The 232,253-nt window shown below is 41.4% G+C and overlaps 1 protein-coding gene across 6 annotated transcripts; it reads left to right on the top strand.

The window, feature by feature from the left end:
* The first annotated feature begins 824 nt into the window (after nt 1–824).
* On the top strand, nt 825–216,797 carry TMEM178A (transmembrane protein 178A). 6 transcript variants are annotated; one of them, XM_072140753.1, is made up of 5 exons: nt 825–1,026; nt 2,149–2,284; nt 210,580–210,693; nt 213,174–213,311; nt 215,067–216,797. In XM_072140753.1, exons 2-5 carry the CDS (start codon nt 2,176–2,178, stop codon nt 215,306–215,308), a joined length of 603 nt encoding a protein of 200 aa, XP_071996854.1. In that variant the 5' UTR covers nt 825–1,026; nt 2,149–2,175; the 3' UTR covers nt 215,309–216,797. The 6 variants fall into 6 exon arrangements, with proteins under 6 accessions (XP_071996854.1, XP_071996857.1, XP_071996856.1 ...); XM_072140756.1 differs by lacking the exons at nt 825–1,026; nt 2,149–2,284 and adding an exon at nt 154,929–155,319; XM_072140755.1 differs by lacking the exons at nt 825–1,026; nt 2,149–2,284 and adding an exon at nt 154,929–155,323.
* Nucleotides 216,798–232,253: the final 15,456 nt, after the last annotated feature.

Raw genomic sequence — 232,253 nt, 5'->3', positions numbered from 1 at the left:
AGTGCCGGCAAAAGCCCCTGACTACTGGTTCCTGCGTCACTCTGGCTTTTCCTTCCTGCACCAGCCAGAAGTTTTGTGGCTTTCTGCAGACCACTTGTTATCACTTATCCAGGGAACCGGTTTCCCACGTGCCGTTTTTGTCACGTTTTTAAACTCATCCAAAATGCAGGGTTTGGCCAAAACGCATATGCGTTTGTAATGAAACACATGCAACACCCCTGCCAATGCATAGGCAAGGTGGTAGTTGTGAATATTGCCCTCTCCATGTCAGGGAGCGTTCACACGTTGCGTTTTGGTCGCGTTTTCATTGCGTTTGAAACGCATATACAACAGCTGATGAGAGGTGATTTGCCTAATTACATTACTGTTTACGTTTGTAAATGCAATGTTAAACGCATATGTTAACAAAACGCATGCATTAACATCGCGTTTACGATGCGTTTTGTAAACGAAAATGTTAACAGCTATGTAATTAGACAAATCACCCCTCCTCAACTGTTGTATATGCGTTTCAAACGCAATGAAAACGCAGGTCAAAACGCAATGTGTGAACGCGCCCTCAGGATCTATCTGGTGAGCCTGTGCAACTCATCCAGAATCTAATTCTAGTAGAACTTAGTGATTACGTAGCCAGTGCCTGGTAAGGCAAGAGTTAACACTGTGAGATGTTACTGTCCAGCTTGGAGGAGTCCTACCACCTGACCAGGAGAGTATATAAACCCTTGGTGGGTGAGAGCACATGGTCTTGGAATCCAGTCAGTAGATAGAGAAGCAGGTCCAATGTGCAGCTTTCTCTCTCCAGACCCACTAATAGGAAGAAAAGGTTCCTCAGGCTGCTGCCTAATACCTGAGGTTCTGGAGATTTAAACCCCAGAGCAGAGTTCCCCATCTGGACTCGGCTGCATCTGTACCAGCCCAGCCTGAACCTACTACCAGGCTGAGAGTAACCTTCCTGCAGACCAGCTCACCAGCTTGCTGAAATCTGCTGTTATAGTTTGGCTGTTGCCTGCTGGTCAATAAAGAACTGTAAGTTGATTTGCATAACGTTGCCTCTGTCTTATCCTTGGATCTTATCCTTGGATCCACCACGGGCTTCCCCATCCATCATCCAGGGATTCATCCTACAGACACCTCAGGGGTTGGCCCAGGGGGAAACCCTTGCATCAGCCTCTCCCTCCATATTTCTTGCACACACCAGCTGCTGGAGACCTGCAAGGCAGTAGGACAGCCCTCCGGTCCCTATACCAAGCACCGTGACCACAGCGTGCCCAAGGCGGCACTACCCAGCCACTCTGGCATTCTGGGCTCTGTCTGCCTCCAGGTCCCCCAAGAAAAGGCTAAGCCCCAGTGGGGGATGTTGCACCTTCTTCTTTATGTCTTCAGAGGCTGTTACACTGCCGTCTCCCTCTGTGGGAGATTGCAAATGGCAGAAGAAGGGAGGAAAAGCTGAAGGAGCATCGTGACATTGCTCTGCCACAGTGTAACAGTCTGTAAAGACCAAGTACAGTGGTGGTCAGGTAAACCTCCCCCTTAGCACCTCTGGCTCATTAGCATAATTTTGATAGTCGATTTTAGTAAAAAGGAGGCCATGGATAACAAATAATTAGATTACCACAGTCAGTCTTGGATCTATAAGTAAATGTTCCTGGTTAATCATTCTTGATTTTGATGGTAGATTCCTTTAAAGGAAACCTGCCACTTCGGATAGGTCTTCTAAGCAGCTCAGGGTGAGCTGGTGCCGGTGCTTATCTTCGTTATTTTTTTTTTTTTACGAAGATGAGCGCCGGCACCAGCTCACCCTGAGTAGTGGTCACTTGCTAAAGGGGGATTTGGGACAATAAACTACTGGTCCATAAGAACCTGTGTGTGGTTTAGTGTCCAAATCTCCCTGACAATTCCTCTTTAAATGCTCATTGTACAGTATAATTGGAGTGGACTATTCAAAGTATAGGTGATAATTGTGTGTTCTCTGGCACTTTACTGCTAGTATGCCCATGATTTCTAGCTAGAAGTGAGGTGACCATCCATGTGCCCCGTGGCAGTGTGTTTGTGTATAATAATTCCTATGAATGGAGAATGCTGTTTGGCATTCAATAGACATGCAAGTCTTATCCCAAAAAATTGTTATCGTTTTTTTTTTTTTGTCAGCAAGAAGAAATCCAAACACAGACTCGCATGAAAGTCCACATGTGTGAACAACAGAAAGATCCAAGTTCTTATTCCTATGAAGATGTAGAATTCATAACATCCAACGCATGCAAGAAACACCTGATATGTTGCACAGGTAAAAAATATTTGACGATGCATAGGAAATAGTTAAAGTCAGATATAATACATGAAAAATGGTCTATGAAATCACTTTTCATGTCCTGATGTATTTGATTTTCCTCTTAAAAAGTGATATATTATAATCAATATCACTAGTGCATTTTTATGTAATGTTGATAATACAAATTTTTTTGGATACGGTACATCGTGGATGACTTGATAGTATACTTTGATTAGATGTTTATTCACATTACTAATCCTTTACTAAATCTGTTATAAAAAAATATAACCACCGTAATAAACATCAGTTAACTGACCCAAACGTTTAGTACCCAAGCAATGCGTTGCTACAAAGTTCTGTCATTGCAATGACTAGTGTGAAGGTACTAATACAATATTGAAGCATTTTGGACAGTTTTTTTTCTACTTTTTAATGTCAGAGACTGGTACACATCTGCTGAAGGTTGTTTAGGCCAAAGCAGTCAATACCGGTTATTAGTGCCATAGCACGTACTATATCTGTCAAATTGTTTTGTTAATAAATTAGTTCAAAGTCAATTTTGATATATCACATTACAGAACAAGTGTTATCCACAGCAAATATGAACAGATGGCTGGTTCAAAGAGAACATATGTTCTAGGAATAAAGAACCAGAAAAGGTTACCGTTTACAATTGCATTCACTGTGGTTGGCATTGGATTAGTGCAAATAACCTGATGCAGCATGCCATAGATGAGAAGAATTGTTGGTACATTGTGGTAAATAATTTTCCAACAAACAATTGGTGTGTTGGCAAATGGCCAGCATGGTGACTGAATGGTTAGCACTACAGCCTTGCAATACTGGAGTCCTGGGTTCAAGTCCCACCAAGGTCAACATCTGCAAAGAGTTTGTATATTCTCTTTGGGTGGGCTTCCTCCAGGTCCTCCGGTTTCTTACCACACTCCAAAACATACTAGTAGGTTAGATTGTGAGCTTCATGGGGACAGAGACTGATTTGGCAAGCTTTGTGTAGTGTTATGTCATCTTTGTGCACTATATAAAAAGAATTATTATTGTAAATTATGTCAATGTCCAATACAAAATTTAATCACCTTACCGGCTCCATTTTGTCTTTACTGAGATTCCATTGTTTGTGGCTGTGGTTTCTTGAGTTATCTATTTATTGAGATGCTTAGAACATATAACTCTGCCCTTTACCTTGCTAAACAGATCTATTTTACCAATCCAATATCCTTGCTCTCTATCAATCCAAAAGGCTCTTCGATACTCTTCACTCCTTATTAACTAAGGTCCAGCAATGTGTCATCTCCAGAACCTTGAAACTCTTGGTCTATTCACGATTGACCCGCTATCTCTCAGCTAACTCCTTCCTCAATCCCCTACAATGTGGTTTTCGTACTATGCATTCTACCGAAACTGCATCTCCAATTATCTTCTCACTGCTAAATCCAAAGGTGACTATTCTCTCCTCATCCTCATTGACAATATGGAGCGAAGTTTGCTGCTCCTGGAGCACACACTTTCTGGGGAAGATGGGTGTGGGGAGGGAAGTATGGAGGTGCAGAGGGAGGGGGCAGCTAGTTGGGTAACATGTAGAAGGCGGGGTAGAGGGAAGAGTTGTAGGCAGTCTAGTCCTGATCCGGTATACCCCAAGTTTGCCAGGCTGGCGGATGAGGGGGATATCCGTTCTGGGGTAGCAATGCTGCAGCAAGACATGGCCTCTAGCAACCAGAGGACTGTCTGCTCCAGTAAGAAGGGTAATGAGAGCTCAGGCAAGGTCAGACAGGCGCTGGTAGTGGGAGATTCGATTATTAGGGGAACAGACAGGGAAATCTGTCACAAAGACTGTGTATACTGAACAGTGTGTTGTTTGCCGGGTGCTCGGGTTCGGCATGTTGCAGATTGGGTTGACAGATTTACTGGGAGGGGCTGGTGAGGAACCAGCGGTCATGGTCCACATTGGCACTAATGACAAAGTAAGAGGTAGGTGGAAGGGATTTCAGGGATTTAGGCCATAAGCTCAGGGCAAGGACCTCAAAGGTAGTTTTCTCTGAAATACTACCTGTACCACGTTCCACACCAGAAAGACATTGGGAGATCAGGGAGGTAAATAAGTGGCTCAAAAGTTGGTGTAGGAAGGAGGGCTTTGGGTTCATGGAGAACTGGGCTGACTTTTCTGTCGGCTACAGGCTCTACAGTAGGGATGGGCTGCACCTCAATGGGGATGGTGGAGGAGTGTTTAAACTAGAGACCTGGGGGGAGGGCAACTACACTTGTGCAGGGCAGATAGAGAGCTGGGAAGAGTCATAGTCCATGGGGGAGGAAGGGGGCCTGGAATGAGATTGGGGAATAAGGACAAAAGGGATAGGAAAAACCATATAAAGTGCATGTACACAAATGCCAGAAGCCTCACAAACAAAATGGAGGAACTGGAACTCTTGATGTTGGAGCAGAAATATGATATAGTGGGTATCAGTGAGACCTGGCTGGACAGTAGCTATGACTGGGCTGTTATTATAGATGGTTATAGTCTTTTTAGAAAGGATCATATAAATAAAAAAGGGGGAGGGGTTTGTTTATATGGGAATTCTTGCCTCAAGCCACTACTGCGAGATGACATCGGTGACGCAAATGCAAATGTGGAGTCCCTATGGGTGGAGATAAGGGGAGAGAAAAAGAATAATAAAATATTGCTAGGGGTTTGTTATAAGTCTCCAAATATAATGGAGGCAGCAGAGGAAATGCTGATAAGTGAAATGGATGCGGCTTCAAAGCATAGTGAAGTACTTATCATGGGGGACTTCAATTACCCAGATACTGACTTGGGGGCAGAAACCTGCAGGTCCTTCAAAGGTAGTAGGTTGTCAACAACAAAACACAATTACCTGTCGCAACTAGTCCTGGAGCCAACAAGAGGGGGGGCACTGCTGGACCTTATCCTTACCAACAGACCTGATAGAGTATCAAAGCTACAGGTTGGGGGGAACCTGGGTAATAGTGATCATAATATCATTGATTTTGTATTACGCTTTACTAAGAGCATTAGGGAAGGGGCAACAAACACTCTAAACTTCAGGAGGGCAAATAAGCAACTAAGGGAAGACCTTAAAGGAATAGACTGGGACAATGTTATCAAAGACAAAAGCCCCCCCCCCCAAAAAAAAAAAAATAGGGACTTTTTCTCATATATTCTAAAAAAGTCCTGTGAGAAACACTTACCTTATGGGAAAAAGCATAAGAGGAACAAGAAAAAAACTAACTAGTCTTGTAAGGAAAGCAATAAGCGAGAAAGATAAGGCATTTTAGGTGCTAAAACGTGAAGGTAGCGATGAGGCATTACAGGATTATAAAGAGAAAATAAAAGGTTGGTAAATAAAATGAGAATGCTGGGGAAATCTGTGTATTTGGGTAAGTAATTGGCTTAATGATAGAAAACAGAGTCGTCATTAATGGCACATTCTCAGATTAGGTTGACGTTACCAGTGGAGTGCCACAGGGGCAGTATTGGGGCCACTTCTTTTTAATATTTTTATTAATGACCTTGTAGTGGGTTTACACAGTCAAGTTTCAATATTTGCAGATGTTACTAAGCTGTGTAAAGTAATAAATACTGAGGCCGATAGATTAGCATTACAGAGGAATTTGTGGAAGCCCACTCCTGTCCGGCCACGCCTCCCCCCTTCACGCCCCACTGGCGTGAAGGTGGCGTATTGGGGAGAATAATCGCAAAAGCAAGCAATAAGCTAACATTTGCGATTATTTCAGGGCCTCTGCGCCACTGGCGGTGCGCAGAGGTCCTGATAAATATCCCCCCTTGACTTTATGGAGCACAGCTATGTATTAACAGAAAAAGTGACTGCTATGCTGCAGAATATTTTCTAAAACTTTTTTCCATGCTGGGAGTAGTGGCCCTAGACAAAACCTTTCATACCATTATCCTTTAATAACTGAGGGGCTGTGTCCAAATATCAATATATGACTAAAGTGACTGGTGTCACTATTCTAGAGTGTAATGCTTTATTGGAACTCTGTAGAGGGTAGGTATTGGTTTTCCTCTATGATTTTGTGCGGTGCTTTGGATATCCTTCATATCTCCCCATATACTGTATACCTTGAATATCTCTCTGTATTGCAATTTGCCACTGATTTTGATTCACCAACACTGGGTATCCAAAGTATTCAAAGCATTTAAATGTTCCGCTCTTTGTTTCATTGCAGGCAATTGGTAAAATCAAAAAAGTTCTTTTTTTGCTCATTAATATACACTCTGCACCCCATCTTGACAGAAAAAAACTGTAATGGAGATATGTTTGCTAATTTATTAAAAAAGAAAAACTGAAATATCACATGGTCATAAGAATTCAAACACTCTGCTCAGTGTTTAGCAGAGGCTCCTTTTGAGCTAGTACAGCCATTCTTGGGAATAATCCAACAAATTTTTCACTGCTGGATTTGGGGATCCTGTGCGAGGTTGGATGGTGAACATTGGTAGATGCCATTTTCAAATCTCTTCACAGATGATCAGTTAGGTCAGGGCTCTAAGAATGGTCACAGAGTTGTTCTGAAGCCTCTGCTTTGTTATTTTAGCTTTGTGCATAGGGTCATTGTCTTGTTGGAAGTTGAACCTTTGGCCCAGTCTAAGGTCTAGAGCCCTCTGGAAGAGGTTTTCATCCAGGATATCTCTGTACTTGCCCGCATTAGTCTTTCATTCAATTTCAACCAGTTGTCCTGTCCCTGCAGCTGAAAAACACCCCCATAACATGATGCTGCCGCCACCATGTTTCAGAGTGTGGAGAGTGTGCAATCATGCACAAAAATTAGAACTTTTTGGATCTTACCAATTGACTGCAATGAAGAGTGTTTCATTGCAGAGTGAAAAATGTAAAGGGTCTGAATACTTTCCGTACTCACTGTATATTGCAGTACATACTCGAAGTGTGATGAAATGGCTATGAATTTATAGTATAGTGTTATGACTTTTCTGGTATTAAGGGTTGCTTGGCAACTGAATCATGAATGCACTTCACAATTTTTTTTCTTAATATCGTGTTTAAGAAAGTAATTAGTGATTTGTAATTTCTATGTTTCCAGTCTGAGTGCTTTTTCTGTAGCCCATATTTTTGTGTTTTGAAATGTTATTCCTCAACACTTCCACATTACTTTAATATCATTTACATTTGACTGATGCTAATCAAGCAGATGTAAAAGCCATAAAATAAACAATAAGGCTATCTGCACATGGAGCAAAATAGCAGCAGAATTCACTCAGCGCTTTTATGCAGCGATTTTACTGTGGTAGGATAGTGGAGATCCATAAAACACAGTTATGACTAGGACATGCTCTACTTTTTAAAGCGTTGCATTTAGTGCAGCCGTGTGCCGACCATTCAAAAAAAAAGGACAGCAAATGGACGTTTTTTACTATCATGTGCATCTAGCTTATTACTACTTATGTTTATTTAGGATGCACTCTGGTGGTACAGTAAATACTTTTCTAAACTCTTTTTCTCAAGCATTTTCATATGAATGTTTTATTGGTAAAAAGCACCAGCCCCTAGTGTGGGACTGAAGAAATAACTTGAACGTAGAAACTCCAAGTATGAGAAACCCCAGAAGCTCAGTGCTACCAGTGGTAACCTTTGAGCCACTATGAAGTCCAACCAGGGTTGGCAACAGCACTGGGCATACCTGGGCATGTGCCGGGGCCCAGAGCTGCTGGGGGGTGGGCACTTAAGGCTGTATCTAGTGCATTCATAGGAGGTGAGGGGGGCTTTATATAAAATAACAATGAGGGGGCTATTGGTAAGATAAACTTAAACTAAGGAATATTTTAGAGAACAGGAAACTGTTTTAGTTTCTGAATTTGTAATGCTGTCACGTGAGTTCACTGCAAAGGGGCCCAGTGAGGCTCTGTCCCCCAGGGGCCTACTGAAACCTGGAGCCTGCCCTGAGTTAATGTGAAAACTTTGATGTGCATTGGTGTTAAGATGTAGAGTATACCTGTAGGTCAGTGATGGTGAACCTTTTAGAGACTGATACCCAAACTACAACCAAACCAAAATGCAAAGTGACAACATGTTTTGTCAAGGCTTTTAATTATATCGGTGTACTGAGGACACCAATACAATTATAAGAAAGAGGAGAAATTCTGATTTTCATTGTAGCTTCCTTCCAGGGTCCCCTGAACAGGAAGAACTGTGGAGCCCAGAACAGGAGCTCCAATAATAATGCAGCCTTGTCTGCACCTCCTAGCTCCTCCTGTTGTCCCAGGCAGAAAGGATGTTTAGCTTTAAAGGAAACCTACCACCACAAATCTACCTATAAAGGTAGATTGGGTGGTAGGTGGATCAATGGGACGTGAGGATAGCCCTTTTAAGGGCTAATCCTCACGTCCCCACACTTTTTTGATAACTTTTATTCCACATATATTCAAATTTTCTTATGCGGCTACTGGGGCGTGGAGTAGCCGCATCTGAGGTTACACGAGGCGGCTACTCCACGCCCCGGTAGCCACTTCACCCCTCCTACTCACCCATCTTCGGCGAGCAGCTGACGGCAGACGGCAGGATCGCCGGACGAGGGCGCGCAGCTACACGGAGCTGCGCGCTGAAGATGGGTGAGTAGGAGGGGTAAAGTGGCTACCGGGGCGTGGAGTAGCCGCCTCGTGTAACCTCAGATGCGGCTACTCCACGCCACCGGTAGCCGCATAAGAAAATTTGAATATATGTGGAATAAAAGTTACCAAAAAAGTGTGGGGACGTGAGGATTAGCCCTTAAAAGGGCTATCCTCATGTCCCATTGATCCACCTACCACCCAATCTACCTTTATAGGTAGATTTGTGGTGGTAGGTGCCCTTTAAAGTAGCCCTGATCACAGCACATCCTGCATGGCCAAGGATGGCAGGAGGAGGTTTTGAGTCCTGTATGGAAACTCTGTGCTGGGGTGATGGCTCGGGTGGCCACAGAGAGTGCTCCCATGCCATAGGTTCACCACCACTGCTGTAGGTGTTTGTTTTGACTGTTTTCTGCCCTTTGCAAATATATATGTGTATATTTTTGTGGACTTTTCACATGACATGAAGAAGGCACCAGGATAAAGCTGAATTTTTTGTTAGATAATCATATTTTTATTCCATTATAAAGTACTAGCTGTTTGTGGAATGACCCTGTAAGGGAATGCATTGATTACATTATTAATTTACAATAAAATTAGCTTAGTCTTAAGTTTAATTCACATAATATATACAGCTCCCAAAGTACAATTCTGTTTCCTATACCATACATCCTCAAGCACCTTCCTCCTTGTTAATGATTCATTCATAACACAATGTTCTGTCCCTTCAGATCACAGTTTACCATTCTTCCCCCTCTCTGATTCACAGTTTCCTCTTCATGTTTCCCTGCTGCCTGCTCTGTAGTATTCATTCAGTATTAATTCTATGACCACTAATTCCAAACTATGTATATTAAAAACACTAAATGATTATTTGAGAAAATAAAACACACTCAGTAATGTCATGTTGGATAACTACTCTGACCATTATCTAACTAAAGTGGTTGTCCCATCATACCTATTAATCACTTACATTTAGAATAGTTAAAGGAAACTTACCATGAGGAATCTTCCATCACATCTACTTCTGATAGTAGATTCCTCATGATAAGTTTCCTTTGACTATATGGTGGGGCAACCCCTTTAATTAGATAGTGGTCAGAGGAGAGGAGGAGGCAAGAGGACAGAATGAGGATAGAGGACATGGGGGCTGGAGGATAGGAGGAGCCTAGGGGACAGGAGGAGGAGGCTAGAGGACTGGAGTATGCTAGAGGAGGCTGGGGGACAGGAGGATGCTGTAGCAGACTTTGGGAAAGGAGGTAGATGCTGGGGGACAGGAGGAGAATGCTGGAAGACAGGAGGATGGAGAAGGAGGCTGGGGGCAGGAGGAGGAGGCTGGAGGACAGGAGGAGGATAGATGGCAGGGGGCTGAAGGACAGGAGGAGAATGCTGGAGGAGGCTGGGGGACAGGAGGAGGTGGCCGGGGAACAGGAGGCTACAGGAGGAGGCTGGAGGAAAAGGGGGCTACAGGAGGAGGCTGGAGGAAAAGGGGGCTACAGGAGGAGGCTGGAGGAAAAGGGGGCTACAGGAGGAGGCTGGAGGAAAAGGGGGCTACAGAAGGAGGCTGGAGGAAAAGGGGGCTACAGAAGGAGGCTGGAGGAAAAGGGGGCTACAGGAGGAGGCTGGAGGAAAAGGGGGCTACAGGAGGAGGCTGGAGGAAAAGGGGGCTACAGGAGGAGGCTGGAGGAAAAGGGGGCTACAGGAGGAGGCTGGAGGAAAAGGGGGCTACAGGAGGAGGCTGGAGGAAAAGGGGGCTACAGGAGGAGGCTGGAGGAAAAGGGGGCTACAGGAGGAGGCTGGAGGAAAAGGGGGCTACAGGAGGAGGCTGGAGGAAAAGGGGGCTACAGGAGGAGGCTGGAGGAAAAGGGGGCTACAGGAGGAGGCTGGAGGAAAAGGGGGCTACAGGAGGAGGCTGGAGGAAAAGGGGGCTACAGGAGGAGGCTGGAGGAAAAGGGGGCTACAGGAGGAGGCTGGAGGAAAAGGGGGCTACAGGAGGAGGCTGGAGGACAGTAAGCCATAGGAGGAAGATGGAGGACAGGAGGCCACAGAATGAGGAGGATAGAGAACTAGGACCACACCATGCAAGGAGGGGTAGGGGTAGGAGTACAGATAATATTCTTTGTAAGTTTGGGGAAATAAATAAAAGTGGAAAACCAAATGTAAAGGAAGTATACTATTAAAGAACGGTGTAACCATACCTGTGTAGTAAGTAGCAGCAGGATCCAGGTTTGCAGCTCTTGCATGATCTTTGAGCCTGAAGAGCTTTCTGCTCTTAACAATGGACTGTTCCACAGCCCCTCACCTTTTCTTTGAGTGACTGCTGTAAGTATACGACCAAAATCCTGATACAGCTCCTACTCATAGCAGAGGGTCTGAGGAGCTGCACAGTGCAGAGAGCAATAAGCTCTTCAGGTTGACAAACCCACCCAGAGCCCTAGCAAGAGCAGCAGAGCTGGATTATAACTTTTCACAGTCCGTTCTCTACTTACAACATACACAAACATGTGGATGCCCACATCTCCAGAGTCACTACCTAACATTGTCTGTAGCGTTGTATAGTCAAAACTTCTGTAAGGTTCCCTTTAAAGGGAGTCTATAGGATGAGAACTGTCATTACTGATCAACATCAGTCAAATTTCCAGATACTGTGACATTAATAAATAATTATGCAACAACAAGATATGCTTTTAGAAAAGATGCTAGGATTTCTAGAGGGAGCCTTGGCCTAGATATCCTCCATCGTCTGGTAGTTGACTCCTGTTTGAAACCTGCTGTACATTAAATGACATTACTACAGAAGACCTTCTTGGTGATAAATGGTCTCCTTTCTGGTCAATCAGCACTGAATTGCAAGCTCTTTGTATTTCTTGCTAAGACAGACACATCTGTGGAATCACTGTTAGCAATTTCAATGCTACCCACCTTAATGATTCCATCCATATGTTATTCAAGTTAAGTTGGTCCTCATTTACATATCCCTAACAGGTATGTGCAATAATGTTTGTGCTCTTATTATTTAGTCATCATGTGTACTGTCTGTGTGTACCACAGCCAGCCCATGGATAATAGACCTATACTTCATTTACATGATTTTTGTTAATGGCTACTGTGGAAAAGCTGCACTTCAATATATATTTTTACAGAATCTAATATGTTAAGTTAGACCTAGAAATCTGGGGGCACATTTACTTACCCGTCTGGGGTAGTTCCCCGAAAGTGCATTGTCTGAACGGAATGCACTCTGCCACAATTCACTAAGATTGTTCACCCAATATTGTGCATGTGTCGCTTCCCTGTTCAGGTCCGTCAGAGTTCACCACCTTCTTCCCGGTGTATGTAGGTGCTTGATCTTGCAACACAGTTGGAAAGTTAAATCCCGCGCTCCCTCTGATTCAGTCAGATAGTCCGCTGGCCTGCCCCATGATTTCTGTTGCATGAAAGCCAGCGCAGCTGCACCACAATCCGATCGCGTGCGACACTATCCCCTGTTGAATACTTGTCACATATTTGCAAACCCCGAAAATGACCGAAAATCTGACGAAAGTGCCATCCGTGACCCATAGTAAATAAGCCCCCTGGTCTCCAACAGCCTCTTAGTCCATATTTTCTCTGCAGAAATATGGATTTATCAGTTTATTGTGCATGCAACAACTTTTATTTTTCATATGGCCATGTGAATACACATTCGGGTATATCTTCTAAAACATGGTCTAGAAATGCTTAAAGGGATTCTGTCATCTACTTTAACCCCAGTAAACTAGCAACACGCTCCACTATAATATGGTATATTCTTTCCAGAAATGCCTCTGGCTATGTCAATGAGAATGTGCTCGCCCAGCCATACTCTAAGCATGCAGAATGACACCTTAATGAGACCCCCCCTTTGTACTGAACTTGCCAGCCAAGTCCTAGCGAAACAGTGTTAGGCACTCTATCCTCACAGATCACTCAGAGAAAGACACAGTGGCGCATGGGACTGGTGTGGCAACTAGGAATAGTAGTCGGTACTACTGCCACTGCACCAGCCATGCCAGCAAAAAGGCTAACACTACTACCACTGTACCATCTAAGCCAGCAGTTAGGCAGGTTAACATTACTGTCAAGGTGCCAGCTAGGCCAGCAGCTAGGCTACCACCACAGCCACTGTACCAGCTAAGCCAGCAGCTAGGCAGGCTAACATCACTGGCATTGTGCCAACTACGCCAGCAGCTTGACTAACAGCACTCCCATGAAGGCATGCTGTGATTTCATGTGATCAGATACATACATGGTGATGTATGAGAATAAAGTTAAAGAATAAAGATAAAGAATAAAGTATGAGAATAAAGTAAAGTTGATTTATGGGGATGTAAGGGAAACTATTTTTAGCTAAAAGAAGGTTATCAGTTACTTAATATGGCTCTAATTTAACCTGTCACAAGCTATATTTGTGAAAATGTGGTGACAGGTTCCCTTTAAGGCAGGAGTTTCAAACTAAATTTAACTGGGGGCCACTGGAGGTAGAGTTTGGGTGAGGCTGATCCGCATCAGGTTTTTCACAAAAAAAAGCTCTTACAAAAACATTCTAATGTTATCAAATGTCTTTGTTTTTTCATCTTATTTTGTGTTAAAAAATAAATTAACAAATTCATAAGAAAAAAAAAAATCCATCAGTAATAAATAAATAAAATTAAAATAATAATACATCAGATATAGAAGACTGAAGGCACCACATATAGTTGCTGACTAGAGAAATGTAATTATTATCATTCAGATTCAAATGTCTGTATTAAAAGGTCTTTATCATTTAACTTTTTGTACATAAATGGAACATTGAACATAAACCGTTTTGAACATGGCTACTTCTGCCTACTTTTGTCTTATGGGAGGAAGCAGTTGAAACCCTCAATAGGGCTTGAAGATGTTCATCAGTAAGCCTGGACCTGTACTTGGACTTATTGAAGATCAAAGTAGAGAAGAGCTTTTTGCACATGTATGTGCTCCCAAAAATACACCTGGTTTGCTTGAACATTCGGGAAAGCTCAGGGAAGCTGGGGGCAATTCTCTCCAAAATTGCCTGAGCTTGTCTGGTTTTCCACTCACCTTCCTGAACTTGGCTCAGAGTTCAGAGTTGCACTGCAGGTCAATGAGCTCCATTTGAAACACAGGAGGGGAATCTTGCACATCAAAGCAGAAAGGGTCCACAAAAATTTGAAATGTGGCTCTGTGTGTCTTGCAGTCTGCAAAATCCTCACGTAGCTTCAAAATGACATTCACATACTCCTCACCACTGAAAGGTGTACTTGCATTCTGGGAAACGGCTAAGGTCTGTCTGAGAAAGCTGGGCTTTCCATAAGTTTTGTAGAGAATGCTCTAATGTTGTCATAGGCAGGGCCGGTTTTAGACAAATTTAATAGGAGATAGATAGATGACGGGGAGATTGGTAGGAGATTGATGGGCAGAACGGTGGCTCAGTGGTTAGCACTACAGCTTTGCAGTGCTGTAAATCTGGGTTCAGGTCAACATCTGCAAAGAGTTTGTATGTTCTCTCCGTGTTTGTGTGGGTTTCCTCTGGTTTCCACCAACACTCCAAAATATACTGGTAGGTTGATTAGATTGGGGACAGGAACTAATCTGGCAAGGTGTGTGTAGTGCTGCGTAATTTTTGTGTGCTATATAAATAAAGTAATTATTAATTATTATTATTATAGAAGATAAATATGAAAGATGATGATGATGACTTCTAGATGCAGAACTATAGAAATATGGGCAAAACTAAAAGTGGGGCCCCAAAATAAAACTATTTTATGACCAGTCACAGTCAGTAAGAGGCTGCCTTTAGTATGGTAAAACAGTCTGTAATATGGGAGATTTTAATAGGAGATAGATGATGGGGAGAGATCGATAAATAGGGTTGATAATAGGATTGATAATAGGTCTCTCGACCCAAGGATGCCAGAGCCTCGGGGATTGGGCAACTATGATTTCCTTATAATAAAAAAAAAAACAAAAATGTAGTTTCCTTTGGGCTGAGATGGACCATAACTTTATAACTGTCCCTAATCAACGAATTGGTTTAAGAGTTTTTATGACTTAGTCTCCTGTTTAAAAATTGGAGCGAAAATCAGCTCCAGTCTTTGGAGACGATGCGGCTTGGGAAATGCTTTGAAGCTCGGCACCCTGCTGAGCCAGGTAACACTCTGCTAGCTCCATTAGGCAGATTAAGCTGAGGCTGGGGGGGGGGAAAGGGGGCATTAAATAGTGTAAGGCCTCCCCCAGGCCCTATTTATCACAAGGGATAAGGGTTAAAAACATGAACATTAGTTGATGTTATTCCTTATCAAAATGTAGTAATGTATAAAGTCAATGCAGCCCATTTACTTACCCATTCGCATTGCGATCCCCGATCCAGGCTCTCCGACGATGATGCACTGTGCCACGATCCAGGTAGATCCTGCGCCCGATATCCTGTATGTGTCGCTTCCCCGCTCAGGTCCGCTGCAGTTCACCTTCTTCCAGGTGCATGTAAGTGCTTGGCATGCAACACAAATTTAAATGTTAAATCCTGCGCTTAGTCGGAATCTGTCGGATCATCCGATGGCCCCCGATTTGTGTTGTGTGAATGCCGGTGTGATTGCGAAACAATCTGACGGCGAGCAACACAATCCCCGGCGCGATCCCCGAAAAGTTGGGAAACCCGCTGAAAATGTGCCAATATTTACATTATCTGTGAGGTGCAGCCCCTCCTGTGTGCAGGATCGTCCAAATTCTCCCTGTATCCTGATGGCTAAGAATCTGGAGGGGGTGTACATTTTGGAGGGCTGTATCTGTGGCTCTGTGATACATAGAATCTCACTTCTTTTTTCCAAGAAAAGAGGAGAGTCTCCTCTTTTATATGAATCTAAATTTGTGTTTCTATGTGTCGGGAAAACTGAGATATTGGGGCTTATTTACTCGGGTCCGCTGCCGCACTTTCGGCAGATTTTTCTGTAATTTTCGGGGATTACATGGCTGTGACAGGTATTTAGCAGGGGATTGTGTCGCATGCGATCGGATTGTGGCACAGCTGCGCCAGCTTTCATGCTACAGAAATGGGGGGGGGGATGCCGTCGGACGATCCAACTGATTCGGACTGAGCGCAGGATTTAGTATTCAAATGCACTTACATGCACCATGGATGAAGAAGGTGAACTCTGGCAGACCTGAGCGGGGAAGCGACACAGTGCATTATCATCGGACAATGCACTTTCGGGGAACTCCAGCGGCCAGGTAAGTAAATGTCCCTATATTAACTGTTAAAGTACAGTCGTGAGTACAAAAAATCGCACCTGAAATGATCACTTTAAACTTGAACATCTCTGGTTCCCTGACACTTGGAAACACAATTTTGGATTCATTTGAAAGAAGAGATTCTCCTCTTTCAGGGGGCTCTGTGCAAATTCCCACTTTGCCAACTCATAACGCCGGCCCTGGTCATAGGCAGCACTGACAAGTTGCCCCTGGCCTTGTAACTTCTTGTACGGTACATTAAGCTCATGTGTGATATCAACAAGAAAAGTTTTAAGTCCATGAGCCATTTTAGATAACAGGTACAGCAAACCCATCTTTCTCCATGAAGGCTTTCACATCCGTTCTCAACTCAAATCTCTATCTCTTCAATATGTTTCCCCTGCTGAGCCAACTTACCTTGGTAAAGTATAGCAGATCTCCAAATTCTGACTCCATTTCCTCTAAAACCTGAGCTTTAAGCCCCTGGATCTGATTTGGTTGATGCATTTCACAACAAAAGATATCACATTGTCAGACTTCAGCTATTTGCTACAAAGGGCCTCCTGATGGATAATGCAGTGCAAAGTAATGGCCTCCTCCGCACCTTCCTCTTCCAGTTTTTTTTTTAACAAGTGTCACTAGTCCATTTTCCCGTCCTATCATTAATGGCGCGCCATCAGTTGTTATACCAACAAATCTCCTCCAAGGCAAACCGGCATTCTCAATGGCAACACACAGCGGGGGTCTTGCCATGCATTGCAATCACTGTGAGCAACTACTCTATTACTTCAAAATGGTCATCAACACCACGAACACAGATTGTGAGCTGGCCAGTGTCGGTGATGTCTGTGGTCTTATCAAAAGCGACGCTGAGTATACACTGAAACATTTTAGTTTCTCACACAGTAGATCATAAATGTCACTTGACAGGTCAGAAATGGACTCTGCTACGGTGTTGGCAGAAAGGTTGATGTTGCTAAACTCGCCTTTCTTTTCCAGACAGACAATACTTATAGCCTGTAATATGCACTTTTTTACAAATTCGCCTTCTTTCAACCGCTTTCCTGCGTTAGCAATCATCTCCCTAACCACTAGTTTTGACTGCTGCATCATTCTCTTTGGTCGCTTTATTAAAGAAATCTTGTTGCCCCAGTAGATATGTTTTAAGATTAGCGACCCGGTTTGCTCTTTCATCTCCCTGGTATTCTGCATACTACTCAGGATGTCTAGTTGTATAATAACGTTTCAAGTTGTGTTCTTTATGCGCTGAAACTTTCTCTGTGCAAATAAGACATTTCGGGATGCCCCTGTGCTCAACAAAGAAATATTGCACTTCCCACTTTTCCTGAAATTGTCTGTGCTCCTCAGCAGCCTTTCTCTTCACTGTAGGCTTTGAAAAAGACATATATAACCTATAAATCACAAACCCTATATATAGTATATACTCAAAAATTCTTACAAACCACAGGTATATCAAAATATCAATATAATTTAAGTTTCCCAGTCCTTTTGCCCTTTTTCAAGACTGCATGCAACGGAGGCTGCAGGTGTGCGCATGCACCGGAAGTGACGTGGTCCTCTCATCTCAACACAGCGTCCTGAAGAGGTACGCTGGTCGAGTGTAATGGAGCGAATTTGTGTTTGCATGCCCCTGATAGGACACTCTGCCCCCAGGTAGGTAACAACAATGTAATTGCCACCTGGATTGGGTACTATATAGGAGTCCAACACACACTAGTCTGACACCCCTTGACGAACCTGGGTTCCAAACATGCATTGGGGTGCTGGACAGTGTGACTGCATTCCTGTGGTTGGTGTAAACTCTCTCTTGTTTGGGACATGGCTTGTAGATACAAATGACACTTTTTGCAGATACCAGTTGATGTTGGGTTTATCATATATATGATGTGTGATGATAACGCTTTCTGAGTATTATAAACATGTGCAATATTGATAGTGTCTGCAGTTGCACTTTATTGGTATAGCTTTGTTGCACTTTATTGGTATATACTTTATAGGTATCTGAGATCCCACTGGACCCCCTGGACACTGCAAGTATATCACACACTCTCTAAGCCACCTCCACATGCCTGGCTATTACGCCTTACCCCTCTGCCCCTAACAGGGACAAAGGCGTTTTTTGGATGAACCCAGTGATCCCCTGATGATCCCCATAGGGCGAAACAAGCCTTGTCAGGATTTGGGGTACTTTACCCCATTCAGGACATCGAAGTCAGAATATTTCTAGTTGCCCATGGCAACCAATCACAGCTCAGCTTTTATTTTACCAGTGCTCATGAATATTTTAAAGGGGAGCAGTGATTGGTTGTCATGGGCAACTAGAAATATTCTGACTTTCAGACAGCTTGATAAATCTGCCCCATTATGTAAAATTGCAATGAATTATCACTGATTCTTAATATAGCTAAAAAATGTATACTGAACTATCATGTTTACAATAACTGCTTTTCTATGTCATGGTGGTACCATTGGTCCTCCTGAGGGTTTGACCACGCATTCATTTTTCAGATGCAGTTTTCGATGCCCAAACCTGGAATGGAGTAAAAATAGTAGTAGGATTAGCAGCACCTTTCAATTATTTGTCTCAACCCATTATCATCCACATTTGCTTTTGGCTTCAAAAGCTACATCTGAAAAACTGAACTTCTGGACGCACCCTCAGGCTCCAGGACTGGCTGGTATGACACATTTGTATAACAGCAGTGAAATGTCTGGCCTGTGTGCCATATTACAAAAGGTCTTATAAATGAGAACAGCGATAGGGGCCACCTGGGAAGCTATTGGGGGGGGGGGGGGTTATTTATGGATTAAAAGAAAAAAATCAATACTGTTTTCACAAGAATCTAATATATTCTACAAGTACTTCCCCGTACAGTTGCACAGGAGTTTACAGAATGTCAGAACTATAGGAGGAGGTTTGAAAAAAGCAATTCACATTCACCATTAAAACTTATCCTGTGCTTATTCTAAGAGTACTGTTTATGGGAATCATAGAAGTGTCGTCAGTACCCTCCACAATATGCACATATAATAATATAAAATCATATATAAAAATAATCCATAAAAGTCTGTTTTCTTGCCAAAAACAGAAAGACAGATGAAGGAGACTAGAGTTGGCACCCTTGTTAACCAGAGAAGGTAACACAGCCACAGGCACTGACCATCTGATTAACAACCACCAGCTCTTATGGCAAATTGTTCATTGAACAAAAGAAAAAAGATAAGGACTCCTTTGATCAATCTTTACTCACAGAAAACAAAGAAGGGCTTTCAATGGTATTAAAGGCGAACGTTTACCTTCAAAAGCTATCAGTAGCTTCCAACAGTTCCATATACATAAATGTTCAGCTGGGCCATTAATGTATGTTTTTTCAGTGTAGAGAGGGAATAAGGCAAAATGAGACACCTCTCCCTTGAAAAGAGATTGCTTACTGATTATTTTTTCCCTTGATATTTTCCCCGGATATTTACTTACTTAAATGGTTCGTCCAGAATTACTTTTTTTTTATATGTCTGTGGACAGACTTCAGTGGGTTGTCCATTCACCCTTTAATTAGGCTGCTTTCACTGATGATCCTCTATTATCCCTCTCTCACCCTAGAGATACCCTAGTCAAAGTCTTGGATCTTCTTCAGCAATATGGATCCCTGTCAAGCTTCAATATAAATATAGACAATCATAAGCTCTCATGCCTTAGGGTCCCTAAGTTCCCACTAGGAGAACAAACATACCCATTAGGAGAGCCAAGATCCACATTAAGTACCTGAGAGTACATATCCGAAAGTCATTTTCTGAACTTTACAAACACAATGTTAACCTTCATACCTCAATACTATGAAACCAACAATCAGAAACCCTACACTAATGGAGTATACCTCATCAAAACGGTTCTTTTCCCAAAACTATTGTACCTCCTACAATTCCTTCCTATTTAACTAAGACCACAATAACTGATAAATGCACATTATAGGTTGTCAATAAATGGAAAAAACTAGACTTTCCCTACATATTTTGTCCCAATCCAAAATCTAATGGGGGCTACAATGTAAATACCCAACTAAGAGTGGTGGGTGTAGTGATCCACGACTGCTCAGATTTAACAAATGTGCACATTGACTGTCAATTTGCTGGTACATTCTCCCTTACTATCTCCAGACACCACAGAAGATCTCCCTGTATTCCTCATTACACATAACCAACACTCAGCAAAATCTATCCTTTCCACAATCTCAGCCGCTCCAGTGTGTACAAATTACAAACACTCAGTGTTCCCTTGTGGATGTCATCTTATATGTACTTTTATATGCCTAACCTATCCTCACACTTGTGCCCCATATTTGGCCAACATGATCCAGACCTGTATCAATGTCTTCAGGAATGCCCTAAGGTCAACACTTTTGACCCAAGAATTTTGTTGTATCACATCTAGACCCGGAATTTCAGCCATGGATATCCAATCACGATTCCACTAAAGCACTAATTTTGCAAAAGTTAATGTTCATCGTCAGAATGGAATGGATAGAAGCAGCTCCACAAAAAACAAAACAAAAGGTACATGTGTTTTTCACACTGTGTAAACCCTTTTAACAAGAATTAAGACCAAATTACAAAAATGCATCCAATATGGTATTTTGCCAATGGCAACTGGATCAATGGGTCTTGTCTCATTTGTCAGTGTTTCTACTGTGAACTAGATGGTGGACCCTATGCCTTCTGTGGCCATGCTTGCTTCTAGCTCCTACTCCCCCTCTCCACTTTTGTTAAAGGTACTTTGTCACAAGATTTTAAACCATTAAACTACTAGCAGGTAGGGTATGAAATATCCTTTCAGGAATTCCCTCTTATGTGAAATCTCACCTACAAAAAAAAACTGTCCTCCAAAGTTATGTGAAAATGAGCAGAGAAGAGTCATATTTTGTTAAAGCACATCTACCACCAGGATCAAGGATCTTCTTAAAAGAAGAGCAGATCCTGTCAGAGGGGGCAAACACCAGTATGTCAGTGTGCTTGGTTTACAATCCTTCATCCTGGTGGTAGATGTCTTTTAAGTTTATGCTGGATCCACCAAGCACCGCTGAGTGTCTTTTGTAGAGTATCCCCGTTTCAACTTCCTCTTCTGGTTGCTCAGGTAGACTGGCAGTCTTCTCCTCCAAGCTATGTTCCCTAACTGCAAGACGCTAAGGTTTGGGATTGTTCTCCTTATATACTTTCTAAAGTTTACATTTTAGCACAAAAACAATGATAACACATTTACAAAAGAAAGTATGGGTCCTGCACCACATTAGATAACTCCACTGGTTAGACACAAAATCAAGTACATGATATAAGCAGAAAAAGATGTGCAACATCCCCCACCAGGGCCTAGCCCTTTCTTGGGGCCTGGAGGCAGCCGGGGCCCAGAATACCGGAGTGGCTGGCAGTTGCGGCCTGGGCACACTAGTGTCACGGTGCTTGGTATGGGGACCGGAGGGCTGTCCTACAGCCTGGCAGGTCTCCAGTATGTGGTGTATGCAAGAAAGGCTAGAGGGAGAGGCTGATGTACTGGTTCTCCCTGGGGCAGCCCTTAGAGTCTGTAGTATGTGTCCCTGGTAGATTGATGGGGCGCCCTTGATGGTGATACAGCTGTAGCAGGTACCAGACGGAGGCAACGTTGTGCTTAAAATAACTTTCAGTTCTTTATTCGAACCAACAGCAACAACGAACCAAACGATTCCGTACAGATGGCGGATACTGGGAGTGATCTTGGAGAGTGAACCTCAGGAGTTTGGTCACCATCCTGGATGCAGGGACAGGCTGGGATGTAGCTGTGTCCAATGCTGGATGCTGCAGCTTTTGTTCTGTGTGAGCTCACCAGAGGTGTGAGGCACTCGCTGTCTATAATTACTCAGTGTAGTTGATATGGTGAGGCCTGTGGCAAGAGCTTGTGCTCTGAGAGGATGCTCCACTGTAAGGAGCTGGGCCTAAATAGAGCTAACTCCTTCCCTGACTAAGGGAGAAATATATATTACATGTCCTACATTTTCTTTGCTTAGTCACTATGTGGCTATGAGCCACGGCCCATTTCATACTAGTCGAAAATGTGACTAAAAGTCTCTAGAATCTTTAATAAATGTGGCGAAAGACATTTCAGGGCAGACTTCCTATTTTTGTTGTTGGATGGGTGCTAACGGTTTAACAAATCCTTTAATCTCAATCGCCAATGCCCAAGCGAAAAAACAGGTCTAGTGTCTACAGTCTAATGCTGGAACTGACTGTAGAGTTCAATGGATGCAAATCGTCCATGACTTTTAAAACAATTATCCCCTTTATCTCCCACCTTAAAGATTTTATTGTTCCACACAGTTTACTCCAAAAAAAGATTATGGGAAAATAATCCTTGGGGTCCACAAAGGAACCATTCTGTTCTGTATGAATTACACTGTACATTTCAGGGAAGAAATAGTGGTCTTCACAGTGTTGAGCGGGGTCTCTCATCAAACTTAGATATCCTCATTGGCTGAACCATCGAGACAGATGAGATACAATGAGCTTTGGATCCACTGGGTTCCCTTGTGACGTCACAGAGCTACAGAGTATCAGAGGGGTCCAACAAGGTTCTGAAGACTTGCTTAGCTAGAAGTGTTTGTGGGAAACTTAAACCCTCCGACTGTATCTACTATATTAGTGCATGTATATTTCAGGACTGACAGACTATATTTATATAAGTGTGGGAGAAGCAGGACTCTCAAGCTTTATCGTTATACACGTATAGCTATCCGGATTCAAAGGCTTTTTCTATAAGTGTGTGAGAAGCAGGACTCTCAAAGTTTATTCTTATATGTGTGAAGGTATAGGGACTTACAGGCTTTTTTGCCTCAGCAATGTCCCACACAGGATTTTTTTAATATGAAAAAAATATTAACAGTTTTCTGACAGCCGCCCCCTCTACTGACCGCCCTAAGCATTGCACCCTCAGTGCCTATTGGAAAATATGGCCTTGCTCACAGGCTTTGTCCACACATTTATTGGTACGTACAATCACTACGCGTGTGGGATGGAGATGTTAAAGAGAACTTTTATTCTTACTGCACAGAGGAATAGAATTTGTAGATCTGTTTTTGCATAGTCTATTATGCTTTTTATCTGTATGTAAGGGATTTATTTATTACAAATATGTGATTGTGTAGTGTGTTGCATGTTTTATTTGTATGTGTATATAATATTTTTGTATGTGTGTTTTAATGGTTTTATACATCTGAGCACTGTGTGACACTTGCATTTCCTTTTGGGGACAATAAATGTAATTATTATTAGCATTATTATAATACGTGTGTAGTTATCGAGGCTCACAGGCTTTGTCTATAAGTGTGTGAGAAGCAGGACTTACAGGCTTTATTGTTATTTGTGTATAGTAATCAGGACTCTTTTTTTTTTTTTTTTTTTTTTTTTTTTGTATGTGAGAAGAAGAACTCACAGGCCTTATCGTTATACATGTGTGGGTACTGGGACTCCCAGGCTTCATTTATGAGAATGTGGGAAGCAGAACTCACAGGGTTTATCATTATATGCGTGTAGATACAAGACTTACAGCCTCACCACACCATGGCCGAGTGCCATAGACATCTAGGAGGACCATGATCCTGCCGCAAATCGTGCAGCCAGAACACAGTACCCTTTACGTTCATGTGCATAAGTCCTAAGGGGGGGGGGGGGATGCTAAATGGGTACCCTGTCTGGGCTACATTCTGCGGGGGCCTCCACTAGATTTGGTGCACAGGAGCCACCACCAACCTGAATCCGCCCCTGCTTGGCATCATTTTCAATTGGCAGTTTGAAGGGACAATGGCAGTGATGGCTAACCTATGGCACTGGTGCCAGAGGTGGCACTCAGAGCCCTTTCTGTGGGCACTCAGGCCATCACCAGAGAGGACTCCAGGTATCTTCCTGCAGTCCCAGACAGCCCAGGACTTGCTGTGCACAGAGCTATTTTAAAGTGACAGCTCTACCTGGAACTATTTTTTGCTTTATTGGTGTCCTCAGGGTGCCGGTATCAATGAAAACTGTGACAGAGAAGGGAGTATAAATCACAAATTAAATTTCTGTGTTGGCACTTTGCGATAAATAAGCGGGTCTTTGTTGTAGTTTGGGCACTCTGCCTCTAAAAGGTTTGCCATCACTGGACTATGGTGTTTGGGAAACTGCAGTATACCCTTCATTGTGTATGTTGATCTATTCCTTTCTCTTTTCACCAGGGGGAGAATCCTTTCAAGTACCTTATATACTCGAGTATAAGCCTTGTTTTTCAGCACAAAAAAATGCGCTGAAAACCCACACTCTGCTTATACTTGAGTAAAAAAATATAGGTTCTACCTGTTTTTTGTGGTAAAATTAGGGGCCTCGGCTTATATTTGGGTCTGCTTATATTCGAGTATATACGGTACTCATATTAAATGAACTTGAAACAAGTAGAAAAGCAATGTCACAGTAGTCTGTTTACTCACTGTTCTCTCTGCCTTATTTATGTAACCACCCTACAGAATTTATAGGCTTCATTCTCACAAATATTGATTTACTCCATAAAGATGGTGCCCTTCATTGTGTACAGGTTACAAATGTGCTTTATTAATTTACAACACCTTACTGGTAGAATAGACGCAGTGAACTCAGTCTTTAATATGAAAATTCTAAAATCAATTCTAAAATCATCAAAATAATTAATTTTTACAGATTTAATTTATTGAAAAATGTTTCTACATTTTTCAATATTAGAATGGAAATAAAATATTGAGCTCAATGTCCACAGCTGACACTTCACATGCATCACTAGGACACTGTGAATTATGGTTCTCATGCCTTGTAGAACATTCTTGTATAGTGCTGCCAACACAGAAATAGAGCTTGAAACTCCTCTTCACAGCAAACAATGAGCTAAAAGACTAGTCCGTGACAGTAACAAAGGCTTCCAAACGCCTCTTTATGTGGTTACATCAGCTCTGAAATCAATCCTTGTCAGAGCAAGTCCACAGTGTATGAAGCTACCAGGCTTAGATTGCTCAGCTGCAGAGAGACCATAGTAATGTCATGAAGAACTGAGAACTGCATGTGACAGCACACATTGACACCAACCTGTGCCAAACACTTTTATATTGCACCTTTCAAAATGCTTCCTTCATCAGTAATGCTAGCTATACCACAGGGGACAAATATGTGCTCATGATATATGGACATGACAGATCCTGGGACATGCTACAGGGAGCGCAATCTGTGTGGATTGCTACAGATGCCTACATAAAATATTATCTAAGTAAGTTTCTCAACACCTATTGAGGACTTTTCAGTGACATTACAAGTAAAAAGTACAGAAGTGTTTAAATCTTGTATCCTACCGTATGACAGCGTGGGAGGAGGAACTGGGGGAGAAATTCTCTAAGGAATCATGGGAGAAATCCTTTGTCTTGACCCATTGTCAATATCTGGTAAAATTCAGGAAACCAATGTCAGACTTCTGGGGTAGTGAACCCCCTGGACCACCCCGGACGATGACATCAGCCGACACCTGGGACCAGAATCTAGGTAGCGCCCAGTTTTCACCAGAGCCTGCCGCAAAGCGGGTTGGACTTGCTGAGGTGTGGTGCCACCAGGTCGTTCCAAAGACGCGATTTGTTTGTGGTGGCCGCCAAGGTCGAGATACAGAATCAGCAGGCAATCTCGTGGTCGGGGACAGGCAATAGGTCAATACAGAGGGTTCAGGGTCAGGGCTGGCAGCTGAGGAGCAGAATCGAGAACAGGTCCGGGGTCACAATGAGAGGTCAATTCACAGAAACAAGTCACAAGTAACAGCTTTCTCTTAGGCATGAGCACAAAGATCCAACAGGGAGGACAGGAAGAGGCTAGACTTTATCAGAATTGGCAGCCATCCAGCGCCAATTATTGGCACGCTGTCCCTCTAAATCTCTGGAAGCCGGTGCACGCGTGCCGGCCTGTCGGAGTCAGCACTGGATCGAGGAGAAGTGAGAGCTGCGACAGTGGCCAGCGGGCACATGGGTGCACCCGTGACAACTAACTATAAGATTCTCACACGCTGGTATAAGACTCCGATACCCTAAATCAGTGATGGCGAACCTATGGCACTGGTGCCAGAGGTGGCACTCAGAGCCCTTTCTGTGGGCACTCAGGCCATCACCAGAGATGACTCCAGGTATCTTCCTGCAGTCCCAGGCAGCCCAGGACTTGCTGTGCACAGAGCTATTTTAAAGTGACAGAACTATCTGGGATTATTTTCTGCTTTATTAGTGTCGTCAGGTGCTGGTATCAATGAAAACTGTGACAGAGAAGGGAGTATAAATCACAAATTAAATTTCTGTGTTGGCACTTTGCGATAAATAAGCGGGTCTTTGTTGTAGTTTGGGCACTCGGCCTCTAAAAGGTTTGCCATCACTGCCCTAAATGTTCCCATCTGTTTCACTAGTGTGTTGGTGCTGCCATTCAGCCCCGGTCTCCATACTCCACGTTTGGTGGGACTGCAAGGTGATAACCTTCATCTGGTCTGCTGTCTGGGACTTATATAGAGACAAATGCGGAGTCTCTGGGGATCTCACATCAGCTATTGTATTACTTTCAATGCTCTTGGGTCACCTTTGGGACATCAAGAAGGGTATCCTAAGTCACTTCCTGGTGGCCTTCAGGTTGGTGATCCCCAGACTCTGGAAGCCAATGGTTCCTCCTACCCAATTGATATGGGTAGAGGAAGCCGATTGCATTTGCTGAATGGAGGAGCTCTGGGCGACAATCGGATGGAGGCTTATTATTCCACATGGTCTAAATGGCCCCAGTGAGGAGTTCACTCACTCCAAAATTGGCTTTCAAGCAACCCCTAAACCAGAGATGTACTTCCCTCAACCTTTTGCTCTAAACCTGTTCCTTCACTCTATCTGTGAGGAGAAACCTGCCTGTATATAATATCGATGAGGGGGGTCTGGCTGAATATATTGTATATATTCCACACCTTTACTCGTGGACATACTTTAGTCGGACTTCCCGACATCTTCGGGGAATGCACGGCTGTGACCGATATTTCTCAGGGAATTTTGTTGCATGCGATGGTTTTTTTTTTGCGCAGCTTCCATGCGACATAAATGGGGGGGGGGGGGGCGTACCATTGATCGATCCGACTGATTTGGACTGAGCGCGAGATTTAACTTTCAATTTTTGTCTTTGTCGCAAGATCAAGCACTTACATGCACCAACATAAAGAAGCTGAACTCCTTTGGACCTGTGCGGGGAAGCGACACATGCAGGATATCGAGTGCATGATTGTCGGACAATGCACTTTCTGTGAACTCCTCCGGACGGGTAAGTAAATGTGCCCCAATGTTCTTTGTGGTTCAGATAAACTCATCACTACTTACAATATGTGTCTAATCTACATTTGTGCCATGGATCTGTCTTCAGAGCAGGTCACTGGGTTCAACAAACACTGTTGCATACAGGAGAAGATGATATTGGTAATTCTCGTTCCACCATTTGATGTTGGTCTGTTTCACTCAATTAGAGATGAGCGAGCAATAAAATGCTCGGGTACTCGTTATTCGAGACAAACTTTTCCCGATGCTCGAGTGCTCGTCTCGAATAACGAGCCCCATTGAAGTCAATGGGAGACTCGAGCATTTTTCAAGGGGACCAAGGCTCTGCACAGGGAAGCTTGGCCAAACACCTGGGAACCTCAGAAAAGGATGGAAACACCACGGAAATGGACAGGAAACAGCAGGGGCAGCATGCATGGATGCCTCTGAGGCTGCTTAATCGCACCATTATGCCAAAATTATGGGCAACAGCATGGCCATGACAGAGTGACCGAATGAGGCTAGATAGCATCTAAAACATCCAATAATTGACCCTGACACTATAGGGGACGGCATGCAGAGGCAGCAGCGGCAGGCTAGAGAGCCTCATGGCGACATACCCTAAATGGACTCAGGTTTCACCAAAGGAGGTGAAATGATTTCCTATGTGAACAAAAGATTGAAGGTATATTTAGTCGATAACACAGCATGGTGGCGACATAGTGACCAAGTTCCATAACGTATCTGGTGAAACACCCGAAAAATGAGCCTGACACAGCTCTTTTGATAAGGGGACGACATGTGGAGGCAGCCATGGAGACAACTTCCATGATTAAGAGCGACAGTATGGGGCATTCATATTGCGCTGCTATGATTGCAACTTCAGGTCTCCAGCATGGCGGCGACAGATGGGCCGAGTTCCACTATGTATCTGGTGAAACACCTGAAAATTCTGCCTGACACAGCTCGTTTGATAAGGGGATGATGTGCTGCATATGCTCTCGTGCTCCAGCGTCTGGGGTATAGAGAGTTGAAATGAGACATTGGTGGACGCTGTGGAGGATCGTGGAGGCAAAATGGACAGGAAACAGCAGGGGCAGCATGCATGGATGCCTCTGAGGCTGCCTAATCTTGGGATGGAGCTGGCGGTCCACCGCCAGGCGAGCTTTCGCCTGTCCAAGCCCCTGTCTCTCGGCTCCTCCCCACCCAAAATGGGCCTGGGGGCCAGAAGCGTTTACTTTGAAAAAATTATAATTTTCAAAGCAGGCCGGGTCGTTTGAATATTTCACCTAGGAATAATGGGATAGCATAGTGGTTCTATTTTTAATTGTTTTTACGGAAATGGTTCCATGATTAAGAGCGACAGTATGGGGCATCCATATTGCGCTGCTATGATTGCAACTTCAGGTCTCCAGCATGGCGGCGACAGATGGGCCGCGTTCCACTATGTATCTGGTGAAACACCTGAAAATTCTGCCTGACACAGCTCGTTTGATAAGGGGACCATGTATGGAGGCAGTGAACTAGTAGTAGATTAAAGGTGCTGCAGTTAAAACTATGTTAGTTGGATCTTGGCATGGAGCTGGCGCTCCGCTGCCAGGCGAGCTTTCGCCAATCCAAGCCCCTGTCTCTAGGCTACTCCCCAAACAGCACTTCTAAGAACCTTTTGTATAAGATCAAGTGTAGTAGCGTTCTTAAGTTTAGGATATGGCGGGTGAGGGGAATGTAAACAGATGCGCAAGAAGCGCTGAAATAATATTGGTAAATGATAAAAGTTTGCCAGTATATTTTGTGGATTACACAGCAGGGTGGCGACAAAGTTAACAAGTTTGATGTGGAATAGCTCTTGGGTGGTGTGCCTCTTATCGCCTAGGCTCAGCTGATTGAGCACCGCCTGCTGTCGCTTAGCAACGGCACTGCTGCTGTGCCTAGAGCTACCGACTGATGGCGCCATGCCCACGGATGGTAATTCGGAGGAGGAGGAGGTGGAGGAGGGGTGGGAGGAGGAGGAGGTATAGTAGGCCTTTGAGACCTGGACCGAGGTAGGCCCCGCAATCCTCTGCGTCGGCAGTATATGACCAGCCCCAGGGTCAGACTCGGTCCCAGCCTGCACCAAGTTAAGTGTAGTAGCGTTCTTATAAGTTTGGGATATGGCGGGTGCGGGGAATGTAAACAGATGCGCAAGAAGCGCTGAAATAATATCCGTAAATGGTAAAAGTTTGGCAGTATATTTTGTGGATTACACAGCAGTGTAATCAACAGATGCGCAAGAAGCGCTGAAATAATATCGGTAAATGATAAAAGTTTGCCAGTATATTTTGTGTATAACACAGCAGGGTGGCGACAAAGTTAACAACTTTGATGTGGAATCCATGAAAACAACCCAAATTTCTGCCTGACACACCTCGTTTGATAAGGGGACGATGTATGGAGGCAGCTATATGGACGACTTTTGGAGGTAGCAATGGAGACAACGTGTGGAGGCTGCTATGGAGACAATTTAATTTGGATAGTGCCTGTATGTGGCAGTCCAAAAAAGTTTTCAAACCAGAGGAGCAGGTAGGTGGCCCTCCAGAAAAATTGAATAGATTGAGTGCCTGTATGTGGCAGTCCCAAAAATTGTTTAAAACAGAGGACCGGGTAGGTGGCCCTCCAGAAAAATTGAATAGATTGAGTGCCTGTATGTGGCAGTCCCAAAAATTGTTTAACCCCTTAACGCTCTGCGCCGTAGCTCTACGGCGCAGAGGTATAAGGGATGTATGAAGAGGGCTCACGGGCTGAGTCCTCTTCATACAAAGGTGGGGGTTTTTGCATAATGCATAAAACCCCCACTGCTAATAACCGCGGTCGGTGCTAGCACCGATCGCGGCTATTAACCCCCCCGTTGCCGCCGGGCGCAGCCATCTTTTTTTCGATCGCCACGCCCCCGAACGTCATCGGGGGGCGGCGATCGGTTGCCATGGTAGCCTCGTGTCTTCTTTTGACACGAGGCTATCTGGCAGCTGCAGATTCGTTACAATGAGCCAGTGGCTCATTGTAATGAATGTGCTGCAAAAATGCCATATATTGCAATACAGAAGTATTGCAGTATATGGTAGCAGCGATCTGACCATCTAGGGTTAATGTACCCTAGATGGTCTAAAAGATAGTGAAAAAAAAAAGAAAAAAAAAAGTTTAAAAAATAAAAAAAATTAATAAAATATTAAAAGTTCAAATCACCCCCCTTTCCCTAGAACGGATATAAAACATAATAAACAGTAAAAATCACAAACATATTAGGTATCGCCGCGTCCCAAAATGCCCGATCTATCAAAATATAAAAACGGTTACGGGCGGCGGTGACTTTCGAGACGGGAAATGGCGCCCAAACGTCCGAAATGCGACTTTTACACCTTTTTACATAAAAAATGAAATAAAAAATGATCAAAATGTCGCACAGACCTCAAAATGGTAGCAATGAAAACGTTGCCTCATTTCGCAAAAAATGACCCCTCACACAGCTCCGTGCGCTAAAGTATAAAAAAGTTATTAGCATCAGAAGATGGCAAAAAAATTTTTTTCTTTTTTGTACACATTCGTTTAATTTTTGAAAAAGTATTAAAACACAATAAAACCTATATAAATTTGGTATCACCGCGATCGCACCGAACCAAAGAATAAAGTAAGCGTGTTATTTGGAGCGAAGAGTGAAAGTCATAAAAACTGAGCCCACAAGAACGTGACGCACGTGCAGTTTTTTTTCAATTTTTCCACATTTGGAATTTTTTTTCAGCTTCGCGGTACACGGCATGTTAAAATAAATAACATTACAGGAAAGTAAAATTTGTTACGCACAAAATAAGCCCTCACACAGGTCTGTACACGGAAAAATGAAAAAGTTATGGATTTTTGAAGTTGGAGAGCAAGAAATGAGCCGAAAAACCCTGCGTCCTTAAGGGGTTAAAACAGAGGACCGGGTAGGTGGCCCTCCAGAAAAATTAAATGCATAAAGTACTATAGCTAGAGCCAGTGGGCCCTGTCAAAAAATAGCCAGTTTCCTCTGCTTTAGTGTACAAAGAGGAGGAGAAGGAGGAAAATGAGGAGGAGGAGTGCATAAATTATTCAGGTTGAGCTTCCTTCACCTGGTGGAGATTGGAAATTATGAGAAATCCAGGCTTTATTCATCTTAATAAGCTTCAGCCTGTCAGCGCTGTCAGTCGACAGGCGTGTACGCTTATCGGTGAGGATGCCACCAGCTGCACTGAAAACCCGCTCGGACAACACGCTAGCGGCAGGGCAGGCAAGAACCTCCAAGGCGTACAGCGCCAGTTCGTGCCACATGTCCAGCTTTGAAACCCAGTAGTTGTAGGGAGCTGTGTGATCATTTAGGACGATGGTATGGTCAGCTACGTACTCCCTCACCATCTTTCTGTAAAGATCAGCCCTACTCTGCCGAGACTGGGGACAGGTGACAGTGTCTTGCTGGGGTGACATAAAGCTGGCAAAAGCCTTGTAAAGCGTACCCTTGCCAGTGCTGGACAAGCTGCCAGCTCGCCTACTCTCCCTCGCTACTTGTCCCGCAGAACTACGCACTCTGCCGCTAGTGCTGTCAGAAGGGAAATACTGTTTCAGCTTGTGCACCAGGGCCTGCTGGTATTCATGCATTCTCACACTCCTTTCCTCTCCAGGGATGAGAGTGGAAAGATTTTGCTTGTACCGTGGGTCCAGGAGAGTGAATACCCAGTAATTGGTGCTGGAATAAATTCTTTGAACGCGAGGGTCACGGGATAGGCAGCCTAGCATGAAATCTGCCATATGCGCCAGAGTCCCAACTCTCAAGAATTCACTCCCCTCACTGGCCTGACTGTCCATCTCCTCCTCCTCCAACTCCTCTTCTTCTGCCCATACACGCTGAACAGTGAAGGTCTGAGCAATGCTCCCCTCTTGTGTCTCGCCAACATTCTCCTCCTCTTCCTCCTCCACCTCCTCCGATATGCGCTGAGAAACAGACCTGAGGGTGCTTTGGCTATCAACAAGGGAATCTTCTTCCCCCGTCTCTTGTGACGAGCGCAAAGCTTCCGACTTCATGCTGATCAGAGAGTTTTTCAACAGGCCAAGCAGCGGGATGGTGAGGCTGATGATGGCGGCATCGCCACTGACCATCTGTGTTGACTCCTCAAAGTTACTCAGCACCTGACAGATATCAGACATCCACGTCCACTCCTCATTGTAGACTTGAGGAAGCTGACTGACCTGACTACCAGTTCTGGTGGAAGTTGACATCTGGCAGTCTACAATCGCTCTGCGCTGCTGGTAAACTCTGGATAACATGGTTAATGTTGAATTCCACCTCGTGGGCACGTCGCACAACAGTCGGTGAGCGGGCAGTTGGAGGCGGCGCTGCGCTGCCCTGAGAGTGGCAGCATCTGTGCTGGACTTCCTGAAATGCGCACAGATGCGGCGCACCTTCGTGAGCAAATCAGACAGATTGGGGTATGTCTTGAGGAAACGCTGAACTATCAGATTTAACACATGGGCCAGGCATGGCCCACCAGGTTACGGCCGTTGTCACACACAACCATGCCTGGCTTCAGGTTCAGCGGTGCCAGCCACAGATCAGTCTGCGCCGTGATGCCCTGTAATAGTTCTTGGGCGGTGTGCCTTTTATCGCCTAGGCTCAGCAGTTTGAGCACCGCCTCCTGTCGCTCCAGGCAAAATAACCCCCCTAAACTAAATATATTTAGTTATATAAACTGCCATTAGAGAACATTGCCTCTATCCCTTCATTGTCCTCCCTCTACATGCCTGTAAACCTAAGCAATGAGGTCCTAAAGCTGTATGCAAATGACCTGTGAAATGTCCAGTGAGTCATTAGCATATTCAAGCTGTCCAGCTTATTCATGAGTGGGAGGCACAGCCACACCCCCAGTGCTTGACTGACAGCCTGTATAATGCTCCATGTGCTTGCTAGTGCTGGCGCCCCCTGCAGCCTGTGTGTGTATAGGAGAGATACAATGGCTCCAGGCAGCCATGATATAGCAGAACATCATACCTCCCAACTTTTGGGCAAGAGAAAGAGGGACTTTTTCTAAGCCACGCCCATTGCCCCACCCTCAAGCATAGTACAATATCGAACTTGATGGTCCCCAAATGCTACAACCCCCCTTAATTTGCCCCCCTTCCCGTGGACCAATATTATAACCCCTAATGCAACTCTACAACATGTAAAACATATAAAACCCCTCTTTCATTTTATCCTGCCTTTACGCTTGGTTTTCCGCTTTTATTTATCTCCCCAAACTTACACATAATTCTATCTGTACTCGTACCCCCACCCCTCCTCACATGGTGTGGTCCCTGTTCTCTATCCTCCTCCTTCTGTCCTCCATACTCTTCCTGTAGCCTCCTGTCCTCCAGCCTCCTCCTGTGACCTCCTGTCCTCCGTCCTCCTCCGGTAGCCCCCTGTCTTCCTCTGGTAGCCCCCTGTCCTCCGTCCTCCTCCGGTAGCCCCCTGTCCTCCGTCCTCCTCCTGATTTCCCAAACTCTTCCTCCTGGCGATCGGCTGCCATGGTAGCCTAAAGTCCCATTGAGACTAGTAGGCCTACCATGTGTAATGATCTCTAATAGCCAGCAGATGAGAGGCTATTAGAGATCAGCAGTAATATTGCTATACACTAGTATTTCAGTATATTATATTGGCAATCAGTACCCTGGAGGGTCTGAAATTTTTTTAAAAATTGAAAAAAAGGGAAAATTTTAAAGCAACCCCCTTTCACTAGATCACATATATACACATTATATAGCTGTCACATTGCCCCCCCCACACATTATATACCTGTCTCACCATCATTGCACTGCTTCTGTATAATTTCACATACACATACCTCGGCATGCATGGCAGGAACCTCTACCCGGGTCTTCAGTAGCTCCTCCCACACAGGCGTCACATGGTCATGACCTCATCGAAGGTCCTTGACCATATTCACTGCAGTTATGATCCCTGGAGCCGTGTGTGCTCCGTGTGTATCAGCCAGCAGGTGCATGGCGGATGTGCCGCTGCTTCCCCCCTCCCCCTAGCGGTTACCGCGGTTACGCTCAGCCGGCCAGTCTGACCCTGGTCCCGGGACCAGGAGACGGGACTCAGTCTCCTGGCCCGGGACAATGCGGGGAACAACGTGAAGATCTCTTAGCCTCCCTGGGCGGCGGGACTTGGGTTAAAAAACGTGAATGTCCCGCCCAAAGCGGGACGGTTGGGAGGTATGGAACATGTCTCTGTGTATTAGGAGGATGCATGCATGTCAGGAGATGCAGCACAGACACTGCAATGCTTTACTATAGACTACACACAGACATGAGCAGGGAGAGGGGAGGGGGAACAGGAGTGACATCACTGCCTCTAACCATGTGACCAGCCTCATTTACATATAAAAGAAAAGATGATTTTATAATGATTATGTATGAATTGACTTGATAAAGGCTGGGATGGAATCCTTGTGAGATGCTCCAACAGGTAGTAGTGGCAGGACTAGTGACACAGACCTGATGACAGGTGTTCTTTAAATGTATAGTGTAGGCTAGCCTGTTCAGTATGTTATTATGTATGTATGTATGTATGTATGTATGTTATTTTGGGTTTTTTTTTTGTTTGTGATGCTTCTTGCTACTGGGTTGCAGAACAATGTATGTTTGATTCTGACATTGTAACTTCCAATCTATCCTAAAATGTAGTTTTCATGGTTGATTAATTTTTGCCACTTGGAGTCACTGTTCTATTAGTATCTAGATGGTGCTTGAAGTTTGCACTGATGAGGAGTCATTACGATACTTATGTGAATAATTATGGCTCTGCAGGCAAATTAGGTTTTCTGTGCAGCAGAACTTTTTCTTCACACCTAAGGATATCAAGTTATGCTATTTATAACAAGGGAATAGTTTTACTAAATTCATTTCTTTACAAATGCCATCTAGAAAAGTTATATATTTTCATAAAACTGTTATATTATTATAATACTATTATGACTCTGAGCTGGTGCCCATAAACATTGTGAACAGGTCATTGTTAGCGTGACTGTAAAAGCCCAATACAAAGGTTACTAGCTGTGGGAAACTCATATTCATGCATTTAGGTAAACCTCAGCAAAAACCTCTCCATTTTGGGAAGTTTTTCGGTGGCTTTGGAGAGGAACACAAGTGTGGGACTCTGGTCTATAGCAATATTGATTAACCGTTCATAATAGCTAATGCATTTCATAGTAGGATTTTTTTTTTTTAGATGAAGAGACCCTGAGAAGCTCCTATTAAAAAATTGCATAAGTTATAACTTGCTCTTTTTTGTTTTGTTATGGAAGAGAATAACACACACCTAATACTGTAAAAAGAGGCCCTTGAATCATCACACATTTTTTTTTACCATTGTAGATGTTCTGTATTAGGTGCATATACTTAGTGTTTCCCCCGCTTGTTCGATGACTACCTGTAGGAGGCGGCCTGCTTCATCACATTCCTCTCGAAGTATCTTACATGCTTAATTCTTTATAAAGAGTGTTAGAAGCCCGACTTTTCCTTCCTTGGCCACTGAGCCATGTATCGCTCCCATCTACAGATTATGCATGCAAAAGAAATCCTCCCTCTAGAGTTGTGTCTCTTGTAGCAGTGCAACATTGGGCTTCAGGTGTTTTAAATGGCAAAGGATCATAGCTTGTTTATTGGGCGATTTCGACCCCTTTACAATACATGATATGACACGCATAGTGTGTAACCTATTTCAGGTGGTTGGCTCGGTTTGTCAACTACCACAAGAGCGGCCCTCACTTCCGTTGCACATTCCAACCAGCAACATATAAAAAAACATAATAATCAACGAGTAACTGCTGCAGTGTACATTGCGCGATTTCCCCTGTATTATTAAACTCAGGATTAAGCAAATGTGCAGTATCATCCTGACAATCTCCTCTCTCCCTGCTCCCCCCGCTAGGTGCCTAGGACTTGCTGCCTCCTCGTCCCACAAGATAATAACAAAGTGTCATTGTTCCATAGTGAGGATATGTCCCAAGGAGGGCCCAGGTTAAGCATTTGAAAGTTCCCAATCCTTATATCCCACCCTCTCCTTCTACCTGCTACATGCTTGGTTTCCTGCTCCAAGTACTTTGTGGCCGCTGGTGTTTGAGATCTCTTGATTGCCACTCCTCAGTTCAAGATGGAGATTCCCTCCAGCTGTCATTGTGCCTCTGCGAGCCACTTTGTATTATATATATAATAAAGAATTATTATTATTATTAAATAAAGAATTATTATACTGCTTTTAACTAACTCAGTGCAATTCCTGATGAACATCTTGAGCTTTTGTGCCACCTCGACAGAAAAGTCACCGAATAGAAGGACCTTGTGCCCTTGCATAGTGAGCTTGTCTTTGCAATTACAATATTTCTGTAATATGGGTTCCTTATCATTTTAGTCTAGATATTTTACAATAACTTGGTGATGCCTATCCTTGCCATCGCCACTTAAGCCATCTCTGACAAGATGCAGAAGTCCCATGCAATGTGCTCGTACTGATGCCGGGAGGCCAACTACCCTTAAGTTGTTCCAATGTGCCCTCAAGGACATCAACGTTCTCTGAGAGCACAGTGGTAAGCCTTTCCAGACGCTGAAGTTTGACAGAAGCGTCTATGTCTTGTCTTGCATGGGGGCGGGTGTTTCTATCTCTGTGAATCTTGTAGCACGCAGGACCACATCGTCTGTAGTTGCTGGAGTGGTTTTTGGATTGTTGCTGCCAGCGATGATGTCAGCTCAGGCGTGAAATGTTGCGCCACCGCCATGGTCAGGCAGCCATAATCTAGTGGTGGCTGCTCTCCAGTCTAGAATGCAAGGCTGACGTTTCCAGATCAACCTCTCCATCCAGATCTAATTCTTCCTGCTGTAGCTGCTGCTCCGCTACCTTTATCACAGGCGATACCATATTGGATTGTAAGTCTGGGTCTGACCACTGTCTTCCCAAAGTGAATTTCTATCCGCTTTTCAATAAATAACGGTGAATATGCCGGCCACAATCATGTATTATAAGTCTCACACCAGCATGGGTCGTTTTTTGGCGTTAAGCAGGTTTAGCTTAGGGCTGCTATGTAGTAGGACAGGAGGAGCTGCGAGGTGTGCGTCTTCACATGTCAGTGCCGGAACCAGAAGTCATTGGTAGGTAAGATGTTATCCTTCCCCTAATAACTACTCTTGCTGCTTGGTTGTATATAATGTACTTTGTTATTTTTTACACAATGTTTCCATGTTCTACGCATAATTTTTAACATTTTTTGTATTTAGCTAATCCGGAAGGGAATCTCCAAATGTTGATCTTTTTTTTTTTTTAACTAAAATTGGATGATACACTGAATCAGAGCATGATCTGATATTATTTTATCAAAAGTTTCCATTTTAGTTACAAAGTTGGCTAATGATTTGGTGGACGAGAGATGGTCTATCCTGGACCACATATCATGTACTTTTGAATAATGTGTGAATTCCTTTTCTGTTGGATACAATTTTCTCCAGAGGCCTGTGAGATCAGTTGAATGTAATAGTTACTTCTTAATTAAATCTTCTTGATTACCCCTTTTGTTATCTTTTAAAAGTATTGATCAAATGTATTGGTCAAATGTATAAGAAAGATAAACCGGGGCCAGATGGCATACACCCCCAGGTTCTGCATAAATTATGTACGGTGATAGACAGACCGTTATTTTTAATATTTGAAGATTCACTGAGGACTGGTTATGTTCCACAGGACTGGCGCATAGCAAATGTGGTACCAATATACAAAAAAGGATCAAATAGCGATCCTGGAAACTACAGACCCGTGAGTCTAACTGCTGTGGTGGGTAAAATATTTGAGGGGTTTGTTAGAGATGCTATCCTGGAGTATCTCACTGTGCACAACCTTATAAGCCAGCGTCAGCATGGGTTTATGAGAGATCGGTCCTGTCAGACTAATCTGATTGGTTTCTACGAGGAGGTAATTTAAAGACTGGATCTGGGAGACGCTGTGGATATTGTATATCTGGACTTTTCAAAGGCATTTGACACCGTGCCACATAAAAGGTTGGTATATATATAATGAGACTGCTGGGAATAGGAGAAAATCTGTGTATTTGGGTAAGTAATTGGCTTAGTGATAGAAAACAGAGGGTGGTCATTAATGGCACATTCTCAGATTGGGTTGATGTCACCAGTGGAGTGCCACAGGGGTCAGTATTGGGGCCACTTCTTTTTAATATTTTTATTAATGACCTTGTAGTGGGTTTGCATAGTCAAGTTTCAATATTTGCAGATGATACTAAGCTGTGTAAAGTAATAAATACTGAGGTCGATAGTTTAGCATTACAGAGGGATTTGTGGAAGCTTGAGGAGTGGGCAGAGAAATGGTTGATGAAGTTTAATGTAGATAAATGTAAAGTTATGCACTTGGGCCATGGAAACAAAAAGTATAATTATGTTCTAAACGGTCAATTACTTAGTAAAACTGGAGCTGAAAAGGACTTGGGGGTATTGGTGGATGGTAAACTTAATTTTAGTGACCAGAGCCAGGCGGCTGCTGCTAAAGCAAATAAAATTATGGGATGTATCAAGAGAGGAATAGATTCTCATGATAAAGACATAGTTTTGTCCTTATACAAATCCCTGGTCAGACCACACATGGAATATTGTGTACAGTTTTGGGCACCAGTGTATAAAAAGGATATAGTAGAGCTGGAACGGGTGCAGAGGAGAGCAACCAGGATTATTAGGGGAATGGGGGGATTAGAATACAATGACAGATTACAAAATTTGGGATTATTCAGTTTAGAAAAAAGACGACTGAGGGGAGTCTCATTACAATGTACAAATACCTGAACGGACAGTACAAGGATCTCTCCAAAGAGCTTTTTATACCTAGGCCTGTGACCAGGACAAGGGGGCATCCTCTACGCCTAGAGGAGAGGCGATTTTACCATCAACATAGACAAAGGTACTTTACTGTAAGAGCAGTGAGACTATGGAACTCTCTGCCGCAGGAGGTTGTTATGGCCGACTCTATGTACACGTTCAAGAGAGAAAAAATATCATGGGTTATGGGGATAAAACATTTATTTAATTCTTAAAGGTTGGACTTGATGGACTTGCGTCTTTTTCCAGCCTTATATACTATGATACTATAATTTGTCACCCTAATAAAATCTCCAATTTCTTTTAAGGTGAGTTTTATCAGCATTAACCCAATAAGATATCTTGTACATACATTTATCATTGTCTTTCCTATCATTACGGACATAAAATAAATCATAATCCTATGTGTCAGCAGCCTTGTTTCCTTTGTTTTTACTCCTTTACTCTACTATTGTCCTACCTATCCCTTAACCAACTTAGGAATCTCTTTATATGTTAAAGGGAACCTGTCACCAGGAGACCCATTTTTAGTACTCCCCCAGTCCCCACAGAGCATAGTACATACACTTCCAAAGTGTTTTTGTATTAAAAATTGGTTTTACAGAAAAAAAGATATGTTATATTGTACCTTTCATTAGCATCTGCTGTGTGACTAGGCAGTTGCCTTTTGGGAGGAGCTGGAAAGGAGCAGTCCCCCCCCCCTACCCTTGGGATTCAGCTACTCCATGTGACCTTTTCAAATATATGAAAACACCCATCACTTGGCTTAGCGACGGCCCCTGCTCCTCTACAGCCACTCACGAGTGTGGGGAGTTATTCATATATTTGAAAAGGTCACATGTTTCCCAAGGGTGGGGGGGAACTGCTCCTTTCCAGTCACTCCCAATTGGCAACTGCCTAGTCACACAGCAGATGCTAATGAAAGGTACAATATAACATATCTTTTTTTCTGTAAAACCTATTTCTTATACAAAAACACTTTGGCAGTGTATGTACTATGCTCTATGGGGACTGGGGGAGTGCTAAAAATGGGTCTCCTGGTGAAAGGTTTCCTTTAAGTATGTCTCCTGCAATAATGCTATGTCCACATCTCAACTTTCAGATGTCTAATTTTACCCCTCTTAACTGAATTTGTTGTTCCTTTGGACAAGGAGTTTACTTTTGACAATGCTTTCCTTAGGGTGCAGTTAAAACTGCATTGCAATCATCTTTGAGACAGTTTTATCTGCTTTTTTTTTTAATTAATTTAACAGGTGAAAGATATTTGTGAAACAGGTTTCCCCTTCAAAATCAAATTCACCTGTTCGGTTCATGACTTTAACCTGTTAAATGAAAAAACTGCACCTAAAACTGCTTAAAAACTGATTGCGATGCAGTTGTAACTGCAACGTGTGACCGCACCCATAAAAAGATTGATTTCACCTGCAACAGCTTCAGTAAGTTATTTAACAGTTTGTTCATTACTAATAGGGTGTTTTCCAATGTTTCTTTTTAATATTTCTGGTCTCTTTTTAGGTGTATTTTTCCTAGATTCTCTTCTTAAGGGTCTGCTCCCTTTGTTTCTGCAATGATCCTCTTCCTGGCATATTTTTTTATCTTCTACCTTAATGCACATACCGGCATGTAAGAACCAAACATAGAGCTCTATTCACATTACAATCCATATTACAATCCCTACAATCCCTATTACAATCCCCATTCAGACAATTCAGTAAGAGGTTGTTACGAAGTTATATTCAATTAAGCATCCAAGTCAATAAACAAGGACCTGTCACCTATAAAGAGGACCTGTCACCTATAAAAAAAAAAAAAAAAGCCGACATTGCCGCAAAGTACAATAGGTACGTGGAGGGGGTGGTCCGAGGCGCTGCTTCTACCCTGAACCGCCCCTTCCACTCCATAGGCTGGTGGTGACTGCCTCCTAGTCCTGCCCCCTCATGAGTTCCTATTGTACTACCCGGCAGTGTCAGTAGGGTTCCAATAAAGCTAGCAGTTTATCACTGCAAAAAATGGGCTAGCGCCAAGAGTTGCTTTCTTTAGAAAGCAGCTCCTAGTGCCTTTTTTATAGGTAACAGGTCATCTTTAACTACTACTAAGGCAGTTTTCAGACTGTTAAGCAAAATGTTCTCCAAATTTTGCCTGTTCAGGCGTTTCCAGATATGACCTGTACACAAGTCCTCTCCTGATCTTGGTGCTTGAAGTGTCCCCATGGCTTTAGAGTCACCTCAGTACTTGAATACCTACATGGAGTACATTCACACTAACGTGTGCTCGCCCGACCGCGCTGGAGAGGAGGAAGGATGAGCGCTCCCCTCCCCCCCCCCCCCTGCCCTTCCCCTCCCCTCTCCAAAATGCTGCACAGGGCTGGCACAGTAACACGGAGAAATATAGGACATATCCAATAATTAATCACGCATTGTTACGGTGCGGTGAGACACAATAGGCGTCAATGGGGGACGATATCTGTAGTGCAGCCGGATATCGTCCACATTACATTCGTGTGATTGTACCCTTAGCCTGTTCACCTGGCTCTTCAGTTAGCTCAGCCAAGCGCAGCTCAGCAAGCTATACTGCTGAAGACCAGACTGGATCCCCACACTATCTAATCCCATCCAAATAAAGCACCACATGTTCCACCTCATTATCCTGTCTGTACTGACTACCGCACAGCACTCCCATCTATAACCTGGAATCACACAGGGGAAACAAACATCAAATGAACTATACTGGACCGACATGCGCAGCTTCATCTAGATGTGTAGGGAATCAATGTTAAAAAAGTGGAATACCCCCTAACATAGTATCCAGGCTCATCTTTCAGTTTAAAGGCCACATCAATGGCCCAATATAATTAACAATATTAAGCAGGTGCTTAAAGGGATATTCTCATCTGGCTATTCAAATCTCCCATATACATACATTTATGCAATTGGTTATTAAAAAATGTTTTACCCATGTGAACATAAATTTGCATAAATGTAGTCATAGGGTCCCTTAGAGATAGCTGACCTTGGATATGACCACTGCTGTTTAAGTGATTGCATAGAGACACTAATTGTTTTTGAATATGAAGTGGCTGGGAGTTACGGCATGTCACACAGTTATTTAGTGGACTCAACAGACAATGCTCGCCCACTGCTGGAAGAGTGTAATTCTGTTAATATCCATGATCAACCATCTCATTTCTAAGGGCCACATTTATGGGAAATTAACTTCACACGGGAACATTTTTAATGACCTTCAATTGCAGTAATGTACAGGCGGTCCCATACTGACCTAGTTACAAACCCCATTTTTACTAAAAGAGGGAAGGCCCAATAGCTGAACTCTGCATGGAGATCCCCTTCTTCTTTAACATAAAAGAAACATATTAATATACACATTTATAGATGCATATATTTATACATTTACACACATTTATATATTTATAGAACCTATAAGCGATTCTATTGCATGTATTCTTTTTTTGCCTTACCCAGGTCCCCTGGGGTTTTCTATATTCATGGAAAACCCATTAAAGAACAGGAAAATACACGTTATCCTTTTTATGTTTTTAATGCTTGAAATTTTGGCTAAAGTATGTTGAAAAAAGAAAAAAATTTGCCATTTATATTTTTTTATTTTAAATGTGTCTGTTTTCTACTTTGGATCTTTAATGTTATTATTGCATATCTCATGCCTAGGTTACCTGAATGCCACATTTGACTATTTAGAATATATTGCTACTTGGCTTTTATTATACAGGGACCCACAATAATAAAATCATGTCACGTTGATTGCTCAGTGACTGGAAATTACATTTTATGTCTATTTTTGATCACCTTCCTGTACTATTTATTTTCCCACCATATGCCTCGTAAACCAGAAAATTTAGAAACATAACAGCAGTCTCTATTTAACCTCTACTGATCATTTCCTGGTGCATACATTAACTGTGGGTTTCACTACAAGATCCCCTGTATATCAGTTGCTTTAGGATGTTAAATCATGAAAGTGATATACATAACTGTGTTATGTGATAGACAGTATGCTGTGGTAATATAAAAGAAATAAAATAATCCAACAATACAGGGTAAGTAAAATGAGTTTAGATATGTAAAGAGATGGGAATTATAGGCATAATGAAAAAAACTATTTCCCCCAAAATCTGGCAGACAGGCCCCAAAATAATCACAATTCCTGTCACACGGCCAGGAATATTGACTATTTCATGCTGTGCCGTGTATTATAAATCTCCCCCTAGAGTTGTCAGTACCTGTCCAGCAATCCTGCAACCACAACCAGGCTTGGCGCTAGCTGCCAGACTAGGTAAGTGGTGGCAAACTCACCCTGATATGTCCCTGCGGGCAAAGGCCCTGCGTAAAACAGATAAACCGCCCTGATAAGGGCGAACCCACTATCAGGAACCTAACTGACAGTCCCTGAGTGACCCTACAACATGACAGGAAAGACTTACTTCGTCTGGCAGCTGCTGGATAGTGGAGTGGACAGGTAACTGGAATACAGGAATAGACCAGTGATCACACTGGTACACAGAATACTAACAAAGGTCTGAGACAGGAAAGTGGGGTCACACTAGGAGATAGGCGATACTGAGGGACAAACAACAGATACAGACAGACAAGCGGAGTCAAACAAACCGGGTCAAAACCAAAATGGCAGCAAAGGTACAGAATCGTATAGCAAATAGAATGGTCAGTAGGCAAAGCAGAAGTCACTACACAGAATAGCAAGAAACGCAAGGAGACTCAGCTCAGCCGTCCATCACTCAAACCGCAGCTGCAGGCAAAACGAGTTCAAACACACACAGCTTTTCCAAGATCAGAAATGGAGCTGTCAACCACAAGCAGCTCTTGTTTTTTTTTTTCAGCAAAAAAACTGAAACCAGAACCCATCAGAACAATTTGTGAGTTCTGACAATAGTCTTAGAATTTGGTAAAAAGCATTATTATTTAAATCCGTTTATATATAAATAAGAACAAAGACGTTGTCATATTTTGAAACTTACCCAAATTCAGTAAAAATATACAATAAATATCACTTTCCTTTAGGCTGCGCTCCCACACGCTAGTTTTCTGGTGTTGTTTTTGAAGTCAAAAGCTGGTGTGACTCATCATAGGTGGGAACATTAGGTGCTACTCCTCATCTTCTTTTACTCTAACCCTGAAAACCTGAATGTTGAAATCCAGCCTCAGACAACAGTGTTGCAGATTCTGTAGGGATTCTGATTTTGGTGTGATATGGGCTGCATTTTACTATTGCAACCAATCATGCTGTATTCACTGGACTTCGCTACTCGGCTACTAATAGGCAGAAGTGATGGATGGCTCAGGGAAGGTAAGCTAATAAATATTTTTTTTTAGTTTTTTACAACATTTGGGAACAGTTAAAAAATCCTGACAGGGACTCAGGACTCAGGGGCTTCAACTCTTCACATCCCCTTTTGCCCACACCACCAATTCAGTTACAATGCCCGGACACCTCAACAACTTCAGCAAGCTGCTGCTCCTACCTTGTCCTCCTGCTGTAACCCAGGACTAACTGATCTAACAGCACTGGGCATATTTGAGCAAGTGCCACGGTCCAGGGCTGTTGGGGGGTCCACAACAGATAAGGAATCCATGGGAGTGAAGAGGGCTTTATATAAAATAACGATGTGGGGGGCTGTGTGGTATGATAAACTAGGGAATATTTTAGAGACTGTTTTAGTTTCTTAATTTGTTATGCCGTCACGTGTGTTCGCTGCAAAGGGGCCCACTGAAGATCTGTCACCTAGTGGCCTACTCATAACAGGAGATGACCCTGAATTGGGTAAAGGCCTTGTGGTTGGAGCACACTACTTTAGACTGTTGGTTTGGCATAGGCATATCACATTGTCCCCTTATTGATTTATTTACACATGTTTTCTTATGTAGCATAGTTGTTATGATTAGTGAGACTATTATTCCTACAAATTACACTTTCTCTGCTGTCTCATTTGTAGGATATGATTTACTTCTATTGAAGAATAACAAGTAGAATCCTGTAAGTTATGTGTTCAGCTTTGGTGGGAAGTACAGCAGCGAATAGATGCCTCAAACCTTGGAAACCCTTGTTCTTAACAAATGATTGAGGAATAGATATGTGGAATAAAAAGTGATAGAAATATAGATGCTTTGATTTTCTGAATTACAATAACTCAGAGTGTTAGTGGTTTAATGGGGTAAAACTTGCTATAGAAATCCCTTTAAACCCTGCACCATGGCTAAACTTTGTCCCTCAATGAGGAACAACACTCAAATATGCAACTTTTCAGGACAAAATTAACACATTTGTCCCATTGCAGTTTTTTCACACTATAGCTATTTCCCCTGGTTAATGGTATCCTTAATTGTAAATGTGACTTTTTCTGCTACTGTTTGAAAAATTCACAAGTCATGAATGTTTACACTGGCACTGCATGGCAATAGCAATGGTACTATGTTGACGTCAGTCAGGGGCTCTGAGTATTACAGCCTCTACAACTCTGGAATTCACTACCTACATATGGTACTAGAATAAAGCTTCTTGAGGAATGGAGGAGGTGTCCCTTTGGAGGCCCTTTGGAGGACCTTCAAAGGTCCTGAAATGACTTGTGTACATGTGCATTGTGACCAGGAACAAATATATGAGGATTTCATGGATAAAGATCCTTCTAAGTATAAAATTTGGTGGGTACTTCGGTTGGCCATGGTCCCCTTAAAGGCTTGAGTCTGAGCTACTGCCCAAGCCGCCTATATTATAATCCACTACTCACACCAGTAAAAAGAAATTGCAAAAACAGACCTTTGCAACTTTTTTTGCTGTGAAGAGTTGCAAAAAAACCCAAAGCAACTTTTTTCTGCCTTTTTTACAAAAAGCACAACAACACCAATGATAAATACGGTAACCCCCACTGTATGTATAATATGTATGTTAAAGAAAAAAAACAATTATGATTAACATAAGTACATATTGAACATTGATTGCAAAATGAAAACACATTGTACTTGGTTTTGGGCTTTTGTAATTTGTAGAAAGGAACCGACAATTTCCTGCACCATCTGCCTTCTACAGATTTATAATTATGTGTCCTTGGTCTAAGCAACACAGTTTCACCATGAAACAACACTTCCACTAACATTGCATGTATAGTTTCTTAAAAAAAAACTCTAGGCCGTGTCAGACTGGCTAGGTAGTGGTGAACTAAGCCTGCAACGTTCCTGCTGTAATTGGCCCTGTCTACAGCAGATAATATAGCCCTGATAAGAGCAAACCAGCTATCAGGAACCTGCCAGCAGACCATGAGAGACTCTGCAAGGTGAAAGGAGAAACTAACCTCATCTGGCAGCTACTGGATTGTGGACTGGACAGGTAACAAGAGGTCAGAAACAGGCCAGTGTTCACACAAGTAGAAAAGCGTCAGTAAAAAACAAACACTAGTCAAAGTCCAGGAAAGTGTGGTAACAAAAGGAGAGGACAAGACACAGAGGGACAAACAACAGATAGTCAGACAAAACCGTGTCAAAGCCAAGATGGCAGCTAGGCACAGAATCGTATAACGATAGGATGGTGGATTAAACGTAGATAATGTCAATAATACAGAATAACAAAACTATAGCACTCAGAAATAAACAAAGAGAAGACTGCACCCAACACCCCCTGATGGAACTGTGCATATAAAAGGAAGTAATGGACACTGCCCCCAGCACTGACTGGTTCAGCCGTCAATCACTCAAGCCGCAACTGCAGACAAAACAAACTCATACCCATATTTCCATAAGGAAAGTTCCTGAAAAGAGGTTGTCATTCAAGGCAGCCCTGGGTGTGCTTATCAAGCCTGAAACCGGATCCCATACAGTGCAATTCAGTGAGTTCTGGCATCTTGAAGTTAACACAACCTCAAAAGATTTTCAGTCTCCATAGGTATCTATTCAGAAATGATTTTCACTAGGAAGAAACAGATCCATTCCACAAGAGGGAGTCTAATTGGCATGCTGCCAGTGTAAAACTAAAAGCCATAATTCACTGCAATACATAAGTATTGTATTGTCTAAGAAAAAAAGTCCTGAGAAATAAACAATTGAGTTCTTCCTTGATTCCGTAACATTTTTAATACAAAACAAGTGGGGGAATATCTGAATATCAGATGATTGAATACTGGCACACTGGTCTTCAATAATCTTGTGCACCCTGCACACACTGACTGGGGGTCATTTACTAAGGGCCAGATTTGCGTTTTTATGTTGGGTTACCCGAATATTTCCGTTTTGCGCCGATTTTTCTTGTATTGCCCCGGGATTTTGGCACTTGATCAGATTGTGTCGCATCGGTGCCGGCATGCACACGGCGGAAATCGGGGGCGTAGCCGTACTAAAACCCAAAGGATTTGGAAAAACCGCCGCATTTTTTTAAAAAAGTGTCGCTGGACACGCGCTTACCTTCACTCGGCCCGGCTTGGTGAACTTTAGTGCATTCAGCGCAGCAGTGACACCTGGTGGACGTCGGAGGAACTGCCTTGAATCGCTGGAAGACCCGAACGCACCGCTGGATCGCGAATGGACCAGGTAAGTAAATCTGCCCCACTGTGAAACATTTTTTTCTGATGTACTCAGTTTAATGGACGTGTGCCACATTTATTTTGAGTTGCAGTAATAAATGTACCGCACGGTCTGACTCTGAACTGGAACGCTCTTTTATGTGCAGAATTTTGTGGCACGTCCGACACAGTGCAGCCACGCCACAAAACGGTGCAGACACTTCATATATACATGTGCAAGAGGTTTGCTCGTTCTTTTCAGTGCAAAGTCAGACAGATCGGGCCATTGCCTTTAACACCAAGTATGATTATGCACATATTTTACAGGCTACAAGTACATATCTATAGTGACCCACAGTCATGTAACGCAAAGTTCTTGGAAACCCATAGACAGCCTCCTCAGCTGAAATGGCGCTGCTGAACCTGCGGCAAGAGACTCATCTGTAGGCTAATATGCTGTCAAGTTCCGCACCTTCCCACTTTCCGGTGGGCTCCGGTGAAGACCAGGTGCCACTTAGACTCCGGTCCCAGGTGTCGGCTAGTACCATCTCCAGCTGTGGTCCAGAGGGTCCACAGACCCAGGTCACTGACAGGGCGTAAATATTACATGAGTGGTTCAGTACATAAAATTAGAAATAATAGTTTATATAATCACACATAATATGATATTAAAAACATCGTTGACGTATATGGCAACGTCTTATCATAGCAATTCGGCTAAAGTTTATTTTATTGTTATTGGACCCAAAACTGGACATAAATACAGACCATCTGGATCCTCATTTACCAGAATAGAATAACTGCTTCCGAGAATCCTTGGCTATGTCTGTTTCTCAATGTCAACTATGGTATTTCAAAATTAGTACCAGACTCCTATATCCCCAACTTCCATCGTCTCTATTTATACAAAAAATTATAAGCGGATATGTCAGGATATCATGAGCAATCTTGAGCAATTTAGAGGACAGGATGATAAGTTTATACAAAGTGCAAGTCAAAGACAAATTGGAGTTTATACATATCTTAACCCTAAAAACTATCTGACCATTAGGGTGAAAAAAACTTATGAGTGAAAAATCACTAGAGCCAGGAAGAGAAAACCAACTTGTATGTGTCCATAAACCCAGGGCCGGTCCCAGTCAAAGTGGGGCCCTGGGCAAAACTAAAAGTGGGGCCCCAAAATAAAACTATTTTATGACCAGTCACAGTCAGTAAGAGGCTGCCTTTAGTATGGTAAAACAGTCTGTAATATGGGAGATGGACCATTGCGGGAGGTGGTACTAGCCGACACCTGGGACCGGAATCTAAGTGGCACCTGGTCTTCACCAGAGCCCGTCGCAAAGTGAAATAGACCTGCTGCGGCAGGGTGCCACCAGGTCGTTCAACTGGTGGATCGGAATCCAGACTCGGGGTCAGAGACAGGCTCGTAGTCAGGGCTGGTGGCAGAGATGCAAGGTCACAGTTCCGGTCCAAGGTCACAACAGGAATTCAAACCAAGGAGATATGGGAACACTGGGAACTCACAAGGAAACTTTCTTTAAGGCTGGTAGCTTAAAGATCCAATGGGTAGTGATGGGAGCCACTGGTCCTTATGGGAAACCTGGAAGTGCCAGCGCCAATCAGTGGTGGGTTGTCTCTTTAAATCTTCGAGTGCGAGGCATGTATCTCAAGGACACCCATGACAGCTCAGTGGCTCAGTGGTTAGCACTACAGCCTTGCAGCGCTGGTCAACATCTGCAAAGAGTTTGTATGTTCTCTCAGTGTTTGTGTGGTTTCCCTTCGGGTCCTCCGGTTTCCTCTCACACTCCAAAAATTTACTGGTAGGTTGATTAGATTGTGAGCCCCATGGGGACAGGAACTGATTTGGCAAACTCTGTGCAGCGCTGCATAATCTGTGTGTGCTATATAAATAAAGGAATTATAATTATTATAATAGAAGATAAAGATGAAAGATAGAGATTTCTAGATGCAGAATATAAAGTAGATGATATATACAGTAGATGGATATGAGACAAATGAGATAAATACAGAAGAAGAGAGATGGAAGATTGATTGAAAAAGAGAAAAAGTGAGATATATAAATGGACAGATTATATGAGATAGATAACGAGACAGATGGATGATAAGCATCTTCACCCGCGAATTCAACCAAGGGGTTATTAACCTTTCACTGCCTGGCATTTCTGTATATTTTGTTCCATTATTGGCAAAATTACAGCAAAAAAAATTAAAGAAAACCCGCAACAAACCACATATTTTCTGAAAGAAGAAACTTGCCCCATTTTCTAAATTGCATTAAAAAATTATAGACATCTGCGTCTTCATGCAATTTTTATTCAAACTGAAACTTGTTGTGGGATAACTAGTATCCATCCAGACGACCCTCGTGTTACTGGTGTTACACTGTTTTCCCCTATCTTCTGTTTCCATCCATATGTTCATGTGGAGACCCAATAGGTTAAAGGGGTGTTCCTATGAAGACACGTTTGTTAAATATACTCAAGATAACAAAATAACACATTCTCTAATTTAATATTGTTAACAAAAATACAGCAATTCACAGATATAATTCCAACCTGCCTCTATCAATCCTGGTGTACACAAATTTAGTTGCCCCTGGACCCAACCCTGGATTTTCTGAGTTTAGAGTCTGCAGACATATTGGGGTTCAGTTACTAAGGGTCGCGGATCGCACTTTTGTCGCACTTTCTGACTTTTTCAGGGGTTGTTTGACTTTGACAGGCATTTAACAGGTGCCTGCGCTGGGATTTTGGCGCACAGGATTATTTTTTGGCATAGCTGTGCTGGCTTACCTCCAACACAAATTGGTGGGACATGCCATTTGTTCAATCCAACTGATTCGGACAGAGCGTGGGATTTAAATTGTGTCACAATCAAATGCACTTACATGTACCACTTAAAAGAAGGTGAACTCTGTCTGACCTGAGCGGGGACACATGCAGGATATCGGGCGCACGATCTTAGTGAATCAGAGTGCATTATTATCGGACAATGTACTTTCTGTGAACTCCGTCGGACAGGTAAGTAAATGTGCCCCATTGTTCTTCTGTCTGACGTTGTGGAGCTGAGCATTTCTCTGCTCTTAGCCTCTAGTCGCTTGCATTCTATTGATGGGAATTCCAGCTCTTCTTAGTAAGCTGGCTCAATCAGCTCCGCTCAGTAAGAAGGCCCAGCTCTTCCGGATCCTGAACGGCACCCTATTAAATATTTAACAGGGAGCTGCAGGCCGGTCAATCACCCATCACCACTACACTTTTAACCCGATTGTATCAGGTTAAAGAGGGCGTGGTGGGCCGGTTAGGGGCTCGTTCGCCAGCGACACATCACTATTACACACACTGACTTCCTGTCGGCAAACAACAACACATTGTGAGGAGAGTAAAGCTACCTACTACTGGCAGATAAAGTCTTTATCCAGGGGACGGGGAGGGAGCTATATAGCAGAGTTGTGTTTGTGATGGCTGTGATAGTAGAGCTGAGAATGTCATGCATAATATACATCTCATGGATTTCATCATCTCTCATTCTCATCTCATCTCTCATTTTCCTTCTCAAATTTTCACTAATATCTGACTCATAGAAAGAAAGTGTATAATAACCTGTACCCTGATAATCTAACCACATTGTCAGCACATTGTATCTCACGACACTACAGGGATCATAATGTGTCTGCTTAGAAAATTTATACTGACCATCACTGAATGATAGATCACTAGAGGATTGAAATTTGAGAATCTTCTTTCATGGGCTTTAACTTTGTTTTGAATACTAATACATTTTCATTTTACACTTTGCACCATGTACTCTTTCTAGTTTTTTAAAAATAAAAAATGCAGAGGATTTCTATGCAAATGGAAACAATGCAAAGGACAAGTGTAGGTTGTACATATTAACAAAACAAATATTTTTTTCTGGCTTATAGAAGCTGTGAATTTTAAAAAATGTATCTGCTACAAACTGTGTTTAATAAAAAATGTTTAACAAAAGGTCATCAATCTGGGATTAGTGTTTCTGCAATTTTTTAATTTGACATTGTTATTATGGTTGTTTTTATTTTGGAACAAATCCTCTGAATTCTTCAAAAGCAGCTGGACAATTTTATTGTTGACATTAATCGATTATATTGGAGACATTTGTCTAAATTCTTTTGGTTCTACTTAGGGAGACTTAAAAGTACATTTAAATACGTTCTCTAGGAACTGACAAGGAAAACATGTGGGGGTCATTTACTAAGGGCCCGAATCGTGTTTTTCCCTCGGGTTACCCGAATATTACCGTTTTTTGCTGATTTTCCCTGAATTGCCCCAGGTTTTTGGCGCACGCGATCGGATTGTGCCCGCATGTACGAGACAGAAATTGAGGGCCGTGGCCGTAAGAAAACCTGACGGATTCAGAAAAACCGCCATATTTTAGAAAAAAAAGGGGAGCTTGACACGCAGTTACCTGCACCCAGCAACGGATTGTGAACTCCAGTGAACTCCGACGGACTTCAGCGCAGCAGCGACAACTGGTGGACATCGGGCGCACTACCTGGGTGAATCGCCGGAAGACCCTAATCCTCCACAGAGAACGCGCCGCTGGATCGCGACAGGACCAGGTAAGTAAATCTGCCCCATTGTATCTGTCTTGAGAGTTGCTACTAAGCCAAATGTAAGGCTACATTCACACGATGTATGCCCGCTGTACCGTAGTATGGCGGGCATACATCGGCGCCGGGGAGAGGAGCAGGGGATGAGCACTGCTCTCCCCCACCCCTCTCCATAGGAATACACAGCGCACAGCGCCGTATTCCTTAGCAAGATAGGACATGTCCTATCTCTCTACGGGCTACGGAACGGTATGGTACCGCACGTGGTTTGCACCGTACCGCTCCCGTACGGCGCTGTAAGACCATAGAAGTCTATGTGGAATGTATATACGCCGTATATACTGTACGTTGGCTGTATATCCATCCCCCATATATTCGTGTACGTTCGTAGCCCAAGAATGGCCCTTGCACATCTGTGTATTAGATTATCAGCTAAATGTAGAAGGATTGTCTAGTGTTTTTACTGTAGGTGTATCCTCAGGACAGATCACGAATATCAGCTGTTCAGTTCTACATTTAGCCAAGCACACCGCATCTTATAGAGCAGGAAACAGAAGGATTCGCATGCAGTAATGGCGTACGGTAACTACACAGAGAATATAGCCACCTGCTTTCAGCAGATCCAAAGTCAGAACCAAACACTTGTTCCCCACCAATCAGATATTGATGGCTTATCCTGCATGTAAGACATGAAGAATCCTAAATAACCCCATTTACAAATTACATGAAATACTTCTTTTTCCCAGTGGTAGTGCTATAACACTAATTCAAAAATACCCACATCAAAGCATTAGGGTCATTGGCACCTTAACAATAATATAGTTCCCATACCTGAAACGCACAAAACCCCTCCCTCCATTCCATTTTTAGGATTATCTTTTGTGTGACAATTTGTAAGTTTTATTTGAACCATTTTGGGGTTCATCTATTTGATTGTTTTTATCTTGTGCAGTAGTTTAATAACTGCACAACTTTTAGAATGGGGGCCAAGTGTTATACTACACATATAGGCTAAGTTATAATTGATGTGTCTGTAACCAATATGTTGCTTCCATGTAAAAATGTTATTTGTATTTTTACTTTTTTTTTTTCTTCGAATTAATTCACACTTTGCAGTAATCCCACACTGTAACTTGAATTTATGTTGCACAGTGTATTGTACACTGCCAGTATTACTGACAAGTAGTTTATTAAACCCACCTCAGGGTCTGCGGCTATAATAGGCCTTATCCCCCACTCTTAATTGCAACCTGCAATTGTGTTGAATGGTGTCGGCGGAGCTGAGTGTGTCATTGTGTCTTATATACATCTCATAACTCTTATCTGTCTCATCTCTATTTTTCTATGTGTCAGATATGAATAGAATGTTCAGAAGCTAAATGAAAGTGTAGCTAAACTCTGTAACATAGTAATCTACGTCTATTGTCAGCACACAGCATTTTGTACACAAGTATTGCACAGAGGAATCAGGAAGTGCTTGCTCAGCTAGTGCCCGCCCACAGAACTCAATCTCACATTGAGCAGCTAATGCTTTAAAACTAGTAAAATGGCAAAGTAAGTTATCATTTTAACACCACTATAGTGTGCTGGAATGAAGCAGTGAATATGGAGAATGGTGTGGTCATTAAAAGTCAAAATAAGATAATTGTTTGGCCTCCCAAAACAAAATTTAAAAAAAGCTAATCAATTAGTGGCCAAAAATGGTGCTGTTAAATCACTACTCCATAATAGATATTGGGGCTCATTTACTAATGTTCGCGCTGCTCACTTTCATCGGACAGTGCTGCTTTTTCGGGGATTACACGGCTTGCACAGGTATTTAACAAGTGTCTGCACTGCGATTTTGGCGCACGTGATCCTTTTTTGGCGCAGCTGCGCTGTCTTATAAGTGACACAAATAGGGGGGGGGGGAGTGCCATTGGACAATTTAATATTCAAATTGTGTCACAAGCCCAAGCACTTACATGCACCACTAAAAGATGGTGAAGTCTGTCGGACCTGAGCGGGGAAGCGACATCTGCAGGATATCAGGCGCACAATCTTAGTGAATCACGGCACAGTGGATTATCATTGGACAATGCACTTTTGGTGAACTCCAGCGGCCGGGTATTTAACTGTGCCCCATTGTGTGTGGGACCTTGAAACCCAGCATAGATACTGAACCTTTATAGTTTATATATAGCTTGTTTTTCTTACGACAGATAGGAGGACCCTAAAAGGATATCCAGCTTAAGGCCAAAAATGCTCTAAGCCACAACCAAATATTTCTTTATTGAACCAAGTCAATATTAAAATGCTTTATTTATAGTACTATTTTCCCATGAAAGACAGAGGATCCCATAGGCTCTATGATTATAGGGTCAAATGCAGCTCATCACTTTGCGTCACGTATGCAGCTCTCCCAGAATCCTATCAGGCTGAGGTGGAGATGACAGTTGTATTCTCTTTAATCGTAAGCTATGCTGGACATTGCACCTCAGCATTGGTGTTCCCCAGGGTGCAAATGTGAGAATGGGCTTGTATTTCCATTATGTATTTTTTTTTTGGTTCTAACTTTACTGCTTTTTTTATTATAAATTACACTTTTTTATGGAACTTGGAAAACAATAACAGAACTGAAGTTTCTTGAGAACATAAGCCCTTCACATTTAAATATCGGAACTTGTGCCCAGGATGGTATGAAAGATAATACTTGATTATGGAAATGTCAGCAATTATGGGTACCTTGAGATATCTAATTATTTGACATTCTGATTAAATCGTGGCAATGCACATCTGTATTTTGTTAAAGGAAATTACTAGTATAATCTGTCCACTGGGCATTGACATTAAGTGATATTTAACTTATCATCTTCCAGAAAACAGAACATTAACTTTCATTCATATTTGCATAAGCAAATATGTAGAAAAACATTGCTATGTTGCTGAATAGTTGGATGACATTGCTTTAACCCCTTAACGACTTGGCCCTTTTTAGTTTTTACACTTCCATTTTTCACTCACCACCTTCAAAAATCTATAACTTTTTAATTGTTCCACATAAAAATCTCTGAGATGGTTTATTTTCTGCGTAACAAATTGCACTTCATAGTGATGGTATATAATATTCTGCGCCGTGTAATGGGAAGCGGGAAAAAATTCCAAATGCAGTGAAAATATTGAAAAAACGCATTTTCGACGTTTTCTTGTGGGCTTGGATTTTACAACTTTAACGGTGCGCCCCAAATGACAGTTTTACTTCATTCTTTTGGTTGGTACGATTACGGGATACCAAATTTTGATAGGTTTTATAATTTTTTCATACATTTACAAAAATTAAAACCTTCTATACAAAAATATTTTTTTTTGATTTTGTCATCTTCTGGTGCCAATAACATTTTCATACTTTGGTGCACACAGCTGTGGGTGGTGTCATTTTTGATGGCTTTTTCATTGCTATCATTTTTAGGACTGTGGAATCTTTTTTGATCACTTTTTGATTTTTTTTTTTTTAATTTTCCAAAATGGCAAAGAAGTGCCATTTTTTACTTTGGGTGCTATTTTCCATTAAGGGGTTAAACGCAGTGAAAAAGCGTTATTATATTTTGATAGATTAGGTATCGCCGTGTCTGAAAATGCCCAATGTGTTTATGATTTTTACTGTTTATAAATATTTATATCAGTTCTAGGGAAAGGGGGGTGATTTGAATTTTAACCCCTTAAGGACGCAGCCATTTTACAGCTTAAGGCTCAGCCCGATTTTTTGGATTCTGACTTGCTTCGCTTTATATGGTTATAACTTTTGAACACTGTTACTTATCAAAACGATTCTGAGATTGTTTTTTCCCCACATGTTGTACTTCATTTTAGTGGTAAATTTTGGCAGATAAGTTTTGCGTTTATTTACAAAAAAAAGAAAATATGATAAATTTTTTGAAAAATTTGCCATTTTCGAAATTCTAAATCATTGCGTTTTCAGGCAGATAGATTTACCACCTAAATAAGTTGCTGAATAACATTTCCCATTTGTCTACTTTACATTTTCATAATTTCTGAAATGTCTGGATAATTTATTTTGATGTCACGCGGCTTACAAATAGAATATCGCTTTTCCGGATTTTCAGAATTGACTATTTTGGGGATAAATACAGTTTTGAATGAAATTTTACATATTTAGCATCAAAACCCCCTATATAATCTACCCATTTTCAAATCTGCACCCCTCAAGCTATCAGAAACAGCTTTTACGAAGATTGTTAACCCCTTGAGATCTTCATAGTAATTGAATCAAAATGAAGGTGAAATTTAGAATGGTCATACTGTTCCCTTATACGTTCATTTAGCACTAAAATTTACACATTTCCAAAATATAAAAAGAGAAAACCCACCATACAATTTGTTCTGCAATTTCTCCTGAGTACAAAGACCCCCCACATGTGGCTGTGACTTGTTTTATGGGCGCACAGCAAGGCGCAGAAGGGAAGGAGGGCGCTGCAGCTGCCAGGATTTTAGTTTCCTCATTGGCCCCTTTTGAAGGCTATAAAATTTTCGCTTTTGCGCTATTTGGGCCCTGTGACGGCATTTTTTTTGCGGGATGAGATGCTTTTTCCATTGTTACCATTTTGGGGTTGGTATCACCTATTGTTGAAAATTTAGGAACTTTTTTTGAGGGCAGGAGTAGAAAAGCATCAATTCTGTACTGGATTTTTGACTTTTTTTTTTTTTGGTGTTCACCGTATAGACTAATAATCATCAAGCTTTATTCTATGGGTTGATACGATTACGGGGATACCAGACATGAATATATTTTCTTACGTTTTACTAAATTTGTCAAACAAAACCCTAATGTGGGGAAAAATCTATAATTTTTGTATTGCCATCTTCCAAGTGGCATAACTTTGTTATGTTTTTGGCTACGGAGCTGGTTGATGGCGTGTTTTTTGCGGGACATGTTGTACTTTGCACCAGTATCATGTCTGAGTACATATGGTTTTTTGGTCGCATTTTATAGCATTTTTTGTGGGATTGAAAAGGTAAAAATCATAATTTTTGGAGGGTTTATAACAGTTTTTTTTTACGGCGTTTATCGTGGGGGTTCAATAATGATTTACTTTTATTCTACGGGTTGTTACGGACGCGGTGATACTATATATGTGGGGTTTGTGTTATGATTTAGACTTTTTTTTTGAGTTATATGTCTCTTTATATGTTTTGGGGGTTTGGGGCATTTTTAGTGATTTATGACTTTATTTTTTTATTGAATAACTTTTTTTTTTACTTTTTCACTTTTATACCATGGGATATGAACAAGCAATCCTCTGATTGCTTGTTCATGATAATATTCTGCAATACTCATGTATTGCAGAGTATTATCAGTGTCAGCCTATGCACTTGCATAGGCTGGCACTTTGCCAGTAAGATGACGTCACAGACGCCATCTTACTGGCAATTCTTGCTAGTAACTCTGGGGTCCAGATCGGACCCCAGAGTTACTATAGCAACGATCGGCGCCCCCCGAAAACGGTTCGGGGGGGCCGATCGTGGGGGAAAGACCCCCCAGATACTTGTTAGATGCCGCGGTCGCGCTGACCGCGGCATCTAAAGGGTTAAGCACCCGCGATCGGAGACAACTCCGATCGCGGGTGTTACACTGGGGTGCCGGCTATTAGTTACAGCCGGCACCCCGTGTTTCCCGATGCCGGTTCGGCTCTGATCCAGAGCCGAGCCGGCATAAGCGCCGTGGCGGATATATCCGCCACTGAGCGCTAAGTCACTGCGCTCCGTGGCGGATATATCCGCCGCGGAGCGTGAAGGGGTTAAGGTTTTTTTATTATATATATTTTTTTAAATGTTTTTTTATTTTTACTTTAACTATCTTTCAGACTAGCTAGGGTACTTTAACCCTAGGTTGTCCGATTGTTCCTATCATATACTGCCATACTGCAGTATGGCAGTATATGGGGATTTTCCTCCTCATTCATTACAATGTGCTGATAGCGCATTGTAAAGAATGGGTTAAAACGGAAGACCTGAGGCTGTCATGACGACGGATTGCTGCTCCCCGATGACGTCACGGGGAGAGATAACCCGTGGCAAGATGGCGGCGCCCGATAGCCTTCTGAAGCCGCCGGCAGCATTGCCGGTGGCGATTGGTGGGAAAACATCCGAGATCGGTTCTAGCACCGATCATGAATCTGACATGTTCTGCTATAACATGGCTGCCTGGAGCAGTTGTATGTCTCCTATACACACACAGGCTGCGGGGGGCTCCAGCACCAGGATGCACATGGAGGAGCCATTACACCATTATATCTCACATGATTATACAGGCTATCAGTCTTGTGTATAGGAGTATCTCATACACACACAGGCTGCAGGGGGCACCAGAACCTGGAAGTACAGAGAAGAGCCAGCACCAGGAGTGTCACATCATTATACAGGCTGTCAGTCTTTTGTGTATAGGAGCATCTCATACACACAGGCTGCAGGGGTCCGCCAGCACCGGAAGTGTTACATCATTATACAGGCTGTCAGTCAAGCACTGGGGGTGTGGCTGTGCCTCCCACTCATGAATAAGCTGGACAGCTTGAATATGATAATGACTCATTGGAAATCTCACAGGTCATTTGCATACAACTTTAGGACCTCATTGCTCAGTTTTACAGGCATGTAGAGGGACAATGAAGGAATAGGGGTAATGCTTTCTAATGGCAGTTTATGAAAATATATTTAGTTTAGGGGATTTTGAGATTGTTTTCTCGTCACACATTGTACTTCATAGTAATAGAAACATTTTGATGATATCTTTTTGTGTTTAGTTATGAAAAAAATGGAAATTTGGCAAAAAATACTAAAAACTATTCATTTTCAAAGTTAAAATTTTCTGCTTTTCAGTCATAGCTTCCAAGTAACTTTATAACTAATATTTCCTAAATGTCTGCTTTACATCAACATGGCTTCTTATGCATCCTCTCCCTTTTTTTAGGTTATTAGGAGGGTCAGAATTGTAGGTGGAATTTTTCTCATTTGATTATAATCACCAAAACCCTTATTTACAGTCACCTGCTCAACTTTAAAGGACACCTGTCATCAGGTCTCTGCCACTAGTCCTGTCACTACTACCTGTTGGAGCAGCTCACAAGGATCCCATCCCAGCCTTTATCTAGTTATTTCATACATTAATCATTGTAAAATCATCTTTTCTTTATCATGTAAATGAGGCTGGTCACATGGTCAGAGGCAGTGATGTCACCCCTGTTACCCCTCCCCTCTCCTCTCCTCCCCCTGCTCATGTCTGTGTGTAATGTATAGTAAAGCATGGCTAGTGTGAGTGCTGTATCTGCTGACATGCTGCCTCCTCCTAATATACAGGTGAGAGACACAGACATCAGCTACACATGAATCTGACATGTTCTGCTGTAACATGGCTGCAGCCTGGAGCTGCTGTATCTCTCCTATATACACACACACACACACACACATGCACACACAGGCTGCAGGGGGCGTGGCCACCAGCACCAGGAAGCACATCATTATACAGCCTCACATCATTATACAGGCTGTCAGTCAAGCACTGGGGGTGTGGCTGTGCCTCCCACTCATGAATAGAGTGGACAGCTTGAATATGCTAATGCTTCATTGGACATTTCACAGGTCATTTGCATACAGCTTTAGGACCTCATTGCTTAGGTTTACAGGCATGTAGAGGGACAATGAAGGGATAGAGGCAATGCTCTCTAATGGCAGTTTATGAAAATATATTTAGTTTAGGGGGGTTATTTTGCATGACGGGTTCTCTTTAAGTGACTTTCAGAGGCCAAAATAGCAGGTAAACCCTGAAATTATGCCATTTTAGAAACGGCAGCCTTCAATGTGTGAAAAATCAACTTTAAGAAGTGTGTTAACCCTTTAGATGTTTCACAGGGGTTAAAACAAAATGAAGGTGTAATTTACAAGCTATAATTTTTTTTTAGACAATGTATTATTTTTGGCCAAAAATTAAACCGTCACAAAGTATTAAATGACGAAAAACTCCACAAAGTTTGATACCCAATTTCTCCCGAGAATGAGGATACCCCATATGTAGTGATGTACGGCCGGACAGAGAAGGGAAGGAGCACCCTTCAGAGCAGATCTGCATTGTCACATTTTACAGGCTATAAAATGTTTATTTTTTTGTAATTTGGAGATATGGGGGATTCTTTTTTGTGTAGACGGGGGGTTCAATAGCTAATAATCAGATTTTAGCATTTTTTTTTCCCGGACGTTATTATAAAAATAATGTGTTATCTTTATTCTATGGGTCATCACGATTACGGCGATACCCCATTTATATAACAATGGTCATAACTTGTTTTGTTTAAAGAGCTGTTTTAGAGCTTATTTCTTGCTGTTTTTCTTGGTTTCATGTCAGGGTAAATGTTACTTTTTGATCACTTTTTATGCGCTTTTCATGAGGTCAGAGTTTTTTTTTTTGTGTTTTTTTTTTTTTTTACAATTTTATTTTATAGTACGGGCTGTCACGACGTTGTGATACTTATTATGTCATTTTTTAGGGTGATTTTTTATTTGATTATTGAATGGGATGGGACTTCAGGGGACTTTTATTCTTATTTAATATTTTTTTAAATTGCACTCTTTTTTTGATCTCTTGTTCATTGTAATATACTGCAATACTAATGTTCTACATAGGCTGACAGCTGCACTGTTAGACGCTGTAAGCATAATCCTAACAGGCTGCTAGTGAAGGCAGCCCTGGGGTCCTTATCGGACCTCAGCGTTGCCATGGCAACGATCGGCACTTCCATCCCTTGCACGGAGGGTCCCGATCGTCACGCCAATGGACTATAGATGCAGCAGTCACTATGATTGTGATGTCTATAGGGTTAAACAGGCAGGATCGTGATAGTCTCCATTCCAGCTGTTACTCTGGGATCCCACATGGGCTCAGCTTCTGAGGGGGAACGATCTGCATCCTATGACGTAGAATCATGTCAGTGTGCAGGAAGGGGTTAAGTGAGAAGGAAATCTGAAGTTTTTAGGGGACTGTTGCTATGTTATATGTAGACCGTTAAAGACCATGAGTAAGGGCCACATGTAAAGGCCCGAAATGCGTAGGTTTGCCTACTTTTTATGCCATTATTGGATTTTCTTTTTGTACCAGTATGGATTCAATAAAGGAACCAATATTTATTACAATATTTTTGTGTGCTGGAGGAGCAAATTTCTTCCCTTGGATCATATTCATACCTTTGTTCGATGTGGTTTCCTCCTTGCCTCTAATTTTCTCCGTGCACCAGTTTGAAGGACTTCATAGGTGGTTTTGATTGCATCATAAGGCGAGCTGACCATATTTGTATTGTATTCCGTTTGAATACAATCAATTTTTTGTTTATTAAAATCATGGTGGCTGGATTTATGCGTAAGTGTCCCTGATTTATCAGGATGGATTTTGATGGTAGATTTTCTTTAGAGACTTTTTCTAGGCATCATTTTCTAATTGAACAAAAACATTCTTCCTCTTAGGATGATTCATGTGGCTTTAGAGGTGGCTTCCGGTCTCCAGTTCTCTCAGTCCTGTTCAATCGGAAATGCTGATTGCAGTGCAATATTCAATGTGTAACCAGGATCCTTTGCTGTAGCCAATAGCTCTACTGAGAGCATGTGTGCATGTTTAAAAAATTTTTTTTTAACAAATATGCAACCTTAGGATTTAACCCCTTCCCGACGCGCGCCGTACTAGTACGGCGCGCGCCGGGTCCGGGTGCATGGAGAGGGCTCGCGGGCCGAGCCCTCTCCATAGCCGGTAAGTCTTTGCTGCACATTGCAGCAAAGGCTTACCGGTAACACCTGCAATCGGTGCTAGCACCGATCGAGGGTGCTTTCACTACGATCGCCGCCGGCAATGCGGCGCCGCCATCTTGCCGCGGATCATCGCTCCCCGATGACGTCACGGGGAGCGGTGATGCGTTGCCATGACAGCTTCGGGCCTCACGGAGGCCCGAAGCTGTCTCGTTTTAACCCATTCATTACAATGTGCTATCAGCACATTGTAATGAATGAGGAGTAAAATCCCCATATACTGCCATATTGCAGTATGGCAGTATATGGTAGGATCGATCAGACAACCTAGGGTTAATGTACCCTAGGGAGTCTGAAAAATAGTAAAAGTAAAAAAAAAGTTAAAAAAAAAAATTATAATAAAAAAACCTAAAAATTCAAATCACCCCCCTTTCCCTAGAACTGATATTAATAAACAGTAAAAATCATAAACACATTAGGTATCACCGCGTCCGAAAATGTCCGATCTATCAAAATATAATAACAGTTTTTCGCTGCGTTTAACCCCGTAACGGAAAATAGCGTCCAAAGTCAAAAATGAAATTTTTTGGCCATTTTGGAAAATATACAAAAATTAATAAAAAGTGATCAAAAGGTTGCACAGTCCTAAAAATTATGGCAATGAAAACGCCATCAAAAGTCGCAAAAAATGACACCACCCACAGCTCCGTCCACCAAAGTATGAAAAAGTTATTGCCGCCAGAAGACGGCAAAATAAAAAAAAAAATTTGTACAGGAGGTTTTAATTTTTTTAAATGTATGAAAACATTATAAAACCTATACAAATTTGGTATCCACATAATCGTAGCAACCCAAAGAATAAAGTAGACATGTCATTTGGGGCACACGGTGAAAGCTGTAAAATCCAAGCCCACAAGAAAACGTCGCTAATGTGTTTTTTCACCATTTTCACTGCATTTGGAATTTTTTTCCTGCTTCCCAGTACGCACCATGGAATATTAAATACCGTCACTACGAACTACAATTTGTTACGCAGAAAATAAGCCATAACACAGCTCTTTATGTGGAAAAATAAAAAAGTTATAGATTTTTGAAGGTGGGGAGTGAAAAATGGAAGTGAAAAAACTAAAAAAGGCCAAGTCGTTAAGGGGTTAATGGGGTCCTCCATGACATTTTATTACAGGCCATCAGTGTATCAAAATTGATAATCAAATTGATCATACATTATAAGAAACCTATCAATGTGTTGCAAAAAGTTTTCTGCCTAGTGTGCCTAATAGTGTCTAATGCTGAATGACAGATCTGGAGTAGTTTAAGTGTGTCAAATCACATTGTGCACCATCTAAGAGCTGGTCTAGTTCACTGTGTTTACACCATATATTAGGTGGTCTGGTTTACTGTATGTTGGCGCACCTACTTTATTTGGAGGGCACACAGATTTTTACTGCAAAGCCATGCCCCATTCTATTTGACCACACCCATATTTCATACTAGCCACAAAAACTGTGTAAAACCCTTAATATATGTAGGACAATGCATTTCATACAATTCATTTTGGTGCTCTAAATTTCGGACTCAAACACCTTGATATAAATGGCACTTGCATGTATATTGTGGACACAGACTTGTAAATTTGATTAATTTATATTAATATAATATAAATTTTTATGTTAAAATGAAAGGCATATCTTAAATAGACGACGGAATACAGTCCTGCATCAGAAACTTGCACAGACCACACGCATGGAAAATGCTCAAGTGAAAGGGGCTGAGGTGCACTATTTGTGACACTACCACACCCATTTTTTTAGGGCAAATTGTTAAGGCTTTCATATCCAATCCTAACTATAGATCTTCAATATTGAAGACTCACAAAATTTCTTCACTGAATGGTAGGTATGAGGTCAAGATTCCACACAAACCTCTTTGCATCATGTCAATGCTGTTTTCTAGGCCTTTCAAATCGAGGACCTAACCTTAGGATCAAATTAGTTGTGGTGTGACTCTCAGCTGATTGCTGTTTGAAAGGGTCACGTCATTAGGGTGAGCACCGTGACCTCTTTATTGATTAGATTCCTTTGCACAACAACTACAGTGTACATTTAATGGCCTCTGTGCAGGGTATTGTAATTTTCTCTCATTCAATTTAAGGGATTCTGTATTAAAATCCCTAGTAGTCCAGGACAGTAGAGGGAGTGAAAGGAGGAAAAAAAATCAGCTCAGTATATTAAATTCACCACCATGTCTCAACGCATCCCCATTATCCTGTGTGGAGATATCAACAAAAAATAGTTGGGTCCAGTGTTTGAAGGGAACATGTGATCAACCCAAAGAATTTTGTAATATTGTAAAATTATCTTGTAGCCTAAACACAGGATAAAAGCAACATGGTTCTTACTCATAGCATTGCAGCATAACACACAAAACATATGTTTGTTGGTAATGTTTACGCCAAGGTTGTCTTGGGTGGGTAAGAGGTTAGAAGGACATAGACTGGTGATAGTTTGTGGCTACCACTGATCATAGAATCAGCAGTGATTCCAATATGATTCTCCAATGATGAGTTTAAAAATGTATTTTTCGACATTCTAAATTGTTTTAGTTCTTTATACAATTGTATTAGACATAACCTGGCTTCCTATCAACACCATCCAGCCAGTCACAGGGTAGGGGGAGGTTGGGTCAGCTTCAACAGCCCAAGTCCTCATCTTCGTAATTACTGTTGACAATTCCTGCTGACATAAGCAGGGGGAGTGAGCAGGGGAGGGGTGGAAGGAGGGGGATAAGTGACAATGAAGGGAGGAATCAGACTGTTTAAACTTCCCACTAACTTCCGTGACTCGCTGAATGGTGCTGGCAGAGAGCCAGAAAATGTCTAATATACTTTTATAAAGAACAGAAATGATCGATAATGTCGACAAACGCATTTTTAAATTCATTGCTATTAGAACTTCTCACTAGCTAAAAACAACATTCCTGGTGACAGGTTCTCATTAAGCAGGTATATTAGAAGCACTTGAGAAGTTATTCACACATCAAATTTATTTTTGCGGCTCAGATGGTTGATAAATATGGCACATGAGGTGTCTGGAGTGGATTTGCGATTTTTCTTTTTAGTAAAACTCTACAAAAATATCACAAATTTGGACCAACTAGTTCCTACGTTTTTCCTCCAGCGCTAAGGGATAGGAGTAGATTTTACTTTCCAGTAATGTGTACTGCGAAGCTGAAAAAAAATTCCAAATGTGGAAAAATTGAAAAAAACCCGTCACGTTCTTGAGGGCTCAGTTTCTACGACTTTGGCTGTGCGCTCCAAATAACACCTCAGCTTTATTCTTTGGTTCGGTCCGATCGCGGTGACACCAAATTTAAAAAGGTTTTATTGTGTTTTAATACATTTTCAAAAAATAAACGAATGCGTACAAAAAAGAAAAACATTTTTTTGCCATCTTCTGAAGCTAATAACTTTTTCATACTTTGGCGCACGGAGATGTGTGAGGTGTCATTTTTTGTGAAATGAGCCGATGTTTGCATTGCTACTATTTTGAAGTCTGTGCGACATTTTGATAATTTTTTATTCCATTTTTTTTATGTGATGTAAAAAGGTGTAAAAGTCGCATTTCGGACATTTGGGCGCCATTTCCCGTCTCGGAGGTCACCGCCGGCCGTAACCGTTTTTATATTTTGATAGATCGGGCATTTTGGGACGCGGCGATACCTAATGTGTCTTTGATTTTTACTGTTTATTATGTTTTATATCAGTTCTAGCGAAAGGGGGGTGATTAGAATTTTTAATATTTTATTGATTTTTTTTATTTTTCAAACTTTTTTTTTCACTATATCTTCGACCATCTAGGGTACATTAACCCAGATGGTCAAATCGCTCCTAACATATACTGCAATACTTCTGTATTGTAATATATGGCATTTTTGCAGCTCATTCATTACAATGAGCCACTGGCTCATTGTAACGAATCTGCAGAAGCCATTAAGCCTCGGGTCAAACGAAGACCCGAGGCTACCATGGCAACTGATCGTCTTTTAAATGCCACCGGCGGCAATCAAAGGGTTAATAGCCGCGATCGGTGCAAGCACCGACTGTGGTTATTAGCGGTGGGGGTTTGCTGCAATATGCAACAACCCCCACCTTTTGTATGAAGAGGACTCAGCCCGTGAGCCCTCTTCATACATTCCCTATACCTCTGCGCCGTAGAGCTATGGCGCAGAGCGTTAAGGGGTTAAACATATCCCTGTGATTTTGAGACTGTTTTCTCATGAGACATTGCCGTTTATGTTAGTAGTATCATTTTTTTGTTACTTTTTTGGGGGGTAAAAATTCAATAATTTAGGAAGAATTTGAAAAAATTACAATTTTCAAAGTTTCAAATGTTCTACTTTTTTACGGATGTCAGAAGGTTTATAGTTTTAGCAGCAAATTTTTAAGTGATTTGAAAAAGGATACATTTTTGGTGACCCATTTGGTTTAGAAGTGCCCTATACAGGCTTATGTACTATAATCCCCCACAAGTAAAACCCTTTTATGAACCCAACATCTCAAACTATTCAAATCCGTACAATAGAAACCTCCAAGAAGTGACACCATTTTGGAAACGTAAATTTCCAACGATTCTTTATTTACAATTCATCCAGGTAAAAAAACAGCGACGTTTCGATTCTCATTGAATCTTTATCAAGCATAACTAACATGGTCAAGACAAACATATATATAGTAAAAACAGATGTGACATAATTTCCCCTAGTGACGTAATCAGCGATCATAAACATGTAATTTTATAAAAAAGTGACATAAAAATATCCAATAGTTAATAATGGTCATATATGTGAACTTCAAGTGAAGAATTACATTACAATTTCCAATACCGAGCATATAAATACTCCACATATGTATTTCATTAGTGGACACCACCCCTCTCCTTATTTCCGAGCCAACTGTTCTCAATGCGCATGCGTAGTTGGTATGGTTGTCATAGCAGCCTAATTCGTCATGTGATATATCTGGGTTATACGTCATCCTCATCCGTCCCAATCATGTGATATCCTCAGGGATTCCGAGACCAGATGACAGAAGAGGATTCTAGGTAAGTACGATGAGAGAACTATACAACATAAATTCAATTCCGATTAGTAAAGGAAAAAAGTTAGTCTGTATAGATGGGTATAATTAAGTAATAGAATTCAGCCCGAGCACAGGGCTATCGGTAAATTCATAGAGTACCTCTAAATCTCGCCAGGAGAATACTTCCCTTGTCATGGAACAACCACATGTAGGTAATAAAACAGTATATCTAGATGGATCCCCACAAGGAAACAAAACTCTCATTAATGAAAAATAACTTTTAACCTTTAATGAAAGAAAATTAAAAAAAAAAAAAATTCTTAACTTTTAATATTTTTAATTCGGAGGTCCAACCATCCATCATGTCCAGACGTACTCAACTCGTATTAGTATAGTGTAGGCCACATAAAGAGATTCTAGTTAGTGCCACAAGGAGCTAGTCAGGTCTCCCACTGATGCATATCGCACCATAGTGCCCCAACATCAACTCCCGAACGGCACTCGACGAAAGCTCATAGGACTGAACGTATAGGCCATACACGGGGACAAAATTCGACCACTTCCCAGTGGAATCGATACCCCGGTATTCTACCCACGTATTTGTCCAAATATTATTGGCCAGTTATTAGAACTACTTAGGGGAGATCCGTAACGTGTTCTCCTCAATCAACATTTATAGTTACCAGACATACACCTCCAAGCTATAGAAAAATAAATCAATAACTAGAAAAAAAGATTATAAAGGGGCATCCAAGAAGATATAGTTGCCACGGGTGCTTCATCAGGTCTGGAGCTACAAGAGCTGAGCCCTACAAGGAAGCTCCTCAGCTCCTACAAGAGCCCCTTCCGAGTCTGACTTTAAACTGTCTGTGCATGCGCCTGCATGCTCAGACAGTTTACAATGCTCTACAATGAAATAGTATTGTAGAGCAGTGTATTGAACTTGAACCAACGATCAGGGCATCACTGGTTCAAGTTCAAGTAACCTATAAGTAAAAAAAGTGGAAAAACACTAAAGGTAACACATTAGAATAAATAAAAAATAAATACATAAAAATATAAGCCCCTAAAATGTCACTTTCCAATAAAAACACTTAATAAAGTATAAAAAACACAAAAAACCCCTGCATATTTGGTATTGCCGCGTCCGTAACAATCTGTATAATAAAACAGAATCGTTATTAGATCCGCAAAGTGAATCCCGTAAAAAAAAACCCCAAAAAGCTCCAAAAAAACTAAAAATGCTCTAAAAAGTGATTTAAAAAATGTTATGCACTTTTATGCACAATTGATGCTAAAATTAACATTTTTCCAAATTACTTTTTATTCAGTAAAAATGGGAAAAAATAAATAATCTATATAAATGAGTTCTTTTCGTAATCGTCGCGACCCATAGAATAAAAATAATATACTATTTGTATGGAATGGTTAACGGCCAAAAAAAAAAAAACATGAAAATGTTCCTAAAAATTGATGATGTTCATTTCTTCCACAAACAAAGAGTTAATAAAATCTCACCACTTAGCTATAGATGCCCCCAAATTATGTACCAGAAAAGTGCATCTCATGTGGCAAAAGAAATAAGCCCCTATAGGTCCACATTAAAAAAAGAAAAAAATTATTGCCTATACAATGTGACATAGCAAATCTGATCTGCATCCTTCCCTTCTATGCCTGGCCGTGCGCCCATACAGCAGGTAACCACCACATATGGTGTATCAGTGTATTTTGGAGAAATTGGGTATCAAACTTTGTGGAGCCTTTTTTCATCTACCGTATTTTCCGGACTATAAGGCGCACTTAAAAGCCTTGGATTTCCGTGGAAATCCAAAGTGCGCCTTATAGTCCGGTGCGCCCTATGTATGGCGCTGGGCAGCGGACCATACTTACATAGGTCCCCGCTACCGGAGACCGAAGACAGCAGATCTCCAGCGGGAACTGCAGACCACGCGGCACGAACAACTTCTGCCGCGTGGTCTGCAGTTCTTGCTGGAGATCTGCTGTCTCCGGTAGCGGGGACCTATGTAAGTATGGTCCGCTGCCCTCCTCCACCTCCCCCTCACCTTCCCCGCGTCTCGTCGGGTCTCGTCTTCGCGTCGCGTCTCTTCTCCGCGTCGCATCCCGTTGGGTCTCCGCTCCGCCCCCGGACCTCCGCCACGCCGCCGGACCCCGCGCCTTATAGTCCGATGCGCCTTATATATGAAATTATTACATATATAAGGCGCATCGGACTAATGCGCCTTATAGTCCGGTGCGCCTTATAGGCAGAAAAATACGGTAATCCAATTTGAATGTTTAATTTTCCACCCAAAATGAATGTATCGTGACAAAATATTACAATTTGCAGACTGCACCTCCATTTTGTTTTAACCCCTATAAAACACCTAAAGGGTTAACAAACTTCTTAAAAGTGTTTTTTCATACGTTGAGGGGTGTAGTTTCCATAATGGAATAATTTACGAGTCTCGCTATTATTTAGGCCTCTCAGTGTCAATTAGAAGTTGAGCAGGTTCATCTAATACAGGTTTTGGTGATTTTACAAAAAATTTGAAAAATGTTACCTAAATTCTGAGCCTCATAACTTTCTAGTAAAATATGTGGAATCTTAAAAAACCATGCCAACATAAAGCAGACATTTGGGAAATGTAAGTTATGAATTTATTTGGGTGCTTTGACTATCTGCATCAAATGTAGAGAATTTAGAACGTTAAAAAAAATAAAGAATTTTTCAAAATTTTTGCCAAATTTCGTTTTTTTCATAACTAAACGCAAAAGATATCATCCAAATTTTTAAAATAATTTGAAGTATAATGTGTCACGAGAAAACAATCTCAAAATCCCCTGGATATCTTATAGCGTTCCAAAGCTATAACCACTTATAGTGACACAAGGCAGATTTGAAAAATGGGGCCGCGTCCTTAAGGCCAAAAGAGGTAGAGTCCCGAAGGGGTTAAGAAGAAGCACAGACAAGCATAGTGAGTAATGTGTAAACATATCATTTGGTGACTTCATAGAGCATTCTGTAGCTGTCAGGAAAGCAAATATTCAGAAACTTATTGTTCTAAATTAGCAAATTAAAGTTCACAGGCAAAAAAAATCATAAAAAAATAATTTCAATTGGCTATAGATGAGGTTCAATAACATTTGCAATAAAGTTCAGTACATATGAGACAAGAGGACAAAATCACTTTGTGCCATATAAATTACAATTGGTATAGGCAGATGTAACTACCAGATGTTTGCAAATAAATTTTAGGTAGATTTTGCAATGTATGAAAAATCAAAAATTACCCTTGTTCCGTCCTTAAGTTCCTGCATAAAATAAATGAGTCTTTCAGGGACACTGAGTTATCTATGATTCTCTTTATATTTAATTACCTTTTATATATCTGGTGGGACATATAAAATCCTGTAATATAATGTGGTGTATTATACTGTGCATCACTTTCAGACGTGTTTTACAGTGCTAGTGCTATTAAACACAGTGATATGTTGCAGTGAGAATAGGCTGCTGATGGGGGTGAAAGTTGTTGAAATTTATTAAAAGTGATGCACCATAATCTCTTTCCCAGGCAGATTAAGCTACGCTGAACTCGGTGTAAGCTAAAACACTGAACTCTGTAAGCTAAAAGCACAGATTTTAACCTCTTAGTTGCTTGTAATCACACTGTTAGTGTTTATTCATTTCTCCCAAGTACCCTCCACATAATGGGGCACATTTGCTAAGGGCTGTGCGCCAATTTTATGGTGGATTTTGCACATTTTTTTAGGTGCAAACTGCTAGCACAGGTATTTAAAGGGGTATTCCGGGAATATGAACTCCTGTTACAAAAACCCATGATTATATAAATAAATGAATCTAACAAAACTCAATGTCGTTAGTCACAAAATGGAGCTTAAATAGTTTGATTTTATGATTCACAAAAGTTGATGGCCTCTCTAAAGTATGCAGAGTTATCACCAAGATGGCCACCACTGGAAACTACACGTCCCATGATCCTTTAGTTCTCAGTAACTCCTCCTCCCTCTTATGCTCTGCTCCCAGTGATGATGTAACAGACTTTCTTGCTCTGTTACCATAGTAATGATGTGTAACTACCATCACCACAACACTGCCCATACTGGATGCACTGCAACCAACCGACTACAGCCAAACGTAGTGAAGATCACATGACCTGCCCAGGCAGGTGCAGGCCATGTGATGTGGACTTGTGACCAGCGGCCATCTTCTGTCCTGTATCTTCTCCATGCAGAGGAAATTAATGGACTGATTGAAGGGCCGGTAGCATTTTAATTCTTCATTACATTATATGTCAGCAGCATTTTTCTGCTAAGGGGGAGCAAAATTTTAAATAACAACTAATTAGATATTAGCTTATATTTTAAGGACTTATTTGTATATGAATTATGCTGATTCCTGGAATACCCATTTAAAGGAAACCTACCATTTAATTTCATGCATTAAGAAGCAAACATACCTTGAGACTGTTATAGCTACTGATGCAGGATCATATCATGGTTAATCCGTTTGCTGAGTGGTTTTGCTGATAAAACAGATATAACATTATGATAATGAATCTTTGTCGCTTCTAAGGCTTCTTCAGTTCTTGGTTCCGCTCTTGTCCTAGCACGTGAGTTTTCTCTGCAGGAGAGAATGATGCAATCACTGTTCTCCCTGCCAGACAGAATAATCAATTGCTGCACCATCCCCCAGCTGCTGTGTATGAGTGATCCAGCTCAGGTTGATTAGTCATGTCTTGTGTCTAATGTCTTGTGTCTTGTGTCATGTGTCTAATGTATTTCTCTTGGCAGCCATGCTGGCCCAGCTTGCCCCAGGTCCTGAATGTTATAATGGTTTTTTCAGCAAAACCACTCAGCTCAGGGATTAACCAAGATATGATCCTGCATCAGTGTAGCTACAGCATTCTCAAGGTATGTTTGCTTCATAATGCATCAAATCAAATGGTAGGTTTCCTTTAAGAAGTCTGTGCCACAATTGTCACATTCATGAAGAACGGGCACCATCTGCATACTGCACTACAGTTTTTTTAGTAAATGTGGGCCAATATGTGTATAATTGTGTACATGCTCCACTCTTTAGCGTGTCAGGTCTGATGACAGGGGCCCCTGACAATGTGGGCCCCATAGCAGCTGCATTGGCTGCTAACATTGTAGCTACGTCCTGCAGCTTTTGTAAATGTGTATGCAAAAGAAATCGTAGGTTGCACTCAGAGACCTCTCTGTGGGCACCCAGGCCATAACCAGAGATGACTCATGGTACCTTCTTGCAGTCTCCGAAAGCCCATTTTAAAGCGACAGAGCGGCCTGGGACAACAGGAGGAGCAGGAAAGTGTGGACAGTTCTGGACTATCATTGTAGCATCTGCTCCAGGCCCAACAGTTCTTCTTGTTCAGGGAACTCTGAATTTGTCCTCTTTCTTACTACAGTATTGGTGTCCTCAGGATGCTGAAACGATTGAAAGCTATGACAGAGCAGGTAGCAATAATGTGGGCATGTTAAAATAAATATGTGGATTTTAGTTGTGGTTTGGGCACTGGGTCTCTAAAAGGTTCACCGTCATTTCTATAGAGTTTCCATTTGAATCCTTGGATTCCTACAGTTAGTCATGCATTATCATTGCCATGTGTTCAAGTAATTTCCATATACTTGTCCCCATCTTGTTCATGTACTATAAAGTGTCATTTTATTTATTTTCTACTGTTAATGCAACCGCTTCCATCTTGTAGAATTAATGAGAAAGTGTAAGGGATGATTAAATGTTCCTTCTCTGATTTATAGCAGGAATTTGATGGAACAGCATTAAAATTAAAGACTGCAGCAATTTCCATGCAGTGGAAATCTGAATCAAGCTCTGTCAAGCGTTTGCTGCTATAATATTACTTATCTAAGTGACTTGTCAGGCCTTTATACGCTGCCAAACTTTTCATCTCTTTCTCAGTCTAGACTCTGCATTTTGGAAAAAGAGCTGCAGTCTAATTAATAGAACTTTAATCAATGGCAAGCACAATGAAGTTATTAGTATGTATGTACTATGATGATCTAAACTAAATAAATGCATTCTTCAGTTAGGCACAGAGCAATAAAAAATGTAATTGAATAAACTGCTGAGTAATGTAGTGATTCCAAGTTCCCTGACAAAAATTAATTATACACTGATGAGGCTTACAGTCGCTTAACCTAATTTAATCAATGGGAATGATAATATTATAATTCATCTTCCATCTGGATTCCCTATGCCACCGCACTGCAGTAATGTCTACCTTCAAGCCTCCTAGAGGTTTTTGTGCTACATTTTTCTTACTAGGAAAGACTTATCAGTAACTTATCAGATCATTAGTGACTGCCACCTCATAAATATTATTTATGTTTAATGAATATACTGTTCCTATGATTTTATTAAAAAAGTGATTATATATGCAAAATATATATGTACAATATATATATACAGTATATACTGCTCCCCTTATCCAGCAGCCCCTTCATATTTGAAATGTCCTGCAGCAGCCTCCTATCTTTTCTAAAATGTCCAGAAGCCTCCCTCATCAATAAAAAGTCTAGCAGCAGTCTCCCTCACTAATGAAATGTCTAGTAGCCTTCCCTTATTAATGATATGCCCAGCAGCCTCCGCTCATTACACACTTACATACAGCAGATACAATTGATTTTCTTCCCCTATCATGTCTCCTCCATGCTGTAACCTTGTTATTTACTCCTCTGCTGGGGCCTCACAATATTCCGGAAACACTTGAGCTTCGGCAAGAACTCGTAACTTTTGGCATCATAGGCTTCATAAATCTGCATTCTGCAACTGGTAATTTCAGGATTCTCATTTGTTGCTGATATTTTTGATCTATGGAAATCTACCATAAAAATCCGTCATGATAAACCAGGGGCACTTACTCATAGATCCAGGAACTGTGACTGTGGTAATCTTCTTATATTTGTTATCCATGGCCCCCTTTCTGCTAAAATACATTTTTAAAATATGCAACTAACCCCACTGTGATCTGGCTATATAGGCTGTTACACTGTCTCATTCAAACTGCTCCCTCAAAAAGGGAGGGAGATGCAGTTTAACAGCCTGTAAAGTCAGATCCCAGAGGGGATAGGGTAGGCCTCATTTTCATAATTTTAAAAGTTGATTTTATAAAGATGGCGGCCATGGATAAGAAAATATAAGAAGATTACCACAGTCACGGAGCATGGACTATGAGTAAGTGTCCCTGGAATATCATGATGGATTTTGAGCAAAGATTTCCTTTCAACGCAGCTTCTGTAACATCTAAAGATATTACTTCAGCCTTTGTGGTTACTAGCCAGCCACCTTGTTAAAGTGAAGAGTTTCTATGAATGTATTCTTCTTGAAATAGTTACCTCAGTAAAAAAAAAAAGGTTCACCTCACCCCTGAGGTCTCTTGAGTAAGACAAACAATGGACACTCTAAGGGAGTGTTCGCATGTTCAGTTTTTCAGATGAAGTTTTTAAGCCAAAAATAGGTGTGCAAAACACAACATCACCCAGCCTCAGTACATGGGAAATCTAAAATAGTGAGGCAGCGTTCACACCTTGTGTTTTTGTGTGTTCTGAAATGCAAATGAGAGGCTCCGCCCCCGATCACACATTGGGGCACATTTATTTACCCATCCTCCACGATCCCCGCTGTGCGCTGTACGAGAATTAACTTTTCCGCCATTCACATAGATCGTGCGCCCGATTTCCTGCATCTTCCCCGCTCAGGTCCGCCAGGGGTTCACCTTTTTGTTCCCGGTGTATATAAGTGCATGTATTGCGACACAATTTGAAAGTTAAATCCCGCGCTCAGTCTGAATCCGTCATATCGTCCGACGCCCCCCCCCCCCAATTTCTGCTGCATGAAAGTTGTCGTGTTTGTGCCAAAATCTGTTCGCGTGCGACAAAATCCCCTTTTAAATAGCTGTCATAGCGGCGCAAATCCTGAAAATTTCTAAAAGCCGACGAAAGTGCGATCCGTGGGACCCTTAGTAAATAAGCCCCATTGAGTCAACATTGCGTTTTTGCATTATGTGCAGTTTGCCTGTGAAGTGTTGCAGGGTGCGGCAAATTCATGAGATGTGGCGCGTGGAATCTGCCACTCCCTGCACTTCTCTGGCAGAGTGCACCAAGTTTTTTTGTGCACCTTAAACATAGAGCGTGCAACACAATTCTGTTGAGTCATGGTAATAAATGTGGCGCACGGTCCAATTGTGCACCAGAATGCTCCTTCATGTGCAGAAATTTGTGTTGCCTCGGACACAGTGCAGCTGAGACACAAATGTGTTGCTGACACTTTATTAACCTCTTCCCGCTCAGCGTCCGATATATCGGACGCTGAGCTCAGTGACTTAGCGCTCAGCGTCCGATATATCGGACGCTGAGCTGATGCCGGTTTGGCTCAAGATCTGAGCCGAACCGGCATCGGGAAAGACGGGGTGCCGGCTGTGACTGATAGCCGGCACCCCAGTGTAACACCCGCGATCGGAGTTGTCTCCGATCGCGGGTGCTTAACCTGTTAAATGCCGCGGTCAGCGCGACCGCGGCATCTAACATGTATCTGGGGGGTCTTTCCCCCACGATCGGCCCCCCCGAACCGTTTTCGGGGTGCGCCGATCGTTGCTATAGTAACTCTGGGGTCCGATCTGGACCCCAGAGTTACCTGCAAGAATTGCCAGTAAGATGGCGTCTGTGACGTCATCTTACTGGCACAGTGCCAGCCTATGCAAGTGTATAGGCTGACACTGATAATACTCTGCAATACATGAGTATTGCAGAATATTATCATGAACAAGCAATCAGAGGATTTCTTGTTCATGTACCATGGTATAAAAGTGAAAAAGTAAAAAAAAAAATGTTATTCAATAAAAAAATAAAGTAATAAATCACTAAAAATGCCCAAAACCCCCAAAACATATAAAGAGACATATAACTAAAAAAAAAGTCTAAATCATAACACAAACCCCACATATATAGTATCACCGCGTCCGTAACAACCCGTAGAATAAAAGTAAATCATTATTGAACCCCCACGATAAACGCCGTAAAAAAAAACTGCTATAAACCTTCCAAAAATTATGATTTTTAGCTATTCAATCCCACAAAAAATGCTATAAAATGCGATCAAAAAACCATGTGTACTCCGACATGATACTGGTGCAAAGTACAACATGTCCCGCAAAAAACAAGCCATCAACCAGCTCCGTAGCCAAAAAAGTAACAATGTTATGCCACTTGGAAGACGGCAATACATAAATGATAGATTTTTCCCCACATTAGGGTTTTGTTTGACAAATTTAGTAAAACGTAAGAAAATATATTCAAGTCTGGTATCCCCGTAATCGTATCAACCCATAGAATAAAGATAACATGATTATTAGTCTATACGGTGAACACCAAAAAAAAAAAAGTAAAAAATCCAGTACAGAATTGATGCTTTTCTACTCCTGCCCTCAAAAAAAGTTCCTAAATTTTCAACAATAGGTGATACCAACCCCAAAATGGTAACAATGGAAAAAGCATCTCATCGCGCAAAAAAAATGGCATCACATGGCCCCAAAAACGCAAAAGCGGAAATTTTATAGCCTTCAAAAGGGGCCAATGAGGAAACTAAAATCCTGGCAGCTGCAGGGCGCTCCTTCCCTTCTGCGTCTCGCTGTGCGCCCATAAAACAAGTAACGGCCACATGTGGGGGGTCTTTGTACTCAGGAGAAATTGCAGAACAAATTGTATGGTGGGTTTTCTCTTTTTATATTTTGGAAAAGTGTAAATTTTAGTGCTAAATGAACGTATAAGGGAACAATTTGACCATTCTAAATTTCACCTCCATTTTGATTCAATTACTATGAAGATCTCAAGGGGTTAACAATCTTCGTAAAAGCTGTTTCTGATAGCTTGAGGGGTGCAGATTTGAAAATGGGTTGGTTATATAGGGGTTTTGATGCTAAATATGTAAAATTTCATTCCAAACTGTATTTATCCCCAAAATAGTCAATTCTGAAAATCCGGAAAAGCGATATTCTTTTTGTAAGCCGCGTGACATCAAAATAAATTATCCAGACATTTCAGAAATTATGAAAATGTAAAGTAGACAAATGGGAAATGTTATTCAGCAACTTATTTAGGTGGTAAATCTATCTGCCTGGAAACGCAATGATTTTGAATTTCGAAAATGGCAAATTTTTCCAAAAATTTATCATATTTTCTTTTTTTTTGTAAATAAACGCAAAACTTATCAGCCAAAATTTACCACTAAAATGAAGTACAACATGTGGGGAAAAAACAATCTCAGAATCGTTTTGATAAGTAACAGTGTTCAAAAGTTATAACCATATAAAGCGACGCAGGTCAGAATCCAAAAAATCGGGCTGAGCCTTAACCTGCAAAATGGCTGCGTCCTTAAGGGGTTAATGTGCAAGCAGTTTGCACGTTCTTTCTAGTGCAAAGTCAGATAGAAACCTGGCACAAACACTTTAATAAATGTGGCCCAATGTGTGATCAGGGGAGTAGCCTCTCAATTGGGATTCAAAGCGAATTTGAAATGCCACGTGTGAATGCATTCTTAAGGCTTTGGAGTATCCACTTCTACAGTGTCACTGAGGCGATCTCTTGCTCATAACTGCCACCCACAAATGAATGTATATTTCTATACTGAAATTGACAAACTTAGATGAACACATGATAAAACCCCTATGGATAGAGTTCTTATCTTGCTTGCAAAATTTAAGCCATCAGTGAAGTACTAATAGCCAAACAACAATCCCATAATACATGAACATACTTTGTGTGGGACGTTGAAAAAAAAGTAGTAGAACACAAACTGAGGATTTTTTTGGAACATAAATATTATACTGTATTACAAAATTTTTACACTGTACTTCAGAGCATAAAAATTACAAATCATGTCTGTCCACTGCAATTAATATGTGATCTGGAAATTATATAATATAAATCACAATTTAATAATAAATAATAATAATGATGCAACTGTTAATAGAGACATGTGACAAGATTAACATAAATAATAAACACAAATATTATTCATGAATAAACATTAAAGAGTAACTGTAAATGTTTTTTGTTTTCCACAAATCAATAGCTCTTGGGATGTAAATCAACTTAAACAACTGCTTATTATGTTTATTACCTATATGCAGCAGTTTCCTTGCTATAGCCCTCAGAATACCTCAGAGCTGCAATGGCTGCCTCTTCCATGTGCTGACAAGCCCTGGAATCCATCAGAGAAATAAAGTATAAACAAACTACAGATTCATTGGAGGGGAGGAGCGGCTTCTCCCTGCTCACAGAGGAGTTGTCATGTCACAGTGAATGCAGCAGAGCTGGATGTGTATGCAGATGTCTCCTGCACAAAATAGTGAAGTACAAGATCTCCCCTGTTCCATATCAGTCCCTCCATCCCAGTCTGAGAACTTTATCTGTCTGTCTCTGCTCTTCTCACTGCTCCCCACACCACCTTGTCTTATTAACCCTTAGTGCTCACACAGCACAGGCTATAAACTACACGTAACTTGGTCACTTATGATTTTTTTCACTTATTACATTTTTCCTGCTCCTCCATGTGATGGAAGCTGCCAGGCTGTCACCATACACATGCTGTATGTACCCTGTGTAGTGTTTATTGGATTTACTTGTGGGAAAATAAATGGCTTTAATGCTAAAATACTTTGAGAGAAAACACAAGGCATCATCGGATCTCTGGGCAAGCTAACTTGCCTCAGCCTGAGGGCATAGACTGACAGACATTAGTCTCCACCCACTTCACCTCTAGTGAGAGAGATTTTTATCAAACACTTTCAGAACAGAAAAATATAAAACGCATGTGCTTTTCAAATGTATTGTTGACAGCAATGTAATAAGTCAAATCTCCTCTTCTCAGCTGTTGTGATGCGTTTGAAAAGGCATTTGTTAACACCACCTGTGACCACAGCCTCAGTTGTGTCATTTGACCAGTAATTAGATTCTTCAACTGAATCAATCTATCTATCTACTATTGAAAGTCCAGATCAGGACTGTGGGAAAAAGGCTCCTCAGAAGGAGGGGTGCATAGCCCCCATAAGTCCGGCAAAAGACCCCCAGAAATAAAAAGTAGATTGCAGGCAGCACTCCAAAGTTCAAAGATCACTTAAGGGTGAAGTTTATTGTGGATGTGGATTTGTTTTTACGTTTTGGTTTTTGACCACCTGTGTCAATATACAATATAAATACAAGTAAGCAGTACACAAATATTATTAACAATCACATGTGAAGATCAAAGCTGCTGAACATTAGGATCTTATGTCTAGACTATATGGGTCTAGTGCTAAAGTGCATCATTATAATATTGCCGTGACCATATCTCTGTAGGTATATATATTCATAAAATGACATCATAAAATATTCTTTGTGTGGAATGGAACGATCCACCAATTAAGGCATACCTCCCCACTAGATGACACATCTCAAATATGTTGCAAGTAATCCCTGGCATCCCTTGCTTACAGCTCCATCTGCAATATTGAAAAAGAGAAAACATGCCCTAACTTAAATTAAAGGCAGAGAAGTTAATATCTGCAGCAGTATATCAAGACATTGTCCAAATGTATATCAACCAACTTTTCATATGAGATACCGGCATTCATTTGCTGCATTGGCTGCTTCATCCACCAATCCAGCAATATGTACGGACCGAACCCGAATGCCGAACCTGGACATCAAGTCCGCTCATCTCGATCTCTATTTATAATCGGCACCAGGTTGTGCAGTGGGTTGGTGTCATAGCCTGTGCCAGTTCCGGTGCTGGCTATGGCGCCATTCTACACCAGGTAAAACCTGTCGTAGAAGACCACTGGATCTGTAATCTATCTCATATTTATTATTTATCGATCTATAATGTATCTATCTTTTATAAATCTATCAATCTGTGTATTCAAATTCAATTCCTATAAAATTCTTCTAAAATTCCATATTACAAAGTACCACACCATACTACTGTCAAGAAACTGCTATATTGTTGGGAAAGTGCTTTTATTGTGCAGGCCTAAAGGGAGCCTCTTTTGAAATGTGATTGTTATTAAAATAGTTTTATTTTGGGGCCCAACTTTTAGTTTTACGCAGGGCCCCACTTTGTCTAAAACTAGCCCCATTCATTCAATTAATGAAAATGGAACCACCATTCTTGAATCTGTTCCCATGATCAGTGCGGAATTTAGACCCCCACCAATCAGATTGTTATTCCCTGTCCCAAGGACTTGGGTCAACCTCTTTCATGACCAAATTGATGACTGTAGTATTGGAAGATTTTTCATAAATATAAATACCGTATATACTCGAGTATAAGCCGACCCGACTATAAGCCGAGACCCCTAATTTTACCACCAAAAACTGGGAAAACCTATTGACTCGAATATAAGCTGAAGGTGTAGTATACAGCCAGCCCCATGTGGTATACAGCCAGCCAGCCCCATGTGGTTTACAGCCAGCCAGCCCCATGTGGTTTACAGCCAGCCAGCCCCATGTGGTTTACAGCCAGCCAGCCCCAAGTGGTATACAGCCAGCCTGCCACCTTATGTATACAGCCAGCCTGCCCCCTGTATGTTAAGCACATTAAAAAAATTAACTTAATACTCACCTTCCGCCATTCTCGGTGGCGGCTCCCGATCCCCGGCAGCAGCTCCCGGCGGCTTCTGTCTTCTTTCCTTTCTTGCCAGCGGAGTCACGTTCATACGATCTCCCCGCATCATAGTGAGCACCGGCGGGGAGATCACATGGGCGCAACTCCGCCGGCAAGAGAAGAAAGAAGACAGAAGCCGCCCATGGGGATTGAGAGCCACCGCCGAGGATAGGGAGCCGGCGCCAAGTATCGGGGGTAAGTATCGCCGGAAGGTGAGTATTGAGTTTTAGTTTTTTTAAATGTGCTTAACGTCGGTTCACGATCTGGAGCCGCCAGGAGCTGCCACAATTTTTTTTTAAAAATTGACTCGTGTATAAGCCGAGGTCAGGTTTTTCAGCACATTTTTTGTGCTGAAAAACTCGGCTTATACACGAGTATATACAGTAATTACTTGAAAAATGAAACAAAAAATATGATCAACATAAAACTTTATTTTCATGATAAAATAATTTTCTGATGATTTATTCCCTTTAGCATACAGTTGGATTGAATGTTTAATGGTCTGTCACACACAACAAAATACGATTTTATTTTCATGCCTTTTCTTAATCTGACGACCTCTATCTCATAGCAGAACAATGTCACAGTCTTATTCTCAAAACCTCCACAAAACATAAAAACAGAACCTTGGACACCTTTGTCAAGTTCCAGGAATTATTCATCTTGCCACATGTCAGGCAGCCATTAATTTGTAACTTACTTGTCACTTTTTAATATATTGTATATACTTGATGGATGACCATGCGTTCTGCACAACTACCAAAATGCTTCATCCCATTGTAAGATTCCTCTAAATCGATTTGCCACATAACGGCACTATACTGCTATACTGTATATAATATTATACATATTTATAACTTATATATATGTTCAGGAAGGCATTTTTTCTTAAATATAGCATAATATAAAATTTCTTGACTAGTGATGAGTAGACCCAAACCGCAATGTTTAAATCCATTCCAACAACCCAAACTTCAGACACGCACTTTTAGGCAATGAGCAAATAGTCAGTTTGGAAAATTGTTAATTCTTGTTAATATTTTTTTTAAAAAAGCCTAATAAAAAGGTTCAAAGGACTTTGCAGAGAGACAACTTGTGATATCTAGATAATTAGATCCAAGGATAGCAAATGAGGGACTTCTGTACAAAGTTGAATGTGCCGACAAAATAAAAAAAAAATCATCAATGGAAATCAAATATATTGAACACCTGCATGAATATGTCACCTACAAAATTAAAGTGGAAAAACATGCTACAGGCTGATCCAACTTTGATGTAAAGTTCGTTAAGCAAGGCAAAATGAGGCTCAGTATTGTGTGTGGCCTCCATGTGCCTGTATAACCTCCCTACTCAGCCTTAACAACCCATACAAGTGGCTCAGGTAGTGCAGCTCATCCAGGATGGCACATCAATGCAAACTGTGGCCAGAAGGTTTGCTGTGTCTGTCAGTGTAGCGTCCAGAGGCTGGAGATGCAACCAGGAGACAGGCCAACACAACAGGAGACATGGAGTGGCCATAGGAGAGCAACAACCCAGCAGCAGGACTGCTACCTCCTCCACAAATGTGCATGTGTCTGCACAAACGGTTAGAAAATGACTCCATGAGGATGGTATGAGGGCCTAACATAGGGGTAGTGCAGTCCACAGTGCAGGAGGCTTGGCATTTGCCAGAGAACAAAAAGCTTTTCAATTGCATACCTACATTCTATAGGTTTTGTAGCTGCTTCCTCCTCCATGTGTCCGACTGCAAAAACAACAACACATGGATTCTTTGGGGGAATTGTATGGCTGGTTTAGCCAGACGCACCAGAAAAAGAGACGGGTCGGTTGAATGCCGTTTATTTGAAGATACAACAATGGGACAACGCGTTTTGCACCTTTGCCACGGGTGCTTCATCAGGTCTGGAGCTCTGTGTGCAGTGGTGTGTCCTAGAGAAAGTGGAATGTCTCTTATTCCGGTGCGTCTGACAAAACCAGCCATACAATTCACCCATATCATTCCTCAAATAGTTATTGACCATGGTTCAAAGGAAATACCCTAAGGCCGAGACGAGGTAGCATCATTACAACGGAACCTCCAGTTTCCATACGCCTATATCAGAGTTGTGCCTGGAGAGTTGCACAATTACTCAAGGTTAGTATAATCACCTCATTATTGAATCTATCACTCCACCGTCAATGATAATCTTGCGCTAGATAGCTCTTTTTCTCTCTGTTTTCCTTTTTCCTCTTTTGAGGACCCATTTTTCTAGAACAACACAGGGAGGGAGAGGGAGGAAGATGGCTGCAAGCAGAATCCATACAACTAGCCTGCCACCTGCCAACTGCTTGGAAGGAGTAAGTGGAGGAGGAGAGACCTCAAAGAACCTTCTGTCAGCTTTCAGAGACTGTAGGAAGGCAAGTCTCCACCTGGAAACTTAAAGGGGTTAGCCCATGAAAGAAAATTCTCAAATTTCAAGTTTTATTGCTGTTTTAGCTCTTATAAATCAGTGATGGTCAGTGTAAGATTCCAGAGTGTAAGCAGACACATTATGATACCTGTAGTTCTGTGAGATACAGTGTGCTGAAAATGTGGTTAGATTATTAGATTATTCTACTAGTATCTGACACATAGAAAGAGAGATGAGACAGATCAGAGATGATGAGATCCATGAGCTGCATATTACACACAATAACAAATTCCGGCCCTGCTACATCTCAGCTACACACACACACACACTGTTAGATCTGATGTGCCTCCTTCCCCCTCCCTGGATAAAAAAGTTATCTGGCTGATTTGTTGTTTGCCGGCAGGAAGTCAGTGAGTGTGAGCTCATCCTGGATTGCAGGGTCGGGGGCTAGAGGCAGAGGGCAAAGAAGAGCTCAGCTCCACAGCATCAGACAGAAAAACAACATGGCTGCCGACCCTAAATTCAGAAGATCCAGGGGCAACTAAAATGCCTACACCAGGACTGATAGAGACAAGTTGGTATTAGAGACATGCTGTATTTTTGTTAATAACGGGGAATTAGAAAATGTGTTTTGTTATCCCAAATATTTTTAAGAAACTTGTCTTCGTGAGAAGACCCTTTAAACAGAGAGCAATAAATCCACTGCCCACAGAAGTTCAATGGCAGTGGGCCCTGGTAAATGCCCAACTTACCGTGCCCTAGTGTCGTCCCTGTGAATGAAGGTTAAGCATGTGGGCTGCCTGGGCCTGCAAGAGGCCTTGAGTCCTGTTTGGTAAACTCTCCCCTGGGGTGATGGCAAGGGTGCCCATATAGAGAGCTCTGAGTGCCACCTCTGGCACCTGTGCCATAGGTTCGCCACCACTGAACTAGGGAATACTTTAGAAAACAGGAGACCGTTTTAGTTTCTGAATCTTTAATACTTCCACGTGAGTTCACTGCAAAGGGGCCCACTGAGGCTCTGTCACCCAGGCACCTACTGCAACCTGGAGCCAACCCTGCTTACACTGTTTCAGGTGGCAGTGTGAATTTAGACCGCTCTGCCAGGACAAATGATATGGGGGGTTGCGGCTGCACTGTGCTGATGTGTATTGCAGTGAGGGTGATGTGGATAAGCATAGAAAGATTCTAACTATCCCTCAATATTACTTCCCTTATTCAGTGGGACATGCAACGTCCCTTTTTTTAAAGATTCTATCAATCAATATTACTGTCCCTATTCTACATGAGACAGCATACACATGTACGTTTCGCCAAGGGGATTCAGCCTCTTTCGGGGGCAGGGGCGGCTGTATTCAGATACAGAGGATGAACATTCCTTCTTATGCCCCTATATTGAATCCCATGGAGGGGGTTGAAATACCAAAGACCCTTAGCAATGTTTAAAATAAAGAGTTATAAAATGGGAGTTTTTTTCTGCTTAAATGATGGAAAAGAAAAAGCATACAGCTTTCTCATTATTTTTATAGCATTTTTTTCATACAATAGATCTTTAATGCAATATCATGGTGCCACATATACTGTGTATATCTTTCTATTTGTACTGTGGTATGTAATAAGTTAATATTTATTAAATATCCAAAATTGGTGAGTCTCTTGAGAGGAAGGAATTAAAGAACAATGTCCCATTTATACACTGTATTATATTGAGATTGACTATATATGCTATCCATTAAAAGGTGGTAACTAATGATGTATTGACAATTGGATTTACTGATGTTTTGTATCACTTGCCCACATCTCCAACTACTGGAGAAATTCTGCACTTAATTGCCCTCACTAGCACTCTTCCTGACTTTGATCCTGTGGCTGCTAGTCATTTATAAGAGATATGCAAATACGTTTTCCGGGATGGGATAAGGAAAACCACGTCTCTTTTGTTACCTTGTAAGACCGCCTCCCTTACCATCGAGCAAACCAAACCAGTTGCATTCCATAAGGAACAGATTCCCAACTGTAGACCTCACTGTTGCGACATGATTATGTCTCTTCAGTACAGCGTAGAGAACTGGATTTGCTGAGTTAAGGCGGCCTTAATTGGTAACATCTCCGTAAGGAGAACTCTTATTCCCCGACCCTAGTCAAAAGCCTCCACGCAGCCAAATCTGTTCCCTACATTCTACTTAAGAGATGCAACCACATTGTAAAAGTATTGTTTTCAGTTGAGAATATGTTCCTTCTGGAATAGATATACTGGTTTGCTTGAACCCCCACATCATATCATTAGGTTTTCCTTAAAGTCATGCTTGACAGTAAGGGGTGGCTGCCTTACAAGGCAGTAAAAGAGGCATGGTTTTCCTTGTCCCATCCTGGACAACTTATTTTCATATATCCCAGAATCCCCTAGTGGAGCATCAATGGCTATATGTCTCCATGCGACTGCAAGCTCGCCTTAATTGGCAATATCTCCATAACTCTTACTACCTGTCATTTATAAGGGACACTTCAGGGCAGTTGTGGCACTCTGAGCCCTCTCAGTGGTCACTCAGGCACAGCCCCAGCACAGAATTCACCAGACAGGACTTAAGGGATCTTCCTGCAGGTCCAGGTAACCCAGGTCATGACACATTCAGCGTTATTTTAAAGTGAAGCATCTGGGTCTACCTTAAACTGCAGGAAGAGAAGGTGTGGACAAGGTCAGATTATTATTGGAGCCATTGAAGCTCCTGCACTTGGCTCCACAATTCTTCTTGTTCAGTGGGTTGTCAACGGAAGCTCCAATGGTTATCCGAATTTTCCCTCCTTATATTGGTGTCCTCAGGACCGTTGAAAGCTGTGGTATAGCATGGAGCTAGAAGATTTTAATAAATTAATGCTAGAATTGCTGTGTTAGAACTTTGCAAAAAACAAGTGAGTCTGGGTTGTAGTTTGGGCACTCGCCAAGTATGAGGAGTTATCACTAAGAAGGCCGCAACTGGAAACTACAAGTTCTATGATCCTTTAGTTCTCAGTAACTCCTCCTACCTCTTATGCTCTGCCCCTAGTGATGATCTAACAGGTTTTCTTGCTCTGTTACCATAGTAATGATGTTTAACTGCCATCACCAAAACACTGGTCATACTGGATGCACTGCAACCAACCGACTACAGCCAAACTTAGTGGTGAACACAAGACCTGCCCAGGCAGGAGCAGGACATGTGATGTGGACATGTGACCAGTGGCCATCTTCTGTCCTGTGTCTTCTCTGCGGGGAGGAAATGAATGGACTGATTAAAGGACCAGTAGCATTTTAATGCTTCATTACAGTCTATGTCAACACCATTTTTCTGCTAAGGGGCGCAAAATTTTAAATAACAACTAATTACAGCTAATTAGCTTATATTTTAAGGACCCATTTGTGTATGAATTATGCTGATTCCTGGAATACCCCTTTAATGATTACACAGGTAGAACACCACCCTGGGTGAACCAATAAGGTGTTTCCTTTGTAAATGGGTGCTAAGAAGTGGGTTGCTAATAAAAATAATTCATTAATTCCATAAACTGTATTAAACCTGAAGTCAGAAGATATTTGTATGTAGTGTGGGTTCCACACTAAATTTTACTGGTCAGCAGTGGGCAACTCAGTCCAGCACTGGCTGAACCCTATTGCAACTGTAATTAAAAACAGAACAGGACTTGACAGTATTATCATTATCTATTGGAACTGAACGTACATTTAAAATGTAACCTTAGTACTAACATAATGAGGAAATACTTATTTCATGGACAGCACTATGCTACTAAGAGGATTCCACGCCTTCCAAACATGCTGAACAATTTAGGCCTCTACTTGTCAGTCTTATCTTCTACCTTTCATTTCATGGTAACATCTTTTTTAGGCTGAAGGTGCAATAATAATTTAATTTGTGTGAGAAGATGTCACTTGACTGCATATTTCTTAAGGACATAAATTCAAATTGATGTTGGCAAATGTCTTTCCAATATCAAATATTAGAATATTGAATCAGCAACATTACTGTGATAAAATAAATGGAGTAAATTGGTTAAAACTTTACAATTTGAAACTTAAAGTGCCTTATAGGAAAAATTCACTTGTATTAATATTAAGCCATTAATATACAGCCATTGTGTAGCTTAAGGCTCAGCTCCATGTTTTGTATTCTGGCTTGCGTCGCTTTATATGGTTAAAACTTTTGAACACTAACTTATCAAAGCGATCTTGAGATTATTTTTTCCTTACAAGTTGTACTTCGTTTCAGTGATAAATTTTGGCTGATAAGCTTTGCGTTATTTATTTTAAAAACATAAAAACTGATGAATTATTTTAAAAATTTGCCATTTTCAAAATTAAAAATCATAAGTTTTCAGGCAGATAGTTTTACCAACTGAATTAGTTGCTGAATACCATTTCATATATGTCTGCTTTACATTTTCATAATTTTTTAAATGTCTCAATACCGTATATACTCGAGTATAAGCCGACCTGAGTATAACCCGAGACCCCTAATTTTACCACCAAAAACTGGGAAAACCTATTTACTCAAGTATAAGCCGAGGGTGGGAAATGCATTGGTCACAGACCAGTATACAGCCACCTCAGCCTGCCCCCAGAGGTATACAGCAAGCCCAACTTCCCCCAGTAGTATACAGCCAGCCCAGCCTGCCCCCAGTAGTATACAGCCAGCCCAGCCTGCCCCCAGTAGTATACAGCCACCCCAGCCTGCCCCACTAGTATAAAGCCACCTCAGCCTGCCCCCAGTAGTATACAGCCACCTCAGCCTGCCACCAGTAGTATACAGCCAGCCCAGCCTGCCCCCAGTAGTATACAGCCAGCCCAACTTCCCCCAGTAGTATACAGCCAGCCCAGCCTGCCCCCAGTAGTATACAGCCAGCCCAGCCTGCCCCCAGTAGTATACAGCCAGCCCAGCCTGCCCCCAGTAGTATACAGCCAGCCCAGCCTGCCCCCAGTAGTATACAGCCAGCCCAGCCTGCCCCCAGTAGTATACAGCAATCCCAGCCTGCCCCCAGTAGTATACAGCCAGCCCAGCCTGCCCCCAGTAGTATACAGCCACCTCAGTCTGCCCCCAGTAGTATACAGCCAGCCCAGCATTAAAAAAAAAACTTATATACTCACCCTCCGGTGGCCCCGATGCGCAGCGCTGCTCCCCCGATTTCAGCGCGGCACGTCTTCTGGCTTCCGCGCCTCTCTTGTTTCTTCTGTAACATCATGCTGGGCGCCGCCAATGATCTCTCCCAGCCGGCAGGCGCATAGTATGACGCGCCGCTGCTGATGTCATACTATGCGCTGCCCGAGAGAAAAACATGGCGGTTTATTAATTTTTAAGTGCATTGACATTTGTCTATTGACTCGTGTACAAGCCGAGTGGACGTTTTTCAGCACATTTTTTGTGCTGAAAAACTCGGCTTATACACGAGTATATGCAGTAATTAATTTTGTTGTCACGCAGCTTACAAATCACATATAGTTTTTCTGTATTTTTAATGTTTTTAATGAAATTTTAAATATATACCATTAAAAAATCTGCACCCCATGAGATATTCATAGTAATTAAATAATCAAAATGGAGGTGAAATTTAGAATGGTAAAAATTATGTTGTAATATGTTCATTTAGCCCTAAAATTTACATATTTCCAAAAGATAAAAAGCGAAAACCATCTTAAAATTTGTTATGCAGTACATAGACCCCCACAGGTTACTTGTTTTATGGGCGCACAGCGAACCACAGAATAGAAGGAGCATCCTGCAGCAGCCAGGATTTTAGTTTCCTCATTGGCCCCTTTTGTAGGATATAAAATGTTACCTTTTACGTTATTGGGGCCATGTAATGGCATTCTTTTTGTGGGTTGAGATGCATTTTCCACTGTTGCCATTTTGGGGTTGGTTTCCCCTGTTGTTAAAAATGTATTTACCTGTTTTTGAGGGCAGGGGTAGCCCAAGCATGAATTCTGTACTGTATTTTTTTACTTTTTTTTTGGTGTTCACCATATAGCCTTATAATCATTTTATCTTTATTCTATAGGTCAATATGAATACGGAGATACCATAATTACATTTTTTTTTTTAATGTTTTACTAAATTTGCCAAATAAAACCTAATCATTTTAGCCTGCTGTCTTCCAGTTGCCATAACATTTTTACTTTTTTGGCTATGAAGCTTGTTTTTTGTGGGACATGTTGTACTTTGCAACAGTATCATTCTGGAGTACATATGTTTTTTTCATCACTTTTTAGTGCATTTTTGGTGGGATAAAATAGGTAAAAAAAAAAATCACAATTTTTGGTGGGTTTTAACATTTTTTTTAAATCAAGTGTTCATCAAGCCGGATCAATAACTTTTTTCATTCTACGGGTCTTTATGGATGCGGTGATGCTATATATGTGGGGTTTGTGTTATGATTTAGACTTTTTTGCTTTATATGTCTGGACTGGAGGCAGACTGGTTGTCAGAAATGGTCGGATTCTGGAGATGTTTTTGAGATGCATGCTGCAAGAGAGAGCAAGAGATTGAATATACAGTGCAAAGGAGAGGTCACAGTCCAGCACAACCCATAGAGATGGGGGTCAATGATACAGGTAGTGGGTCGTGCAGCGGAAAGGAGCCTGGAAATTCTTCCTCTGTGACTGGTTCATAGGAAGAGAGCGAACAGGGTGAAATAGCGGAGGGAAGGGGGTTAGTGGGGGGAGTGGATTGAGAAATTATTTCAGGCAAATTAAATCAATTGTATCTTTAAAGTAGGTGGTTAGATCTTGAGCCCCAAGGTCTGTGACAGGTGGCTGCACCTTTGTTGTTAAGCAGTGCAGAGTCGAAGAGAAGCTATTAGATTTGTAAAATAGACCTGTTAAGCAAGGTGAAGGGCAGAGTTATAGGTTTTTAGCTTAAATTTGAAGTGTAGAAAGTCTGCAGATTTTCTATTTTCTCCAACGACGGTTGGCAATCCTGGAGTACTGCCAAAGGAAACAACATTTTTTCTGTGTGTCAAGGTTGCCTGAGTCTGTGTTCAAAATTTGGGTTGAGACTGGTGCCATCTCATCTAGGGCGCTTCTGACTGTATGATTATAGTGGGTAGTAGCCAGTTGTGGACAGGTGAAAGAGGAGATGGGGGACAGTGCAGACTGTAAGTTTTCTGTGAGTTGGTGAGTATTAATGGCACATGGATTCCGTTATGAGCGAAAGGTGGAAGGATTTTGAGAATGTTAAGGATTATTGTAAGTAAAATAAATAAGTTATAGTCTGAAAGTGGAAAGGAACAATTGGTAAAATTAGATATTGAAGAAAGTCTGGAGAAGACCAATTCTAGTATGTTTCCTTCATTATTCCCTCATTATGAGTGGGGGAATCAGAGAGTTGTGAAAGACCTAGAGAAGTAGTTAATGCTAAGAGCTGAGAGGCGGGTGGGGAAACAGGAGTGGTAATCGGGATGTTAAAGTCTCCCATGATGATGGTTGGAATGTCACAGGATAGAAAGTGAGGGAGCCAAGAGGCAAAGTGGTCTAGGGTAAGCCAGGAGGATGGTATATTTCAGCCACACGTAGGATTAGTATCACTATGCTGTGCCCATGTATATAGGATAGGGGTAGTAATACTGAGCAATAGCAATGTAGAATAGGTGTAGTAGTGAAGTGTTATGCCAAGAGTAGGAAAATTTACAAAGAAGACGTAGACAAAACAGGCAGACAGAAAACAGACAAAGATACACATGTGCTTCATCTTTCCATTTTCCTGCTGTGCTCACCAAAAAGGACCTTTGGAGAACCTAGAAGGTAAATAGTACCGGGAACCGGTACACATGTATTACCATAGAGACTAGAACATGGCTGCACTACTTACTGTACACTACTCTACCTCTTTCCTAGGGACACAGAGTTGAAAGTTCTTGAGTGGGCCCCCCAAAGTCCTGGGGCCCAGAAACACCACCCCGTTGTCCTCTGGTAGCTATGTCTCTGGTGAGTTTAATATTGAAATCGGTATATTGAATAATATCCAACGCCATGAGGATATTATCATGGACTTCCCCATTTGGGACAAATCCCACATAATCAAGATGAATGAGTTTGGAGAGAAGTGGTTACTATCTGTTTTCCAACATCTTAGTGTTGACAAGTTCAGGCTGTCACGGGTGCTCCTGCGATCCCTGTCTCGGATCGCGGGTGCACCCATGCCTCCCCGGGGTCCAGTGGCCGGCATTTCTTACCTACCCCGGCTCCCGCGGCGTCCTCTGCTGCTCCCGCGTGCGCGTCCCCGTCTCCTAGGGCGCACGCGCCGGCTTGCTAAGATTTAAAGGGCCAGTGCACCATTAATTGGCGCTGGCCATTTGGCTAATTCTATATAAGCCTGCCTCTTCCTGCAAGCCCTTGCCGGATCTTTGTGCCTCACAGCCTGAGGGAAAGCTATTTTGCGATTTGCCTGCGATTCCTGCGTCTTCTGGGTTCCTGTGTCTCCTGTGTACCTGACTTCCTCCGTGTTCCAGTGTTACCTGACCTCCTCCGTGTTCCTGTGTTTCCTGACCTCCTCCGTGTTTCCGTGTACCAGTGTTCCTCCGTGCTGCTGTCCTGTGTGCTGTGTTCCCGTACCCTCCTGCTTGGACCTCCTGTTGCTAACTCTGGACCCGACTCTGACCTCTGCCGCCTGCCCTGACCTTGTGCCTGGACTTCAACCACGAGATTGTCTGCTGTCTCTGTACTTCTACCTTGGCCGCCACTGCAGACAAGTCACGCCTGAGGAACGACCTAGTGGTACCATGCCGCAGCTTGTCTAACCCGCTTGTCCACCCGCGGCGGGCCCTGGTGAAAACTGGGTACCACTTAGACTCCGGTCCCAGGTAGTGGCTTGTGTAATCATCTGCAGTGGTCCAGAGGATCCACACCTGCCACAGGCCTTGTTTCACATTTAAGGGGATTATCTGACTTAGGCCAGGGACAGAAAATGTGCCATCATAGTGGATGGGATTTATATCAACCCATCCACATGAAGCAAAAAAATAAAACAATGTAGCATAATTTTAACAATAATTTTTCATCAATTGACACTGAGAATTCTAGGTTGTGGAGTTGAACTCCATCTCCATCACAGGCAAATTACAGCTAATATAAGAATCAGAAAATAGGAAAAAAGCAGCACTCCAAACCATCAAATCAGGAAAACGTGGTCCTTTTTATTTCATGTGTAGCAGCGACGTTTCGGCTCGCTTTGAGCCTTTCTCAAGCCAAATCATCAGTGTGTTACATGGACATATATACAAAAAATCAATAGTCACGTGACTTAATAAGCCCCACCCTTTGCATGCTATAGCCAATAAAGTGGTGTCATACATATATCCAATAATATTCATACATATGTATACAAAATAGAAGTGCATATGCTATATTCTTAATATCATATTGTGCAAAACATTCCCATTTACAATAACAGTAGTAATAACAATGGTGAACCATTTGACATATACACGATTCAAGTGTTAAAGTGCATCATATTAAAAAACCACCTCCCCCGGTGGTTAGACGTACCCCCGTATGTTTCAAGTCCTCCGATCTTCACTCCCATGTTGGCGCCCATGGCCACTCCTATTTTTTGAAGGAAAAAATCATCTCTAAATAGAAAGTAATTATTTCTGAGGACAAAGTCTAGTAATGCCATAATTAATTGCTGTGTATCCAAAGACAATTGTTTAGTACCAAGCATCCCTCGAACTGCATCTAGACCCATTTCGTGGTTAATTGAGGTGTATAATGAAACAACGTCAAAAGAAACCAAAAAAATCCTATCATGTGCCGAGATATTTACTGCATTCAATTTGTTAATAAAATCTGCCGTGTCTCTTATGTATGACCTCCCATCAGTCGCTAAACCCCTCAGTGCCTTGTCTAAAAATGTGGCAATATTGGAGAAGATAGACCCAGTACCCGACACGATCGGTCTACCAGGGGGCGAGACTAAAGACTTATGGATTTTGGGTAAAACGTAAAAAACAGGAGTAGCAGGATGTTCTATTATTAGGTATTTGTATAGACCTTCATCCATAATATTTCTACTTAACGCATCATCCAAAATCTCCTTGATCTTTTTACATAACGTGAACTTGGGATCAAATGGAATTTTTTGATAACTGTTTGTATCAGAAAGTTGTCTCAAAATCTCTGCAAGGTATGAGCTGGTATCCATGACGACGACTGCTCCGCCTTTATCGGCTGCCTTGATGGTAATGTCGCCGTCATGGGCCAGCTCATCCAGTGCAGTGATCTCCCCAGTGGTGAGGTTAGCACGCTTCAATGGAGTGTCTAAATTGGCTGAACGCAACCTCTTCAAATCATTTTTTACAGATGAGACAAATGCAGTAATTTGAGGGACCTCAACCTCAGGAGAGAAAGTGCTCTTGTTAAATAACCCAAAATGTCTTAAACTTAATTCAGATTGGATAGGTAATGGACATGACATTTGATTAGAAAAATAATATTTCAATTTAATGGCACGAAAAAATTGATGTAAGTCTATTTCTAATTGAAACCAATCAGGTCTAGAACATATACAATAGGAAAGTCCTTTAGATAACACTGATATTTGATCGTTAGTATGATTCTTAGAGGAAATATTTACCACCAAATGAGTCAGTTCCGTTTCCTCAGGGCCATTTTGGGTACTGCTCCACTCGGTTTGTTCTGAGTTGATCTTCCTGCTTCGGTTGTACCTTCTCGCCGTGTTTTAGCTCTCTTGTGGTGATATTTTGTGGTGTCCCTAAAAAAGAAACATCATCCTCCGCCTCGTTGGATGTGGAAATGGGTCTCTGTGCAGATCGTTTGTGGAAAGCTCTATTTCGCTGTCTGGAATTCTCCCTTTGATTGGACTGTGGGCGGACTCCCTGCCAATGATATACGTGGCCACTTTTGTAATCCTCGGAATCTCTCAACAACTTGCTCCTTTTTATAGATTCTTGTTCCTCTTTAACTGTTTTGTTGGAAGCTTGGATCCGCGTCATAAACTTGGTAAATTCCTCAGCTGTTAAAGCATTGGGTCTCAGTTTCTTGCAGTTTAGTTTTCAAAGAGGTGACTTCATTTCTGATGAACTCAATATTTAGCAACATTAAATCCATGGCGTATTTGTTAGAAATTTGTGCAAATTTGGTACAAAAGTCCATGTCATGTAAGAAAAAAGTGGGTGTGATTCTGAAGCGCATCCCTCTCGGGACCATATGGGCCTTATAATATTCACTTCGTGTGACAAGGTGTAATTGTAGTGTCACCAACCTCTTGGAATCATTGCCATATTTCTTTTTTAGTTCTGGTATAGCAGGGGTTGTAAGAAATGTAGCGTCTCCCTCCAGGTCCTGCAGGATTCTCTCGCCATCCTCGGCGGAATACGCAAATACATGAAATCGATCCACAAGTGTGGCAGTATCCATCTTGTCAAGAAAATCTTGTGCAGTGCAAGCCAAAAAGTACCCAAAAAATACAAGTAGAAAGTCCAGGCAGCACGTGAATTATCAAAGATCTTAAGCTTATTACGACGGCCTCTGTGTGTTCTATTCCCCGACTGGATCACTCATTTTTTTACGCTATATATGTGTGCACACATTATGTTTTATATGCCTGATCACCATTTCAATTTTACATGGGCCACAGCCTTGTTAAGTAGAGGTCAACTATGATCAGTGCCTACCAGGAGTGGTACTTATGTTACAATAGGAGGTCACAAAGTTGGGACCACTGATATAGTGGTCACCCAGACCCCATATACTCTGTTTTCGAAACAAACCCTCCGTATATCGGTGACACTGTGAATTAACTACAATATTGGTATTTAACTGTGTGCCAACTATGATGCACCTTTGGATCTATAAGGATCCATTTACATAGATACTTACCACGTGATGATCATAGGCAAAGCTTGGGGTTGCGAGATGATAAACGTATACGTACCCATGGCAACGGCGAGGTACTTCCGGTACCTCGAGCGGAAGTGCGGCCGGGAGCTATGGCTTGCGGTCCAAGGATGCGTTCCAGCTACACGCTGGACATCGTGCACACATAGCGGACATTCGGAGTGAAGATCGGAGGACTTGAAACATACGGGGGTACGTCTAACCACCGGGGGAGGTGGTTTTTTAATATGATGCACTTTAACACTTGAATCGTGTATATGTCAAATGGTTCACCATTGTTATTACTACTGTTATTGTAAATGGGAATGTTTTGCACAATATGATATTAAGAATACAGCATATGCACTTCTATTTTGTATACATATGTATGAAAATTATTGGATATATGTATGACACCACTTTATTGGCTATAGCATGCAAAGGGTGGGGCTTATTAAGTCATGTGACTATTGATTTTTTGTATATATGTCCATGTAACACACTGATGATTTGGCTTGAGAAAGGCTCAAAGCGAGCCGAAACGTCGCTGCTACACATGAAATAAAAAGGACCACGTTTTCCTGATTTGATGGTTTGGAGTGCTGCTTTTTTCCTATTTTCTTATGCATGGAGGATCGCTTACCCAATCCTGATTAGCTTGCACCCACAATTACCTGCACGTGCTGCCTGGACTTTCTACTTGTAATATAAGAATCAGATATTTGTTGCAGATCGTCTTCTTCTGACGTTCCACAACAATTCCAGTGTGAGCGCTAGTGAACCTTTGTGTTGTTTCCAGGAAAGAACAAAATAGATATAACTTACCTTGTCTGGAGGAGCAGGGTGGTAATTTGCTGTATCACCACTTAGCCTGGTCAGTATACAGAACTGCTTAGATACTGATAGGCTGCAGCACTCATGTAGCACCCACGCAGAAGCAGTGATGGTTTTATAGGTAATATTAGGGTAGTTACACACATCTTCATATGGGTAATCTGCATAAAAATGCTTCAAAGATTTAGTGGGCCTTCCAAATGTATTCATCTGGTGGGCTCCAAGTACCCAAGTCCGATGCTGTGTGTAATCCAGTTATTGTTTCCACAGGTATAAGAACATAAATATGCAGACATTCCAACAACACTATTTACATAAAATATAAGATATATTTACGCTGGTAACCTAGGTAGTATCAAATCAGAAATAAACTAAGAAACCATCATATATTTAAAGGCAATTAGTCCAAATAGAAGTTTATGAGTGCACTCTTCCTTTAACCTAATTATGGTCTTAGCAATTAGTTATAGTGAGGATTAATCTCTCATATCCCCCATGAGCTTGAAACTTCTCACTGATTACAATAATAAATATGTATGTGTGCATTCTCCCCTAGCATTGACAGAGAAATCTAAGAGGAATCATTACACTTCATAAGGATTGATTGCTTCTTGCTACACTTTGCTAATGTAATTTGCAAATCAGGTTTTAATTATCATAATTGCGTTAATGTTGTAAGTGAAGTTCACAAATAAAATGCATTTTCATTCTCAACCACTAAGTTCTGGTACTCCGTTTTTTCATTTTATTGTGACAAAGGGGCATTGTCCTGCATGGAATTGCTGGCTGAGTGATACAGCGCTGGGACAGGGGATGGGTGGGGGTGCCAGTTTGCCGGAAGTTGCCTATATCATCAGTTCAGCCTCTCCCTGTTTATGTCATTTGGTTCAGACTGGTATAATATTACAGTTTTCAACCAACTATTACAAATTCAACCACTGCAATTAAAACACAGTTTTATGCATTATTATAGATTGTATTACAAATTAAAAAGAAAGTATAATGAGCTTCAGCAGCTAGTTTTTCTGCCAAGAAATTGTTTCCAGTTGTACTTATTCAAATACCCTTGTGAACCATATCTGTTATGCATCCAATTATGTTGTTCATAAAAGGAACAAAACAGAATAAAAAATTAAAAATATGTGGCAATAGAGAACCAAGGACTCTGGACTTTAATATGAGGGTCACAATGACTCAATCTGTTATAATAAAGGAGAAAGGTGAAGAGAGACAACACGCTTTAGTTGCTTCGGTGACCAATATGACATTTAAAAATGCCAGGAATCTCAATGTTATATTACACTAAATGTTACCACAGCTCTAATCATTAAAAATTTACACTGTAACTATAGATGTAATTAATGTTGTTAGTTTTTTTTTATTACATTTCTCAATAAATAAAGATTATAGATTAATTCCTTCCTCCAATAAAATTATACACAAGAGTCAATATATTATTTGTACTACAGTATGGTACCATCGAGATGGGTAACTGCAGTTAAGAAAATGCCTGAAAATCCCTTAAAATGCGATTTGATTTAAAATAGTATACCCATTAACTGCTTACCAATGCACGCCGTCAGGTGTGGGTACATGGAGAGGGCTCATGGGCTGAGCCCTCTCCCTAGCCAATAAGTTTTCCCTTCATATTGCAGCAAAGACTTACCGGTAACACCCTAGCACTGATCGCGGGTGTTATCCCATCGATCGTCGTTGGCAAAGCGGTCGATCGCCCCTCCCCAATCACGGGAAGACCCGAGGCTGTCTTGTTTTAACCCGTTCATTACAATGTGCAATTTGCAAATTTTAATGAATGAGGTGGAAAATACCCATATACTGCCATACTGTAGTATGGCAGTCTGTGGTAGGATCAATCAGAAAATCTTGGGTTAAAGTACCCTAGGGAGTCTGAAAAACAGTGAAAGTAAAAATATAAAAAAAGTTTAAAAAAATGATTAAAAAAAGCCCTAAAAATTCAAATAACCCCCCTTTCCCTAGAACTGATATAAATAAACAGTAAAAATCATAAGCAAATTAGGTATCTTCGCATCCGAAAATGCCCGATCTATCAAAATATAATAAAAAATTTTCATTGTGCTTAACTCCGTAATGGAAAATAGTCATAAATGGCACTTTTTTGCCATTTTAAAAATATAAAAAATTCAATAAAAAGTGATCAAAAGGTCATACAGTCCTAAAATGGTGACAATGAAAACATCATTCAAAGTTGCACAAAATGACATCACTCACAGCTCTGTACACCAAAGTATCAAAAAGTTATTAGCGCCAGAAGATGGCAAAATAAAAAAAATATATTTTTGGACAGAAGTTTTAAGTTTTGTAAATGTATGAAAACACTATAAAACCTATACAAATTTTCCATCCCTGTGATCATACCGACCCAAAGAATAAAGTAGACATGTAATTTGGGGTGCACAATGAAAGCCGTAAAATCCAAAAACAAAAAACTATGCAAATGCGTTTTTTCTGCATTTTCACTGCATTTAGAATTATTTTCCCCGTTTCCCAGTACAGGGCATGGAATGTTCAATACCATCACTATGAAGTACAATTGGTTACGTAGAAAACAAACCATCACAGAGCTCTTTACGTGTAAAAATAAAAAAGGTATAGATTTTTGAAGGTGGGGAGTGAAAAATGGAAATGAAAAAACAAAAAAGGGCCAGGTTGTTAAGGGGGTTAACGGAAATCAAAATCAAGCATGGATAAACCAGGGACACTTTCTCATAGATCCAGGCACCATGACTCTATTAACCTTCCTATATATATCAATGGCCTCTTTCCTTCTAAAATCAACATCTCTGTGATCTGGCTTTATAGACTGTTACAATCTCTCATACTCCCCCCTCCTTCCTCAGCATTCGTGCAGTGAGATCCTGCTCATGCTTGACATTGATGGTAGATTTCTTTAATTGCATTTATGCATATGGATATAGGTCTGTGTAGAATATAATTCATGTAGCATGGTAAGCTTTTACTATGAGGAGAAGCAGTGCATATCAGTTTCTGCGTAAGGGGGTTTGCCCGTGTAAGAAAATTCTCAAATTTCAATCCCCTAGTGATGTTCACACAATAAATATCATTTTAACCCCTTTCTTTACAATTACTCATTTTTATTGCTGTTTTAGCTCCTATAACTCAGTGATGGTCAGTGGTCAGAGTGTGGGCGGGGACTAGCTGAGCAGACACTTAATGATCCCTGTAATGCTGAAAGATTCTGTTTGCTGAATGTGGTTAGATTATCAGGATAAAAGGTTTATACTGACTTGTATTTACCTTCTGAACATTGTACTAGTATCTGACACATAGTATGAGAGATAGTTTCATAGTTTCATAGTTTCATAGTTTATACGGTTGAAAAAAGACACTTGTCCATCAAGTTTGACAGATGACAGATCAGATCAGAGATGATGAGATCCATGAGATGCATATTACACACAATGACACAGTCAGCCCTGCTACATCTCTGCACTGCCACACACACTATCAGATGTGATGTGCCCATCCCCTCTCCCCCAGAAAAAGACATGATCTGCCTGTAGCTCTCCTCACGATGATATGTGTTGTTGTTCAGCTCACCCCTGCCCCTCTCCATAGGAACATATGGTGCATGGCGCCATACTACGGAGAAAGATAGGACATGTACTACTCCCGTTGGGCCCGTGCACTCATTGCCGTCTATGGGGGACGTATATCGGCCGTATATACGTCCCCCATACGGCAGTGTGAATGTAGATTCTCGGCTGTGAATAACAGAGGCTTTGCTCCTTTTTTAGTGAATGAGTTTTGTAACTTTGGCATCCGTTTTTAACAGCTTCTCATAAATTATCCATTAAACGGTTCTGACTAGGACATGCTCTTCTTCTCAATGGTACACTAACATCTGTGGACACTGATGCATTAAAAAGTAGTGCATTTAGTGCAGGTGTACGTTATAAAAATGGACGGCACAATGCATTTTTTCATATACAAAAGCCTTAGGGTGATGCCACACATTGCAAAGTGCCATTTTTGACTTTAGCGCTATTTTCCGTAATGAGGTTAAACGCAGTGAAAAACCGTTATTATATTTTTATAGATCTGGCATTTTGGGATGCAGTGATACCTAATGTATGGCAGTATATGGGGATTTTCCTCTTCATTCGTTCCAATGAGGCTGTCTTGGCAACCTATTGCTGCCCCTAGATGACATCAACGTACTATAGAAAAATGTTGCAGATTTGAAAGTAAAACCGTAAACCACCATAAATATTGACGAGGCTGCAGTACTTTTTTAAGTGCCACAGGCTTTTCAAATTGTGGATCAGCTAGGGTGCAAAAGAGGGGACCTGAACTCAGGTTGCAGGTTTCAGTAGGCCCCTGGGCGACAGAGCCCAGTGAACTTATGTGGCGACATCAAAAATTCAGAAACTAAAACAGTCTCCTGTTCCCTAAAATATTTCCTAGTTTATCATCCGAAACAGCCCCCTCATGGTTATTTTATATAAAGCCCCCCACGCCCCCTATGGATTCATTGGATACAGGCCCCCTAATCCCCATAGATTCCTTATGTACAGCCTTATGTGGACCCCTCAGCAGCCCTTCGCCATGGAACTTGCCCGGGTATGCCCAGTGCTGGCGTCGGCCCTACCTCAACTGATGTAATATGGCCTATTCAAATTAAAAATAAGGTTTTCATTGCTGTCTTGTTTGAGTTGTCAAAGGGCTAGGCAAGTGTGGTTGGGAGAAGTTTGTTTCACACACTAAACCTGCTGGCCTCTGGGACTTTGTAAAGGATAAAATCTCATAATATCAATTTTGCAGACACAGCAAATATAGTTAATAAAAGTAATTTATCAATCTGCCTCTGTACTGTGCTGTGTGAGATTGCTGTCTCTCTGTCCTGGAGCCCACTTTAATGCCTCTGTCAGTCTTGTGTGCCACTCTTGCTTAGGGCGTGGAGTTTCTGTGTGTCTGAGCAGATAAGATGGCAATCTTACTCAGCTATCCAGTGCAGTTTGTAAACCGTGGTCTGCTGACATAGTCATTTTTCAGAATTCAACTTTAATAACTTTCATTGTTACATAGTTACATCTCAGGTCATATTTCCTGATACACAAGGAGGTCGCAAAAGCAAAAAAAAATAATTTTAATGCCACCTAGCTATTTCATTTAGCTAGTTATGTGTAACACTGACAATGTCCCTGATGCTGGTATTGCAACAAACTTTTCATAAAAATAATTGTAAAAATTATATGCCTACTAGACATCCTTAGTAAATTGCATATTGATTGTGCAACTCCAAACAATCTTCATACAGACAATATGGGAGGGCCCCCGGGGCTTTTGGCTTACGAGGGGCCCACGCCTGCCCATTCCCGGGCCCTATATGAAGATCCGCTATTAAAAAAAAATCTATACTCGCCTTCCGGCTTCTTCTCCCTGGCCCCGTAGCTCTGTGGATAGTTTCATGCTTTTTCATGAGATTGAGGATAAATTTAGTATATATAGAGCATATAGAGTAGGTTCTAACATCCTGGCACATGTTGGTTTGGAAACTGGGGGGGGCCCTAGTTGTGTGAAAAGCCTGAGGCCCATGGGACACTTAATATGCCAGTGACTCCAAGGACACCACAAGAATAAAAGGCTATTCACTAAGATTGCATGCCCAATATCGTGCATGTGTTATGCAACACCCTCGCCGATGCAATGGCGAGGTAGGGTTTGCGAATACGTCCCACCTGCATGTAATCCCATTACACCACATGGTTCTGATAGGACATAGGGATATTGCAGTGGTGAACCCTGCCTGGCAAGGCAGAGGTTAAGTATTTTGTATAATGCAAGATGCTGTTGTCCAATGATATGTGTTACATCCTGTGCTCTGTAAGCTGAGATGTGATTGGAGGAGCAGCCACCACCTGACCAAAGGGAGGTAATAAAACCTCTGGCCAGGAATGTTCTGGAGACTAGATTATTCTAGTAAGGATTCAGAGAGATTCTAGTGTAGGAGAATCCTAGAGAGTGTGTGCGTGAGTAATCTCTGTCTAGCCCATACCAGAGCAGGAAGAGCCTAGCCCCTGCCTCTGAAGAGTGGAGCCGAAGACTAGAGTTAGTGTAGTGAGGAAAAGGGGTATTATCTTACCTTTAAAGGTGATACCTGAAGCCCTACAGGACAAGCTGAAGCTTCCTACCAGGACACAGCTGCCTCCCAGCCTGCCCTCTACATCCAGGCTGGTGAACTATCTCCTGAGGCTCCCTCCAACTCACATCTCGGCACCCCATCTACCTGTTAAAGGCACGTTTGCTGCGGTTCCTGCGGTTCAAATAAAGAACTGTAAGTTGTTTTCTTCAACTTCTGTCTCCGTCTGGTCCCTGCTAATACGGCTGCCTTCATCACCGGCACCCTGTCCATCACCCAGAGACTCACACTCGGGACATTAAGGGGTTGCCCCAGGGAGATCCGCTATAGCAGCCGCTCCCTCATCTTTTCTTGCCAACACCACCCTGCTGGAGACCTGCCAGGCTGTAGGACAGCCCTCCGGTTCTCCCGTACCAAGCACCGTGACAATAGCGTGCTTAGGCCGCAACCGCCAGCCACTCCGGTACTGCGGGCCCCGGCTGTCTCCAGGCCTCCCCTTTAAGGCTAGGCCCCGGTGGGGGATGTTGCAAGTGGCGTCACGAACAGGATTTATACTTCTGTGCCTTATCCTGGCACTAAAGACTGTACTTTATTAAGAAAAAGACTGTGCTGCCTAACCCTGCTGCCATCCGGGTTTAGGCCCAAGTATTTGTGTGTTTCTACATTGAACTTTATACTGCTGCCACGTGCTGTCGAGCGCCGCTCCAGCACTCAAGAGGTTAATTCCTGCAAGAACTGTTTCAGCTCTGCTACATCCGGCGCTGCTGCGCCTGAAGCATTTACCTCAGAGGCGTGTGGCGCAGCAAGTATTTCCAGCCCGCCAAATCCTTACTGGCGGGAACTCCAGAGGCGTCACTAGGCTCCGCCCCCTGCGCGAGTGGCGCGAACTACCGTGGAGGAGGAGCTGGAGCGAGTGCGGCCGGCAACGAAGAGGGTTAATCGGCCATCTTGGATTTCGGCGCAGGCCGCGCCTGAAGCCTGCCAGCAGTGTGCGCCTCATCCACTTTGACAAGTGTACGGTCTCCGAGTTGAAGCAGAAATTCTTCGGGAAAAGACAGAAGCCCCAAGAGTCCCTCCGAGACTTTGCCCTCTCCCTACAGGAGACATGGAAGGCCATCACCTGCCTTGAGCCCAAAGACGCTAAAACCTCTGATCAAACCTTAAGGGAACAATTTATTAATGGACTTGTTGATAGAAATCAAAGGTGTCAACTAAAGATCATCTCTTCTCAACATGCCCAGGCCTCTTTCCTTGAGTTTAAGGAAGTTGCCATTGACATATTAGGAGACCGACCACCTGCTGGGCCGCAGAAAGAGCCTGAATCCGTGGAAATGGAAGAATCTGCTCTCGCTTGCCATCCTATGCAGGCAGCATCATCTAATCCTGCGGCTATGGAAGTTACTGGCATAACAGGACCGGTCCCTAATCTCGCGGACACCCTGCATCAAATCCTTGATCGGTTGACCCAGTTGGAAGTAACTGTCTCTGCTATGAGGAGGAAACCTCCAGAGAACCCGGTACGGTCAGCTACTCCTCGTGACTCTCCAACTAAACAGCGCCCAAAAGAAGCGAAGTCGTTAAGCACCTGGAGTCAGAAGAAACCCCGTCAGCGGTGCAGCTACTGCCATAAATATGGGCATGAAGAGAATGACTGTCGTCAGTTAAACGACAAACCCTTGGAGCTAAGGGACGACCTCCAAGGGAAGAACTTGTAAGTCCCCGAGATGCTAACTGGATGCCTAGGTTCGTGGGGACTCGCCCCATGGTTCATGTAACCATCAATGGAGTTACCCTACCGGCCTTAATTGATACCGGCTCTCAAGTGACCACCCTCCGGAGTGCTGCCTTCGAGAAATGCCGAGGAAAAGCATCCTTAATCCAGCCTCCCAAGGCTTACTTGAACATTATTGCTACGAACGGAAAACCCGTTCCCATCCGCGGCTACTGGGAGCCCACGCTAACCATTGGAGACACTGAGTTAACCAGACAGGGCGTAGTGGTGACGAGAGTGCCCGAAAACGGTAACTTCTCCCTGGTACTGGGTACCAATGTCCTCCGCAACTGCTACCCTGAAGTGCTGAAGGCTCTCCACGACTCCCTGCCAACAGTGCCCAACGGTTCCCGGAAGGTAATTCAGGAGACTATGCAGGTTCTCGCGGCGCAACAGAAGTTTGCTGGCCCTAATGGAGAAATCTGCAGAGCCCGGATCAAGGATCCCCAACCTGTCCGCCTTCAACCTGGGACTGAGACGTTAGTATGGTGTCGAGCCTGCATGGGCGTCCAAGGTCAAGACTACCAGGCGATAGTAGAACCTCTACCAGCTGATGAAGACCTGCCCATTCTAGCCGCCAGGAGCCTAGTCACTGTATCCCGAGGACAAGTACCCATTCGATTACTAAATGTGGGAGACTCCCCAGTGGATCTGAGCCGTAGCCACTCTCTTCAGTGTCCATCCTGAAGACTTGGTGGAAACCGCTCTGTCTGCCTCCCAACAGTTGGAAGTGAAGCAAAGTGCTGAAGGTGAGCCTGCCGAGCAACCCTGGTGGCTTGAGCTCAATATTGGAGACGACGATTTTACTCCTGCAGACCAAGTACAAGGTGTCCTGGATGTCGTTATGAAGCACCACCAGGCCTTCAGCAAACACCCACTGGATTTTGGGCAGACTACTCTGATCCAACACACCATCCCTACTGGCTCTCATCCTCCTATCAAGGAACGATACCGGCCCATACCTCCAGCCCGCTACCAAGAGGTGAAGAAGCTGGTGCAAGAGATGAAGACAGCCAATGTTATCCGGGAGAGTCACAGCCCATGGGCTGCCCCGCTGGTCCTTGTGAAGAAGAAGGATGGAACCCTTCGATTCTGTGTTGACTATAGGAAGATCAACAATATCACCCACAAGGACGCCTATCCTCTGCCTCGAATCGAGGAATCCCTCGCAGCCCTAGGGTCAGCTGCCTACTTCTGTACCCTGGACCTGACCAGTGGCTACTGGCAAGTGGCCATGGCGCCGGAAGACAGAGAGAAGACGGCTTTCACCACCCCAATGGGCCTGTTCGAGTTCAACAACATGCCGTTCGGGCTATGCAACGCCCCAGGCACATTTCAACGGCTGATGGAGAGATGTTTGGGTCATCGCAACTTCGAGACCGTCCTGCTATATTTGGACGACATCATCATCTACTCCAAGACTTATGAAGACCACCTCCACCATCTGGCTGAAGTCTTCCAAATCCTGACCCAACATGGGTTGAAGGTCAAGCCATCCAAGTGCCACCTGCTACAACCTAGCGTCAAGTACCTGGGACATGTGGTGAGCGCTCATGGGATTGAGCCAGACCCAGAGAAGATTGCAGCTGTCTACGACTGGCCTACCCCATCAACCGTACGGGACATCAAAAGCTTCCTGGGATTTGCCAGTTATTACAGGCGTTTCATCCCGAAGTTTGCCCAGCTGGCGGCTCCCCTGCAAGAGCTTCTAAGGGGCCTGCCAAAAGAGAGCCAACGTTCCCGAGTATCCATTGAGTGGACGGCCGAACGAGAAGCTGCCTTCCAGATGCTCAAGCAACGGCTGACTGAACCTCCGGTGTTGGGATATCCAGACTACAGTCTACCTTTCACCCTATACACTGATGCCAGCAAGCAAGGTCTAGGAGCGGTATTATCCCAGCTCCAAAACGGAACTGAAAGGGTCATAGCCTACGCCAGCCGTTCCCTCCGAGAACCGGAGCAAAACGACCAGAACTACAGTTCCTTCAAGTTGGAGTTTCTGGCGTTAGTCTGGGCTGTGACCGAAAAGTTCAAGGACTACCTAGCTGCATCATCTTTCACTGTCTTCACAGACAATAATCCTTTGGCGCATCTGAACACCGCACGTCTTGGAGCACTGGAACAACGGTGGGCCTCCAGACTTGCCAATTTCAGCTTTACCATCAAGTATCGGGCTGGTAAGACCAATGACAACGCCGACGCTCTGTCCCGTCTCCCTGACCAGTGGGAGGGACCCTCCACGGATGCTCAGTGGGAAGATGTGGAGATGCCAGCGTTCTATGCCCGGTTTGTGCGTCAAGATGCCCAGAGAGTTTACTCCCTACCGACAGAGGCAGCGCCAGCTACTCCTCAAGAAGAGTCAGAGCCCCCTGCGGAAAAGGACCTCTGGATGAGTCTTCAGGCTGATAGCCGTGCCATAGGAGAAGTAATGGACTATCTCTCTAGTGGGCGAGTGCCTGAAAGAATCCGGCGCAGAAGAGCTGATGGAGAACTGTCTCAATTGTGGCGCCAGAGAAAGACTCTGAGCATGCACCAGGGTCTGTTAAAGAGAAGAACTCTGGACCCTATCACTTATGACCGGCTGTACCAGATTGTGATTCCCAGGAGGGACGCCAAGATAGTACTGGAAATGTACCATGACCAATCCGGACACTTTGGCGCTCAGAAGACTGAAGCCACCCTCCGAAGGCGATTCTTCTGGGTCAACATGAAGTCCGACATTGAAGCCTGGTGTCGAGAATGCCCAGCCTGCGCCATCACTCGAGGAGAGCGACACAATCAAAGGGCCCCTCTACGTCCCATTGTGAGCCAACGGCCCTTGGAGATCCTGGCATTGGACCACGTGAAGTTGGAGCCCAGCAGATCCGGTCACAGTTATGCTCTTACGATCATCGACCACTATACCAAATTTGTGGTTGCAGTACCTGTCAGAGATCTGTCTGCAAGGACTACCGCAGCGGCCCTGTGGAAGAGCTTCATCCTCCCCTATGGCTGTCCGGACCAGATCCTTACAGACCAAGGAACAGCATTTGAGTCCCAAGTCTTTCAGGAGCTGTGCACTCTATATGGCTGCAAGAAGCTGAGGACCACAGCCTATCATCCCCAAGGCAACGGGCTTTGTGAAAAGATGAATCAGACTCTAATCAATATGCTGAGGACTCTGACCCCTGCAAAAAGGGCTGACTGGCCAAAACTGTTGCCCGAATTAGTGTACCTGTACAACAATACCACTCATTGCTCCACAGGATACACCCCGTACTATCTGATGTTCGGGAGACACGGACATCTCCCTGCGGATATGACCTGGGACATGGAGTCCCCTGATTCCCAGTCTTTACTCCCCCAGACTGACTGGGTTCACGAACACCAGAGGCGCCTGGCGGATGCCAGAGAAGTTGTGGATCTGCGGTTGGAAGAGGCCCGAGAGAAACAAAAAAGGGACTTCGATCGTAATGCCTGTGCTGAGCCTTTTGCCCCAGGAGATCGAGTGTGGCTGCGCAACAACCATCCTACCAGTAAGCTAGATGGGCGTTGGGAGCGTGAGCCATACCTAGTTAGGGACAGTCTCTCCCCTGAAGTCTACGAGATTTCAAGAGGAGACCGTCCACCACTCCGGGTACATAGGAACCGGCTGAAGAGATGTCTTCGTCCTTTTGCCCCTATGTCTACACCTCTCACCTCGACCCCCAACTTACAGACCTCCTTGTGTTCGCCTACCCCCAGTTTCTTGGAACTTGTGACTGTGCCTCAATTCTGTTTTGTTTCCACTCCAGTAAGAGGTACCTCGCAGAGACCATCATCCCCACCGCAGTCTCCAATACTGCTGCCTGTGGAGGATGATCCGGCTCCACTGTCTGCAACCCCTGAAACATCAGAGCCAGCTGAGACTCCGACTCCAGCGCCTGAATCAGAGGACGACGATGAGGAGATTGTTATCTTCTCCAGGCCGGAACTTCGAAGGTCTCAAAGGGAGACAAAAGGTAAAGCTCCTGCGTACCTGCAGGAGTACCAGCTGGTGACCCGCAGGAGCAGGAGGCAGGTACGTTTTTCTGACACCGAAGTACTTACCACCGAGGAAGATGCAGAGTAACCCCTGAAGGGCTGTAGCCCGCTTCAGGTACTGTACTATGTACATATTGTATATTTCTGTCCTTACCCCAAAGAGCCAGAGACTTTCCTGAGACTCTCACCCCTATTTATCTCAGTCAAGAGACATACCTTGAACTGATTATTGTCATGTACTATGATAGCACCTCTTCCTCTGCCACAGCAGAGATTTCTTCAAAGGACTCTGTCCCTCTCAAAAAAAAAAGAGGAGACCCTTTGCTTCTTCATTGCACTTTTCCCCCACATCAGGGGCTGTACCCAGAAGATGGACTTTGTCAATAGAGACCTTCTGAGAGACTTTTGCCAGATACTACCAGGGAAAAGTTGCTATGTCTATTGACTATCATTTTGCACTTAATGTCTTCCTTTTTAGGTACGGACATTCTGCATGCACTTTTTATGCCTTTTCTTTGCAGGAAAGAGACATTTACTATCGTGCTACTCTGAGTAGCCTATCTATCTGTAACGTTATGTTATAAGATGTGTACCCATTGGGCTGCTAAGCCAATGTGATTTTGCTAACCTGTTGCACACTGTCATATCTGCCAGTAGTCTGCATTAACCCTTTCATAGGCTTTTCAGGTTGTAGTGTGGCTGTGTCGGACCGTCTTTCTATGTAAAACACTGACCGCTACCTGTTCCCTCAAACTGAGGTTTGCACGTGGGGGTAGTCCGTAAACTGCGGGTCTTTAGGGGACCGGGGGTGTTACACAGCTAGCACCTGGATGCCACTCATACATGGGTAAGGTTGTCAGTCAGGAGGTACTCGTGTCGCATATGCTCATGCAATGCAGATAGACACCTTATATAATTGCCGCCAGGGAAGAAGCGTTGATCAAACAAATATACAGGCCTTGGTGCAAGGAGTGGATTACAGGACATGACACCACACCTTTCCTACTGTACAGTTCGGTTTAATGGCTTCAGCGACCAACTGTCATACAGCTACATATTTTTGTCTTAGTCCGACACCAACCCAGGTGCCTGTCTCCAGGACCATGGGCGGTTTGTCCCTACACCTCACATAGCCTGCACTTCCTAGAAGTGCCCTTAGCCCCCTCTGTGCCCAAACCATCGGTAGTCGAGCCGAGGGCGGCTCTTTCAATTGCCCCCGGGGTATGCAACACCCTCGCCGATGCAATGGCGAGGTAGGGTTTGCGAATACGTCCCACCTGCATGTAATCCCATTACACCACATGGTTCTGATAGGACATAGGGATATTGCAGTGGTGAACCCTGCCTGGCAAGGCAGAGGTTAAGTATTTTGTATAATGCAAGATGCTGTTGTCCAATGATATGTGTTACATCCTGTGCTCTGTAAGCTGAGATGTGATTGGAGGAGCAGCCACCACCTGACCAAAGGGAGGTAATAAAACCTCTGGCCAGGAATGTTCTGGAGACTAGATTATTCTAGTAAGGATTCAGAGAGATTCTAGTGTAGGAGAATCCTAGAGAGTGTGTGCGTGAGTAATCTCTGTCTAGCCCATACCAGAGCAGGAAGAGCCTAGCCCCTGCCTCTGAAGAGTGGAGCCGAAGACTAGAGTTAGTGTAGTGAGGAAAAGGGGTATCATCTTACCTTTAAAGGTGATACCTGAAGCCCTACAGGACAAGCTGAAGCTTCCTACCAGGACACAGCTGCCTCCCAGCCTGCCCTCTACATCCAGGCTGGTGAACTATCTCCTGAGGCTCCCTCCAACTCACATCTCGGCACCCCATCTACCTGTTAAAGGCACGTTTGCTGCGGTTCCTGCGGTTCAAATAAAGAACTGTAAGTTGTTTTCTTCAACTTCTGTCTCCGTCTGGTCCCTGCTAATACGGCTGCCTTCATCACCGGCACCCTGTCCATCACCCAGAGACTCACACTCGGGACATTAAGGGGTTGCCCCAGGGAGATCCGCTATAGCAGCCGCTCCCTCATCTTTTCTTGCCAACACCACCCTGCTGGAGACCTGCCAGGCTGTAGGACAGCCCTCCGGTTCTCCCGTACCAAGCACCGTGACAATAGCGTGCTTAGGCCGCAACCGCCAGCCACTCCGGTACTGCGGGCCCCGGCTGTCTCCAGGCCTCCCCTTTAAGGCTAGGCCCCGGTGGGGGATGTTGCAGTTACTTCCCCTCTCAGGTCCCTCGGAGTTCACCTCCTTCTTCCCGGTGTATGTAAGTGCATTGTCTTGTGACACAATTTGAATGTTAAATCCTACGCTCAGTCCAAATCAGTTGGATCATCCAACGGCCCGCCCTCCCCCCCGATTTGTGTCGCATGAAAGCCAGTGCAGCTGCGGCACAATCCGATCGCGTGAAACACAATCCCCACGCTGACCCCTGTTAAATATCTGTCAAAGCGGACCAAATCCAAATATTGCGAACAGTCTGACAAATTGGCGATCTGAGACCCTTAGTAAATAAGCCCCAATGTATTTAAATAATGTTCAACTTGGTGAATTTAGTGATGCTATTATACAAGCCACTTAAAGGGGTTTTCCCACAAAAAGAAAATTCTCAAATCTCAATCCCCTAGTGATGTTTACATAATAAAGATCATTTTTACCCCTTACTTTACTATGTTACTAAGTGATATTGCTCATTTAGCTATCACTCCCTAGGCTGCTCAGTGTAATATTCCAGGGACTCCCTAAGCAGACCCATTATAATCCATCTAGTTCTGTGAGCTGACAATGTGGTTAGATTATAGGGGTACAGGTGTATATACACTTTCATCTGGCTTCTGACATTGAACTAACACACTGACAGAGAGAGAGAGAGAGAGAGAGAGAGAGATGAGACAGATCAGAGATGAGATGCATGAGATGCCTATTACACAGAGGCATGACAGACAAAGGCTGACAGACTTTTACACTGTTACACTGTCAGCCCTGCTACATCTCTCCCTCCCCCTTTCCATGGATCACTTATCTGCTTGTAGTTTGTAGTTTACAGATTCTCTCTACTCATGATATGCTGGCAGGAAGTGATAAGTGTCTGTGAGCTCCGTTCTGACTGCAGGCTCAGAGCAGAAAGACACAGAAACTCAGCAAGCACGGCTGTCATACAGAAATCCAAGATGGCAGCACGACCCTAAGTAAGAAGTTAGTTCGTGTCTAGAGGCAACTGAAATTGTGTACAGCAGGACTGATAGAGACAGGTTGGACTTACCTCTGTGAAATGATGCATTTTTGTTGATAACAGTGAATTAGAGAATGTGTTATTTTGTTATGCTGAATACATATAAGAAACTTGTCTTCATGGGAATATCCCTTTACGGAAAATTTAAAACAAATGTCCCAAAAAGAGATCTGGAAAAAGTTAGATTATAAGTTACCAAATTAGCATACAGGCAAAAACAAGCAATAAAAGTGCTGATCTTGTGACACAAATTCTTTTTTAAATTAATTAAGTTTTTCCGAATCCATCGGGTTGTCCCACGGCCACGCCCCCCCCCTGATTTCTGTCACGTGAAAGCCGGCGCCGATGAGCCAAAATCAGACCACGTGCGCCAAAATCCCAGGGCAATTCGGCACAAATCGGAAATCGTCGGGAAACCTGACGAAAGTGCATGATTCGGACCCTTAGTAAATGAGCTCCATAGTGTGGACTTAGATTCCATTGTGTGAACTATGTATACAGTATATCTAATATATATAAAGCTGGATGTATGTATGTTTGTGTATGTATGTATGTCTGCTAAAGGAATCTGTACTGTCATGTTTACAATCACCAAATTTGCACAGTTGTTGCCTGTGACACAGGGAACGTATTAGACCAGGTTTTGAGCCGAAATCTTTACCCTGTGCTTTCCAAAACCCACTTATTAACCACCATATACAGAAACCATTGTTTCTGCTGTGTCAGTTGGAATGTGAGCCCGGATTGGTTGCTGTTGTGCCACAGGTCATTTATATGAGCTCTGAGCTTTGATACTAATACTACTACTACAGGCAATAAGTAGAAAGCAACTTTTGTGTGAGGTAAGATGAATAGGGATACAGAGATGGGGGGATATTTATCAGAAATGTCTGAGGTAAAACTGTTCCAGTTGCCCATGGAAATCAATCAGAAATCAGCTGTAATTTTATAAACAGCTGTGCAAAAATGAAACTTGATCTCTGAGACAGTCACTGAGGGCGTGTTCACACGATCATTGCGCCCAGACAGCCACTGAGAGAGACTGCCAGTGACAGACAGTCACTGGAAGAGACTGCCGGTGACATACAGTCACGGAAAAAGAACCGCCGGCGACAGACTGAGAGAGCCTGCCGGTGACAGACAGTCACTTAAAGAGACTACCGGCGACAGACAGTCACTGACATAGACTGCCAGGGACACATAGACAGTCATTGAAAGAGAATGCTGTTGACAAACAGACAGTCACTGGAAGAGACTGTCGGCGACAGACAGTTACTGGAAGAGACTGCCAGTGTCAGACAGTCACTGGAAGAGACTGATGGTGACAGCCAGACAGTCACTGAAAGAGACTGACGCCATACAGGTGGTCAGAGGGAGTCTGAGACAGTCTATAGATACCTATAAAATATTTTTTGTTAACCCATTCTATTTTGTTGTAGCCAAGAGCAGTTATTTACTATCGCGGGCAATGGCGGGAGCTACAGCTTGTAACATATAAAAATTGGCATTAGTTATATAGGCCCACATAAATCAATGTATTATATACAATAATTAGTTTATTACAGTGTTTACATTCTCTAAAATAAATTCTGTGTGACGCACGCGCGGAGGGATCTGGGGCATCGCCAGAGAAAAAAGAAGACCTGCGAGGGAGGTGGGGTGTCAGAAAGATGAATACAGTGTAGTGTTTGTTTTTTTTCTTATAGGCTGGGCATACATCGAGCAGTTACTAGCTGGCAGGGACTAGCTGGCTGTATACTGGGGGCAGGGGCTTGCTGGCTATATACTGGGGACAGTAGGTGTTGGCTATATACTGGGGTACAGGAGGCTGGCTGGTTGTATACTGGGTAGGGGCTTGCTGGCTATATACTGGGGACATTGACTGTTGGTTATATACTGGGGACATGTGGTTTCTGGTTATATACTGGGGGCAGGAGTTTACTGGCTATATACTAGGGACAGTGGCTGCTGTCAATATACTGGGGGAGAGGTGGTTAGCATGTAGCTAGTAGGAGCCTACATTGGCTCTACTGCTTGGACAGCAAGGTGGCAGTCTCTGTGGAATTTAACCCCTTCTGGACATTTGACGTAATAGTACTGCATTGCGGGAGGTGCATCACTGCATTTTGCAGTACTATTACGTTATGCTTCTATTACGTCACACTTTCATTAAGGAGCTGGCGCCAGAACGTAGGAGGTTTGATTCTCCGCTGGCAGCCCCGGGGTCTGCCATTCCCCCGATGCTGCGCGGCTTCTTCTGGGAGCTGGGTCCTGCCTTGTGCAAAGCACAATATTGGTAATACACAGGGCCGGTTCTAGACAAAGTGGGGCCCTGGGCAAAACCTTAAGAGGGGCCCCAAAATAAAACTATTTTATGACCAGTCAGTCAGTAAGAGGCCCCCTTTAGTATGGTAAAACAAACTGTAATATTGGAGAATTTTAGACCCTGCGGTCGCTTCGGTCTGGGCGCCATGTAAACAAACATGGCCGCCGGAGCAGCACTGGACTCCGCTTGCAGCCAAACCTTAAAACTATCCGGCCCGCATTCTCAATGCTGTGAATTGGGACGGGTAGCTGAGTCCAGCGCTGCTCCGGTGGCCATGTTTGTTTACATGGCGCCCGGAACAGAGAGACAGCAGAGCTGGACACCGGAGGGCGCCGGAAGGTAAGTAGATCTTTGTTTTTAAGCAGCCCCCTCTGGCCACCTTTATTTTTTTTTTCAGAACTCGGACAACCCCTTTAATTATTATTATGATAGAAGAGAAATATGAAAGATGATAGAGATTTCTAGATGCAGAACTATAAAGTAGATAATATATACAGTAGATAGATATGAGAGATAAATACAGTAGAAGAGAAATGGAAGATTGATTAATAAATAGATATATAAATGATCAGATTATATGAGATAGTTAAACAGATATATAGACAGGAGATAGATGATAAGCATCTTCACCCGGGAATTAAACCAACGGGTATTAACCCTTTCACCGCCTGACATTCCAGGATATTTTGTTCCGTTATTGACCAGAGCAATTTTAACAATTTTGACGTTTAAAAATAAAATCAAAATTACAGCAAAAAGAATCAAAATAAACCCAACAAACCATATATTTTATGAAAGCAGACACTTGCCCCATTTTCAAAATTGCATTAAAGAGTTTATAAATATAGGTGCCTTCATGCAATTTTTATTTAAACTGAAACATTTTATAAAAAATATAAATTTGACTTTAATGGCAAGAAATTTGTTGCAAACAGATTTTTGAGATGTGAAGGTAAATATTTTCTAATAGATGGACATGTGTAGAGTTAACAAATGTCCCATATTGATATGTTCACATAAATAAATACATAAAATGACTAAAACTGTAATAACCAGATATCTGCTTTTCAGCTAGAACTTTTAAGACAGTCACAACCTGCAAAATATAGCAATAAATCAGAACAAAAAGTAAATGCACCATAAAACCTATAGAATTTTGAAAGCAGACAACCAGGCGATGCATTTGGCAATTAACATTCAAAATTTCCTCTAAAATATGTACAAATCCAGAATACTTATATAAAGAAAATATACTTTCCTAAAACAGTAAGATGTAAGGAGATCTTACAGACCCCACATGTGTATATTCACCAAAATATGCAGCAAAGAGAATGTTAAATCCACAGGGGAAGCCAAACTATTTTTGCAGAAAATTGCACTGAGCTTCACACAGATTATTGTATGCTCCTTTACACAATGGTAACCCAAATAAACAACTATATATCCGTAAACTAAGCTAATGAGATTAAAAAAAAGTCACTGTTAGATGTGCGTCATTGTATTAGCTGCACAATAACAGAACCCTCCGCCCTTCATAAGAATTTGTGTGAGAACATCATAACATACGTGTAAATAATGGAGGATGGTGGGAAATAAAAACTTTATTCCAGAACATGTGGGTGTTTTTGGTGTTACATATAGCTTTATGGACATGTTCTGGTCGCGGTGTTAATATGTAGTCACATTAGGCGAATAGGATCTAATGTTCATTTTCTAAAATTTTCGCAAAATAAAAGGCAATAAGAGAGAAAGTGTGTTCTAAGAAAGTCCTGCATAGAGAAGGGTTAAAACATGAATATTAGTTTATATTATCCCTTATCAAAATGAAGTAACATATAAAGTGAATATTTCCATTATCTGTGAGGTGCAGCAGCTCCTGTGTGCAGCAAATTCTCCCTGTAGACTGATGGCTAAGAATCTGGTGGGGGCTACACTTAAGAGGGCTGTATCTCTGGCTCTGTGACACATAGAAGCTCACTTCTTTTTTCCTAAGAAAGAAGAGAGTCTCCTCTTTTATATGAATCTCTGAATTTGTTTCTAAGTATTAGAAAAACGGAGCTATTAATTGTTAAACTGCCGTTGGGAGTGATTTTTGGCACCTGATTTTCTCACTCTAAACCTGAATATCTCTGAATCCATGGCACCTAGAAACAAAATTCAAAATACATTTGAAAGAAGAGATCCTGGGCAATTACCCATATCGCTGGCCCTGGTAATACATGCAATAAAAAGGGACAATGAATAATCTGCTCTGAATGGCGCAGCTTTCCTTCAATGCCCTGGCGTTTGCCCATACAGCAGTCTACCAACACATATGGGGTATTGTTACACTAAGGAGAAATTGGGTATCAAACTTTGTGGAGTGTCTTGGTATTTTATCCACTGAAAATTTGTACATTTTTTGAAAAACACATTCATTTACCCAAAAAATTGAAATTTCAAAATTGCATCCGATTTTATTTAATCTCCTGTAAAACAATTAAAGGGTTAACAAACTTCATGAAAGTTGTTTTCCATACATTAAGGGGTGTAGTTTCTATAATGGGATAATATATGGGGTTTAACTTTTATTTAGGTCTCTCAAAGTGACTTGAAACCATAGCAGGTCCCGCAAAAGCAGGATTTTTTGTTTTTTATGAAAATTTGAGAAATTGCACCTAAAGTTCAAAGCCCCATAACATCTTCAACATAACATTTTCAATTTAAAAAATCGAGACATTTTGCAAATTTTCACCAAATATCTGTTTTTTTCATAAATAAACGCAACACATAACAACAACATTTTTCAACTAACATGAAGTACTAAGTGTCTAGAGAAAACACTTTCAAAATCACTTGGATATGTTAAAGTGTTCCTAAGTTCTAACCACTTATAGTGACACATGTCAAATTGGAAAAAATGGGCACTGTCAGGAAGGTGAAAAGTGGCTTTGGCATTAAGGGGTTAATAAAAAGAATTAGTTAAATAAAGTTAAACACAAACATTCCCTATACACATCTAATAAAGTAAAAAAAAACAGAAAATCGCCAAAAAAACCCACATATATGGTATTGCGGCGTCCTTAAGAATCTCTACAATAACTCAGAAACCTTATTGGACCCGCTCGGTGAGTGCAGTAAAAACAAAACCCGGAAAACTTGCCAAAAATGTAAATTTTTCATAAAATCCCTTCACAAAAACGTTCCAAAAAGTGATACAAAAAGTTATGTGCACCAAAATGGTACCACTTAAAAGGACCACTCAATACGTAAAAAATGAGCCCTAAACCAGCACTGTCAAGCAAAAAATATTAAAGTTATATCTCTGAAAAAACAAATGAGATTTTCTTTATATTCGTTTTTTCCATTAAAATTGTAAAAATATATTTAAAAAACTATATAAATGAGGTATCACCATAATCGTAGTGATTTATAGAATAAAGATATATGTATGACCCGTACACTAAATACAAAAAAAGGAAACCAAAATTGACAATCTAGCAATTCAATATTCAGTATTTGTAAAGTGCATCTCATGTCGCAAAAAATAAGCCCTTATGTGTCCATATTGCCAAAAAAATAAAGATTGTATAGCCATTATAAAGGGACAATGCATAATCTCCTGTGAATGGTGCAGCTTCCCTTCCATGCCCTGGCGTGTGCACATACAGCAGGTTACCACCCAATATGGGCTATTGTTACACTTGGGAGAGATTGGGTATCAAACTTTGTGGAGCGTTTTGGTATTTTATCAACTGAGAATTTCTACATTTGATGAAAAACATATTTATTTAGCCAAAAAATTTTAATTTCAAAATAGCATCCAATTTTGTTTTAACAAACTTCATAAAAGTTTTTTTCCCGCGTTTATCGGGTTTTACTTTTATTTAGGCCTCTCAAAGTGACTTGAAACCTGAGCAGGTACCGTTTTTTTGCATTTTTTATGGAAATGTGAAATATCGCACCCAACGTTCAAAGCCCCATAACATCCTACAATGAGAGTGCATAAAAAACCATGTCCACATAATATCTAACATTCACCGAATATCTACTTTAATTTATTTTGCTGTTATGACTATGTGTGGAAAAGGTAGAACATTTTGAATTTCAAAAATTGAGTACAAAGTGTCACGAGAAAACTATTTCAAAATCACTTGGATATGTTAAAGCGTTCCAAAGCTATAACCACTTAGAGGGACACAGGGGAGATTTGAAAAATTGGGCCGTGTCAGGAAGGTGAAAAGTGGCGTTGGCGTTAAAGGGTTAAACATGGAGACGCAGGCTCAGCACACTGCGGTGACTGAGCAGAAATACATAAGAGCACTGCTCACAACATGGATTTTGCAAAAAGGATTACAAATGTTGCAACATCAAACATGAACATTACATGTATTAACCTGCAGTGATGTGATGATATGACAGGTGTTATTACTATCTTCTAGTAGTATCTGGAAGAAAAGGATAACAGATATGGCAATTACCAGTATTACTGAGATAGAATTCCTAATGGTAGCAAGGTGGAGCTGGCCAGGTTCCACCAGCTATCCAGGAGGCCAACTGGAGCCAAACCTTTAGTGTTGATACATCCAGTGGGTCATTACAAGTACAACATTTTAAGAGAACTGTTAGAGTAGTTTAACTTACTTGGTTAACTAATTTACTTATCTGCTTCTTCACTTATGCTTCTATGAACTTTGTACACACTAACAGCTTGGAATACAGGAATATAATTTTGTTTTTGCACAATGGTTGCACAATAGTTGGCCTCTGGCTTGGATGTTGGACAGATGTGGAGGACCACAAGGATATGGAGGGGTATAATCCAAGTTTTGATAAACAATATTATGAAATCTGTATAAATGTCAAATGGGAAATACATGTCTATGTTTTATCCTTTTTCACATAGTTTTCACATTTTTTTTATATATCATTAATTATATTGTCATGAGTTACTTACGCAAATGGTATAAACACTCCTACTTTAAAAAAGGTATAAAATAAACTGCACGAAGATCATCCTATTAGATCTCCGTGGATACAGCTATATTTGTCTGTGTCTATGTTATTTCGGCCGTTTTATTATTTTATTAATTACTCTCTGCCAGGTCGATATTGAACTTCTTATTACTTCAACAAGAACAGATCATTTCCCTTTACAAACAATAAAATTTATAACATAACCAGAAAAGGGAGCAATGGCTGAAGTAACAATGGCTACACAATCTGGCCATAGCAGAAAGTGAAAAAGGCACCCAGACTTTTATGAACATTCAGTTTATGGGCCTTATGTGGTGCAAAAATTCATTTTCTTACACAATGATGCATATTTACTAAGGGCTGTGCGCCAGTTTTCTGTTGGACTTTGCAACTTCTTTTAGGTGTAAACTACTTGCACATGTATTTAAAAAGTGTCTGCACCACAATTGTGTTGCAGGTGACCCTTTTGTGGCACATCATGCAACACAAATTAGGGGGCGTTCCGGTGCTCAGTGGGACTGTGCGCCAGATTTATCATGCGCACATCAATTGTGTTGCATGCCCTATGTTAAAGGTGCACCAAAAAAGTTGTCGCACTCTGTCGGGGTAGTGCAGTGAGCACCAGATTCATAAAGAATGGGCACCACAAATCATGAATCTGGAAAAACCTGCACACTACACAGACAAACTTCATTTAGCGTCCCAATGTACAGTATAAGGGGGATTGACAGAACCTATGGAGTCTCTGGTTTGCTGCAGTGAATGTCTGCAAGTATATGTTGCTAAAAGAATAAAGTGTGAACTTTGTTTTAGGGTACATTCACATGCGGTATGCCCGCCGTGCAGGCATACCGCCGTGTGCTGGAGAGGAGGATGAGGTGAGCCCTCCTCCCTCCATAGGAAACAGTGGCGCACGGCCACACACTCGCAAAAAGATAGAGCAGGCTCTTTCTTTTTGCGGTGTACGGCATAGATCAGTGCCACACATGTGTGGCACCGTGCCGCCATTGCCTTCTATGGGGATGTATATGCGGCCGCATATATGTCCCCAGGAACGGCCGTGTAAATGAGCCCTTATTCTTTTTATAACTTTATTTACAAATCTTTCTGATTGATAACATTTTATTTGCAGGTATTTTAAAGCTAACAGAATGAATAAGCAATCATATATCATGGAGGTTAAAAATAATAAAAGCAAAATGCTTTTTGTTAGTACCTTAATAATTGGAAGCAACTTAAACAGTTATCGACTCTCTGAAAGGAGTAAAATAGTGTTTGATCACAAAGATAAGTATAGTCGACTACAGAGTTCACTGTGAAAGCTATTAAGGTTGAAAGCAGCAACTTACTTTCTCTAGTATTTTACTCATTTTATTTGTAGGTTCTTTAACAATGAAATCTTGGCTGCAAACTGTGTCTGTAGAGGGATGCAGTCACAAGGCTCTGCAGGGACTCCAAGATCTGTAAATAATAAGATTTTGCTGCCAAAGAGACATGCAGAGTATTGTGGTTAAATTGGTCATGGAGCTGTCCAAAAAGATCGCGTTAGGCTAACAGCTACCAATATATTTTCTGTGTCTAGAAAAGAAGACCATTGTAGATTTATTATAGATATATTATAGATTATAGATCTAACAAACTAATTTATTTAACAAAAAAAAAAAAAAAAAAAAAAAAAAAAATATATATATATATATATATATATATATATATATATATACTGTTTAAACTGTATATAGTTCAGCCTGTTGTCCATTGAGTGTTGCTCAAATTGTCCTTAGCTAATAAACTCACACTACATTATTATGGAAAATGTGTATACCATGTATTGGGGAACATTTACTATGTGCAGTGTGCCTGTGTACGAGGACGCCAGATTTAGGATTTCTGGTGCACGTTCTTCATGAATCTGGGGCCCAGGGCTTGCAACACATGTCTGTTGGACTTTTCATGTCAAATCTGGTGCACGGTCATACTGAGCACAGGAAAGCCCCCTTCAGTGCAGGAATTTGTGTTGCGTGAAGCATAGTGCAGCCGCGCCACAAAACGGTTGTGTGTAACACAAATGTGGCTCAGGCACTTCTTAAGTACATGTGCAAGCAGTTTGCACCTAAAAGAATGTGCAAAGTGCAACAGAAAACTAGCCCAAAGCCCTTATTTAATAAAATTACAAAATATTAAAACCTTTATCAGTGGCTATCATGTGCCTATAATATCACTGTAGACTTTCATAATACAGTTTACACATCACTTCTGTAATACACTTTCTACACAGCCATAAAGAAAAGTCTGCAAGCCATCTGCCATTTTTGGCAACATAGATGGCAAAAACAAAAATAACAATGTCACCTAGCTATCTCTTTTACATTCTCAACACCAACACAATCATGGCCCCCTATTTTTACAAAATTTAAAAAAACATTTTTTTCTTCTTTTTCTAACTTCTGCTTGATCTTAGCATCAGTTCTTTACTATTCAAGTTGTTTCCTAACTGCCCCTAAAATGTATCTATTATTTACATTCTTTAGTGAATAATAAAAATGAATTGTAATGACAATTCTTACTACCTCACATAGGTTTCCATGCGTAATAGCTTTAAATATAGATAATATTTCCATTCTTTTAGGTGTTGAGCCAATTATTAAAAAAAAATGTGGGTTAAATTGCTAACTTACCAGCAAGAACTTGGCTGATTCGTTCTCTCTGGGACTGCATGAGAAACGCAAGAACTATTACAACGCTGGCGACGGGTTCCATTCATGGTTGTGTTCCCTGTAGCGAGCTTACCTTCAGCTGCCCTGTCTCTTTATACTCCAACTCCCTCAGAAGTCGGCGGCACCTCTGTAGCCTTCATGTAGGAGCAGGGTGTGCTCCAGCAGTGTGTCCTAGCCAATCTTGGTCCACCAACAGCCTTTATCTCAGGGGCTCCCTGCTCCCCACACCTCAGCAAAGGTTGTTAGTTCGTCTGACTTGATTTGTCTTCTCATATGTGACCCGGCTTGTTCTCTGACTCTGTTTCTGCTCTGTGTTCTTTGGTATTTGACCCCGGCTTGTATTTTGAACCTGTGCTGCCTGCCACGACCTGCCTGTTTTTGATTCTGCTTGGATGCTGCCTGCCTAGACTCCAGACCGACTCTGATTACCAGCTCTGCCTGACCTTCTGCCTGACCCCTTGGTACCACGTACCATGTCTCTGTGCCTACTGGGCCAGTTTCTATCTGTAATGGGACAATCACAAGAGGTAGCGGCCGTGTAATCTCTCTGCAGTAAAGTCCAGAGTCTAGGGGTAAAAGAGTGAATACCGGAGAGGTCCAGGGATAGCGCCCTTAGTGAGTGTCCCAAAGCCAAACCAGTTAGATACCACATAGACTTCACCACCCACTGCTCTCTACAGATATATTTGGCTGTCCTTTAGAGAATGAAGTATAAGTGCATATATTTGACCTTATTGGGGCCATCTCTTAGAAGAGGTAGTGAGTGCCATGCAATTGAAGAAATGTATATATATGACAGATGAATTAAAAAAAAATGTGAAGTGAGCATTCCCCTTTAAAGACTATACACATTTAAATATAAATATATAAAGATAAAGGCGAACATGATGATGCTTTCCATTTAGCACAAACAGGAATAAAATGTCAAAAATGTTGAGAACACAATGTACATTAGAATGTTAAATACATTTTCAATAGAAGAAATAAAATTTATCAAAATAAAACATAAAAACTCTTTCACCAAAGCCATATACAATTTATCCTTTGCTTTTATCATGATTTCCCTACTTGTCACCAGATGTCAAATCAGAAGATTACATAATGCACCTGTCTATACAGAAATGAAAATGGAAACTTAATCAAGGCTGATGTGCTGATTATGTACAACAATGCAATTTTCGTTTTCTCTGTATAATATGTACCATAATTCTTCACTACCGGTAATTAAAATGCAGTGATGTTACGGATTGCAGTCTTGCGGAAAGTGTGAGATGTTGTAAATTAGAGTTCTCAATGTTTAAAAGGCATCCGGATGACTTGGAACTTTCAAGTAAATAAAACTGATATTGCTGTCATGTGTTTAGAAATGTTTACTAGACCAATTTGTAGGTTTTAGATTGATGCTATTTACACACTGCCTAATACAGCTCTGCATGTCTGAAATACTGTTATGTAGTCCAAAACTAGACTAAGCTTTCAAGCTGTCAATATAGAATACAAGCATTTACTTTATGGCACAGCATTGCTATGTAAATTATGTTTAGTTGAAAACAAATCCATAACTGAATATCAACAGTTATCATGCATTTTTGTTTAGCATATTTTAACTACATCAGTAGTTAGTGGCCAGCAATCAGCAGTGAGGTGTTTACTATGGACAGTTCCCTTCTGCAGCCATGTAAACAAATCCCAGCAGGAAGAATCTGACGGAGCTGGAAGGGAAAAGAACCAATAAATATACACTGCTTAAAAAGTTAAGGATGTTTGGCTTGTGACCAAAATTTCTGTATGGACCTAAATACACTTAAAGCGTTTTTTTCCATGAAAGAAAATTGTCAATTCTCAACCCCCTAGTGATGTTAACACAATAACCACTTCCTTTTTAAACCCCTTACTTTACAATTTTACACAGTTTTATTGCTATTTTAGCACCTATCATTCCCTAGGCTGGTCAGTGCAATATTCCAGGGTGTGGGCGGGGACTCTCTAAGCAGACACTTTATGATCCATCTAGTTCTGTGAGCTGACAATGTGGATAGATTATCAGGGTACAGGTTTATATACACTTTCATTTAGCTTCTGAATATTGTACTAGTATCTGACACATAGAAAGAGAGATGAGACAGATCAGAGATGATGTGCTCCATGAGATGCCTTTTACACACAATGATACAGTTAGCTCTCCTACATCTCTGCTATTCCACAACGCACTAGATCTCCTGTGCCTACCTCTCCCGATAAAGAACTTATCTGTCTGTAGCTTGTAGTTCTCCTCATGCTGCTGCTGGCAGTGTATGTGTCAGTGTGAGCTCCGTCCTGGACTGCAGGGGGGCGGGGCTAGAGTGCAGGGAGCAGAGAGAGGGAAAAGCAGCTCCAGGGCCTGCACACAGAAATCCAAGATGGCTTCCCCGACCCTAGGTCAGAAGTTACAGGGCTGTGTCTAGGGGCAACTGAAATTGTGTACACAAGGACTGATAGAGAGAGGTTGGAATTATATTCGTGAAATGCTGTATTTTTGTTAATAAAAGTGAATTAAAGCATGTGTTATTTTGTTATCCTGAGTACATTTAAGAAACTTGACTTCTTTGGAATACCCCTAAACCCCTAATACCTCTAAACATCTGAATGCACATGTTCAACTATTCAGTGTTTCCTTACTTTCTGCGAATTTCACAACAGGTGTTTGCCCAATAAATTTCTAAATAATAAATCAGGTTCAATCAGAATTGGTATTTAAAAGTCCTCATCATGATGCTGTTCACATTTTTGAGACCAAAACAACAGCTAACAGTTGATTAACAGTACCTCTACATTGTAAGGCTTAAAAGGACATCTACCATCACAGTTAGGGGCGGTAGACTGTCCCCAAACGTATGCTTGTTACCTTAGGGATGACGGGGGACTTCTGCTGTCATGTTCCGGCCATCTTCTATCCCGAAATATGCACTTATAAAGTCTATGCAAATGAGCCGCAGACACTCACCTTTCGGGTTCCTGAGTGCCTCCTGGCTCCGTCAGAGCATAATTTAAGCACATCCCCTCATCTATATTCATTGTTGGCGCGACGGTTGAAAGCACTGGTGACAGCACCACTTTCCGCCTGTGCCGAGTATGTATATAGACGAGGGCGGGTGAATAAATTGTGTTCCAACGGAGCCAGGAGATGCTCGGGTACCAGAATGGTGAGCGTCTACGGCTCATTTGCATAAACTTTATATTGCATATTTCGGGTTAGAAGACAGGCCGTAGCATGCCAGCAGGAGTCTCTTGTCACCCCTAAGGTAATGAGCATACATTTGGGGACAGTCTACCACCCCAAAACATGGTGGTAGATGTCCTTTAAGATGAATTTTCTTAGACAGAAGAGGCTACTGAGTTAAGAATGTCATCAGCTGGTTGCAACAGAGATGCAGATAGACTGGAACAGTCACAGAAAGGCGTAAAAGTGTTGTCATCTTTTGGCCACCTCCCACACTGATGACCACTTCATTGTGAACGTAGCTCAGTGAAATGCCATAGAGAAGCAGCCAAGTGTCACATAAAACAATGGATCAGCCAGGCATTATCTAAGCTGAACAAGGGACCAGAGGACCTCTGTGCTGTTCACAGATGAAAGTCGAGTCACACTGAGCAGAAATCATGGCCGCCATTCATGTTGGAAACATCAAGAACAGCCAGCCTTTGGTGTTGTTGGTGGTCAGGGTCGGACTGGCCCTCTGGTGTACTGGTGAAAAGACCTTTGGGCATCGCTCTCTGCATCATCACTGTTCCCTTGTAGCTGTGATTCTGGCAGGCACAGAGTGATGTCATCATCACCAGCATCACAGCACAGAGTGATGCCAGCATGGAACAGCTGCTGGGGAATGGGGACAGGTAAGTATGTGGTGTTCTTTTTATTCATTTGAAACATAGAAAAGAGAATGAGTTGGTGGACCACAATATGCGGGAGTATGAGAGGGGGCCCACAATATGGCGGTGATATGAGAGGGGGCCCACAATATTGGAGGTTATGAGACAGGGGCCACAATATGGGAGGAGTATAAGAGGGTGCCCAAGTTATAGGGTGATATGAGGGGGGCTTACATAGTTGTGGGATATGAGAAGGGGCCCACATTATAGTGGTTATGAGAGGTAAGCAAGTAGTAGTCCTGTCACACGAACACTCTGCCTGCTGCTTTGCTCGGCGCATGATCTTGCGATATGTTCTATATGGAGATGCTCTGCACATTAGGAGGCATATATGGAGGAAATGCTCTGCACGTTAACAGTGGCTGAAGAATGTGTTCTCTGACACTGCCCCTGATTGGACGCTGTCCGAGAGGATTAGCGCACACACATGCCCCAGCCACTGCTGGAACACCTCCTCTCAGACACTGCCCTTAAATGGTCAGAGAATGGTGCTCATATCTCCGTATCGTTGAGGGCTAGGAATAAGATTCTAAGTGCCCATTAATCAGGGTGAAAGCATTCTGGTATGTTAGATTTAATACCTTGAGGTGGTAAGAGGTCCTCTTTAAGCTTTATTGTTTATCCTAGATCTTATGACAAGCTAACATTTTTAAAATCCAATTGTCACAGAGACCAAAAAAATTTGGCTGGGGTTACAATTATAAAATATATATTTTCAACTTACATACAAATTCAACTTAAGAACAAACCCGGGGACTTCCTGTATTAGTAATATGCATTTAGAAGATAAGAAAAGTTGTCAATGAGATGACAGTGTATATAACATGCATATGATAATTGAATTTCTGGTCACGTACAACTTTCTTTTGGCCAAGGTTAGAACTCTGTAGGACTGCAGAGATGTTAAGCTATTTCATTGTTTGCCTGTGCAAGAAAATTGGTATATAGCCCTTCTGAAAGAGGTGTCTGTTAAGTCAGAATGAGAACAGTAAGATGCTAGAGGGATTGTCTGCTGGAGAAAAAATGGATTATAAAGAATAGACCTATGAAATAAGTTATAAATGGAGATGTGCAGGGAGCTGTCCATATATCAGAAAAGGACCTCAGAAATAATTGGAAATGAGAATGGACGTAGGTGCTTTCACTCTGTGTTGCACCCCCATGTTCCAGACCCCTCTACATTCCATTTTTCTAATAAAGAACCGTTTTCTATTAGTAAAAGACTATCCTGACTTTCCTTTGATGCTTGCCATATTTTCTGCTATATAACAGCTACTTCCACAGCAGGTACAAATGCAAAAATAGTTCTAATGATAAACCTTGGTAGAAAAATACCTTATAGCCTTTATCAGTCTGTATGTGTAGTCCAGTTAAGTAGACTTCATGCATCCTGCAAATAGCTTCTGCCTATATAAAGCGACTATAGTCTTTGTACATTTATATGGCCACTTGAACCTTATATTAATGGGACAGAACCTTTAGAGAGTGTATTTTAGGCTCATTGTTTTAGTTTTAGAAGTACTTTAAAATGAAATACAAACTATTATTGTTCTCTGCAGTCAGCACTAAGGTTCTCTACTAGAGATGAGCGAACATGCTCGTCCGAGCTTGATGCTCGGTCGAGCATTAGGGTACTCGAAACTGCTCGTTGCTCGGACGAATACTTCGCCCGCTCGAGAAAATGGCAGCTCCCGCCGTTTTGCTTTTTGGCGGCCAGAAACAGAGCCAATCACAAGCCAGGAGACTCTGCACTCCACCCAGCATGACGTGGTACCCTTACACGTCGATAGCAGTGGTTGGCTGGCCAGATCAGGTGACCCTGGGATAGACTAGCCGCTGCCCGCGCTGCTCGGATCATTCTGTGTCTGGATGCCGCTAGGGAGAGAGCTGCTGCTGGTCAGGGAAAGCGTTAGGGTGTTCTATTAGCTTACTGTTAGGCAGGAGTGATTCTCAAAGAACCCAACAGCCCTTCTTAGGGCTACAATAACGTTCTACTTTTTTTATTTTAATTTGCATCTAGTACCATTTTGTGAGGAATTAGCAGGGGGACTTGCTACCGTTGTGTTTAGCTCTTAGTGGCACACATATCCATAGCAAAGACCGAAGTGGGAAAATTTAGTAGGGGTTGGATTTCAATTAGGCACTAACTCAGTGTCATCTCATCTGGCATAGTAGTGTGCTTTGATACTTGGCTAGAAAATAGCCATAGGAGAATACAAAGAGCTTACTTACGCATACAGTAGCGTTCTATATATTTGATTTCTGGTTGATCTGCTGGTGGCTGTACTTTCTGCAGTGCATGTACTAGCCAATTCTGAGCAATTTGTAGTGAGACTTGCGACCGCTGTGTTCTGCGCTTAGTGACGCACATATCCATAGCAAAGACCGAAGTGGGAAAATTTAGTAGGGGTTGGATTTCAATTAGGCACTAACTCAGTGTCATCTCATCTGGCATAGTAGTGTGCTTTGATACTTGGCTAGAAAATAGCCATAGGAGAATACAAAGAGCTTACTTACGCATACAGTAGCGTTCTATATATTTGATTTCTGGTTGATCTGCTGGTGGCTGTACTTTCTGCAGTGCATGTACTAGCCAATTCTGAGCAATTTGTAGTGAGACTTGCGACCGCTGTGTTCTGCGCTTAGTGACGCACATATCCATAGCAAAGACCGAAGTGGGAAAATTTAGTAGGGGTTGGATTTCAATTAGGCACTAACTCAGTGTCATCTCATCTGGCATAGTAGTGTGCTTTGATACTTGGCTAGAAAATAGCCATAGGAGAATACAAAGAGCTTACTTACGCATACAGTAGCGTTCTATATATTTGATTTCTGGTTGATCTGCTGGTGGCTGTACTTTCTGCAGTGCATGTACTAGCCAATTCTGAGCAATTTGTAGTGAGACTTGCGACCGCTGTGTTCTGCGCTTAGTGACGCACATATCCATAGCAAAGACCGAAGTGGGAAAATTTAGTAGGGGTTGGATTTCAATTAGGCACTAACTCAGTGTCATTTCATCTGGCATAGTAGTGTGCTTTGATACTTGGCTAGAAAATAGCCATAGCAATAGGATAGCATTGTTTGGTTTTAAAAACTCAAAAAAAAACAAAAAACACAAAAAAAAAAAAAACACAAAAAAAACCAAAAAAAAGTAAAAAAAAAAATAAAGTTATAACTCTCATTTTAAAAATGTTTAACCCGAGGGCTAGGGGTAGAGGACGAGGGCGGGGACGTGGGCGTCCAACTACTGCAGGGGTCAGAGGCCGTGGTCCTGGGCGGGGTGAGACACCACCTGCTGATGAGGGAGCAGGGGAACGCCGCAGAGCTACACTCCCTAGGTTCATGTCTGAAGTTACTGGGACTCGTGGTAGAGCACTGTTGAGGCCAGAACAGTGCGAACAGGTGATGTCGTGGATTGCTGACAATGCTTCGAGCAATTTGTCCACCACCAGTCAGTCTTCCACGCAGTCCACCCATGTCACCGAAATCGCCACTCCTCCAGCTCCTGCACCTCAGCCTCCTCCCCCCCAGTCTGCCCCCTCCCAGGAAAATTTGGCATTTGAACCGGCATACTCTGAGGAACTGTTTTCTGGACCCTTCCCACAGTCACAAACCACTTGTCCGGTTGCTGCTGAGCAATTTTCCGATGCCCAGGTTTTCCAACAGTCACAGTCTGTGGGTGATGATGACCTTCTTGACGTAGTGGAAGTGTGTAAAGAGGTGTCCGACGATGAGGAGACACGGTTGTCAGACAGTGGGGAAGTTGTTGTCAGGGCAGGAAGTCCGAGGGGGGAGCAGACTGAGGGATCGGAGGATGATGAGGTGACAGACCCAAGCTGGGTTGAGAGGCCGGGTGAACACAGTGCTTCTGAGACGGAGGAGAGTCCTCGACCAGAACAGGTTGGAAGAGGCAGTGGTGGGGCCAGACGGAGAGGCAGGGCCAGAGCTGGTGCATCAGCGCCAAATGTGTCAACTAGTGAAGCTCCCGTGGCGAGGGCTCCTGCGGCGAGGGCTAGATCTTCAGAAGTCTGGAGGTTCTTTAAGGAAACACCGGATGACCGACGGACTGTGGTGTGCAACATTTGCCAAACCAGGCTCAGCAGGGGTTCCACCACTACTAGCTTAACTATCACCAGTATGCGCAGGCATATGAATGCTAAACACCCCACTCAGTGGCAACAAGCCCGTTCACCTCCGGCCGTGCACACCACTGCTCCTTCCCCTGTGTCAGCTGCTAGTCAGCCCCCTGCCCAGGACCCTGCCACAAAAACCCCATCGTCGCCTCCACGATCCTCCACAGCATCCACCAGCGTTCAGCTCTCCATACCCCAGACGCTGGAGCGGAAACGCAAATATAGTGCAACCCACCCGCACGCCCAAGCCCTTAATGTGCACATCTCCAGATTGCTTAGCCTGGAGATGCTGCCCTATAGGCTAGTAGAGACCGAGGCCTTTCGCAACCTCATGGCGGCGGCCGCCCCTCGGTATTCGGTCCCCAGCCGCCACTACTTTTCCCGATGTGCCGTCCCAGCCCTGCACCAGCACGTGTCAGACAACATCATCCGTGCCCTGACCAACGCCGTTTCTGACAAGGTCCACCTGACCACGGACACGTGGACGAGTGCTGCCGGGCAGGGCCACTATATATCGCTGACGGCACATTGGGTTAACTTGGTGGAGGCTGGGACCGAGTCTGACACTGGGGCTGCTCATATACTGCCGACGCCGAGGATTGCGGGGCCTACCTCGGTCCAGGTGTTTCAGGCCTACTATGCCTCCTCCTCCTCCCACCCCTCCTCCACCTCCTCCTCCGAACTACCATCCGTGGGCACGGCGCCATCAGTCGGTAGCTCTAGGCACAGCAGCAGTGCCGTCGCTAAGCGACAGCAGGCGGTGCTCAAACTGCTGAGCCTAGGCGACAAAAGGCACACCGCCCAAGAGCTATTACAGGGCATCACGGCGCAGACTGATCTGTGGCTGGCACCGCTGAACCTCAAGCCGGGAATGGTTGTGTGTGACAACGGCCGTAACCTGGTGGTGGCTCTGCAACTCGGCAGACTGACACATGTGCCATGCCTGGCCCATGTGTTAAATCTGATAGTTCAGCGTTTCCTCAAGACATACCCCAATCTGTCTGATTTGCTCACGAAGGTGCGCCGCATCTGTGCGCATTTCAGGAAGTCCAGCCCAGATGCTGCCACTCTCAGGGCAGCGCAGCGCCGCCTCCAACTGCCCGCTCACCGACTGTTGTGCGACGTGCCCACGAGGTGGAATTCAACACTGACCATGTTATCCAGAGTTTACCAGCAGCGCAGAGCGATTGTAGACTGCCAGATGTCAACTTCCACCAGAACTGGTAGTCAGGTCAGTCAGCTTCCTCAAGTCTACAATGAGGAGTGGACGTGGATGTCTGATATCTGTCAGGTGCTGAGTAACTTTGAGGAGTCAACACAGATGGTCAGTGGCGATGCCGCCATCATCAGCCTCACCATCCCGCTGCTTGGCCTGATGAAAAACTCTCTGGTCAGCATGAAGTCGGAAGCTTTGCGCTCGTCACAAGAGACAGGGGAAGAATATTCCCTTGTTGATAGCCAAAGCACCCTCAGGTCTGTTTCTCAGCGCATATCGGAGGAGGTGGAGGTGGAGGAGGATGAGGAGGAAGAGGAGGAGAATGTTGGTGAGACACAAGAGGGGACCATTGTTGAGTCCTTTACTGTTCAGCGTGTATGGGCAGAAGAAGAGGAGTTGGAGGAGGAGGAAATGGACAGTCAGGCCAGTGAGGGGAGTGAATTCTTACGCGTTGGTACTCTGGCGCATATGGCAGATTTCATGCTAGGCTGCCTATCCCGTGACCCTCGCGTTCAAAGAATTTATTCCAGCACCGATTACTGGGTGTTCACTCTCCTGGACCCACGGTACAAGCAAAATCTTTCCACTCTCATCCCTGCAGAGGAAAGGAGTGTGAGAATGCATGAATACCAGCAGGCCCTGGTGCACAAGCTGAAACAGTATTTCCCTTCTGACAGCGCTAGCGGCAGAGTGCGTAGTTCTGCGGGACAAGTAGCGAGGGAGAGTAGGCGAGCAGGCAGCTTGTCCAGCACTGGCAAGGGTACGCTTTACAAGGCTTTTGCCAGCTTTATGTCACCCCAGCAAGACACTGTCACCTGTCCCCAGTCTCGGCAGAGTAGGGCTGATCTTTACAGAAAGATGGTGAGGGAGTACGTAGCTGACCATACCATCGTCCTAAATGATCACACAGCTCCCTACAACTACTGGGTTTCAAAGCTGGACATGTGGCACGAACTGGCGCTGTACGCCTTGGAGGTTCTTGCCTGCCCTGCCGCTAGCGTCTTGTCCGAGCGGGTTTTCAGTGCAGCTGGTGGCATCATCACCGATAAGCGTACACGCCTGTCGACTGACAGCGCTGACAGGCTGACGCTTATTAAAATGAATAAAGGCTGGATTTCTCAGAATTTCCAATCTCCACCAGGTGAAGGAAGCTCAACCTGAATAATTGATCCACTCCTCCTCCTCATTTTCCTCCTTCTCCTCCTCTTTGTACAGTAAAGCAGAGGAAAATGGCTATTTTTTGACAGGGCCCACTGGCTCTTGCTATAGTACTTCATGCATTTAATTTTTCTGGAGGGCCACCTACCCGGTCCTCTGTTTGAAACAATTTTTGTGAGTGCCACATACAGGCACTCAATCTATTCCATTTTACTGCAGGGCCACCTACCTGCTCCTCTGGTTTGAAACATTTTTGGGACTGCCACATACAGGCACTCAATCTATTCCATTTTACTGGAGGGCCACCTACCTGCTCCTCTGGTTTGAAAAATTTTTGGGACTGCCACATACAGGCACTCAATCTATTCCATTTTACTGCAGGGCCACCTACCTGCTCCTCTGGTTTGAAACATTTTTGGGACTGCCACATACAGGCACTCAATCTATTCCATTTTACTGGAGGGCCACCTACCTGCTCCTCTGGTTTGAAAAATTTTTGGGACTGCCACATACAGGCACTCAATCTATTCCATTTTACTGCAGGGCCACCTACCTGCTCCTCTGGTTTGAAACATTTTTGGGACTGCCACATACAGGCACTCAATCTATTCCATTTTACTGCAGGGCCACCTACCTGCTCCTCTGGTTTGAAACATTTTTGGGACTGCCACATACAGGCACTCAATCTATTCCATTTTACTGGAGGGCCACCTACCTGCTCCTCTGGTTTGAAAAATGTTTGGGACTGCCACATACAGGCACTATCCAAATTAAATTGTCTCCATAGCAGCCTCCACACGTTGTCTCCATTGCTACCTCCAAAAGTCGTCCATATAGCTGCCTCCATACATCGTCCCTTTATCAAACGAGGTGTGTCAGGCAGAAATTTGGGTTGTTTTCATGGATTCCACATCAAAGTTGTTAACTTTGTCGCCACCCTGCTGTGTTATCCACAAAATATACTGGCAAACTTTTACCATTTAGGGATATTATTTCAGCGCTTCTTGCGCATCTGTTTACATTCCCCTCACCCGGCATATCCTAAACTTATAAGAACGCTACTACACTTGATCTTATACAAAAGGTTCTTAGAAGTGCTGTTTGGGGAGTAGCCTAGAGACAGGGGCTTGAATTGGCGAAAGCTCGCCTGGCAGCGGAGCGCCAGCTCCATGCGCATCATGCGCTTCTTGCGCATCTGTTTACATTCCCCTCACCCGCCATATCCCAAACTTATAAGAACGCTACTACACTTAACTTGGTGCAGGCTGGGACCGAGTCTGACCCTGGGGCTGGTCATATACTGCCGACGCAGAGAATTGCGGGGCCTACCTCGGTCCAGGTCTCAAAGGCCTACTATACCTCCTCCCACCCCTCCTCCACCTCCTCCTCCTCCGAATTACCATCCGTGGGCATGGCGCCATCAGTCGGTAGCTCTAGGCACAGCAGCAGTGCCGTCGCTAAGCGACAGCAGGCGGTGCTGAAACTGCTGAGCCTAGGCGATAAAAGGCACACCGCCCAAGAGCTATTACAGGGCATTCCACATCAAAGTTGTTAACTTTGTCGCCACCCTGCTGTGTAATCCACAAAATATACTTGCAAACTTTTACCATTTAGGGATATTATTTCAGCGCTTCTTGCGCATCTGTTTACATTCCCCTCACCCGCCATATCCTAAACTTATAAGAACGCTACTACACTTGATCTTATACAAAAGGTTCTTAGAAGTGCTGTTTGGGGAGTAGCCTAGAGACAGGGGCTTGGATTGGCAAAAGCTCGCCTGGCTGCAGAGCGCCAGCTCCATCCCAAGATCCAACTAACATAGTTGCAGCACCTTTAATCTACTACTAGTTCACTGCCTCCATAATAATAATAATAATAATCTTTATTTATATAGCGCCATCATATACCGTAGCGCTTTACAAATCATAGGAAACAAATACAAATGTATTGTAACAGAGCACAACATTTGTATGGAACAACAGGAGTGAGGTCCCTGCTCGCCAGAGCTTACGGTTTATGAAGATGATGGGGTAACACGAGGTAAAAGAATATTTAACGGTCAAGCCATTCTTCTTAGGGAATAGAACAAAATATAATAAATGGAATTGCTGTCGCTTGAACCACTCAGCCGTCATCTTATATACCAGGTCCAGGGTGAATGGGACTGCAGAGAAGTCTGGTGCCTGTTGGTTGCTGGATAACAGATGGGAGGACGACACAGGACGGGTTAGTAGAAGAGTTAAAACTTCATGCAGTTAATGAGTGTTATAGGCTTGCCTAAAGAAATGGGTTTTAAGAGCACGTTTGAAACTTTGGAGGTTAGGTATTAGTCTGATAGTCCAGGGCAGAGCATTCCATAGAATTGGTGCAGCTCTAGAGAAGTCTTGGAGACGCGAGTGGGAGGTCCGCACTAGGGTAGAGGTTAATCTAAGATCACTGGCGGATCTAAGAGCACGGGTTGGGCGATAGACTGAGATAAGAGAGGAGAGGTAGGGGGGTGCAGCATTATACAGAGCTTTATGGATGAGGGTTATTATTATTTTAAACTGTATTCGAAAGGAGACTGGCAGCCAGTGCAGCGACTGGCATGAACTGTAAGCATACATGGTCCCCTTATCAAACGAGCTGTGTCAGGCAGAATTTTGGGTTGTTTTCATGGCTTCCATATTAACTTTGTCGCCACCCTGCTGTGTAATCCACAAAATATACTGGCAAACTTTTATCATGTACCGATATTATTTGAGCGCTTCTTGCTCACCTCCTTTGGTTCCTCTCTGACACCCATTGGTTTGAAGCCTGAGTCCAATTAGGGTATGTCGCCATGCCACTCTCTAGCCTGCTGCCGCTGCCTCTGCCTCTGCATGCCGTCCCCTATAGTGTCAGGGTCAATTATTGGATGTTTTACATGCTATCTAGCTTCATTCTGTCACTCTGTCATGGCCATGCTGTTGCCCATAATTTCGGCATAATGGTGCGATTAAGCAGCCTCAGAGGCATCCATGCATGCTGCCCCTGCTGTTTCCTGTCCATTTCCGTGGTGTTTCCATCCTTTTCTGAGGTTCCCAGGTGTTTGGCCAAGCTTCCCTGTGCAGAGCCTTGGTCCCCTTGAAAAATGCTCGAGTCTCCCATTGACTTCAATGGGGTTCGTTATTCGAGACGAGCACTCGAGCATCGGGAAAAGTTCGTCTCGAATAACGAGTACCCGAGCATTTTAGTGTTCGCTCATCTCTATTCTCTACCCCTGTATGAGAGAGCAGATTTAGACCTGCATCCAACCCCACTGCATTTCAAATTGCTATCTGCAATAATAATAGTAGTAGGATATGATATAAACACCAAATAGATTACTTTCAATGTTTCACTTCATCCTGCCTAACAAATGTATTCTTGTTTCATTCCCTTCATGAACAGGACACCGCTGTTCTAAATATGGGATCAAATATGGGAATTTATTGATACTAGAGCCCTTTTTTAAAGTTTTTATACAATGGTTTATGCATTTGGTTCCTACCAGGACTGCATATGCAGTGATGGGATACTCTTCTAACATGCTACCCATACCTTAGAGCACCCAAGTAGATAAGGGTTTATAATCTTATCTTATTTAGGCCTCATACACAAAACCATTTTTTATAATTAAAAAACGGCCGCTGCAAGTTTGCGTCTAAAAAATTGCACCATTGACTTTAATGGGAAATATGGCTTTGTATCTGATCACCGTATTTCTCACTGCACCATGACCTGGCCGTCACACTGCAATGTAAATATAGAACATGTCCAATTTTTGATGTTTTTGAGGTACAGTACTTTCCATATTGTGTGGTATGGTACTTTCAAAATAAATCTATGGGTGTGCAGAAAAATGTGCTTTATACGGTGTTGCCCACGTATACAGCCCAATTTTTTCAGTGGGAGACCAGGTCACGTGGGTTCCAGCCCACTGTATTTTTTTGTGGATATGGCCAGTTTACAGTCGAACATGGGTTACATATAGGTGACACATGGCTAGTTTTTGTGGCCAGGAAATGTAAACGCTAAATGCATACGACCATGTGGATGAGGCCTTACTCTGTTTCAGGGCACAAACTCCACAAATGTCCTTGGGAGGTATTATAAGGTTAAGAGACAGATAAACTGGTAGATAGGAAAACTCAGCTCAATGTTAAATGAGAGGCACAATAAGTTTTTAACAATCTGGTTTCATGATGGTACAATGCTTAGTCCTCCCACAGTGCAGCCTCTCTGCTTTGCCTTTAGATCCCGTTACATTACCAATCTCTCTGCGTGAGAAAAAAGTTGGGCTTCATTTTAGAGAGTTATGGAACCTAAATGTAACATATCCTGTAGGTATGTCATAAATTTCTTTCATAAGAAAACCCCTTATAAAGATCAGCTATCTTTGTGTATAAGGTATACTTAACGTGATAAAAGAAGTTCCAAGTTTGTTTCACAAAATAAATTCTATGAGATGGCCCCAAAAACATGGGGAAAAGCTGGCTAAATATATCACATATAAAAAGATTTTTAAAAAAATGACCCATTGATGACCCATTGGGGTTGTGCTGAACTCAGACATGTGTATTGAAGTTGTGTTTCTATTTTTAAATCAATCTATCTATCTATCTATCTATCTATCTATCTATCTATCTATCTGTTTATCACTATAAACATATGACAACATATCTTTTGGGGTCTGAAAAGACCAGTCTTCAGGTCAGAATTTATCAGGCTGTAAAACCTCCAGGATGTCATAAAAAGCTGCCTTGACACCTCAAAAGCTACCAATTGTCATATAGTTCAACAAAGTTAACAATTGCCCTATAGTTAAACATATCTTACACATTCAAGATTAATATTTGCTTGACAGGATGTCTGAAAAGCCATATCCTGTCCACAGTAATATAAACAGTTGCCTGGGGTATGCATCATAACCCATCAACTCCTCCTTAGAGATTTTTAGGGAGATTGATTCACAGATCATCTCCCAAGCTAATCTAGCTGGGTTATCTGGATGCTTTCCTACCGCTAAATATGAACTGAGGGTTCAGAACTGAGACTGATTTCTTATGAGTCACTACAGTTACATAAATTGTCAATAAGTCAGGTTCTGGTTGGCACCGCCTCATGATTTTCAGGACATATTACATTATCATCATCACACATTTTAGGTTAGTACAAGGATCCGTACAAGGATCAGAACATATGATATTCACATTATTAGGCATTATAACTTTGCTTGGGAGGATATCTGCAACAGATTAGAATATTAATAGCTCCAAATCAGTACCCTGTCGCTCTGGTCTTAGGAACCTTGAGTGCTGCAGAATTTTATTTGTAACCTTGGCCAGATCTATGCCTTTCCACAATTCTGTCTTTGAGCTCCTTGGGCAGTTCCTTAGACCTCATGATTCTTATGTGATCTGACATGCACTGTGAGCTGTGAGGTCTTATATAGACAGGTGTGTGCCTTTCCCAATGAAGTCCAATCAGTTTAATTAAACACATCTGGACTCCAATTAAGGAGTAGAACCTTCTCAAGGAGTTTCAGAAGAAAATGGACAGCATGTGGGTTAAATATTTGTCACAGCAAAGGGGCACAATACTTATAATCATGTCATAATTCAGTTTATCTTGTTTAATAAATTAGCAAACCTACATTTCTGTTTTTTTCTCAGAATTGAGGGCAGAGTGTACATTACTGAGCAACAAAAAGAACTTTTTGAGGTTACCAATTGACTGCAATGAAACACAGAGTGGAAAATTTAAAGAGGTCTGAATATTTTCTGTACCCACTCGATATTTAAAACAGTGTCCCACAATAGGAAAAACTGTTTGAGAGAAATTCATGTAGCCAAAAGGGGTAGTATTGGTTATTCAGAGTAGTTTATATCACTATAAGTATGAAACTATAATTATTGTACCCACTCCATATACAGGTGATGTATGTTAATGTGTGACTGATATCTTCTCAGAACAGAGAAACATTCATATTTACAGTGTGATTAAAGTCAAAGCAGGTATTGGTAAGTCAACAAAATGTTATTATCCGTACAGAGTAAATAAGTAACTGTGACCATTAGGTCCTCTCTGTATACATTATGTATTGATCCCTGTCTGATGATGTCTCAGACCGGAGAGTCATGTATTTTGACTGGAAGGTTGTAGTCAGTGCTCTTGAGTAAATGTTTGTTATATTTGTAGCAGCTGTGAACACAATATCTATGCACTAATAATTACAATACAAATTTTATAAAATGTTATCCTCGTCAGCTAAGGTTAAGACTATGATAAGTTTAATTACATACCCTTTGAATTTCCAGACTCCTTATTTCTTGAGTCTACAATCATAAGTAAGATATTTAATGCTTTGATTGCTAAGCAAGAGTTATTTTTAATTATTTTAGCTGTCATTAATGGACTGTCAATGTCAGAGATGTGATTAGATCAAGTATAACCTTGATTTTATTCTGTAATGCAATATGAGCTAAGAAACACTAGCCGTAATATTGTTAAGGGGAAATTATGCCCCCCTACCCCATTCTAAGGGTTTCAACTGTGATTTAAACAAGTTTATAATTATGGTATATTAGGTATTAATGGTGCATAAATAAGGTTCAGAGAGTCCATCAGTTTTCTTAGAATTGGGATATCATTTATTTATTGTATATCAATTTGAATGACTGAAATTCATTTTTACAATATATAAGCTCCACAATTCTAAGTCGAACAATTGTTCAAATAATGTTAACCATAACCAACAATTATATCAAATACAAACATTTGGCTTTGAATAGTTAAGGGGAAATGATTATAAACTCTTGATGCATCCTTTCAAAATATATAGATGACATACTGAGCTAAAGAAATACAGAATGTACCAATAACCTATATACAGTATGATTCAAGCTCCCTGTATAACTATAGGAGCTGTTGGTTGACAGACCTTCCTATTGACTCCTTATATGCTTGCAACCATGGCCCTTTCTACCACTCGGCACCGACCAGGGGTAACAACAACAGGAGCACAGGACAAAAAATAAATATACAGAAATGACAGCATTGCAAAAAAAAAGTACATAATAGGGAGGATGCTTGCAGTTTGTTGAGCCTGGTTAGGGATCCATAACAATCCAAAGAGAGTAGTAGACCTGTATTAATGCACAAATTCAGGAGATAAACCACAGAGTGCTCTTAGTCAAGTACTCCATTGACCTCATGTCTTTAATTCGGGCATATAAGTCAATAATAGATGGTGAAGAAGGTTTCTTCCAAAAGAGAGAGATTAGACATTTGGCAGCATGGGATAAAATCTTGTAGTTAGTTTCTTGTGCGAAAAGTTAGCGGAGGGTCACTTTTTTGTCTACACAAAAAGAAGTTCAGTCCTGTATATTTCCTGTGAGGGGCTTGATGGATGCAAGAGATTTTGAGGCAAAATAAGGCAACATATGACAAATCTGATTGAAGCCTGACCTGTACCTTAGTCTTAAAATGGTAAAAACTGTCTAGAAATCTGATGGCTACAGAGTCTATGTAGTACCCTACCATCAGGCAGGGCGAGGCCACTATTGTTCTTTTTTCTGACCAGGATAGTCCATTCAACTGAAGAGAGGAGAATTCCCACACACATTTAAAAATGGAAGATAAGGTATTAAAATCCTATGTAGAGCTGCAGAAACAAATACAATAATTTGGGAAGGACCTTCATTTTCAGACTATTGATATGTCCCAGGCAAGAAATATAACAACAACCCCTCTGCCACAGCAGGTCAACTTTTACCGCGTGCATAAAGGGAGTGCAGTTCAGGCAAAAGTTTGTGAATGATCAGCAGGAATACGAGCTATGAATGCCTAAGCATTTCAAGGAACGGATGTTCCAGGTGAAAGAAAATTGGGAGCATAAGGAAGAAAGAACAGACAGGTCCAGGTCCACGCATTTATTAATATTAATTTTGTAGTTGCTTAAAGCGCTATAAGATTGGATAGTTTGGAGTAAAGCAGGCAAGGACCTGATGTTAGGATTGAATAGACACCAACAAATACTACATGCTTCCATGGTGTACGGTTGTGCATCCATATTGAGGAGGGATATTGGCCTATACTTGATGCAGAAATGGCAGATGAGTATAACTTTGTATAATATCTGCAAAATATCCTTGGAGGACCTAAGGACTGAGGTAAGTATTATTGTTTATTTTTCTTTGTATTGGAGGGTATTAGCTGTGCCTATACATGTGCCATCAGGCTTCTGAAAATTCATCATGATTTATACCAGTTTACTCTAATTAATAGTTAATTCTAGATTTAATTCAGGTTTACAGCCATAAAGGAAATCAAGACTTGCACGTATGCAGACAGTGTGAACTTTGCCATATCTGCCTTAGATACCCCTTTGCCTGTTGTATGTAGGAAATATACCTACATACACAAATATTATATATACAAACTGCTGTGCATATAATGTACTATACTGATAACAACGGTGATACTACCCAAGGTTACATTTTAAACATTGTAATTCCATCTATATTCTGTTCTGTAGATTATAATTATTATTACTACCTCACTAGCTCACACATAAATATAAGTTATTCTTCTAGCAGGCACATGTTCAACACATTGTAGTAGACCTAAGCTCTATTATTAATAACCAAAATGTACAGAACTGGTTTCTATCTGACAGAATGAATGAATAATTTAGTCTTGGAACTTCATAACTCTGTAGATTATATTTACAAACAAAGCTTCTGAAGAATTGATTTAGTGTTAGCTTTATTTATTCATTAAGGTTACAGCTATAATTTTACTGTCAGCAATATAATAAATATTAAACATTTCACTCAGAGGGAAGCATTCAGTACATTTAGGAAAGGTTTACATCCTACAAGGACAGATCTATAACATTCACAAGTGTTCTGCAATGTATCACCTAAAATTCCACCAAACAGTCTAAAGGAACATGGAAATTAATGTTCTGCATTATTTTTCAATTAAAGAACCACTGCAACCATGGAAATAAAGTACCTGTCATGTGCTATATTGAATATTGAAATACAAAAGAACTACTTCCTTTTTTGGGGTCATCACAAATGTTGAATTATATAAATAATATTCCAATTTAACTTAGTGAAATGTAAGGTTTCTCAAATCAAGATATTAAAGAAAACATAATTTGAATGTGTTAATAAATATTCTTTTACTCATACACTATAGTTAGAATGCGATTAACCCTTCCAAGACCAAGTGTTAAACATTGTTTTGTTTCTGTTTTCACTCCGCTCCTTCTACAAGCCACAACTTTTAGTTTTTTTTCATTTACAAAACTTTATGAGGGCTTTTTATATGCAGGACAAATGCAATGGTTGGTTGAGGTGAAACCTCTCCTTTATTTTGTGGATTTACTATAAATACATAGATAATTGATATAGTCTAGTTATGTTTTAATACCCTTTAAAAAATCACAAAACCAAATGATCCTTTGGGTGGACTATCTCCCTCTTATATTCCTTTTTCCAATTCCCATCCCCCGGACATTAAGTCACAATTTATGGACCAGTGGGAATCTTATTTAGTCTGTGAACTTTCCCTGGCGAGATGGGGACACTGCTGTACCACACTGGCAAAGGGGAGCCAGCAGGTTTCACTGACGGAGACCTCTCTTATTGCATAGAGTTTATTACGTCGCTACCCGTCTCGCTAATATGTACCCACCTACCCAACAGCTGTTTCAGAGGCTGTAATGCCCCGGGAAATATGGCCCACATATGGGGGCACTGCCCCCTGGTGGCCTCTCTCTGGAACAACGTTAAAATCCTTATCCGCTCTTTATTAGATAATGCGACCCCCGTAACCCCAGCTGTACTCCTTCTAGGGGATAAACCAGCAAGCGTCAAGAATAACGTTCATTGCTTAGCTCAGTTTATAGCATTAACAACTAGAATCCATATATGGGTAAAATGGAAGTCACCGGACCTATCGTTCATAGCTGTTACGAACAGAATCAATTTACTGAGGTTGTTTGAAAGGATAGAGGCAACCAGGACAGATACCTTACCCCTATTTGAAGGAATTTGGAACCCATGGATCACAGCACAAGGTTCACCAACCATTGAAAGGGCACTAGCTCTATCTCCCTAATAACCTGTAGTAATCTCACATGGTCTATCTGTACACATGGCTCCTCCGATTATCTATACTGACATATATGCAACTATACAGATCTTGTACAAATCCCATTTACAGGTTTCCTTTTTTGTTGGAGGCAAAATGGCAAAAAAGGGAATATTGGGATATTTAGGTGCCATTTTCTGTTATGGGGTTCATCTCTGGAAATAAATGTTATTATATTTTGATAGACGATACATTTTGGGATGTATAACATGCACATGACTTCCCCTGGTTTATTTATTTTTCTGTTTGTTTTATGAAAAAAGTGGGATTTAAAAATTTTTTTCACATTTTTAAAAATGTTTTAATTTTTTTTTTATTTCTGCCCCCCCCAAAGGGGGCTTGTACACCAGTTTCATTTATTTATCTATTATCTTTAATTATCTTCTATGCTGAAGATCTGATCCAGGTCTCTTTATAGTCTTTCCTGCACATGTCTCTTCAGATCTTAATGGGGGACATTTATAGATTGTCTTAGAGGCTCTGCTGCAGATTTATTATAGTGACTTAGCCTGCTTGAAAAATGTAGTATATGAGGTGTTAAAGTTTCAGTTGGTTGCAACTTTTTATGTGAAAATTTGCATGAATGTTGCAGATTTGCATATTTATGTAGTTTTCTTATAAAATTAACTTATTTAATTTATTTAAATGAAGCACAAGTGCTACCGGGGCGATAATACAGCTCCTCTTGGCTCCATGGTGTCTGGCTATAAGACACCCCCTGAAACACTTGGAACAACCTCCCTGCTCCCTTGGCCCTCATCCTTTGCCGGAAATCTTGTAAATATAAGTTTTGTGCTGCCAAGAGATTTTGAAATTTGATTTTTTGGCAAGGTATCCAACATGTACTATGCTGCTAAAAGAATGGGTGCATTCACCATATGCATTAGGAGCTTTCCCAGTGTATGTGCTGAGCATATGAAGAAAACTAGGTGTGAGCCTACACAACACTAACCTCATGATTTTTAACTAGTTTCTCTTTGTAGCCCAGTATTATCAGCCACAGTATGCTCCCCATTTAGTCCCTTCAAATTCCCATTCCTCCCAAAGGTTGTATGTCAGTCTGAAGTCCTCTTTTGTTCCCACGTTGGGCAACTGGCTGCTGTTGTCCTGTCCAGTCTGGAAAAATGGAACTCAAGGAAGGGGGATTTATTATGCTTTGTTCATCAGCTTTCTAGTTTACAAGGCATGAAAAAGTGGCAATTCCTGCACATGGCCAGGAAATTGTGACTCCCCCTCCCCCCTCTTGCCACCCTCATGCCACTTTTTTGAAAAGCAGGTGTGGAGGGGCAGGGAGCAGGGCAGGCAAATTTACTATAGCTTGTACCAGAATACTGCCACAGTTAATGGCTGAATTATATGCCAGACAGGATCTGGCGTACAATTCATCTGGGATCACAATTGTGTACTAGATTTACTTAGTGGTTGGAAACTTTTAGTATTTTGGCCATGTTGTGCACCTGCAGAGGGAATGATTTACCAACCTTCATAAATTCCCCTTATAGCATGAAAAAATCACCTAAAGATAGGCCTAATAGATCACAGGACTTTTCAGGACAGTCAGTGGATCATGTATAAACAGAGATCACCCAACTGCCTAAAAGAGTGGCAGAAATTCGTGGGAGCAGTTGAATGGGAGATATGGAGGGAAGGGCTACTCAGGCCCTGGTCCCCCTATTCTACATGCCCATAGCAGTAATGTGGCCTGTGTGGTTTTCTGAACTTCTTCCCAGTTGTGTAGTTATATGGGTTGCAGAGGCTGATCTCCTTGGTCTCAGGTATGGGTTCACTTCCTTATAAAGTGCCCCTGCCAGTACTTTACAGAATACTCAATTCTCCTAAAACAGACTGCTTGAGAATTGCTCTTCTAGTGGATAAAACATCCACTTATATCTGTGTGTTAACCTGCCGCTATATGAGACATGTGAACGGTATGGCAGTCTTCTGATTTGTGCACATGCCGTTCTGCAATTACGTGATTGCGCGGACTGCATCATCACCCAGGACCCAGAAATAGCACAAACGTGATAACCCTGATGTGTGCTTCACTGGTACCGGGTTTGGCGATTCCAATCATTTCTCCTAAAAGCGACAGCTTTGATGAAGACTACTTGAAACATAACGTATACGTGGGGCACTATATATAATAATTCAATGGGGAACTGTATGTAATTTAATACATTAGGGTTGCTATATATAATAAAACTAAATAATTAGGCACTGTATTCAATATTTATACAAGGGAACTATATATTTAAAATAATTACTTTCGGTGGAATGTAAATATTCTAATTTAGTGGGAAATATAGTCGTGCTTGGACTGGCCCACAGATGAAGCCCCCTGAGCTAAGCAGGCACTCGGGCCCTTCATAAGTGGTACATGACAACATACACTCACTGTGCTTCATACAGATATTCTGCATAAAGCAGAGGAATAGAGTTTATATGGGTAAAAACACAAAGGGGTATTCCAGGAATCAGCATAATTCATATACAAGTGGGCACGCAAAATATAAGCTAATGTGTAATTAGTTGTTATTTAAAATGTTGCTCCCCTTAGCAGAAAATGCTGATGACCTAGACTGTAATGAAGAATTAAAATGCTACTGGCCCTTTAATCAGTCCGTTAATTTCCTCTGCGCGGTCCGTTGCAGGACAGAAGATGGCTGCTGGTCATATGTCCACATCACATGTCCTGTACCTGCCTGGGCAGGTCATGTGATCACCACTATATTTGGCTGTAGTCGGTTGGGTGCAGTGCATCCAGTATGGCCGGTGTTGTGGTGATGGCAGTTACACATCATTACTATGGTAATGGAGCAAGAAAACCTGTTACATCATCACTGGGAGCAGAGCATAAGAGGTAGGAGGAATCACTGAGAACTAAAGGATCATGGAACTTGTAGTTTCCAGTGGCAGCCATCTTAGTGATAACTCCATCTACTTTAGAGAGGCCATACATTTTGTAAATCATAAAATCAAATTATTTAAGCTCCGTTTTGTTACTAATGACATTGAGTATTGTTGTATTTATTTATATCATCATGGGTTTTTGTGTCAGACGTTCATATTCCCGGAATACCCCTTTAATGGTCTAAGGGAGTGTAGACCGTGGGCATATTTATCAGGGCCTCTGCACCACGTCAGTGGCATAGAAGCCCTGAAATAATCACACATGGTAGCTTATTGCTAGCACTTGCGATTATTTACTCCAATCTGCCACCTTCACACCATTGGGGCATGAAGAGGCATAAAGGGGGGCGCGGCTGGCCAGCCGGACGGCGCTGCCGCACGGGAGTGGGCCAGTGCGGGCGTAACTGTCCCTGCGCCTGTGCACTCACTGGGCAGGGCCTGGCGTAGAAAAAAAATACTCGGCAGCACCCGCCAGATACATCAGCCTCATTTGATAATGTATAGTGGAGCAACTAGGTGGTTATAGTCTATAGGAATAGTGGACTATGTGATTATAGTCTTTAGAAATGGAATGCTACCTGTGGGATCACCACTAATGAATATCCCTAATTGATAGTTTTATACTTGATCTCCTTTGCTAAAGGGGTATTCCCACAAAGACAAGTTTCCTAAATATAATCAGGATAACAAAATGACACATTCTCTAATTCACTGTTATTAATGAAAATACAGCATTTCACAGATATAATTCACACCTATCTCTATCTCTATCAGTCCTGGTGTACACAATTTTGGTTGCCCCCAGACCCGACCCTGGATCTTCTGAGTTTGGGACCAGCAGACATTTGGGCAGATTTATCAAGCTGTCTGAAAGTCAGAATATTTCTAGTTGCCCATGGCAACCAATCACAGCTCAGCTTTCATTTTACCAGTGCTCATGAATATTTTAAAGGGGAGCTGTGATTGGTTGCCATGGGCAACTAGAAATATCCTGACTTTCAGACAGCTTAATAAATCTGCCCCATTGTGTTCTTATGTCTGTCACTGCACTGAGCTGTGAGCATTGTGAGCTATAAATAGATCTATAAATTGTAAAATTGTACATCTTTCATCATACAAACAATAATGCAGTATTTAAAGGAGTGGCCTGCTCATGGGGGGGGGGGGGCAGGTTCCATAAAGTATAATGGGAAAAAAATGAGGTACTGAAAAATAAAATAAGTCTTTTATGTTGGGGGGAGGACAGGTATCTCTATTTCTGTTTGTTTTCCTCAGTGAGGGTCATTTATTAGGACTTGCAATGACAAATGCCCCCCCCGTGACTATATTTATATAAATTGTATATTCATTTGTAATCATCTGCACTGCGCTAGAACTGCTGTTGTTGTTTCAATACTGGAATCTTGGCATGAAAAAATACCATTCTAAAGAAACATAAAATGTATTGTTTTATAATATTGTTCTTTTGACTGTAGATAATCTTTTGTGTTTATGATTTATGTTCTTTCTGTGCTTTATTATGGCTCTGCAACATTTAGAAGGACGTGTTTATATTAGGAAGATTTCTATAAAAAATACTCCAACTAATTCTTGCATCCAAATAGGCTTTAGAAATATGTACTTCATACAGATGTGTGATATTTCTAGATATACATAGTATTTCTGATTGCTAAATGCATTTTTCAACTATATACTCTGCCTTTCAGTTCATTTACAGAATTTGCAATGGCATTTATCTGTTCATGATCTATCCACACTATCCATGGCTAGCCTCTTCACTCATCCTTGTACATCACTCACACACTCTATAGTTTATGTAACCATACTAATTTTAGTTAGTGTTAGTGTCTATCTAATGTTAGTATATGATGTGTTCTGTTGTAAAGCAAGAAATAAATTCTTATAAATCTCTAAACTATTTGTGTCTCTCTTCTCTCTCCTCCTGCTTGCTGCAGAGGAAATATCTCCTAACCAAGGCCCCCTTTCTGTTCATTTTAACACTTCACACAGAAACCCTACTAACTTTATCAAGATTATCAAGATTCTCCTTCTCTTCCACCCATAAATCCTTTTAAATGTGCCCAATGGAATGCCCAACTAGAAGCTGTTCATGACCTCTTTATTTCTAAGTCCTGCCTGACCTGCTGGCCATCACTGAAACATGCATCCGGCAGGATGATTCTGCCTCCTTTGCTACTTTGTCTTATGGCGGCTTACAATGTTCTCACTGCTCCAGACCTGAGAATACGCAGGGAGAATGGGTAGGTATACTCCTTTATCCACAATGCATTTTCCAGGTCATTCCTCCTCTACCCACTCTCACTTTCCCATCTTTTAAAGTCCAAACACCCTCAGACTTTTCTGCCCATTCTCTCTTCATGTGGCTGTGATATACTGTCCTCCTAACTCACCATACCAGCTACTTGACCACTTTGCCTCTTGGCTTCCTCTCTTTCTATCCTGTGAGATTACAACCATTATGATGGGAGACATTAACATGTATATTAACAATCCCATTTTCCCCTCCTGCCTCTCAGCTCTTATCACTACCTCTCTCGGTCTTTCACAACTCTGTGATTCTCCCACTTCTAATGGAGGAAACAACCTTGAATTGGTTTTCTCCCGACTTTCTTCAATATCTAATTTTATCTATTCTTCCTTTATACTTTAAGCCATGAAACTTCTTTTTTTTAACTTTTAATAATCCTTAACCTTCTCAGAATCAATTTCCCCATCGTACATACCGCGACCCACGTTCCATTGATATTTACCAACTCACAGAAATCTTGCAGACTTCACTGTCCCGCATCTTTTCCTTCATCTGTCCAAACCTCGATACTAACCATTATAATCATACCGTCAGAAGCGCCGTAGATGAGATGGCACCAGTCTCTATCTGAAATTTTCAACACATACACAGGAAACCTTGGCATACAGGCAAAACCAGTTTCCTTCAGCAGTGCTCCAGGAGTTCTGAACGTCTGTGGGGAAAATTGTGCACATCTGCAGACTTTCTACACTGCACATTTATGCTCAAAAAATATAACTCTGCCCTTCACCTTGCTAAACAGGTCTACTCAACTAATCTAATATCCTCTCTCTCTCTCTAACAATCCTAAAAGGCTCTTCGGTACTCTTCATTCCTTACGTACATCAAAGGTACAGACCAGCCACCTGTCACAGGCCTTGGGGCTGAAGATCTGGTCACCGACTTTAAAGTTAAAACTGACTGCATTTGCCAGAAAATTGTTTCTCAATCCACTCACTCCATTAATCCACCCTGTTCACTCTCTTCCATTGAGCCAGTCACAGAGGAAGAAGTGTCCAGGCTCCTGGAAACCATATTGCTAAAGAAACCTTCCCTGGACCAGTCCAATAGTACTAACCGCCAACCAGTCTCCCTTTCATCTACAAACTCTTAGAATGCCTGGTCGACTAACTCACTATCTCTTAGCTCACTCCCTCCTTCAGCTCCTACAATCTGATTTTGGTACAATGCACTCCACAGAAACTGCTATTTTCCAATGATCTCCTAACTGCTAAATCCAAAGGTGACTTTGGACATATATATATGTTGGCGTCTGATTCAAACAGCAGCATTTTTATTTATTTATTTGATTATTTTATTTTGTTCCCTTATAAAGAATGGCGGGACAATTATAAAAGCTGTTATACCTCTTGTGTCATTCCCTCATCCTTATAGACTGTAAGTTCTTGCGAGCAGGAACCCAATCCTGCTCCATATGACTATTTGTCCACTGTAATGTAGTACTTTATTTGTATACGACCGCTATGCTTTGTAAAGCGATATATTATTTTTATTTTCTACAACATTACCTGGTTGACCGTCCAAATGCTTCTCCACTATGCGCCCCCCCCCCCCTCCTCCTCCTCACTCATCTCCTCCTTCCTCAGCCTCTTCCACGTAATTCTCATTTGAACTGCCCCCTATCCAGGACTCACCACATGCTGCTATCAGAGAAACGATTAAAAAGCAGTGAAAATATTAAGATTCACAACAAATCAATCAAATTTTAAATCAACATGCCAAAGGCTATTGGAACATGTCATCATGTGAAAAGGACCTCCGGATGACAGGTTCCCTTAAATGAAAAAAGTTAATAGGATTTATAACTATTTAAAAGTAAACCATGACCTTTCTAAAACAAATTTTTATATTCAAGTATGGCCAGATTGATCATCTCCATGGAGAATATCCATAGCTTATTTATACAGGGTTTTTGCAAATGCATTGTGTTTCAGTTTGTTCCCTTTACCTGGATCACGCTAAATATTAAGAAGTATTGTTCTTTTGACTATATTTTTATTATACGCATATATTTTTGCTAATTTATTAAACAAAGAAGATTGAAATATCACATTGTCATAAGTATTCAAACCCTTGGCTCAGTATTGAATAGAAGCACCTTTTGAGCTAGAACAGCCATGAGTCTTCTTGGGAATGATGCACCTAAATTTGGGGATCCACTTCCATTTTTCTTTGCAGATCCTCTCCAGTTCCCTCAGGTTGGATGGTGAACATTGGTGGAAGCCATTTTAAAGTCTCTCCAGAGATGCTCAATTGGGTTTAGGTCAGGGCTCTGGCTGGGCCAGTCAAGAATGGTCACAGGGTTGTTCTGAAGCCCCTGCTTTGTTATTTTAGCTGCATATGTACTTAGGGTCATTGTCTTGTTGGAAGGTGAACCATTGGCCCAGTCTGAGGTCCAGAGCACTCTGGAAGAAGTTTTTATCCAGGATATCTCTTTACTTGGCCGCATTCATCTTTCCTTCAATTGCAACCAGTCAGTCTGTTCCAGCAGCTGAAAAATACCCTGTTTCACTGTTGGGATTGCATTCGGCAGGTGATGAGCAGTGCCTAGATTTCTCCACACAATACCGCTTAGAATTAACACCAAAAAGTTCAATCTTCATATCATCAGACCAGAGAATCTTATTTCTCATAGTCTGGGAGTCCTTCATGTGTTTTTTTGCAAACTGTAAGTCAGGGGCGTAACTAGGAGAGCTTGGGCCCCATAGCAGATTTCTGCATGGGGCCCCCCTTCCCCTTAAAAAAAAAACAAACATATTGGTACAAACATGTTTATACGATCGAACATATGTAAGCACTCAAGTACACACGTTTATATTATATACACACAGGTAAAGTTCTAAATTCATTCACTCACTTTTATATATTCGTATACTCTTCTACACACATTTATGCACTTACCTATACATTTATACACATGTTATACAAACTCATACAGGATATACACATACAATTGGCACACATACTGTATAGTGCATACACATTATATACATACTTATATATTATTTATACATAATATATATACATACAGTATATACTCACCGTATATACACACGGTTATTTAGGTGGCTATTTATCATACGCCGGCCGCCGCCCGGCGCAGCCGCATGCATCAAGAGCCTTCAGCCTCTTTATGTATCTGGTGGGATGCTGGGCAGTGTCTATCTCTACGCCAGACACAGCCTGGCATAAAAATAAGCGCAGCCAGCGAATTTTCACATTGTAAAGTTCGCCAGCAGCTGCAGAAAGTGCAGGGACAGGAGAGCCCCGCGCCGGCCCACTACCCGCCGCCCGGACTCGCCCCTCTACACCCCACTAGCGTGAAGGTGGTGAATTGGCACATTAGTGTGAAAAAAGTCCTGATAAATACCCCCTATACTGCATATACATACAGCATAGATACAAATACAGTATATACAGCACTGACACATGTACTGCATATACATACAGTATATACAGCATCTACAGATATACTGCGTATACATACAGCATATATACACATAGAGTATATAAACAGCATATACGCATATACAGCATATATACACATTCATACAGAAAATATACACATATATATATATATATATATACACTCATACAGAATATACATAAATACTCAAACAGCAGATACACACATATACATACATATATATGTATATGCACAGATAGCATATAACATTTCTAATTTACTTTGTGGTCCTGGCGGGCGGTGCTTTCGGGAGGGGTGGAGCGTCTCCGTGAAGTTCGGGGGTGCCAGGGGTGAGCGGGGGTTTGCACATGGCTATAAATTGGGGGAGGCGGCGGGCGGGTAGGGAGATGCGTCTGCAGGCGGAAGGACGCGCCGACAGGCAGGTAGGGGCACATGCCAATGGACAAGAAGACATGCCGGTGGGCGGGCAGGAGATCGTGGAAGCGGGCTCGCAGGAATACATGCCGTTGGGCGGGCAGGAGATCGTGGTGGCGGGCGTGCAGGAAAACTTACCGGTGGGCGGGCAAGTGATTGTGGAGGCAGGCTCGCAGGACAGGGGATCGTGGAGGCGGGCGCGCAGGAAGACTTGATGGTGGGCGGGCAGGAGATCGTGGTGGTGGGCGGGCGCGCAGGAAAACTTGCTGGTGGGCGGGCAGGAGATCGTGGAGGCGGGCTCGCAGGAAGACATACCGATGGGTGGGCAGGGGATCGTGGAGGATGTATTGTCGTCTGTGTCTTTCATATGTCTTGCACTGAGGAGAGACTTCTGTCGGCGCACTCTGCCATAGAACCCCGACTGGTGGAGGCTGCAGTGATAGCTGACTTTGTGAAACTTTCTCCCATCTCCCAACTGCATCTCTTGAGCTCAGCCACAGTGATCTTGGGGTTCTTCTTCCGTGATAGTTTATTTTGGCCGGACGGCCAGGTCGAGGAAGAAATGCTGTCATCCCAAAATTCTGTCTCTGAGCGCCTTGGACAGTTTTTTAGACCTCATAACTTCTCATGTGTTCTGACATGCACTTTGAGCTGTGAGGTCTTATATAGGCAGGTGTGTGCCTTTCCTAATCAAGTCTAATCCGTTTAATTAAACACAGCTGGAGTAGAACCATCTCAAGGAGGATTAAAAGGAAATGGACAGCAGGTGAATTAAATATGAGTGTCAGAGCCAAGGGTCTGAATGCTTATGACCTTGTCATATTTAATTTTTTATTGTTTAATATATTAGCAAAAATATCTACAAGATGTAATACATTAATAAGCAAAAAAACATTTTTTAATCTCTCCAATTGGCTGCAATGAAGCAAAGAGTAAAAAAGTGGTCTGAATACTTCCGTACCCACTGTGTATGCAATAGAAGTGAAAAATTTCTTAAAATAATTGCATCATGTTTTGTTAATGACGCAGTCAATATAATGAGATTCATGCAAAATAAATCTGAAGCTCATAGTTAACTACAGGCAGTCCCCGGGTTATGTACAAGATAGGGTCCGGAGGTTTGTCCTTAAGTTGAATTTGTATGTAAGTCGAAACTGTATATTTTATAATTGTAGATCCAGACAAAAAAAAATTTGGCCCCAGTGACAATTGTAGTTTAAACATTTTTACAGTAATGCGACCAAGGATTATCAATAAAGCTTCATTACAGACACCTTACAGCTGATTATTGCAATCTGGGGCTAAAGTAAAGCATTCAGAAAGCTTCACCAGAGGTCAGCGGGGTCTGTCTGTAACTATGGGTTGTCTGTAAGTCGGGTGTCCTTAAGTAGGGGACCGCCTGTATTAACTTAATTTTTTTTACATGGTTTCATTCAACCACCACATCAGTCTATTGTTGCTGTATATGCAGGCTATTCCATATGTCACATCAACCAAGAAAGGTAGTCTCAATCAAAGGTCAAGACAAAGGTCATTCAAAATACAATAATGATTGAAGTACTGAATAGCCACAAAGACATATCTAATATAGTAAAATGCATTTTGCTTTTAGAGCTGATAAATATAATACAATTAATATACAGTATACAGCCACGCGATGATCTCATAGTTCCAGTAACCTAATATTGTGTTATTCAAACAAATTTCATAGTGACTATATAGTGTGTCATTACATCATAGCTGTGGTAAAGTAATTCTTTTTTTGCACATAACAAAGAAACATTTTTGTTAAAAGCCCTATTGCTACAATCATTTTAGGTTTGATCAGAGAATGATATCCTGTCTTTTGGTTGTCAGAACCAATGAGACTGGTATACTCAGATACCCTAAAAGGAAAGTCACTGCAAACATCTTTCAACTCTTTCTCTGATTAAGATTTAAGGTGACTTAAATAAGTGGCGCTTATCTCAGCCACATACCATATAAGAGGGCCTGAGCATAGGCCTCTCTGCCACATTGACAAATCTCTTAGAAAAGGGAGTAATATCTGTGTTTGGCCATGTTCATTAAAAAATATGAGCAAGAGTGAGTGGTGGAGGTCCCATGGCTCATTTGAGCTTGACACTCTATTGCAGTGTGTGATTTTGTTCTTGGGATACATTCTTTCTTTACTGGTCTGAACACTGCTTTACTCTTTCCCTTTGTTTCCACCATACCATCTGTCTCCTGTGGATTTTGCTCTGGGTTGCAAACAGTTAAGCTGGGATGGACAGAACACTTATTCACTCACATTTCTCCCCTGCTGCTCTGTCTTGTCTGGATGTCACAGAACTGGCTCAATCATCTTCTTGACTCATAAAAATATGCCCTCCATTTTCCCTAAGTTTGCTTTAAGTCTTATTTGGACCTTCCTAGCATTTATCTTTACTTCTCTATTTTGGATTTCTAGACCCTTGGCCTATTTTTCTATCTCTTTTGTCTACTGATTAAGTACTCCATTGTATTCTTGGTTTATTTGTTATTCTTCAATATTTCCATTGTTTAGTCTTTTTCTCCATGTTTCTCCTTTGGCACAGGAAGGGAACGTGGAAGTGTCACCTAACACTTAGGGTAGGCTTGACAATCAGGTAGGGACAGCTGGGAAGGGGGTTAAGCCTAAGGGCTCACTGTCCTTGTCTGTCCTTTCAGTCCTTCCAGGACATTCCCTTACGGCATTATAGGTACATTAAACCATTTTTTCTGGTACTGGGGCTTAATATTGCCAATTAATGGTAAGAATTGAAATTGATGTCACAAATTTTCAGCAATGATTTGCTCATGCACAAATTAAGTAATGTGAAGCATGCTATAGGCCTGATTGATTAACAAATATTTTTGGGGATGCTGGATACAAGGGCAACATAACCAAATAGAATTTGGGGTGTTGGACACAACATCTACAATGGCAGGTTTATGGAAATACTGCATATACAGTATTTAGTGACTAGTGTATCGGACTGGTGGTTAGGAGAGGTCTGTAAGACTGCCAGTCAGAGTCTATGTGAAAGGCTGCATACTTAATTGGGTTACAATGATGTAGTGAGGTATCTGTGACTAAATCCTGCCTGCAAGAAGTTAAAGCACAATTAAATTACTGAATCTGGAAAAGTTGGTGTTTTGGCTAAATATCTAAGAAGCAAAAAGTAGAGGATTGTTCCCTTCCCTCAAGCATTCCTGTTTGTTTTACTGTGTCTGTTCTTGGGCCAGTAATCTTTCACTTGGGAGTTTAGTCCTGGAACTCCTGCATGTACCACATAATGGCTTTATATAGTAAATGCGTTTTTAATATGGCCTTTTTTTCATTCCCTTTTTAGTTATGTGATCTAACAAGGTTGTGATAAAGGTCTTGGTGAATACAGCTAATATGTGGAGAAAGCGTATAATTTGCACTTCTTAGTTGAATACTGAAGCATTATGGTTTGTACACTGTTTTCCTATGAGACAGTATTATTATAAGAAGATGAAATGTCATAAATCATAGTTACAAGTTTTACATTATTAGATTCCATAATAATACAATGTTATATAATATTATTGATTACTGTAATGAATAATGATCACGACTAGAAATTACAACATATTTCTTCAGTACAGCTGACAGCTTAACGGAAAAGTTATTATTATGTATGATTTTGTTTACAGAATATCTTTATCATTAAAATGTCCATGTTTACAACCTGTACCAGAGTTATATTACTGTGTTGAGGCTTGCTTTTATTTCCTCTGCACTGCATTGTTACTGATTTGTCTTTGTGACCTTGTCATACCCTGCTTGGATCTGGGAAGGGCACATGCTGTGGGGAGTAGATCATTATTGTGATTGATTGGACTGTACATTATTCATTCACTTAGCAGGTATAAATATCCTGATACCGCTTGATTTAGAGATTTGTAGCCATGCTGCATTGAAGAGGGAGATAAGGAGAGAGGAAAGAGGGAGAGATAAAGAGCACAAAAGAGTTAAAAAAGAGAGTGCTGGAACTGTAAGAGACATAAAAGCAAGAGGGGGAAAGATAGAACATGCAGAAAGAGAAGTAATGAGAGAGGGATGAGGGAGAGAGAAAATGATAGTGAGAGACTAAGTATAGTGTGGACAGGAGAGGAAGGTGGGGCGATGTAGAGAAGAAATAATATTCTAGGGAAGGAGGGAGTAAGAAGGAGGGAAGATACACTGCTTGGCTGGGTAAGAAAGCAGCTGCCTGCAGTCTGTTCCTGGGCAGGCTATGAGACTGCAAGACACACAATAGGCTGAGTTGGATCCAGGTTCTGCACAACTCACCAAATCTTGATCGCTCAGTTGGAGGCTGTGAAGAAGTAGGTGAGATGACATGGTGCCCTAGGAGATGTACAGGAGGCATCTAGGATGTTTTGGAGGTTGCAGATCACAGAAGGGGTGGCTTAATGGTTGCAAGGGCACAAAGAGGGGTGAAGGGAAGGCAGTGTGTTTCCTGAATCCAAGCCTCATGCCAGCCAGTGCCGCCTTGGTGTGATGCTGCTGCACAAAGAGCCATGGAGACACGGGGCTTGGTCACTGCTGTCAGCCTGGCTCTGAGCCTTCTCTCCCTGATTCTGCTGGTGACTGCTATATTCACAGACCACTGGTATGAGACTGACACACGCAAACACAAGGAGATCTGTGAGAGCCAGGGCAACTCCGACCCGACAGACCAGAAGAACAGACTCATGCCCCTCTACCAGCTGCCCTTCCGTGGTGACTCCAACAAGAACCGCAAGATGGGTCTTCTATCACCTGCCCCAGCTGGTGGGGTGAGAGAACCAGAGGATCTGCTGGAAAACTGGAGGTCTCTGCTGGGACTGGGGGTCCTGGAGTCCGACTGTGGACGCCCCCTCTTCTCTACCTACTCTGGGCTATGGAGGAAATGCTACATTATGGGAATCGACAAGGACATTGACAATCTGATCCTGAAAGGTGGGCATGCTTAGACAAGGTGGGATAATCTGGATGGGGGTCTGCTCTAGATGCCATGTGCACAATTCTGTCTCGCTGTATTAGGTAAATTCCACTAGCAAACTGGGGTTTTTCTTCAGGAGAAAGTTTTCATCAGTTTCATCAGCATTATAACCACATCACCAATCCCTTTAACAAATGGAATATATGAAGGCACTGTGTAACTGTGACCTACACTTTATCTTGCATTTATCACAGTAGTTGCAATAGAATAAATCATTTTAGTTCAAAATAATTTGGGTAATTTGGGGTAAATGTGTGTGCAAATAGGTATCATGACTGTAGCCTTGCTGGACAATTCGTTTGACTTGTCTTCAGGATGACTGTGTTTAGTATGATAGTTTTTAGTGTGCAGATTGTGGTACCCCCTCAATAGACAACCTTATGGTGAATGGATACATTTAGTAAATGAAAAGACTGTTGTTATTGTAGAAAACAGACAAAGGTTCTAGTTATTAGTATGGCAGTCTTGCTGGTGTCAAAACTGGTGTGTAAACCAAGCTGTAATCCTGTTATAGGTGGTGTATATAGGATGACATTGTCAAATTGCTGTATTTTTATAAATATGATAAACTATGTTACATTAGATAAGTACAAATATAAGCTTCCTTTGTGATATCAAACTAAAAACATAAGTCAGCCAGTTAAACTATATACAAAATATAGTGTGTAAGTGCTATTAGAAAACTTAAAAGTGTGAAACTGCAAGGAAGTTGTCATACAGTACATGTATCCACAAAGCATTTTATTATTATCTATTAATATTTTATTTTTATTCTATAGATCCACATTCCAGCTCACACCTTCTTAACATCAGGGTAATTTACAATATGAACAGTCAGGTTCCGCTTGCTCTAAAGTCTTAGTGTGAAATACATAACCATATTTTATACACTGATTATCCAAACATAGACACAGGACTACTAAGATACCTAATATACCTGGGTTGTTGATTTACTGGTCTGTAGATATCAATAATCCGGTGTTTGTGTGTTTATGATTATAATGGCATAATTTCCTATAATCAATATCTATACAATCCGTTACTTTTAATAAAACAGAAAACCCATTAATGGCACACCCAGTGAACTGGATTGGACCAGTATATTATTCTTAGATTACTTTTATCGCCACTGCTGGGATTCTGAGATGCAGCTTTTAAAAATAACCCTAAGCGCCCAATGTGACATGCAAAGTTACATAACAGATGACTATTGTTTTATATCTATTAGCACATGACTAGTTTATTGTTATAATTAGTAACATAAAAACTACTCAAAACCTGGCAGATTGGGATGTATAATTGTTGCCTAGTTACACATCATAGATTTATTTACCAGCCATCTGCAATTTATGTAATCCTAGTGCCTGGGAAGTGTGGGTGCCAATGACTACTCATTGTAAGTGTATTCACACAGAATGCATCTTTGACACCCTAGAACATGAGTTAATGGACTATGCTCTGCACGCTACTATAAACTGCAGCTGGCACCCTTAGGAAATGGAGCAGATCATTATGAGAATTGAAATAAACTGGAGGGAACGAAGGCATGTATTTCTTCTTTCCAAAAGGAAGATGAATGACACTTGTCTATTAGTAAATGTACTTCAATTCCAGCAATTATTCCAGAAGCAAAATGCGTTGTGAGGTTGCTAAAAATGGATGCTTTGCAGGAATTGACCTATAAACCTCTTTACACAATTATACCTGAACTGTGTCACATCAATCTAATTTACCCATCGTTAATGTATGTAATGAATAGTGTAAGTCACAATTATATTCATAGCTCTTTAACCCCTTTTCAGTGGTAACATTAGCTGAATCCTTTACAATCTCACATAAATTAATTAGTGTACATTTCAGCATTTTCATTTTAGAAGCCCACGGTTACTGTACGTCCATATCTTACATACAAGCACATGAGAAGACTCCTTAGGAAGAAATAGCATTCAGCAATTCTAGAGGTTGCTACAATGTCGACTTCCTTTCCTACAGACATAAATAGTATGTGACATGCACAATATAACAAAGCTATTAAACAAAATAATAAAGTTCACTTATACAGTGTTACCTAATAGGCAAAAATGGGTCAATATACAGTCAGTGAATATTACGGACAACATATATATGTGAATAACGCATGTCTGAATAAACCCTGAATAGGGTTATAGATTTATTCAAATACAATTATGCAAGCAGAAGCTACAGTATCTAAAGATATAAACTTATTATCTGACATACTGAAAACTATGAATTGTTATGTGCTTGCTGAACAGATGTAGAAGGGATGCATAAACATAATTACCAAATGCCCTCCAAAAATGCGGAACGGCATAAATATTGTCAGCAGTCTGCAACTTGGTATGGTTTTGTATTATTTTTCCAATTTGAAGGGAGGCAACATTTTTTTTACTATATTTTTATTTTAATACTTGTTAAAAGTTTTTTTAAGTTATTTACTGTAGAAGGAGACATTTAAGATCATAGTCATGCATACCCAGGGGCATAACTCTGCTAACGGTAGCAGCTGCTTTGGGGCCCGCACTGTAGGGGGCCCCATAATCTGGGGTATTTCATGTGAATATGCTGTATGTGTGTATCTGTGATGTGTATGTGCTCTAGATGCATATGCATATGGGATGTGTATATGCTGTATGTATATTTTTAAAGGGTAAGTGGGGCCCCATTCAGAAGTTCACTATGGGGCCCTGCCTCTCCCAGTTATGCTACTGTGCATACCCATCCCTTATATTGTTTACAGAGATTATATATTGATTTTTTTGTATTGGTAAATGATTTAGCATGCATCATTTGTGACACATTATTGATGCAGGCTGTTTTAATGTCCGTGTAATAGCCTGAACTGCATTAGAAGCATCAGTGGTGCCAATATTGTAGGTGATGTAATAAAAATAACAGGACAAGCCAACGGTGTTTATAAATTTGGTATTGTAGGTCAAAAACATTTAATATACTGCTTTCAATTTGGGCACTAACATCCTGATAATCCAGTCAAACAATAAACAGTAGTCAACTTTGCTGTATAAAGATTGTCCTTGCCCTAGATCAGTGGTGGCAAACCTATGGCACTGGTGCCAGAGATGGCACTCGGAGGCATCTCTGTGGGCACACAGGCTGTCTCCCAGGCACAGAGTTTGCCAGACATGGCATCTTCCTGCAGTCTAAGGTAGTCCAAGTAGTGCCCTGCTATTGTAAAGTGACCCATCCTGTGCTGCTTGGTCCTGTCCAAAGAGTGAAAAGGTGTCGGATTGGAGCTCAAAGATTCTGGTAGCAATAAGCTTGTTACTGCCTAAATTGCTGTGTTGGCACTTTGGGAAAAGCTAGTGGTTTTTGAGTCTCACTTTGGGCACGCAATCTCTAAAAGGTTCACCATCACTGCCCTAGATGTTCTTATCTCCATGTGTGGAAGGAAACCAGAGTACCTGGAGGAAACCCGCACATACATTGGGAGAACATATAAACTACATGTAGTTGTTGCATGTTCTGTTGCATCTTTATCCAGAATAATTTGTTACTTCTTTTATGAGTTTCCACACTTTCTATAAATTTAAGTCCTTCTCTGAATCCACACCCAGAAACTCTAATGAGTCCACAAAAACCGTGAACAGCCAAAAGGAAACCCAATGGATTGTAATGTAGGAAAATTAAATTGTACTTTTGTACAGTACAAAAATTACTAATCGAAATACTTATAGGAGGAATTTTTTGCCTAATTTCTAGTGAGGACTACAAAATATCATGGCTGTTAAAAAAAATTTATGGTAGAGAAGAATCTCCCCCATCCTGACAGTTTTATGGCTTCTCCGAACCTTGGGCATATACGGGTGGAGAGTGCGGTGGGCAAGCAGGGTGTGAACCCCTGGTCAGAAGCATTAACTATAGTCTTTGCTGGGAAACCGGCAAAGACTATACCAAAACAGGTCTACAGGTCCGAACTGGCAGAGCTTGTGCCCATATTTATGTGTGTGATGGACAGCATCCATGTCTATTGCACTTGTTATTTGAAATTTTATTGTTAGTTTATTTTTCTTTGTTTTACTTTCTAATTTTACAGTGCCTCCTAAAAACAAAACTGTGAAAATTGGAATGGATATGCAATGTGCATCCCTATAGACATGAATGGGTCATCTAGAATGCAAAATGGATTAAAGTCATGTGTCCTGTGACATGGCTGTAAAATTAATTGAATGAATACTAAAATGTTCTGTGTGCTGTCCGTGAGATAGACAGCATAAGCCAGAAGTCAAGTGCACATTTGGGGATGCTCGGCACATTCACTGCATACACTTCTGTGGACAACTGTTAGATGCATTGAATTAGGTGGTTCTATGTGTTTTCCTTGAAATATTTGTACATATTTGTGACATATAATTGGATTATATCTACTTGATTAATAATCGCTGTTGGATATTTAGCAAAATGGTTGTGATGGACACAAGATTATGAGCTGCTGTAGTTACTTTTCCTCAAATTGTTGTAACTATTATAAAGATGAAGGCTTATTTCCATTAAAGGAAAAATCAGTCCAGAAACCCCCATTCTAGAGGTGATGGCTCTCCCTTGAAATGCCCTTTAATTATTTCTTAAAAACACAATATTTGCTCTTATACATGTTTTTTTCATGGTAAAGATTGGGTTATCCCATGTCTCACACCTTTCCTCACCCATTTTTTATAGATTAGCCATTGCATAGAGTATTCCATGCCTGTATGACGAGGTAAGTTCAGAGGGAAGGTTAGTATATATTGGATATTTACTGCAGATCTTGTGGCTATGCCAACATATTCCAGGTTTGTGATACCGCTTTCATTTTCCTTGATTACAATCATAGTATCAAAGTAAATAAGGTAAATAAAAAAAGATGCAGGTCTGCCAAGTTCAACCTGTGAGATAAAATAATTGTATTTTTCTCAATTATGTTCTCAAGAATCCAGCCCTCTCTTGAACATGTACAAAGTATCCGCCATAACAACCTCCTGCGGCATAGAGCTCCATAGTCTCCATGCTCTTACAGTAAAGAATCCCTATCTATGGTGATGTTAGAATCGCCTCTCCTCTAGGTGTAGAGGATGCCCCCTGTCTATGGTGATGTTAGAACCGCCTCTCCTGTAGGTGTAGAGGATGCCCCCTGTCTATGGTGATGGTAGAACCTCCTCTCCTCTAGGTGTAGAGGATGCCCCCTGTCTATGGTGATTATAGAACCGCCTCTCCTGTAGGTTTAGAGGATGCCCCCTGTCTATGGCGATGGTAGAACCTCCTCTCCTCTAGGTGTACAGGATGTCCCCTGTCTATGGTGATGGTAGAACCGCCTCTCCTCTAGGTGTAGTATATGCCCCCTGTTGATGCTAGAGCCGCCTCTCCTCTAGGTGTAGAGGATGCCTCTGTCTATGGTAGAGCCGCCTCTCCTCTAGGTGTAGAGGATGCCCCCTGTCTATGGCGATGGTAGAACCACCTCTCCTCTAGGTGTAGAGGATGCCCCCTTTCTATGGTGATGGTAGAACCTCCTCTCCTCTAGGTGTAGAGGATGCCCCCTGTCTATGGCGAAGGTAGAACTACCTCTCCTCTAGGCGTAGAGGATGCCCCCTGTCTATGACAATGGTAGAACAGTCTGTCCTCTAGGTGTAGAGTATGCCCCATGTCTATGGCGATGGTAGAACGTCCTCTCCTCTAGGTGTAGAGGATGTCCCCTGTCTATGGTGTTGGTAGAGCCGCCTCTCCTCTAGGTGTAGAAGATGCCCCCTGTTGATGCTAGAGCCGCCTCTCCTCTAGGTGTAGAGGATGCCTCTGTCTATGGTAGAGCCGCCTCTCCTCTAGGTGTAGAGGATGCCCCCTGTCTATGGCGATGGTAGAACCCCCTCTCCTCTAGGTGTAGTATATGCCCCCTGTTGATGCTAGAGCCGCCTCTCCTCTAGGTGTAGAGGATGCCTCTGTCTATGGTAGAGCCGCCTCTCCTCTAGGTGTAGAGGATGCCCCCTGTCTATGGCGATGGTAGAACCACCTCTCCTCTAGGTGTAGAGGATGCCCCCTTTCTATGGTGATGGTAGAACCTTCTCTCCTCTAGGTGTAGAGGATGCCCCGGTCTATGGCGAAGGTAGAACTACCTCTCCTCTAGGCGTAGAGGATGCCCCCTGTCTATGACAATGGTAGAACAGTCTGTCCTCTAGTTGTAGAGTATGCCCCATGTCTATGGCGATGGTAGAACGTCCTCTCCTCTAGGTGTAGAGGATGTCCCCTGTCTATGGTGTTGGTAGAGCCGCCTCTCCTCTAGGTGTAGAAGATGCCCCCTGTTGATGCTAGAGCCTCCTCCCCTCTAGGTGTAGAGGATGCCTCTGTCTATGGCGATGGTAGAGCCGCCTCTCCTCTAGGTGTAGAGTATGCCCCCTGTCTATGGTGATGGTAGAGCCGCCTCTCCTCTAGGTGTAGAGGATGCCCCCTGTCTATGGCGATGGTAGAACCACCTCTCCTCTAGGTGTAGAAGATGCCCCCTGTCTATGGCGTTGGTAGAACCGCCTCATACTAGTAAGGCAAAGGCTCCCGCCATTAGCCTTCAGCGGTGTACTAGTACGGCACTGAGACAATGCCAGTTCGGCTCTGCCCCGGAATCGAACCAGCCCCGGGGGTAATCTACCGCTGACATCCCTGAGTAACACCTGCGATTGTAGTGGGCTCCAATTGCAGGTGTTTAACCAGTTAAATGCTGCGGTCAGTGCGACCGCAACATTTAACTTGCCTTTGGGTGGGTCTTTCCCCCATGATGGCCCCCCCTGTGCCATCTTTGGGGGGGGAGGGACGTGGATGGTTGCTATAGCAGCCCTGGGGTCCGATCAGGACTCCAGGGCTGCCTTCAGGCAGTGCCATTAAGATGACGTCCTAAAGGCACAGTGTCAGCCTATGCATGTGCATAGGCTGACAATGCTAATACCCTGCAATACATCAGTAATGCAGAGTATTATCATGAACAAGCATCAGATGATTTCTTGTTCATGTCCCATAGTGGAACTAATAAAAAAGTAAAAAAAAAAAAGTTCAATAAAACAATAAATTAAAAAATCAATAAAACTGCCCACAAGCCCCAAAATATATAAAGAGACATATAATGCACAAAAAAAGTCAAAATCATAACAAAAAACCCACATATATAGTATCACCATGTCCGTAACAACCCGTAGAATAAAAGTTAATCATTATTGAACCCGTACAATGAATGCCGTAAAAAATGATGATTTTTACCTATTTAATCCCACAAAAAAATGCTATAAAAAGTGATAAAAAATATGTAATCCAGAATGATACTGTTGCAATGTCCCACAAAAAAAAAAAAAAAAAAACATCAACCAGCTCTGAAGCCAAAAAAGTTAAAATGTTGTGTCACTTGGAAGACAGTGATGCAAAAATGGTACATTTTTCCCCACATTAGAGTTTTATTTGGCAAATCTAGTAAATAATAAGAAAAAATATTCATGCATGGTATCCCCATAATCGTATCGACCCATAGAATAAAGATTACATGACTATACTGTGAACACAAAAAAAAGTAAAAAAAACTCCTGCCCTCAAAAAAAAAGTTCAGAAATTTTCAACAATAGGAGATACCAACCCCAAAATGGTAACACTGGATAACGCATCTCATCCTGCAAATAAAATGCCGTCACATGGCCCCAGCCAACATTTACCACTAAAATGAAGTACAACATGTGGGAAAAAACAATCTCAGAATCACTTTGATAAGTAACAGTGTTCAAAAGTTATAACCATATAAAGTGACGCAAATCAGAATACAAAAATGGGACTGAGCCTTAAGCTATAAAATGGCTGCATCCTTAAGGGGTTAATACTCGTAAATTTAAGCAAAATGAATGCCACACAGTAGTTAGAAAAATGCATATTCAGTGAAATGACTTCATTAAAATGTAATCTGCCTGTACTACCTGACATTTGGTACATTGTATATGGTGCTTCTATTCAGATGTTAGTGGTATAAATTCAGAAACATAATATCAAAATATTGTGTGTGTAGAATGTAGACTATACAGCCTGCTTAGCGTGAATAAATTAGAGAATTTCATGGGAATGTTTTATAGGTATTAGAAGTCAAGTCACACATACACAGGGAACCACTGGGGCTCACGTTTTGGTAATGATTGCTTGAAATAAAAAATGATTGCTGGAAAATAAAAAGCTGTATTTAGATATCTGCCACATTAAATATTTATTATAGATTTCAATAATAAGCAAAACCAATGAATATCTTTAGGGCATTTTAACATTTTCTTATGATACTGTCAAGCCCATGGTATGCTAATAGAATTGATAGTTTATGTACATAAAATATTATCTATCGATTTAACGATCTATCAGTTTATTAAATATGTAATGAGGTTACACTATCAATAACAGCTAGAACATGAACGCCACTTTACAAGTTAAAAATAGATATTTATTAAAATGTATATAATATACTTATAAGCCTAAGATGCCACTGCAAAAACACACTGCCCAGCACCATTTGTTGTGTACTCATCCTTGTCTCTACTATTTTTGATTGTAATGAATTAATATTTTTAATTACTGTGAATAAAAAATAATTTTTAATTAGTAAAGTGGCGTTTATCCTCTTGCTGTTACGGGTAGTGTATGCTCATTATTATGGGATGCGGCATTTAGCGAATGTATCCATTACTATTTGTCTTTGGTTAAATTTTTTTGTTTATGTAATGATATACTTTCAAACAGGGAAGGTGTTACGGTACGGCAAACTGGGCATTTGCCCAAGGCCCACTGTCCTAAAGGGGCCCACTGCATGTGGACTTTAATGGGCAGAGGATGTATTGCTCCTTTAACCCCTTCCCGACATTTGACGTACTATTACTGCATGGCGGGAGGTGCGTTCCCGCAAAATGCAGTAATAGTACGTCATATATTATATATTATAGCCGACACCCGCCTCTAACAACCGCGATCGGAGATTGCGGAGATTGCAGCATGCTCAGTGTGTCACATAATACAGTGTAATACATCTGTATTACACTGTATTAGGTGAAGAATAGCTTGAACAAGCGATCAGTGGATCGCTTGTTCAAGCTAACCTGTATATGTAAAGAAAAAAAGTAAAAAAACACTAATTAAACACACTTTTGAATAAAAAGAATTAATTAAATAAAGTTAAAGTCCCCTAAACACAAACATTCCCTATACACATCTAATAAAGTGAAACAACCTGAAAATCACCAAAATACCCCACATATTTGGCAGTGACGCGTTCGTAACAATCCGTACAATAAGTCAGAAACATTATTGGACCCTTACGGTGAACACCGTAAAAACAAAACGCAAAATGTAAATTTTCATAAAATCCCTTTACAAAAATGTTCTAAAAAGTGATCAAAAAAAAGTTATGTGCACCAAAATGGTACCACTGAAAAGGACAACTCAACACGTAAAAAATAAGCCTTAAACCAGCTCTGTCAACCAAAAATTATAAAAGTTATATCTCCGAAAAGATGGCGATGCAAAAACAAATGAGATTTTCTTTATGTTCGTTTTTTTCCTGTAAAAATTGTAAAACATATAAAAAACGATATAAATGAGGTATCACCGTAATCATAGTGATCTATAGAATAAAAATATTATAGTATTTTTAGTGTACGTATACAAAGTATACAAAAAAAAGAACCCAAAATTGACAATTTTCTTTTGCTCCATACTTTAAAGAGTTAATAAAATCTCATCAAAAAGCTACAGACCCACTAAAATGAAGTATTTGTAAAGTGCATCTCATGTCGCAAAAAATAAGCCCTTATTTGTCCAAATTGCCAAAAAAATAAAGATTGTATAGCTAATAAAAAGTGACAATGCTTAATCTGCTCTGAACGGCGCAGCTTCCCCCTCATTGCCCTGGCGTGTGCCCATACAGCAGGTTACCACCACATATGGGGTATTGTTATACTCGGGAGAGATTGGGTATCAAATTTTGTGGAGCGTTTTGGTATTTTATCCACTGAGAATTTGTACATTTTATGAAAAACACATTAATTTAGTAGAAAAAAAAAATTAATTTCAAAATTGCATCCGATTTTGTTTTAACCCCTGTAAACCAATTAAAGGGTTAACAAACTTCATAAAAGTTGTTTTACGTACGTTGAAGGGTGTAGTTTCTATAATGGGATAATTTATGGGGTTTTACTTTTATTTAGGTCTCTCAAAGTGACTTCAAACCAGAGCAGGTCCCTCAATAGCAGGATTTTGCTTTTTTTTATGAAAATGTGATTAATTGCACCTAACGTTCAAAGCCCCATAACAGCTTACAAAAATGATAGTATGTATAAAAAATCACAGAGGTATAAAGTAGACATTCGGTGAATGTTAATTATTACGTTTTTTGGTGTTATGACTCATGTGTGGAAAAAGTAGAACATTTTGAATTTCAAAAATTGAGAATTTTTCCAAATTTTCACCAAATATCTGATTTTTCTCATAAATAAATGCAAAACATACCACCAAAATTTTTTTAACTAACATGAAGTACAATGTGTCACGAGAAAACAATTTCAAAATCACTTGGATATGTTAAAGCGTTCCAAAGTTATAACGACTTATAGTGACACAGGGCTGATTTGAAAAAATGGGCCGTGTCAGTACGGTAAAAAGTGGCTTCGGGGTTAAGGGGTTAATACCCCTTGGTTGAATGCCCGAGTGAAGATGCTAATCATCTATCTCCTATCTATATATCTATCATCGATCCCTCTAGTTATCTATCTCCTATAATTTGTCTTTCTCCTATCTATATATCTGTCTTACCATTTATATATCTACCTTTTTCTCTATATATCTACTATCTACCTATCTCCTATCCATTATCTATCCATCAATCAATCAAACAATCAATCTTCTATCTCTCTTCTACTGTATCTATATCTCATATCAATCATCGATCATCTATCTAGATCTCTATATATAATCTACTTTCTATTTATGCATCTACAAATCTATCATCTATAAATGTATTGTATTTCATATTTATCTTCTATCATCAATCTACATATCATGTGTTTAGCTAATCTGTTTATCCAATGTATATATCTTTGTAACCATTTATCTATCTAGCTTTTATCTATATATCTATATATCTTCTATCTCCTATCCATTATCTATCCATAAATCAATCTCCTATCTCTCCTCCAGTGTATCTATCATATCTATCTTTTATCATCTATCTAGCTATCTATATATAATCTACTTTCTGTCTATGCATCTACATATCTATCATCTATCTAAAAATGTATTGTCTTTCATATTTATTTTCCAGCATCAATCTAAGTATCATCTGTCTATATCCTATAAAACTCTACTACAGTCCCATATTACAGATACTTACTTACTACTGTGTGCAACCTACAAAGTGTTATTATTGTGCAGGACTAAAGGAGCCTCTTACTGACTGTGACTGTTCATAAAATAGTTTTATTTTAGGGCCCCACATTGAATAAAACCTTTTGTTTTATACTAATTATTCGATCATTACCTACATTCTGGGCAAGTAGTATTTTTGGTGCTGAATTAATGATCAGATTTACTGATGGAATAACCTAGCTAGGTTCAGAAGGTGGAAGCACACTGGGCATGGGGGATACCTACATCTGGATGACCTTGGCTTCCAGGCTCGGACTGGCCTGCCGGGATACTGGTCAAATCCCCATCATGAGTCACCATCTCTTATCTGTGTCTGTGAGCAGGAACATTCAGCTGAGGCTGGAGGAGGGGGGCAGCAGGGGGGACTATGACGTCCTGCAGGAGGGAGGGACAGGTTCTCTGCTCTTCCCATAGCAGCGCTGGGGCATTAAGACATTTCCTCCTCCCTGCACTGAGCACCTCAGCCCCTGAGTCACTGCAGGAGAACATGGCCCCTGATACACTGGAGGAGCAGACAGTGAGCTGTCACTAATTACAGACCAGAGGACGTGGGCCCCCTAGTTGTCACAGTGGGCCCCCTTCCTCCTGGTCATGCTGGAGTGCCCTCCCCCTGGCACAGCACAGGCTGCACTCATGTGCAGGAGCTCAGGATGGATGAGGAGCTGCTGATGGCTTCCAGCACAAGAAAAAGGTACAAAATAAAAGGGCATCACATTTACACACACAGTGCACCTCATTACACCCCTGCAATGTATACATACATATAGACTAACAGTGCACTCAAGAACTACAACTCCCAGCAGTTGAATGAGATGCTGAAAGTTGTAGTACTTTGATTGACTGTATTAAGTATTGATGTGGAATAAGGATTGATGTCACACGTAACGTGCGGACTCTGTTTAGAATTGGAATCAAAGCGCACGGGGGTGGGGTGGGCTTCTATGTAAACACATGCGATGGATAACCTGCACCCGGTGTCCTGTATTGTCCAAATGCAGGGGCTAGAGGAAGTGTTACATGTGACCGCAGCCTCAGTATTACCAGCATACCCCGCGTTACATGTGACCGCAGCCTCAGTATTACCAGTATACCCTGCGTTACGTGTGACCGCAGCCTCAGTATTACCAGCATAGTCCGTGTTACGTGTGACCGCAGCCTCAGTATTCCCAGCATACCCTGCGTTACGTGTGACCGCAGCCTCAGTATTACCAGCATACCCCGCGTTACGTGTGACCGCAGCCTCAGTATCACCAGCATAGTCCGTGTTACGTGTGACCGCAGCCTCAGTATTACCCCCTCACCCGTCATGGTGTCCAAATTGCAGATTCATCACCATTTCAATACACAAACATTTGAATAAAAAGTGATGAAAAAACTTCTTCACTTCACAAACTGATATCACTAAAAATGTCAGCTTCTCCAGCTCCGTACATCAAAGTTTCAAAAAGTAAGAGGTGTGTGAAACCGAGCCTGTAATAAAAATAATGCAACTTTTTTTGTCATTTATACCACATTTGGAATTTTTCTCCAGCTTCCTAGTACACTGCAGAGAATATTAACCCTTAAAGGGTTAAAGGCCAGACCATTTTCATCTTTGATTTTCCATTTTTACCTCCCCGTCTTTATAAATCCATAACTGTGTTATTTCCATGTACAGAGCTGTATGAGGCTTGTTTTCTGCATAACACATTGTACTTCCTAGTGATGGTATTTAATATTCTATATCGTGTACTGGAAAGCGGGAAAAAAATCCCAATGATGTAAATTGCCAAAAAAACGTACTTCTGCCATTATCTTGTGGGCTACGTATGTACGGCTTTCACTGTGCGCCCCATATCATACCTCCCCTTAATTCCTTGGGTAAGTGTGATCACGAGGACACCAAATTCATAAAGCTTTTATTCAGTTTTTATATAATAAATGAAAATCTTTGGTACAAAAAAAAATGTCTTAAAGGGGTTTTCCCACGAAGACAAGTTAGGCCCTATCCACAGGCAGATAACAAGCCTAAGGCCCCATTCACACCTTGCAGTTCTTGATCTGTTTTAATTAAAAATGCAACAGGGAGGGGCTCATTCCAGAACAAAAGTGTTTCAGTAGAAAGACTTATGTGTTCTGACAAAGCCCTTCCCTTTTGCGGTTTCCAATGCAGTTAAAACTCATCAAAAAAACAAAAGGTGTATGGGGCCTGAGGCCGTGGTCACACATACTGCTAGGCGTCCGTTCATAACGCGACGCTAGCGCACAGGGGAGGGTCCTAGGCCCAAACGCATGTGCTTTTCCAGGGAAATGCATGCAATTGATAAGCTGATCATTCTCTGTAAAACGCATGTGCGTTCGGGCCAAGGACTGCCCCCTCTGCGCTAGCATCGCATTATGAACGGACGCCTAGCAGTATGTGTGACCACGGTGTGAGGCTTGTTTTCTGCAGGATTGTTGCACACGTCCTCATTCACTTCTATGGGCTCCTGCTCATGGCTGTGAATTTTACAGCCCTGTTTGTGAGCCGACTGCCTGAGCTGCAAATGACAGAGCAGGTCCTAACCATGTTTGCGGTTCAGGCTATTATTATGCACTTGCATCCCGATGACAAGCAACCCTCAAACAATGTCCCATGGGACCATTGTTTGCATCCCAAGAACTGTACAAGTATAGTGTGCAGAAAGCCTGAGGCTGCATTCACACATTACGTTTTTTTTGTTGCAGAAACTTAAAGTTTGTCTGCTGAATGGACATGCATTCAAATGGAAGATGAACAGATCGTCTTTCCAAAGCGTTGAATATGCAACAAAAAATGCAATGTGTGAATATGGCCACAGGCGGCATTCACACCTTGAATTTCCAGCACGTTCAGAAACGCAATGAAAATATACAAGGGGGTGGCTCGCATGTATCCATGAAACAGCTGGTGGGCCCCCAGAAATAATTTCACTGGTGGGCCCTTGGCACCCCAGTTTGACCCTGTTGGCTTCAACCATTTGCTGCCCTATAGTAGTCAGATCAATCCCAGGTCAACAAGAGGCCATTGCCATCACCTTACCAGCAATTATAGCCGGTGAAAGGCTTTTGTTCTTACCTAGAAGATTATGGCTACTTAGATGTTTCTGTTTTTAAAGATTAACAAATGTGCACAGTTTTTATATACACCTTCTGTTTAGAAGTATGAAGGCTGACTTACCTGCTAGGGTCTATATTGTGGGGCCTGCTGAAGATGAGGAAATATGAAATTTTCTCTATGCTGAATTTTTAAAAAGAAGATTATCTGATGGTTCATTTTTCAGTGGAGGACTTAAATTAAAGTAGAATTGATGGATTTAATAATAATAAAATTTTGGATGTTGGAAAGATTATACCTTATATTTCAATGATGGAAATGATTGTGATAGTGATAGTAGTGTATCCTTGTGTATCAACAGAAAAAATTATTATTTTGCAGTGCAGACTTACTGATTGAATAATCTAACTTGGTTGTGAAGATCATTACCATTCTGGGTTTTGGACCACTAAGAGTATTCCAATCATTTCTATATGTGAAAGAAGAGGGCTTGTCAATAAAAAATGTACAAAGAGTGTTGTGCTATAACAAAGGTTGTGCATTCAGGGAGTGTCTATGAAAAACAATAATTATTTGACCTAGCGTACCCTTAAGGGGTTCTGGAACACCAATGGGAAACTACTGGATTTGCTGGCATGAGGCCAAGTAAAGGACTATGAAAGGATGGTCAGAGAGAAAGGAAGAGGGAGATAGAGTCCTTTGCAGCAGGAACGTGTCCCGACATGGCTGTCCTTGTATATTCGATTACCTGTAGTAGAAGAGCCACACTCAGTCCAAGATAAAATGCTTTAGCAAGCAATAAATCAAATTAAGAGTTTATAATGCCAAATTGTTTATAGAAAAAGTTTGGAGACACTTAAGGCAAGATAGTCAGCGTTTTTTGAGACATACCAGCTTCTGGAAAGTTTTGCTCTGTTGTTTAGGGTCTATCGTTATCTGGTTAATGAGGAGAGGAAATAATGATGGATTATTATGTGGTATATGCTGTAGTTGGAGTTAAGGTTCCATGAGTTTAGTTGGTGTTGGATTAATAAATTAACATTAATTTTGTTTAAAATATAAAAAAGGCTATTTGATGACTCTGATATTTTAAACATTTAATTTATAAGGAATATATCAACATATAAATAAACTTAAGTTCACCAGTTTTTTGGCACACACCATGAAATGTGTGAATTCTTAAAGGGTTATTCCAGGAATAAGCATAATTCATATTCAAATGGGTCATTAAAATCTAAGCTAATATGTAATTACCGGTAGTTGTTTTTAGCAGAATTAAATTGCTTCAGGTCCTTTAACCAATCCTGTGATTTTGTCCCTGTGGAGGAGACACAGGACAGAAGATGGCCGCTGGTCACATGTTCACATCACGTGTCCTGTACCTGGCTGGGAAGGTCATGTGATCATCACTGAGTTTGGATGTAATTGTGTGCATACAGTATGGCTTGTGTGAAGGTGAGAAGTCATCTCAGTGGAGCAATATGCAGTGATGGCAGGGTTGGGCTCCAGGGTCGTCCCCAGGTTTCAGTAGGCCACTAGGCAACAGAGCCTCAGTGGGCCCCTTTGCAGTGAACTCATGTGGCGGTATTAAAAAATCAGAACACTTTGGCCCTCAGTATTCACTATAGTCTCCACCAAAACAGGTCAAACAGGTCCGATCTGGCTAAAATCCCTTCCAGATCTACTAGTAGGCCAGATCAGAGCAATCAGGGAGGAATTATTAATTTAGCTGTATATATTTATACACATTATATTTCCAAATAACTCACAACAGCTTTCTTACTGAATATCTAGCATATGAGTCCCGAAAATGGATTCAGTGAAGCAAATAAATGTTAAACAGATAGCATCACATTTTATTACCTGTTAAACCCAACCAGAACAGTTTATGTTTGCTGTATAAATAACAGAACAGAACAAACCTGTTCAGCCCCATCCTAGAAAATAGAATTCTGATTCATGTAGCCTATTCAATAGTATTGCTTCTTTTGTTAAAGGTCATTCTTGAATGTATCTTTATCTTTAATGAAGTGGTCATTCCAAATAAAAGTTATAAATCTGACAATATATCTGAGCAAATAACGCTATAAAAAACTCCATTATTTCTTAAAGGGGTATTTCTGGAAAAAACTCAATGTCATTAATCACAAAATGGATCTTTAGTTTGCTTTCATGATTCACACAACTGTATGGATTTTCTAAAGTAGGCAGAGTTATCTTCAATATGGCCACCACATGATACTACAACTCCCATGATCCTTTCTCATTAACAGCTCATCCCTCTTATGCTTTGCTCCCAGTGATGATCTAACAGACTGTCCTGCTCTGTCCTACCATAGTAAAGATGTTTGCAACTGCCATCACTGCACATTGCCACACTGAAATGATGTTTTACCACCACTCAGGCCATATGGGATGCTCTGCAAGCAACCATTTACAGCCAAAAATAGTGATGATGACCTGACCTGCTCAAAGGATACAGGCTCACAATCAGGAAGGGCTCTGGAGCGGATTTGTGGCTGGTCAGGGAACAGTGAGTTCATTACTGAATACATGCCCACTTCATGAGCACCACTCCTTGGAGGGGCAAGAATATGTCCATGCATTCAGTAATGAGTGCATTGCCCCCTGAAATCTGTAACACACAGGATGTCACAGGAAGTACCGAAACCATCAGCCTGTCGGCCACATGACCCGTAGCTGGGAACAGGGGGAACTTTTACGAGTGTAAATATAATATGGGTGACCATATTAGTTTATTGTACTCAGACTTTAATTTTACAAACCAAATTCCACATAATCTACGTTTTACTAATTTTATGTATGTTGTACTCAATAGAAACAAGTATTTTCTTTGCTCTATTTACTTATCATGGCAAACTAATTAATAATATACCTTGGAGCTCTAGTGAGACATCTTACACATGTTACGTTAGAAGACATCTTCCAGTGCCAGAAGGTGTCTAGTAGAATAACATGACTTGAAATGTGTGATATTGATGTTTCCACACTAATTAAATGCTTTGGCTTGAAATACTATGCACATCAAAAGTGCTTTGTTTCTTGTTATCACGCATTTGTATTTTTTTCCAACAATCAGTTTCTAAGGGGACCATGAATGTGATATTTTTAACAGCACATAAAATTGACAATTTGTTTAATTTATTTCCAGATTTACTGGTAAGTCAGTAAAACAATTTCATTTATGTAGTCAGTATTGTTTAGGACTTTTGGAGTATCATTTAAAATATACCATTTTAATGCGATTAAAGGGATAGGCCATTATCATAAGATCTCTGTGATCAGACACAGGCTATGTGCTTGAATGCTTTGCCTGGCAACTTCATGGATAAGACTGAAGGGTCTATATCCTTAGCAACCAGAGTGTCACACATGAATTATCAGTTGAGCAACTAGTAGGCTTACACTGAGCCGCTGGCACATGAGAAAAGCTTCTTAGTAGCAGCAATATCACATGATAATCTTCATTTTGAGATTTTTTCCAAAATAATAATAATTTATATAGCGCGCACACAGATTACGCAGCGCTACACAGAACTTGCCAAATCAGTCACTGTCCCCAATGGCTCTCACAATCTAATCAATCTACCAGTATGTTTTGGAGTGTGGGAGGAAATAGGAGGACCCGGAAACACAGAGTGAAAAAATAGAGATGATACTGAAAAAATCCATTCATTTATTCTGCGTAGCCACTTCTTTCATTTGTCTACATATCTGTCTGGTACTGAAAAAGTAAAAAAAAAAAAAAAAATCTTGCTCCTGAGCAGGTCCGGGTGGAGGACATGGCTTGTGGTGAAAAGTCAGTGTGCCAAAAATTTGCTAATGTGCCTATATTTTGGTGCCCTTTTCTGGTGTAAACTAAGCCAACTAAGGAGGTGCAAAGTATGACTAGACAGTCTTAGACTACCCCAGAGAGAATCATTATATCCCAGATTCTTACAGCGGCCAGGAATATGATTGCCTTTAATTGGTAAGTGTAACTATACCATCCATGGCAGAATTGAATGCAGTATGCAGCAAACGTTTTGATAAAAAATATGCTAAATAGACAAAATGTAACTCTCCTCATTGACATTAAAGGGAATCTACCATCAAAATCAAACATGAAGTTTACATTCAGGCATGATAAACCAGGGGGGCTTACGTAGACCCATGACTGTGGTAATCTTATAATTGTTATACATGGTCTCCTTCCTTCTAAAATCAATTTTCAAATGATACTAGGATACTAGGCTCTGGGAGGCATTACCAGAGTTCCTCCGTGTTCTTTTTTCACAGGGTGTTACACAATCTCACTCTCCCCCTGCTCCCTCAGCACTTCACTCCTCCCTCTGCCTGCTGTAATCTCAATGCGGCAAAGGAACTTTCAGCACATTGTGAGATATGGGAAGTGCTCCTGCACAGTGTAATAGCCTGTGAAGCTACAGCATGGTGGGGCTCTGGTAACTTTTTACTAGCATGACCTATAAAGTTTGATCAACGCATCATTTAGCATATGTACATGCATGAGCATATTCTTCATCTGCTCTTTGGTCAGCTTTTCTAGTATTTTAATATATATAAGTTATATATGAGTTTTAGGTACTCTTCCACCAGTTGTAATCTGTACATAGACAATTGAACACATTTCTTCTGCTCTCCTGCCCCTTTAATCCATCTTTTCAGGACATTTGTGCAATACAGGTATAACGTAGTTAACTGAGCTGACTTTTTTCCTGGATGGCAACTGCAAACTACATTGTCTCATAATAATTTTCATCTTTGAGATCAAGAATGCCTTATATTTATACTAGAAAGAGCCTTTATCTCTGAAGCACAAAGGCTTACTTGCATTTCATGCCTAATAATTAATGTGAGGAGAGCTAAAACAAGAAAGATGTCAAGTTGATTGCCCAAAGAAATGTGTGCATGTGATAAAATTTCAATATAAAAGTAATGAATTTTCATAGTTACACGGTCCATAACACATTTGTAGCAAGCGAGGCTAGCCGTATTCACAAAGGGTGCTGAATGCTGTGAATATTAATGGAATGAAGCCGGAGGCTTTTGTGTAATAAATGACTATGAACGTGTTATTAACATTTATAGGTTAACAGTTTATCTCTAGTTTATACCGCATTGAGCAGGCTATAAACTAAACCAATCAACTGTGGTCATGGTGGGATACATTTATTTTTTTAACCATAAATATTATAGTAAGTAAAAATCGGTTTTCTGTACAGAACCTGGTTGAGGCTTCCACAAATAAACTGCATACCCACTGACCTTACAAACTGACCAACTATCTTTTGTTTAATGTTAAATTTTAACATGTTGCTTACTTATATCTCCCTGGTGAAAACATGTTTTAAAATGCTATATACTGCTTTTATTAAGACAATTTTGGATTAGTAATTCATATTTTAAAAATTTCTGCAAAAAGGAGTCCAAGGCAGGCTTGGCAGGACACAAAGGAGTCCAGGGTAGTCTTGGCAGGACACATAGGAGTCCAGGGTAGTCTTGGCAGATCACATAGGAGTCCAGGGTAGTCTTGGCAGGACACAAAAGAGTCCAAGGCAGGCTTGGCAGGACACGGAGGAGTCCAAGGCAGGCATGTCAGGACACGGAGGAGTCCAAGGCAGGCTTGTCAGGACACGGAGGAGTCCAAGGCAGGCTTGGCAGGACACGGAGGAGTCCAAGGCAGGCTTGGCAGGACACGGAGGAGTCCAAGGCAGGCTTGGCAGGACACGGAGGAGTCCAAGGCAGGCTTGGCAGGACACGGAGGAGTCCAAGGCAGGCTTGGCAGGACACGGAGGAGTCCAAGGCAGGCTTGGCAGGACACGGAGGAGTCCAAGGCAGGCTTGGCAGGACACGGAGGAGTCCAAGGCAGGCTTGGCAGGATACGGAGGAGTCCAAGACAGGCTTGGCAGGATACGGAGGAGTCCAAGGCAGGCTTGGCAGGATACGGAGGAGTCCAAGGCAGGCTTGGCAGGATACGGAGGAGTCCAAGGCAGGCTTGGCAGGATACGGAGAAGTCCAAGGCAGGCTTGGCAGGATACGGAGGAGTCCAAGGCAGGCTTGGCAGGCTTGGCAGGTTACAAAGGAGTCCAAGGCAGGCTTGGCAGGCAAAGTTCCCTAGATGGGGCACACAGCCAGACCCTGAGACACCTATGAGGAAAGATTCTATGCAGCCCTAGGGAAACACCCACTGCAGCTAAAACAGCCCTGACCCTTATTACCAGCAACCCAGCTTTTCAGAGCTGAAGGAAAGCTGGATGACCCTATGCCAGCAGAGGGTCATGACAACATAGCAATAAAAAAGCAAGCAATACAAAAATATTAGGTATTCTCTACATTTGAGGGGAATCTGTATTGACCAGGTAAAACTACAGATAGCATTAGATAGCAGGGCTGAAAAGTGTTGTGATCATCCTTTTGTTGTGGGTAGCAGTTGGACTGTGAAGTATTGTAGTTGGACTTGGAACACTCCGATGCACTGGTGTGTGTGACATCTCTTCACTTTAGGTGAACCTGTCACTAAGCATTCTTCCGCTATTCCACACCATTCTTCTCCCTCCCCTGCCTGCTCAACACATGACAGGAAGTGGGAAAGGGTGAGGGGACTGACACAGACATACAGGCAGCAGCCTCCCCCTCCCCACTGTTGGCAGAGAGTCAGGTAATGTGAATTAAACTTATATAAACTACTGAAATGATTCAGAATGCTGACAAAGGCAATTTTTATAATTAGCATAGCATAGGCTATTGGAAGCTGTCACCAGCTAAGTATGATGTTACTGGTAACAGTTTTTTTCTTTAACACAACACAACTTCACCTAGTTGAGGAGCTACTGTAGTATGAAAATAGAAGCCTACTACAGCAGTAACGCATAGCAGAATGGAGTCTGTCGTTCACAATCCTGGAATATACATTTTTCACAGTCCTGCTGCTACTAACAACACACACTAAACAAGTGTTTCACAGCTCTCCAGAGAAAAGGTTCTAACACAGTCTGAAGCGTTTTCTTATCAAAACTGCTGATACATTCCTTTCAAGCTTCTGAATATTATTGTGTTACATGTTTCCAGATTTTTTAAAGAAAATGTGTTTTTTGTGAAGCTGCTTATTGGTGCTGTTAGAGTTTGAGTAAAGTCCCCTTAGGTACCTCTTTTCATTGATTGCCTTACTTTTTTATTTCACTTGGCATTGACTGTTGGATGAGCATAGCCTTGGGTTGCATTGAATACACAGCATGTTCCAACCCTAGGAGACTGACAATAATATTGAGATTATGTGTAGATTTTTGTCAGAATGGGTAATGTAATACAAATTTGCTGTAGCAGAGCTTTAATGTTGAGATTTTATATTCTAAGTATAGTCTTGGCTGTTGTCCAAAATTAAGAAAACCATTGAAATCTAAATTGTCTGCTTTGGTGTCATGTGCATTTGTGAGAAATAATTACTTTTCTTAAATTTAGTGCAGACAGAATAATTAACGGATGAAGACATTTCTTGTAAGTCTATTAGCAGATTGTTGATCTTTGGCTGTTGAGGATCTTTAGCTACTGTCATCCTGTGTAATCATATAGTCAGAAATGAATATGCAGGATAGGACTCAGTTGTGCAAATCATTACATTTTGTGTACTACTCCACTGTGTGTACATGAAGAATAACACTTCATTATATTACTAGGTGAGCTTCTGTTTTCTTGCTAGCAATTCAGATTTTAGCAGAGATTTCAGAGTGAAAACAGATTAGGAAGGATGGAGAAAGAATGATAAAACACATAGTAAGTGGAGAAAAAAGCTTCTTTCTTTTATAAGATATTCTTGTGTTCACTTGTGTTATTGACTTATGCAGAATTTAACGAAAAATTACTGACCAATTAAGGTTTGACTTAGTAAATGACCCCCAGTGATTCATTAAGGGCCCGATTCACGTTTTCCCGACGTGTTACCCGAATGTTTCCATTTTGCGCCGATTTTCCCTGTATTGCCCCAGGATTTTGGCACTCGCGATCGAATTGTTGCATCGGCACCAGCATGCACGCGACGGAAATCAGGGGGCGTGGCCATATGAAAACCCGATGGTTGCGGAAAAACCGCTGCGTTTAAAAATAAAAAAGTGTCGCCAGACACGCGCTTATCTTCACTCGGCCCGGCTTGGTCAACTTCAGTGCATTCAGCGCAGCAGCGACACCTGGTGGACGTCGGAGGAACTGCCTTAGTGAATCGCCGGAAGACCTGAATCCACTGCAGAGAACGCGCCGCTGGATCGCGAATGGACCGAGTAAGTAAATCTGCCCCACTATGTTATTACATCACCGTGCACCATATCTCTTTGGAGAGAGCTGCAAGCAGCACTCATCCCCTCCTCCTCTCATGGCGGGCACACGTTAGTGTGAATGTAGCCTAAGACTAAGCTACAGTAGTACCTGCCTGTGGGTGATTACCTGGGCTAGCCCTGGATCCAACATCTTGTCTCTCTCTGAACATGAAGACCTTTTCAGATAGATGGGAAAAGGACTAAAGGATACAAGGGTCTGGTGTAAAGACAAACTCCACATGCAGTACAACATCATGCCATCAGCATGAAAACTACAAGGAGATGCTTTTATTCCATATTTTGTTAAACTGATCAATACACTTTAAAGAGGCAGGACACATAGGGAGTATTCCTCCCCTTTCCTTAGGAAATGGAGAGGCACGGCAATTCTTGTGGTCAAAGATACAGCATGTTCTATCTTTTGTGCAGGCACACGTTGTGCTCACTGTACCGAGCCCGGGCACCATAGCTTTCTATGGGGGGCGTATTTGCGGTCGTAAATACGTGTCCCTAAAGGTCGCATGAATGCAGCCTTAGTGCCAAAATGTCTCAGGTTTTGGAGCAGTTGCTTTATTTATGTAATGAATCCAGTTGTTCAAACTAAATTTAGTTATATTAGCCATCTTTTGAAAAAGTCGCAAAAAAGTGTGCAAAAGCTTGCCTGGTCTCAGGTGGCAAACTTGGTAGGAAGAACCAGGACAACCAACGTTGTGACATTGTTTGGCAAAAAAATGCTAAAAGATTTGCATCCTTCACACCAGGTGGCAGTTGTAGGCCCCATTCACACGGCTGTCGTGGGGATGTGTGTATACGTCCCCATAGACGGCTATTGCGATCTGGCGGTATGTGGCCACACACATGTGGCACAGTACTGTACCGTACACAGGGGAAAAGATAGAGCTTACTCTATCATTCCCTTTGTGTATAGGCGTGCGGTGCTGTTTCCTATGGAGAGGGGAGGAGTAAGCAGCATTCACCCCTCCTCCTCTACAGCGCACCATCGGATGCTCAGCCTAGCATATGTTAGTTTGAATGCACCTTAGACCAACAGGCAAAAAATCTTCCCCATTATTGTATAATAAACAAATAAGAACCATTAGTAGCAGCAGCAACTATATTTATTGGTTATCAGCAGCTGATTTTTAATCTATTCCAAGTAATAATAAACCACACTCACAAAAAAAAACTAATTTATTAAAGTAAAAAATATATATATTACACAAATACCACATTCTTTATGCAAAGTTTGTGAATTAGAAGCTAACAGTAACTTTATCATACTGCTTGCAATCTGAATCTTATTTGAGCAATTTCAATAAATTTGGATGAGTTAGTGAATCTTGAACCAGAAATTGCCGTCTGTGAAAAAAACGACCACCTGTTCCCAATAAGGATTATATTACTTCCATTTAATCAATACACTGTACAATAAGCTCCGCTGCCTTTGTTCATCTGCGGTACAATACTTCCTGCCCTGTATTGGCAGTTGTTATGGATGAATGCAGGTGTTTCCTTCACAATGTCAGCAGAGAACATTCAGTATCATTAATATGCCTTGATGTATCAGTGGAAAGCAGGCGGCCATCTTGCCTGAGATTTGCATAACTCCTGTAAAATAGATATGTCAGCATATTATATTATTTAGTTTTGGACACAAAATATAAAATATTTTTTTACAATCACTTAAAGGAAATCTACCATTAAAATCTAGCATGATAAACCAGGGCCACTTACTTATAGATCCAAGCACTATGACTGTGGTAATTTTCCTTATATTTGTTATCCATGGCCTTTTAAAATCTACTTCTAAAATTATGCTAATGCGACAAAGGCTCTGGGGCGGTGAAATGTGATATAGCATAGATAAATTGTTCTTACATCAGATTAATTATTAAAGCGAACCTGTCACCTGCTCAGATTTCAGGTCACTTTGAGAGGCCTAAATAATAGTAAAGCCCATTATAGAAACTATACCCCTCAATGTATGTAAAACAGCTTTTATGAAGTCAATGTAAGCAATGAGGTCAATATCATAGAATATTCTGGATCTAGCGGTAGTATGTCTTAGATTCCAATTGGTATTGGAGTATGCCGGGCTCAAACAAATCCTTCCTCAAATACCACAATTGACCAGTACTGACCACACAAAATTATATACAGAAGCAAATGTGGCAATATTAAGACGTAACTTTTAAAAATATAGATTAAAAGAATGTGGCAACATTAAGTCCTAAAATCCATAATGTTATAGACACTGAATGACGCCACACAGCAGATTAAGTTCATATCATTCAGTTTGATATCAACAACACAGGGCGGGTGTGTATATCACTGGTGTGACACAAGTATTGATATGTACACGTCATTAGCACATGTCATAATCATATAACAACCTACTGTCAACAATATAGACAACCAAAGCACATAAAGAAAGGAAAATTGGAGCGATCTCACCCAGTCCAGTAGTGCGCTTGGTTTCAGTTCTATTGGTGCGATGAGGTGGCACGGGAACCTACTGTCCAGATGTCACAGCTATCCCTGACATAACTGCACATATCGCCTAGGAAAAATAACTCAGTGTTAATAGTAACACTGTCCCTAGATGTCCATAGGGTCCAGGAAAAAGAAAAAGCATCCCATCCCAACGCCTTTCCCCCCACTTCATCAGGGGATACAGGGAGAGTAAACAGGCAAGGAATAAAGGTTTCCGATGCCTATAACACGAGACGGCTACCTCTTAGTCCAAGGGGGAGCTATAGAGGGGCAGCAGTGGCCGTTCCTTCTATTGACCCGGCCGGATTAGGTGTGCAGGTCCGAATGCTGGCGTGCGCAATTCAGTACTGCGCATGCGCCATTCAAATAGCGGACTTCCTGGATAGGTCCCCGCCCCTCTATGACACGCTATGATACTGCGGCCGTGCCTCTCACTAGAGGGGTGGGCGGATACACTCTAACATGGGACGGGCATATGAGGATTTCCCTTTGCAGCAGGTAACTAAACATTGTTAACCCGTTGCTGCCCGCATTGCAGATGTGACGGCTGTCACAATCATAGCTCCCATGGAGTCAAGGGAGTACTAAACAGAGTTTATTAAGAGAGGACAATATTAAAAGGGGATAAAAACATGAAGAATATGCAAATAAAGACGGAGGAAACAGATAAACATATCTACTGGTGGGTCCTTAGGGGGAAACGCAAGATTACAAGAAACATGCATAGCTGATGGTCTCATTCAGACCCTTAGGTGCTACAGTGTCAAGGCGGAAAATCCACCTTGTCTCACATTGCAGGAGTTTTTCATCCCAATTACCACCACGTATAGGTCTATTAACCCTGGTTATGCCATGAAATTTTAACACCTTTGCCTCCCCTCCATGTTGATCATTCACATGTCTGGCTATGGGAGTATCTGAAAGGTGAGCACCTATCCTGCGTCAAAACTCCATGATTGTCTTGCCCACATATTCAATGCCGCACTCACACATGGCTCTATAGATGACCCCCTCTGTTTTACAATTAATGAATTTCAGAATATCTATAGCTTTTAGTTACAAACAGATCTCTGGATGTTGGTAATTTACTGTACTATAGCCTTAGACTACAATAAACAGCTATAATAGTTATCAAAGGTATCTCCAATTAAAGTTGGTATTCCAGGAATCAGCATAATTCACATACAAATGGGTCCTCAAAATCTAAACTAATTTGTTTAATAATAATAATAATAATAATAAATACCGTATATACTCGAGTATAAGCCGACCCGAGTATAAGCCGAGGCCCCTAATTTTACCACAAAAAACTGTGAAAACCTAGTGACTCGAGTATAAGCCGAGGGTGGGAAATGCATTGGTCACAGCCTCTCCAGTATGTAGCCAGCCAGCCCTTGCCCCAGTGTATATAGCTTGCCAGCCCTTGCCCCAGTGTACATAGCTTGCCAGCCCCTGCCCCAGTGTATATAGCTTGCCAGCCCCTGCCCCAGTGTATATAGCCTGCCAGCCCCTGCCCCAGTGTATATAGCCTGCCAGCCCCTGCCCCAGTGTATATAGCCCCCCCCTTCCCCGTTGTGCAGCACAACAATACCGGATGGATCGCACAGAAGATCTACGGGTGCCGCCAGAAAGGCGAGTTTTGAGTTATTTATTTTTTTGACTCGAGTATAAGCCGAGTTTGGGTTTTTCAGCACATTTTTTGTCCTGAAAAACTAGGCTTATACTCAAGTATATAAGGATATAATAAATTTTAATTTAAATAATAAATTTTGCTCCCCTTAGCAGAAAATGCTGTGAACATAAACTGTAATGAAGAAACAAAATACTACTGGTCCTTTAGTCAGTCTGGATTTCCTCCAGGCGAAGCAGACACATCACATGTCCTGGACCTGCCTTGGCAGGTCATGTGATCACCACTATGTTTGGCTGTAGTGGGTTGGTTGCAGTGCGCCCATTATAGCCAGTGTTGTGGTGAGATGTCATCTCAGTGAGGTAATGTGCAGTGATGGCAGTTACACACATCATTACTATGGTAACAGAGCAGGATAGTCTTTTACATCATCACTGGGAGCAGAGCATAAGAGGTAGGAGGAGTTACTGAGAACTATAGGATCATTGGACCTGTAATTTACAGTAGCGACCATCTTGGTGATAACTCCACCTACTTTAGAGAGGCCATAAAATTTGTAAATCATAATATCAAACTATTTAAACTCCATTTTGTCAATATTGACATTGAGTTTTGTTATATTAATTTATTTATATCATCATGGGTTTTTGTGTCAGACGTTCATATTCCCGGAATACCCCTTTAAGCTTTATTTGTAATCCTGGTTCTTATTACAACCCAACATTTTTTAAATCCAATTGTCACAGAGACCAAAAAAATTCTGGCTGGGGTTATAATTATAGAGTATACAGTTCCGACTTGCATACAAATTCAACTTACGAACAAACCTACGGAACCTACTGCCTGTATTAACATTATTCTATAGATCACTATGATTATGCTGACACCTCATTTATATAGTTTTTTATATATTTTTACAATTTTACTGAAGAAAAACGAATATGGAGAAAATCTTATTAATTTTTGTATCGCCATCTTTTATATTTTTTGGTTGACAGAGCTGGTTTATATATATAACATAGAAAAGCCCCTTAAAATCTAATTTTGCATAAATCAATAGTAATAGGGAATACAATACATTTTGAAATGTTGCTCTCATCACCTTTTCTCCTTCCCCTCTAAGGCAACCTGCACATGATGTAGAATTTAGGACACATGCTAACTGTTTTTCATTCACTTCTTTGAGACACAAGTGGACCATCCGCCACCGGGTCCTAGCCTTTTCTTGGGGCCTGGAGGCAGCCGGGGCCCAGAATACCGGAGTAGCTGGCAGTTGCAGCCTAGGGCACGCTGATGTCACGGTGCTTGTTATGGGGACCGGAGGGCTGTCCTACAGCCTGGCAGGTCTCCAGCAGGTGGTGTGTGCAAGAAAATGTAGAGGGAAAGGCTGGCATACTGAATCTCCCTGGGGCAACCCCTTTAATGTCTGTAGTATGAGTTCCTGGGTAATGAATGGGGCGCCCTTGCTGTTATAGCCTTATCCAGGGAACAGACAGAGGCAGCGTTGTGCAAAATAACTCACGGTTCTTTATTCAAACAACTGCAGGCAACGTGCCCAACGATCTTGTTACAGATTCCAGATTGGTGGAGATTCCAGATTACTGGAGAGTGATCCTCAGTAGTAGATTCACCAGCCTGGTAGTAGGTGCAGGCAGGGAGGTAGCTGTGTCCGGAAATGGAAGCTGCAGCTTTGTCCTGGGTGTTCTGTGTGTAGCACGGAAGGTGTGCATCACTGTCTGATCACTGACAATCAGCAAGGTGTGCTCTGTAGTGAGAGCTGAGGCCTAGGAACTCCTCATGTGGTGAGAGCTGGGCCCAAAGAGAGCTTGCCCCTTCCTGTCTAGGGGTTCTTTATCAATTCCTCACAGTTTTCTAAATCTCTGCTTGCTGTCCTTCTATAGAAAGAAAGTTTACTTCAGGTGGATAGAAATCTGTCCGTAGTCTTGTGATGGACATGTAGGTGTACAAGCTGTTTTTATCACACGGCTCTGATTACTCACTATGATCATAATGGCTCATGCAACTGTGCGTCATCACATGACCAAGGACAGATTATCCAATGGAAGTAATCACAGAAGCTTTCTATAGAAGGACAGTAAGCAGATCTAGAAAACCATGAGGAATTGATACAGAAAGTATATTGGAAAATTGTATGACTTTTCGACACACAAAAAATATGAATTATTTGCTGAAAGTGGACAACCCCTATAAAGCTAAAAGTCTCATCCTTCAAATAAATCCTTCTCATAGGATGAAGTAGGATGGAATAAAATTTTATCTGCAGCTAACATTCCCAAATATGTCTTTAACCCCTTACCGATGCGCACCGTAATAGTACAGCGCGCGTCGAGTGCGTCATGGGCTGAGCCCTCTCTCCGTTGCCGGTAAGTTTTTGTTGCATATTGTCGATCTCCAATCTTCAAAAAGATGGCGGCGGGGCGCATCTTGGTGACGATCGTCGCTCCCTGTGATGTCACAATCACTCCCCATTCATTACAATGTACGATATGCACATTTTAATTAATGAGGTGGAAAATTCCATATACTGCCGTACTACAGGGGTTTGAAAAATAGTGAAAGTATAAATAAAAAAAAGTTAAAAAAACCCATAAAAATTCAAATCACCCCCCTTTCACTAGAACTGATATAAATATAAATAAATAGTAAAAATGATAAACACATTAGGTATCACCACGACCGAAAATGCATGATCTATCAAAATATGATAACGGTTTTTACTACGTTTAACCCCGTAACGGAAAAAAGGCACTTTTTTGCCATTTTGAAAAATACAAAAAATTCTATAAAAAGTGATCAAAAGGTCATACAGTCCTAAAAAATGGTAGCATTGAAAAGTTCATCAAAAGTCACACAAAATGGCACCACCCACAGCTCCGTAAACCGAAGTATGAAAGCGTTATTAGCGCCAGAAGAAAAAAAATTTGTACAAGAGGTTTTATTTTTTGAACATGTATGAAAACATTATAAAACCTAAACAAATTTGGTATCCCCATGATCGTACCGACCCTAAGAATAAAGAAGACATGTCATTTGGGGCACACAGTGAAATCTGTAAATTCCAAGCGCACAAGAAATCGCCGCGAATGCGTTTTTCCACGAATTTCACTGCATTTGGATTTTTTTCTCCACTTCCCAGTACAGGGCATGGAATATGTAATACCATCACTATGAAGTGCAATTTGTTACGCCGAAAACAAACCATCACAGATCTCATTGTGTGTAAAAATAACAAAATTATAGATTTTTAAAGGTGGAAATGAAAAAAACAAAAAAGGGCCAGGTTGTTCACAGGTTTACTGTCTGTATCTCCAGATTTTTCACTCCTAGAACCACAAACCTGTTGAATTTTAGCTTTACTATGATACCAGCATGTAAGCTTTCAACCAACAATAGGATTGTCTGAAGTGAAGTGAGGCCCCTCTTTTAGTCTCTAAAAGTGACTCTTCTTAGCATATGACCTTGGAGACGATTTTTATAGGTAAATAGGTAAGAGGAATGCTAGATATATTAGGGTATGCCATATTATTTCTAGCATTTGTAACTCCAGTGAGGTAAAAGCTGGTGACACAGTCCATTTAATAATAAATATTGGGATTATAATGGCATCGATTTTTCCTGAGCAATCAAAGGCTCAAGCAGATATGAGGTCTAAAATCATATTTCCAGGAAAAATCTGTGTTGAACAATCTAAATATAGATACAATTACAGAGTATGTCATTGTAATTAGAGCATTACTGGTGCCCTCAACAGTGTGATGTTGTTGAGCTTATAGAGATAATCAAAACCAAAATTGTCAAAGTCTTCTACCCATTAGATAAAATAAAAATCATGCAGGAATTACCCTGTACACTGTATAATGCCTGCAGTAAACATCATAGACTAGCACTACATTATTTTTTATTTATGAAGCACATTGTTGAATTAAATTTTTTTTTATATTTGTTATATATATATATATATATATATATATATATATATATATATAATATATATATTTGATATTTGAACGCTTAAAACTAAATCATAAAATACAAACGGATGAAGTCTAAGCAGCACAAATAGAGTAAATCCAAAATGGTGGGTGCACGTTTTGTAAGAACCGGGCAAAAGGTACTCCAAAAATATCCAAAGGAAAAAACAGCACTCCAACAGGCGACAATAAACAGCGGTGAATCCTTTATTCCATCAAATGTGACGTTTCGGCCCCTATGGAGCCTTTCTCAAGCCTTCTCAAGCTTTTTTTCTTTGGATAAATCATAAAATAGCTAGAAAACCACAACATGTTCCAACAATAAAGAGTTAGCTTTGTTACCTATGACAGTACATAGTTGTGTAAAATATTTTCAGCAAATAAAAAACAGAATCATATGGATTCAGATGCGGTTTCTAGAAGTGAGAATAGGGATAAGTATCTGTGATGATATAAGTATAAGTGATGATATTCCCTTTACATCATTGTGAAATTTACTATAGTTCTATATAAATTAATGAAAAGGTTTTTCTCAGGTATACGTTTTATTCCCCACACACAATATAAGGGATACATGTTTAATCATCAGAAGAATTCATAGAGATTTATGATACCCATTAGGACAGGGGTAGGGAACCTATGGCTCGGGAGCCAAATATGGCTCTTTTGATGGCTGCATCTGGCTCTCAGACAAATCCTTGTTAAATAGCGATTGGCAGTGTGTACATCTAAGACACACAGGGGGATATTTATCAGGACCTCTGTGCACCGCCACTGGCGCAAAGGCCCTGAAATAATCGCAAATGCTAGCTTGTTGCTAGCTTTTGCGATTATTTTCCCCAATCCGCCACCTTAACGCCAGTGGGGCATGAAGGTGCATGAAGGGGGGGGGGCGCGGCCAGCCGAGCGGGGTGCGCGGCCGGAGGGGAGTGGGCCGGCGCGTTACTGTCCCCGCCCCTGCGCACTCGCTGCTGCCGGCGACTTTTCATACGTGAAAAGTCACTGGCTGCGTTTTTTTTTCTTCTCCAGGCCCTGCCTGGCGTAGGTTAAACGCTGCGCTGCTGGCAGCCTGATACATCAAGAGCCAGAAGCCTCTTGATGTATCAGGCTGCGAATTTGCAGCAGCGGGGCTATCATACGCTGGCGCACGAGCACCAGCGTATGATAAATATCCCCCATAGTGCTGATCTCTGGATGCAGGCAGGGATGTTACCACTGCATGCGTTCTTTCATGACCCAGGTGCCATTGCCTAAGCAGCAATGGCAGTGGCGTCTGGGTCATAGAGAAGAGCATGGAGTTATGAGAAGATGCTGAAGGGAAAACAGGTAGGTGAGTATTCCCTTTTTTTTTTTTTTTTTTTTTTGCTGTGACTATCTAATGGGGGCGTGTGCTGGAACCACCTATCTACTAGGAACAATTATGTGCTGGCACTACATATCTACTGGGAGGCATGTGCTGTGACTACCCATCTACTGGGGGCAAGCATGTGCTGGCACTAGATATCTACTGGGGAAGCATGTGCTGTGGCTACCTATCTACTGGGAGGCATGTGCTGTGACTACCTATGTACTGGGGCCTGGGGGCATGTGATGGGGCTACCTGTCTACTGGGAGGTATTTGCTCTGGCTAGCTATCTACTGGGGGCATGTGCTATGACTACCTTTCTACCTTGGGCATGTGCTGTGGCTACCTATCTACTGGGGAGCATGTGCTGTGACTACCAATCTCTTGGGGGGCATGTGCTGGGGCTAGCTGTCTATTTGGGTGCATGTGCTGTGGCTACCTATCTATTGGGAGACATGTGCCGTAGCTACCTATCTACTGGGAGGCATGTGCATATTGTATGGCTCTCTCAGAATTACATTTTAAAATATGTGGTGTTCATGGCTCTCTCAGCCAAAAAGGTTCCTGACCCCTGCATTAGGACATGAGAACTTCAGACATGAGTATTCTGCACACATCTGTATATGTGCTGGTCATCCTACAGCTGCCATGGAGACAACACGTGTAGGGATGAAGGCTTATTCATAATGTGCCTTGTATCTAATTAGGTTGAATTGGAAACTGAGACAAAGTAGCTACCGTAATTACTGGGGAGAGAGTTGGGTTCCCTAAGTATTGTATTAGAATAGATTGATAACACGTACACAGCCACCCCTCTCTATTTGTTTATGTGGGACTGATGTAAATTGCTCTTATGTGAGTCCCAAAGAATGATGGTGCAAGTGCATTTGTGTTTCTGCACCAGTTAAATGAGGCACCAAATGGTCAGATATGTATCCTTTGGGTAGCTGATGTGCCATTAAAGCTTTTATTACTTATGATTTTTGCAACCATGGTTAAGCAAATTATGATGGGGGTCACAATTCAAATAGTAAATAGGTTTTGCTCTTACATGTATTTAAAAGCTTTTACAATTGATTTCAGTTGGATAAACTCACCATGAGCCTTTTCACAGATATGTTGCGTTACTTTGGTTTAGCTCAAGCACAGTGACATAACTAGAATCTGATGGGCCCAGGTGCAAAGACTGTGCCAGGCCCCTGACTATAATGTAGGGTTTATAGTAATAGTCTTCTCATATGGGAAAGTGACACCATAAGGGCCTCCTGCACCTCTTTGGATCAGGTGCGACTGCAACCTCTGCACCCCCTCAAGTTACGCCCCTGCTTAAGCATACAAAAAGGGATAATAGCGGGATGCGTTACTAAACACTACAGTTCTCCATTTGATTACTAATGATATGACATTTCTATTACTTTACTTTGACCTTTAGTGCAAGGAATGAAGCTGCTGGATTGTCTACAGTATCTCATTTGCAACGCTCCCTTCCATATTTTTGTTACACTTGTGTTAATTTTTGCACAGTGAGTGACACTGGACCTCTTGAATCTTCAATTCAGGGAAAATATGTTGAATTGGCTAGAGAAAGCTTGTAAATTATTTAAAACGAAAAGCAGAGTTTGCAGCCAGATCCTTTATCAAAGGACATTCTCCTTGTAAGTGACATTTTTCCCTAGTGATTGAGATGTTGCCAAAAAAAATCTGTGTGCATAACAGACTGAGCAATGACTGGCTATGAACTCCATTTCCTGTGCTAACTGCACAACAGCTGGAAAGAGTAATTAGTTCTGATTTGGGAATCTGGATAATGATTGGTAAAATTTATAATGTCCATTGTATTATTTGCATGTTTTTTTTTTAATCTTTTTTTTCCCCATTTTTTAAAATTAATAAACAGTAATTTATAATGTTGAGTTGAAGTGATTCTAAGGTGAAGTGGTACTAAGTTCATAATTTTTTTATGCGGCCTAAATCCTTGGTATGGAAATTAATTAGGGAGTAGGAACACTATAGATAGGTTACTGTGAAAGTAACGCCCTGTCTAATGGATTACCAATGGAAGACACTGGTGTCTATTGCCCTGTTAAATGCAATTTATGTAAATGGTATCTATTTTTATTTTTGACATTTACCAGTAGCTGCTGCATTTCCAACCCTAGGCTTATACTCAAGTCAATAGGTTTTCCTAGATCTTTGCTAATTATGGCCACCTTGCAGGCATATGGAAACTTAAAGCCATTCATGCTGCACTGGGGGATTCTGGGAAATATGTAAATACATTTTTCAGGATCATAGTATCATAGTTTATGTCTATCAAGTTTAACCAGGGAAGGGAAAGGATAGGATGAGGAAGGAATTTAGGGTACCGTATTTTCCGGACTATAAGGCGCACTTAAAAGCCTTGGATTTCCGTAAAAATCCTAAGTGCGCCTTATAGTCCGGTGCGCCCTATGTATGGCGCTGGGCACAGGGCAGCGGACCATACTTACATAGGTCCCCGCTACCGGAGACCGGAGATCTCCAGCGGGAACTGCAGACCACGCGGCATGAACAACTTCTGCCGCGTGGTCTGCAGTTCCCGCTGGAGATCTGCGGTCTCCGGTAGCGGGGACCTATGTAAGTATGGTCCGCTGCCGTCCGCTGCCCTCCTCCACCTTCCCCGCACCTTCCCCGCTCACCTTCCCCGCGTTCCCCGTCGTGTCCCGTCGCGTCGCGTCCCGTCGGGTCTCCGCGACGCCCCCCGGACCTCCGCCACGCCCCCGGACCCCGCGCCTTATAGTCCGATGCGCCTTATATATGTAATTATTACATATATAAGGCGCATCGGACTAGTGCGCCTTATAGTCCGGTGCGGCTTATAAGCCGCAAAATACGGTAATCAATTCTATATAACACAACTGTGTATGTTATTTAGGTGTAAAAAGGATGGATAAGGAAATTAGTGCCTCTTAGTAACCATGTAAGTTGTTGTAGACAGATGTGGTAAACTGATTTCGACTGGCATTGTGAACAGCTATATCATTTTTTAATTGCCATGTTTCTATTATCTTTGCACCCTCTTTATTTTTCTCTGTTGTTAGAAACTACAGTGTATTAAAGGGATTTGTCCATGAAAGTTTTCAAGCTAATTTCCCTTAGTGATGTTTACACAAGAAAAATCTTCTTAAACCCCCTTTACTTTACAATTTTACTCTGTTATATAGATGTTATAGCTCCTATCACTCAGTGATGGTCAGTGTAAGATTCCAGAGTGTGGGCAGAGATTCTCTAAGCAGACACTTCATGATTCCCCTGTGCTGTGAGATGCTGTGTGCTGACAATGTGCTTAGGGTACAGGGTTTACCTAGACTTTTATTTAGCTTCTGAACCTTCTACTAGTATCTGACGCATAGAAAAAAAGAGATGAGACAGATCAGAGCCATGAGATGGATATGAAACACAATGATACACTCCAACCCTGCTATCTCACCTATAGCACACACAGTCAGCACTGCTATGCCTCTGCCTTCCCTGGATAAAGATCCCAATCTTGTCTGTAGCTAGTAGAGTAAACCCTGCACAATTTTGCTTGTCGACAGGAAGTGCCTGTGTCTGTATTTTGTTTGAGCTGGTCTTGTTTAGCCGGGGATGGGGGGCGGGGGCAGGAGGCAAAGAGCCCTGCAGCATGCAGATAAGAGAAGCTATTTATGAGAATAATCTGACCATAGTATGAAGATTTACGGTCGAATCCGGGGACAACTAAAATTGTAAACACCAGGACTGATAGAGACAGGTTTTGTAGTGAATTATAGAATGTGTTATTTTGTTATCCTGAGTATATTTAAGAATCTTCACTTTGTAGAAATACCCCTTTAACTTATACTACATCCTACTTGCAGTTCCTAAAGTGGTGTATTAGTGCTTGTATAATGGTATAACTATATAATTGGAACACTGGTCATGGTCTGGAATGGAAGTTATCAGCATCTGCTGTTTTGCTTCCACCCCTGCTTGTACTGAAAAGATTTTAGTATGTGTAGAACTTGTTAAAAAGAATGATCAATTAATAATTGCTTTTGGTGTTCCATTGTGCTGCTACTGTTGGTGCCATAGGAAAAGTATAATATTCAAGTAAAATACAAACAAATATTCAGCGAGAAATAATATTACGTATATCGCTGGTCACAAAGATACACTCCAAACTGAAAAATGTCATTAATATTGTATTTCATGGTTGTTTAAATGTATTGCCTCTTATATATTTCACTGACCGCTATGTATGTATGATTTATGTATACATAATCACGGCTTAGGGAACAGATTATGTATTTATGATACACTCATCCTAACTTTACCGCATTGTAAAATAATAATAAGCTATTTAATCAGCAATTTTGCAGTAAAGATGCAAAATAAAAATCCATTTTTTATTCCCTTATATAATTTTATCCTATATCCTCCTCTTTTATTATATTTTATCTGAAATTCCAACCAATGCTGTGAAAAAATTTTGTGATTTATAAATGCGCTTTAAGATCCCTTAAAGTGGTTGTCTCACCAATAAACATAACATACAATACCAAATACGGTTTATAAAATAATAACCTTTCTCGATATCTGAATGTGTTAAAATCCCATAAAGAGTAATAACATTTTATGTACATAGTGGTACATCTAGGTGTTAAAAGTGTATACTATGGGGGTAATTTACTAAGGGCCCGATTCGCGTTTTCCCGACGTGTTACCCGAATATTTCCGATTTGCGCCGATTTTCCCTGAATTTCCCCCGGTATTTTGGTGTACACGATCGGATTGTGGCGCATCGGCGCCGGCATGCACGCAACGGGGGGCAATTGGGGGCGTGGCCGAACAAAAACCTGACGGATTCCGAAAAACCGCCGCATTTAAAAAAAAATAATGTGTTGCGAAAATTGCACTTAGCTTCACTCGGCCCGGCTCGGTGTATTCAAGTGCGTTCCGATGCTCTTCAGCGCAGCAGCGACATATGGTGGATGGCGGAGGATCTACCTTAATAAATCCCGAATCCAGTGCAGAGAACGCTCCGCTGGATCGCGAATGGACCGGGTAAGTAAATCTGCCCCTATGTTTTGTATTTTCCTGCACAATAATCCGTATAGAGCTTCAGGATTATAAAACTGACTGCTGATCTAAACTTTGCCCATAGCCCTCAGTGTTGTAATGTATATTTTTTCATTGGTTCCAGTGGATATTACACAGTATATATCTTCACTGCCTTGGTTATGCTATAAGCATTCAGGAGAAAGGGGGTTCAAATTCTATATAGAACCAACCTAACTGTAGCACCAGGGTAGTACAAAAAGGCAAACAAAAGGCAGAGTGGAAGTGGGTCATTGTTAAACAGTTAAGGAATGAAAGAACAGGGGGATCAAAAGTCCCTCCAAACTTTCTTCAGGTAGGTATGTACAGCCTCTGCTCCATTCACTGTTAATAGTTTACAGGGAGCCATCACAAAAACTCCAGATGTAAATGAGCACAGAACAAGCATTTTGTAACTCTCCTGGTTAAAGATTAACTAACCTTTTTTAACTCCCCTGTTCCCCCAGATGCTAGGATCCCAGACAGTAAGAAGATAACTTAAACACATAGGGGAACATACATTGGTGCTAAGTGATGTCCCCCTACCTCCCCCTGATTTATTATGAGGCTCAGGTGACCTGATAAACCTGGAGGGCAGCTGTGCCATGCAACAGGTATTTCAGCGCTTGTATAGTGGATTTTAGATGTACAAGCCTTGTGAAATCGGCCTATAATGTTCCCCTATCGCAAGTGATAAAGCAATGAAGAAAACCTGGTCCATTTTGGAAGCAGTTTATGTTTGACTATATTTTCCTTCTGTAAGTTATGGTTCTCAATCCATATAATATTGGATATGGAACACAATGAAATAGGGGGGATATGTCAAGTTTTGTAGTTGTGGAAATGCTGGCTTTTGTTGACAGTAGAACAGCAAAAAACATGATAGATAATGCAGTTGATGTCCTGTAATATATTGGTAGTAGAAGATTCCTGGCAGATCAATGGTCAGATGTCTTAAAGGAACTGTCATTAAGAACAGGCACAATAAACTTTGCTCACCCCCTCACCCAGTGTGCCTGTGGTTGAAAAGTGTGGTGCAGGCATCCCAGTTTCAATTTTCCTCCTCCCACCAGTAAAATCGTTCCCTAAACTTTTTGTGCTTTAAACTATGTTGGCTCCGCTAATCGCAGGGTACATGAAATGGTGAGGTCTGCAGTTTTCCACACCATGCACACTGCTAAATTCACCTTGCAAGTGAGGGGGACAGCATTCTGGTAAGGACAGGAAGTGGACAAAGAGAGGACTTCCTGTCTGCTCAGGTCAAGATATGAAGTGACTGTGCTGTCAATCAAAAGAAGGAAGCGTGGTTCACTGGCAGCATGGAGAAAACAAGACTCTTCTATTCACAAATTGACTCATGTCTACTCATTTGCATATTAGACAAATGACTGTAATTAAGGTACAGTGCCTCAGTAGCCGATAATTTTGGGTGATATGGGGAGGAGTTTTAACCATTTACCAGCCAGTATCGCTGGTGTGAGGGGTGACATTTTGATGACAGGTCTACTTTATGTTAGTGGCTGGGTTCCCCCTGCCCCTCTTTATTCTTCTCTAGTTTTTCACTTTTTTTTTCAAATACACCAAATACTTTTGTTTTTTGATATCTTGTTATGCATTTTTGGAATATTTAATTTATTATGCACTATCGATACTTTTGGCACATTGTGCCATTTCATTTACTTTCTGTATATTATTGTATAAACAACTAGCAGCAACTGACACTGTACACCAAGATTTGTTGTATCAGAAGGGTGTTTACAAACAATGTTTATTGAATCTAGTACATATATCTAGGTTCAATTGGCATAAATAGCAATATACAAGATAAACCTTATAAAACACACAAAAAATATAAATAGATAACACAATAAACAATAGCTATGGTAGCATAATTACATTTAGTTGCTTGTTTTAATAGCGTTTTCTAACATCATAGACTGGGCAAAAAAAGTAGGGTGGCACTGAAGGGCCCAAGTGCCTACCTCTATCTAAGTATATTGAAAAATATAAAAATGTAAAAATATAAAACAACTGTAAAATTATATATATGATCATAGGGTATTAGGGACCAAGATTTTATATATACTTTTGTACTCTAATGCTTCTTATAGTTTGAGTGAAACATTGAAAAGCTTAATTCTTTCTAAATCAGCAAGATATGGAATCTTTAAAAGTCCAATTATTAGCAAGACGCTCTGCCATTACGGGACATAAGTCTCCTGTTTTCTATTATATCAACGCCGGTGATTATCACAGCGGTGGTGATGGTAATCCTTGTTGTACTACGTCTTATACCCTGTTCCTAGCGGCACCAATATCATACATATATCATGTGTATAATCCACATAAAACTGAAGCCTAAAAACAATTAGCAACCTTAGATAGTACACCTTCCAATATCAAACATAGGTGACATAACTTTTGCTGCCAACCTGCTGTCTACTATCTAAGTTTCTAATTGTTTTCATGCTGCAGTTTTACATGGATTATACACATGATATATGTATGATATTGGTGCAGATTGGAACAGGGTATAACAAGTAGTACAACAAGCATTACCATCACCACCGTTGTGATAATCACGGCTGTTGATATAATAGAAAACAGGCCACTTATGTCTCGGAACAGCAGAGCGTCTTACCAGTAATTGGACTTTTAAAGATTCCATATCTCGCTGATTTAGAAAGAATCAAGCTTTTCAATGTTTCACTCAAACTATAAGAAGCATTACAAAAGAATATATAAAATCTTGCTCCCTAATACCCTACGATTATATATATATCATTTTACAATTGTTTTATATTTTTACATTTTGATATTTTTTTATTTTACTTAGGTAGAGGTAGGCCCTTCAGTGCCACCCTACCTTTTTTGCCCAGCCTATGATGTTAGAAAACGCTATTAAAACATGCAACTAAATGTAATTATGCTACCATAGCTATTGTTTATTGTGTTATCTATTGTATATTTTTGTGTTTTATAAGGTTTATCTTGTATATTGCTGTTTTTCCCAATTGAACCTAGATATATGTACTTTTAGATTCAATAAACATTGTTTGTAAACACCCTTCTGATACAACAAATTTTGGTGTACAGTGTCAGTTGCTGCTAGGTGTTTATACTAGATCTTATTTTGTTGTTTTGGCACCTGTATACCACCATTAGCAACTGCACTGTCCTATTACCATTGCTATTACCATTATCCCCTACAGGCTACGGGGTGAGGCAAGTGCTGAGATTATTTTATATTTTGTTTATTTTCTGTATATTACCTTGTTTGATAATACATAAACAGAGAATGAAATAAAAACTTATGAAATGACTGTATAATATTGTATACTATTTACCACACAACTGTGGCACTAAAATGACACAACTGATTGCTAGTGGCTGATAATCTCATTTCTGCTGTTGTTAGCTGTTTAACATTGAAGATATTTACCATTTATACAGCCATTGGAAAAGTGTCAGATGTTTATTACTTCACAACAAAATATATGTTAAATGGAGATATTTCCCCTTAGTGTATACAAGTATATAGCAGTGGCGAATCAGTGTCTGACTTCTGCTACTTCACGCAAATAAAATATCAAGCTTTAAAGCATAGTATACTTGAACATTATATTTAACAAGGACATTTGGACATATTCTACATAATGTCTATTCTTTTTATCTGGCTTTTATCAGGCATTTTCAAAACATGTTAGGCACAAAAAAATGTAAAAAAAAAACAGGATCACAGGTGACAGCTTTTTATTTCCCAGCAATGTCTGGTTTTTGAAAATGCTTCATGCTGTGTGAGCTGAGAGGTGTGCAGATAGTCCCTGGAGGTGTTCAGCCCTATTAATAGTCTGGCAGGGCCATGTCTTGTTTCAGCGGACACATAAGCTGTGTGAGGTTGGTTTATATTTTCTTACATAGCTTTATTTGCAGCTTTGCAGGTAAAAAAAATTGTAATAAATTATAAAAAAAAAAGTACTAGAATTATGTTATTTAATATAACTAATGAATATAGTAATAAGGTGTACTCTGTCTTTATTCATACAGAAATGGTGAAAACGGTAGGTAAGATCCATAACTAATAGCAGAGCTGAACACTGAGCTGCCCATTGGACCTGCATCCGTTCCAAATACACGTTCACATATACAAAGACTTGCGGATCCGAATCATATGAGCCGAGGAGGGAGTTTCTCTATGGCCGGTAGTAGTCGAGGTCAGGGAACCTCTTTATGTATGTGGTAGGATTTGTGTACTGTCCTTTCATAAAGACAGAATCAGCTGAATACAGGGATCCTCTAAATTTAAAAGATCTGATGTTGGCCTTCATCACCCTCCTTCTAGCCTAGATTGCACCCCTATAGCCCCCTCATTCTCCTCTCTGCACCTTCACATACCCCTTTTTTTCTATTCTGTACCCATATGTTCCAGTTTCTCTACTCTTTAACCCACTGTCCCCCCTATTTCTCCATTCTGTTACCCCTCACATCCAATTCTTTCTCCTGCACCATCATATCCCTTTTCTGGCTGCTTCTCTTCCACAGCTACCTTGCACCCTGCAGCAGCCTCTTTCTGTGTAACACCATATGATATCCTGCAGAGCTGCTCCACAGTCCGATCACATGTTTATGACCTCCACCCAGGTCCTTTGGACATTTTGTAGATACAAAGGGCCTGCAATGATGTCGCTGATCATAGGCTTGATATCATCATAGATCTTTTATGCCAATCAGGTAATTGCATCTACATATCCCTCTTCTACCTTCAGCCTACTATCATGTTGTACAAAAAAATTATATAAGTCCCTTGTATTCATCGGGAACATCCTCTACTGTTCTGTTCTGATTAGGTGAGGGAGCTGAGAGTGTTATCTCATCATCTCCCATCTGTCTCATTTCTCTGTTTTCTATGTGTCAGATACTAGTGAATGTTCAGAAGCTATAATAAAAGTCTACATAATCTAAGCACATTGTCAGCACACAGCATCTCATAGCACAGAGGAATCATGAAATGTCATCTGAGGAATCATCTGAGTCAAATTGTAAAATAAGGCCATTACCCGATACCCAATCCCATCCGCCTCCCCCTTTTTTTTGTTTGTTTTGTGACCTCTCGTTCTACCCTACCCCTATGTTGTCAAACAGTTTTTTGGAAGCAATACGGTTTTGATCAGAATTTGTCGGTTGATCCACTCTTTGAACTCTGGCTTATGTGACATGTCGTCCCATTGACCGCACCATTCTGGGCCATAACTCATCTGTATCATCCATATTGTATTTGCTTCCATCTTATGACAAACTACATTATGGTTTATCGTATGTTGTATGCTTCAATAAATGTTTATTGGGTTTTAAAAAATGAGTTTTATTGTATAAACATCACTAGGGTTTTAAAAGTTGAGAACTTGGGCAAACCCCTTTAATTATGCTTATTCCTAGAATGTCCCTTTAATATATTTTGTGGCCACTCTGACCATACATTTTATATACCATAAGACTTTTATTTAGGAGAGAAAGATGAGAAACAGAAGTGCAACAAAATCTCATCCCCATCCAGTTTTTGTACTGTTGGAAAAGGAAGTCGAAATAATGGCTTTGTGCTGGGAGCAATAGTGTCTATCAGTATTTGGCATAAATATTCCAGATAAGGATGGCGCCGCTCACCCTGTAACCTGATGTAAAACACTTGCCATCATCTTATAATGGATCCACCATTCAGCGGGAAGTGACCTGCTTGTACTGCAGAGGAGTCAAATAATTTTCAGAAGGATGTTTTCCTTAATAAGATTAGGTTCTCTTATGTATCTTGCCTGAAACGTGTCTGCAATACCACAGTAGCGATGGATATACTCTTTTTAAAGTCTAAAGTTTTTAAAATCTACTATTTGTTTTTATGCATTGTGAACCAAACATACCTGTACCGATACTGAAGCAGAATCATATCTTGTTTAATCCCTGAACTGAGTGGTTTTGCTGAAAAACAATTATAAAATTATGATAATGAGGCTCCCACTCGCTCCTGTGGCTGTCTGGGCGCTCTCCTCACCCAAATTATGCACTGCTCCAGCCTTGTCCTGCCGAGCATAAGCCAAGAATATGTCATCATTTTTTCACTGACAGGCAGAAGTTATCAATTGCTGCAACCCCACCACCGCTTCTGTTTTAGTCATCCAGCTCAGGTTGAAAAGTCCTGTCTGGACTGTTCAGGAAGCTCCAAGAAACCCAGTAGCCAGTATGCACCCAGATTTCCCAAGGTCCTGAATTTTATAAAGTTTTTTTTTTCAAGCAAAACCCCTCGGATGAGGGACTAAACAAAATATGTGCCTGCATTAGTGTCGCTACAGCTTTCTCAAGGTATATTTTGTTCACAATGCATAAAAAATAAAGGGTAGATTTCCTTTAAACATTCAATGAAAGGTTTTTGGTTTAACCATGGTGCTGGGAAATGTCCTTCTAGAAATGGACTATCAGGATTTGTTGGGGTTAAAACCAGAATGGATGTGACATTGCAGATACAGCTCTATTCTGAATAGGATGAATGAGAGCAATGTGAACAGACTCTGAAACATTCTTTCATGCTCCGATCTGTAGTTCTCTTCTGCAGAATACAAAACTGCACTAAAATGTGCATTAAAACTGAACTGAATTTGGAAGTTAAGCTTCTAGTTACAAACCTCTTTTATCATTTATTACTTTAACAATAACCCTGTAATATACATGCTAATGTTGTCAATTGATCCTATTTAGAGAGCAAATCTCATCATGCTGAGTCTCATTTAAACAATATACCTTTCAGTACCCATAAGCAAGTTTATATTGCTGAACAGCCAGCCCGTCTGATGAGTCTCAATCTTTGTGATTTGATTTGCTACTTTAAAGCCAGTACAAAACCTAATGAATCCAGTAATGTTACTAGAAGAGCCAAATGGCTGCTTTTTGTATTGAATGTCTTTTCAGTAAGTCCATAATCGGTACTGGTGATGTTTACTTTATTAAAAATATTGATTGGCTATAAAATAAGTTTCTGAATGCTGACAACAAAGGTTTGCAAAAGAGTCTAGAAAACATTTCATAGAAATCATTGAAGCAGACAGGGGCAAGTGAGCTAATACTTATATATTAAAATAAATTATAGGACTCTGTGAATTTTATGTATGCTATTATGTATGTGTTTTATTAATAAAAGCGGCTACTTGAGTCATATTGTGGAAAAATAGTGACTGGCGATGTATTATTGTTTTTTTTGTCCATCTTTGGGGTTGTTTTGGCGCAGTTGTGGTACAAATGCTGTTTTGCGACTTTCTATTATGCCAAATGAAGATAAGACAGTCACCCTGCTTGCACCAAATTCTTTATTTGCATAGACCAGATTTCACCATAGGACTGAATGAATCGCGACTTTCCGTTTAAGTTGCATTTTAGCGCAAATTGATGCCAGTCCTTACTCTGGTCTATGTTCTGTGACTTTTTGATGTTTTTTTTCAAACTTTTTTTATGTGATCATGGGCCACTTTAATGAACCTGACAGGCATAGAACTGTTGTAAGGAGCCGGTCTACTGATAATTTACCCCTACTGTTCCTATCCAAATTGAATCCCATATGGCTACATCTTGGTGGTCATTATTGTGTAAGTTATGACAGCAATAAAATCTTTAGTGAATGTGGCGCTTGGGATTTTTTGCGCAAATTAGTCCAATTTTCTGGCATAGACAGATTGATAATGTTTGTGATACTGTTTATGAGTTTATGATTTTGTTTATTTATTTACTCATGAATATTTTATGGAAATTGTAATGTGTTTCATTTTTTTCAAATAAATACAAAAAACAATACCAAAGATAGCAGGGTTTATAGACATACTGATGCATCAATATGTTCATGAATAATTGTTGAATTAAGCTTTTTCATTGCTTTTATATAAGTGTAGCATATTGGGCACATTTACGACGATCATGGACTCCGCGATTCACTAAGATTGTGTCCCCGGTTTCCTGCATGTGTCGCTTCCCCGCTCAGTTCCCCTGGAGTTCACCTTCTTCTTCCTGGTGCATGTAAGTGCATGTCTTATGACACAATTTAAATGTTAAATCCCGTGCTCAGTCCAAATCTGTTGGATCGTCCGGCGGCCTGCCCCCCAATTTGTGTCGCATGAAAGCCGGTGCCAAAATCTGATCGGCAAAAACGCCTGCTAAATGCGGCGAAAAATTGAAATTTTTCGAATATCTAACCATAGTGCGGTCCGCGGACCTTTAGTAAATAAGCGTCATTTTATCCTTAACCTTCCCAATGCCCTCATTCTTTTCTGCTTTTCTGTTTTTTGCTCCTCACCTATAAAAATCCATAACTTCTTTATTTTTTCATTTACTGAGGGGTATGAGGGCTTGTTCTATGCAAATTGTACTTTTTAGTGTCAGTATTTAATATCCTTGGGAAGCTGTTATGGGCTTCGCCTCCGGGAATAATCATGTCTGTATTTTGTAAGGCCCCTTAGGGTACTTGAATCCTAGTGGGTGTAATCACTTCTACTATATACTGCAGTAATACTGCATTACAGATCTAGCTGAGAGATCACTTCCCCCCAGCAAATTCCCACCTTGTATAGAGAGCGCTCTGGACTATGTGACTGACTGAGGGCTTGTCTTACCAATTAGGTTATATCTGCGATGCGTCCTCGACTCACTCAACATCCTGTTTCCCATTGGGAAGAAAAGTACAATACAAATGTTTTCTTGTTATATACAAAATTGATTACATAAATTAAACGTGCAAAAGTTCTCTATCGCTCACTAAAGTTTTGTTATATTTTGTGTGTTCATGTAAGATTGTATTTAATTATCTCCACGATGGATAATATCATAGACCACTTTAGTGAAAAGATAATTGCAAATTACATTGGGATCCAAGGTAGCTCCAAGATTTACTTCTGTAGGAAGACTGTTACTATTGCTTAAAGGACATCTACTATAACAATTTCTGATGGTAGACTGCCAAAACTTACTTGGCTGTTGCATTTTCTACTATGAAGAACAGTTTTTCATTACTTCAGGAACACAAGAACTTGTGAGCAAATGAAGGTGGAGGAGCTTCGGCCGACGTTACCAGAGCTCCTCAAACTAATTATATATGCACGTCCCACTTTCTGAAGTAGAGCCTTGTCCCACCCATGGATCAGCGGGTGGGTCTTTAGAGAGTGGGGTGTGCATATATAATTTGTCTGCAGAGCCAACAGGTACCCCGGTGACGTTGGCCAGAGCATTTACAGCTCATTAGCATATTTTTATCATATGTTCTTTTTCAGAGTGATGCTTGTGTTCCTGAAATAAAGAAAAATTGTTCTTCGTGTATAAAACATAATGGCCAAGTAAGTATGGGTAGTCTACCGTCAGAAATTCTGATGGTATATGTCCTTTAAATGGGTTTTCTAGCCTTTTGGTACTGATGACCTATCCTCAGTGTTGCTACTAGCTATACTTTTCAATCGCCTTTTCCTTTCCTTCATTTGTATCTGCGATCAAAAGAAATTGAACCCAAAATGTTAACTGATTCCTATGTTATTATCTTAACCACATTCCAGTTTACAATAAGAATATACTGGAGTGGACTAGTTAAAATTTTCTGTGCCGATGATTCAGGAAATCCAGCCAGCTGGACTATGTGGGCGAAACTGGCAGATCCCAGTTATCAAACAGATTCTATATTCATCTGATTTGTTATATAAGCAGTCATATTCTTTGTGTAAACTACATATATTTCTCTATGGATAGATATATTGGGATACATAAGATAAGATCAGATAATCTTTTATTAGTCCCACAATGGGGGAATTCACAGCGTGACAGCAGCAGAGAGAATCCAGAGAGTACAATAAAATTAGGGATGAATAAACAAAACGAAAAAAGGGATAAAAAGACAAGAAGACTGTGGATGGGACCTGCAGGGACTGGTTAGGTGCTGAGCACAAGTTACTTCTGTTTGGGCCTTGTTTGTTGAACAGCCTGATCGCAATGGGGAGGAATGACTTACGATAACGCTCCCTCTCACACTTGGGGTGAAGCAGTCAGTCACTGTAGGTGCTCCCCAATGCCAACACAGACTCATGCATTGGATGGGAACTATTCACCAGAATAGCTTTCAACTTACACAGTGTCCTCCTCTCAGTCACCACCTGCATGGTGTTGAGAGGACCCACCCCCAGGACAGAGCTGGATTTCCTAATCAGTTTGTCCAGTCTGTATCATTAAAGGGGTATTCCCATCTGGGCATTTACATTTAATTCATTTGCCACATGTAAACATTTCTTCAATTGAATGTTATTAAAAAAAATGTTCCTGTGTGAAGATAATTTCTCATAAATGTAGTCATGTTGTCCCTTAGAAATGCGATAACTTCCTCGGATACGACCACCTCACATTTTGACAGCAGTGGCCAGACATGGGCTATTGAGGCTTGCTTGACCAGCTTGGATTCAGCGATCATTACCACAGGACGCCTATAGGATACGCTGTAACTCCCGGACGTTTCATATACAAACACCCTTTTTGTCTTTGTGTAATCACTGCAGCAGAGGTGGTCATATCCGAGGAAGCTATCTCATTTCTAAGGGACCATATGGCTACATTTATGAGAAATTATCTTCACATGGGTACATTCTTTTTAATGACATCTAATTGAAGAATTGTTTACATATGGCAGATTAATGAATCTGGATGTGAATGCCCAGATGGGAATACCCCTTTAAGGTGGCCCAATTTGGAAGTAGGACAAACACCACTAAATTAAAAGCATTGTAAAGATATGTCCAATAGTCACATTAAAACCAATTTTTTAAAATCCTTACCTCTTCTCTCCAGGCAGTTGAAGTCAATGCAAATTAGATTGGAATGCCCAATTTCTGTCAAGATCTAAATAATACTGCCCCTCTATTACTACATAAGGACTGAATAGTACTACCATACTGCTTCTGTATAATACCACCATACCATAGCCACTACATAACCACTGAGTAATACTGATGCTGAATTAATACTGCCACACTATAACCACTACCATTACCACTACATAAGGACTAAATACCACTAACATACTGCTTCCATATAATACCGACATACCATAACCACTACTTTTACCACTACATAATCACTGAGTAATGAGTAATAACAGCATACTGATATTGAATTAATACTGCCACACTATAACCACTACCATTACCACTACACAAGGACTGAATAGTACTACCATACTGCTTCCCTATAATACCACCATACCACTATATGATACCACTATATAATCACAAACTATATAATACCAGCATACCGATACTGAATAAATACTGCCACACCATAATCACTTCTATTAACACTACATATTGACTGAATTATTCTATCATATTCATAATTAAAGGGGTTAGCCACTAATAACAAACTATATATAAAAGGGAAGGTACAAGTCCCTAATAGGATCACCCATACCGTACTTGCCCCGGTAGAGTTTGTCTCTAGTCCACAGGAGTGACTTTGGGCAGATGAAGGGGACTGTGCAGTCACTGCTGTATGCACACCTCGTCCGTAATACCTAGTCCCATGTGAATAGCTGGAGGCATGCCACTGGGGCCATGGTATATGAGCAAGAGGACATTAGTGACATTGGAAATTCTGGTGCTGTTCATCAGGACAAATAAGGTGCTAGGGAAGGTTTACGAGTAAGACAAGGAGCACTTACTTATTTTCTTTGGAATAAAAATGCTACAAACAACTAAATGATATCTGCTAAATCTAATGTTAAAAAATTATCAGACTCCCTTGAAGGGGAATGACGAGCTAAAATCTTTTGTAAGATGACTCACCATCCTTTTTGTTTTTGTATTTATTGCATTGAAAATTTGCTGGATATACTGAATCTGCTCGCCTTTCTCCCTGATTTGCATTCTTTGGAGTAGGCAAGCATGACATGCTAAACCGTTCTACTTGGTTATTCAATTAATTTGTTTCTACTGAATGAAGCAGAAAATGTGTGTGTGTCTGTATTGTAAGGTTTGCATTACTTACATATAAATATGGAACATTATTAATTTGGTGTAGGAGAAAACTAAATATAATGGTTTGGTTGCCATCTAGTGGTTGAATTGAAAGCAACTAAAATCATTAAAATCAACATACCTGTATTTTGTAAAATACATGTGAAGTCAGTATTGGTATTATTTTGTATAATGCTTAAAGGGGTTATCCGGGTTTAATTTTTTTTTTATGTCCGGGCTGGGGAGGGCTAGTTAAACATAATAAACATGTACTTACCCCCTCCGGCGCCGCCGTTGTCCCGCGCCGCGGTCCCTTCGATCCGTGCCCCTGTTTGTTTACAGGGGCACGGAAGCCGCGCACAGGGAGCTTCCGGTCCACGATGTGGACGGCTCCTCCCATGCGTCCCTATCTCTCAGCGTTGTAAGCGCTGAGAGATGGTGCGCATGGGAGCTTCCGGCCGTCCGGAAGCTCCCTGTGCGCCGGTGTAATGAAACCGGCGCACAGAGAAGACGGGCCGTGGCGCGGGACATCGGCAGCACCGGAGGAGGTAAGTACATGTTTATTATGTTTAACTAGCCCTCCCCAGCCCGGACATAAAAAAAAAAATTAAACCCGGATAACCCCTTTAAATTGCTCACATACAATTATTTTTCATTAATTGTAGTTATTATGTATAGAAAGTACTGATAATATCTTATGGATCCACTAGGGATGAGTGGACCAGCTAAGGTTCAGTTTCAGCTGAGTTCGGAACCGAATGCTCAACCCCAATGGTAATACACATGATGGGTGGTGACATCAACCGTAGCTGTTACCCTTTAAAAGCCGGGGGGCATATATATCTGATGATATTACAGGGAACAAATGATCCTTGGGAAATAGGCCTAGTGCTCATGCTGCCGGCACTTGATTGGTGTTGTGCACATGCCAATCATGCATCATAAACCAGGGGAGCTTACTCATAGGTCCAGGCACCTTGACTATAGTAATCTTCTTTCTTTCTTTCTTTTACAATCATATACATTACATAATATCATCCAAAAATATATACAATAAAGTGCTTGTGCATATTGTAGTCAAACATCATGATCCTACCCTATGCAAATGCACTTTATTGTATATATTTTTGGATGATATTATATAATGTACAGGCAGTCCCCGGGTTACGTACAAGATAGGGTCTGGAGGTTTGTTCTTAAGTTGAATTTGTATGTAAGTCGAAACTGTATATTTTATAATTGTAGAACCAGACAAAAAGAATTTTGGCCCCAGTGACAATTGGGGTTTAAACATTTTTTGCTGTAATGGGACCAAGGATTATCAATAAAGCTTCGTTACAGACACCTTACAGCTGATTATTGCAGTCTGAGACTATAGTAAAGCATTCAGAAAGCTTCACCAGAGGTCAGATGGGTCTGTCTGTAACTATGGGTTGTCTGTAAGTCGGGTGTCCTTAAGTAGGGGACCGCCTGTATATGAGTTATTATAAATGGTTAACTCAAATGTAAACTTTGCCCTGGTAATGTAAGTTTTAACTAAATAATACGTTAATTAGGAGGATGGAACTGTGTAATCACGTGACCACATTTTTTGTATATATATCCGTCGCCCATCACTTGGCTTGAGCCACAACGTCACTGTACATGTATGTCAATATGGAATAAAGAGGACCACTTATCACTTTTTGGATGACTTGGAGTGCTGCTCTTTTTCCTTTTGTGTGTATATATATAAAAATGTGGTATTGCTGTGTGTGTATTGACCCAGAGAGAAATGTTTTATGTTATGTAGGTTCCACAATAAATGCTGAACATTTTTATTTTTTCATATATTTTAAAAAACAAGGTCAGATTAGCATTCTTTTATAATGAATTGTACAGAAAGGGTTGATAAATGCTCAATTTTAGGACATATGAAACCCCAAATTATGCTATTATAAACTACATTTTCTACAGAAAAAAAACAATACCCCATAAAGATATGGTGACTGGAAAATAAAAAAGTTATAGCTTGTAGAAGGCACTGACAGAAAAATAAGAAAATAGTTGGGGAGATATGGGGTAAAATGAATCAATGGGGTATCCCTTGGCTTAAACCCATAAAGTGCTGTTTTCTTCAGTGAGCAGGTTTAACCGGTTCGCGCCCGCCCGCCGTGTATTCACGGCGGCGGTCGCGTCGCGCTGCATGGAGAGGGCTCATGGGCTGAGCCCTCTCCATAGCCGGTAAGTCTTTGCTGCATATTGCAGCAGAGGCTTACCGGTAACATCCGCGATCGGTGCTAGCACCGATCGCGGGTGTTTTCACAGCGTGGGCTGCCGGAAAAGCTGCCGGCAGCCTCAAACAGATAGCGATCCGTCTCCATGGTAGCCTCGGGTCTTCCGAAGACCCGAGGCTATTTCGTTTTAACCACTTCATTACAATGTGCTAACATTGTAATGAATGAGGAAGAAAATCCCCATATACTGCCATACTGTAGTATGGCAGTATATGATAGGATCGATCAGACAACCTAGGGTTAAAGTACCCTAGGGAGTCTGAAAAATAGTATAAATAAAAAAAAAAAAAAGTAAAAAAAAAAAATAATAATAAAAAAACCTAAAATTTCAAATCACCCCCCTTTCCCTAGAACTGACATAAATATAAATAAACAGTAAAAATCATAAACACATCAGATATTGACGCGTCCAAAAATGCCAGATCTATCAAAATATGATAACGGTTTTTCAATGCGTTTAACCCTGTAACGGAAAATAGCGCCCAAAGTCGAAAATGGCACTTTCTTGCCATTTTGAAAAATCTAAAAAAAATCTATAAAAAGTGATCAAAAGGTCGTACAGTCCTAAAAATGATATCATTGAACATATTATCAAATTTCGCAAAAAAAATGACACCACCCACAGCTCCGTACACCATAGTATAAAAAAGTTATTAGCGCCAGAAGTTGGCAAAATCAAAAAAATTATTTTTGTACAGGAGGTTTTAATTTTTGTAAATGTATGAAAACATTATAAAACCTATACAAATTTGGTATCCCCTTAATCGTACCGACCCAAAGAATAAAGTAGACATGTCATTTGGGGCGCTCAATGAAAGACGTAATATCCAAGCCCACAAGAAAATGGCGCAAATGCGTTTTTTCACCATTTTCATTGCATTTGGAATTTTTTCCCCGCTTCCGAGTGTTACGCAGAAAACAAGCCGTCACACAGCTCTTTACATGTAAAAATAAAAAAGTTATAGATTTTTGAAGGTGGGTAGTGAAAAATGGACATGAAAAAACAGGAAAGGGCCCGGTCCTTAACCGGTTAATGCTTCACTTCAGTCAAAAGTTCTTTGGATGTTGTACCTGGTTTCTTGATACATTTAAATTTGATATCTGTTAAGTTTTTGATATTTTTGTGAATACAATTTGACAAGTTTTATCAAATACCACTTTTGAAAACTACAATAGGAGACAACGCATGTGACTGCAGGGTGTCCTTCACATATTATTTATCTCTTATGTTCCTTGTATCACTAAAGACAATATCATTCCACTCCAGATTTCTTGTTCCCGATACCACTGAAAACAAAGCTCACAAAGCAGGCTATCAATGGCAAGACATAGTATGGATGCGATGCCATCAAATTTCCTGCTGCTATGCGCCTCCAGGATGGTGGACAATGTAACTATGGGAGCTGCTCATGCTTTTTAGTTCAAAGATACTCTCTAATTATGATCTGTCTGGGCCATCTGGAGCCGTTCGTTGTATTTGCATGTCCTTCAAGAACCCATTAATACCTTTGCTTATCATTGTTTCATTCACCCATATAAATTGTTATGTGAAATATTCTTAAACATGGTCTCAATAGAACCGCTATTGTCATACTGGTTCATGCAGTAAACTATGTTTAGGATAACAGGAATTGTGGCCTGAAGATGGTCATAAAATGTAACAATATTATAAATTTTGGCGACCATGTAAATGTTTTAATAAAAAAGGAATACTCCCCCTTTAGCTATGAGCTGCCAAAACTGTGATAGCCAGCGCATGGTTAGACCCAAACTCTCCTAAAATTATGGATTGGTTACATGAAGTCAAAGATAAGCACTTTTGAAAAACTCTGATGTACCACACAACTTAAATTAAACAGTTCGGCCCTTGTTCACACAACCTCAAATTCTCTAATTACTAATAAAAGTCACAGAGTGAGCTCAGAAGAAATTAGACCAAAACAACGTATGGTTTAATATGACAATCTCTGCAAACTGACACCATGAAGGCTAGGTAGATGTGAGATGGTTTATTTGTGTCACAAAGTACTATACAGAAACCTGCAGTGGGGCAGGACCGAGGTTTGGTTACTTAGGGATAAAGAAGTAATGTCCATATTCTATTGGTTGGTAAATTATTACATTGGCATTGGAGACACTTCCCTAAAGTGGATATAGTATCGTAAATCCCTCTTGATAGATGTAAACATTGACTGAGAGGGGGTCTTGCATTCCTTTGGTGGAGAGGAATGGACTTTGATCAGCTTCAGTCATAGTTAAACGTCCTCTTAGTTTAGCATTCAGGGAGCAGGCAGATCAAACCACCCCTTCATTCTCTGATTCATGTACTGAAACACAATTTTGAAAGCTGCCCAAAGGGACCCATAGACTCGCCCCTCCTTCTCCCTCAGGAGTTACGGAAAACTAAAGGATCTTGGGACTTGTAGTTTCCAGTGGCGGCCATTTTTTCGAGGCCATTTTGTGACTAATGGCATTGAGTTTTGTTGTATTCATTTATTTATATCATCATGGGTTTTTCCATCAGACGTTCATATTCCCGGAATACCACTTTAAGGAAAATAAAAATGAACATTGATGTCTGTATTTTATGTGAAAAACATCACTGACAGATATAAAGGTCTAGATGAATGTAGACAAAATTTTGGAAGTAAAACTTTAAAAAACTAGAGATTTATTTTAAGACTATACGCTTTTATGACAGTTTGCTTAGGGGTTGTTCTTTTCCTGTTTGCTACACGCCACATGTATTAATGATACTGATGCATATATCCTTGACATTTAGTTTTGTTAAAATCTATGACGTCCAATATTAATGGATCTCAATGTTCTAAACTGCAGACCTTGTTGAGAGTAAATGATGTCTGAATATCAAGACTAAGCCTGTTTTTTATTGTGCTGTTTTTACACATATAATACTATGCTAAATTACTTTTACATCTTCTTTGAAGGAATTGCTCAGAAATGCACAGCTATCAAGTACCACTTCTCTCAACCAATCCGCCTGAGGAATATTCCGTTCAATTTGACCAGGACTATTCAGCAAGATGAGTGGCACCTTCTGCGTAAGTAGAAAGCATTAAATAACACCTGAGTACAGTTGTGAAGGAGAAAAAAAACAAAGCGCAAAGAGCTTTTAAAGAAGTTATAGGCCAAGATTTATCAAGCACTAAGTGCCTTTCGAATGTACAGGGTGAAGAAGGTTATCGACTACTGGCACACGGTCTTCAATTATGTGGCGCATCCTGCACTGCTCGGGAAGTGTGCACCCTTTTATTTTTGGAGCACTTTTAACATACAGGGGCAAATTTACTAAGAAAGTTGGAAACTTCACTAAAAGTGCTCTGTCTGTGTACAATGCATGATGCACCAGATTCATAAAGAACGTGCACCTGAAATCATTAATCTGTCGCTTCCCTGCACTGGCCCGACAGAGTTCACCAACTTTTTTGTATTGCACCTTTAACATAGGGTATGCGACAGACTTTTCATGTTAAATGCTCAGTCGGACCTAGCACCGGATGCCCCATAATTTGTGTCGCATGTAGGCTAGCAGAGCTGCACGGACAATACCTGTGCAAGCCGTTTCCACCTAAAAGAATGTGCAAAGTCCGACAGAAAACTGGCGCAAAGTCCTTAGTAAATGTGCCCCAGAGTGTGTGACACAATTCTGTTGAGTCACTGTATTAAACGTGTCGAAAACTCCATCTAAGCACTAACACGCCCCTTTAGGTGCACATGTTTCCGGAGTTGTTGAACACAAAACTGGTGCAGACACGTCTTAAATAAATTTCAGGATCCAAAGACGTTTTTATCTAGTGCAGACTCAGACAGAAAAATGGCTCAGCCAGTTTAATAGTTCTGACCTCTAATGTTTTCTGTCCTATATATTTCAGTGCTCAAACTGCCCAACCAGATTTTGTGCCATTGAATGGATTTTTGCAGTGAATGTCCTGACAGATCAATATGTTCATTAACTCCTTTACGCTCACTGATGAATGTATCTATCAGCAAGCTATGAAAGGTGTATGAAGAGGGCTCATGGGCTGAGGGCTTTAAGTCTTCACACGACTTTAAGGTGGCCTAAATTGGAAATCTCTCCTTAAGGAGAAAACCTAGAAAACCTAGTCAATAGCCTCTCACACAACCAAACCAGTTCCCTATACTGTTGAAACAGTGCTGCCCACAAATGGGATTCTGTTCCTTCTGGAATAGATATTCTGGTTTGGCTTAATCCCACACCATGTTTTTAGACTTCTTGTAGGTCATACTTGGTGTTAAGGGGGCTGCCTGTCAAGGTAGCAAAAGGAGAAAATGTTTTCCATTTAAACTTATTTGCATTCTTCCCAGAATTCTTTAGTGGAGCATCTATGGCTTTAAGTCTTCACACATCTAGTGTATAGTCTCTTACACAGCTAAAGCAGTTCCCTATACTGTACTAAGAAGACCCAATCAGGTCTCCATTTGGTACACCAGGAGACTCCTTACTTAACACAATACAGTTTTGATGACATCAAATTGCTACAGACTTGTCCTCAACAGCCTGCTGGACTATTCACTAGCAGGGAGACAAGAAGGAGAAGCCTCACTCAGGAAGCTCCTCCCCCCTCTGCTGAGGTTTACTGAGCAGCGGCAACAACGACGACGCTGCAGTGCCTAAGCAGGAGTCTATTGAATGAGCATAAGTCAAAGTTACATACATTTGCACAGGCATACAATGTATACTGTGTCGCAGCACAGACCGCGACACAACATATACAATAAATTAATATTCGTACATAGTGTTGACAGCACACAGGAGTATAATCCTCAACTATGCCATGAAAACACTATACTTGCACACTGCTCTCTCAATTGACCTAACTAAACACGCATTGCATTTCAGTTATAGCGATGACAAAGTGTAAAAACGGAAAAAGGTGAGGGGTGGGGGTAACACTTGCCCGAAGCTTTATTGAAAGACAGACACAGAAGGGGGAAAAATAAGGAAGGGAACCTAGCAAAAGTCCACTTCCTGGTTTGGGCCATTTGCATAATGTATGCATGACCCAGAATCCCCTGTAAAAGTCAGAATCCAGTGAAAAGTGAGTGTTTTCTGGCGTTTGCCAGATAAACACAGCCTGCAATCCCGAACACACCTAATCTAAGCAAAGTCCAGATTTCAAAAAATCTGCCAGGTTTCAGTTTGAAAGTTGACAATAAATGGCCCCCTTTGTGTTTGATTTTTCAGAATTTAGTTCTTTTTAACATTGTGTAATTCTGTCTGGTTTAATGTTGATTTTAATGACGTGAGAATATACATGTTGAAGTAATTTAAAAGTTAATCCGACTTATTCAATAATGTGGAACAGCCAGTAATGCAATTGTTATCCACTGTTTCCCAAAGGTTTTCCAAGTTCTAACATGCAGATAGGATTACCGTTAATGGCTGTTTTTATTTTTATGTTCTCAAATGAAATGTTTGAATCCTGAACTCTTGCCATCCTCTAACATTTGTTTGGAAGAAAATAATAATCTCTTTCTTTTTCTCTTTGTACTTGAACAGATCTGAGAAGAATTACAGCTGGGTTTTTGGGCATGGCTGCTGCGGTCCTCCTGTGTGGATGTATAGTGGCAGCAGTAAGTTTTTTTTGGGAAGAAAGCCTTACACAGCATGTGGCTGGACTACTTTTTCTCATGACAGGTATATTATATAGATTAAATGAAATCATATTCAGCAGACCAGACTCAATGGTATATCATTATTATATTCAAAAGTAGAGTTGCTGCTCAATTTTGCCTTGCTTGTGGATTGACACATACAGCATGCTTTTGAAATGTAATTTTTTCCGATTTTTTACTTAAAGGGCATCTACCACCAGATTGAAAGACTGTACTGCAAATGAGCCTGAGGGACTCCAGGCTCAATTAACACCTATACAGCCTCTCAGCCTCAATTGCATACAATCTTTCATCCTGGTGGTTGATGCCCCTTAAGTTGCATATACATATTAGACAAAACATATTCAATCCTCAAATTTATAGTGTGATAATCAATACATATATAAAGTGTATCTATTGTAAGAATTGAGGTCTACGGACTTCCATTCACTTTAATTGAAGTGAAACAAAGCTTCGCAAACAGCTGAGGTTGCTTGCTACTTTCAGCTTTCCTATTGACTTGAATGGCATATGTTCAGTCCATTCTCACTACCACAAATCAGGTTTTTGTGATATGTCCTATAGATATGTCAGATATACATGATATGGGACACCCCTTTAATGAAGATATCAGAGGACTTTTATAAGTCAAACAAACTTGCATCAAGGACTTAATGATTCCAAATCTACTTTATATCCTTATAGAACAAAACATATCTTCTAGTACTTATAGAGATACATGACATATACCGTAATTTAGTTTTAATCAGTGCACCCACATACACTCCTTAAAGGAAATCTACCATAAAACTCAAGCATGATAAACCAGGGACATTTACTTATAGAACCAGGGACCGTGCCTGTGGTAATCTTATATTTATTTTAGAAGAGAGGAGCCCATGGAAAACAAACTTTTAAAATTATGCTAATGACCCTGAAGTCACAGTACCTGGATCTATGAGTAGGTGTCTCTTGCGCCTCAGATAACTCCTATACTTCATTGGCAATAATCACAGTTGGTCATATCCAGTTGTTCTCCTTACATAACATGGATAAGAGGGCACAGCATTCCAACAAGTTTGTGTATTACACACAATTGCTGATTTATGGCCCATAATAAATCCGCATTCAGGAGTTTGATTAGTATCAGTTAATTTACAACAGGCAAACAAGTTAAGGCCTCATGCACACAAACATATGAGGGCCCATAATACAGCCCCTACAGAGGTCTATAGCACCCGGTCACTGTGTGGTGAGAACACGTTCACGGGCAAGAGGCTTAACTGCTGCTCCACAGGCGTAACATTATTAGGTTGTTATTCCCACCAGACAATTGTCCATTTATGACTTCTAGTATCGTGTTGTTCACCCTGTGACCTACTTGTTGTTTTAGTTTATTTGATAGTAACAATAACTGAAAAGTAATCATGTTGATTTCAACACCCACAAAGGCAATTTATCCATAATCAACTCTATAAGCAATATGTTTCTTATCCGTGGGGGTCCAACATCTGGAAACAATATTAATCTGAGTTCTTTGTGAAACTGTAGAAAGTTGTAAGAGTGACTGGGCCATCTCCAGAAGCGGTGGAAATTAAGAGGCCTCTGCTTCTTTCAGCAAGTATATAGGACACCCCATTCTCATGATAAGTTTGGGGTGGAAACAGTGACATCCCTAAGTATAGCGAAAAGTTGTCTTTGTAATAAACACCTTTAAAGCAATTGTTTGAAACAGCATAAAAGGCTTTTGAAATATATGTTAATAGTTACTAATAATGTTTACTTCATTTGTTTTTAGGAATCTTTTGTACAATATCTTTGTGCACATATGCAGCAAGTGTCGCTTATGATCTCAATCGCCTGCCAAAATTTATTTATGGGCTTCCAAGTGATGTGGAACATGGATACAGCTGGTCTTTGTTTTGTGCGTGGTGCAGTTTGGGCTTGATAGTAGCAGCTGGATGCCTCTGCACTGCTTATCCATTTATCAGCAGGACCAAGATTTTGCATCTTAAGTTTGCCAGAGACTCTTGTGTATGACTGTGAGAGCTGCAAGGTTTATGACTTTACATCTACGAGACATTGTGTTCACTACAAGGCTGGTTAATCGTGATCTGCACGTATCTATAGAATAAGAATATCTTGTTTAAAGCACAAGTTCCAAATCCTTAAAAGATTACAAAAAAAGGTAGTGTCTTGTTATGTGAGATGCTTATGTATGACAACCCAAGATACCATCCATTGTATTGCTTTAGACCTGCTTGATCACCTCTAAAGACCAGGCTCTGGTATATTAAGAAATTATGGGAAAAGGAGATGGAATTAAATAAAATATATGATTCAATTCCATTTAAAAAATGAAAAAACACGGAAATACATTGCAATCAGGTTTTGAAGTCTACTATAAATACAGTAATTTACTTATTATCTTTGGCAGATGTATCACAATAAGAACACTGTAGTTTAGCAGATTGTTATTGATGGTCTTGTTTTATTTAAATATTTTGAATTCTTTGTCATTTACAGAAAACAGCTACACTTCCATTTCACTTTTAAAGCAAAAGTGAATACTAATTGAATCCTAATTCTCCACCTTATTTCCAAATATGATTTCTTTACCTATTTCAATTCTGTTGTGCCATGGACATCTACATTCTTAAATACAGAATAAATTAAGATCTATGCATATATAACATTAGCCTGCCTTACCACTTGCATCTGCCTTGCATCTCCCGATTTATTTTGGTTTATAGGGCACCCAGAACTTGCCCTCAAGTGCTCCAAAATCCAAAAGAAATGTTGCAAGGTACAATGCGTCAGAGAAACCAATGAGACCAGAGCAAGCACTCAGCCAAACTTGTGAGCAGTTCCTTGATGTACTTCCTTTCTTAAAATTTTACTAATAAACTAGTGTTCTCATTGATTTTCTTGCCATTGCTGAATCTGCCTAAGGAATTACCTGTTGCTGACAGTGTGACAGCACCTTACCATCGAGCTTTGATCTGATCTACCCTTTAACGCGTTCTTCAGATATTTTGTTTTTTAGGTCATCTTACCTTACATCTAAAAAACCCATTAAATCTAATTTCAGTATTATACATTTTGGTGGCTAGGAGTTAAATCTACTCCCCATTGAAATATCTTTCCCATTTTGCCCCAAAATCTGTGTAGATTATTTTCTGCTGCTTGTGATAGGGGTTTGTAAACCCCCAGTCACCTAACTGTATGGTAATTTGTTAGATTGTCTATGTGGAATTTGAAAGAAAAACAAATTGACAGCTTCTAAACATATTATCATATTCAAATGATTTTTCAACTTGAATGACAACTAACCCTGTAATTTCAGTGTAAAACTGATCAAAGTGTATCATAGGGCTGGTGTGTGATTTGTGGGAGTAATATAAAAGCACTACATGGACTTCTGGGTCTTCATGGATTCCAGTCTATGTAAATGGCACAATGGACTTCAAGCGTTGTATAAAAATGCACAGTAGGCTCACATGGTAAATAAATGATTTTCTTTACAAAATATGTTTACTCATTCATTTTGTGCAAAAAATATGTTTTTATCTTTCACATGGAAATGTTTTATTTGCTTCGGGAAGCTAGACATTTAATATAAAAGGAACCTGTCATCAGGAGACACATTTTCACATAATGACAGTTTCCCATAACTTTTATAATACTATTTCCCAATCTGCTTTTTAGAATCAACCAAATAGCTTCAACTCACTTATAAGTTTATAAAAGTCAAGGGGGCATCTCCGCTCTGCCTCCTTCTCCCTTTCCCTTCCCTTTTGCAGACATGAGCTGACAGAGATTTCCTTGGAGCATGTGGTCAGCTATCAGCTGCAGAAGGGAGAGGGAGAGAGGAAAGCTAGTGGAACAGAGAGCAGATAATGATGATGATGGTAGCCCCCTTGACTCAATGCAGTTTTCTGAAAGGGAGCCAGATTTACTTTTTATTTACTTTTTAAAGTGAGTGGAAGCAGTGATGTTAATTATAAAAGCATACTGAAAATTCGTATTAAAAAGGCAATGGCAACCTGTAATTAGGTAAAAATTTGTGATCCTGACGACAGGTTCCTTTAAGTTATTGGTAACTAACATAAAAGGACATTGTGCTGACACTTTTTCCCTCCAAGCTTTTATTATCCTTTTTTGAAAAGAAAAAAAAAAATACACATACAGTTGAAAGCAGAAATTTACATACACTATATAAAAAGATACATATGCATGTTTTTTACTCAATATCTGACAAGAAATCAGAACAAAGCTTTCCCATTTCAGATTTTTGCAGGCATTTTATTACTTTCGGCAAAGTCAAAAGTTTACATACATATCATAAGTATTTGGTACAGTTACAAACATTTTGTATATCCATTATTCCTCATGACAGAACTGGTGTAACTGGGCCATGTTTGTAGGTTGTCTTGCTCACACCTAACTTTTCAGCTTTGCCAGTAGCGTAACTAGGAGAAGCAGGGCCTCATAGCAGGCTTCTACATGGGGCCCCCCTTCTCACTGAAGAGATATACATATTTATATACTCACACATGCAAGTTATAATCATTTATACACACATATAGAGCATATATACATCACATATATGTTATATATATATGTTATGCTGTACAATGTGCAGCATAATATGTATATAATGGTGCACATCCTCCACTCTTTAGTATGTCAGGTAGGATTACGGGGCCCCCTGACACTGTGGGCCCCATAGCGGCTGCTACCACTTTAGTTATGCCCCTGAGCTTTGCCCAAAAACTTGCACAGATAAAAGGCCTGACACAACATGTTCAGAAGCGTACTTCAGCTATGATCTAGTTGTTAGGGGCTGGATAGTAGAGGCCAAGAAGAGGTCAGCTGCTTGGACAGCAATCTCTATTCATTCTCTGCGGTAAATGACATGCCGAGCTGCTGGACTCTCATGGGAGAGAGAGACGTGGTCCTGTCTTTAGCACTGACATATTAAGAAAAGACAGACCCAAAGCCTTACAATAGTTATCACAATTGAAAAAAAGAAAACTTTTTTGGGCACTCACCGATGATATATGACTGCTTTATTTAAGCCAAATGGGAATACAGAGAGGTTCCGGACAAGCCACACAGTTAGTTTTGCGCATATAGTGCTTTTGCAAGCCTGTGACTGACAAATTAGGAAAAGACAGACAGCAGGAGATCACCACAAGGTAAGGGGAGTTGAAGCAACAAATGGGCACTTGGGAACTGCAAAAGGGATTATAAAAATGTCCACATTTAATCATTGTCAACATTACAGATGCTGACCCTCTTGTTCACAGACATAGGATATTGCAGGTGTAATACCATATTGTGACATGAGATGGCAGCAAAGGAAGGGAAGCGCAGTGTTACAGAAGTATATTCCTAAAGGCTAGAATGGGGAAGCTAGCCACACCAAGAAGATCCCTGGAGTTCATCTTGGCACCCTGAATGTTTGCTCTATGTTTGGAAAGAAATAATAGATTGGAAGCCAAGTAAATATACATTATGGTACACTGGATTTTTGGCCTTACAATCTCCATTTATTTGCCTCTATTTCTTTCTTCTCTCATAAAGAGTATACTATTTAGCTGAGGTTTCACCACTGTGCCAACGCTGAAACCATGGTGGTTGCACACAGGAATATATTCTCCATTGCCTGAGTTAATATATATAACTAAAATAATATTGAAAAAAATATGCAGCAAAATTAATAAATGGTATCTAACACAATACAAATGGGCTCCTCACAGGTGACAATTGTCCATCAGCTATACAATGTCATAATGACTTAATGACATAATGACCGCCTCTGAAGGATTTGTCAGCCAGTCAGCTGCTTGCCACACATCTTCACACTGTGCCACTAAAAATTTAAACAGTTATTACACTATAGTATGCCGTAGATAACTATTATGTCCCACACTGTGCTGCAAAATAACATTCTATACAACTGAACATCCTGCCACCTATGAATACTACATAATACACAGGGACCTCCACAGGGACCCCCAGTCACATATAAATAACAGCAGCCCCCAGTGATATATAATTAATTACATCACCCCCGTGATATAACATTAATAATAGCAGTTCTCTGTGATATAAAATCAATAACAGCCCCCTGTGATATATAATTAATAACAGCAGCCCCCGTCATATATAATTATATACATCAAACCCCCCCCCCATGATATACCGTATTTTTTGGTCTACAAGGCGCACCATCAATAAATGCCTGCTAAAACGTCTAGGTTCATATATAAGGCGCACAGGATTATAAGTCCCACCTGATATAAGGACAAATGACCAGCAGGTGGCAGACCTGTGCACAGTTCAAGGCAGCTGTTGTCTGTAATTATGTTTATATATAAGGCGCACCTTTAATTTCTGAGAAAATCAAAGGATTTTTTGTGCGCCTTATAGTCCGAAAAATATGGTATGTAATTAATAACAGCAGCCCCCCTGTCATATCTAATAATATATATCAGCCCCCAATTATATTACATATATACACTCACCGGCCACTTTATTAGGTACACCTGTCCAACTGCTCGTTAACACTTAATTTCTAATCAGCCAATCACATGGCGGCAACTCAGTGCATTTAGGCATGTAGACATGGTCAAGACAATCTCCTGCAGTTCAAACCGAGCATCAGATGAAAGGTGATTTGAGTGCCTTTGAACGTGGCATGGTTGTTGGTGCCAGAAGGGCTGGTCTGAGTATTTCAGAAACTGCTGATCTACTGGGATTTTCACGCACAACCATCTCTAGGGTCCGAATGGTCCGAGAAAGAAAAAACATCCAGTGAGCGGCAGTTCTGTGGGTGGAAATGCCTTGTTGATGCCAGAGGTCAGAGGAGAATGGGCAGACTGGTTCAAGCTGATAGAAAGGCAACAGTGACTCAAATCGCCACCCATTACAACTAAGGTAGGCAGAAGAGCATCTCTGAACGCACAGTACGTCGAACTTTGAGGCAGATGGGCTACAGCAGCAGAAGACCACACCGGGTGCCACTCCTTTCAGCTAAGAACAGGAAACTGAGGCTACAATTTGCACAAACTCATCGAAATTGGACAGTAGAAGATTGGAAAAACGTTTCCTGGTCTGATGAGTCTCGATTTCTGCTGCGACATTCGCATGGTAGGGTCAGAATTTGGCGTCAACAACATGAAAGCATGGATCCATCCTGCCTTGTATCAACGGTTCAGGCTGGTGGTGGTGGTGTCATGGTGTGGGGAATATTTTCTTGGCACTCTTTGGGCCCCTTGGTACCAATTGAGCATCGTTGCAACGCCACAGCCTACCTGAGTATTGTTGCTGACCATGTCCATCCCTTTATGACCACAATGTACCCAACATCTGATGGCTACTTTCAGCAGGATAATGCACCATGTCATAAAGCTGGAATCATCTCAGACTGGTTTCTTGAGCATGACAATGAGTTCAATGTACTCAAATGGCCTCCACAGTCACCAGATCTCAATCCAATAGAGCATCTTTGGGATGTGGTGGAACGGGAGATTCACATCATGGATGTGCAGCTCACAAATCTGCGGCAACTGTGTGATGCTATCATGTCAATATGGACCAAAATCTCTGAGGAATGCTTCCAGCACCTTGTTGAATCTATGCCACGAAGAATTGAGGCAATTCTGAAGGCAAAAGGGGGTCCAACCCGTTACTAGCATGGTGTACCTAATAAAGTGGCGGGTGAGTGTATATATTTATATATAGAAAAAACAGCACTCCCACAGGCAGTACCGGAAAAAGTGGATCCTTTTATTCCGTCAAATGCGACGTTTCGGCCTTGTAAGAGCCCTATTCAAGCAGTGTACAAGTGACATATGGGGGCCATATATATTAACATCCCGTTACTAGCATGGTGTACCTAATAAAGTGGCGGGTGAGTGTATATATTTATATATAGAAAAAACAGCACTCCCACAGGCAGTACCGGAAAAAGTGGATCCTTTTATTCCGTCAAATGCGACGTTTCGGCCTTGTAAGAGCCCTATTCAAGCAGTGTACAAGTGACATATGGGGGCCATATATATTAACATGCAAGGGTCACATGACCTTAAATCACACACCACTTATACAATATACAAAGTTATATCATGAAGTCATTTGTGAAAAACACAATATATATCCTGTGAACATACATGAAATCATCACCAGTGTATAGAACATACATGGACATGAATAATAAATACATAAGTGCATGTATAAGAGACAACTGACGTAAAGTCATGTGATCATATCCCACGTGACGTTGGTAAGTTACTGTGGCAACAATATTCAGAGCGATAGCGGAGAAAACCCGCAGAAGAAAGCAAAAGATCACAACCATCGGCTGACAAGAGATATAGAGAGGGTACCTAGTCCCTTATATAGATGTCAGTCAGTCGCATATTTACTAAAAACGTAGACCCAATTTGCTTCATATAGCATGAGACATGGAACTAGATGTAAAGCCTCTTATATATTGGGAAACTGTGAATTGTCCTTATTAAAGGGATTGACAATGTGTATGTCTGGAACATGCATGGTTATATTATGTGACAAGGGATTCCAAACATATAAACCCCTGTTTTGCATAAGGCGTCATAATGCCAAGTCCCCTGGAGGACAAACATCAGAAAAAACATCAAAACATGAAGCAATTATTTGTGTTTATTATAAAAAAAACATTCAATGCCACCACAAGAAAAGTTCTTTTGTCACAAAACGGAATCACAAAGAGAAAGAAGTCATGATGAGATGAAAAAAAGCCGCTGTAAATTTGGTTTGATGAGGGGATGACCGCGCGTTGTAATTTCAATGAAGTATGATCAATCTGGAAAAAATATAATAAATAATCGTAAATACGGTGTAATTAATCTTGTAACACTATTCAACTACATCATAAGGGAGAAACAGATGTTAAAGCAGACTTAATGGGATGTCCAATCCATTATCACTATATCACATTCATTTTATAATCAACATTTAAATCATTTGGTTTTAAGGTATCCAGAGTGAAAATCCAATAAAGTTCCCTCTTTTTAAATATTTTTTCCCTGTCTCCACCTCTTCTCCAAGGTGGAACCTGGTCAATTATACGAAACCGTAATTGTTTTTCAGTGTGTTTTAAATTTAAAAAAATGTTTGTAGACTGGGAGGACCTTTTGTCCGTTACGGATAGTAAACCGGTGCTGATTAATCCGGGTTTTGAACTCAAGAGTGGTTTCCCCTATATTAGCCCACATGGGCTAGGAAATCACAGGTAAGGAAATGTTTCATTTGGTATCTCTCACCTCGGTGTACATAATGTGTACCCTTTGTGTATGTGTATCCATTTGTGGATAATTAATGCAATGGCAACATGGGAATGGCTTTCTCATCTGGCCAAATAAGCTTGTTTACTTGTTTTAAAACACGTTTTTTGGTAAATATGTGACTGACTGACATGTAGAGAGCGTACCTAGTCCCTTATATAGATCTCTTGTCAGCCGATTGTTGCGATCTTTTGCTTTCTTCTGCGGGTTTTCTCCGCTATCACTCTGTATATCGTTTCCACGGTAACTTACCAACATCACGTGGGATATGATCACATGACTTTATGTCAGTTCCGGTGTTTGCGTTCCAGGGGTGCGTGCCACGCATGCCTGATACACATTCATACAAACTACATTTTTGCTGCAGTAATGATGTGGGGAGACAATCGTGCGCCTGTATATAGGTCGGATTTCATTTTTAGCACTTAAATATTCAAATTGATTACAGTATGGGTGACTTGTGATTGTCTCTTATACATGCACTTATGTATTTATTATTCATGTCCATGTATGTTCTATACACTGGTGATGATTTCATGTATGTTCACAGGATGCAGATTGTGTTTTTCACAAATGACTTCATGATATAACTTTGCATATTGTATAAGTGGTGTGTGATTTAAGGTCATGTGACACTTGTATGTTAGTATATATGACCCCCATATGTCACTTGTACACTGCTTGAAAAGGGCTCTTAGAAGGCTGAAATGTTGCATTTGATGGAATAAAAGGATCCACTTTTTCCACTACTGCCTGTAGGAGTGCTGTTTTTTTCTGGATATTTTTGGAGGACCCATAGCCGGTTCTTATAAACTTGCACCTGCAATTTCGGACTTATGATTGTGCGGCTTAGAATTTTTCCTAGTGTATATATAAAATTAACAGCACACCCCCATATTATATATCATTAATAACAGCAGCCCCCCTGTCATATATTAATATATATATATCAGCCCCAGTGATGTGCTGGAGTTGAATTTGTATGCAAGTTGGAACTGTATATTTTATAACTGGCAAAGCCCAGCCCAGCCAAATTTTTTTGGTCTCTTTTACAATTGGATTTTAAAACTTTTTGGTTGTCATAAGAACCAGGATTAACAATAAAGTTTAATTGTAAACACCACTGATAACTGTTACAGCTGATCACTGTAGCCTGGGACTTAAGTACAGTAAATTACCAACATCCAGAGATCCGTTTGCAACTAGGGCTTGTCTGCAAGTCGAGTGTTCTTAAGTCGGGAACCGCCTATATATATATCACTGGGGGGTGATATATATTAGTATATATGACGGGTCTGCTGTTATTAATTTTATATGACATGAGGGCTGCTGTTAATAAATTTATATTTCTTTTTCATCTGTTCGGCAGCACACACATGGGATTCTTCCCCTAGGTACAACTCAGAAGAGAACAGGTCAACAAGCAGTAGTAGACAATTAAACAATTAGTGTCTTGGCTGACTCCCCCTATATAAGGCTGGAGCACACACACACAACCCTTGTATTTCTTTTTCTCTCAGGTATAAGAGAAGAGTTCAGGTCCTGTGTGTCTATACAGAAAAAAACAAAACAAAAAAAAACTAGATAATAAGTTTTTCTAGGTCCTCTGTGTCTTTACACAGAACACTTGGATGGACCGGCCCGGGCTTTATACGTTTGCATGCGGTACCTCGTCCCAGAGGAGCCTGTACAGCTATCCTGTCTTTACAGGGGTAATAGCTGAGGCTGTGGTGTGTATCGACCAACATGTAGCTGGCACATGAGATCGCTCCTGCATCTCCTCCCTGCTGGGCCTTGTGGTTCATCACCGTGCGTGCCTCACCAGCAGACGCCTGGATCCCCTCCTGCATAGGCCGCAGCTCAGGCTGTATACCACACCACTGCTGGTCTCTGGCCTGGAGGAGCCTGTACAGCTATCGTGCCCTTACAGGGGTAATAGCTGAGGCTGTGGTGTACATTGGCCACCATGTACGCGGCACATGCATCTCCCACCTGCTGGGCCCTGTGGTTCATCACCCTGCATACCTCACCAGCAGACGCCTGGATCCCCTCCTGCATAGGCCACAGCCAAGGTAAGAGCCTGTACAGCTATCCTGCCCTTACAGGGGTAATAATACAGATTGTGTTGAGTATCTACCACATATTACTTACACATTAGATCGCTCCTGCATCTCCTACCTGCTGGACCTTGTGGTTCATCACCCTGCGTGCCTCACCATCGGACCCTTAGATCACCTCCTGCATAGGCCGCAGCCCAGGTAAGAGTCTGTACAGCTATCCTGCCCTTTCAGGGGTAATAATACAGATTGTGTTGAGTATCTACCACACATCACTGACACAGGAGACCACTGCTAGTATCTCCTACCTGCTGGGCCTACCTACCTATCTCCTATCATGCGTGCCTCACCATCGGACGCTTAGGTCGCCTCCTGCATAGGCCACAGCCCAGCGCTGCTCCTGGTATTAACCATTTGTTCATCTGGATGGAGGCAGCACATTGTATCAGTGAGTATATCCAGGCTGTATACCGTCCGCTGGTCTCTCATCCTCCTGTGATATATGTTATACAATTTTTTAACCTGTTTTCTCTGGCTAGAGATCTCTGCATATTTTACATAGTTTTTTACACTGTTACCACATGTTGATCAGAGATTTCCGCATGTCCTGCTATCACTTGCAGTACAGGGAGCTTTACATGTCAGCTCCTGGGATATAGACTGTGAGCACCTGGTTAGCCTGCGTCCTGTCCTGGACATTCTGGTATCTTGTGCACATGTGTCAGCCATTGCCATGTATTGGTGCATTTTCAATTTGCATTCACCCGTTGCAGTCATGCTATGTTGCTATGCATTGGTGCATTTTCAATTTGCATTCACCCGTTGCAGTCTCGGCTGCCAGATAACCTCTGCAAGACAAGGTAAGCTGAATGCTCAGGTCTCCTATGTATCCCTGCTAAATGCATTGGTATAATGTGTACCTGCTGAATGTTCAGGTCTAAATGTCTCCTATGTATCCCTGCTAAATGCATTGGTATAATGTGTACCTGCTGAATGTTCAGGTCTAAATGTCTCCTATGTATCCCTGCTAAATGCATTGGTATAATGTGTACCTGCTGAATGTTCAGGTCTAAATGTCTCCTATGTATCCCTGCTAAATGCATTGCTATAATGTGTACCTGCTGAATGTTCAGGTCTAAATGTCTCCTATGTATCCCTGCTAAATGCATTGGTATAATGTGTACCTGCTGAATGTTCAGGTCTAAATGTCTCCTATGTATCCCTGCTAAATGCATTGGTATAATGTGTACCTGCTGAATGTTCAGGTCTAAATGTCTCCTATGTATCCCTGCTAAATGCATTGGTATAATGTGTACCTGCTGAATGTTCAGGTCTAAATGTCTCCTATGTATCCCTGCTAAATGCATTGGTATAATGTGTACCTGCTAAATACATTGGTATAATGTCTACCTGCGGAATGCTCAGGTCTTATGTCTCCTATGTATCCTTGCTGAATGCTCAGGTATAATGTCTACCTTGCTAAATGCATAGATCTTTATTGCATTTCAAGTCACTCCTGCGCCCTGACTCCAGGTTTTATATGCAGAGTCTGTGAGCTCTGCTTGACTTAGAATTATGTTACCGGTATTTCATGTGTATAATCTGTGATCTTTACACTGAATTTACTAACCATTTTTCTCTGGACTAGACCTCCAGTATGTAATGAGCCTCTGGTACGTGATGAGCATGTACTCAGCCTCCGGTAAGTAATGAGCATGGCCTGTGTGTTATACACTGTACCCATATGAAATGTGCAGGTATCTATGATCTGTATACATAGTGACATACAGTAATAAAGACACAGAGCAGACTGATACCAGAATCTCTAGGTCAGTGGTGGCTAACCTATGGCACTGGTGCCAGAGGTGGCCCTCAGAGCCCTTTCTGTGGGCACTCAGGCCATCACCAGAGATGATTCCAGGTATCTTCCTGCAGTCCCAGACAGCCCCAGGACTTGCTGTGCACAGAGCTATTTTAAAGTGACAGGGCTACCTGGGACTACTGGAGGAGTGGGAAGGTGAGGACAGAACTAGATTATCACTGTAGCTCCTGCTCTGGCCCTGACAATTCTTCCTGTTTATGGGACCCTGGAGGGAAGCTACAATGATCATTCAAATTTCTTCTATTTTCTGCTTTATTGGTGAACTCATGGTGCCGGTATCGATGAAAGCTGTGACAGAGAAGGGAGTATAAATCAATAATTAAATTTCTGTGTTGGCACTTTGCGATAAATAAGTGGGTCATGGTTGTAGTTTGGGCTCTCGGTCTCTAAAAGGTTCGCCATCACTGCTCTAGGTTCTGCTTCTATGTATGTTCTCCATAGTCTGCTCCAGATGAATGGCATTGGAGAGCGATCCTCTCATATCCAGGCAGCAGAACTCCTCATACAGTGATGTTGGCTGCGTATGGCTTGTCTGTACACATCTTTACCTCATAATGATGTGTCCTTCGTGTTATCACTAGACGTCCTCTCCTGAGCGGCTGTCTAAAGATCCACACAGATCCCAGGCCCAAGCCTTCTTATCATGGATCATCTCCTTTTCTTCTAGATCTCCAGACATCATTCTCTATTGCAGATTCTAGTTTATAGGAATATTAAATCTCAGAGATTAAATCTAATGACCCAGACCAGATCTTCCTTCTGAGGAAGGAGAATGTAACCACCAGTGGAATCCACTAAAGTTACTGAAGGGAAACAACAGGGAAAGGATGATTCTACTTTCCAGTCACTTATAATGACGTCGTCCCTACTAATCCAGTCCTGTCTATATATCTTCAGCATGGATGGACCACACCTGATAATGGCATTAGAGGTCCAGTGACCAAGGGATGAAATCCCACAGTCTTTGCTACTACTGGCCATGTAATCTGTCACAATATCTATCTAAAGCTTCTATTACCAGCATTCAGGATTCCTCTGAAGTCATGGTTGCTTTGGTCGTGGCAAAAAGAGCTGTATGGACAAAGCTCTGGAATAAGGACACTCCACCAAAAGGATTATTTGAATTTTCAATGTTTTTTTGCCAGTATAAAGTATTTATTGCAGTCAGGCAAGATCCAGGCTGCAGTCCATGTCATTTTCAAGATATAAAGACTCAAAATCTAGGAAGAGCGGGAAGAGTTTGTCGTTCCATCACATCGACTTGGTACACAGGGTCGGTTCAGACACAGGCAACACCTTCCATGAGTAGGTAAAAAGCCACTTTACTCAAACCGGGGGAGTTAGTGCATCTGGCCTGGTGTAATATCAACAAAAAGAAGACAGAGGTACTTCTCTTCAGATTGGCCAAAGTCTTTATCAGACACCTGGTGTCCTCTACAATACATCGAGTATACACTCTGTAACCTTCCCACCTGACAGATCCTGACCAGCAATCTGATAGTTGTATATCTCTGCCTCAAAGGTATCACTGCACGGCATCAACTGTCCTATCAGATCTTCATATTCCCATCGTGCCTCCACATTGGGAGAACATCGGGATAGCGCTTCAGACTCCTGCCCACTGCATTGCCAGTCACGTCCTTAAAGGTTCCATATCTGGAGGACTGGTTATTTCCATGGAACTTCTGAATCTTAAAATTTGAAGAAGAGTAATGAAAGTCTATAAATGTATTTTTGGAAATATTTCCCCTGACATCAGCTAACAAAAGTTAGTGAGTGACAAGAGCACTGGCCAAATGCCTGTTACCATAGATGTGGTTCAATGAGCAATAATTTATGGCAAGGAAATGCCGGATTCTTCATCCTCACACATTAGTCAGAGGGATACGTCTTTCTGAGGCTGGGGTCCCATGAAGGAGATGACGAGGATCATAAGTCATGGAACACTCAAGAGAAGATATTGTCCTCAATTCATCGGGAGCTGTGAGCCAATCAGACCAATGTTACAATACTTCTATGTTATTATTCTAACACGTCTATCTCATCTGCAGCAATCACCATGTGCTGCTGCCTGCATAAGTAATTTACTGTCAAGAATTTTCTGAAGTCCCAACTTACAAGAGAATGCAAAACCCTGCCCTAAGCAGAGGCAAATCTTCAGCTGTTGACATTTGATATCCTTAGTCATATTTCTGATATCCAGAATACTCGCTATCAGTGGCGTTACTACCGCCGTAGCAGTGATGCTAATGGCCAGCCCAGGACCCACGGGCAAATCATAAATTATGCACGTTGTGTACCTAGGTGGGCCTGGCCCTATTGACCACATTTGCTGCAGCCGCAATGCTGATAGGGCTGTCCGTCCCTAAGCCTGCCGCACCTGGCTCCACCTGTGTGTCCAGGCAGCGGGCCGTCCTATTTTCCTCCTGCATGAAGACATGTGACGTCACATGACACATCCCGGCCAGAGCTGAGTGGAGGTCCAGGGCGCCTACTCACAAAGGATACATCTTCTGTCTCCACTAAAAGCCTAAAGCCTGGAGAATCCTCAAAAGCAGCCTATTATGCTTGATGGCCATGATATCGTCCAGGAGCACTGCAGAACTCCAAGCAATGTCCTTCAAGGATTCCTAACTTAACATTCTGCCAAAAAGCATCATGTTACTTTCCTGCTCAGCCTTCATCCAACAATTTCTAGTCTTCAGGACATTTCTCCTATACCAAGCTTTCTTTTAAATTGTGGACTCGCTTTAAATCAAATGGCAACTGTATATCATTGCATTTTAACATCTGTATATATATTTTTTTTAACTTGCAAAGGGTGAATTGGGGCACTTGTTTATATCTCGCCTCAGGCAGCAGAAATGCTAGATGCACCCCTCTAAGTGATTATAGGAGCTAGTGCCCAATCCATTTCTGAAAACAAACCCATGTGTGACATGCAGAGATTGGTAAAAAAGGAGGGGCATCTGAAATCACACAGACAACAGTAATTTCTTCTACCAAACCAAAAAGTTAGCACAAAATTAAGTCGTATCATTTGTTCATAAATTTATGCGAACCCACTCTATTAAACCTTAACAACACCTAAGAAAAGCACATGAGTGAAATCTGGTTCATAGAAATCTCATTATACCGTTTAGTTAAAATTTAATTCATTTTATTTAATCATTACACTTATTTAAAAACAACAGTATGACAATATGATTTGTAAAATACAAACAAAAGTTAAGTTATCCTCGGGAGTTCCACTAAGGCGTCCACACTCCACAGAAACACAGGAATATATCCAGGTTACTGTCCACATATAAATTATTCAAAGAAGTATTATAAAGTGCCAGTGCCCTGATATCCATACAAGAAATTTTATCACAAGAAATATTGTAAAGTGCCAGTGCAACAGTAAATAGCAGTACAGCCTGACATAAGTATGTGGCTACAGTTTAAGTATTATGTGCCCTTTATATATTTGTACGGAGATGGCAAAACTGGCTTACCCATGTTTCGTTTGGTGTGGGCGCTGGTACCCCGACGCGCGTTTCGCGTTGCCGCTTCTTCAGGGGGCCTGTGGGTGCATGTGTGTGTCTTCATACTTAAGCGTCTCGGCGTGTCACGTGGGCAGGATGAGGTAACGCCCCACTTCGGCCGGAACCAGACAGGACAGGGAGGCCACTCCCCCGACCGCGTCATCGCGGGAGTGGCGACCGCCGTGTCACATGATCCGCCCTAATGCTGACGTCATTCCCCACTCCGCCGCTGCCTCCATGATCCCAGCCCCCGGTGTCAAAACGGAGGATGCAGCACTGAACTCGAGGACATGTCACTCGGGAGCAGTGGTGCACCTCCGCCGCACGGGGGAGCCGGTTACAAGGTACGCAGGTTCTTTTTGGACACATATGCCGAAGGATGGTACAAGATGTCAAGAAAGGGGAATCAAAATTATGAGAGGTGGATAGGGAGAGGTTCGTGGTTCATGTAAGATAGGGCATAGTAGTGTGGATTAATTGGAAATATTAAGTATTAAATATGCCTATATTAACCGGGATCCTAACATAAGTTTAATATTAGTGTATGAAATATTGTGAATGTGCTGGGTTAAATGTTATTGGTGGTATAAGTGAAAAAGTATCAATATGTAAAAATGTGAATATTATAATTATTACTGTGTATAGTATGCTACAGTGACAAGTGTAATAGTGTGAATATTGTAAAACTGTAATTGCTGTGCTATATATTACATTTGAGCTCCAATTAAGATAAATACTAGGTGCTGTTATTTCTTGTATGGATATCAGGGCACTGGCACTTTATAATACATCTTTGAATAATTTATATGTGGACAGTAACCTGGATATATTCCTGTGTTTCTGTGGAGTGTGGACGCCTTAGTGGAACTCCCGAGGATAACTTAACTTTTGTTTGTATTTTACAAATCATATTGTCATACTGTTGTTTTTAAATAAGTGTAATGATTAAATAAAATGAATTAAATTTTAACTAAACGGTATAATGAGATTTCTATGAACCAGATTTCACTCATGTGCTTTTCTTAGGTGTTGTTAAAGTAATTTCTTCTAGCCTATTTTGGGCTATATATCACCGAGAACTGGACTCTGATGCTATTTTTAACTGAAACTGTAGCTGCTATAAGAGCTCAAATATAGCTGACACAATCCTAATCTCCTATATCAGTGGTGGCGAACCTATGGCACGGGTGCCAGAGGTGGCACTCGGAGCCCTCTGGCACCCAGGCCATCACCCAGGTCACCCTTTAGGACTCAATACCTTCTCCTGCAGTCACAGGCAGCCCAGTACCTACCACGTTCAGCGCTATTTTAAAGTGACTAGAAGTGCAGGAGGAGCAATGAGGTGCTGACAGAGCTGGATTATCATTGTAGACCCTTCTCCGGACCTGTGATTGATCCTATTAAGGGACCTTAGAGGAAACTACAATAATAAACAGAATTTCTTCTTCTTTCTACTGTATTTGTGTCCTCAGGACGCTAATACGTTTGAAACCTGTGAGTTACTTTAAATTGCCATTTGGCACTTTGTGAAAAATATGTGGCTTTTGCTTGTAGTTTCGGCACTCGGTCCCCAAAAGGTTCGCCATCACTGTCCTATATGAATAGTAGGAACTGATATTTAGGAGATCTGAAGTGCGCCTGCAACCCCTGAGTTGTCTTTCTTTCATAGTCATCCTTCATCCATCCATCTTTCTCAGAGTGTGTAATGCCCTGTAGCAGAAGGGAATTGAACTTAGTGCATTTAAATATCTCTCCTATGCGAAAAGCTAGACTCTTTTATTAGGTTTTCCCCCTCTCCTAGAATAGTAAGATGTTGCGTCTTACTATTCTAGGAGAGGGGGAAAACCTAAAATATAACCTTTAATACTCAGCTGATCCTCCACAATGGTTCATGGCCATCATGCCGCATCGTCCAGTATCTCTCCTTTGTGATAAGTACCTCACCCGGAATAAGCTATTATGATTGATTCTAATTTACCACTTACTACTATGTCAATAGTAGGTACTGAGGGATCATGGCATAGTATAAAATATCTGTAATACACCACTCTTTGTCTCCATAATGGCACTCATCTCCTGTGTGCGTTCTAAGTACGGTCTACAGACATGACATTCACTATTTAAAGGGGATTAACACTTCATAGCACACTTTATATGGTATTGTAGCATCCAGGTATTTGTGGT

This window comes from Engystomops pustulosus, chromosome 3 (assembly GCF_040894005.1).
Source record: "Engystomops pustulosus chromosome 3, aEngPut4.maternal, whole genome shotgun sequence".
Taxonomy (NCBI): Eukaryota; Metazoa; Chordata; class Amphibia; order Anura; family Leptodactylidae; genus Engystomops; species Engystomops pustulosus.
This window is presented reverse-complemented; position numbering and strand designations above follow the sequence as displayed.

What these genes read in the sequence shown, in the direction of transcription:
- TMEM178A (XM_072140752.1), top strand. Translation starts at nt 155,515, where the DNA reads ATGGAGACACGGGGCTTGGTCACTGCTGTCAGCCTGGCTCTGAGCCTT. An exon ending in TGACAATCTGATCCTGAAAG is followed by an intron (nt 155,936 to 210,579) that starts GTGGGCATGCTT and finishes TCTTCTTTGAAG; the next exon opens with GAATTGCTCAGAAATGCACA. An exon ending in ACTACTTTTTCTCATGACAG is followed by an intron (nt 213,312 to 215,066) that starts GTATATTATATA and finishes ATTTGTTTTTAG; the next exon opens with GAATCTTTTGTACAATATCT.